This window comes from Platichthys flesus, chromosome 7 (genome assembly GCF_949316205.1).
Source record: "Platichthys flesus chromosome 7, fPlaFle2.1, whole genome shotgun sequence".
NCBI classification, from domain to species: Eukaryota; Metazoa; Chordata; class Actinopteri; order Pleuronectiformes; family Pleuronectidae; genus Platichthys; species Platichthys flesus.
The window spans coordinates 16769846-17049053 of record NC_084951.1 but is presented as its reverse complement, the minus strand read 5'-3'; the positions used below and the strand labels follow the sequence as shown (position 1 = coordinate 17049053).

The window sequence follows — 279208 nt, the reverse complement described above, 5'->3', positions numbered from 1 at the left end:
GAATAGTTTCTCATTAATTAATTAACATTCCTGTGCCACTGTGTTTTCTGAGGGGCCTTTGTTATGGCCCCACAAAAACTCTTTCAGAGCTGTTCTCTCTTGCTCTCTCTCTCTCTTCTCTTTTTTCCTCCTCTTTGTAGCTGTCTGTCTGTCATTGCTTCTTCTGTCTATTGTCAGTCGTGCAAATTGTTTTCAAGTGATGTTTTATGATAAATCTTTTTTTCTCTTCGCAATACTTCGGTTGCACACACGCATATATGTGTGGAGACTTCACAGGAAAACCGCAAGCACACTCAATCCCACGGGCACATACGAAAACATGCACATGCACCTCATGCACCTGCAAACTTCTTCCACTCCCCGGGCTCTCCACCTCTCCCCTTCTTGCGCACCGAGCTCTGTCATCTTTTTAAATGCTCTTTAATTGTCTGGCCCCGGGGTAGCCCTAAAACACACATACTGTAATAACCTGCACGTCTGGTCTCCTGCCTGTCTCTGTCTGTCTCCCTCTCTCTTCTCCTTTTTTGTCATCCTCCTCCCCTTCAATCACAAATACGAACACAACCAAGCACGGCGCTCCTTACTGCTACGAAAATAACGTACGTGTTTGTTTTCATTGCACCTGTTCTGACGCAGCTTTGATGGATGTGTGCAGGTTTATATGCGAGTCACTGTAAACCACTCATATGCAATCAGAAGGAATGCAAATTATGATATATAGCTTCCACTGCAGCAGCTGATTTCACTTCACACAGCAATTTCACAGAGTTGAAATCATATTACCTAATACTAAGGTGCAGGGCTCATTTAATTTATTTCTTAATCTATTTGATCGGGACAGTGCTCATTTATCGATGCTGTAAATAAGCTAGAGTTAGATGTCATCTGTTTCCCTACAGGCAGTTTTTACAAGGCAACCTGAATAAAGTAAAATGACCTAAATTATTACCGATGGATAATTCATGTGCACAATACAGACCACCCAAACAAACTGTACAAGAATCCAATGGGAAAACCACCACACCCAATAAAACAAGCAAATAACCCATCAGTAAAATCAACACTATAGGTAGGATAAACCCATTTATCTCCCTAGTCTGTTTATTTAAGGGTTAAGTAGCAGCTCCACTCACAAAACTGTGTTGACTTGCTAGATGTATTCAGTTTCTTCTTGATTGACAAGCTTCCTGTTTGCCTTTGCCCTTGACAAAAAAAAAGTACTGACAGTATAATTATGTTTAGAGTTTAAGTCTGGTTTTTGTGTGTCTCAAATTATGTTAATACTGGTCTATTTGTACTAAACCTGGGGCATTGGAGTGCCTTTATACCTTTGAGCCAAGCTGCTACTGACACCAAGGCGTCAGCAGTTCAACTTTCTCCGGTGGAAAAGTTCAAATCACATTAAAGGTCGGGTTGACTTATTGTTTCTGAAACTCCTCATCCTAATTGTGGAAATCCTCTAGGTGTCTGTGGCCCTCGCAGGACGGTAATAAACCTCAAATCAGGGAAGACAGCCATAAGGGTTAGGGTTAGTGAGCGAGTCCCAGGAAGGTCAGCTTCTAGCAGTTGTCAGGCAGTGTGCGTTCATTTGTGTCGGGGAGGGGGTGAGATGTACCACCTGCAATTTTGTGTACCCTGCGCATACCAACCCAGCTTTTAAACTGGACAAGGGCTTGTCACCACCAGGGTCTTTGCGTTGAGACTTTCTGCTGACACGGCAATTCTAACTACTCTCATGTGCTTGCTGTTTGTGGTAGTTAATACTTGTGGGGCCTGTCAGCACAAATCATAGGATGCAGCCTGACATTGGGATTATGGGCGTTGTTGATGTTGTGGTTTGGTCTGGTGCTTCTCAGGACACGCTCTTGTGTGGCATCATGTAGCTTGTTGTTCACCATTAGCGGATTGGAATCACTTGCTTCTCACTAAACTAAATTGCCTCTTCCAGTAGCGTTAAGGCCGACACGCATCAACAACATCAGAACATTTACCACAGTATGTCAGTGTTACCTCAGTATGTCAGTGTTCTATCTGCCTGCATGTCCTCACATCACTTAGTTAGAGAAACAGCAGATTGATCACATTTGCTCCTTGGTACTGCTTCTTGCTCTGTGGTGCGTCTGGTGTGTGATGAATGCTTCCAATGACATTAGATTAATGGCTCAAACTCACAGTTTTGTGGCGGGTGTGCAGAATCAAACATGCCAGGGAAAAAGAATGCGTCCACTTATATTCCTTCTCTCCCTCCCCTCCCTCTTTCTCACACTCAGCCCTCTCACTCACCTACACGCTATCAAACAGTCTGCATCGGATCAAAGCCGGTGCTGTCTCCCCTCTACTCCCCCATCATCCCCCCCTCTCCACCGTGCTCCCTGGGCTGTAAACACTATCCAAGCAACGGCAGCCTTGAAGACACAAAGACAAGTAGCTACCTGACACCTGACACTAACTTGAGAGCACTCACCGTGGTCTACCTGGGAATAAAACACACACACACACACGCACGCATGCACACACACACACACACACACACAAACACACACACATACACAAGCACACACACCATAAGGCTCTGCAAGCTCCTTGAAGTAAGAGAAAGTAGCCGTGCAATCGACCCCCCCCCCCCAATGCACACACTCCGTCCAACCTCACCTCCGCACCCACCCCTCGCCCACCAACACCCACTACTCCGCACACAGCCAGAGTGTCTTCCCCACCCTTCCCCCAACACCCACTAGCACCTTTCCAATCCAAACTTGCCAAAGGGCGACATAAGTGTGTGTGCATCTGTGCACACCTGTAGGTGCATGTCGACAGATGAGTGCGCTCTCAAATGGGCCTGTGTCTGTATTTGTGCATGCCTGAGCTGTGCAGCGATTGAAGGCCAACTCAGGTACACTCAGCGGAAGTAAGTGAGACGCATGTGGCCGGTGGCGTCAACCAAGGTGTGTGCTCTGGCTTTTCATGTGAAACCACCTGAAAGCCAACAAAAGGTCCCTCTCCTTCACTCCATCCCTCCCCCCCGTCCCTCTCTTCCCCTCTGCATCTCACAGTACAAAGGAAAGGAATGAATGAAAGAAAAAGCAGCAGAGGAAGGGGGATGAGGTAAGGTAGTGAGGATGCAAGGGTGGGGCGTGCGAGGGTTGTAGAGGAGGGGGGCACTGGCCAGTGGGCAGTTATATCAGTTTTATCCCTGTGTGTTTCTGTGGGCCACAGAGTTCAGCAAAGCACCGCATCACAGGCTGGAGAGATTGAGCCCCTCACCTCTGCCGGAGCATCAGAGGTTTGTGTCCAAATTAGAAAATATGCATTTCTGTCACTTGTATTCGCCTCCTGATGCCTGCATGCGTTTACTTATCACAATTGCTGTATCTCATTTGTAGTATGGTTTCCACTGGCATGCGCATGTATGTTGTACATGATTGGTCATATGATCTGCGTTTTCAGGTGAGGTAGAATGGATGGAGATTAGTTTTGATACGAAGATAAAACGCTAGGTTCAGTTTTAGTTAAGTGTGGGCGTAGCTTTATGACCTGCAAAGCGTTGTGCTCTTGATCAGGAGATGCAGCTCAGGTATCGCAGTATTGGCAGGACATCAGTCAACAGGAAGCCCCGCCCAGCCAGCAGCACACATGGTCCGTCACAGGGATTGAATGGGGATGAAGAGGACACAAGCTTGTGAAGACAGAAGCAGCAAAAACGACAGAGTCTATTTATTCCTCCCATATTGTGTCTTTAATAAAAATTCTGATGAACTCACGATTACGTCACACTTTTTCCTTATCTAACCTTTAAAGTAGAAACGGACAGAGATGTGGTTTACTGGCCAAACAATACTTCTAAAATGTTAATGGTTGGCTCTATGTGAAAATAATCTTCAAGCTGATAATAGAGAAACACATTTTTCGAGTGAAATTGATTGAAATGCTGGACAGATTGGAGGTACCATCAATTTCATTTAAAGTCTAATAATTTTTACGTTCCTTAAATATTGAGTTTATCTTTCATAAAAAGCCCAAGCAACGTATTAGTCAACGTTTTATTGAAAATACAATAAAAGACATTAAATACACCTTATGTCCGAGCTGGTTTTGAAGATTTTAAATTTTTGGGTGATTGTAAAGATGAGGACACCAAACGCAAAACGGTCCACAGCATGAACATGACCCAACTCCAGTTGAGTGATGAAGCGTCGTCTCTCTTACAGAAAGCAAATCTAAACGTTCTTGCCTCATAAATTCAACAGCATCACTCTACCAACTGTGAAACAACGAATCAGTTTGGCCTAATTAAAAGCATTTCATAAAGGAGAATAACTTATTAATTGCAGTCAAACTGGTTTATATATATTCAATGATTTCTTTTTTGTACCTGAGTCAAACTTAGGCTGAAAAGAAGGAGCCTTTAGTGAAAAAAAAGAAACAGTGACGTGAAACACCATGAAGAAAACATGGCAGTTATTTTCTTTGTCATGAATCCGGTGGTGATCGTGTCCGGACAAGTTGAGTGAATTTGTCAATAAGAAGCTGACAAGGTTCTGCAGTGAGGAAGAGGTTGTGGTCCAGGATGAAAACAAAGATCCATTTGCGGTTGTTCAACTCAAAGATGCTTTAGTGAAAACGTTGATTCCTTCATAACAGTCCAATAAACTAGGATTGATTAAGTAATGCAATCAGACAGTTAGACAAATACCAGGCTGATGGCTCCTTGTGCATCAGGATGTCTCTCAGTCACTTACTGTGGCACCAGGACAAATCTTTATTGTGTTGTTAGATCTGTCAACTGCTTGTTTTCTCTGCAGTGACAGTTTGATATACGAGGGTTAATATGGCGAAATAGGTTGACTGAAGCCGACGGGTCTGCACCTGTAGGATACCAAAGGCAGAGATGCTCCTCTCCGTTTGATGCTCGTCTAAATGACGCCATTGGCACTGCAATCACGTGTGATTGTGCGTGTGTGTGTATGCGTGCTTTGCAGTGGATTTGTAGGTGTGCTTGTTTGGATGTGTGACTTTTATACCTGCACGCTAAATGCTCTCTATTCATCTTGATTGACCTAAAAGTAAATGCGATAATCTAAAGTGTCTAATCATGGCTCTTTGTGTGTGCCTCATTTTTTAATTAACGGGCAGATATATTCCTGGTTAAGGTTAGTGATAAGAACTGAATTGTGGTTAAGTTAAGGTCAGGGTGAGTCATGAATTGGTCAAGGTGAAGGTTAAAAATAAGGTTGTCAGCGCTGTCCACATTGAATGGAAGTAATTCCTAGCTCAAGTGTTCCTGTACTTAAATCTTCGTGAGGACCATTTTTAAGCATAGACCCTACAGAGTGAGGACATTTTTAGAAAGTGCGGACATTTTGAGCAGTCCTCACTTATTCAGTGGACTGTTTGAGGGTTAGAGCTAGGTTTAGGTTAGGGTTAGGCATTTAGTTTGGATGGTATGGGGCTAGGGAATGCTTTATGTCACTAGGTGTCCTCACTGAGATAGAAGTTCAAACGTGTGTGTGTTTGTGTGTGTGTGTTTGTGTGTGTGTGTGTGTGTGTGTTCACGTGCACTTGTGAGTGCATGTGTGTGAGTGATGAATGCTTGTGTGTCTTTGTAGTCATACCCAGGTCTGCGTGATAGCATCAGCAGTGTCGGTGTGGAGGGAGACTGATGTGGAATGTTAACAGTGACTCAAAGTATTGGACTGTCTCCACACAGTCTCATCCATGCAGAACCCAGATAGGACTGGCAGGAGACTCAACACAATGCAGTGAGAGATGACGAGAGGAGCCTCATTATTGTCTGTTTCACGCCGGCCTCTGAGAATCCCAGTCATCTGTAAAGAGCACAGGCGCAGTTGACAGATTACATCTATTAAAAGGAAAAATGAGGCAGCCGTCAGGGATGAAACGTGTCATCACTGACAGCATGGTTACAATAATCTTATTAAATCATACCATTATGCTTTGTGATCGCGTCTTTATGGGAGCCACAGTTGAATTCTCAAGTAGGTGATGATATGGCGCCATCTTCAGCCAAAAGACAGAACAGCATCAGGGCAACAGGTCAGGAACTAAACATCCAGCTAATGGCAACAGGTCTCTTGACTCATTGAAAGAACCTAATGCACTGATCTATTATATATATATATATACATATGAAACAGTCACTTTGGACAGTGATTGGTGTTTAATATAAATATCAGTGTCTGCTTATATTTACCAAGTGGTTGGGTGGGATTTTATATATAATTTACTAATCTATTTAATGTGTAAATACACATATGCTATATTACATTATGCATGACTATATCATGTCTTTTATCATTTCCTTTCAAGCATATTATTTAGTGTTAGAAAAAAATCCAAAGAAAAGTACAATGTTTTAAAACATTGTTGCAAATATTTTTTAAATCACAATTAAAATCTAAAAAAATTATGAATAGATAATGGTTTCATTTTAATGTTATAAATCCAGTGATGAAACTCCCCATTTTTTTAACATTGCTGATAGAATTATCAATAGTATATATTATAAATAACATTTATGATGGACTGCGTTATCCTGAAGGATTCAAAATGCTGCACAGTATTGATTATCACAGGATCCACTCAGTCACACAGTTTCAATAAGACATTACATCTTATCTGATGATGTGAGGCGTTTGTTAACATTGTGAGTTTTTAGAGGAGGAATAAATCAATAATAAAATCTGTGATGGCAGAATTACATTTGAGCTTCTTCATTTTATGGTCGTGTTCTTGTCACGACTTACATTGACACTTGACTCAAACAGAAACAAATGATGTTATTCATAATACCTGTGCTTTGCATATTGTGACAATCTAAAATACATATTGCTTCTTTTCATTTATAAGATGCAGTGAATGGTACTGTTTTTTACAGAGAGTCTGAACTTCCTACAGACTTCATCTCATAAATCATCAGTCAATCATCCACATGTTAGAAGCTTGACGATGAGTAACCAAACACTACAGCACAAATCTGTCACCATTACATAATGAAAGTCTGTTCTTCAACCCACTCAGGACATAGCTGGCTCTCAGTTTAAGGGATCCTCATAGAAAATGTTGTTTATGTTACACAAAAAAATCTGTATACATATATATATATACATGCATATTTGGTTAAACAAATATCAATAGTGGTGTCTGCCAAAAACCCTGCTTATTTTTCTTACTGCAGAACAAAAAAATCAAATGTTGGCTTTTTTTAACATGTTGGATAATTGAGGCGTATCAAATGCTTTTTGTTATTTACAATAATACTACCACCTCAATCGACTGCGGTTTGAAAAACAACTACATCGACTCTTTTACAAAGAATGTGCTTTCTCAGCCCGATTTCTCTCCTCCAATAACCCCTCGTTATTTGCCTTTCATCAGAATTCTTCCACAATGTATTTTCTCTTATTAGGAGGCATTTTAAGGTCCTGGGTTTTTATCAGCATCATACACAGAGGTTGATTGTCCATTTCACATTCCATGTAGATTGCAGTAGTTATTGTGAAATAGTTGACTGTCCAATTTCAAGCATATCTAAATAGAGTCTTTAACTCACATTTTTCCACGGGGAGTTAGCGTGTGGGTGTATCTGTGGTTACTTCTGGTTATGATTGTTAAGCAAAAACTCAAATCACAAGAGCTCACATTCCCATGATCACCAAACGCCTTGGCCTTCATTCTGTGGTTAATATTGGGGCCTGTGAAGACTGCAGCAAAGGAGAAGTGATACATATCCGATAGCCACTCAGACAATGACTTGGCCTACTGTGGAAAGAGGAAGCCACTTCCCTGCCATAACGTCACAAGCTCTGTTTCTAGAGTGGCCAGGCTAACCATAAAGTCCTGCACACATGCTGACACAGGTGTAATAACTCCGCTGGAGACTCCTAAATGTGCAGAAATCACAGCACAAAAACCCCAGGTGGATGTAGTTTCCAGGAGTGCAACACTGATCAAATACAACTATTGAGTGTATTATTGAGATACGACCCTTTTGGAATTTTTCCATTCCTTTCTGACGTACGTTTTCCAAGATGAGATTTTTTCTTTTTCAATGCAGACCTCATATCGCAAAGACGTGAACTTATGTCAGACTTAAGATGTGAATTTGAGGACATGTTGACTTTATCCTAGAGCTCCAGGCAGTTTTGTATCTTAATACAGCCTCACAGAGCTGCTATGGCTGAAGACTCTGAAAGCACTTTCACATCTACCTTGTTTGGTCCAGACCTTCTTCTTCTTTTCAGTTTTGTCTGAACCAAAATAACAGAAGTGAAAGGTGCCTCAGACGAGTCCAGACTAACAGACCAAAATTTAACAAAATCTGGGGTGGTTTCAGCTTGGGTTAAACCAAACTATGGTTCGATTCGTTTGCAGTGGTTCGGACTGGAGGACAGGTTGCAGGAAGTGAAGACAGGATTAAAGAATAGGAGAAGAAAAAGAACAAGGACGTTCATTTTGCTAATGAAACAGTTCATTGATTGTACCCCTTCAAATGGAAAGAGGACTCTTTGCTGTGCACTTTGTCTATGACTATGTCCTCAAACCAATCAGTGTTGAATATAATTAGACAAATGTCACATAGTTGATGCTGACAGGACAGACTTATGTCAGACAATAGTCTTTAGTCTGCTTCCTAAATTGCAACGTGAAACCAAAACTGACTGGATCAGTGTTAGATGCATTAACAAGGACATGAACCTTGGTTTGAACCATGGTCTGAACTTTCAGGTGTGAAAGTGACCTGAGTCTTATTTGTTGTTGAACTAAAACATATGTCAAATTCCATGTTGTGGGAATCTGCAGAGCAGTTTTTTGTTTGTTTTTTCCATACCCATCACAGCATTCCATGAGTTAGTAAAAATAGGGTTGCAGACATAATAATTATATAGACTTTATAGCATTTCCCTGTTGGGAAATAATGGCGTCCTTGGGTCCCTTGTAAGGGGCTACATAAATTTAATCCATTATTATTATTATGGATTCATAGGGTCAAGATAAAGACCAACTTGCGTCAATGACTTAACGAGTGCTATCAGTATAATTTACTACAAACAGGGCAGAGGACAGCAAAACATTGTGTTCTGTACTGTTAACATCATAGTTCACCCTCTGAAAGAGTCGTGTAAAGCAGGACAACACACAGATGTTACATGTGGCTTTGTTGCTAATGAGGCAACACAGTTCAGATGTGGGAGGCCGACATAAGAGCAGGCTATTGTTTTCGTCCAGCCTCCCTTCATCACAACAGATGTGGAGTGGAGGTGTGGGCCCTCAGCAGGAGGATACACTGTGATTCTTGTCAAGCTGCACACAGAAATATGCTTCGCTGTGTTTGTGTGTGTGAGTGTGAGTGTGTGTGTGAGTGTGTGTGAGTGTCTGTGTGTGTGTGTGTGAGTGTGAGTGTGAGTGTGTGTGAGTGTGTGGGCTTTCCTCTGAGCAACAGAGGGCTGATTTCAAAATAACTCATCAAACACCCACAAGCCCTTTATTGTGTTCTTTGGACACAAGAGGGAAAATCTCACAGAGATGTTTTATTTTCTCCTCAGTGCAGATAAAACTTCACTCTTTCTCCACTCCTCTTTGTCTGTGCTTATCTTGCTGTGAAAACAGATGATATATGTACAGTCTTCGCACTCAAGTTTATGTTATTCTGATAAGGCCCATGGGTTTCTCTGCATGTCTGTGTGGTTTATGAGTGTTTATTGACTGCCTACTGGAGGACACGAGCAGTCTTTCGTGGGAATGCAAAGTCCCACCAGTTCCCAATCCAGCTCCTTATCTCCAGTATTCCCATATGAGTGATGTATATTATCCTGCTGAATCACGACCAGTTGACCGCTGCACCATTTGGAAATGACTTGTGGAAAGGTTAAGATGAGTTACAATAAAAATCTTTAAAATTAATAAAGCTCTGCGAAGTAAAGTGCCTATAATGAATCCACTGTTACCTGCACATACATAAATGCAACTAAGGTGATGGTGCAAGAAATGTGAACTTGGAGCCAAGAATATAAAATTATAGAATAAACCAGGTTAGATTCTTTTTTTTTTTTCTGTGAAAATTCTGGAGAAAAAGACAAACCGAAGTGTGTGAGCGACAGGGCGGCAGCGGAGGTGATGCTTGAGGTCAACCTCAGGTTTTGCATAATCGCTTGTGTCTCTGAAACACGGTACGTATGCCAGCACCATGGCACGTTCAACTGCCTCCTCACCTGCCAGATTGTTCACCTGACTCACCTGCCCCCCCACCGGGGCCCTGCCCATGGGTGTGAACATCAAACACTGCTTCGGCTCACAATCATTCAAATCATCACCACGTTTACCACCGGACGAATACTGTCCATTCGCTGACTGCGATAACGCACTGAAGAAATGAATGTGTTCAACTTTGCAATGCATCTCAAGTCAATTTGTGATTTTTATGCGAAATAATAATAAAACTAAATATGACTCCAGTTATTCCTCTGAATGTATGTCATATAGTTTAAGCACTTATCAATTGACTCACACCCAAAAACAAACACAGGCATTGGGGAAATTCCCTGTAACCTGCATGTGTACTGGTGATTTGCGTATGTTCGCTAATCTAGGGGGTTTGGCTATAACTGTAAACCCACTACACCTGGACACACACATGCTCGCGCGCACACATCACATTACCCATCACTGACTGATGACCGGGGTGATAAGCCACACAAGTGGTGCAACCCCTCACACACTGATGGTCAGCGGTGTTTGTTTGCGTTTGTGTTGCAAGTCGGTTTTTCAATTCACCTGCCATTCTTTGACCGTTAAACATCACAAGTCACTCAGACGCACAACAGGTAGACAGCTGGTCAAATGTCTCTCTCTCTCTCTCTCTCTCTCTCTCTCTCTCTCTCTCTCTCTCTCTCTCTCTCTCTCTCTCTCTCCCTCTCTCTTACACACACACACACAAAGACGCTGTTTTAGACATGCTCTGGATTTTAGCATGTAGCTGTCAAGAGGTTAATATAGGGAAATAATTTACAAGCACATTAAATATTGTTATATAAGTGATGTTATACCCTTGTACTTATTGTGTATGTGCTAGTAAGTAGTGTGATATAAGAGGGATGATATTATGTATTGGTATGATAATATATTTTCTCACTTGAAAACAGCCTCAGACCCCAAATCCCCCCCCTCTGTGTCACCTATCACTCCTTTTATTTTTAGACGCAAACTCTTATTTTTAGCTTAGACTTCCCCTCTCGTCCCTGATAAAAGGAGAATGGACAACAAAGTCAGGGCCAAAAAACACAAATCAGATAAGTTCAAAGCCTGCCTGGCGTGGTTCAGTTCTCAAATTGCACCGCCTATCTCTCCCTCTGTGTTTCTGTCTCTGTGGCCTTATCACCTTGTCTCAAGGCTCCAGGTGCAACCCGAGTTATTGGAATTCTAACTGTCACCTTTTTTCAGAGAGCTGAGGGTTTTTCCAAACACGTTAAGCAAGTATTCTAAAACCTCTTGACAAATGTCTTCATGTTTTGACAACAAACTTCTACTAATACTACTTAGATGTGAATATTCACAACCTCCTGTCTATGGGGGGAATTTGAAGCTACCACAAGCAGCAACTCCAAAACAGAAATCTCCTGGCCAAGAACTAATCTCCAACACAAACTATGAAACATCCTTCTAACACTAGTGTACATTAACTCATCAAGCATATAATGGACAAAGATTTACCTGCACCTGAAGGTTTGATTTTTCTGTTACCTATGGGAGCTAAATGTTTCAGTATTTGTAGCTTAGCTAAGCTAACAGAGTGCTAACTGTAGCATCACATGGTGGTGGAGGGGTATCAATCTTCTTCTCCTACATTTAGGCTGAATTAAGAAGAAGATCTTTTTTTGTTGGTAGTTATTCCTTACTCTTGTTGAGGATTAAGAACACAGGATGTTGCACCTTCTTAAGTCTACAAAATCTATTTGGCACAATGTCAACTTCGTACAAAAATGTGCCTTTGGTGTTTGTGTCACTGAGTCCATGCAGGAAAACCTGATGAAAGATATTATCATGGGGTGTGGTAATCTCTCCACTTATGGAAATTATTCTACAGAATATAGCTGTGTAAGCAAATATTAGGCATAGTTAATTATGTTTGTCCGTAACATAAGGGTTAAGCAACCTGTGGATTTGCTTTCATATGCTTTACATACAGTAAAATATATACAGTTAGGATCCTGAGAGCTGAAAAAAAAAAATGGTATTACATCAAGGGCACCAAGTACGGGAAACGCTCCCGGTGCTTCGCGGAAGTTACGTGATCACCTCGCTCGACAGGTTTACAAACCAGACTTTTTTGGAAAGTCACATTAGCATGCAACTGCAGTTCAAGATCCGATTCATCCACCGAGCCCGAATCAAAACAACAGTGGAAAAATTGTGCTATTGAAACATGTCATCTTCCAGGTGGTCGTCCTGTCACAGTGGAGATAACGAATCACTGCCGCTCTGGATCTGCTGCTGCTGCCCTCTCTGTCACAACTATGCTGGATTGAGCACCACCCCACAATAACATATACACGTTTATTAATTTTTAAAGCACAGTCCATAACCAGAAAGAAAAAGCAGTGGATAATATCGGAATGGTACAAGAACCTGTAAAGAAAAAAAGTAATTGATGGTAAACTTTGATAAGTTGACCTCCCTTGACCCTCCATATATCCTTTTGTCCTCTGATAGGTTTACAGTGTAGGAGCCAGTAGTATATTTCAGAGTGATGAATTGCTACACTAAACCTTGACTATTTGTGAAGTTAGTATTGCCATTCCTGTTAGGTTTAAGATGTTATCATGTTGAGATGACAGCCCAGGAATAAAACCCAGGTTGTAAATTTCTGCCACCTCTCCATTATGTATGCTCCATCAATCACCCATTTCCGAGGAGGTCACAGGCTACTGGCACTGCTGTGGGATTTATAACGACACTGATCATCACGCCATAAACACTTGGTGTTTTTTATTCATGATGTTTACAGCTGTTTTGTTTTATTTATTGAGCTTACGTTTGATCAGTCAACATGTTTCTTCCCAGCATGCCCTGCAGGCAAACGCTCGGGTCACTGTCCATAGAAACCTCTGCCTCGCAGTGAAAAGTTGTTCCTCTCCCTCAGACATGCTTGTTGTTATTTGCTATTGAATTCAAATAAGATATTTCGCTGGATAAAAAAAAAAATCTAGGTTATTTTGCAGCATTTCAAACGTCACTTATGTGTTGATGTGCTTCCTCCATTTGTTAAGCATTCAGGAGTTTGTTTTTAGTGGGGTCCTTAATACACTTCAGTTGAAGGGGTGTTTGAAGGGCCAGATGATCACTACGCCTTCTTCACAGAGAGAAATGGGAAAACACTACCCCATCACAGCTTCATGCAAAACAAAGAGGGGGGTGAATTGGGACAGGGCCTCAGAGTTGCCTGTGAGGAAACACATGAAAGCATGTTAACCTCACAAAGAAGAGGTACAGTGTTTGGTAAATCGACAGCTCCAGACATCAGCTTTCATTGTTTTACTGATAACAATATGTTTTCATCTGGTGGAAATAGCTGAAATGACAGGTTCGACATGAAAGTACATTTAGCCGCTGACAAACCTTTGCCTCAGGCCTGCAGTCATTCATTGTTTGGTAATTGAATGTCACCTTTGTCTGGAGCACTTAGGACTTTTATCGGAACTTCAGATTGAATTAGTGCCTCATTTGACTATTGTGTTCATTGCATCTCTGACGTCTGGATCAGGTTGTCCCCTACAACCTCAGCTTAAAACAGTGCGGGTGGATGTGTCATGTGTCCTTTTATTCTCCAGCATCTCTGCCACTTCACTGTTAGTGTCTTTGTGTCTCAGCCTCAGACCAGTTTGGGGAAATCCCTCAGCCACACACACCCTGTGAAAAAGGGACACATCCTGCACTGCCAGTTGTGTACTGGAATCTACGTCCACCATAATAACACACGCAACATCAACAAACAGGAACACGCTCGCTCACAGGAAGCAAGCTTGTATCGAAAGTGAACAATGACTGACGTCACGTCCAGGGGTGTGATGAAATACCTGACACTGTGCTATTCCACTGTGGTTTGTGAAGAGCGGTGTCATTTAATATAGCAGAGCTCAGTTTAATAAGGAAGTTGATTAAAACGCACGTAGCTGCTGTTACAGAATTGACCCCGGGAAGTTTTAGAAGGGAAACTTATACATGCTAACTAGACCAATCTCTAAAAAAACTGTTCTACAAAAGTGGTGGATTTTCGACTAGAATAATCTGAAGTAAGACGATTGTTTGGCTGTTCCTATACTGTCGGCACAGCTGGAGGAAATAAACAATGCAGGAGCTATAGACGTTACCTCGTAAATACAGTGCATTGCATTTATATGCACATATACACATTTAATAGGTTGTTTATTAATGGTCTGCAATGTAGTTGTAAGCAAATATAGCAAAGTATACTGTATACACAATATATTTTAATGGGAGAAGAATACTGTGCATTAAATAAACACCTAAAATCTCCTTATGTCTGCTTACAATAACATTATAATGTGTTATTATACATACAGCTTATGATAAATAGACAGGCTAACATTATTTTTATATATCTGTTTGAAGTTTAAACGTCACAAATTACATTAAATGGTCCCCATTTGATTTAATGGAACATTTACTTACTAAAATGTTGGCCCTGGTGCGCCGGCCACCTGCGTCCAGGGCGTATCCCGCCTCTCGACCGTTATCAGATGGGATTGACTCCAGCTCCCCTCAAAATCCCCAAAAGATAAGATGGATGGACGGATGAGTTTTATATGTTGAGGTGTAACACAGACATATGCAGCATCAATTTGAGAACATGGGAATATTCACAGTTAATCCAAAGTTTGAGTGTGTGGGTGTAGAGGAAAATACGTCAAAATATATTTCAATTATATCACTGGATATCCATTTAAACCATAAAAGGTATATCAGATAAGTACTGAACTATTCTGTGTTTCTTCAAAAGTTTAACATGTTTTAAATCTTTCACTATACATGAGCCCTTTGTAAAAAATAAAAGAGTGTATTATATTTAAAAACAATTTAAGACAAAAGACAAGATGAGCCTTTTTCATTTTTGAAACCACTCCCATTCTAATAATCCTTGTGCTCAGAGGAGGGTTGGCCAAACGTGTTCAGAGGCTATAAGAGCGGTGACGTGGAGGTGCGGCATCACACAGGTGAGCCTTCACATTCTCATGCCTCCACTCTCAGCTGCCTCAAGACACTGCTTCACTGCAGACGCAGGAGTTCACCTCAGACGGTAAAAGGTAAAGTTCTTCCCTGTGCTCATTCATTCATTTGACTGTAAGTTAGAGAAACGTGTGTGACAGCATCTTTCACTTCTCTGTTCGTGTCGTGAATTCTGATTCTGGCGTCTCATCACAGTGTTCTCTCTTCACAGATTGTCCTCACAGTGCTTTGACAGAGATGGAGATGGTGAGTCATTTAAGTTTTTAGAGTTCTTGAGGGGAGGCTGGTGTTTTGCGTGTGTCTTCTTCAAGTCAGCCCACGAATATTATTTAGAAACAATGATGGAACAGTGTATTTCACTTGTTCTCTGCTCTGAATATATGATCTTGTTGAGGGAATAGTTTTTAACCCAAAAATGAAAATTAACTCTATCTACTAACCAGTATGCCGCTGGAGTTTTGGACTTTCAGGGGTAAACAGCGTTGCAGCAGAAACCAATACAATTGAAGTAACTGGTGACCGATTCTTCAAATGTCCTCTGTGATCCACGCACCAAAGGGGCACTAGGAGGATCACATTGGACATTTAGGCTAACAGAACACTGTAAATGACGCAGTTTTAGGTCAAATTTGAATGTCAGCGCTTACGGACATTTGGAAGACACCACAGGAGCAGTGTGGAGGCATTTTATGTGTTTATTTACTTCAATTCTATTGGATTTGGCTGCAGCGCTGTTTACCCCTGAAAGTCCAAAAGTGTTTTGTGAACTCAAACACTTCACCCGGCCTTATGGGAAGGGTAAATTGTTGTCGCTAAAAGCCACACAACATTGTCACCTGAATGTTGCATGAGATGCTTAATGCAAACAGACTTGCATAAATTTGCCAGTCAAACTAAAATACACAGTTGCGGTGTTGTTGCCGGGCTCATTTCCAACACGCAAAACAATACAACACACAGTTAGGATCAGGTTCAGTTTCATAAACTTTGCTGCAGCATATGTGTGTGTGTGTGTGTGTGTGTGTGTGTGTTTGTGTGTCTTTTGGTGAAACTATTCTGCAAGGGAAAAAAATTGAATTAATTGGATCAGCATGCCAAAGTACGTCTGAATGCTGAGCCCAATAACAACTGCAGATGTGTGGCCTAGTAATAACAACACCTCAGGCTGTTATCGATGGGACATAAATACCAAACATTACACAAAAATATGCCTGGGTGCTCACATCGTACAACATACAACAAAAGTCACTGTGTATGATTTCTGATTCCGTTGTTGTCCTGCTCTGTTTCTGTCAGATGGCCTATGTGACCGAGATCCGGCTGAGTGGAGGCTGGAGCGGAGTGGCTCCCTCCTCCTGCCCCGAGGTGGAGCTGGAGGTCATCGAGGAGTACCTGCAGGAGCATTCACTGGAGGTCCAGCATGCCCACATGCCTGCCTCACCTCAGAGCACCACGGGGCCACAACCGCACACACTCCTCCACCAGGGCGGCAGGATCATAGGTGAGCGGTGGTGGTGATGATCTCAAAGAGAATGCTGGTCCCTGTGTGTTTCCGTGTCTGTTATCTGACGGCTGTTTCCTCCACAGAGAACAGCTGGTCGGGTCAGCATGCTTACGAGTGGCACTGTGGCTCCAACCCTCCCTACGAGGAGTATGAAGAGCAGGCCCCGCCTCCAGCCTGGCCTTGTCCCCATGACAACCAATGGGTGAGTTCAAGTACCTCAAACTCTCTGCAAAATAAAGTTTAATTAATTAATTTCAACTGATAGGATTTATCCACGATCCATGAAGATTGTGACACTGGTGAATTCTAATTATGATTTGTATGTGTTCAGGAGCACATCACGTATTCCTACGAGGCCCCTGCATACATTGACTCAGACTCGCAGTCCAGCTGCTCTCAGTACCAGGAATACCAAGATTCACCATCACCGTCGTCGGACAGGGAGAGCGGGAAGGACAGAGACTCCCTGACCCTTGCACCATTTTCAGGTATAAACACATTTAACAGAAAACTGTCAGCCATGTCTGTCTAATATCCTGATATTAACCCTTTCGGTATAAGTATTGTATTGTTAGTATTTTTTAATTATTTAAGCGTAATTGATTGGCCGAAAAAGGAGAAAAAACACATAATAAACAAAGTTACAAATGACATCAAGGGAAAAATTGATTGCCAAATTATTTATTTACTTTACTGAAACTCTGACATTGTTACAACCCTACTCTGAACAGTCCTTAACTTGAACACAACCAACACACAGATTATACTTTACTTTACTTTACACTTATGTGTTTTCAAAGCTTCTCTTTAAACACTGTTGGTTGGAAACAAAATGGATGTTCCCACATCTACTAACCAGTATGAATCATGGTAACCTCATAATTAGAATTTACATCCCTTTACTTCTCAGCAGGAAAGAGGAAGGAGCGGTTGTTCCAGTTCCTGTTCGAGATGCTCCAGACGCCTGCCATGCGCAGCTGCATCTGGTGGGTTCAGTCCTCATCGGGCACCTTTCAGTTCTCCTCCCAAAACAAGGAGCGCCTGGCGCAGCTCTGGGGCCGACGCAAGGGGAACCGCAAGACTATGACCTACCAGAAGATGGCACGGGCACTGAGGAACTACTCCCGCACCGGCGAGATCCAGAAGGTGAAAAGGAAGCTCACGTATCAGTTCGACGAGAAGACACTGAGAGGCCTGCGAGGAGACTCCAACAGAGCGTAGGAGTGATGGCGAGTCCAGAGAGAGAAGAAGCACAGTGGATATTCATAGACAAAACCTCTGTGGATGTCCCTTCTTCTGATTCATGTCAAAACAAATGAATACTGAGTATTTGAAAAGCCAGTCCGAGTCAGTCAGAGCTTTCTATAGATACAGAACCATTTAGGAATAGGTTCATATCAGGACTGGAAATTATGATACTGGCACAATGATGCAAATCTATGTAAATCTAAAAGGTTGTTACTTCATATCTACTTTATAAGTAGACCTTAAATAAAATACAATAAACATTTTTAAAAATTAAAAACGTGTCTTTGTGCTTTTCTGAATTTTTTTATATTTGGATGTAATATCTTACAAATTAAGGTTGTGTAAACATCATGTTTCAAGATGATGCAATACACATTTTGTCAATCCATCCATCTGTAGTTATCTGTCTGTCCCTCTAAAGAACAAAGGCATCCTGTGTAGTGCATATCAGCGGAGCAAATACAGATGTGCTTGTAAACTGAAGCAAGGGCACACGCGCACACAAGCACACTCACACACACACACACTACCAAAATTGTATGCAAAGTAAGCATGCACTGAAAAAGCCGCCACCATCAAGGACTGGTTAATCAGTTACATCTGAAAAGTCCCTTCACACAAAAAGAGTAAACACACTGTACATATATGAAGTGGAGAGATCATACAGACATTGACACATATTACAAATTACTAAACATCAAACACACATGGACTGAGATCCTCACTTTATATCCTGATGTATTTCAAGGCAGGACTTTTATAAGTTTGGTGCTAATATATATATTATATTATAAATAATGTAATATTGGTAATCATCAAACTATTGTTCTAATATTACATATTTGCAATAATGAGAAGTGGAAAGCAGAAGGGATTCAGTACTTTTCTCGAGTACTTCTATTTAACCCTGATGCTTCTTCGACACAGGCCGGGAACTGATCAGGCGACCTGACCGGGTGTCTGTAGTCTCTGTCCCCAGGTACTACCACTGAAAATGGAGATTTTACATTTAAGACAGTTTATTAATATATATGATGATCTCATAGATCAAAATATCACCAGTAAATGAATAAATATATTTTAAATTTGCAGAAACTATTAGAACTATGAAATACTCACACATGAATGAATAAATGACCAAAATTCTATTATGTAAGACTTTGGATGAGACCTTTTATTTTTGATTCGGCTAATACAGTACATCTGGCTGATAATCTATCAATCTATAGAGTTATACTTGGAGTCTAGTGCTACATTGTGGTATAACTTCTTTTAGGTCAGCTACTTTAATCAATAGATCTCAGGAGGTCCTTCACCACTGGCGCTGCACCAGTCCTCTCCTGTATAAGGCCACTGAGTCACAACTGATCAGAGTGGGAACCAGATTTTCACTCACTGATTGAATACAGATGGGGTCTCCATGGAGTGCACGCCTGTTCTAGGTGCATGTCTCCATATAAAAAGCATCTGCTCAATACTTTTTATGGTCATTTGAAGCCAAGAGCTGAAAGCAGTGAAAGACTTTCTGGACAAACTCTGGATTATGTTGGATTTCATTCTGGAATTTGCTGCATCTGTCCACGACCCGAGAGGAAACCTGCTTTATCAAACTTCATAGCTTCTCTGTCTTCCCCGCTCTCCATCCTCAGTGATGGCCGAGTGGAGCTGGGTGGTTTACACAGTAGTTGAAGTATTGATTTCCGTGGCCTGTTGCTTGGGCAACATGTTGGTGGTGTGTGCGGTGTGTGTTGGCCTGCGGGATTCCCTTCGGGAGCCTACCTTCTGCTTCCTGGTCTCCTTGGCAGTGGCTGACTTCCTGGTGGGTGTGGCTGCTGTGCCCCTGGCCGTATTATTGGACGGATGGGTGAGTTTGACCCCGGACCTGTGCCTGCTCCTCAGCTGTGTCGTGCTTGTGCTGACTCAGGCGTCGGTGCTGTCATTGCTTGCTATCGCTGTGGACCGATACCTGCGGTTACACATACCACTCAGGTGAGGTATGAAACACTGGTTTACAAGTAGAACAGCTTTATGGATCGCATGCTTACTCAGTGATTGGTTGAAATAATCATCTCTTCCATTTTTTATTTTTGCCTGATCCCTCAGATACAAATCCCTGGCGACACCGAGGCGCACGTGGTTGGCCGTGTCTATGTGCTGGATACTTTCCTGTCTACTGGGGTTCACCCCTCTGTTTGGCTGGAAAAACTACTCCTCCCTTACCTCTGATTCCACCAATGCATCCTCCTCTTCCTCCATCTTGCCACCATGCACCTTCCTCTCTGTTATTTCTCTCTCCTTCATGGTCTACTACAACTTCTTAGGTTGTGTAATGACACCCCTATTGGTCATGATGCTCCTCTACATTCGAATCTTCTGGAGCCTTCAGGGCCGGCTGAAGGACAGCTGTCCTCAGGCCCGGGCCTCTCTGCTCAGGGAGAGGAGGCTGGCCTGCTCTCTGGCTCTGGTTCTCATTTTGTTTGCCAGCTGCTGGATTCCTCTGCACCTGATGAACTGTCTGCTGCTGTTCCAAGGACCGCAAGCTGTCCCGCGGGGGGTGCTCTATACAGGCAGGTGACAGTCCATCCACTTTCTCCATAGTCCTGAGTAGTTTTTTTTTAATACACCATTTAATCACAGATCACAATATACTTACCTGATGAAATATCAAATTTCCCAGGTATCCTCTTGTCTCATGCCAACTCAGCCCTCAACCCTGTGGTCTACGCCTACCGCATCCCAAAGATCCAGCAGGCCTACAGTCAAATATGGAGGCGATTTCTCTTGAGGCTCAACTGTTGCCACAAGGACGAGCAGGTTCCCCGATCAATAACAAGCAGCCTGACCAATCACACGGAGAAGTGTGGTTCGGGAGGGAAAGCCACACCCTGAGACAGAACTGCAGGGTCGTTCTACGTACAGTATGTTTGAGGATGTAGTTTGTGGAACACACTCAAGACAACAGGTTTATCACAGAAACATATTGGGTGAGGCAATGCAGACAGCCTGTGATGTTTACATTTCTAGAACAAATGGAACCCTGCATGTCCCAGTCGCCCATGACATTCATTTTTCTTTCCCTAATCGGCAAACTTTATTCTAGTCAGAGCTATCTCCTTTGACTCCACTAGAGGGTGGTCTACACTAACAAACTTGAGAGCTGTTGTTGTGCACACACCATGAAACCATCACAACAGTGTCTGACAAACAGATGAGTTAAAAGCCTCATTCACTGGTATTTGGACAACTGTTTTGAAGCAAGTATAACTTTTATTGAGATGTACATATATCTTAAGAAAGCCACATGACATGTTCAATCCATTTAACATCCTTTGCAGCACATGTGTACCTGATCCTTTTTATTTCATATGGACGAATAAACGTGATACCTGGGCCGGGATGAGAGTGTGTTGAATATTGATGAGTGTTCAGCGAACTCCTCAGGGAAGGCAATAGACTGTATAGTTATCACCTGAGCAGGGAGTAATCCCACCCACCAAACTATACAACCTACTACCTCACCCTGACAGAGCCCAAATCGAGGACACCACATGGTCGACTGTCGGGGAACAGGACACCTAATTTACCTGCTCTAGCATAAAACAAACAAACAAACAAACAATGCCTGTCACGATGCATTATTTTATATGCCGCAATTGTTTGGACAGGGTAATTGCACATCTGGAGATGACAGTCGGCGAGCGGCTGACTTAGCTGTCTCCTTGGGAAAGACAGTAGATTGTATAGTTATCTCAAAAGAAGGTTACACAACCCCACAACTATTCAATCTACTACCTCAGCCCCAAGGACAGCATCCTTGTTCCTCCAGCAGCTGAGATCCTCGAAGGTAAAACTCCTGCAGTGGCACAGAGAGACAGAGACAGAGAGGATTATCTTGATTAAGTCGTAGTTTTCTGCGAAACACATGCAAGATAAAGCAGGGTAGGATTCTTACTTAGAAGGGGAATTTACCAACATTTGTAATCTTATTTCTTTTCTGTTTTTTTTCTCTGTGTCTGACTCTTTGTTTTCATTTCAATCGGTTCATGGAAATGATTCAAAAACCACCATGCATGGCGAAAATCTGCTCGTGTTTCGTGACAAGTCTTCAACTGCCAAAAATCGTTTATCACTCCACAACAAAAGAAGACCCTCGGCGATTTTGCATATTGGCACATCCTCACCAATAAACCGAGCCTCCTTTTAGTTTTTATTGATGCAGAGCCGAATGTCCCTAAATTCTAATCCGTCCCATTAAAATGAATCAAGACAAATAATTTAACGGTAAGAAGACATCGAAGCGGGAGAGCACAAATGTGTGAAAGCCCACCAAACAACTCACTGGCTTCCTTAGACTCTGGCATGTGATCGAAAGAGAGAAAGAGAGGGAGAGAAAAAAACCCGGCACTGATCGACTCTGTGCCAGGAATTCGTTTCCGTTTTTGCCAAAAACTGAGCTCATTCCAGTGGGCTATCCCTGCGTAGGCTGGCTGCTTCATCTCAGACGGAGGTACGCACACAGATGCCTGCAAATATGGCTTCCACCAGCTGCCTCTGATCGAATACAAGGATGAGATTCTGCCACCCCCCCAACCCCACCGAAACACAAAATGGCGTCTCGTACTTCGGCCATTTTAGGTCTACTTAAAAAAACACTATAAGGTCCACCTGTCAGGTTTTTTTTATCCTTAGCACGTTTCCTCATGAAGAAAGTGCCGCTCCTCTGTGATGGACAATCAGGCAAACTCTGAGCCGACAGACCCAGACGACAAACTGCATCATGGGCACTGAGTGAGAGTGAAACGTTTCTTATCAGACAGCTGGAAAGTGAACAGTTTCACTTTTCAAATTTTGGTCCAACTAAAAACTCATCACTGCAGCGCCCTCGCTGAACAAGTACATCGTATTTTTGTTCATTAAATGTCATCATTAAAACTGTTGCTACTCCTCAAAGACCCTGTTTGAGGCAGAGGTCGGGATGGGTTAGCAGGTTAACATAGCAGCGAGTACAGGGTTAACGAGTGCCAGACTAAATGCCAGAGCTGGGCCTCAGATAGACGGAGAAGGTACACTGCTAGCATAAATCAGCATACGGCCACAACCCCTGAGACTTTGGTCCAGACCGGCCCATAGTTAGCATGCAGCAGACCCTGCTAGTCTGATTACAGAAGACCAGACAGACAGAAGGGGGGTGGGGGTGGTGTTGGCGTGACGCCCAACTCTGCCACCATGCCAACTCCCCCCCCCGACTGGAGCTGCGTACTGAGGACGAGGGGTACAGTCTAATAATGATATGACACGGTGCACTTGGGGGGTTGGGGGGCGGGGTTGAATTAATAAAGATTTAACAGGACATTCGAATTAAAATGAAAAAAAAAATAACATTTAGAAATTCAATTTTTTCAAGGGGAATTTTGTGCTTTTGGGTTAATTACAAAATATACATTTCCAGCCCATTCCCTTAACAACTCCCGACTGTTTTGGAAACACTGAAACCAGACTCGGTCAGTCATGTGAGCTCCGCTGGGGGCTGTTGTCTGCGATCGTGGACTTTGTCTGTGGCACATAAAAGGGGCAATCATGGCTCTGCTGGGGCAAATCATTTTCTCTGTCAACAGCTCCAAAATAAATCGACCCGAGCCGCAGTGTGGGGCGGCGGAGAGGATCTTAAAGAAAAGGTGGAAATGTGGCCTATTGAGTTAATCTGGTCTGCCTATCAGGCGGTCTGTCTGTCTGTGCATCTGTCGCGGAACTGTGCCTGAATGGTTGTAAATTCACATGAGCAGTATTCTAAGTAGCCAAGAGATGTGGACCTTGTCCTCTCTTGTCCTCTGATAACGCTGCTCTGCCGTGACCGACCAGGATATGTATTTCTAAAGACAATTTCCTGCTTGAGTATGTAAATCTTTCTTTGGAAGACAGTTGCACGTGTTTCTTTTGGATTTTCCAAGAACTCTAGTCAGCTAAGGCGCTGGGAATTTGATATTTTTCAATGAAAGTAGAGCAGATGTTTTACATTTCATTTGCTGTGTCTATAAAGTCAAACCCGACACTTTATGTCAAAACACTTTTAAGGAAATGTCTGTATTTTCTATTAAAAAAAGTTATGATGTGATAACTAATTCTGGTCTTTTGCAGGAAAATCTAATCAAAATGGCTGCCAAACAGGATTATCAGATTGTATTAGACATGTTTAACAAACTTCCAACATCAACCTAAACCTGCTGTACTTTCTAAGCATTTAAAAATGTAACTATACTGCAGCACCTTAAACTAATTAAACGCATGCGGAAATTTATCGTGTAAACAATAGGCCCAGGGTTCCTCTCCTCCACTGTGACAGGACGCAGGATTCATTTGATTTACTCCTTGCCCAACACAAAAGACATAAACACACAAATTAATTAGCAAATCCCCAAACGCACACACACACACACTCACGCAGCACACTGAGATGCCAACTAAACTCCTCAGGATTGGAGCCGATTTTTTCGCAGGAAGCAGAGACAGGGAAATACCTATTGGATTGCCTGGTCCCCTCGGTCCACGAGACAGGATGAATGCTTGGCACAGACACAACGGAGGGGGCACCAGACGATTGGTACAGGTTCTTCTGTGTTTCTCTCTCTCTCTCTCTTTCTGTCTCCCTCTCTCTCTCTCTCTCTCTCGCTCCATGAGCTTTGTGCCAAGAATGGGCAGTGTCTGTGTGCCAGGCAGAATTTCAATGAGGGAGGAAGGAGGTGGTGATGGTGAGCAAAGAGGAGGAGCGGCGGGGGAGCCGGAGTTGGCAGAGGAAGTATGCCGCACAATAAATGGCAGGATGAAGAATTCCCACACTTAAAAAAAAACAAAAACGGTCTATTGCCCAATCCATGTCTTACTCATGTCCGGACTTACCCAGAGAAAAACAGTGTGCAGGCATCTGGCAAATCCAAGAATCAGGACTGATCGTCGTCAATAGAGCGCCGTGGCTGTTTTATGGTAGCTTCTTTTCAACTTCCCCTTCTCCCCGAGGAATGCATGATTCCTACATTAGAGGATGGAGGACAAGGAGCGCCGCGCCTTCGCCGTGCCCACTTGGCTTGGTGCCCGCTCTGATGTTCTGTATATCCTCATTAACCAGACGCAAGCACACAGGGGCTCAAGCTCACATGTACAGTATGCTGAAATATGCTGCCATATGCACGTACTTACACACAACCTCGCACTGGTAAACGCAACAGCACGGCTGTTCGGCCAGTGAACATGAATTGAGCTCAGCCCGTCTTATCCTGATTTACCGAGAAGATATCAAATGCAAACACTGGCAGTCCTTCGCCATCAACTTCTGTTTTCAAAGATAGAAGGCTGAACACACAAATGTCGGCCTCACAGGCATGAGAGCAAGGTAAACATGCCGGGCAACGCGTCTGATGAAACGATAGTATGACCCAGATAAGGCAGGAGTATAAGGGAGCCATTGTGTTGACTATTGCAGTGGCTAACAATCACTCCAGCCTTAGATACACTCAGAGAAAAGTGGAACATTGTTAAATAATCAATATCAAAAATCCAATTTTAGATTTAGACAGAGGCTAGTTTGTCGCCGAATTAAAAATGGATTATTTAATTTACTGTGTGTGTATAAGTTCCTTCAATAGAATGATGGAATACTTGATAAAAAAGACAACAATCTCTTAACATCAGTGGTGTATTAGTTATACACACCAACCACCCAGATGGCCGGTGACCTGAATGCAGAAATTACGTATATCAAAGGTGTCTTTCCTCCTCTTCATCTCCTCTCTCTGTCCCCTCTCCTCTTTCTACTTATCTATGCTTTTGCTAATGTGCTGATGAGATGTGTGGTTACCATGGTTTCAAATGTTTCCGACAGCTCAGATGCCTGGCCTGGCATGTTGCTACACGCCCACGTCATATCATTCACTAATGCCACACGGAGCAGGCCCTACACACACTAGCAAGCAAACACACAAACAGATAAAGCCCAAACAAATGGCCGGGTAGGCTGGTTCAAAGTGCCTGTGCGTGCATATTTGTGTGCATGTATACAAAGCTTATGTGTGTGAGAGTGCAGAGACGGTGTATGCGAGGACGAGGCAGCTGCAGCTTCCTGCATGAGATGAGAAACTTCCTGTTGCCTCTCTGCAAACGGCGGCCGGTCAGCCAAGATATCAACCAATCAGCTATGCTGAGGCTGAATGCAGGAAGTTAGCCTGACTGCCTCTAGGAGAAAAACTCAGAAACATTATGAGGCAACACGATAAGTTCATCTGAGGATAAGAGAGGGGCGGGGACAGAGCTCTCCCACTCCTGCCTCTCTTTCTGTCTCTGTAACCCTTGTTCTCTCTATTTTTCTCCTGCTTCTTCTTTCTCAACATTTTCCTCTCATCGCTGTCACATGTTTCTATCTTAAAAATAGGTCGCTTTGGTTTTGTCGTTATTTGTATGAATTAAATCATCTCTTTAATGCCAGAGCTGAGTTATCTGAATGAGAGAGGCTGATGCAGACGAGTTAGGAGTAGTTTACCCACGAATTGTGAGGGGTATGTTGAAAGGGTCTGCCCATATTCACTGTTTCTTAAACACGTGGCACGAAGACGCCATCTTACCACCAACCCTTGTTTAGATCAGGATACAGTGCTGGCTATGAGCAGTCCACTCAAATTCCTGATACCACAAACAATTAGCGGATATTTCATGTCATTTAATCATTATTAATTTCCCCTCTAAAGGTTTGTTTTGAATGATCGAACGAGTTGTCGGTTAATCTCCATAATTCGCGAGCACAATATAGATATTTAGTTTTTTCTTGATGGTATCCTGGCTTCACCTATGAGGCTGTGATGAAAATATGCAGAGTAATCTGATTAACATGTTGTTTTTTTCCTCGCAGCTGACTAAGTTACACATTGATCAGATAAAGGCTATTTGTTCCAGTTTTATTATTTTTTGTGCTTTTTTGAGGGCAGGTCAGCCTCGAGATGAAAAATCAAAAGCTTTGCGAATAAATATGAAAGTGCGACGGACGAACAGCAACACTGAACTGCGATTTCTGCTCGACAATCAGTTTCCTCACAGCGTTGTGTGTGTCTGTGAACGAACACGGACAATTTCTTTGTCTTCCTGAAACGTACAGTATCATATCCTGCAGTAGCCTGTGCCGCAGTATGTCAAGACAAACCCTATACTGGCCACCTGTTAACAAAGTGTCACACCTCTGGATCAGGGAAAGATAACGTCTAACCACAGACACACATATGTTTCTGTGACACAGCGAAACGGGTTTTTATAGCGTGTAAACAGTGAGTAAAGGGAAACAGCAACAGAGTAAATATTGCCCTCACATTACCTATCGTAGCGGCTCTAGATGATAAGAGACCCGCCAGGAGCCTCACTTGTCCATTGGGTGCAGCTTTTCAACACTGGTTAGCAACTAAGCTTACACTCACCTGAACGTTACAACAGCTCTCTGGCTCGGGAGTCGCTCTGAGGTCAGCAAGTAACCGAGGAGGCCTGTCCTTCCTCCTGCCCGTCTACAAAGAGACACCTGTTCAGTAGGAAAAGCCACAGAAAGACGGTTTACCACCCTGTCCGACCCTGCTGTCCTAGAGAAGAGAGAGAGAGAGGGAGAGAGAGAGGGGAGGAAGACGAGAACAGGGAAGGATATAAAGGGAGGAGCAGAAAGGAGATGGTCAGCAGGGAGTCATGGAGTCCCTCTGAGGTCTCGAAAAGTTTCTCCTGCTATGTCCATCGAGCCAAAATGGCGGCGAGCGGAGTGCGGCGTGGCACCCGAGGACGGTAGACACGTTTACTGGAGGAAAACCATGATGAAGGACAGAGAAAAGGGCGAGAGGGACTACAGGAGAAAGATTACAGGGCAGTGAAAGAGATGCGAAGAGGTGCCGCAGGATAAAAAAAGAAAAATACCTGGAGCCTGTATGTGAGCGGCGAGCTGGGCCAGAGGACTGGAGGAGAAGAGGGCCGTGATGGCGGGAAGAAGGGAAAAGAGAGGAGCATAGCACACCCTCTGAGAGCTACACCCCCTTCCCACAATCCCCTCCTACTGGCGTTAGTGCGTCTGTCCGTACACAGGGTGACAGAGGGACGTCTGCTCACACACACACACACACACACACACACACACACACACAAGCCACAGTGTCAAACACACTGTGGACAAGAAAAAGAGATCAGCTCCAAAACAGACTCACAATGGACTCACGGTAACACAGACACTTACAGTTGCGTATGATCACAACGGAGACAAAAGGACAAACGCACAGACTCAGGACAGTTCAAAACACCAACACACACAGAATCAGTTCGCCAGCCTTTGTATCGCCCTCTGCTCTGCCCTGTGCTGTGTTTGCCTCGGTCCGCCTGCCCACTTTGGCACTGCTGCCAAGAGGGAAGGAGAGAAAAAGGAGGGGAGGAGGGAGGTGTAGAGACACAGAAAGAGGAAGGGAGGGACATGGTGTAGCAAGAGAGGGGGAACAGAAAGAGGAGGAGTCAGAGAAAAAGAGTTAAGAAAGACAGTGAGAGACAGAAAGACAAGAAAAAGAGAGAGAAGAGGCATAAACTGTCCCAGGCAGAAACGGGACACTGAACCGTGGGACGGCCGCTGGGCGCACTCTGAGAATCTGTACCTTAATCATCCAACATCCAAAATACACGTCTTGCCTTGTACACAACATTACAGTCCTGCAGCAACAGACAGATGGCGAGAGAGACAAGCAGATCCTGACACTTCTGCCATTTTGTTCCATCCCCCCCATCTTTTTTTTTTTTTTTTTTTTTAACAAACGATACGTCAAGAAAACCCAAACAAGCTTTGAGATTCTAACTCCAAACTGCTGGAAAACTGTTGTCAAGTTCTCTCGACCCGAAAGAGGAGTACGGGGAGACTTACTGTCTTTTCCGACATCTTTATTCAGCCTGCTCTCTCTCCATCCTTCTCTCAATTCGTCCACTCCCTCCATCTGGGATAATGTCAGCCCTCCTCAATGGGAGGGGTTTGCCAGAGTTCAGCTAAATGAATCAATGAGCGGGGAGGGTGGATATTTCACAGAATGTCACTTTTTTTTTTCATCTCTTGGCATCTTTCCCAGGTCTCCCTCTGATTTCTCACACCAGCGAGCGAGTCGAACACCAGCGCTGATTTTGGATCAGCGAGCTGTCGCCTCTAGATGACCTCAAACATTAGGAGAGAAAACATAAATCCATCTGTTCATAAATTGCCAACATTCTCTATAGCCCGCTTGCGGACCAATCAGTGGCATTAGAGCGGGTATCCCAAGCTGAGCCAACCAACCAGAGCGCATGTCTGAGCTGATGTCATTTTTGAAAATGTTGAGTCAATTGTAAAAAACAGGAAGAAGTTTTACCACTAACATGAAAACAGATCTCCTAATGTAAAACTCACATCGCTCACTTGAAAAGTAGAGACGCAAACCTTTGTCTGTCTTTGGCAACTCAAACCATTCATTCTCTGTCACAGCTGCTGTAATACCTGAGTTTCAATCAAGAGTTTCGAGTCCTCTAACTCACCAGACACACACTCAGCACACACACACACACACACACACGCTCACACTATGGCAGGGTGCTCCCAGTCCTCAAACACTCACCGCGGAGACAAAACAGACCACAATAGTCCAGCTTCTCTGCTTAAACTCCACATGAGCCTTTTCTCAAAGATGGGACAATGGACACACACACACACACATTCATACTGTACGCAGACGCACACACAGACACACATGTGGTGCAAACAATCCGGTTCTTCCATGGAGGCTCAGATTCAGCCAGCAGGTTGGACAGCCCCTCAACCTGACGTCACGTCTCCTTTGTTGTTTATGAATTTATTTCTCTCCTCAGCTGAACTCTCTGAACCCAAAGTCCTCCCCACCCTCTCCACCCCTCCCGCCCTGTCCTCCAGCCCCACACTTACCCCCTGCCAACGAAGGCGGGCAAATACAGTATGGCTTTAACAAGGAATAAGAAAAGAAAGAGAGACAGACAGGCAGACACAGAGGGGGAGAGAGACAGGGAGAGGGAGAGAAAGGAGCTCAGATGTCTATCTCACTTTTTCTTTTTGCTCCTTTTCTTCTTCTTCGATCGTTGCCTGTGTCTCTTCCTGCTTGGCTTGTAAAAGTTTCAGCTGCATGGCGGGGCCGGCCTCTTTTGGCAGCCGTCCAACTCTTGACTCTCCTGTCCCCTTGCACGAGAGAGAGAGAGAGAGAGAGAGAAGGAGGGGAGGACAAATATAGTCACAGCCAGACTGTGCTGTACAGTTGCAGAGGCAGATGTACTCTGAATGCATGGCAGCTATTTTCATTTCACACTGCCCCACACGGGGAAGAGTCTGTGACAGTGGGTTCGTTTCAGTCCTGCGCCATTTCTCAGCGGAGCAGTGGATGAGGATGTGTAAGATACAAGCTAATCATTGGCCGGGACCTCATGCAGAGTTTCAAAAGGCTGTGCCACACTTGTGTCGTTTGAGCGCCTGTAGCTGAGTGTGACAACTGAATCTGATAACCGTGCGGCTTATTGCTCACGCCCAGTTCACACAGGGACATGCTGATTTTTTTTCACTTCTCCTGGTCTCGATAACATGAGCGCCTCAGCTGATTGTGAACACAGATATAAAACCAATGCTTGTTAAGAAGCTGATCCGTGGCTAGATCCTCAAATTTGAAGAATTTTACAAAGGTTTGTTTAGCAACTTGAAAATAAAAGGTGAATTGAAAGACCTTTGACAATGTAAAAGTCTCCAGTAAAACAAACAAATAAGCAACAATAATAACCTAATAGTTACAAGAATTTTAGCAGGGATGTTTCCCATCCTCATGTCTGAGCTGTTGTCATTTTTAAAAATGTTGAGTGAATTGTAAAAAACAGGGAGAAGCTTTACCATTAACATGAAAACAGATCTCCAGTAAAACAAACAAATAAGCAACAATAACAACCAGATAATATCCTCCACCAGTGATCTGGATGCTGCTACGTAGCTTAGCTAATAGCACCTGCTTGTCCAGTTACACACATTTTAGCAGGGATGTTTTGCATCCTCATGTCTGAGCTGATGTCATTTTTGAAAATGTTGAGTGAATTGTAAAAAACAGGGATAAGTTTTACCATTAACATGAAAACAGATCTCCTTATGTAAAACTCACATGGCTCACTTGAAAAGTAGAGACACAAACCTTAGACAACGGACCTTTGACAATGTAAAAGTCTCCAGTAAAACAAACAAATAAGCAACAATAAGAACCAGATAATATCCTCCAGTAATCTGGATGCTGCTACGTAGCTTAGCTAATAGCACCTGCTTGTCCAGTTACAAGCATTTTAGCAGGGATGTTTCCCATCCTGGAAAAAAACGTATTTGAAAAACTTTTAAAAATGTAAAAATCTGTGAAAAGAAAAATAATAGCAAGACCTGAGGAAAACTTCTACAAGAGAAGTGGTCACTTCCAGAATAGCTAGTTAGATAGGCCTGTTAGCTAAATGCTACTAGCTGGTCTGATTTGTAGAATCACAACCAGATATGTTTACTTAACTTGGAAATCAAAAGGTTTATTGAAAGACCTTTGAAAATGTAAAAATCTGAAATAAAACGACCAAATTAGGAGAATAAACATGTCCAATCTTTCCACTAGCAGTAAAGTGTGTACTCACCTGGCTGGGACATGAAATGCAGAAAATGAGAAATGAGTTGGGCCTGTGTCAGTCTCATGACTCTTTTAAGATCTGAATAGTAAGAGTACGTTTTACCGCACGTGTTTAACAGGTGGATTTACAAAGTGGTTGTGTTGCCTGGTGTGGCTGATGGACAAGAGCAGGGTGGCTGTTTCTGTGCCTGTCTAAAAACTCAAGTAACTCTTGTATTCAAGGCCTCAGAGGTTTTAAAACTATGACCAGTCAATCAGTCTGTTCTGGCTTGCAAATAATTGTGTGCCACTTGTTGACCTACAGGTTTTTGGACGTGAATGCACTATTTATAGTCTCCTAGCCTGATGAATTGTTGGTTAACATTCCATATACATTTTTACTCATTTGTCCTCTATTCGAATAAGATTTGAATTGCCAGGTTGTGGAAAGTCTTAGATTTCAAGATAGATTTATGAAGTATACATGTTGATGAAAGGATCCTGGGTTTCTCGCATCTCATTGGTCACTAGCAACCATTAGTCAGTCAACAACCACTAATATTAATGTTTTTTTATTTTTATGTCTGCAGCTATCAACATCAATAAGCTGTTTCAAATCTTGATCTTGTTCCAGATGTCCCGCAGCCCTTGTACAGAGCCCTTTAAACAGTCCATGGGTCCTGACAAGTTTAAGAGCTACACAAAAGGACAAGTTCCGTGCGGTAAGATGATTTTCCACAACCTGGCAACCAAAACATTGTTCTTATTAAAGGCATTTAACCGATCTGTACAGTGTTAGTCAATTATGAATTATTATTAGTGAATCAGGGGATTATAGCTTATACCAATATCAAAATACTGCAGTCTAACATCTGCTCAAAAACACATACTGTTTATTATTCATTATTTCTCCACTGTTGCAGCCTCAGGTCAATCTACCATCATGTACAGTTTTGTCTGTAGACAGATGCAGTGCGCCATCTAGTGGCAATCTTGTGTAATTAAATGCAGTTGGTGGGACCCTGTTTCGTGCCCATGCTCATATACTTGTTCTACTTTTTATTTTGAAAGTCGTGCTTCCTTTGTATTAAATGATTAAATTGTCAAACATTAAATAACTTTGCAGAGGACAAGTCACACAAAAGTGATGAGGACAGCCCAGTGGGGAAAAAAAGAAGAAGAAATGGAGCTCTGGAATGAAGTTGAGGAGCAGCCTTATCACTCTGGAGAATTAAAGAAATAGTCCTCAGTGGAAAGTATTGATAAGAGAGGGTTAGTTTATTTTAGTTTAATGGAAAAGGGTCTCTTTAAAATAAATGCCAAGATGATTTATACCGATGCGAATCAGTTTATTTGTGGGTCCAAGTGAAAGTTTGACCTTTTAAATAAGTGTATCCTTGAGTCAAATGTGAGTCAAAATGGATTAGATTTTCTTGAGCTGATCTTAATGTCTCACATTCAAGAAAATCATAAACACACTTTGTGAGGCCACTGTGACGTGACCTTTGACATACCTACTTGCGAACAAACGGACAACCTGAAAACATGAAGCCTCCGGCCACAGGCTTCACTGGTTCAGAGGCATATAAAGCTTTCTCTTTAGTTGTATGCGTCGTGTTTTTCATCATCAATGCCATATGTCAATAATGGCCAACGAGTTGCCGGAAATGTCCATGACTGTGGTAAAACTGCCCTCTAGTGGCACTATGAAAGGACATCATCAGCCAGATAGAATGTTGAGCTGTTGACATTTACGTTTGACAATAACTAATACAACTTTTTCTCCACTATTTCACTGTTTCATTGAATCAAATTGTTATCAATCGTTTCAGTATGTTGATAAAGACATCCAGTTGGAGGAGACAGGGAGGGTCAGCAGCACTGGTGCACCGCAAGGGACTGTGCTCTCTTCTGTCTTGTTCGCCCTCTACACCTCTGAGTTCAAGCACCGCTCTGAGTCGTGCCACATGCAGAAGTACTGAGATGACACTGCGATCGTGGGGTGTATCAGGGATCCGCTAAGAGAAGTAGGGACGCTATCAGAACTTGCAATGCTACTTTATTCTCCGCACGTACCCTTGGGCGAGAGCTTTCGTGTAGTGTGTGAACGAGAACGTGGCTTCAGAAGAAGGATATGAACATGGTGTAACTGACCCAATTTTAAGTCGAATTAGAATGTCGGGGCTTGCGGACACTTGGATGACACCACAGGAGCAGTATGGAGGCATTATACTTCAGTTACTTCAATTGTATTGGATTCAACTAAAATGCTGTTCTTCCTCAAACTCAAAAAAGTGTTTTGTGGACACAACTACTTCACCCGCCCTTCCATGAGCATAGTGGAAGATAATAAGTGAATTTTCATTTTTTTAGGTGAACTATCCCTTTAACATCTGCAGGAAATCACTGCTGATGTTCCACCAGTCAGTTGTTGCGAGCGCCCTCTTTTGCATGTGTGCAAATGTGAGATGGTGCAAGGCTGGACAGAGTGGTGAGGAGAGCTGGCTCCTGTGGTGGTCACGGAGCTGGACTCCCTCATATCAGTGGCAGAAAGAAGGACCCCAAACAAACTGCTGGACATCATGGACAACACTCATCACCCCCTGCATAGCACACTGACCAGGCAGAGGAGTACATTCAGTGGTAGCCTGATTTCTCAGTCATACTCCACAGACAGAGCGAGGAGGTAATTTATCCAAAAGGCCATACGACTGTAACTCCTCTCAGACATGGCTTAATGAGAGTGATTAAATGATATAATCATGTTACTAGGCTGCCAGACTGTCACCATTACAGCCAGTGTTTATCTTTATATGTTTTTAAATCTCTAGTTTTATATTCTAAGTTTCTTTCTTTAAATGTCTTCATCTGAAGTATAGTAATTTACAGGCTATGTATGTCTAATGCATAACTTTGTATTGTTTCCGTTATTTATTGGGTATCAGTGCTTGTTTAACCTTACTTTATTTCTCTCAACTTCTCTTTTCCATAGTCTTTATACTTGTCAATATCTCCATGAGCACATACTTCTTTAAGGTTATAGCTTTGTAGTAGTTCTGGTGGCTGTAGAAGTTCATCTCACTACAGATTTAGTGAATTTATTCTTGATGTGTCATTTTTCCTATGTAGTCCTTGTGTTTGACTACTTTGTGAGTTACTGGGTGCCTACATTTCCCTCTGGATCAATATATCTATCTCTGTAATGTTGAGAGTTCTGCATCAAACCTGAAAGATCTGACTATAACTGCTGAAAACAAGGGGAAAGTGTGTGTTGCAGAATTGAAGTTCAGGTATAAGCCTTTAATCTGTACCACTAAACAGGAGCTTATTCTCAGCAGCTGAGGGGCATGTTGAGAATAACAGAATTTAAGTCTCTATGTCTGTCAGGTGACCTTTTGTCGAGAGACCATTTCATATACCGATTACCTTCTGCACGTGGGTTACACAAGCAGAATACTCTCCCCCTGTTCATATGGGAAAGTAGGTGCATTAAATTATCAATCAGCGCTGACCAAAACATATGTGGGTGTCTGAGCTGTATTTGATTACCCCTTCTCTAGTCTCTCCCTATCAATTGTAAAGTTTCACAATGTTGTGTGATGTATAAAAGCAGTAGTAGGGCCTTCATCACAGAAAGTAGAGGCATAAACTAGTCGATCAAATCAGCTAAAAACAATGGAATGTAAAGAATGTGACTATAAAAACACAGTCTTAGAAATCATATAGGATCTTTATGCAGTAGCAAAAATAACCCTAAAGACTACAGAAAAAGTATCTTGATATGTGAGTGTGTATATTTGTACAGATATCTTTGGGAGGAACATTTTGAGACTACAACCTTGAGTTTTGGCTTACTGACCCACTTTCAATGGGCTGTTTGAGGGTTACGACCCGGTTTCGGGGGAAGGGTAAGAATTAGGTTTAGTTTCGGGTAGAGGGATTAGGGTTCGGCATTTACTTTGGATCGTTAAGCTTAACCCAAAACATGTTCTTATTAATATATCACTTCAACTAAATTGTCCAATTTTAATTTAAAAAGCATTAGCAGATTATCTATCAATCATAAGTAAATACCAATGACAGATAATTATGTAGGACTGGACCACTATCCAGTAAGGGACACAGTCTCCTCCTATACTTCATGGACCTTTCCCTGTTTAAGTGCTATTTCTGTTTCAAGGACACTCAATATTTTTACGTTTACATGAAAAACATAGTGAAATATATTGTATTATAAGGCAAATGTATAATGTGCCAAAAACTTGGGAAATAAGATACATTTTGAAACATTTTGTTTTTTGTTTACCTTAAGTACATATCTATATTTTAGTACAGGGTGCTATATTTAACTTGTTTTTCCTTCTAAATGAAAACAATAACATGAGCATCATCACCTATTTTCTCCTCGCTTGTGGCCCTCTCTTATATATTTCTTATCTTAGTATCAACATTTTACCTGTTGATTTACCTTGTAACTAGAATAAGACGAATATCGCTCCTCTGGCCTCTTGTGGCGCTCTCGTACACATTTTTAATTTTAATATATTTTAGTACTAATCTTTTACTTGTTATTTTGACTGTATAACAAGATGAAATGCAACCCTCTTCTCTCTTAAATGTTTTATTTTATTTTGGTATATATAAGTAGAAATCTTGTACTTGTTGACTGTTTAATAAGAAGAAGCCGAGTCTCCCCACCGCTCCTCTCCCACCAGGAGTCTGATGTCATGGGAGGAGTTTGCGTGGTTGGGATCCACAAAACTTTTGCGTGTGCTCGCTCTCGACGCCACGCCTCTGTGCGTTTTCCTCCGCGCGTTAATTCCACACGAAAACTCATACTTGGCATTCCGCCGTTTTTTCTCCCCCCTGTCACAAACACGATCATCTTTTGTTGTCGCCGGTGAATCGCGGAGGCTTCTGCGGTGGGAACGACCCGCCGAGGAGGTCGCTGTGTGTCCGGAGGAGCGGGACAGGGGAGCCGTTGTGAGGTGAGTGCGCTCTCGGCTACTTCTTTGTTGTGTGCACCAACTTTCACGCTGCAGCTGCTGCTCCGTGTGCGCCTGAAGTTTTGGGATTTTTCACATATTTCGCATTTCCCCGCCGCCGCTTCGATGATTCCGAGCCTCGTGTGTCGAGCAGGGACTCCCCCGCTCCAACGCACCCGCTCACCGGTGCTGTCGTCGGGCTGACTTTCTTGTCGAGTGTCGGAGTTAGTTTGGAGCTTGTTTTTTTCGGTGGGTAGTATTAGCCCGCAAGCTAACTAACTAGCATGTCAGCTCGAGTGTGTTAGCACTGGCTCGTCCGAAACTTCCAGAGAAGGAAAGGGACTTAAAACCCTTATAAACACTGTTAAATCTTTGTCTGGTGATTTTCACTACTATTCCACTTCGGTATAAGAAAGTTTTTCGCGGTTTTGCCTTCAGTTCAAAGGCTTTTTTCTTGCCAACTCACAGTTCAGCTAAACGTCTCCCAGCAGCCGCTGAATGTGATTTCATGCCCCCCCCACCCCCACCTCCCTCCACCTCTACGTGCTAGCCGCAGCTGGGATTCATTTCTAGTTGTTGTGAAAGTTTCACCAACATGTGAGACTGGTTTTTCAGCAGAAGTCAAACGATGAACCATCACAATAGCACCTTTGTTCACCACCAGTGCCGAGATGGTTATGAACAGATGAGTGAGGTCGTGTTGAGTTAAAGTTGGAGCTTGGTAACTTCAGCTCCGCAGCAGCAGTGCTATTCAGCTGCAGGGGGGAAATCTTATAAAGTGCTGCAAGGACGTTAAGCCGAGTTTATCATCACGTCACTGCTATTTCCCATTGCAGCAGATGGCAGCCTGTGTAATGTGCATGTGTCTTGTCAGTGTTTGCTGAGCTCATGGCTTTATTTAGTTCAGTGCTCCACTGGCTCCTCTCTGCACAGGACCGCCTGACCTTTTGGCCACTGGGATCTATCTTTGTTGGAGATGGCAGAGCTATATCTGAGTTCAGAGAAATTTCATGTTGTAGCTCTGCATCATCACCAGCCTGGTACATAAAAACAGCTAAAAGGTTGTTGCATGGTTTCCTAAATCAAAGTCTCCATGTACACACTTCTGAGACACTTAACTTGGCAAACCTAGATAATATAATGCAAACCAGAGAAGATGATTGTGTTCAGGTTAGGTTAAAACTTCCTTAAAGTTTATTATTGAGTTCATAGTCTTGTGAAGTTACATGTGCTGTACTATTATAAAGTGTTTATAATTGAGGTTTGGAAAAACATTCAACAGATCTGCGAATGTGATGTAGTCCATGTCAACATCAAGTCAAACTACAACCTTTGTCATAATCATGTAGTTAAATTAAATACCAGTGTCAATCCCCAAAAAAGTTTATTACCCTTTGTAAAGACGATGGGATTTATGGCTCAGCTTTACACCTGCACCTCATGAAGTGGCCATTGAGTGCACAGTAGTACACTATTTACTGTCAATAATGTATTTCAGCTGGATCAGTGTTCGCAGTGATTTAATCAAAGTTAACTTGTGCGTTGTGTTGACATTGGATTTAATTCCTGGTTGTGCTGTCCCACAGACGTGTAGAAATTATTGTAAAACCAACAAACTTTTCCCTTTTTTTAAATACAGTTTCTTTATATTCAAACATTATCTGCAACAAAGTACTGAGAAGATGAATCTTTTATATTTGAGTAGAGTGAAAAAATGCAGAAATTAATTGAAAGCATTATCGTCACATCATCAAGGACATATGTGGTGTTATCTGAGCAAGTTAAAAATCCAACCACAGTTAAAGAAATAAACAACATAAAGAAATTGGGTAACAGTCCCAAAAATGTCTGTCCTGGTTGATTTGGTGACACCTGTAGTTACTGGTTGTAACAGCAATTGAGGTTTAATACAACTCACCAAATTCTTGGGGCTGATAAAAAACCTTTGTTGTTTAAAGTTTGGGCAATTTCCCCATCACCCTGTTAGCAAGTGCCTTTATGCTGCACATGTCCTGAATGTACGGACAGAACACAGTGAAAGATGTGTGCAGCTCTTCATCTCACAGATCACGGTGGCTGCTAAACCTTTTTTTTAGTAGCCACCCTGGAAAAAAAAGGATGACTAATCTTTTTATGTGATTATGAAAATATGTTTTATAAACATAAAGTTCCTGTCTCATTCTACATCGACTCACTCATCAATTTATCTACAAACCATTGCACCCATTGTCTAGACATGAGATTCAAGGTTCATACAAAGTAGAGTATTTAATTCCTTAGAAATATTTTTCAATGCCTGAAGAGTTCAGAGTATTGAATATACGCTCTTAGAATACTTGATGTGCTCTAAAACCTCCATTTACGTATTAATCATCGAATTAGTCATCACTAAAAAGTATCAGCGAGGTTAGAGGAGTGTTAATGTTGTTCTTGAGCTGTTAAGAGGACCCTGGTGTGTCTATGACCTTTCACCCTGACATAACATGAAGGTTAATCAGATCCAGTCGGAACAAGAGTTCTCACTCTATAAAACTTTCAAGACCCCCCAAAACGTCCAAATTTTCTTTCAGGCTTCGCCCTCTACCAACCATCTCACCAGGGACTGTCTGATCTCTATGGCAACAGCACAGTCCCATCAGCAGTGATTGAAACTGGGAAGGCCCTGTTGCCGTGTTGGTCCATAAGCCCACCACAGCAGGGAAGCGCAGAAACCACGCTGATCTTCTGCGGTTCTCCTGTGGCAGGGACCATGTTAGCCACTCTCTGGAAAACATTACACACCGGGCCGCACTCGTGTTGTATATGTGTGCGTGTGTTTGAGGAGACTTGGAGCATCTTCAACAATAACAAAAGAATGTGTAATTTCCTCATGTGGCCCCGGCAGGCAAGATTGCACGCTTCTGGGAAAATCATATGGCTTTGAGTATTATCTTTTGAGCAAGTTTCTCTCCGACAATTAGCTCGTAAAAGCTATTAAATAATCTCGCCATTACAGCTTATTAGTTTGACATCTCATATTCCATCTTGTTGTATCTTCATACCAACTGTCAGTGCCTTCATTGACCTTGGCCAGTGACTTCAGAAACTGACATGCTTTTAATGTTTTGCCATTTTGTTTGGCAGTACTTTAACCCCAGATGCCAGGGCTATTAATACACCCTGTACCCATGGAAGCTGTAAACAACTTGAGACGAAGCTGATCTCGTCTTGGTGAAGTGCGGAGACATTGCGACTGCAAGAAATCTTTCACCATTCTCAGCAGCCGTAAAGGCAACCCTGGTCCTGTCCATCAATCAGTCTATGTGACATTCAAGGCCACTCTTGAGTGTCTTGAACTCCCATTGGGAGTCATTGGGCCTCGTTTATAAAACTCTCTGGGATACTTTGCCACATTGCCTCACCTCAGTGGCCCCAGTCAGTAACAAAGCCAGTTCTCACTTGTACTTGGAAAGCCCCTCGTCTCCAGGCCCTTAGACGTTGCCATGATTTGCTTCTAGTTCTAAATCAAACCACATTTTAAAACTTCATCCCATGTGTGGTTCTGTGGTGCTGAGACAGCATACAGCGCTGTTTGGTTGCCCGGTTCTGCTCTGAGCCCATTTCTCCACCTCTCACATTGCAAAATAATATATTTCACAAGATGTCCAGTCAGTTAAGAGTTTCAGTTTAGTACCGACAATCATTTTCATATGGACCAACAATCATTTTCATATAGATTGTTGGGGCTGTGTACTAGTGGCAAACACAATGGTTTATTGTAACACGTGTCAAACTTAATTTATTATAACACATGTGACTTTGTTTTGATATCATCAGATATCAAAACAAATATTGCTCTCTACGCTTACATTATGGTTGATAATTTGCTCTAATATTTTTATAATGTGGATGAAAACCTGTTTTGAAACCCTTCAAATGTTCTACAGCATCACATTATTAGTAATGTATTTTACCATTTGTTCAAGGTGTGTTGTGGCCGGAGCCGTCATCATTGCGTCGGAGTGGAGTTGCCGTGGCAGCCCTGACGGGGCGCAGGAGGAGGGTGCCGATGGAGAGGGACTGGCTGATGGGGCAGACCGTGCATTGGACGGCGACCCTGAGGGAGTATGGAGTCCAGACATCGAGCAGAGCTTTCAGGAAGCACTGGCCATCTACCCTCCCTGCGGCAGGAGGAAGATCATACTGTCAGACGAGGGGAAGATGTATGGTGAGGACTACCACAAAGTTGTCATCCTAAAATGACGGGTTTTCATCCTATTAACTATCAGGAGCAGAATATCCCAAATGATTCACTGCTCAGTTTGCAGACATAAACTTTTGTACTGCAGGTTCTTGTTTAGTAAAATGATTCCTAGCTCCCTTTTGATTTTACATGATAGAGTTAGGTCAAATAGGCTGAGATCACTTTCTCACAATATGGACATGGCCTCAGACTTTTGATTCTCAGGAAACATACACCATTTCAGCAGTTTTCTTAGGAATCTAGCTTTGTGTGGTCATCTACAGCGTGTAAAGGCATTTACTATGGTAAAAAAAAAAACTGTTTACACCATGGACTGGATTGGTTATGTGATGCTATGAAAACGGGGTGAAACGTCAAGATTGACAGCTGAGACTGAATCGGCCGTGTGCACTTTGGAAGCCAGTGGTTCATTGATTCTTCTTGTAAAGGCTTCTTATTTTTACCCAGGTGATGGGCTTGCAGGAATTTGGGGAGAGGGCTATTTAGCTTTGAGGTTAAAGTGCAGCCAGCAGGGGCAGAGGTCAAAGGACAGAGTCGTCTGACACTTCAGGTCAGGTTAGGATTAACATATGCAGAAGTTGACTGATTGCTCATTCCCACGGGTCACTAATTACTTACTGACTGGTTCATAAGGGTTTATTGCACACATGCAGTGTGAGTTTTGTTTGTGTCTTGTATAATATGTGCCGGATGCTGCGAGTGGAGCACTGATGTATTTTGAACATGTCTTCCTACTTTATAGGAGACCTTGGCTAAAACCCAACATTCCCGGCATTTTTTTTTTTTTTTTGACAGAGTTGGCATTCACGCCTGCAGCAGTCTGTGTTTTGCATTTGTGTATGTGTGTGTCTGTTGTGAGGGGGAACAGGATATGTGATCCCATGCGACAGAAGGGGAAAGTTTGTTTCAGCATAGCGGCATTTTCTCCTTTTGTGGAAATGTGGGCCCACTGTGTTGACCACCCCCACTTCCCCCAAAGCAAACAAGAAAAGTCGTGCTGGTACACGTTTTCACACATTGTAAAGCTAAACTGACACGAAGACCGTAATACCAACGCTAGGTATGACACGATGTGGAAATTTCTCTGCTGGAGCATTAAGGAAAAGTCTCTAAATGTAGCCTCCAAGTAATAATAGAAAGTGGGTGATCATCTTACCACCAATGCACACAAATCCGCCAAATTGGTTTTATGTCTATAGAAAAGGAAATGAGTAGTGGTGCCAGAGTTGTGAGTGCCTGAACACCATGTCACACTGGTTACAGAGACAACTCTTACCCAAGCACCCACTGGTTTCCCATCTTCAAACCAGTACACCCACAAAAAGCTCCTTATAATATTGTGAGAATCTCTGAATAGCCCGGGTACAGTGGTTAACGCACTGTTGCCTAACAGCTAGAAGGTTCTCAATGAATCCTCCGGAGGATTCATTGCTGTTGTGTACATGTCTGAGCGGAGAACCTCCTGCTACTCTGGAGAAAGACCAGACCGAATTCTCTGGTCATGTCTAAAACGACTTAAGTATTCACCATTCACCGCTGGTATAGTCCCACCTCATATGAACCCACCCCTCATCCCTTCACTAAATGTTTCCCTAATCTGTCCTGTAGTTTTGGCGTTTTCTTTTAACTCATGGACTGAGATGGAATCATAACCTAATTATAGATTATAGATGCATTCTAGGATTTTGGAATCAACATACCACATCCTGTAATACAATGTGTTCTGACCTCCAACCTCCCTGATGTGTTCTCATGTTAAAGTGTAAATTATTTAATGACTGCTTGCAGCAAGGTCTGATGAAAAAGCATTTGGCAGTATGTGGAATAGTGGTAGACTACAGGAAACGGCATGTGTCCTGTTTTGGGAATTGGAGCAGGCTGCTGTGTCTGAGTCAGCCCCTTTTTTGTAGATCTTATGGAATTCTGTGTTCTGTTAACTTCATGGAGCTGATGTGACTCAGCCTGATGTGACCTCAGTCCCAACAGCATCACACCACTTCCCAGAAAGAAGGCTGGTTATGTAGATGATGATAACAGTACATGTGTGGATGTGATTAGATGATTGCAGCAGTGGAATCATCGTTTAATCGCCTTTACCTTAAACTCAAGGCTTTCAGACCTCTGCAGTAGAGTGACCAGAGGGTTGCTCACCAGTTACAATCAGAGACAAGTCAATCGTTTGATGTGAGCTGGAGCCGGGGGAGGCAGAGAACGAAAGAAATGAGCTGGCAGTTATTAGTCACCACATTTAGGGCGTCTCTTAACTGTATGATAACCTCTCCTCTCTCCTTTCCCCCTCCGTTTCCATTATTTGACCATCTGCTAAGAAGCTTTGCCAGCAGGCAAGAACAAATCTGACATTAAATTAACACAGGCTGTCCTAAATATCATACAACCACAGACATCAGTGTGTTGCTGTGTGTGCAAATACCGTCTTTTCCTCATACCAAATAAACCAAGAAGGCTGAAAAACATGCTGGAGTCATGATCTTAGCAGGTTTGTAATGATTGTTCTTGAGGAGATTAGCATTGTAAGATACAGACTGAATAAGAGACTGCGTTGTAACATTGGGTTCAAGCACTGATTACGTTTGGATTAATGTTAATAAATTGGAGCTCATTCTTGTCATTGCTGCCAATTAGAAGAGCTTGATTGCACCAGTAGTTGTACAGGGGTGGTGTATTTAAAAGCATGCCGGTCTGTTTGGTGAATGTGCCACAGAAAATAAAACTAAGTGTTTTGGACATTTATTTGATAAATGAACACTGTCATACGTCAGCAGCAAGCATCATTAAACTGGGTCCAAAATTATGGCTCGTCATGATTTTGAACTATTTTCTGTTGTAGAATGCTGTAATATGAGAAACATTTCTCAGTCTCTTCTATTAAAGGAGCTGTGAACTGACGGAGTTCCACTAAAAAGTTCAAACTTTGTTAGACTACATCTCCTTTAGTTGGGAGCTGAGAAGCATGACATGTTAGTTCCGTGTGTTTCTCATATTAACAAATCATCGTGCCAAAATGTTATTAAATCTGTTACAGCTCAAAACAATAGTGTGATGATTCGACACGGAATGACTAAATATAACAGCTTGTCCCAGCTCCAGCTTTTCTTACTCCATGTCATCATAGCAAAGCACATTTGTTTTGTGTTTTGCTTAAACATGTGTATTTAAATGCTCCAGTCTGATTTTATCGTTTCTCTCTCCACTCCAGGTCGAAATGAGCTGATAGCTCGTTATATTAAGCTACGAACAGGGAAGACACGCACACGCAAACAGGTTTGCACAGATGTTATTGAAGACATACGTATTTACATGTTATCTCATATAATATGATTTGCTAGTTGCTGCATACCGTCACATATGTTGTTTTATTTGATTATAGATAATCTTATTAAAATGCTTATTTATAGACCATAATTGTTTAAAGATTGCAGAAATCACCCTGTGAATGTGTGTGTTTTTATGGGGCTCACTTTAGGTGTCTAGTCACATTCAGGTTCTGGCACGCAAGAGGGTACGAGAATACCAGGCAAGCATCAAGGTGGGTGCCCGCTGAATCAGTTCTCCCTTCCCTCTGTAGTCACATCCGCTCCTCTTTTCCTTTTCCCCTTTTTCCTTCATCCTGTCTTTCTTCAGGTCTCTAGTCACCTGCAAGTTTTGGCCAAGAGAAAGTCTCGTGAGATTCAGTCTAATCTGAAGGTACACATGCCCACTGACTCTGCTTTGCTCTGCATGTGGCCCACATCCAACTTAATCCAATGAAGCAGAAGGGTTATACTTCTCTGTCAGGGTGTTACAATACATACCTTTGAAGCTCTGTGAATGTTAAGTTAACGATATGACAGGTGCAGGGATAACGTAGAGAAACAAGAACTCTTAACTGGTCAGAATAGACATTTTTACTATTAGGGCAGCTCTGGCAAAATGACAGTAATTACTATATATTTTAATGAATATATGTACAAATCAACATGATTATACAGGTTATGATGACATGTTCTTTAATATTTTTTAACTCCAATAGATTATTGAATTCAGTTCAATTTGCTTTGGTGTAGTATAATTCTAATGAAATAGAAACCAGAAAGAAACTAAATTAAATATATAAATATTATAAACCCCAGACTCAGGATTAAGCAGATTTTAGGTGTGAAAGATGCCTCAGACCAAGGTCCAGAACGACGGACCAAAATCTAGTCCGACCAAGAGGTGCTTTCTTGAGTGTGGTCCATAAATTGAAACATGAAACCAAAACTAACCAGATCAAAAGTTACCAATGTCACAAAGACACAAGCTTTGGATCAGACTTTGGGACTCTCAGGTGTGATAACGCCTCAAGGCAGAGCAGCTTGAACACCTTGATGGAGAAGAGAAGAAATTCAACTCATGAAGACTTTGGCACTTGATCATATCATTAGGATGGTTCTAATTAATAGCCATGGGAACATGGTGTGGCCAGCTCAGGCTCTGCAAACTCATTTCGTCAGATACTTTATTCAGTTGCTTTTATGCTCATTCACTGCTTTACATTCACATTAGACAGTTGTTTGTTGTTGCTGAGGGTAAAAGTGAGTCATATTTTATTTTTTGCATGGCAATGAGGTTGAGTACAGTGTTATAAAGGATTGACCTTTGACAGATAGTTGCATGAGATCAGTAGGTTAGCTGGCATGGTTGTTCTTAGCATGTACACGGCATCTAGTAAGACACATGGAGACCTGCATACACAAGGGAGGTTTCACTGCGCCCCTAGCATGCGTTGAGACTTGCAGAATTTCTCCTTCGATACATTTCTGATCTCTACGTTCTCACTCCTCACCTTTTCCCTCAATTCTTTTTGCCTTTCCTGTCATAGCCCTTTTTCCTGTGGTTGTACCATCCCCCTCTTTCTGATTTAATTTGCTACACTTTAATACACGTTTAGGTCAGTATATTTCCTGGTGTAATTATCAGCACAGGTTAGTAGGACTTAGCATGTACTGTCAATGTAAGATGAATGTTAGCTTAAAGCTTAGAATGTGGGTTGAGTTAGGTTTGTTATATAGATTTGTATGAGGGATAGCAAGGTGTTTTCCCTCATTGCCCTAACAGTGATTCTGTGACCTGCTTTCATACTGAATGTACTGAAGTTAATTGATATCGTGTCTTTTTTGCTGTAGGCCATGAACTTGGTAAGTTTTGGCCATATAATTCCAGTTTTCTCCTTCAGGCTTTGTGCTTCGTGGTTGGCATTACATTACCGCTTGTCTACACAGTGCAGTTCTTCTGCCAGGCTATAAAATCCTCATTACTCTTGTTTTTAGTGGCTTTAGTTCAATACTGGTGATGGCTCCAGTTAGCTCTTCTAGCCTGCTAGCGTGGTGCCCCTCCTGCTTTGGCATCCCCCCTGTCTCTGCTTTGCACTCTGTCCTGTCTCCCCTCATTACTGCATCATGTTAAAATAAGTTGGCTGGCTTGTTGTCTAAGGTGGCCTTTAAGTTTCACTCACTCTGTAATGACCAGCATTTCGATAGAAGGAGCATTTTTCATCGTGTGTCACTGTTGTTTTCTTGTTCAGGACCAGGTTTCCAAAGACAAGGCTCTGCAGACAGTAGCCAACCTCTCATCAGCTCAAATTGTGTCTGCGAGTGTAATGAAACCTCAGACTCCCTTTCCTCCACCAGTCAGAGTGAGACACACACACAGACCCACACACATCTGTTCTTTTTTACCTTCTTGGTGAAAGTCTGAGTAATCTTATCTGCCCTGTTTCCCTTCTTTCCTTGTGTAGTTTTGGCCCGGCCCTATGCCAGGACAGCCTGGACATTCTCAGGAGTAAGTATCACTGTCAGATGAGTTGCTTTTGTTTGTTTAAATTGGAGAAAGTGCAATTAGTAATTGGGTTACACATTTTTGATTCCCCACTCATCTGGTTTTTACTTCTTTAACAGCATTAAGCCCTTTGCACAGCCGCCATACACTACACTACCAGCCCCTGTCCCAGCTCCAATCAGTAAGTGTGGACATGAACTGACTGATTTGATTAATCATCGTGATTATCGGCGTGTTAATCGTTTTTTTCTTGGTTCAAGGTTATGAGCCCCTACCGCCCCATCGCCCTGCAGCTATAGCGGCTCCTGTATGGCAAGACAGAACCATCGCCTCTGCAAAACTACGGCTACTGGAGTTCTCTGCTTTTATGGAGACGCAGAGAGACAGAGAGGCGGTAAGGACATCCCAGTGTTTTTAATGTAAAGCCAACAACAACAAAGCATTCCTCTGACCTCTCACACCTCTCTTTTTCAACAGTATAAACACCTTTTCGTGCACATTGGCCCATCGAACCCGAGCTACAACGACCCTGTTTTGGAGTCCATAGACGTGAGGCAGATTTATGACAAGTTCTCTGAGAAGAAGGGTGGCTTAAAGGAGCTGTTTGAAAAAGGGCCGCACAATGCGTTCTTCCTCGTCAAGTTCTGGGTCAGTACATAAAACTAGTTGTACCTTTAGAGATGACAAGAATTGGGTAAAAAATCCGGAAGTTTGAGACAAGGAATTCAGTCAAATTTTCACAAGGAAGGGAATCATTGGGGAATGGTGCAAGTTTGAAAATAACTTGCTAGTTTTGCATTCGATTTTACACTAATACACATAGGTGGCAGCATTCCCCAGAAATAACCTATAAGAAGATTTATTAATTGTTTTGATATTTCAAGATGATGTCTCCTAGAGAAGGAATACACTCATAAATGGATGTCTTGAAATAAGAGAACTAGACCTTGGTGGTGACTTTCTGACTTTCCTCTGCTCTTTACACACTCACTTTCTTTCCACCTTTTCCCGATTTTTTTTTTTCCAGGCGGATCTGAGCAGTGACGTTGAGGAGGGTTCCAGTGCTTTCTATGGTGTGAGCAGTCAGTACAGTGGAACAGATAACATCACTATCAGCGTCTCGACAAAGGTCTGCTCCTTTGGTAAACAGGTGGTGGAGAAGGTTGAGGTAAGAACATCTGCCCAGTATGTGGAAAAACCCAGAGTTTAATTTCAAACCGTATCAAAATGTGTTTTTAATCTTGATGCATGTTGCAGACGGAATATGCACATCTGGAAGGAGGAAAGTACGTGTTCCGCATCCATCGGTCGCCCATGTGTGAATACATGATCAACTTCATCCATAAACTCAAACACCTGCCGGAGAAATACATGATGAACAGTGTACTGGAGAACTTCACCATCCTACAGGTAGGTGTGACTGTGTGTGTGAGTGACCGTGTGGCATAGTTGTAGAACATAAACAAATCCTGGTTTAAAGTACCAACGTTTATAATTCACATGATTAACTGCAAGTAATATAGATGTAATCTTCAGTTAATTTGAGATTTGAAAACATTGCTTTATCCATTCTTGGTTAGCAAAGATAATATTCAAAATTGTTCTGGAGAAGGTTTCTAGGGTTTTCCCCAATGTAGTGATGAAAGTTTTCACTGTGTATTCTCTCCAGATGTTCAGACCTCCTTAGTTCTGTTAATTCTGTCTTTTTCTTCATCTCTATTTCTTGAGAGCTGTTTTCCCCATATTATTCATCATTAAATTCTAACCCTCTCACAATGTCTTCCTCTGTTCTTGTCTCTTACTAGGTGGTGTCCAACAGAGAAACACAGGAGACTCTGCTGTGCATCGCCTTTGTGTTTGAAGTGTCCACCAGTGAACATGGAGCGCAGTACCATGTTTATAGACTAGTTAACGACTAGCAGCACGTCTCGTGCATGCAGAGACTCTCCACAGACTTTTTAATTACATAGAGTATAAACACTATTTCCAGCTCAAACACACATAAACCCCACTCCTCTACTCTAAACACAGACCAACAGTCCCACTGTAGTCACACCTGTTGTTCAATGTAAATGTATTTCTCTCTTCAGTATCCCATGACCTAAAGGTCCCATATTGTAGCAAGTGACATGTTCCTGATAGTTTTTATTATGAAGCTGGTTGGAGTGCTGTATAAATACTGTGAAAGTATCAAAGCACTCAGGTCATGGAGAAATGTGCACAGCCTGTGTTATGAAACTGCCTTAAAGTAAGCCGTCAGGACTCCTGTAACTTTATGATGTCACAACGACATAAACCACTCGTCTCAGCCTCGCCCCCGACACAGCCCACCTGGGCCATCCAGACTGTCTAGTCTGGTTTAGATGGCTTGCTCGGTTCATTTAAATTTTACCTGTGAGTCTTACCAAGCGTTAGCAATAGGCTGCAAAGACCATCTGTGAGTCACCGAGCTGTTGTTGGTGCTCCAGAGGGGAGCGGGGGAGAAGAGATTTTAAACTACATTAAGACGGTTTCTGATATATCTTCTTATGGAAATCATAACTAAAAGTATTGTGTAAGTATAACATATGGGACCTTTCAAACAATTGATTATTTGTGGATTTCAAAACAAAACGTTTTCTTTATCATGAAGCATTTTATTGTCATCCAGTCTAATTATTTAATCACAGAAACCTCTGTGCAACGTCAGGTTCAAAATATCAGTTTTTAATGGCAAATTTAAGTCACTAAAAACATAAACTAATATGGCACTCCGTAGAGTGTATACCGCCGCCACGGTCAAATAGTCCTATGTCTAAATACGACGTAGTCTGGTTATCTGCACCAAAATGTACTGATTTCCTGGCCTGTCCTCCATCCCTCCACCAAGATCTGTGCAAATTGGTTCAACACTTTTAGTGAAATCCTGCCAACAGATAAACACACACCTGTAAACACTAGAATGGCACTCAGTAGAATGCTGCTAAAGCTCATTAATCCTCTTAAATTCAATCAAGCCGCATAGATATCAGTTCTCTAAATGTGATTTTATTTCATCAAGATCCATTAATTATTCCCTCGGAACGCTATGAAAAGAATAACTAAAAACCCATCTCAGTTTCGTGGAAGTCAGGTGAGTAGTTTGTTGCATATCCTGCTGACCTACAGGGGGGACAACATAACCTCCTTGATGGAGGCGCAGAAAGAAACCAGCAAACTATATAAAATCAAGTTTAATTTGGGATATCCTGAAATCGTATACAATCAGTATGTACCTGTGATATTTTTCAGGCACATGCATTTACGTCATGGGTGTGACAGATGTGAGACCAGTTTGAATATAGGTTTTGCAAATCATGTAGCCAGTGTTAATGTAAACTATGCCACAGTGACTTTCTTCTACTGTTCATTTCGTCTCTGTACAGTAGGAAATGATCGAGCTTATAACCGTGCGTCTTCTATCACTGCTTATAGTGGAGTCGGATCTTCAGTTTGTATAATCAACGGGTCACATGACGCAAAGTAAGAGTGTGCCTCTTAGAATATAATGCACTACACGAGTCGTATTTATATTAAAACACAGTGTCGGAGGGTGAAGAGGGCGTTTTTAAAAGGTTTCCAGTGGTACTCGGTTGGAGGACAAGATTGTGATCAAATGTTAAGGGGGTGTTTTTAAAGTTCGGCTCACTTATCTTTTTTGGAAAAGTTCACAAACCGTTTCAGATTCAGTTCACACTTTGGTGTCAGCTGCACTTTGAATGACAGAATCGACCCTTACTGTTCACGGACACGACACAGTGGTTGCTCCGACTGTGTGGGCTCGCTGCAGTATTTCTACCTCCACGTGAGTTGGGATGAGAATGTGCTATGGTTTCATATTAAGCCTTAACCAGAGGAGCACTGATGTATAGGATGTGTACACTACATTTGTAATGGTACTGTTTTATAAGCCAAAACACGGTAAATAGACTTGTTTTTGTAAAGATGAACTGCCGTTGTTTGTTTTTTTACCAGCACAGCTAGAAGTGTTAAACTTAACATCATGATGGGTGTTTCAGTTTTTTTCCTCTTTTTTTGATGTATGCAAAATGATGTCTGGAACACACTAAGGTTATCTACGGTGCACTGGGGTTTTTTGCCTGTTAACACTAACAAACTATCCAGCTGACACTTTTTTGTTCTATGTAATATTTTTCGGTTTTTTTTTTGGTACACGACTACCAGCTATTTTTATTTTGTATTATGTTGTGAATCTTATTTGACACTTTCACCCCCCCTCCTGACAGGATCATGTTTAACCATGTATGATTTGACTCTGTACCATGAAACTAAGATTCAGTTTTAAGCAAGATCATCTAACATTCACTGTGTGGTCGGCCAAACGTGTTTTTCTGTTTTATGAGTTGTGTTTCTTTCCTGTCTGTGTATTTTGGTTGGCCGTGCCTCATCACTCCTTTGGTCAAGTCTGCTCAGTGAATGAAATCTGTGCCTTTATGCTGTACCAATAAAATCACATGGTGTTTGCAGAATTGTGCAGCCTCTACAGTCTGGATAGAAGCATTACAGCAGCTGCTTGAGAGAGAGCAACTCACTAATAAGTAGAGTTAGACTCAATAGAGTGCATACCCTGCCAACGTGCAACGGCCCCCTTGTAGAAAATGCATTTAAATTCACTAGGACCAGGTCTTATTAACGTCAAATTTCACGCACTCATAAATGACAGTCCGTTAAATAAGCCAGGTATTTTTTTTAATCAAGATCCATGGACATTACTTGAGAAGTAGTGCTCTTTTTTTTTATCATTGTTCATGAATCGAATAGGTTTGTTCCGACCAATTTTCCATCCTCTTCTAGTTTGTGCTTATCCCTCCAGTAGTTTGTGTAGAATACTTTCAAAGTCAGCTGAAAACATAACCTCCATGGCTGAGATGATAAAAAGCCTCTAGATTTGAACCATCAACCCATTTGCCTAGTGAAATTGATCTGGCACTGGATGGGCCACATCAATGCTGTTTAGAGAAGCAAACTAATGTGAATTAATATTGAGTGTTTTCGGGGAATGGAATTTGACACAAATGCTAAACAACATTCCTGATTCTGTTTTTTTATTTAATCTGTTTTCCCCTAATTCGTGACTTCTCTAGATAAAAGATTTACTGTTCATATTTAGGGAGAGATTTCCTTGAATTAGGAAAAGTATCTCAAGCTAAGGTTGTCATATTTGGACCTGCACAATTAAGTTTTTGCACCAGTATCATAAATATCTCCATCCCAAGTCCGAATTTCTTCATCTGATCTCAGGTTTAATCTTCGCCTCAGAGATTGCAGTTTCCATTTCCTCCGGCTGGATGGCGCTGTCGCCTCATTTTTCCCAACAGTGCTATAGCAGTTAATATGATCAGCTGAGAGTTTATGTAGAAACATGTCCAGGCTTTACTTTCTTCATTATTCTGCCAACCAATCAGTGTCCACTCATTTTGATACCATCTCTTCCTCTCATCTTAACATGCACACCCTTGATATGGTTACACAACACGTGTGTTCTGTAACTTCCTTGTGATATTCAACATTGAGAAAGTTGGATGTCTTTGATAAACGAGAGGCAAACCAAAGTGCATGTTAGTATAAGGTGTCATGTCGGTGAAGGGAGTGCTATCACCACTCAACTAGGAGTGTTGTTACAATGCAGGGGAAAGTGACATTCAAGCGATAATGACCACCTACGATACAATGTGCTGCTGCTGTAGGGCAAAGGTGGATGTGTGTCAGCAGCAAAGCTTCTGTTATCCCGTCAGTCTAGATAACGACACATTTCAAAAAAATATATATCGGAATAGTATCTCTTGTGTCAGTATTGGTCCCTCAGAACCCATTGCTTTCGGCCCCCTGGTGTCTCAACATTCATTGTATGTAACTTTTTTTTAGAATTGTCTCGTTATTAACCACTTATTACAAAGAATGCAATTGAGGCTTAGTATTTTATAATAAAACCGTTAACATTTTATAAATGACTTAAAACTAACTCAAACGTATATAGAACTTGAATTAAAGTTTTTTTTTCTTAGAAAATGTCAAATTAAATGTATATCTATTCTGGAAAATAAGTTTTAGAATGTGTGTCGGGCTCTGAAGCTCACCATGTTTAACCCTTCAGAAATACACTATATTGTTTATAATAATGCAAATGCTACATTTTTGTGTGATGGCTGCCTTCCAAGAAACACACACCATAAGAGTAGGTTAACTGAGCATTGACTTACAGACACACACACGGTGGTAATGGCAATACAATATAAAGATAAGGTGGGGGCACTATAATTTTAACCCATAAACGATACTATAATTAGACTAGAACGACTGAAATTGAATAATATAGTCCAATAAATTACAGTGTTCTTATTGTCTTCGCTGTTTAATGTGTGGGGTGAACAATGATGAAATGTTACGAGGTACATTTACTCCATAACTTTATACAAACTTGAGCTGAGGTTCATATTGTCTCCACCCACATTACAAAGTGGTGCTGACGATGCACTCTTCTCTTAATACAGGGTTCATACACATTTTGACAAATGGAATTCCATGACTTTTCAATAACTTTAAACCAAATGTCCATGACCAAACATTTTGTGAAATCTCATTGTATAAATAAAAAAGTGACAACATTTTGTATTTCAGCTATAAATTAGAATTTCAAAGCATACAGTATACCTTAAATTACACAAATGAAAGACAATAGTTTGATTTCCCCAAATTGGTTAGGGATGTACAATACGTGGGACACTTGTAGGCACTTAACATTATAGCAAAAATGACGAGAAATGTCCCGACCAATCAGAATGAGCTGGACGCTTCTAGGCACTTATCATTGAGGGGCAATGCCTAGAAATGTCCCACTCTTGGTGTTAGGGAAGTACAATACGTGGGACACTTGTAGGCTCTTTACATTAAAGCAAAATGCCTAGAAATGTCCCACACTAGTGGTTAAGGAAGCGCAATTCTTGGGACACTTCTAGGCACTTCTACTTGCAAAATGCCTAGAAATGTCTTGACCAATCAGTATGAGCCGAACACTTCTAGGCACTTATCATTGAGGCAAAATGCTGTGAATTGTCCCACACTTGTGGTTAGGGATATACAATACGTGGGACACAAGTAGGCACTTATCATAGTATAGGGTTCATACACATTTTTACCAATATACGAATATAACAAATTTCCATGACTTTTTTTCCATCACTTTTCCAGGCCTGGAAATAAACATTTAACAATTCCATGACTTTTTCAGGTTTTTCATGACCGCAGGAACCCTGGTAATATTATATTTGTTGCAAAGTGACAACAATGTTTTCCAAACATAAATTAATGCTTTCCACACGATCATGTTGGTGTTCACACTTGAAAATGCAGGAACTGTGGAAAAGCATTAGGCTTTAATTATTCCCATTGAAACACACACACGTACACGCACAGTTTTGTCTCTTTTGTGTGAAGATATTCATCTGGTGTTATCTGCCTGTCTGCCTGCCTGCCAAAACAACATGTGGTGAACACTGACACACACAAACACACACACACAGTCATGAGGCAGGGTGTGGTACTCACCAATTAAACATACCAACGTGGCAATAGTTTAGCAGGTGGCTTGTGCACATATATCTCCTTAAATCAGTGATATGTCCCCTTTTCCAAACCGGTTCTTAAACCGTTCAATCTCATCAAACATCACGTCCTTGTCCTGAACCAAAACTCTCCCTCGGCCTGAGGGGATTAACATTCTATCAACAGACAAAACTATTTCTCTGACTCATCTTTCACCATCTGTCTCAGATAAAATCTCTGGTAGGAACATTTACAAAGAGCAGCTGAAAGGGGGTTGACTTTGTCTCACATACATGTCCATGTGCATATTCTACAGGTGTAACATGCGTTCATTATCTTGACAGAGTTGAGGTGAGGGGTGTGGTGGAGAAATGTCACCTGCAGTAACTTGGTCAAAAACAATCCGGGGAATCAGAGCTCACATTATCTCTTCTGGTAGCCATTGTTTTAATGCTGGAGCTGGTGCAGGTGACGCTTATTTTCTGTTTACTGCTGGTATCTACAGTGCAATGGTATATCAAAGTATTATATAGTATGTGGGTTTGAATATGAACATATGTCACAGTAAACTACCCTCTTGTATACTGTATGTTGATACAGCGAAAGGTGCTTCCTGAGGACACACTGTTTTCAACACTTGTATACATAAGTGAAGGCAGATTACACATTTTGTTGATAAAAAAGGAAGTTAAATATGACATTCATATGTATTGATAAGTTATCAAAACCTCCGGAGCAGGCCGACAGGAAAAGGAGCCTTTTTTCAAACGTTTCAAAAGTTATATTTCATGAAGATTTGTATATATAGAGAGAGATTTGACTTCCTATAAATAAAGAAAATCCAAAGTTATGATAAATTATTTTATTTCAGAATTTGAAAGACAAAATTGCATCTGTTAAATAAAGAACAAGGCATAAAACCATAGGCTACATACAGTAGTTATATGCGTTCCACCGCCGGTTAGGAACTGTGTAAATGTGTTATTTCTTACATAATCTCCACTGTTTATTGTCATGGAGGCCTGTCTGTGTCACTGTGTGTCTGTAGGTGACAGGTAGAGGCAGCAGAGCAACAGACAAATGCAGATGTCACACAATATTTTCAGATGTTTCAAAGACTTTTTCACATGTTTCACTCTTTTTTCACATGTGGCACACTTTCACGTTACAAACTTTTCACACGGTACACACTTTTCGCAGACGTTACTCACTTCTTCCAGTTGTTACACACTTGGCGGCCTGCTTCCACCCCCCCTTCACACCTGCCTGTGAACTCTGCTGGCCCCACCCACAGGTGTCCCACCTCGACGGGGCGCGGTCCCGTGAGGGTGGAGCTCGCCGCCGCTCCTCCTGTGGGAACATTGAATCTCTTGGCAAGTCAGCTGAGTTCACTGCGCACAAGAGGCTCACCACTTCTCCACCTCGAGCCCGCGCTTTGTGATTGTGTTCAGGCTTTTCTGGGGGATCCTTTATTCTCTGAGACCCTTCGGACGAAGGTCCGACCGACCCCTCCACGGGCTCTCTTCACCGGGGGAAGATGACGGCGTTGGAGCCGCTGAGATCGGCGATGACCGTCAGGGGCGTGGAGGACACGTCGCTCGCGCTGCCCTCAGACAAGAAGCTGCGCTCGGGACAGCAGCGCGTGCTCGAGCAGGTGCACACCATCAAGAGGGGCAAGTCCAAATCCTGGAAGAACGGACACTCGTCTTCCTCCGCTTCAGGTAGAACCTTCTTAACACCACAGGGTGAAACTATACTGCACAATCAATTAGCTGTGTGTCCTGTGTCAGTGTGATGCACTCCTCCAGAAATGGCTGCTGCAGGCTCTAAACTCTAATGTTGTGTCCCCATGAAAACAAACATTCCTGCTGTTAGTGTGATTGTTTAATGTGAGAGGATGACGTCCCCAGGGCAGAAACCCAGTGACAGGTGGGGAGTTGTGTTCAACTTTTCGAGCTTCTTTTTGTCTGCAAACAGACTTTGTGATACAGGCGTGTGAAATATGATCCACTGCTGCTGCTGGATCCACCGACGTGAGTGTTGTCGGTGTGATTCATTGCTCGTTACTGTCAGACACATTCCCCGCTTATCCAGGCTGAGCTGTTTCTCCCTGTCGTTGAGGAATGCGGCCCTTGGGCTTGCAAAATCCCCCCCCCCCCCCCCCCCCCCCCCACACACACACACACACACACACACACACATTTGGGGAAATAACATTTCCAAGTGTTTTTACATCTTGTGAGATGGTTTGAGTTGCGATACTGTGCGTGGTTGTTAAATGGCAGCAGTGGAGCAAATGGTCTGCAGAGTAGTTTGTCTGAGTGCTAATTGGCTTGTCTTGCTGAAACTGTCAATGCCTTAAGTGGTTTTGAAATATGTGGCCCGCATGTTGAAGACATCCCTGACAGTTTGAAGTTGGCTCTCTTCAAATTGTTGCCACAAAAGTGTGGCTCCAAATAAGAGAGGTACAGCAAAGTTGTTAGTGATGTTTTTTTTTATTCAAGGTATAGTCGGAAGAGGTTTGTTTTTAGTTTTCGGAGGAAGATGTGTAAACTTTCTGATGCCCGGAGTTCAATGGGGAGCTCATTCCACCATTTAGGAGCAGGACGGCAAACAGTCGTGTTTTTGATGAGTGTTTAGCTCGCAGTGAAGGAGCAATGAGCTGATTAGCCGAAGCAGAGCGGAGTGAACGTGCTGGGGTGTAACGTTTGACCATGTCCTGGATGTAGACCCACTATGTTCTGATACCACTTTTACCTTCCTGATTCAGTTAGGAGTAAATAATGATGTTTCTGATGGTTCTTATGATGATTCACTTCTTCTTCGCCAGTGCAGCAGCAAACAAGTTATTTCAGGGTATCAGAAAACAATACACCTGCATGATTGACCCGACTTTTTGGCATCAGAGACATTTCTGATGCTGGTATCGGTATCAGCTAACATCAAGTGAATAAAGTACGTGAATAAAACCATAAAGATAAATCGTGATTCTGACAAACTGTCTTCTCTTAAGAAAAAGCTTCTTAAAGTGTCAGTTTAAATCATGGCTGGGAAAACTCTGCTCGGGGTAAATAACTAGAACAACACATTGCGGTTGATTAATAAACATAGCCTCTCAAGCCCTCGAGCTTATCGCCTGTGGCAAAGGCATTGTTTAAGAAACTCCAGTAATTATTTTGTTCAGAAAAGCGTGTTGCAGTACAGAGGGTTATAAGTTATTTGGACACTCACCAATTTGTTAACACCCAGGACCTATTGTGTCCTATCACGTTTTAAGTGGAAGGCTAACCATATTAGAAAATGTAAATGTTCCCACTCCCTACAAGTGGGATCGAACCATGTCGATAACTTAGGTCGTACGAGCTGAGGAGGGAGGAGATCTCACTTTCCGAAGTTTCTGCTGCTGAATTTTGTGTGTGCTCCTCAAAGGCGGTAGAATAGAAAGATCTTTATAGTTCGGTTAAAACAAAAGGAGGGACGGTGTAGTCAAAGTCAATGTTGTAGGCCTTCTAGAAATATGCTCTTTTAACATGATTATTTCAGTTTCTAGTTCATCCTCAATGTAGACACAACTCCTCTCTCTGGAAGAAAGCAGTGAGGTCTATGAATTATCTAGAAAACAAGTTTATTGTTTCTGCTCGGAGGCCAAGAGAAGCCCCCCCCCACACACTGCAGGTTTATTTATGATTCAGATGAACTGACCCTTTAAAATGACTATCGGAGACGTGTTCATCTCCGGCACTGCCCTCACGTACATGCTCTCACCGTGATGATTATGCCAATGTTATGACTGCAATAATCCTGTAATGAAGTGGCATCCTTACATTTGGCACCATGTGGCAGTTAGGCTTCACGTTCACATGAATCATCCGACGAGACAGACGAGGTGAAGGTGCTGAAACAGGCTTCCACATGAAGGGCCATGCTTGACGGCTGCAGACTGTGAGGGACATGATGTCATGTCTGTGTGATTTGAGGAAAGGCATCTCGATGTGTGCCATTCCTTAAGTCAGATATTTGGATTTGGCTGTTTATGTCCCTATAACAATATATAGATTTACAAACTTTTTCATTGAAGTATTAAACATTTGAAATAAATCTGAGTGGTTTTTGTCTTATTTTTAAAATTGGATTCATATATTGGTTCATCACTTTTTTTAATTGACTTCTTCAAATCCCTCTGGTCCATCCCTCTTTTATTTGTCCTTTTTAATACCGGTTATTGAATCACCCTAATTCAAGGGCGATTTATCCTCCATATACCAAAGAAGAAGTCTATTAATCCAGTGACACACACCAGAGTCAGTCTGATTACTCTGTAAGGGATCAACGGCCAATGTTGGTATGAAATTATGTTGTGATTTAGTTTGATTCTTCATTTAAGGGGGAATTCGATGTTACTGCGGGGGAAGCAGATATCACCTAAACGTGTGGATAGATATAACAAATAATAAGATACCTCCCATGACCACACTGAATTTTCAATCTGATGAAATCCTGATGCCCACATGAAGGGGCCAAATTCCAACCACACCCTCGTGCTGTCTTGCCAGCATGTTTGATGCTCCCTGGTTTTATCTGCCATCGATGTCAACTTGACATTATTCAAAAAACGACCTAACCATAGTAAACTAAACTCTCTGTAGGTCAAATCCTGCATCCTTCATTCCTTCTGTGCCTCTCTGTTGTTCGTTTCCCTTTTTCTCACCCTTCTCCTCTTTCACCAGGTTTGTTCGAGCAGTCTTTGACATCAGATTCCGAGTTTGGATCGTTCAAGTTTACTCCGTCCAAAGCAAATGGCACCTTCAGCTACAGTAGCTCCAGCATGTCAGCAGGCCCCAACATGTCAGCAGGCCACAACAAAGCGGTAATTGTTCCTCATGTGACTGCACAGTGTAATATTGTAGCGAGATGATCATGGTGGAAATCCTACTCCCTTTCACAGACTCTGCAGAGGAAGACCAAGTCATGTTTTGTTTTACCATAATCACAGATAATTCACATAAATATATACCTGCATTAAGGTTTTATCCATATAGAAGCTGTGTCTTGTTTGGTAATACAGATTAAGCTTCTTAAAGCAAACTAGGAGCTGCATTACAATGTGAATATAACACCACTAAATAATTATTGCATAAAGGTTAATGGGAAAATGTATCTAACCAGAGGCTCATTATTGTTTGGTTATTTTACACTTACACCCAATTATAAAAATGACAGGTTATGGTTTTACAAGGAGTTATGTGCAGGATTATTTCCTGGTGGTTTACAGTGACTTGACACAACCAGCAGAGAAATATTCAGGCACAAAGGAAGTGGACAAAGCCAGGCTAACTGTTCCAGCCTATTTCCAGTCTTCATGCTAAGCTAAGTTAAAGGTTCAGTGTGTAGAATTCGGTGAAATCCAGTGATGAAGTTGCATGTTGCAGCTGAATACCCGTCACTTCTCCCTCCCCTTCCAAACATGAAAGAGAACCTGTGGTAGCCTTCAGCTGTCATATAAACTCAAAAGGTTTTAAGTTTGTCCTGTTTGGGCTACTGTACAAAACATGGCCGCTTACCTAGAGAGGACCCGCTCCCAATCGAAATAATGTTTTTAAGAATAAAGGGTAACGAAAACAACAATTTGTATAATTTAGATGATAACACACTAGTAAAGAAAAGGATTATTTTATATTCTTTCACTTAAATCTTGCACACTGGATATTAAACTAGCCTCTTTTCGGAGCCTCATATTGAATGTTAACATTAAAACTGTATCAATCCGTTGCCATAACCCAGAAAGTAAACAAGCTACACTTGCCAGAAACAATTCCCACAGTTTATACAGTGAGTTTAGGTGTCAGCGTTGGAACCGTTTGGGAGGGTTCACTTGGTCATGAGTGGTTCGAGGCCTTGTTCAGTGAAACACTTTATCAGTCGCATGCTGACGCGCGTGTGTGTGTGCGTGTACGTGCATGTGTGCGTGCGTGTGTGTGTATAAATATGTATTATAGCTCTACTGTGGCCTGACCTGACCTACCGACGATGAGTTGAGGCATGTCTAGGGAGTGTGGTGATGAATTCTTACAAATGAATGTTCATAATCCTCAGTCCTTGCGAATCTATTGCCTCATATATAACGTGTGTGTTGATTCTGTCACCTTATCTGAGGGTCACAGGCTAAATTAGAATTTTAATTAATTTAAATTCTGCAGTAAACAACGAATTGCCGAGCTAATAACCTCATATCCTTGTCCAAGTTCATGGCAACAGGGGTGACGTCTCTCCCAATGTTCATATTTCAACATTGATATATGGCCACTGTGTTAGGCACACCTTTAATTGAAGGTTATGGTGATCTGAACATTAGAAACTTTGTAAAAGTGCAATTATTGCCAGAGCTTTTATACCATAAAAATGTCTAAAATCTGCCAATATCGTTTTTATAATTTATATAGTAAGCACCCTGCAGCCAATTCTGTTCCGGTTAATATTCTTTTTCTAAGTTGGAGACACCAGAAGCTTGTTGCTTGTTGTGTGTTTGTGTGTTATGTTTTTTTTTCTGCTTAGTTATGTTTTCCTGGCAGAACATGACTGACAGTTAATCAGACCGATGAGGTGAATGAATCATTTAATATACAGACCAGACGTTAGAAACAAGAGTCTGCAAGCAAACCGGTCCTTACTCATACATGACATTTGGTTTCTTCATGTAGAGACAAAGAAAGTTTCACATTGAAGGCTTGATGATGCAGAGCTTTATGAGAGACGTTTTTTGGCAGTACACAATTATGCCCTGCTCCTAAATCCAATTGCAAACTGTAAATTCGTGTTTTAGTGCATGGTCTCTTATCAGACGTCTGTGCTGCTTGTATTTGCTCTGAGTTCTGGATTTGCATCCGTCCTTCTCTTCCTTTGCAGTCCCTGGCATGTGTGAGGCCTGGTGGCTCAGTCCCTTTCTATCCAAATGACAGGATGAAGTGAGCAAGCTGCACTTTGAGAGTAAACACGGTGCCAGCTCTAATCAAGCATGTTGTTGACTGATCTGACCTCCATCTTGCTTTTGCTGCCTAGAAGCAGGGCTCAAGTACAGCTGGTCACCAGGCAACCAGTCCAGTTTGAAACAGAAATAGGAGAGTCGGTAAACAGACAGAGAACAGGGTCGTTAAAAAATAATGTGTGTGTGTGTGTCTGTGTCATAGGCTAATTTTGGGGACAAATTTCAGACTACAAACCACTTAATTGGGTACTGCCATCAGAATGTCCACATGACAGCTCCTGCGGTTAACTGTTAGAAAATAGTTGTTGATGTTTGTGATTTTTTTATTTTATGATTCTTTTGAAAAAGGGAAACTTTTTCTTTATCACAGTGGTGCACACTTCCTTCCTTACTGGCGCTCAGTGTGCAAACACCGGTGGGAATTTAGTTTTTCTAACAGAAACTAGTAGCAGACAAAGGTTCAATTCTGAAAAATGACTAATGGCTTAAGCATCAGCAGGACATGTTCTGTCAGTTCTCTCAGGTGATGCCAAGTTTCTTGCAAAGCAGCAAAGCCGGAACTGTGTGAACACACAAACAGACGCCCACACACAGACACAAAACCAAAAAAGCGAAGGAAAAGTAATTGATATAAAAACAATACGTAATCACAGGAGATTAAGTTATTTAGTGAGATCAGGATTGTGAACGTTACAGGACACTGTGTCCGACTTGAACACACAAAGCTCCTCTGTGAGAAAGTGCTCAGCAGGGCCAGCAGTCTCATAACGCACACAGCGTGAGTTAGTCTCCAGTGACGGATTATGTTACCTTGGTTGAGTTAGAGGTATAGAAGGAAACAGGGGAAAAAAACAGGTATGCAGTCCTTGTTTTGAGCTTAGATTCCTCTGTCTTGGTTAACAGGGGATGTTTTTTCAAATCTGTCCTCATAGAAAGTAGGTTAACTACTTTTTTCATGACCTGGCCTGTAGCCAGAGAGAAGCCTCAGGGTCATGCCGTATTTCAGCAGAAAAAAAAAGCTTGTTTCCTCCGAGACTGGCCCGGGTGGATTTTTTTCGATGTGCATTTTTCCAAACATTTCTGTGACTCATTCTCTTGAGAACTGGGAGTGAAACGTCAATCTCCTGAACCCAACTGTCTCTCGCTTTAGATCTATCAGAAGAGTCGCTCCATGCCCAATAGAGCCACCAGAGGAAGATATCAAAGCACCTCAGGCGGATGGGAACAGCAAGTGAAAGGCTCCAACTGGCCCCAGGGTCCAAGTGAATTGAAAGCCAGCCGCAGTGACCCTGCCTTGGTTCCTCAATTTTCTGCCGGACCTGCCATGGTGATCAGTTGTTCTCATTCTCTAAACCCACAATGTCACTGAAGCACCTACAATTTTTATGCAGACAAAAAAACTGCAATTATTCCACGGTACCAGCTAATCATTGTGAATCGCTCTTTATTCAGAGAGCCAAGGGTCAGGCGCTCCAAAGCCAGCACTCCCTCTACGCTTCAACCAATAGACACAGCACCTACTCCATGACCAACGGCAATAACATGACCAACAGCCAGACACGCATTGTCCAGCAACCATCGGCCCACTCCTACACTGAGGGCAGGATGGGAACCATGAAAACAACCAAGATGCATCTGCAGCAATCAGCGTGAGCTCACCCACCTTGCATCTTGTTTTCATATCTCTGTCTGTGGAACATACAGTATATATTGGGGACCGTTCATCTTATCGGCTTCACACTGTGATTGTGTGTTGTCAAGTGCGGAGCCCGGGAAGGGATATGGAGAAATAAAAGGTACTGCTTTTTGGGAGATGTCAGAAAAGATTTTTCATTTAGTGCTTCAGTGTTCTTCCATGTTTTTCAATTCCTACTTCAAATTAAAGGAGACATATTCTGCACATTCAGGTTTATTCAGGTTGGGTTGGCTTATATTCTCTAATATTCATAAAAAGCGAATTAAATAATGTCATTTCTGTTTCTCCAGTGTTGACAGTGGGATAAACGTATCAGAGCTGACCCTGAAGCAGGCTGTAGAGTATCTGTCTCACCCTGATGAGAATTTCAAGCAGTGCGGAGCCACCTTCATCCAACACACCACCTTCAATGAGGAGCGTTCCAAAGAGGAGGTCTGAGCACAAGTATACTATAAAGACCTTTAGACGTAGCAGTGTTGTTCAGTGTGAAGGTTGTCTTATAGCCGACTGTAGAGATACAAGCTGTGAGGTTAACCTGCAAGGTCTCTGTGAGGTTAACCTGCCTTGAGGGAAAGGGCGGAGAAAGCTATGGCCACACCTCATCCGTCCCCTCCTCGCTTCTGTGTTGCAGGTTTTAGAACTAGGGGGCATCCCTCCTCTCGTGAAACTTCTGGAGAGCCCCAGCCCCGGGGTGGGCCAGGCTGCTGCTGGCGCCCTGAGGAACCTGGTGTTTAAGGACAAGAACAACAAGCTGGAGGTTCAACACTGTGGTGGTATAGGCAAGGCCCTGCAGCTACTAAAGAAAACCGATTCGACTGACACTCAGAAACAAATCACAGGTAGGACCTCAAAGACGCCCTATCCCCAAAATGAAAGGAGGAAATCTCACATACACTGAGCAGCAGTATGCGCTTTACAACATGATGCCTTTTTAGAAAGTATATATATTCTTATTGTTTTAGCAGAACATGTATACATAGAATAAAATAAAAGGACAGACCAGTTCAACAGGGCCAATATACACATAATGTACATGCACACAATTGGTTTACATTATGTTAAGTTTGAATTTCTCATACACAGAAAAAGCATATTTTACTCTTACTCGTCTGCCCAGATGAACCTGTTCCTTGCAAACGTAAAAACTCAAATTTTTGTAACATGAAATTGGAATTATGATAATGAAGGGAAATAGGGTTTTAAAAGGTTATATATGTAATAGTATTCATTTCCAGGTTTACATGACTGAGTGCAGATTTGAGCTGGAGTCATCACGCTTTATGACTGGTGGACAGCCAATAGATGCACAGGGAGGGACTCGCATGCACAAACATGAACGTGCGGCCGGACCGGTTACAAAGACAAAGCTCAATTTACAACACACAGTCTCACTCTGTCAGGACACCACAACATCTTTACATAGAAAATAGCTGTTGGCTGTCTTTCCATTTTAACATTCTCAAACATTTACCCTTAAGACTGTTGAAAAATGTTTATTTTCCCAAACAGGAAATCACCCAAAAAGAGTCGTACATTATATACACAATTCCTGCGTTTACTTAGAAAATTAGAATAAGAACGATTGCCTACAGACAAGGTCTAGGCAATATCCAAGGAGTTGTGTGTAAATGTAAGTTTAGGTAACCCACATATGTAGAAGCTCGGAAAAACCAAGCCTAATATTTGTCCTAATGGTATTATATCCAAATGTATGTGCTAATAGAGTTTACCAAATTTTTCGTAATAGAATTTAATAGAAATTGACACCTAAAGAAAAAATCAGGTGTGTTCTGACCAACTTCATTTGTGTTGTACTTTGTAGGCCTGCTATGGAACCTGTCGTCTACCGATGAACTGAAGACAGAACTCACACAAACTGCACTGCCCGCCTTGACCGAGAATGTGGTGGTGCCGTTCACATGCTGGTCGGACAACAGCGCCAACAACAACATTCACCCCGATGTCTTCTGCAACGCCACGGGGTGCCTGCGGTGAGAACGTCTCAGAAGATTCCTTTTATATGGATCATTTTCATGTTTGAGTACAGTGCAAGTCACTGCTTGTTCTGCTCCAGAGGCATCTGCTCATCCTGTGGTCGACGTGTGTCCATGCAGAGTTAAATGAATGTCTGAATGATGTGTTTAGGAACCTGAGCTGTTGTGAGAAGGGGAAGAGACAAGAAATGAGACAATGCAGTGGCCTCATCGACTCCCTCATGAGTTACATCCAGTCCTGTGTTGCTGAGGATAATCCTGATGACAAGGTACAACTCCAAACACGCAGTCGCTCTACCTCTCTCATCGACAGCACCATAACCCATCCACCCCTAATTTGTAAATGGCAACAGTTGGGAGCATTATCATTATTTTTATTATCATTGCCCCATTGCTTATTCAACCTCCTTTATTAAACTTGATGACAAAAATAATCATGGCGTTATCAGAGTTAATTTTTGACGTGCACGGAAATAATTGTCTGTTGGCTTCTGAACTCCTCCACCCCCCCTCCCACCACCGGTAAAACTGATGATGTTAAGCAGAATTAGAAATATTCATCAATTTGTCCTCATAAGTTGATCGACCTATATTCCAGAAATTAGAAACATTGATATTTGAGCTACTAAGTCTCTTATAAGCGTGATAATAACAATCTTTTTATAGATGTATTGTTCTATATTTTTTTATATCACTGTAAACTGACTATTCAAGGATTTTCCACTACGGGTTGGCCAAAGCAGTCAACTCTTTGACCATGGGCTTGAGCAAATAGTGCGTTTTTCACTATTTTTAGATATTCCAGGAGTTGATATTTGTACAATTCTTTCAGATACTTGAAGATAAACATCATTAATCGAATAGATGCACTGCTGATCTTGTAATTAAGAACAATCTTTTTCTATACTAGGCCACAGCATTGTTTTCCTTCTGGCTCAGGGTGTTGTTGTTTCGTCTACCTCTATCACACTGAATTGTGCCTGGGCGCAGATGAGAGCAGCCATGGTTGTAGTTGTGCTGCCGTGAACTTGTAGTTCCTTCCTGTAAATATCTTTAAGTGCACACTACACAGAACAAATACAAGCAAACACCCGCATGCTGTACATCCTCAGAGCTACAGTGTGTATATAATTAGTGGGTGCTCGTACTGTATGTGTGCCTGCTAAAATTTGGGGTGTGGATGTGTATTTAATTCCATGTCTGTGCTTGCACAGTTAACACAGGCCTCTTTTAATGAAGGACCTGAGTGTCGTTTTCAGTTGTTTGAAAGACTAAGTGATAATATGCTTTGTTTGTTTAATGTCAGGTTTGTAAAAGTGACACATTAGCCTCCTTTAATAAACTGTAACATGTTGCCGTGGCTCTTTCGTATGGGATCATTTTACAAATCAGTTGTAAAAGCCACTTTAGGGCATGTCCTTGTTAAATATGTCATCATGACATGTAATGTATCAGCCAATACTATTAGAAGAAGAGTCAGTGTTTGTTTGATTTATGGGTAAGGCTAAGTTGTGTTTTCTATTGTTGTTAAAATACATTTTTATTGTTATAGCTTACATCAAGTAAGTGTTGCATGGGTAAAGCTTTGAGAAAATTCAGCAGAGGATTGATTCGACAAAAGTTTTTTGACTTTGTACCAAACGGTAAAGGATACAGATTAAGTTATTAGTGGGTCGTGCTGAAACAGTATGATGGATCACCTGCAGTGATGCTTGAGGTATGTTCACATTAACCCTTGTTAAATTTTTCCTGCCTCAGTCGTGAGTACATTGAGTTCTTGCAATAAGGTCGACTTTAATTCATTAGAACACAAGTCAAAGTAGGACACCCTGCAGACTAAGTCTATAGGAGCTTCGATGATAGTAAACGGCACTACATCAATTAAAATATGTTTACTTCTGATCTAGGTTGACATTTGCTCAAACAGTTGATGCTAGAGGGGGGGGGGGGGTGTACTGCAATGACGATATTAACAGTGTAGTTAAGAACCTCTCCGTTCCTCTCCTCTAGTCTGTGGAGAACTGTGTATGCATTCTACACAACTTGTCCTACCAACTAGAGGTGGAGTCCCCAGCATCCTTTGCCAAGTACTGTCCTCAAATCGAGAGACAGCCCGAGAGTAAGAAAAGCCCCCCAATTGGATGCTTCAGCCCCAGGAGTGGCAAGGTTCAAAAGGAGGTGAGCATTAACCAGCACGCACACCTCCATCCATGTCTGCAATATCAGCCCCCTTTACAGTCTCCTGTCTTCCTCTCTCCTCAGTTTTTGTTTGATATGGATCAGGCAATGCCAGAGGACAGCTCCGCTTCAGGCGAAAAGTGGCTGTGCCATCCGAAAGCCATGAAAACCTACCTGTCCCTGCTGGGCTCGTCCCAGAAAGACGGCACCCTGGAGGCCTGCTGCGGTGCCCTGCGGAACCTCACAGCCGGCAATGGGGGGGTGAGTGCAAAAAGACAACTATGAGGCCTAACCTCTTTCGCTAACGGACCATCAGGATCATCTCAGATTGATTTAGGAGAGGAGGAAAGCCACAAGGGTGGAGAGGTGGTGGGATGAATGACACGACAGCACAACAACAACTGAGAACAGGAGGAGCTTTTAATGCCTGGATTCAGTGGTAATTTCTGAATGAAAGAAGTCAAAGGGATTTCAAGAATTTAAACCTAGGATAAATATCGAATGCTGGAGTTATTAACGAGATTACAACTGATGTTTTCCTCCTGTTGTCCTTCTTTGTTCTGCTGCTGTTTCAGGGCTCCGTGGCCGTGAGCAGGATTCTGGTTCAGAAGTTGGGCGCTCTGCCGCACGTTTCTCCTCTGTTGAAGTCGTCTTGCGGGGCGCTGCAGAAGGCCGCTATTTCCCTGATGAGTAACATGTGTCGAGTCTCCAGTGTGCAGCCTACCATGGGTAAGAAGATGCACGAGTGGTTGGTAATACCAGTTGCATCCTTACAAAATGTACTTAATGTTTCCCATTTCTTTTCTGTAGCAAGGCAGATTCTGCCGGATCTCACGAGCCTCCTTTCCGCCGGCCCCCGGGAAATGGGAAAAGACGATAAAACCATATCAGCAGCCTGCAACACAGCTCGGACTCTGATGTTGGCAGAACCTGAGATCGGCAAGAAGGTCCTTAATGAAGCACTGGTGAGGCCACTGGCTGACCTCAGCGAGAATGGGTGAGCTATTATTTATTCTGCTCTGTATGGGAGATTCAGCTTTTATAGCTGTCACAAGCTGGGATGCATTTCACCGACTCCTGTAAGCTGTATTGAACTAGCTCTTTAACTGCAAGGGGATGTTTGAATAAAGTAGTTTTGCCTCTCATAAGTTTTATCTGCGTATATTGTGAGATCTGCAAGTTGAGTCCAGCTCTTTTCTTTTCAACCACTCAAAAAGGTCAGGGTTTAGTATCTTGCCCCAAGGGTACTTTGACACGCAGACTGCTGGCGTCAGGGATTGAACCGCTGACCTTCCATTTAGTGGACAACCCGCACGACCTGCTCAGCCACAGCCACTTTTTTTGTCTGGAATTTATTTGTTGGTGCTCACACCGCTGACAAAAGTAGTTAAGATGAACCAGGTGATGTACTGTGGCTGGAGTCCTCTGCAGCAGGTTCACTTCTGACCCGTCTGTGCAGTATCACAGTTATATGCAACCATTCACCGTACATATTCTGACACATAATATAGTTCTTTACACTGTAAATACCAGTTTAATTACATTTATATTTGTTCTATATTTCTATTTCTTTCTATTCCTTCACCCAAGTACTGCATGCTACTTATTGAATGACTTTCTGCTGCAGTAACAAATTTCCCCATTGTGTGACTAATACAGGACTTCTTAAACTGAGCTGCTGCAGTTTGTTGTAAAGGTTTTTTTTTGCAGCACAAACAGTCTTTCAGTCAACATAAAGCTATGTAAACATGTCTAAAACACCAGAAGTGCAGGTGATATTTTTAGTGCCTGTTTGCTTCCACAATCCTTTCATATTTTCAACTGCTCTTTTTTTGTCTTGTGCTGCAAACCTTCTCACTGTCCTCTGCCCTCCGTCACAGGTCTTTCCCCAAAGGCAGCACAGCAGCCTCATTGCTGCTCTACAACTTGTGGAACGAGAAGAGTCTTCAAGGCGCCGCCAAGAAGGTAAATTAGTCTGAGATAATGTGAATTTAGTTCCATTTTAGCACAAGCTCATGCCGCATTGCACAAGCACTGGGAGGGCCCGGCTCTAAAGGATGGGTGTTTGTTATTACCCCTGCGGCTCACACAGTCACTTTCCCTTCCCACCTGCCACACCCAAGAGTTCAGTGAATACAGAAACAGTCACACTGGAATCCTGGCAGACGGGTTTTCAGCGTGCGCTGTCTATTACAGGAAGATTAACACATGGGAATGACAAGAGAATGATGACGAGGAAGTCAAGATGTTATGAGAGAACATTAACATTAGTGTGAGCAAATGTGCTTATCAGATGTACAGAGGCACTGATTAAACAGTTGACGCCGTGTTTACTCTCACATTAAGTGCAAGGCTGCCTCGTGTTGGTGTTGTGCGACGCCCTTCACTGACTCCTTTGCAACTTTTTGATCCACAGCTGGGATTGGCCAAGTCCCTATTTGTCAATGACAACACTACACAAGCGCAAAGGTCGGCGCAAATCATCGACTGAGCATGAAGGACTGGCGGCAGCACAGGGCCCAAGAGGTACAGTTCAGTTTTGGCATGTTGTTAATCCGTGTAGTCGGGATTTAAACTATCAGTGCAGATTGTATCAAATGGATTTAAACCTTTTCTCTGTGCCTCTCCTCTCTCTTTCCTTCTTTTGTGCTCGTGTGTGTACCTGCAGATGGAAACCAGCATGTTTAAACACTGCTGCGGCCACACCCTAACAAAAAGGAGAGGGGAATTCTTCAGAAACAGCCTGGCTTGAGTGATCCCATTAGTCAATAGTAGAGTGTACATACTTTAGAGAAGAGTGAGCTTTTAATTTCATGAGTAATCCTGCGGTGTTGTATGTATTTAATTTGGATAAGTTTCTCTATGTGTATATAAATATAGGTGAGTGTGTTTTTGGTAGGTTAAGTGTGCTTTTTACAGCCTGAGAGCAATATTGTGGACAGACGACATTATCTTCACTGAAATGTTACCTTTTATGATTTATCATTGCATAGCTATCCCCTTCATCTGTGCAGCAGCTAAGAAATATAATATCTGCAGTGGCCTTGAGGACTGAGCAGCGGATACTGAAAGCAGTGAGAAAAGTATGTGAAAAGTTAGAAAGACAAAAAAAGATTGTGTTTTTTGTGATATTGTTCCTGTCCTCATCCACCCAAAGAGTGTTCTGTCAGTAACAATATCTGTTTTGTTTGTTTAGTATTGTTGGAGTTAGAAAGTTGAAGATGGTTATCATATGTTGAATGTACCTAAAGTATGTAAAAAGCTGAGCTAACGCTCGGGTTAAGAAAGAAATAGGACTTGGATTTTCACACGAAACCAAAGAAATGCTACATTGTTTGTCATGTTTAATGGCGTTTTTTTTTTTTATACTTCATTCTGTAGTCTGCGTTCAACAAACATGTCAAAATAATTCAATAAATTGTTTGACATTTTGGGAAACACACATTTTTGCATTTCTTTGCCGAGAGTTAAAATAAAAGATTGATACCACACTCCTATCTCGGTATTAAATATGAAGCTACAGCATGCTTACAAGTCAGCTTAGCTTATTTAGCTTAGCTTAGTTAGCTTAGCACAAAGGCTTGAAACGGAGGGAAACAGCTAGCCTGATTCTGTCGAAAGGGAACAACATGCAGCCGCCAGCAACTACAAATAATAAACCTTCTCTAAATGTCAAACTGTTCTTTTACAGTGGAATACTACGTGCCTTTTTGTATCATGTAGCTTTGTCATTAACATGCCTATTAAAATTGATAAATTCTAGGCCCCATGTATTGTTATTTTTTTTTCCACCATTGTTTTCTTTTCTCACATAAAATAGAGGTTTGGAATATAATACACAACTGTCACAGCCGCACACAGTTGGTGAACGCCAAAGAGATAATGAAGGGACAGAGCCCTTGAACATGAATCTAGTTCATTCTGATCTCTTGACATTTGCACATTATACTTATACATGCATTATATGGTTTCTGGTCTCATCGCCAATCTACTGTCCTGTGTACTGAAATCCGATTTTCCGATTTAAAAGCTTTTTTGGAAAAAACAGCATTTCAAATCCCTAGAGCATCCCTGTAAAGATAGTTGATAGATGGTGAGACGGTTGGCAGCTGTGTGGATTCCCCTACGGTTCCCCCAAAATGTTTTTAAATTAAAGTCCTCCGTCAAATCTGACCGCAACTTCTTGAATTGCACTGCGACTGAAATTTTGATTCAGTACATGTTGCAACATTTCAAGCTCATTTGGTTCCACAGTAATCCCCCAACAATGACTTAGAGGTATTTAGATTAACATATACATGTCTGATAAATTCCTATAATATTTTGATCAGACGCTTTGAGAATGCGTTTTTTCCCACATTTGATTACAGAAAGAACTTTGTGTGTGTGTGTGCGCGTGCTTGTGTGTGTTTGTTTGCTGGGTGCAGTGACAGTCTCAGTCATGCCAGAGCATGTATCTTTGTAGGAAGATGTTTCTACTTTGCTTTAGGCTTTCTGCGTTCACTGTACTTTAGAATTCCATAAAACAATAAAACAAACAAAATAGTTCTGAAACAGGACGAAGCAAGTCACTGAAATGAGGTTTTATTTACACCATTAAACACCGCATTCGAAGGATGATGAAATAGTGGGGTGGAGTGGCTATAATGGGAACTGGTAATATTAGGGAGACAGGTGGGACTGGGTGTGGCAGGAAAGCCAGGATTTATTTTGAGGTGGTGTGATAACAGGGCTCCTGGATTCACTCGTCACATCAGCATTTATTTCCTGAGTCCTCTCTTGGTCCTTTTAGATCTGTTGAAAGCATAGAGGACGAGATCAGGCCCAACTCGTTTGTTCAAATAAATTAATGAACATTAAGCAGAATCCTCAACCATCAATTCCAAATTTTACAAGCCCAACGACAAAGTGTGACACATCAAAGTGCTCTATTAGTGTCTGGGGTGTGACCACTGCAGCGCCCGCCGCGCCCAGCCTGTCAAAGCGGTGTAAGAATTGCCTCCGGGGGTCTGAGGAGCTTTGAAAGAGAGGCCAAATGAGAGCCGGGCGATGACAGGCGGGTTGAGTTACTGGTACTGGCCTCATAGCATCAATCAAAAAGCGATGAGAACTCAAAGGGCTGCTGTACAGTGGCCCTTAAACCTCAAAACACTCCAACTCAAGAAAACATGACATAACATCCAACATCACGTCAATTTGTGTGGCACATAGAATCCTGGGACACGCTTGTTTTCATGTCTTGTGACTCATTGCGTTGCTAGTTGAAGCAATCTACTCACAGTGTTGTGAGTATGTGGATATGTTGTTTGTGAGTATTTGGTTGTGTTATGAGTATTTGGAGTTGTTGTGAGTATTTGGTTTGCTATGAGTATTTGGAGTTATTGTGAGTATTTGGTTGTGTTGTGAGTATATGGTTGCGTTGTGGGTCTTTGTTTTACCCAACCATTTAAACGAGGGCAAGGTACAAACAGCATCTTTGTATCAACTCTAACCTGAAAAGACACAATTCACCAAACCCGGGGATTCCTTCAAAAACTTTGGGTTATGTCAACACCAAAGATGGAAGCTGGCAAACTGGGACTTCTCTTTTTCTCCAAGGCCATTTGACTTGACAGGTGGAAATGGAGATTGTGGTATTTAAGGCCAAATGGCTGTAAGGGAATGCAGCTAGTCGACGACACAAGAGCTGCACAGACAAAACAAGTCCTGCTCACAAAATCCTGGCTCAGGAGGGAATTGGCCTCCAGGAGAGTTAAACTCCTTTCAAGGGATGGGAAGCTGGTGACCTTAGTAAAGTATTAAATATGAAGCAACAGCCTGCCGCCAGTCAGCTTAGCTTATTTGGCTTAGCTTAGTTAGCTTAGCACAAAGAATGGAAACGTAGGGAAACAGCTAGCCTGATTAGGTCAGCAACTACAAATAATAAACCTTCTCAAAATGTCAAACTGCTACTGTACAAAAAAAGTATTTGAGCTGGAATCCATAAGAGGGGTGCAAAATGATTTGGAGTTCATTCTCACAGTTTCTGATGATCGCTGACACGGTTCCTCAGCACGTTAATCTGGAACAAAGACAGCAGGCCAATGTTATGCTACATGAAGACATTATTCCATTGAGGATGTGTGTTTTCAAACCTCTGCACACGCACACACCTCATATTTCTGACGGCCCAACTGATACTGCAGGTCGAACTTCTCTCCCTCCAGCTGATACATCCAGTCCCACAGCTCCTGGGCCTTTTCCCTGTGAGACGGAGACAAAAGAGTTTATCATTTATTATCATTTCCAATTCCTGTTCTGTATCATAAAGACTCTCCCATGGTTAAATCCACATCTTCTCATACTTGAGCTTATCCTGGCCGCGGTTCTCGATGTCCAGAGATTTGCGTCTGTCACTCAGGATCTTCTTCTTCTTCTCTCTCTCAGTTTGCCTCTTGCCGCTCCGTTTCTCTGACTGTGGGAAAGTGAAATGATTGAAGGCTCTGGTCTACATTCCTCACATTTTACTACTCTTCTTGGAAAGGCCACACTAAATCTTCCGTTTGCTCACCAACTTCTGCATGTAGCCTCCAAAGTGGAGGCTGGTCAGGGTTTTCTTCTTCTTGGCATCGTCATCCGCTCTCCTCTTGGCCTCCTCCTCCTCTTTACGAGTTCTCTCATCCTGAAAAACATGGACCGAGAGAGAATAAATAAACCCAGGCAGCCATATTTTGATATTAAAGCAGCTGGAACCGGACTGTACCTCAAGACGCTTCTGTCGCTCTTTCTCTCGCTCGCTGCGGATCCTATGCTGCTCTGCTCGCTCAGAGCGGCGCTTCTCCTAGACACCGTGTAGAAACAGAAATTTAGTTTGAAGTACATGTGAATCAGTTTGCAGGAGATTGATGAGAGCACAGGGCACTCACAATCCGGTCCTTGAGATTAACGATCTCATCTTCCTCCTTCTTCCTGCTCTCAAAGTGAACCACGATCAAAGTTTGAAGCTCCATCAGGTCCTTCTCCATCCTTTTACGATGTATATCCTGCAGAAAACGAGATTTTGGTCTTTATTTGAAAAGTTTTCCGCATAGCAAGATAATGTATTTGCTATAGGTTTGTTCTTTACTGATTCCTTGAAAAGTACATCAGAGAATATAAATAAGGACATTTGACAAATCTACTCCAGCCTGACATGAACCGATGCTACATAATAAACCCTCGGGCAGAAACCCATATACAAAGTTTGATTCCCAGTCTGTCACTCACGTCAAAATCCACTTTCTCCCCATCTGGGATCTTAGGGGGGATGAGGTTCGGCATCATAAAGGGCCTGGAGTTGAGGGAACAAGATAGGGAGTGACAAAAAAAACATTTTCACTGCGAAGTCCAAAGGGGATAAAAAAAAGCAGCAGCCTCATCGGTTCAATATGCAAAACAAAAGTCCCTTCAGTGTTATGGTGCATGTCTTTGTTTGTAAATGTTGCAAATGCCCAGAAGGATTTTATTTATGCCTATATGTTATTCAACACTTTGCATGTAAAGATGTTTATAATAAATGGTAACGAGTCTAGACAGTCTAAGGTTTAACATCTCACATATTTATTTATTTATTATCAGTTTATATTAGCACAAACCATTTATATTCTCTTTCTGCACTGTATCTTATGGCCTTTCGTAAAATACTAATGACTTATGAATATGTATAGTTATCGTATAAGTATAGTTATAATATATTAATTAGTCTTAAGGCCAGGGCTGCATTCACAGGGGGGTTTTGGCTGAATTTATGGTTCGGCACAGATTTGAGCACAGAGCTACTCTTAGGTTATTTGGAGATAATAGGCTTCAGGGGTTAAATGGTGGATGGGAAGACTGATAACACTATCATATCTGCGCCATAATAATGAAGATAATTGTCAATAGATTACCTGAAGAAACCTTCAAAGAAATATGGTCCTCAGACAACGCATGCAGGTAAAAGATGCGTGTGTATCAAATGTCACTCACTTGAATTTTGGTTTGGTTTCTTCTATAGAGAGACAAAAATTGGGAAGAGAAGACAGACATGAGCTTTTCGAGTCCCAAACACACAAACGCACACACACACACACACACACACACACACACACATACACACACACACACACACACACACACACACACACCGTACACACACACACACTCGTATCACTCACACACACACACACACACACACACACACCGTACACACACACACACTCGTATCACTCAACACCCGCATGTTTCCTACTATCCTTCCGTCATAAACAAATGTCAGCAAATCATGACAATGGGTTCAGTGTTCGTGTCCAACAGCCAGAAAATTTAATTTAGCTGTCTTTCTGAGTTCTGTCTTTTGGAGTTTTGTATGAAATGTAATCACAATCAATGTATAAATTCAGCGAGGTCACAATTTTGTGAGATCATAATGACTTTGGACTTTTAAACACCATTGTCCTACCAATGTGATCATTTCCTCCGAGTGAATGTTTGTTCCAATTTGAAGAAAACCCAACACATCTAAAAATGTTTCACAAAGTTCCACCATTCATTTTTATTTTCATTTAAAACAACATAATTACCTTCTCCTTCTTCCGCTTCCCCGTCCTCATCTGGAACCAAAACAAGAGACGTGTTTGTTGTTTCAAATGAATGTGCACCTTTTGGCACAAGCAAAATGTTCTATCATAGTGCATGAGTATGTAAGACACTGTTTTTTCGTCTGTGTCTGTCAAAGGTTAAGGGCTGCATTTGTCACATATCATGAATAGCGCTCCGGAGAGGTAAGAGAGGATAGCTAGAGTGTCTGGGTAATTGCCGGCTTCTCACAACAACAGCTGGGGCATCTGTGACCTCTGAATGACACTCAACAGATAACAAATGTTGTTAAAATCTTTGCATTAGTCTTAAAATGTAACAATAGCTGCGGGTTTTTAATTGACTAGACAGCTAGCAACTTGTGGTCTGAACAAGCACAGTGGCTCTTTGAGCTAGATGCTGATATCAGCATTCTAACACACTCACGGTTATGATGTTTACAAGTTTAACAGCTGTAAATGATGGTATGTTGGCATTTGCTGGCTGATTAGCACTCAATATAAAGTGCAGCCAAGGTTGATGAGACTGTCTGAGTAATTACTCATAGTGTTTGAGGAAAAGCAGGCCGTGGCCCTGAGCTGGGAGAAGGTCCCTAGAAAGGCTGATCACTTAAGTCCACAACAACAAAAAGAAGCCCCCATGGTTTTTGAGAACCCCCTTAAGTTCTAGGATGGAACAAGTCGAGGAGACTGCAATTACAACATAGGGAAAACCTAACTAGGCCTCTTGCCACTAACTTTCTGCCAAAGGCTTCTTAATTTGACAGCTTTGGTTGAAAACCAGAAGGTCTACGGCCCTGTTCAGACCTGGTATTAACATCCGTCCTGAGAATTCCAGCAGGAGTTAACAGCGTGAAGTTTGTCCAGTCACACATGCTATTAAAATACATCTGGATTTTTTTTGTTTTCACCCAGTTTGAGTTCCCCGATGTGAATGAATGACAAAAGTATTAATTGTTATATGGAGATCAGGGTTTATCAATATGGTCGCAGAAAGAGTCAAAATACCTTTGATTCATTGTGAAACTGAAGCAGGTCGTAGGACGTCAGCTAAGTCCTTCACATGTGGCCCAGGACACATTCGCATTCACACTACTTAAATAATCAGGCCACATCCCAGACCTCTGAGTGTTGTCTGAGTCATCAGATCTCAAAATGCATGCAGGGCGCATTTGGGTGAGTTCAGACCTCAGCTTAGCACTGACCACTCATGATCACGGTCTGAAGGGGATCTAATGTGTGTGTGTGCTGGGACGTCGGTGTGAGTTTGCACTCACTTCTATTTATCTGTTATTTATGTGTTTGCACAGGAGGAATCAAGGTGGGGGATCCCTTTGCCTGGGGCCCCAAGTGTTCCTTGAAATGCGCAGGGGAGGCTGGGGCAGTGGGGCGCCTTCATCCCCCTATGTGCAGACTGTGTCGGATTCATCATCTGATGACCACGAATGTCTCCGCAAAGTGTCATGCTAATCAATTTGATCCTAATTCACAGAGCCACAGCGTAGGGTTGAACTGAAGTGACAGAATGAATAGTGCACAAAAAAATTGTTCTGGCAAGTCAGGTGAAAGAGTGACTCTCTTCTGCGTGTGAGACACGGTTGATAGTTGACAGGCGCTTCATGGGGTGTTTGCTGATTCCAGTGAGTCAGAATTCAAGTGCAGTTTTCATTGAGTATCAGCAAGTGAGGTAAATACCTCAACGATTTATGTGACAGTAGACTAACTGATGCGTACGAGCCTTGAGGAGCCATAAGAGGATTACTCCGACCCAGTGGCTACCTCTGGCATGACTCAGACAGACTCGGAGAATGGAGAAAGATTACAGATGTCAAGTCGCTGCAGACAGTCACATACCAAAGTGATGTGTGACTCAGCGAGTAGATTATCATCTGATTGATAGGGACAGAATAAATTAACGATTTTCGCTTTGCTAGCAGCGAGCACAAATCACTGAAAAATGTTCTCGCTGCGTAAACACTGAAACAATAACGCCGTTGACTTGATGTCTAATTTAAAAAAACACAAACTGGCAGCAGTGATTTCCTCTCACCTTGATCTTCAGCAGCCTCCTCCTCCTCCCCTTCCTCCTCCTCGTCCTCCTCTGCAGCAGGTTTGTCTTCTTCCTGTGTAGGCTCTGGCGAGAGAGAAGTTATATAATGTGGTTTTTCTTTTTTATGTGAAAAATATTGAAAGTCGCACAGTGTGCAATTGACTCATTGCCTTCAGGTTCATTGTTAAAAAAACAGTTGCGAAACCTTACATCTTTCTCTTTCTCCTTATTGCTGCTGTTGCAGGAGTTTATTTACAGTTTCTGAACAAGTTGGTTTTGTAAATGGATGGAGTCAGTTTCCCTGATTAGAACAAGTTTCCAAACCACATGTAAAGCCTTCCAGAGAGATAGTTCAGAATGAGCTACCCGACTCTGGCATTTAAAGCAGATAAGAAGCACTCAAATGCTGGTTGTGTGTGTGTGTGTGTGTGTGTGTGTAGTATTTTGAGGGCGTGGTTTGACACAAAATTTATTTTACAATTGGGTATTTGTTTGGCGAAAATAAAAAAGGAAAGCAAAGCAGGAATGATCCATATATATACTATAAACACTAAATATACAGAACATATGTCAGCATCAAGTGTTACTTTTTTAAGTATCTGCATTACTGTGAGCATAAAGAGGCTTTGTGGACATACTATTTAACATAAATAAAGAAATGCATAGTCACATGCCCAAATAAGTAAATAAATGCATATTATATGATAAAAATAATAATTGTTCTATCTCACAATATCTGTAATTAAAATGTATATTTGTTTATTCTTTAGCTTATTTTTAATATATTGTTATTTAAATGTTTTTGTCTTCAAGTATTATATCTCATTCTAGTTGTGTTGATCCAGAGATATATGAACCCAGAATACTAATGTCTTTTAATTTAAATACAGTTATTAGGACCAGTTACTGTAGGTGTGTGTCATCACACTTAATTATTCCTGCAGGGAAAATCCATTCTTTGCCCTTGTGGTACTTTCAGTAAGTCCCAAAAATATATTTTTCACAGCTAAAGCGGTACCTTCCTCTGCCTCCTCCTCCTCCTGCTCCTCCTCCTCCTCCTCCTGCTCCACCACCTCCTCCTCTACCTCCTGCTCCTCTGCTGAGCAAAGCACAGGTGTGGTTAGTGCAGCCAGCAAAGCAGCCAGCACACATTCACACTTTCACACGACAAAACAATGAAAGCAAAAACATGTCTTCCAAAGCTTGGTGAATCATAGATTGACTCATTTTAATTGTAGATGTCAGTCAAAGTGGTCAACCGCAGAGTGAGAGTCAGGACAAACGATGTCTATCCCTCACTCATGTCATTTGATGTCACTGATCCATGACCAAACAAATCATAGTTTGTTTATAAATGTCTTTGTTAAATCTGCACTGAAGGGTTAACAACTTACCTTCAGCCGCCTCCTCTTCTGAATCAGAGAAACACACAAAGGAGGAATAAACACATATAATCATATAATGAATAATGTACCTGGTTTATAATAATATCTCATATTACACACACACTACTTTACTTTAACACCACTAATGCAGATAATTGCAGGTAAAACAAGAACAGGAATATGACATCATCATAAGGACCATGAACAAATAACTGTGGATTTCCCCCAAAAAATATCTAGTGACAGAAATATTTGACTCAACAAGTTATATACACACTTTAAAAAGCTTGTCAGTTATGGATTGGTGTACAATGCTCAATCACATTGTATATACGACAGGATGCAGTGATGGGAACATGGATGAATAAAACATTTTCATTCATGGGAGATACAACTGAGAAACTGCTGTTATACTTTCATCATACTGTTGTTTGTAGCAAATTTAAGTATCTTCTCACTATAAAAAACACTGGATTATTTATTTTTAACATTAAATTATAACATTCAGAAATGTGATGATGCTGGGTTCTTACCTTCCACCTCCCTGTGAAATACAAACACACACAGGCATCACTATTCAGATCCAGGACGCAAAATCCCAAACAAACCTTTCCTCACATCTCAATAACAAGCAGCTTTCATTACAACAGATAGATGTGTATTTATGCAGGGTAGAAAATGCAAATGAGCTCACTCCTCGAACTCCTCCACCAGCTCCTCGGTGTCCGACATGGCAGTGAGCGTTCAGGTGTGCTGCAGAGAATCTGAACATTTAAACAGACTTGGTAAGTTCACCTGGAAATCCTGTTCCCCTTCAACATTCATCTGCAACATCTTCGCAGGGTCGGTGAAACTTACCTCAGGATCAGATGGAGAAAGAGACGCTCAATGTGTAGCAGAGGTCCTCGCTCTCTCTGACAGGAAGGTGAGGTTGAGCCTCAGAGGGCAAAGGGACGGGGGGGGGGGGGGGGGGAGAGGCTTTAGGACCCCTTGACGTGTTATTAATAAACTTTTTAGATAGCATGTACTCTCCATTATCACCATTCCCAAAAAAGGCCCCTGTGTGACCAAGTGTGTGTGTCAATGGTGCAAAAATACCCAGATAAGCCTGCAGTTGCTCACAGACAATGATCCACATACACACACACACATACACACACACATATCCTCTCGCTTATGTGTGGCACCCTGCCACTGACAAAACCCAGACAGACAACTCTTATCTACATCCTCCCTCCACTGTGATAAGTCATGTTGGCAGTAAAAATAAATTCATGGCAGCCACATGTAGTAAAACATTTTATTACTTAGACAGACACCATCCTGCCCTGAAGGGCACACATACACAATGGATATTATGTTTCGGCAGATCAGACAAAGTTCCGACAAGTGTAATTCAATAAACATCATTTGCTTTAAAACCTTCACCTGTTTAAAGTGCTGGAAAAATTACAGTAAATTACAGCAAATAGAACAAATACATCACTGCCCCTTTTTTCTTTTCTCATCCTCTTTTACTCCTTTTCCCCGACTCTTACGATTTAAATCAAAGTTAAAAAAAAAAGACCAATTTATAATTTAAAAGTCAACGTTCAAAAAAGCATGAAGCCTATCTTTAAAAGCAGTTTCCTTCTTTTTTCAGTCCTGTAAAGCTGCGACACAGTTCACTTAAAAAAATGTCCCTTCTCCCTCATGTGTTCTTTAGTGAAAAACAAAACAACATATAAAGCTCGAAGAAGTCATTCAGTAATCTTCCACCTCTCTTCATCTAGTCTCACCATCTTCTCAGTCCTATACGGCACAGAAAGGCAAGAGGTTAATCGTGAGGAAATACTTTTTTCTTCCATATTTTAATATAGAGTTCAGCCTTCACTTAGCTAGTGTTGACAACTGTCCACACAGTCGTCATTTGTGATATCACTGGGACAGCAGTCATACCTGTTGGATAATATAAATGAGCATCCTTCACTTTTTCGACGGGACTTTTGAGACACTGTCCTCCCCTTTATTCTCAAACAAGCTCCTCTTACTGCTGATGTCAACGTGTCTCAAGTCCTATAAGAAGAAAATATTGAAAACAAATATGAATGCTTAAATATAAAAGGTAGTTCACAGTTGATGCAGGTGGAAAAGAGAAAAACACATCACAAAAGGTGCGTCTGACCGCCCTCAGGCTCGATTCGAATAACCAGTAAGGTCTTGTTTTGAGAGATGTCAGTGTAACTATAGCCGTAGATTTCTTACAGATAAACAAACAGCGATTGTTTGTCATAGACTTTCTTAAACTTGTACAATAACATCTTTACAAAACTTGTATAGTGAGGTGAACAGGAGTAAGGCAATATCTCGTATTACTTCAAATAACCCCCATATAACAGAAAAGCATAAGAAGTAGAAATGAAGAAAAAAATGTAAGATTTTCTATCATTATCAATAACAAATAATTATAGTTGCTTAAAAAGGAATCTTATTTTTCCTCAATGAGGCAAATCTGAGTCTACTATCCTCCATCTCAGTGAGAGCTACCTGACCACATTCTTCATTTATTCAACTTAAAACTATTTAAAAAAAACACCAGCAGAAAAAGAAAACTTCACGACACTGGGACACATTTAGCTGAAAGCCGGTGACTGCCCTCTAGCTGCAACCTGTTGTACTTTCATAACATTTTACATGACAGATTGAGTAGACAGGTGACCGTACAGTGGGACTGTGTGAAGGCCCAGTTTGATTGGTCTTGTTGAGCCAGCGGTTGATACGGTGCGACATTCCTGACGTGAAGCTCTGAGACTCCTGGTGTCACCGGAGATGAGAACAAATGTGAACATTATTATTATTGCTAGAGGTAGTAGTTGTAGTAGTAGAAGAAATAGTATTTTGTGTGTTTATCAATCTTATTGTTAGTTTGGTATTTTTTAATAGTAACACTGAACATAAGAATGACAGTGGGCGATAGCTGTACCTGTCTGGAGACCCCGGGGCTGGCTGGGGCCGCCTCCTGCTGCTCCTTCTCAAAGAGCCCTCTCTTCCTGGTCACCTCCTCCAGCAGGAACAGGGTCCTCTGCGTCACATCTGGAGATCGCAGTGTGTCCGATTTCTACGCACAAATAGGAGGCAGAGAAAATACCCTGTGTACCTTGATGCTGACAGTTGATGTGTAGTGAGTTTTGTTATTGTTGGGTTCAGAGTCTGACCTGTGCAGCCTGGGCCAGTTTCTCCATCTTCTCCTGGATGGATCTGGATGAAATCCTCTGTCTTGAGCTGCACGAAACAAATCACACGTATGAACTTATCCAGCTGTGTTTCCTTACTGACTAAAAGAGAGAAATACACAAAATCAACTCACTTTCTCTCGAAAGACGATGGTTTGTCTTCATTTTCTTTTCGGTCCTGGTCCAAACCCAAGCGAACATAATGTTAGACACATGGATGGTGAATCATATATGGGCAACAAATAATATTTTAATAGTTTTAACACTGAAATGCACTAATCGAACCCAAAAAGTGTTATATTTGTAACAATTTTAAAAGAGACCTTTATTGTTCAATTTACAGATATGATGAAATATTATAAATCCCAATTTAAAGCCAATAATCTAGAGCAGGGATCTTGTAACCACTCGCAACTACGTTTTTTATTGAATGTATGTTTTTAATTTATGTATTTAGTTAGATGGTGAGATGGTTATTAGTCGTTTACAGTATTACAGTGTTGTCTTACTGTGTTGCATTCAAACTTCTTGGTGGCCACCCTCACACTCGCACTGAAACAAAGTGAAAACATTTCTGCTTAAGAAATGACAGAAAATCAAAAGCAACTCAAATTAAAAACAAATATGTTTCCTTACCTCCTCTGCAAGGGTGAACTATCTTCTTCTTTCTTCCTCATCATCTGCAGTGGACCAGGAGTAAAAGAAAAAGGGTTTGTCAGCAGACCAGTCAGTAGCCTCTCTCTTGTGATGTGTCAGGGTGTTAACCAAGCAGTCAGTCAGCAGTCACAGCTGGTACGTGTGTGCTTCAGGTAGCAGCACAAGCCTGATGCTTGAGAGGCACATGCAAATCATCCTGAACTGATAGAGGTGACGCAAGATTAAACAGTGTTTTAACAGTCAAATTGGCAAAAGTTAATGTTTGCCGTTGCCTTCAGAACACATCGCCATTGTGCGTGTGTGTGTGTGTGTGCGCGTGAGTAGAAGCCTTTACCCTGAAAGATATAGTCCTGGAACTCTGTCTGACCAAAGCAGGTTTAGTCTTCTGTTCAAAGTTGCCGTTGGAGAAAGAGTCATTCTTGTTTGCCTGAGAAAAAAACAAAGAGAAAATTAAACTTTACTGCTTCATTGGATCAGTTTTGAACAAGTCTCAGTCTCCTCTCTACTCTTAAAGACTGAAGATTAACTGCCTGGTGCAGGTTATAACCATGCAGCCAAAAGCTAGTTACTATGGGCACAAAGAATAGGACACTAGATGGCGCTGTTGTTTTATTGAATTATCGAATCAGCACTTTGCAGCCCTTTGAGAAGCAAAACATGCAGCTGATGTAGTTATGTTGTAAATGATGCCATCCCACTGCGTGTGTGTGTATGTGTGTGTGTGTGTATGTGTTTTTGCTTTACCTCCTGAGTGGATCCGTTCTGAACGGGGCCCTGAGCTCCCGTGGGTGAGGGACTCCGACAGGGTGAGGGGAAGTGTTCTTGAGGTGACCGGAGGGCTGTCGGGGAGCAAGGGCTCATGGGAGTTGTGCGCCCACTGATGGAGGGACTCTTGTCGAGTGAGATGGACACAGAACTGAAACAGCAGAAGCCACAGTGAACTGAAAGGTCAACCCATAATGTCAGCAAATGTTAACTTAGCATTTTGACATTCGACGTCTAAATTTAAATTAATATGTTTCCTGTATACTTCATACAGCTGATTATTTAAGGAATAAACATTCAGTATTATCAGTTTTACTCGACCTTTGGCTGTTATTTCCCTGCTCCACTTTCGTATGCTGCTCATATTCCATAATCCTCAATAACCTTATCTTATCTTTAAAAAATATCTCTCTTTGATCATTCAAAATGACCCATCAACAACAAAGACAGTTGAAAATTCTGCTTGTTGACCTGACAAACTTGCGACGTCGGGGCGACAGCGCCGTAGGATCAGGGTCTTCCCTCGGCGACTGGCCATTTTCATGCTAACAAAGAAACAGAAAGTAGAGACAATCATTGCTGGCACAGAGTGTACAAGCTTTTGTCCGGGGCCACCTGAGGCACACCTTGCATTACATAACGCAGCACAGTTATGGCCTCATTGAAAGATATGCTGAATTAAAGTTCCCTGGGACTGTAATAAAGCGTCCACTGTGAATTATGACCTTAAGCACGTCTTATCAAAGTTTAAGAGATGATTTGCATTAGCACCGCCATAGCGCTAGTCTGAATAAACAGCACATCAGTATTATATCAGTCCTCAAATTGTAATATTTAAATATTTAGCTAAAAAAATATAAGAAATAAAGTTGTTTATAGCTTGTAAACATTGAATACTTCCCCTCTCGTTCATCAAAACAGTGCTGTTAATGTGCTCTTTCCATTCATCTGTCCATCTTTACAGAACATGATGATAATATTTTCCTGGAAGTGAAAGAGGTTGTTGTTGCTGTGGAATCTGGATAATGATTAACAGGAGTCTGTGTGTGGTCTCAGTTAACTGTGAGGAACTTCACTTCTGGGTGACACCGTATGACTCAGTGTGGCATTCTCAGTTTTGGTGAGGTTTGTCTGGGTGTCGGTGAGGGGAGGTCACACTGAATCGCTCTCACAGTCGATCCCTGTGCTCCAGATACTGTACATCTCAACATATCTTTCGGAAGCATTGCCATGAAATTTGGCCCAGAATGTGAATCACAATTATTTTGGTGATTTCCCAGATTTCAGACATTCATGGTTCCAACAAGAAGGATCCTAATCACTCAGATTTGCCATTTAGCGCCACAATCAGGGCTAAAGCTTAAAGTATATTAAGACAAATGCTTGTTTATATTCAAGTACTTGCAAGATTAACAACATTTCTTATACTTTGATTTGTTGCCACCGCTAAGGAAGTTAATTTTTTTTTGTATAAGGCTCATTCTAAAGTTAAAAACTGATTTGAATTTGGGGTTGTTACACAGTTACATAGACATAAACATAGACACAAGACTTATATCCCATTTTTGTAAAGAGACCCTTATAAACTCTACCCATGGCTTCTTTAATATGGAGGGATTAGGTTATTTCTGACATTTTTTTAAATTTCTCAAAACCAAATAATGCATGGATGCTGTGGAAAGAAATATGCAAATACAGATAACTAATATGCAAAGGTGATATGTACATATTCGCTATATCTGATGTGGTGTAATTTGAATACATGCATATATGGCGATAACGAGACCAATCAGCCTCTGAGCAGGCTTCAAGTGGTACGTGATTACTGTTAAAGTATTCAAAGTTCACTGAAGGGTACTGAGTGACTCCAGTCTTACTTGTCTGTTGGCGATGTCAGTGCTGGTGTTGCTGCTGCTGGGACTGTCAGAGGCTGGTTTTGGGAGTGGTTGTGGTTTGGATGTGCTTCTCACTGGGAGAAACACGTTGCTCGGCTCCTCATTCGCGTCCCCGAGGAGCTCCACCCTGGCCTCTCCTCCTCCTCCTCTTCCTCCTCCGATGTTAGCTTCTGATTCATCCTCCTCTTCCTCCTTCTGTCGTCTCAGTGTCTCCACGTGTCTCATCCTCCGCTTTTCATCACGAACCCGCAGCATCTCCACAAAGTCCAGCTGAATTTGCTCCCCGCTGGAGATAAATACACACACGTGAATAAGCAACATATATATATATATATGATGGATTTTCTCCAGATGGAGGTGAAAGGACCTGTCATTGCTGGGACTGATCAGGTTTCTCTCATGAAAGCCTCCACAGTTCTTCTCTATCTCTCTTTGAAGACTTCAAGGAACTCAGCTGCTGGTGTCTCTGACAGCTTGTCATACTTTCTAAGCATGGTATCAGGTGTTCTGTTCAGGTATACAGTACAGATGACACACTCCCAAAGGGCAAAAGCATCAATAATCCTCTCTCCCTGCTTCTGAAATCCAACCACTACAAGGACTACCGTCAAAGAAAAATAATTCTTAAACAGCCCCAACCCTCTGGCCATTTTAAAAACCAGAAGGGGGGTTGGAGAGTAGGAAAATAATTGTAAAAGTAGCAATAGCTTCGGGGGAACCAGCGGAGAGCAGTCACATGTAGGAGCTGCAGTTGTTATCAGAAAGTCTATAAATCCACCTCCAGATAGTCTACATCAATAAATTCTGTCATAATGATGTTAGAATAACCTGCTGAGGCCCTGGGACGTCTCATTTGTGGAGTCGGTCCCAAAGGGGCTGTCGCTGGTGGGCGCGTCTTGAGGGGCTTCTGGGTCGGCTGCACTGGTGGAGCTCTTCACCCTCCTCCTCCTCTCCCTCTCCACCTCCTCCTCGTCCTCCATCGTCATCTGGCGTGCCAGGCTGAGAGTCAATATAGAGTCAGAGTCAGAACCCACACATGGAAAATCATAATCAGCAAAGATGGACGTAAGAAAGGAATAAAACAAAAGGCAGAGTGGCAAAGAAAAGACCTGAGAAAGATAAGGATGTAAATGTAAAACAGGGTGAAGTCATTCAACTGTTTTGAGTTGTGTGTAACGGTTGTAATATCCGTTAAACAAAACCTGCTTTACTTGTTCATCCAGTGTTTTATGAGCAAAGTCACAGTTGGTTGATTGTCAAAGCAGCTTAAAATCAACACAGGATTTATAAAGCAGTAAAAACCTGACGCATTCAAGTTTAAGACAAATAATCACGTTTTTGATTTTTCTAACTTCACAGCAAAGGTAGAAATGGCTGAAATGATATGAATGATGACACTAAATGATATAGGCTACTGACTACAGATAGTGTTAGTCCCTTAAAACTATTAGAACATTAGATTTAGACCGCTTAGCTTGGCTGCAAGAATAAACCCAGCTGAGTGAATAAAGTCCAACTCCATTAGAAGCTGCTCTCAACCACAGGTGGCAGACTCTCTTCAGAAAACTCAGCAAACACTCACCTGGACAGAGCCGACCAGTTCTTCCGACTGATGGACATCGTGAACTCAAGAAATAAAAGGGATAATATATATAAATACAGTTTCCAGGTGCACTTTGCTCACAGGCGGGAGAAAGTCGACTAACTGGCACTGAGGGCGGCAGTCAAATGTGAAACACAAAGCAGTCCACCTTTAGCCTGGTGGAGTCACATGACCACAAGGTAAGCAACCCACCTGAGAGAGAGCGAGAGAGAGAGAGAGAGAGAGAGAGAGAGAGAGAGAGAGAGAGTTTCCTTGTATGGCAGTAGTGTGCTAGTTATGATAGTAGTGCAGTCACTTTTATTCAAGGATTGGTATTGTATAAATAAGACTAATAAAAAAAAATGCAAAATGAGGGAAGACATTTTTTGTAGTGTGGTGATGTAATTTCTAAATTAGATTAGCTTTTTCTCTAATGCATATCAGAAGTGTAGCTTTAATTGCAATAATTTAACACAAAGCTGATATACACAAAATGAAATGCGAAACATTCGTTTTTTCTTTAATACATTTAAATTGAATTGGATGTGTGAATAAAAATAACTTATGTTTGTGCGGCCGGTGTTTGATGCTCTGTAGTTTGGGGCAGCTTCTTTACAGTGTGACTCAGACTGTTTGCTTTTGCTTTGGGAGTCCACACCTTCTTTAATGCAGCCCAGTGTGTAGGACTCTGACCCAGACCCAGTCCAACACACACACACACACACACACACCCTAATGCCTTTATGCCACGCATGTGACTGCTATATATTCTGTGCAGATCTTGAGGCCATTAAAAAACAGATAGCGCTATGATGAAAGCTAATAAAATGAAGGGTCTTTCGTGCGTTTATGAAAACATGAAACTGCTCCACTCACACAGTAATGGCATTTATCCTGATGTTACTATTTCACTGAACCGATCCGTGTGTCACTTCTTGGCACGCCCTGGCAGTGTTTACAGTTAATATATGCTACTGTACCGAACCCTGAGATTAGTCTTAAGGAGCTGACCATTTACAATAACTGGAAGGGAAACGCAATGTTTCTCTCCAAACATGAAAACGTCTCTTCAGGTTCTTTTATCCACCTGGAGGAGGTGATAATCACTGAAGTGCAGTTATGGATGCACTTTTTAGAGGGAGCTTTATGAGCATGCAAAACAGACAGCAAGTGTTTTACAGCAGTGGACAGCTGGTAGACACAGCAGCTGACATATGCAGATTAACATGTACTAACCTCTGTTGTACATTTCAACAACAATCCACAAGAGCTGTGGTAGAGTCTTGTTGGCGGATGTGGTCTTTACCATGTTCACCATCATAGTTTAGAAGGTTAGCGTGCTAATAAATGCTAATTAACACTGAACACAAAGTAGAGCTGAGACAGATGGTTCACTCATCCATGTTATGATGTAGACAGATACAAATGTTGACCTGTTAGTGGAATTAGATGTGATGTCACTTAATAATGCAATAGATGATGAGATGATTCACCACAGGGTGATCAAGTTTTATTCTCTGGGAATCATGAATTTCTGCATTAAAAAATCCAATATTGGTAAGATATTTTATATAATATAATATTGTTAACTCCAGAGAGGTAAAACTATGAAAATCCTGAATTCTGTAAAGTTTTTCTTTTTGTGTAACTGTTAAAGTCTTGTTTGATTTAGTGTTTAGTTATTCTGGCAGATACCTGGGCCACAGGTGTTTTCTCTGAACTAGTGTGCTCCCCAGTCCTTGTCCTGAGTCCGGCCCAAACACAAATCAATACTCAGATGCTTCTTTGACAGTGGTGGCTAACAGCCCAACAATGTAACCTGTGTGTTTTGTACTTTATTTCCTCAATATCTACATCCTCTTATTTTGCTATACTGTGACAATATCCACACATTTCCCCAGAAACACCACACAGCAAATAATTGGATTAAGTTTGTTTCTTTTTTTATTGTTGTGTGAGTTTTCATGTAAATACAGCTGTGCACATAATTTTGTCAAGATCATAAAACCCCAACCCAGGCTGACAGTTCATCCTAAAGCAATTTGTAAGTTTGTTTGCTATAATATCATCTGTCCTGCTGAGTGAGTCACGATACCATCCACATTCTTCCAGCAGAGATACCAGATGCACATTTTGGCATTTCTGTACATAGGAAGCCAAACTACCTGGGATTTCTGGTGCAGTGTCAGTTGTGAGAACACTTTAATTATTGTACATGGCACTGTACATGGATATAGTCATTTTAACACCTCATCAAAGAACAGCACACAGTAGAGAAGAAAATAGTTGTGGGAGTCTGGGGACATCCAAGCAGGAGCATGTAGCCAATGATGGCTGCATGAGACAGACGATGCAAAAAACTTTAACCAAACCAATTCATCAGATACAGGAGCAGGGCTGGTTCTCATGTGAGACCAGCCCACCTTTTCATGTTCACTGGGTGGGGCCTTTAGCAGCATCGAACATCTTCTTCCTCCCCTCCATCCCTGACATGGCCTCCACATTCTTCCTCCAGTCACTGTCTTCTACCGGCCTCTTCTGCAGATAGATAGATGGAGCGATAGATTGTGTGAATGATTGAGAAAAGTTTTTGTTGTTGTTTTATAAGAGACAAAAGTAGAGCAGGGCGAAAAAGTTCTTGTTGAGCTAAACCTCTTTGACCAATGTTGTCACCTGGGAATTCCCTATGAGAACACTTCATATCTGTACTTGTGTAACTGGTTTCCAGCTCCAACAAACAAACACACACACACAAACATACACATAAACACACACACACACTAATCTGCACATACACCAACACACACTGACCAGTGAGCAGAAACGATCACAAATGCTACTCTTCTGTGTACAATGGGATCATTGTTTTGTGTACTTCCTCGTTCACACACTAACACACACAGTCACCGCCCTGCATTGACCTGCTGCTCAGTATCTCAAACACACCTTTCACACACTCATAACCACACGTTTCAGGTGGCGCTCTTAGTGTTGTTGTCATGTGTGTGTCTGAAACTTCACAGCTGCCAAAAGGAAGGGGCATGCATTTTCGCTCTGTGTGGGTGTTTGTGTTTCTTTCTGCACTCACCTTCTCAGTGTCTTCTTTCTTGACAGACTTGAGGTTGGCTCGGAGGTCCATGGACACTTTGTGCTTGGAGCCCAGCAGCGAGCGGAGGATGGCGTCAGCAGACACACGTACACGCCGCAGACTAGGCCTCTTGAATTTCCCCCTTAGGTCCAACACCTTGAGATTCAGATCTTTAATCTGCGCCAGGGATGAGAACACAACTGTTGGAGTCTCACTGTGGTAATTCTGCTGAATCCTAACACTAGAACTCAAACGATACCGTGCACGCACCTCACGTTTGTTGAGCATGACTTTGGCCTCGTTGTCATATCGCTCCTCGTCCACCACATCTATTTTGGAATGGAGCTCTCTGCAGAGATCCTACGTATACATGATGAAAAAACAGCCAAAGATAAAAACTTCGGTTGCGAGAATTACACTTAATGAATCATGGATACTTTTCGACCCTATCACGCAGCTCTGCTTGGAAGCATATGAAACGGCTGAATTAAAAACACATACAGAGAGTTTCATTGATTTTTGAGAATAATGTGGGGCAGTGTCCCAGCTTGGATCAATAACGATCACCTGCGGGGGAATGGGAGATGTAGCATCTTGATTAGCTTCGACTGGTTTTTCGATTTCAGGTGAGCGAATGAGTGATTGATGGAATCATGGGAAGTTAAGTTACCTGTAGCTGTCCCTGGCTCAGACCACTGGTGTTAAGAGGAGGAGCTCTCTCTACCAGATACTTGTGTTTCTCCTCCTCTTTATCAAGGATCTCCTGTTCCAGTTCCTCTTTGGCTTTTGCCACCATCAAACTCTGCATACAAAATTAATGATGTGTTACAGGATGCCTTGTTGTTGTTTTTAGATACACGACAGTCCCGCTGGAGAGGATATGGACTCTGCTGCCCTCCTCTGGTTAAATATATGTAACAGACAATATCAAATCTTTAGCTCTTACCTTGAGCATCAGCTTCCTTGAAGCTGAGATCTTTGGTTTCCTCTGGTTGTCAAAATAAAACAGAATATCATCAACCCAGTTAGGATTTGATTCATCAAGTGCAGCTTAAAATACAAATAATTAGGGGCCGAGCACCGAACAGTGGGAGGCCCTATTGAATTGTAAGGATTATTATTATTATAAAAAAAAACCTTAACATGCTTAAATCTTTACCAAAGTTTGCAGAAAATTAGAAAGTGGGGAAATGTACGTATTCTAGAGTCATTTAACATGGGCGTGGCAAAATGGATCAACACCAATCAGGGTTAGGGTTAGGGTCGCAGTTAGGGTTAGGGTTAATAGAACATAGGTGAAGGAGATATTCTTGAATAACTTTTTTTCTGAAGTTGGTAGAGACTTGTTAAAAATGCTTTTGTCAAACATATTTGGTAATAAAATAATGTTATGATAGCCAGGTAGATAGGACTTACCTCTTGCCTGTTTAAGAAAAATGGAGAAGGAGGCAGAGTTTAGAGACAACAGTCAAAGTATTTTGTTTTCATGTGCCTCTTTATGTGGGAATGAGTAAATGGTCTATAATAAGAACACAAAGGCGGATCACTCACACATGCTCAGGCATCGTGCTGATGAGATCTCACTGGAGGAAACACAGGAGAGATTAGACACAAACACACATTGAACAGTTGTCCGTGTTTGTTTATCAGCTTTTGGGAGCGTCGGGTCATCTTTCTGCACTTCAGCACGCTCCCAGAATGTGGCGTCAGTTTCAGGATAATGTAACCTGGCAGCAGGTCAATCATGGGGAACTTCTCACATTGACTCCTACAATCCTGCTGGTTTACTCTCGCTGTGACACATGTGGCTTCCAGTTGTCAACGCTTACAAAGAAGAATCCCTGTGTCTTAATTCTGAATAATGCTAAAGAATTGGAAGTTTGCTGTACAAGGGCATGTGAAAAGATAATGTAGTAGGAAAAATGAAGGATAAATGGTTGAAATACAATGACAAAATGAATGTCAATGAATAAAGTGGTGAAAAGGAGGAAAATGATGGATAAACAGTTCAAATAGTTACCTAAAAGTAATGGATAAATGGATTTAGCCTAAACTGTGGATACATTTGCGGATAGGGTTGAAGAATTACTTCTGATACAAAATAGGAAAACAAAGATTGAAAATCACTGGTCTAAGACTCCTGAAATCAATGCGAGAGTTTGGTATAAACATTGTAATGGATTTGAGTTGCCTCAGCTGAGTCTCTAACTTTAAACCAAATTCACTAGATCTGCACTAACCACAGGATTTCAAGATCAATGAATTATTCTGTAAGAAATCAATGATTATGTTAAAACACACTCCAACATGTTTTATTTTGAAAGAAAATGAAATTTTTTTCCAGCTATACCTTGAATAAAAAAATAATACTAACAATTTAGTAGCACTTAAATGGCACTTACTTGTAGCACTTTGTAATTTTGCCTTATTTTTTAAGAAATTGTTCTTTCTTGATTCTTGTTGTTCTGGGTTTGTGTCCTCGGGGTTGAATGCATTTATTGTAAGTCGCTTTGGATAAAAGCATCAGCTAAATGAAATGTAATGTAACAAAATGTGGGTTTGCCCCCTGATCTGGATTCACTCCAAAATTCTATGGATTCTTGCTGCGATCATGCCCCCACCCCATAACATCTCATGTAACTCGTAATCCTGCAAACTAACAAACAAGCTCTGATGAAAGCTCAATCTCCTTTCTGGAGGTGCAAAGCAAATGGATGTCACTGGACCACAGTCACTCAGACCTTCCTGGCCGTTGAGTTTCACTGGATTACTTTGCTACAAAATTTAAAGTATCATGAAAAGATATATTCTTTTTAACCATATTTTAGATGACCATCTTAATTGTTTTCACGTTTGTCATCACCCAATCTTACCCCTCCATTGGAATTCACTCTTTTCAAATCAACAAGCAATTAACAGCCCTCACCCCTTCTCTCACCTCATCTCACCCTCGCTCTCTCAGCACCTACCTCTCATTTAGCGAGTCGTGAATGACGTCGCCCTCGATGGGGTTAAAGTATGCCCCCAGCGGATTAGGTAAATTCCAGACTGATAGCCATCCCTCATCCCCATCTTTCTCCTCGGGATTATCCAGTGGAGAGGAATTTAGAGTGGCCTATCTCCCCAAATAGAGCAGTGGACAACTGATAGACAGCTGTGGAGTGCGATTTTTGCTCTGGGGTGCCCAGTTGGGATCAGGGATTTACCGCCAGTAACTTGTGGATGCCTATGAGCCTCTGTGGTGCAGCAAACTAGGCATGGCAAAAAAAAACTAAAACCCAAAGGTGCTTTGGAAAGATCACGTCAGCCTTCGGTTTGAACAGAGGTGCTTCGGCAACAGATTTCAATCAGATACTCTATATATTCACTGTTGATCAGAGTTTTCTGGTTTGTGCATTAATGGTTTTGGAACAGTGAAATCATGCTACTAAGAATATTAAATGTATAGCATACTTCTTTGTCAGTGTTTCCTGTCTTTAAACTGTACATTCATCCCAAACGATTAGATCAAAAAATATATATATATTTGATTAACATCCACAAATATTCAACAAATCTATGGTTGTACCAGATAAATTTCTATCTGTTCAAACTGTCAGCCGTTCAGCTTGTAAACAAAATCTACACAAAAGGAGGAACACACCTGAAAAGCTCTGAGACCAGGAAGGGACCTTACCAGTGTCAGAAGCAGGAGAGTGATGCAGCAACAGCAGCAGCAGAGGAAGGATGGACAGAAGTGAGATGAACAGAGTTTGGGGTCCCTCTATATAACTGCACCTCCCATTATCTGGCTCCCTTGTTCTCTTTTGTTAGTGGAGGCTATTCTTAGTCCAGCCCATCTCTCTAAATGTCTAATTGTACTCCATCCATTTGTCTCTCGCAGATCCATTATAATGTCCGAAGCTTTTGGCCTTGCACACACACCACAGGAGGATGAGGGTAAAGCAGATGATGAACCACAGGCAGGAGTGGGTTCCTCCATGCTGATCAAAGAGGGCCTGAGAGGGAAAGTGAAGATTAATCAAAATGTGGGAAAGAAATGCTGATGCTGCCTCCGCCGAGGAGGTTATGTTTGTTTGTGATTCAGCAGGATTTACGCAAAAAGTGACCAAACGGATTTTCATCAAATTCTGTGCAGAGGTGTGAGATGATCCAAGGAAGAACCAGTTCAATTTTAAAGCAGATCTTGAAAAAGCAGGCAGATCCAGATGTTTTGGTTTGTTTTTCATTTTCATTAAGATGGCGAGACGAGGTATGACTCTCCGAGCCCCCTTCCAGTTGTTAAGAAAATACGACCACATCTCTTCTGTTCTAGCGTCTTGACAATGGCTCCCTGTACGTTTTAGAATATATTTGAATGATAACTTCTAAAGCTCCCCATGGCTTTTCTCCCAACTACGTATCAGACCTTTTTAGTTTTGTACGAGCCGTCCGACCATTGAGATCCTCGGGCAGAGGTCTTCTGTGTGTTCCAAATAGTAGATTAAAAAGTAAAGGGGACGGAATGTTTGCTGTGAGGGTCGGCTCTGGTCAGGTCGGCTGAGTCAGTGATCTCTCTGAAATCCCTTGTTAAAACAGACTTCTATCAGAGAGCTTTCCCGGATATGACCTGTATTTTAATTCTATTTTATTTTTGAGAATTCATTTAAAATAATTGTGTGTCTTTTAGAGTTCTTTTAAATGTTTGGGATCCCTTGATTTTTCCTGTCCTCATGATTTTATGACCTGTCTGTTTTATTTTGCTGCCCTCGTAGGGCACTCTGTAACTTAGATTTTGAAAAGTGCTCTATAATTAAAGTTGTTATTATTATTATTGCCACAAAATGTTGGTTTTAAACATTATTGGTTCACAACAGTTTCTTCCAAAGAACTCTGATGTCCATTTGACTTCTCCTCTGGCGCCAGATTCGGGTCTCAATTCCACTTAACAAACACTTTGTGTTAGTTGCTAATTCTCCAACAGCATTCCCACTAAACATCAGCATGTAAACATGATCATTTAAACAAGATAGCAGGCTGACATTCTCAAGTTGCTAGCGTGACTGTAGACTCTTATTTACCCACACCTAAATCTCAAGGGGCGGTTCAAAATACAAGACATGCTTACAGGGAGGCTCCTGGGAAAACTTTGGGCAAACAGACAAACCTTCTTGACTGATAGTGAAATATCAAGATGTTGCCAGTAACCCAAACAAAAATGAAAAGGTAGTCTCACCACTAAAATGTTTAACACAGGTTTGGAACCTGCTGTTACTTGTTTCTTTATCATGAGTTCTATCTATCATCAAGTGTTTTCCCACCTGCTTTTATAGCATTGTTCCATGATGTATTAAAACATAATACAGATGTCACCTTTCGTGTTCACCTGTAGGCTAAATTGCATAATAGTATACAGAAAAAAAAACATACTCATGAAAACTTTATATTCCAAGATAACTGAAAAAAAGGTAAACCTCACACACTTCTCTTCACTTTACAGGGGAGAGACAGGCCTCTAGTGGTGAAACGCTGAAACAACAACTCAATTGGCTGAAGCCCTTGAAGAGTTATCTTGAGTCCTGATCAAAGAAGTATGCACCCGCTTTTTCTCTTTCTACAAACACTGATAAACTAATAAGGGAACTGAGCTATTTGCAGTGATATCAGTTTAAAAACAAGTCCAAACATTCAACCCTGGACTGGCCTGTGCTTTATGAAAAAAATTGCAGGTCAGTGTTTATCTTCTAAGAAAACCAGAAACCCTGGACAGAGGTTATGATGTTTAGACAGGACATTCCACTGAGGAGTGTGAACACCCTGGTAACCACAGGCATGTGCATGCAACGCTTCTTCACGGGTCTCCCTCACATGCAGTATCCCGTGTATTTGCAACTACCTACACACACACACACATACAAACGGATGGGTACATTGATCCATCACATGGTGTCTCTGCTCCCTGCAGCGCTCCTGGTCCGTGGCTGACTCAATCGGAGTCGCCAGCTTAGGGGTTTTCCACAGCAACGAGAGAAGTCGCCACACAATCGGCCCTTTATCCCTGACCTGCGCTGAGCTCCACTGCCGCACACAGCTCGTACACTGGCTCTTATATTCTTGTCTTGGCTCACACACAGGCCCGGATGAACAATATACGCTACTCCTCACTAACGAGTGTCTGCTGATGCCCAGACGTTGCAGAATTGCATGCTGGGTGTAAACACAAGCTCCTGTAGGTGTATGTGTGGATGTAGGTTAGAGCACACGTGCCTCAGACTCACAGAGCTACTCATTAGTCCTGTCTACTGTTTGTGTGTGGGTGTTTGTGTGTGTGTAGTTTCCAGAGAATATAACAGCAAGGTTACGCCACAACTGGAAACAGATGAGATTAGCAATTATTGTTATGAACCTGAAATAAACTGCAGCTGTTTTGCTCTAAGAGACATGATACGCTCGGCTGTAGAGAACCAAGGCAGTCAACAAAAAATACAAACTCAAGAGAAATATCAGCTCTTTGGGATAACTGCAAAGATTTATTTGATCTTTTTTTTTTTTAACATGTAACACTGTGCATGGTTTTTGCAAATATATAGAATACAATGTGCAACAAACATGAGTTCAAATCTTCATGTTCAACTTCAGAAATACATGCAGATCCGTTCAGTCTGTATAAAAACGTTTCAAAGCCAAAGTGTTTCCATTAAAAGTAAGACTGAAGAGACAAAGTGACTCCTGCTTCGAAAGAAACCACCGCGGGAATATGGCCAAAAAATGGAAGACATGTTTGAGACGTCAAGGCACAGGTGTAAACAGTGTCTGTCCAGATACCGCCATCTTTTTCTTTTTCCTTAGGCAGCGATCGCCACATTGACCTCAAGCAATGGGCTCACGATAGAAAAAAAAAAAAAAACACATCCATGCTGACAGTATTTCAGATTCCTATGCTTGGTTTGAGTGTGAGTAAACTCATGGCATGGGAATACAAGAAGAGTATCTGCAACTCTCGTTTTCGGTCCGTTAATCCATTTTCACTGACGGCTGCTCAGTACGTCCCATCATGCCGTGCGCCACAGAATCATGCCGATGGATCTGGAGTCCTACACCCATCTCCGCTCCGACTGGTCCACACCCAGGAGAACGGGAAGGCTGGACAAAGAGAAGCAGATTTTTTAAATATTCACATGTTGTTAGATTGTTATTATTATTGTGCACTGATGTAGATGACGGCCTCCTACAAAGTGCATTTGTTGTTGAGTTATATCACGCTGTTACCACGGCCACCAAGTTAATTTGGGCACTTGACTACTGCAGCTCTCTTAAGGAAGCATTGCTGTGGATTCCTGGACCGTGAGCTCATAGTTCAGACTTACACGCGCCGTTCATCAACATTTGAGATTTCACTGACCCGTTTCAACAAATAACACTGTTGTCATGTGATGCCACTGACTTCATCCGGGATTTTGAAAAGCTGAAAACAAATATACGGTGCCGTCTTTGCTAAATTCACACCCAGATTCAATCGTCTTCATACCAGTTATATACGAGAGATGTAGCCTATAAGTGTGTGTGTGTGTGTGTGCAGTTTAAAAATACTTGGCTGCCTGGTGAGGGAGAGGCCGGCAGATGTTATTTTGGAGGCTCACATTGCATCGTTATTATGTTCCCAAGTTAGAGTGAGTTTGCGTCTTAAGAACACTGTGGTGTGCGATAATGGCAAAGGACCACAGCACTGGAAACACTGACGAGACTTTGACTCAACGGTCGAACATGTAAACACTCAAGTGCCGCTTGTAAATAACCTTTAGCAGTGAAACCTGAGGCATGAGCTCTCTGGGTCATGTGCCACCCCCGGAGACTGGATGTTTTCACTCCATCCAATCACAGCTCCGGCTTGTTTCGGCTATTAGCACCCCTGCAACCACAAAGCAGGCAGATTACCTCTGCTGCACTGTTTGGGTTTTCGAGGTCTTTGATGGCAAATGGTTGAGACTTGAAAGAAAAGGGGTTGAGGAGTGATGCTTTGACATGACATTTACTGACAATCTCAAAGACCTGGTACTGAGATATCCCACTAGGGAGAGGGTGTGATACAATCTGTTTGCCCAACTCCAGAAGTAATAACATATATGCATAAATACAGTAAATACCCAGAGGAGCCTTATCAGATCTATGGGCTACATTCACTTCTTTCCCTTGAGTACTGTTCCAGGTCTATCTCTCTTCTCTCACTTTCATTTCACCCCACATCTTCTCTCTTTCCCGTTTTTCCCTGCTCAGTCCAACCGGTCGAGGCACATGACCAGCCACTCTGAGACTGCGTCTGCTAGAGGTTACTCCCCATGGTAAGTTCTTCTCTCCACCTTTGCTTTCTGGGGACTGTTGGGGTGCTCTATAATTTTGTTAAGTCTCAATCGAACGTGTTGTGATTACGCACTACACAAAGTGAATGGGTTTACCTCAGAGCTCCTCGTCCTCCCCGGTGCTGCCCAGGTGCGCCGCGGACAGGTGTCTGTTCCTGCCGGTCTGCACCGCCTCCAGGTTCTTGTGGCGCACCAGTGCCAGAGCGATCTCCGCGTTCCAAGCCGTGCCGTCCTGCTGACACCGAAAGTCGATCTCCTTCCCCGTGGCCATGACCACGGTGAAGTACACCATCCCGCGCTTGTACTCCACGCAGTCCACCGTCACCATGCGCTCGAAGCGGAGCTCCTTGGCTTTCGAGCCCGGAGCGGAGACGCTGCCGCCCCTGCAGCTGTGCAGGCGCAGTCCGTCCTCGGTGAGCACGCAGCGCTTCCTCTTCCACAGCTGGAGGAGCCCGCTGCTGCGCTTTTCCAGCTGCCCGTCTCTCATCACTTTGGCCGGGAGAGACATGGCCACGCCGGGGAGCCAAGTGTCAGTCTGGTGGTGTGCGTCAGGATGGATCAGTCAAACACACATCTCTGATAGGATCAGTGATATGTGGTCCTCAGGGAAGAAGAATGGCATAGCGGTGGCTTTGGTAATGGCAGCAGCCTACTCTAACTTAATCTGTGTAAATAAATCCAACCCGAGCCGAGGACTGCGGAGCCTGGCAGGCTGGTCTGCCTGGATATGTTTGAACATGCCCGGTTCCTCTGGCGACCTTCTCCCCCTCCACTGGAGCACACTACCGCCCCCTCCCGGTGCCGGCACGACGAGATCCGGGCTGACACTCCCCTCTCTGTGTGCGTGTGTTATCGTGCATGTGAGTGGGTGAGTGGGTGTGTGGGTGGATGTGATAGTATGTGCCTCTTTCTATAGTTATGGGATTTTGTGAGGACGTGTTAACGTTGTGAGGATACATGACTGGTCCTCACAATTTCAAAGGCTTTTTTGAGGGTTAATATTTGGTTTTAGGGTAAGAACTATGTTTAGGTTAGGGTAAGGCATAGTTGTTATGGTTAAGGTTGGGGGGCTAGGGAATGCATTATGCCAATGAGTTTCCTCACAACTATAGAGAGACGTACGTGTGTGTGTTTGCATATGAGTCATTTAATAGATAAATTATACATACAGTTGGATTATAAAGTAAGGTCTGCCACACAGGTCTGCCACACACACACACAAGCACAAGCCAAAGGACATTGCATTAACTTAAATTGTGTTTACTTACCCACTTGCCTAACCCTACCACTTACCTTAACCTTAACCTAAAGCTCAAAACATGTCTTTATCTTCATCTTCACCCATTCATTGGACAGTTTAACTAATCCCATATTACGAACCTTAACCTAACCACAATTTACAATTCACAAGGCCTTAAAAAGCTTTAATAATCTAAAAGAAATAAATTGAACAGTTCCCATTTACATCGTTTGCAAGTTGTACTCTGCTGTTTCTCTCTCAGAGCTGGGACGTGAGTAGAAGGCTGGTAGAATACAGATGTTTGTTATGTTTGAGTGTTTGAGAAGGAAACAAAGTGCCGGGAAGAGGTGTTTTCATTGGCCAGTGATGGAAGTTTGATGACTCATCAGATAATTACTTTGTGTAATGCGTGGAAACAGTTTGAATAGTTCAGCCAATTGCTCATTGCTGGCGGGGAGGCATTTCTAGTTCTTTAGGTTAAATATATATATATATATATATATATATAAAGGACTACACAACCTGAACTGACGGTGGACATGTCTGAACCTGAACTGACGGTGGACATGTCTGAAACTTAATATGAAGAAAGGTGAAGGTAAGATCAAGTGCAGAATCTGGTTACTTCTTGATAGCTCACTTTTGTACCCACTGAGGTTTACCGCACTGTGTCAAGTGAAAGCTTAATTTTAATGACATATAAAGTCTCTTGTTCATCCTTCACATCCATGAATGTGAAGAATGACATCCACAAAATATTTACATCTGCTCTAATGTGGAAGATAATCTCCATGGGTGGAGTGAAACTAAAAGGTGCTGGACCCACCTATGATGTGATGTGTCACGTTGATGTTATGTGAGGAATGGAAACAATGAGCAAGTGTCATTTCTGAAAACGTAATCACACAATGATCACCCTCCAAACTACTTCACCCCACTGCTACTTACATACACACAGGCACACATTTCATAATTTTGTTCAAGAGATTTAATTTGCAGAAAGGAAAACAGTCCACCAATTAGAAGATCAAACTCACTTAGAGTAGAGAGTACAAATCAGCAATAAATTGTCAATAGATATGTAACTCAGTATTAAATGTGGCGTCATTGTAAAATCACAAGTTATCATTATCCTTAAATTTGAATCCAGTGGTGTTACATTTTCTTCTGTAGGTTTATAGTGCAGCATAGGGGTAGTATTCCCCCTGCAGGAAGAAGACAGTAGTATAGTTCTCTGGAAACCAGTCAGCCTGGGGGAGATCCCAGCGGCCTCTACTGAGTGTTGGTCAGCGCCCCGGCGCCCCCTCCGTATCCATATCCCTTGGGACCAAATTCTTTTCCATAGCATCCTGGAACACAGAGAGGGAAGATGAAAAAATAAAAGTAAAAAACAAACAAACATGACCCTTTAATATCTTTCTAAAAAACAGTAATTGCCTTGCACATCATGATTTATTTTATGAGACACAGCCAGCAACAGTTTTCAGCATAAGATTATTAAACACATTTTGTTAGCTGGAAACACAAAAACAGAACACACCAAGTCTAGATTACAAACTAACACACTTTAAAAGTAAAGTGGGGTGAAGTAAAGTGTTGGACCAAGTCTTTTCAGGGCTGCGAGCAGGACACTCCCCAATCCAAATATATACACTAACAGTGATTAGTGAGTGTTAATATGTGATGAAGACGAAAACAGATTTTGTGTGCAATTGGATACAAAGTCACAAGTCGGTGCAAATTCAATCAAGCTGAGGCAAAGACGTGTCCACAGGAAAACACAACGCACACATGTGGTCTGTGCACGAGGATCCTTGTTTGTGTGAATGAGGATTGAGTCATTTGATCCATTTTAAATATGTTAATATTGATCAGTGGAGTTTTAAATATTTGAATTATGACCAATATCAATAAAGTTATAGAGAGACCCCTGGTGGCTCTGAGGCTTTATGGCAGTTGCTTAACTTATCCATGCTCCAGGTCAGCTCTATTAGTCCAGGTCTGACTGGTTTTACTGATAAAGCACTTTTCATACAGAGAGGTTGATTCAAGCTGCTGCACAAGGACATAAGAAAAACAACAAGGAGAAAGAATTTAAATGAATCAATTCAAATAAGAAATATGCAAAATGTAAGAGAACACAACGAGTAAAAAAAAGAGAGAGAAATATTAAAATATAGATTAAAATATGTAAATAAATAGAGCAATACAAATACAAGTGAATAATACAATGGATTGAAATACAGTAGATAGACATAAATAATAGAAATAGACGAAATACAGTGATGGTACCTGAACCTTGTCAAATAGTTAAGTGAAAGGCTCCTATGAATTAAAACTAAACTGGCCCCACATTTGTGCTCTTAGTTTTTGATTGCAAGACTCAAGGGGATCTATTTTATTGACCTACGATAATTATCTCGAGTGCATTGCGCATGTGCATTTTCGCCGCGTCCTGATTCTACGTTTGCTAATTCAACGAGCAATAAGAAAGCTTCCCATGGTTTTACTTTGATATTAAAAAAAATAAGTCAATATTGGGTTTTGGGGGCGTAAACCAACTAAACAAGCGCCTGCTCACCTTGGCGGATTGATATGAAAGTAGTGTGGTGGGTTACGCACCAGCAGGGCTGCACTTGATTGGCTGTTAACGGACCTCTACAACATGGCGCCAGAAGTTTGACAGCAGGAGTCGAGCGGAAAGGATTGAAACACCAACACACGGAGTCGTGAGTTGTAACAAAAAAAATGGCTTAAGAGGATCTGTGAAACGTCTGCAGATGGTGTGGGGGGGGGGATACATCTTTGTGGTGTCTTTAATTTGTGTATAAAGGTTCACATGTTGCAAAGTAGGCCTGGTATAAAGTCATATTCATTCACAGAACTGTGACATGAAATGAAAGAACCCTGTAAAAGGGTAAATATTCAAAGGACAGGTGTTACAGGAGTATAACAAACTGTGGAGCTGTAATCCCTGACTGCAGTGCTAGTGCGCCCTCTGCTGTATCATTGTGTGTATTACAACCAGCTTTTTCTTACATGTTTTTTAAATAATAAAACCAAAGTAAGAAAACTGACCCGATGAAATGACGAGAGCCCGACAGATTCATCGCTTGGCTTTTGAAATACGCTGATTTTAGTATTTCACAGACTAATATACAGAACAAACAATGTAGAAATGATAGAGAAGTATTTATTTTGTTTAGAAGGAGATTAAGCTTTCATTTGCATCTGTTAGTTAGCAGGATTGCGTGTAAACTACTTAACTGATGACATTTTGTAGGGTGGAGGGACATGACCTAAGGTCAATGGACGAGGACATGACTCATTACATTTCCGTGTGGATCCTGATCAGGGGGCAGATCCAGAATTTTAATTTCACTTTTTTAAAGATTTTTAGACATATTTGTTAAATAGAAATCCATATCTATTTTTTACATGTTTCACAAGGTCACTGTTGGGCCTTTCCGGAGGTTTGCACTCTACTGTATGCCGGTTTAGTTTCCATATGGGCAGAGAAGGTCTCTGGTTTGTCTCGGGTTCAACTCCACGGAGAGACAACAAAAGACAAACCTGGATTGATCTGTCCAAAAATCCAAGAGTCTCCCTACCCTGTCTAGTGCCCCTGAGCAAGGCACCTTACTCCCCCAACATCTGATCCCCGAGCGCCGTACATGGTCGCTCACTGCTTTGTGTGTCCTGCACACAGATGGGTTAAATGCAGAGACTAAATTTACCTACAATTGCATGAGTGTGTTGGGCATGTCTATGCATGTGTTTGGTATAAATAAACATATCTTAATCTTAATTAAAGTTTATGGTTCAAATCAATCCTAGATATCAAGCTCAATTACATTTCTCTGTCATAAGGGTTTGATAATAATACCTTACGAACCTATTTTTCTCTATTTATCTATCATTTTCTATCTATCTCCATCTCTATCTTCTATCTATCTTTATCTCTATCTCTATATGTATCAGCATCAGATATTTTGGACTCCCTAATATCGACATCAGTCCTTCCAATGAGCTCCTCAGACATTCTGTGGAACCACAGTTGCAGACTTGGGTCCTGTGTTGGTTTTGGCTGCCAGAAATTAATCCATAACAACAATCTGATCTGAACACGTGTGGTGAAGAATGCTGGTTCGGTACAGGACACGCTCTGTAACGATACCATGTCCTCTTAAGTCATTCTTGGTATGTGAGGTGAAGACGGTGAAGTTTTACCTTTGCAGTAGATTTGTCCGTCCTTGTCATTTAACGTGGTCGACTCGAGGCCCTTCCCACACGAGGCGCAGCTGAAACAGCCGTTCTTATGCCACGACTGTCAATAAATAGAACATCCATTTCAAAAGGGACACCTTTTTGCATGTGTAATGTTGCAGTGTGTGTGTGTGTGTGTGTGTTTGTGTGTGTTGCTTCTTACACTCCCAGCTGCAATCACTTTCTCATTGGCATAGACTGACTTGCCGCAGCGAGCACACTTTTCTGACCCTCCATACCGAGAAGCCTGCTGGGATGGGTTTGGGCTGTTGGTAGAGCGAGGACGAGGTCTGATGGAGAGTGAAATCAAAAATGTATACGAAGCCCCTTAAAAGACAGGTGTGTGTGCGTGCGTGCGTGTGTGTGTGTGTTACTCACTCTTCATGTGTTTGACCATAAGACTCTGCCTTGTCCATGCTGAGGACCCCTGCTCCCACGCCATAACCGTAGCCTTTTGGCCCAAACTGTTTGCCATAGCACGACTTGCAGAAGAGGTCATCATTATGAGAAGCAACAGTCGTGCTGTCCAAGCTTTTGTGACACACGGCTACACAAACACATGCACATCCATATATTTGTATACAGATAGTTCCATGTACCATATACCAAATTTTCTTATTTTATATTGCTCTCTCTACTGATGTATACATTTTCCTCTAAGAATTGATGAAGTTTGATGGTTTGCACATTGACAATCACACCAAGCAACAAAAAGGTTCCTCACAGCATACGAAGCATGTCCTGTGGAATCTCCGCCCTTCACTGCGCACCTCCTCTGCGGAGTACACCGTCTTTGTGCAGCAGTCGCACTTGTCCCCTCCTCCATATGGCATCTTAACTGATGTAATGTGATTAATGTCTGCAACATAAATACAGAAACACACGATGAAGCACACACACCTGAAATAAGGTTATGAAGGTTTTGAACGGTTATGAATAAAGTCAGACCGAATTACAATGAAACATGGTTGAATGATGCAGAATGGTCTAAAGGAAGAACCCATTAAGATGTTTACACTTCATGCTGCACACAGAATTGTGGGATATTGTTGCTATCAGATCCAAATAAATAATCCAGATCTATTGATTTTTGTAAGAGGACGGTTGGGTTTATCCATATGGAGGACCATACATGACATAAGTAAAAATAAATAAATAAATAAATGTATAAATAAATACAGAAATAAATAAATAAATGAATAAATAAAAATGGAAATAAATAAATAAATACAGAAATAAATAAATAAATATGTTAATACCAAAAGAAATGTCAAAAGAAATGTCTTAAATATATTTTAACATTTATTTTTTCCCTGATACATTTCCTTTGCATTTGCAGTGTCCTTATGCTAATGAGAAAGGCGGGCCTAACCGCAGTCTCATGCAGGATTGGTCACAGGAGTGTAATGATCCAGCCCTACTACTTCTGCCTTTCAATGCTGGTGTCCAGTAGCTGTTTGCAGCGTTGAGCCAGTTCACACTTAAAATGAACTAGTTCAAGTTCAGAGGGTTAGTTAAGGTTATTTTTTATTGGGATGATTTAGCTGTCAGTAGTCCTGACTGTGAGCGTCACGTCTCGTGTTCTACTGAGCACAATGAGCGAGCCGAGAGGAGGAGGAGGAAACAGAAACTCCAGCTCGGTACAAACCACCTGCAGCCTCTGCTCTGATCATGAAGCCGCTGATCTCTGAGCAGATGTGACCAGAGAAGCTCTGTGTTTTCACTGTTTCCACTGTTCCACAGAGTCACTAACTGGCTGTTTCACGGTGAAGAGCTCAATCTCAGTCACTGCCCGTGTCTCTGAGCGAGTGTGTGACGGAGCGCAGGGGCTGTGTGTGTGTAGCTCAGTTGACCAATCCTGCTCGAGACTGAGGTTAGGCCCGCCTTTCTCATTAGCATAAGGACACTGAAATCGAAAAATAAAAGTTAGAATAAATGTGGAAATAAATAAATAAATATGGAAATAAATGCAGAATTAAATAAATGAATGTCTTAAACTTATTTCCACATTTATTTATTTATTTCCACTTTTATTCCAACTTTTATTTATTTCCACATTTATTTATTTCCACATTTCAGTGTCCTTATGCTAATGAGAAAGGCGGGCCTAACCTCAGTCTCGAGCAGGATTGGTCAACTGAGCTACACACACACACACACAGTCCCTGCGCTCCGTCACACACTCGCTCAGAGACACGGGCAGTGACTGAGACTTGATCTCTTCACCGTGAAACAGCCAGTTAGTGACTCTGTGGAACAGTGGAAACTGTGAAAACACAGAGCTTCTCTGGTCACATCTGCTCAGAGATCAGCGGCTTCATGATCAGAGCAGAAGCTGCAGGTGGTTTGTACCGAGCTGGAGTTTCTGTTTCCTCCTCCTCCTCTCGGCTCGCTCATTGTGCTCAGTAGAACACGAGACGTGACGCTCACAGTCAGGACTACTGACAGCTAAATCATCCCAATAAAATATAACCTTAACTAACCCTCTGAACTTGAACTAGTTCATTTTAAGTGTGAACTGGCTCAACGCTGCAAACAGCTACTGGACACCAGCATTGAGAGGCAGAAGTAGTAGGGCTGGATCATTACACTCCTGTGACCAATCCTGCATGAGACTGCGGCTAGGCCCGCCTTTCTCATTAGCATAAGGACACTGCAAATGCAAAGGAAATGTATCAGGGAAAAAATAAATGTTAAAATATATTTAAGACATTTCTTTTGACATTTCTTTTGGTATTAACATATTTATTTATTTATTTCTGTATTTATTTATTTATTTCCATTTTTATTTATTCATTTATTTATTTATTTCTGTATTTATTTATACATTTATTTATGTATTTATTTTTACTTATGTCATGTATGGTCCTCCATATATCCATTTTATATTCCATTGAATAAAGGGAAAAACTTAGAAGATGCTTTAGCTAAAATAATGCTAAAAAAGCGCTTTGAATGGTCAACAAGACTAATAAAAGCGCTCTATAAATGCAGACTATTTTAAAGTATTTACTGGTTCTCTTTTTACTCAGCAGGACACAACCGCTACAGCTCAACCTGGTTCATCTTTTTTCTGTGGTCAGAAGGCGGAGTTTAGCTCTCCATTCAGATTGAGAGTCATGCCGTTTCCTATCGCTCTTCCTGTTTTTTATGATTTTTGTTCTTGCGAGTCGGAGCAAACAATGCGATAACTGATCAGTGAATCACCCAGAGAAACTGGGCGTGAATCAAAATGCCTGTCTCTCTGTCCTCTAAAGTAAATGCCTCACCCGGAAATGAAACACCACACCTCTTTGCTGCTGCCACCAGACTGCTGCTTAATGTGAATATGAGCTCATGCTATCATATGAGCTCAAGATCGTGAGAAAGAGAGAGAGAGAGAGAGAGAGAGAGAGAGGAATGGTTGACTGCAAAGAAAAAGAAATGCAGCTCCTCCAGATTGTTTTCTGGGATTGTGGGTGAATTTAATCCCAGGTGATTCATTCATTATAAAAATTTGTGTAATTGTACAAGAACCATGTATTGTATCATGTATTGAATTATCTTGCACAATTCCTACCTACTAGACCAGAGCGAATTCATATCAACAGAATGGGCCACACAATGGGCCTTTTCAAAATACCGAATGTACAGACTGGCAGTTTGTCTAATCTACAGTCCTGAAAACCAGACTGATTTCCTTTGATAAAGGCAGACATGTCAGGAATGTTTTTGTCCCGGATTTGAAATGTATGATTTCAGAGCTTTAAGGTGGTAAATTGAGTCATGTTTGAAAGTTTTTGTTATCTTACAGCAGTTTTGGGGGCAAGACAATCGAATGAGGAGCAGATGAAGAAGGTATAAGCTTGGAAAAGAACTTGTGATGTGGAAGTTAAATCGAAACTCCAGGAGAAAAAGAGGTGAGAAAAACACCAGAATATAACAGCGTTTTATCTGAGGAAAAAGGGGGTTTTATGTATTTAGACTTCTACGTGCTGCTCTGACAGACAACTGATAACTTGTGATATCACTCTCTCACTTACCTGACCACATGGGCCAATGCACATAAAAATAGTATAGAGAGAGTAGTGTCACTTGACAGACACACTCCTTTCTCGGTTATTTGCGCAATATTCTTATTTGCTCATGGTGGCTCTGCAAGTTGAGGCATGTGGAGATACAGACAAGATGTGCAGGAATGCTCTAATGAAGCAGTGGAGGTAAGGAGTACAACCTTAGTATAAACTCTGATGTCTGCTCATGAAGTTTGTCACTGCTTTGGACATTTGTATGATCTTTCAGTTGTTACACGTTGTCGCCTTAACCAGAGAGCGTAAAGATCTTCTTATACTGTATTAGGTTTTGCATTGTGATAAATTAACAAGCCAAACTAGTGGCATACACATCCTAGTTCTTCAAACAAAGACTTCTCCTCTGGCCTGACCTGCACCAGAGATTAATGTTTTCCCATCATGCATAGCCAGAAAGATTAGGAGATGAAGAGGAAGCAAACCAAAAAAGGAAATAATAAGTGACATGACTTACGTGCTGCTCTGTCGCTCAGTGATGATGGACAGGTTGGATTCCTTGATCTGAGAGGCGTTAATGCAGAACCAGAGTGTGTTCAGGAAACAGCCAGAAGAAGTGGGTTGAGGAGTTGTAGTCGGCAAGAGTGAAGGTGTCCAATAGTAGGACTTTGTCCTTGTTATTCAAGTTGATTTAAGCTCTGTGCCTCTCCTCATTGTTCCAGTGTGCTGAAAGGGTGGAGCTTCTGTTCTTGTTGCTCCAGTCTGCAAACTAGTTGTGGGTTGAGCAAAAGGGGCGTGTGTGTGTATGTGAGTGAGTGAGAGAGAGCTTTAGTGGGGAGGAAACTTGGTTTGAAAAACTTGCATTCAATTAATGTTTTATGCCTGCAAAGAACTGAAGTAATAAAATGTATAAAGACAAACCATATAAAGACAATACAGTACACTATAACTTTTTCTCCTTGGTAGCAGACTGAACTTTACATGGAAGTATGCATAAGTGCTGACGTCAGAGCTGCAAGAAAGATTTGAGTAACCTCACATAAAGAAGGGGAAGTGAACTTTTGCACAGATGTGAACGCACCAAAGATGCATAGAGTATTGGGGATCTGATCAATCACACCAGACAAGTAGGGTTTCTCTGACACATGCTGGGTCTCATATGAAAGCCCTTCTCAGCTGAGCTCCTCTGACCTGCCACTGGTTCACAATGGACTGAAATTCATTGTTGGATCTGTCAAGACAGATGTTAGGTTTGAAAAGCAACATTGTTTTACAGAGAAACTGATAACTGGTATCTGCTGCCATCATGTGGTTATTATCGGTATAGGGCCCACATACAATACGATCTCCTGATTATTTTCCAAATTAATTGTTTTGTGAGAAAATAGAAAATGGGATATTCAGAGGACAAGTTTTCTTTTTAGGACGAATTGCTTTCTTGGACGAAGAGTACAAGTATTTACGTTTGTGTTTAAATATGACTTTTAATCAAATATCACCATTATTGCTTATTAAAAACATTTCTTAAACTATCGGTTTGGGTTGGTTAGACAACCTTAAAAAAAAAGAATGCAGAATCTTTAGACCAAAAAATGATTTATTTATTATGGCTGGTAGTTGCAGCCCTATACCTAATCAATAATATAACTATACAAGAAAGTCATAGCCAACATAACAGTCGACTCACTAGGGGGCACCACTGTAATTTCCCTATAAATTGACCTCATATATACCTTTAAACTGAAAATAAAGAGATATGATGAGAAAGAATGTTGCATTGTTTATTATAAATAGTTTAACAGTCACACACTCACCCACAGTTTCCACATATTCAGTCCACACGCACTCATAAGATCATTATTTAAAATCAGGGACAGCCAAATCCACTGTAACTGGTGGATATGCACACGCACAAATCCTGATGAAAGGTTTGGTATGTTGTGTAATGCCTCGGCAGCCTCAGCTTCTCAAAACACGTGGAGGCGGTGGGGAGTGTGGCCTCTACCACTTCCACCTTCATCTCTGCGGTGGGCAACTCCCACCCTATCCAGAACTTTATGAGGCTCTTTAACTCAACTGGAGACACTATGTGAAAAAAATTTAAGAAGCTGGTCAGACGACAAACAATCTGCTGAACAGACATCGTGCTACAGAGGTTTAAGAAAATCACAGTAGAAACAGTCAAATTTACCATTTTCGATAAATGTTTTCAGGTAGAGAGTCACTCGATGTACATCCATGATGTCGGACTCGTCAACATCCTCTTCTCTGAAGCGCTCAAAGAAGACCGTTACAGACGAAGGCCATATGATGCAGTCCAAGATCATCTGAAACCACATGTAACTCCAGCTGTATTCAAAATAATATGATCTCCTTAATATTTGATACTTTTACAGCGGCAAAAGAATAATCTGTACTCAGTTATTGGTATCTTTGTGCCTATAAGTGAGCTCCACAAAATTAAAAACATTTACTTAAATCCATATGTTACGTCACTTGAAGTTTAAAACAGAAAAATATTAACCAAAATCTCTGACTGAATTGGGAACAAGTTGCATTGTGGGAAATGGAGGATAGGATACGCAGTATAAAATAGACAATATCATTGTTTGTGCTGCATCATTCATGTGAATCATGATTCCAACACTATTTAAGGAGTGCAATACATACTGAGGGATATGTAAAGGCGTATTATACATGTATTGCATACATTTTGGAACAAAATGATTTTAACTCTTCCAGTGAGTTCCTTTCCCCACAATAAATAACATTTTTGTAAGAACTATTGTAAAAAAAATCTATTCATTTATATTGTATTAGTGTTAGTTTACTCTTCAGTACCTGAGGAGTGAGTTCTGCCTCTGATTCTCTGGGAAACAAGATTGGGATTGCATCTCTTCTGTGAATGAGCAGCAGCCACAGTCCGGTCTCTTTTAAACCTTTTCGGAACTGAATGATTTGAGGCCTTGTTCGTTCAATAACCTGCAGCAGAGGAGAAAAGATAACATAAAATATTTAACTGGCAAATCATCTGTATGGAAGATAATTAAGTGATTCTCTGGTCTCTGCATCTCTATAAGCAGTGATTAAATGTGTTCTCATGTAGCTCACTTAATGATGCCAAAAAGTAGCTGTATATAAATGAGTAAGTGCTCATTACTATTGGCCAATATGAGAGGCGAATGGTCTTTGCATTGACTGGGTACTATATAATGACTATGAATGACATATTTCTGTCAGTAGAAAAGTGTCTCGGAACAATTCTAAAGAGAATTTAAAATGATTTTCTCTATTAGAACATGAGAAATGCTCCCTGGAATATTCTTTAACATCAGGTGGCAGTGAAATAATGTTATCTAAGCCTTCGGTGTGTTTAGCATGAGGGGTGAAAAGCTAAAGTAGAGAAAATGTAAAAATAACTTTTAACATTTACAGTATGAAAGAGAATCTTCTGAGACAGCTGTCTCCTGTTGGTGGCATTTGGTGCTGGCAGGTTCCACGAGCGGCAGAGCTGATGGACGGAGTCAGATTCTTTTAATTCAGCATCTCCTTCAAGCTGGAATAAAACCCAATTCGAAATATGTTTATGGAACTGAGTGCAGTTTTTAATACTGAGTCTTGTAAAGGATATGGTGTTTATCCTGTGTCACATTCTCACCATTTCGACTGCGTCACGGATGTCGAGGTCAGGGCAGTCGTGTATTGTCACAGGAGTTGTCTCCAGCGAGCCTTCAAAGAGAGTGTGCATAATGGCTGTGCTGAGTCCTGGGAAACTTGGGCCATGGTGCAAGAAGGAATGGCCGATCATCCGACCGGCGATGGTGAACATGTCCCTCTCGAGCAGTTCACGAGAAACTGAGGGAATTTGGTGATCACACTCACCTTCGAAGAGTTTCGTGATGGCTGCATTTCCTGTAAAGTTGAATGAGGAGGTTAATGAGTAGGATGAATCATTTCTGAAATATGTTTATTTCACCCCTGCAAATAAGCTACGATATCACCCCAACCTGCAGGTCCATGGACCGGGAGGAGGCAGGAGAAAACTCAGGTGGACATGGAGAGAACATGCAAACTACACAGAAAGACCCCTGAACCCTCCCGCTGTATGACAACTGTGCTAAAAACGGCACCACCAGGGACTGGTAATCCTAACCTTAGTTACCTATTGTGTCTCTGCTGTTGTTATGAGTTTTGTCCTACCTAAGTTTATATGGAATCCACTTATAAGCTTGTAGATCACTGTCGACATCATGTGACGGCTGACTCCACTTCCTGTCGCCACATCCCCTGTGGACACACCCACATTATTTATTATTTGAGCAAGAATCACTTCATTAACCATTGATGCTGATTTAACTCAAGAGTGACTTTACCTTGAAGTTTGCACTGAAGTGGCGACGCCCACTGGAGGTTGTCTCTCTTGTAGAAAGTGACAAAATCTTTGTCTTGCTCCTGTTTGTCTTTTCTGATGTCAACAGACAGAAACAGACTTTTTAAATCTTTGTTGCTGTGAAGAAGTTCGTGGCAAAATAGCTTCCCAGCATGTTTTGGGTCTGACACTGTTCTCCATTTAGAGACTGAACCAAAAAAAGAGCAAAACAAGAACACAGAACATGAAAAGTTTGAAACATTCTGGATTCGCCAATGAAAAAATACGATTTTAGAAAACATTAGATTTGAGAAGCATATCCTGCCTGTGGTCCTTGTTGACAGGTACTCAGCTTCTTCCATATTTCTGTGAATGTAAGTGAAAGGTCAGGGACAGAATTGATGGTGAATGCTGTGACAGTCCTGTGAATGAACAAGTCTACCAACATGTCAGAATGCAGGGCTGAAGTTTAAGAGGTGTACTGCACTGCAGCTTGTCTTAACCCTTGAAGCAAGAGGGAAAAAAGAGGCTCCTTAACTTTTCCTAAATTAAAGAAGCCTTTCGGAACAGAGGGGAAAAGAACCTCAAAGTCCAGCTGCCTTCATCTAGCACTTAGAAATGCTCCTTAACTTCTGAACAAAGTGGATTTGACCATCAGCCCAAATATGTTGCTTCTTCTGTTTACGGTACTTTGCTTTTGACTTTTTGAAAAAGGAAAGAATATTCTAGCTAAACCCTGTTGTTGAATATATAGACATGCTGTTCCCCCTAAACCTGTAAACTTTTTAAATGTATTTTATTCAAATGCATATTCTTCAAATATTTAGAAATATATAGTGATACAGACTTAGTTTCATTCCCTGCAGATCATTTTATAATATAATATAATTTTGACATCAGAGTAATAGTAAGATACATGATTATAATGTCAATACATTTTGGCTTTCTTTTCTGTAATAATAAAGATACAACAAGCAGCAGGTACAGTGACTGTTGCTTACCTATGAAGATCTCCTCTCCACGTGTCCTGTGTTTGCTGCTGTCGGTGCTGTTATCACGGCTGGGTGCGAACTCAAGCTCCTATTGATCTAAGCTGGTCTAACTTGTCAGTACAGGTATTGTTAAAGCAGAGGAGCTCAGGACACATTGCCTGAGGCAGTTAAAGTTTGTAAAAGCACAGTCAACACATTCCTTCTGCTTAGAGCTGGCCAGTATGGTGCAGGTCAATGTTAGCAGAATATTCTTCAAATATCCCCTCTTTTTAGTTTTACTCTAACCCTTTTCCCTTTTTTTCTATCACAATTTCTTTCAATTATATTGAAATTTCAACCACATCTTTTCACAACATTTATTTGTGCTATTTACTTAAGTATAAACATATTCTTTCCCAATGTTTCCCCAATTAAAGACTAAAACATCAACAATGATAAGATGAAGACTGAGGGCCTGCAGCTGTGACCCAGACAAGTATACAGTAACTGGTGGAAAATAGATGCAAGCAATACAAAACATTAACCAAAACATCACCCATACTAAACATATATGTTAATTAATTAATTATTCTTTACCTAAACACAAAATTCAGTCCAGGAGCCATTTGCTGGAGACATTCTCGGCCTATAGCAGCATAAGACCTGTAACATTGATTACAAGGCCAAAACACTTGATGGCGCTAAAGTGCACAGTTATGTCCCTAACATCCGCTTGTGGCCATTAACACCTGCTAACATCCACTGGTAGTTGTTTACCTTAATTGTGCAGTAGTCCTTCAAACGTAAAAGGGATATATTCTCAATAAGGTGAATAAAATTAGGCTGAGCACAGAGCCCTGAGGAACCCTGTGATTCACTTTAATGCGCACAGATGACCCATCATTAATTTGCACAAATTGGAAACGATATGATAAATAGGATTTGATCCAGCTTAGGTTGGTTCCTTTTAATGCCAAATAACTGTTCTCGATCTTATACAATGTGATGATGCTGCACTTAGATCTTACAAGACAAGGACAGAGACAAACCCCTTGGTCTGAAGTTATGAGAAAGTAATTTGTGACTTTTGCCAAGACTGTCTCCGTGCTGTGATGACATGTAACCTGGACTGAAAGTCTTCATACTATGAAGTTCATAGACAGCTGAAAGGCTACAACTTTCTCATTTTTAGACAGGATGGGGGGTTTAGATATCGGGCTGGAGTTGGTTAAAACCTCCAGGTCCAGAGTGGGTGTTTTGAGAAAGGGCTTAATCCTGATGGTAACGATAGATTGATTGTATTCAGTAAAGTATTATTTATTAAGGGCAGAGTTTCTTGGAATTGGGTCTAAAATACCAGTTTTGGGTTAATACGATGAGATAATTGAGGTCAGCTGATAAAGGTTAATCAGAGAGAGACTGTCTGAATGAATAACAGAAGTCTCAGTTGTGCCTGATTATCAACCATGATTTTACATATCCATCAAAACCAGACCGTGCCCTTAAATTTAATCAAGCTGCACCACATTGTACACACTCATAGATATCGGTTCTTTAGTTGTACCTGATCTTATTCATCAAGATCTATGATTTATTTCCTAGTCAATCTCACAATATTAAAGGACGTGCACCTAAATTGAATTAGTTCTTCCCGGGGTCATGCCCCATCCATCTTTCACGGAGATCAGTTGAGTAGATTTAGCATAATCCGGATAACAAACTACCCAGCAAGCAAACCGACAGGACAGATTTCTCTCAGATATAATTTGCACATTTGAAAAGTTTTTGTAGCTTTTGAAATATTTTGTGTAGATTTTGTTTCACTAGGTGGAGGGGACACACTTCTGACCCTAAATTTAAGCCTGAGCTGATCAACCAATCTGCTTGTTTCTTGCTCATCATAACATGAACCTCTTTCTACAAATTCCAGCCTGCGATTTATTTTCAGCTTTTTTAGGAGCAAGAAATCCAACGGCAAGTAATTCTGATATTGCATTTTCTACTTGGATATGAATAGAGAACTGGTGACTTCCTCTCAGCTGAATCAGCCGGTTGTTGATCACTACCTCTCCTTGTGTGTGTGTGTGTTTGTTTTCCACATCGTAGCCGTGTTCCAGACGGGCAACACGTACCCCTCCCTCCGTCCCTCACCCTGCCCCTCCAGATGCCCCATGGGATGACAGTAACACAAGTGTCCCATTGTCAAAGCAGCGCTCGTCAGGGTCTGTGTCTCATGGGGGTGGACAGGCCTTAGGGGGACATCAGAAGATAAGCTATGACATTAACCCCCTCCCCACAACACACACACACACACACACACACACACACACACACGTTGCAGCCGCTTGCACACTCCTACCCATAATCCATCTGTTATGAGTCACTTCCCGTTTCATTGAGCCACTGAGTCAAAGCAACAGATCATCTCAGTGTGTTTTTGTGTTTGTATTTGGATTTCGATTGTTAGTCCTGCTTCAGTTTCACACATTTAAATCCAAAACTTTTGGGAGCTGGAAAAACTGGAGCACGACCGTGGCATTGATGTGAGTATTTGTCAATATTAATAAAGTGAGTATCATGGGCAGATTGTACTGTATGATCGTGTTAGTGGGGGGAAGACAGTGGGGGGTTGTACACCATGTGTCCTGTATATGTGGGGGGAGGTCTTACGCTCTCTGGGTAATGTACTGTGTACTAATAGCATTTTCTCAATTTGTCATGGCTGGCTGATCAGGTGATGTATTTATTTGCGTCCTGCCGTTTAACTATAGACGCATTTTCCATTATTTATGATTCTCTCTTCTCAGACAAAGTCAAGTGTTAGCGCGGCCAGTCGAGGCCGGATCAATACATGATCAGTTAGAAAGCTCTGAGGCTGCACTTAACCTCAAGATCAAGACTGTGAGGGGCCTCTCACACTCACAGTAAGAGAAACACACGTCCTGGCTCTCAGTAATAACCTTATAAACAAGAATTAAAGCTGCTGATTGTACGTCTTAATCCTAGACAGCATTACAAACATATTCTTGGGGTTCTGGTGCTGTTGACTTCATTAAATATTCAGAAGCCACTGTCCCTGATGTCAGTTTGTCAAACTGTAAGCAAGCTCAGCTGAAATATGAGAAGAGGAACCTGACAGGGAAATGGAGACAGAAAAGAAGAGATTCTGCAGGGGAGGAAGTGAAAAGCAGAAAAACCAAAAAAAAGGCATGAGGTCCGTTAATCAATTTCCTCTCTCACTCCGCCTCTACCCTTTCCATTGGAGGTGTGGGAGAAATTAGAGGGGTGATGGATGAGCTGCTCCTCCTGCATGGAGCTTCTTCCTGCACGTCTCATGCAGGGGCGTGATTGTGTGTGTTTATGCACATTTTCATTTGTCATCAGTGTTTCTATAATTAGCATATATATATACTTTTTTTTCTTCCTGCTTTCTCTGACCACCAGTTAGACCCTGAAAGCCGGATGATGGGTTTGGGCTTTTCACAGTTGTGGCTACATCTGCTTAATTACCATGTATTACTCACACTAAACATGCAGCCGAGCTCAAGTTCACACACACAAATACACACACACACACACACAGATGCATATCTCTCTTTAGTTGGTAGGACACTCATTGTATTCCCTAGCCCCTTAACCTAACCTTAACCATCCCAACTAAATGCCTGACCCTTACCCAACCCTCCCCTAACCTGAACCTAACTTTAACCCTAAAGCCAGGTCTTAACCCTCAATCAGCCCTAGGAATTGTGAGGACCAGCCAAAATGTCCTCACAATGATGGTATTGAACAAAAATTTGCCATCACTATAGATAGACATGAGCAGACACACACACACACACACACACTCACACACACACACTCACATATACACACACATACACACACACATTCAAGCCACATTCATCCAGCTAATGGACCAGCCTGTCTTTGCTTTAGCTGGGCTTGTATTTCACCTCAGAGAGGGAGGGAGTTCAGCCAATAGGTCCATTACAGAGAGCGAGAGAGAGAGAGAGAGAGAGAGCGTATTGAGACTGTGATGAGGGGAGGAAAGGAGGGACGAGTGGGGCGGGGATTGGGATGCAGGCGTACTGCGGCAGCAGTAGAGCGGCATGACGTGATAGAGGAGAGGAATGACAGACACACACACACACAAATGCACATGCTCGCAGCTCATGGGGTCTGCCAGGCAAAAGTAGACAGAGGCGAGACGCACTCAGCAGCATACAGATGGAGACAAACTCACTTGATGCTTTGCATCCTGATGCACACAAAGGGTGAGTTTAGCCTTGTGCTTATTTAACAACAGTTATTCCTCTTCAGGCCTGTGTTGACTTGACTTTTGCTGCGTATTTGTGTGAATTGTGTCCTCTCTAACTGCGATGTGTTGAACAAATGAATGAAAACTCTGCATCTTGATCTGGGAACATGTTGACAGTTGTGTCACAGTCAGCAGCCTAACAGAGAGATGGCAGCGGAGTAAAAGAGAGTGGCAAATGGACTGAAAGGCAGAGCTTAAGTGGGATGAAAAGAGGTGGAGAGGGGATGAGAGAGGTGGGGGTATCCTATAACCAGGGGTGACATGATGTGATCGGCCTGAGTCAGCAGAGGGGCTGTATGACTCATGCAACATACACACTGTGCATCTAATAACGATGTGTAGAGAGTGAATCAGAAAGGAGAGAAACTCTACACACACACACACACACACACACACACACAGTAGTGTTTATACTGTTGGTTGTCTGGTTCTACTCTGTCCTGTTTAGTTTGTGGGTGCTTGTGTTTGTACCGGTGTTCCCGTTCCTGTAATGAGCAGATCTTGAATGTGTGTGTGTGTGTGTCTGTGTGTGTTAGACATGCATCATTTTCCTAGTTTATGAGTGATTCACTCCCACTGAAGACATTTTAAGGTTCCTCAAAAGATGACCTTTGCATGCTGGCTGAACTGAAAACCTTGTGACTAGCAGTTTTGCTTAGTTTTTTCGACTTCAGTTCAAGTGGTTAGACGTGTCCAGTGAATTAAAAGTTTCACAGCCCACTGTGTGACATGACAAGAAGATAACGAAACAACTTAAATGCTACGTTTCAGGATGACAATATATGTGTCACTGTGGGGTAACTATAAATTTCAATCTGGGTCACTTGACTCATTGTAACATTAACAGTTTTTTTTCCCCTGAAGTTTTTCATAGAAAGTGACATCAAAAGTGAGTCACTTTAGTACGAGGTCCCCTGATTGGTTGGAAATGTCGTTCCTGTTTGTTACAGCTTCCTGTCCTGGTGAATGGTGAGGCAGTGCGGACCAATGGGAGGGCAGCGGTGAGGATGCAACAGTGATCCAGGAAAAAGCAGCCCATTGTTCCTGGGACGTCGGAGAAGTGTGACCACCCTCCCTCCCGCCGGCTCTGCCTGCTCGACCCAACCGCTCACTGAAGGACTCACGACTCCGGTGACAGGTAAGATATTGACGATATTGATGATCTGACGCATCTGACATTTAATCATAAGCTGTTTTTTAATGAGCTTCAGAAGCTGTCTTTTATGCTGCTGTGTTTTCTCTAACATGTTTTTTCCGGGTGTTTTCTTACCACTTAGTGTCACATGAACACTGTGAAACGATTAATGACACACACATTATTGCTGTCGTTTATGTTGTTGCCATTTCAGACGTAATTACATTCACCTATTATCAACTTTCCAAACTGGGACACACACACAAACACATGGACTGCTGATGTCCTTTAGTTCACACAGAGAGGTCTGTGCTGCCACTTCATTTATTGATTTTGTGATGAGTCAGAGATTGTTCATCACAAAGCTCACCCTTGTGTGTGTGTGTGTGTGTGTGTGTGTGTGTGTTAGACTTAGACTAAGACTTAGAGAGAGGGTGATTATGAAGTTATCATATATTGCCAGCTGCCATGCTACTCTTCCTTTTTCTCTCCTTCCGAGGAATACACAACTAAATTCTTTGGTGTCAATGGCTGAGGTTAAATCCATTTATCAAGTCAAGGTTGGAAAATGAAACAGAATAGGGGGAGTAGTTGACTAATCAGTTTCCATGCTGGTGCAGTGTCCTACATTATCCAGGAGATGTCAGTACCAAGCTTACAGAATGATGGGATTGGTCAAACACAGTGTTGAGGTCTTTTATACACAGTATATGGTTAAGGTTGATCCATTTTCATTACAGTCAGCCGCAAAAAAAAAAAAAAAAATCATCAGTTATTCATTTTAATGTATTATTGGGAATACCATTTTACTTTATTCTGTGTTTTTTTTGTGGCAAGAATTTGCTGAATCTACTGAACAGTTTACCACGAGACCTGGTGGAAGGATGTGGTATAGGTCAGGGAAGAGGTCATTCAATTTTGATCCAGGAATTCGTTTTTTCACTTGAACATTTTGAGATAAGTCGTTTTTGGACATTTTCCCCGATTTTACAGAGAATAATTGTTGGTTCTTGATAGAACAAAATCAGGCATATGTATGGATTTGATGTGTGCAGCTTGATTGAATTTAAAGGGCCTGTTTTGCCACGGCGAAGATATAGGCTCCATTTAGTGTCATTCTAGTTTTAAATGTGCTCTGTAACTAAGCTAGACTCAATGATCCTGTACATGTTTAGACTCAACAAACAACCACTCTTTCTCAACTAATTCCCTCAGCCTGACAAGAAGTTAGACGTACAGTGAAAGCATCAAGCCAACAATATAACCACTGTAGAGGCACTTACATAACAGATAGCGAATGATCTTGAATTTCACACCTATCTGTGAACACATGACTCAGAGAACATACTATGCGTTGATCTGGCTTATGGTGCAGGGAATCATCACGATATCTGTAAAGGATTTGATTTACCAGTTTTTCTACTAAGTCCAGTTGCTGGGTTCAGTCAGCAGAAACGTGTTATTGTGTCTCTTTCTCTCTGGTTTCTCTCTTCATCTGTATGCGCACACACACACACACACACACACACACACACACACACACACACACACACACACACACACACATACATCCTCTCCACCAGCTGAGCCTCTGTATGTCTGTACGTGGGCTGCAGTAGTACCAGTATGACCCCTGCGTGTCCCAGGGGGAATAGACAATTTCCATACTGATAGACACCTAGCCAGACCGCACCTGTGCTCCTCGAAGCCCTTAAAGGAATTATATCAGACAGACAAAAATTCTGATGCTTATTAGTGACACGACCTCCCAAGAGAACGAACAAGAGTAAAAGAGACGGAGAGAAATGGACTCGGGGAGGAGGGGAGGTTACGGGAATGATTAGGAGGAAGAATTTAGAGAGTGAAATGAGGATGGATGGTCACATCTGTCTCTGTTTACCTTGTGCCGCATCACCGCTGCTGTATGCTGCTGCTGCACATTCGCATTGACTCAGATATGACAGAGCACCAGTCCTTGGCCAAACTCCAGATCTCCATTTTCTGTGTCAGTGTGGCTCAGATTGTAAACAGGGAAGAGGAAGGTCACTGTACAGAGACACTTTGCTTTGTTGGAACAGAAATATTACTTTTGGGAGCCTTTTGAGTTGTTGAGCTGCAGGAGTCAGAATCTTTCCACTGCAGGGCTTCTGTGTGTGGAAAATGTGTGTGTGTCTGTGTCCTCCACATCACACTGTGGGAAATGCTGTGATTTAGAGGCACCCTCAAATAATCCATCATGTCATCCTTGTGACTTTGATGGCTTAATTTGATACATCTCCGCTTTACTAAAGGCAGCTTCCCAAGAAGTCAGGAAGTCTTTGGCAGCAAAGTTTCTGCTTTTTAAGATATGCCAAGTAGGGCTAAGCTTTAAATCGGTGTATTTGTGAGTGTGTGTACTTGTAATGCTCAAATCTACTTATACGCACTGTTCCAGGACGAATGTTCTGTACAAGGGGTAGAAAGTACAAAAGATGAATATAGAATTTACATGTAGGTTCATGTATTCACTTTATTTATGTATGAAAATGAGGGAGGAGCAGCTGTTGTCTGCACATCCTGCACATCTGGACGGCAACAGCAACATGATCTGTACTCTAAGTGACACAGTCATAAAAGTATTTTTCACTATAAATCCTTAAGATGGTCTTCAAGAGAACGATGAGGAATATATTATAATCAGACATTTTCTCAGACTGGATAAAAGATGAATATTGTTCATTACATGTCCACACGACTGAAATAAGATATGCTTAGGAACAATTTATGACATGTACGCAATGTTATGTCATATAAGATACAATTATTTTTCTTTTCTATAATAATTCTTCATTGAAATATCTACAAATGTCAATACCTGGGCCTACTCACATTATAAAATCCAGAGAATAGTTATACTTGAGGTAACAGGGCCTTTCATATTTTTTGTTTAATACTTAAGTTCCAAACAAATTCTTCGTCACAATTATAAATCTTATGTGTTTTACACATTAAAATTAAAATTACTACAACTCCCCTTCTTTTTCCAACCTCACACCCTCTCTCCCTGCAGCAGAGCAGTGCAACGTAGTTAAATCATATGATATGTTTCACTTGAGCAACAGTCATTCACTGTGGTTTGCATAGAACAGAATGTCACAAAGAATCAAGCTTCTCTTGTTCTCTTCAGGTCCGTTCTGAGTGGGACAGCAAGGAAAGTCACAAACAGGTGGAGAATGATCCCATTCCTTCACTGAAGCTGTGTGTGTATGTGCGTGTATGAATTCATTATGTGGAGAAAATCCATTATTTGAGGACATAACGCTGTGAAAGCAGCTGCTGGATGTTGCTGTGAGCTTGTGTTTGTGTGAAACTGTTTACTCCTGGCAGACAAATCCGATTGAAGATGCTCTGTGCTTTGCTGCAAATAAGCTCAACTCGTGGTTCACAACCACTCGCTTTGTCCTATGTGCTTGATTCACATGCTCACATACCAGAGATGTTAACTCTGATCTGCGTTTAGAACAGCCAGTACTAGTTTACTGGATTAGCTTTATCCATAATGGAACTTTAATATAGAGTATCAATCAAAAGTAAATGGATAACCAAACCTTTTGGGCTTTGGTGACTCATAGTTTAATTGATGTTGATGTGCCTTCAAAGTAAAGCACCCACTTCACAGTCCAACTGTTTGACTCATAATGCCTCTCCCCTTGTGTTTCAGGTATGAGTGGGGGAGTCAATGTGAAGTCGTCCCCTCGTGGGCCTCCCTCGTCGGGAATCCCTCTCCCACGTAGCCTTTTGCCCTCTTCCCCCAAAGCAGACCCTCGCCGCCGGGCTAGTGACCTGCCCAGGCCCTCAAGTCAAACTCCTAAATACACTCCTACGCACACTCCCACCCACACACCCACGCACACACCCACTCAATCTCCTTCTCTTTGCCCACGGAGCTCCAGCATCCCTGGCCCATCCTCCAGGGACCTGCTGAGAGATGCTAGCCTGAAAAGCCAACTCTTCCAGCGAACAGTAAATCTAGCCGCTCCCCTGGTGTCCCGCTCTGCCTACAGCAGTCCGCTGACCCAGCGGCGACCACCACCACACTCCAAAGACACACTGGATCTGGGAAAACCTGCTGTGCCTCAAACCTCAACACAGTTACCACATAATGGCAATCACAATAGAAACACCTTCAGCAATAAGAACCAAGCATGGGGAGCCAGTAACCAGTGTCCACAGCAACAGTTCAGCACAGGCGACAACTACAACTCTGAAACAGCAGCAGAGGCCATGCCCAGAAGAGAAGATCCTCCAGAAAACCAGTCAGCCCATTCCACCATGTTCAACAACGGTAACCTCCGCCCGTCTCTCGCTCACACGATCTATGAACACGCCATCAGAGGTCGCAGCAACTCCATGAGCCAGTCCGATGAGGAGATGGGGACCTCTGAGGACAGCAGTCCGGCCTCCTCTCCCAGGCCCCTGCCACTGCCGCCCATCACATTCACACAGCCGGGGACGTTAAAGATGGCTGTTGATACTCAGGATCAAAAGCTGGACAAGGATGCTGCGTCCACAGAGATACCAAGAGTCAACATGGCTACTGTGGCCCCCTTCAGCTACAGGCGAGTGGCCCACATACACACATCACACACACGCAGGCACGTTATCATGACTTCCATCATGAGCACCCATTCTCTTGTCATCACATGATCACTCTCTTACCTACTGACCCAGCCACTCACTTACACACACATTCATACACACATATAGATATATATATACACACACAGACTGGCCTCCACTCTGGATATTAAAGACGAGCCCCCAGAGACCATTTCTGTTTAATTCCTCTGTATCTCTTCCAGTCATACATTTGTGTGCATGCATACACACACTTTGTGTTTTCTGGAGCAGAGTTGATTGTTGCCGTGTCCTCTTGTCCGCCTCTGGGCTCAGTCAATATACTGCTGCCGTGTCTTATACACCCACTATTGTAAACTGGGATAAAAATAAGGAGAGGGTTGGCCTTTCTTATTTTGTATGAATGAAATTGATCAATCCATAAAGACTGAATCCGAGAGCAGAAATATATTTTCAGGGAATTTGTAGTTATACTCTATTTTACACGATGAAAACTAAAATATATTTTTACTAAAATAAATAAAAATAAAAAATAAGGCGGGAGCTGAAATTTTCAAGCTTCACTTAAACTTTTGTAAGGATGGAATTGTTTGCACTGCCTTGTGCATCATCAGTGATTCGGCTCTAATGGAATTGAATGTGCCACATCTGGGAAAGTCTGTTTTCTCTGGATGACACAACGAGCAGCTTGTGTGTTTGATTCTAATCAGTGTTATTCAGGGGATTTGCATGTAAAGTAACCGATGTGCGATGGCTTTGCTGTGTCGACAGGCTGCAGGTGCAGGAGGGAGACTTTTCAGTGGATGAGCTGAGTGACTGCTCCTCTGGATCCATAGAAGTCTTCTGCGATGACCTCACACCAGGTTTGATACACTTTGGAGAAATAACAATCATCATCAGCTTCTCTCTGTCTCCACTGTACAAATCACGATGGCCATTTTTTTATGGGAGGCCAAGAGCTCTTGTGGAAGGTATGGGTGCCTTTACTCTCAGCCAGACACATTTACAGTGACGGGGTCATAAACGGCGTCAGACAGGACATGCCAGCGGCCGACCTTTGGGTCTCATTGTGTAACCTGAATAGACTCAGTGAAGACTAAGGAACAACCATTCTCTGTCTAAATGTGTGTCTGTCATGCTGCTACTCATCATTCCTGAGAAGCCATGTCTGAGGTTAGGTGGTGTCGTTTTGTGCGTGTGCATGTGTGTGTGCGTGCGTCGGCCTCGGGCTCTGCTGAGACACAGAGAATGGATGGAGAGAAGGGCTCAGGATGTTAAGATGAAGAAAGACGACAGGGGTGATGTGGGTCAGTAATGGGAGGTAATGGAAAACTTCTCCGACTCGCTGCCGGCCAGGATCACTTGCTTGTATATTTCAGCCTCACCAGAGCGCTGTTTAGGAGTTTGAACTCTTCCTCCCCTCATGCTTTCTCTCCATCCCTCTCGTGAACTTCTTTCCCCTCCAGCTTCATTGACCTAAAAAGCCACACGCCCCACATGACAACCCTCCTTCCTTCCCTGTACTTCTGAGTAATGGTTTGCTCAGTACCCACAGCCATTGTCATACGTCTCCGTTGTTGGTCTGAGTTTAGAGAGGCAGACATGCCTCAGAGATATGACTGTATCAGCGGCTTCGTGAATCATTTCTATTTGTAGATTTGGAAGTTTCAGGAAGAAGTTTGTATGATTTACACTTTAATGGCCAGTGTAATCAGTGAGTATCAGAGCAATTATGTTTCTCTCTGTATGGCTGTAATTTTTACATTGGGTGAATGAATGAAATGACAGTTTAGGGGCAATGTTGCAGTTCAGTGATCTTAGATATACAGACAACGTTAAAGATAGGAAGCCTAAATAATATCATAAAAATGTACGCAATGTGATTCTCCCTCCGCTGCTGTTACATCATATATGATTTAATAATGCTGCCACTCCACTTATGTTATTTGTGTGAAATTGAAATATATCTTTGACACTGTTGTTTTTTTTATTTATTGAAGCAGCTAATGGTGTTTTTCGAACAATTCCTGTCTAAATAACTTGAGGATCAGGGAGTCAGGTTGCACAGGAATAAAGACGAGGACATGCATAGAGATAGAAGATAGAAGACAAAATGCAGAGTGCTTGAAGATAAAGCCTGGATTGTATATACGTGGTATGGATTATTTTCAAATCATTTTGTTTATTATTATTATCTGCCACTTCAGCCCTAATAGAAACGCTGCTCATTCATGGGTTTGAATGGGTTGATGTCATGTGTTGCTGAACTGCATTGTTGTTGAGCTGATTCACTGCCTTGGTCGGATTATATTACTATTATTATTATTACAATTTTATTTGTTTGTTTGTAGAGTATTTAATGTCACAAAGACTTTTGCTCTGACTTTTAAGTTCTTTCCTCTATTGATCTGGCCTGTCTAATTAACAGATATAGCCCTTTAAAAGCATTTGGAGGTTTCAAGCAGCTGGTTGTGGAGAAGAGGGAGCTGGTGGTCAACCAGTCCCAGTCTATAAAGGCCCTTAGCTGTCTTGGGACTATGGCTGTGGCCTTGTAATTGCTCCCTAGCAAGCATTAGACACAGAGCTAAAGTGTCTTAGACTCCTCTGAAGCTGCATTTACATGGGGGGTGGGCTGGCACTGTAATAACTGTAATTTAGGGAGTGGAGGAAGGGAGGGAAACAAGGGAGGAAGGCCAAGTTTTGGAGGGAAGGAAGAGAGGAGTGAGAGATGAAAAGAGGAGGCCAGCGAGGTCAGCGGGTTGATGGATTTTGGTTTTCATAAGGTGGAAAGAGAACAAATGGCAAATGTGTGCAGGGAAATGAAAGAGACAGATTGAATGTTGGTCACACATTTCAAAGCTGAGGGCTCTGGTTGAACACTCAAGGCCAAATCGTGATTTTGTTATGGTTCTCCCTAGTGACTCTGGTAAAAGAGTAGATTTCCACAAACTGAATGTTTTCCGTATGCTCTAATTCACATTGATTAAATCTGCAGTAACATAATCAGCTCTTAGGTTTTCTATCCGAAACCCTAATGAAGACCTGAACATTTTAAAGTGGCCGTGGCACCATGTGGTCTTTCAATTAAACCACTGACCTCCTGACCATGCCGCTCTCAGGAGAGGTGTATTTAAGCATGCACTTGTGTCGTGTGCGTGCGCGTGCGTGTGCTGATGTAGGATTGTGTGACAGTAGACAGATGGTGTTTGAAAGATGAATGTGATGTGGACTGTGGATCAGTTTTCAACCCCCAGTGAGGGTCTGATATCCCTTATGGATACTCTTAAGTCTGCTCCCTCAGACACACTGGACAACACCCACCCACACAAATTCAGTGAAATCGTGTGACACTGACATTATTAAACTAAATTAATTGTACAGTGCAGGTGTTATTTTAAAAGAAATGGGCATGTGTTCCTACAACACAGTCGCACATATGTGTCATGGATTTCATGATTTGGTTCTTAAGGTGAATAAATTGTATTGACCCATTAGTCAACTTGTATTTTATTATAGAGAATAACATATTTTTATTTAATCTTATTATTAGTTCAATAGGTAATGCTAATGCATGAGTCCTGCACCAAGTCTTTCCTTCATGAAGGTTATAATTAACTCCGCCACAGAGGTTATGTTTTTACCCCTGAATGTTTGTTTGTTTATTAGCAACAGTTTGAAAAAACTACTGGACAGATTACCACGAAACTTGTCGGAAGAATGTGGTATGGTTCAGGAAGCGAAATTATGTGTGGATGACCAATCAAGGTTTTAAATTTTTCAATATTTTCGTTGATTCAGAGATTTTGATGAAATACAGTGACATGTTTACTGATATTTAAAGAATGAGTGTGTGCAATTTGTTGAAGAAGCAAATACAAATCTGGCTCTAGAGAATATAAATGTGGTTTTCTAGGGGGACTGCTGTGGTTTTGATGAATTGTGTTGCGTTCTGCTGGCAGGTGTTTCTCATATTTCGTCCACCCCATTTATATCAATGAAGGGAGGCTGAATAATAGCTGTGTTCGGGAGCTGCCAGAGAGTAGCACTGGAAGGCAGCTGTGTGCTGCAGTGTAATGTCCGTGCATGGGACAGTAAACCACACATGTATTTGAAACCAGTTGGTGCTCAAACCTAAAGTATTTTCTTCGATGGGACAGAGCTTTTCTCTGACAGCTTCCAGGACCTGTCTCCTATGCATTGGATGAGAAAGTCCCAAACAGTTTGAACAAAAACTGAACATCATAACCATCATGAAGGAAGGATTTATCGCAGGACCGCATTAGTTTTAAGCTGGATATGTGGATTAATTTGTATTTTTGTGAAAACATTTAAAGATATTAAATTTATCTTAATATGACTAAAAGTTTAATATTAACTTTGCTCAGTCTGTACATATATTGTTATTTAATATTTATTTTATAAAATGTCAACATTTACAGGATGAAACACTGTGGAGATACTGCCTGATTTTGACTTCACTTTGTGGATCCCTCAAATAAAGATCTAAATTCTGAAACAACCACTTTTCATTTACCCTCAGGCAGATACATATTTTCGTTATGAAGGGAGGAAATCAGTTTGCAGTTTATAATCGTCATGTTCATCATCTCTTTTGTGCCCCTGGACAGAGTAGTGCTAATAGCATGTTGATAACCCCCTGGCTGCATCTACTCTTAGACAGTGGACAATCCTCTTTGGCCAATCTAATCAGAGTCACATATGCCGATTTGGCGTTCGACAGTGATGAGTGGATTAGTAGCTTTGGGAAGATGACCAGACATAAGCGTGAACTAGATTATGGCCTTGCTCATCACCAGGAGTGGGGCAGTAATCACTATTTAGAGTTTAATGTCATGGCCTACTCTTCAATTGACCCGACCGTTGACCTGCCAAAGGTTCTGTAGTGCACTGCCAGGACAGCTGAAGTGGAGGCCCAGTCTTTAATGTCCGGGTTAGAAATTTAATTTGATGGGGAGGACATCACTGGAGTGTGGGAACTGTACACTTGAATGCACATAAGCACACATGAGTAGGCACACGTACATACGTGAATAATCCCCCCCATCCATGTAACACACTGAACCATCCAGACCTTGGGTGACAGCCACCACCACCTCCTGGGAAATGTCCTCACTATCTAGGAGGTGCACAGTAATGGCTGCATGAGACAGAACATGAGAGGAAGGACGAGAGGAAGGAGGAATAAGGGTGAGTTGAGGATCGGGCGAATGAGTGCACATCACACACAAGATCCTTTTTGACCTCTGAGGTGACTCCCAAAGGGGGGAGTAGAGTCATGGAGCCAGTCATGTGCGTAACCTCCCTGTTTCTCAGTGGACACACACACACACACACACACACACACACACACACACACACACACACACACACACACACACACACACACACACACACACACACACGGGAATGGACTCACAGGCACATCTATCTGTCAAATTAATAACCCATGAAGAATCAAGCACACACTCGCATGCCAGAATACGAGCACAGAAATGCAAGATGATGTTTTCCTACATTTATTTATGATATTCTAGTATTTTTTTTTAAATATCACTTCTACTGAACATCTTAATTCACAACAAGCAGTATTTTTTCAATTGCCAATTACATGAGCGAACAGACAAACACATGTTGATGATATCTGTCGCACCACGCTGTAACCAAGCAACCAGCCAGTGCAGCACAGCATTGTGGGATACCCCCGGGAAGAGTGCTGAGAATGTCAACACTGCCGTTTCTGGCAGGGAGAGTCTACAAAGAGCGGTCCCTTTTAAAAACACACCCACAAAAGCAAGCAAATACATTTTTTCCGATTTGCTCCATGATGTTATTCAGCTCTGAGCTGATTCGTGATCCTCCCTGGGAGAGATTAACCTTTGGGCCTTTGGGATCAGGAGTTGGAGTGACTGATACACTATTGTCATGCATAGCCTTTAAGTGGCTGAATTGCCCAAATGCCTCAGCCAATGACTCATGCTGTGCATCACCAGCTGAGTGAGACCACCATAGAGGCGTCATTGTGGAAAAAACTCCCTCCCTCATTCACACATACATTTCTGACTCAGTTTAGTAATCCGAATATGGTATGCTTCAGATTGCTGCCTCAGTGTGTGGTGTGTAAACAGGACATTAATAGTCATGTCATTGTGTAGGTGAACTACCAGTGTGTGTTTGTGACTGTGAGCCTTCCCTTGTGTATGAATGTGTCATGGTCTGCTATTCTTCCCTGCCTCGTGTGGACTCCATGCATTAGTGTGTTAGCGGACATAAGCAAACGTAGCCGGAGTGGTGAGGCAGGATATCCCCTCCTTGTCTTACATGCTTCCTCTGCTCATCCGGCACACATACAGAGATCCTTCCTCACCCCATCCTCTTCCTCCTCCTCCTCCTCTCACTTTCCTTATTGTCTTGTTTTCTTCATTATTATTATCACATTCTTACATTCTTTCTACTTTTCTTCACGAGTAATATACAGGTGGTGTTCTGTTGTCTTCTTCTCGACTTGGACTGTTTTTCTCCATCTTCAATTCTCAGTCACAGTTTCTTGTAGTTTTCTTCTCACATCACCTCCCGTTCACGCTTGTCTCATCTTTTTTTTTTTTTTTTACATACCCAAAAAAGGCAAAACTGGAAGATCCAATAGGGATTGAGTTACGACAGGGAGTGGGTGAAAGTGAGAATGCATGCCATCTGCTAAATTGAATGGGAGCCATTCCTTTTAAAGTTTAAATCGCACTAATACAATTAGTAACTTTCAAAGCATCAGAGCTTTCCTCTTTTCTCACAGTACTTTTCCTTTTAAAGATGGAGACCTTGTGTAGCCGTGTAAACACGCATATGATGCACCACAAAGTAAGTGTGTGTGTGTGTCTGTGTGTGTGTGTGTGTTTGTCCAACTGGCTACATAACTGCTCTGTAGAAATATAGTGGCCAATCTGTTCAAAACTGTTTAAAGATGCTCAGGCAAATATACTCATGCAAAGTAGTGAGCCACTCTGCCCCTTTCTGTCTGTCTGCCCGTCTATCCTTCTGTTGCACTCTGTGTTTTCAATCCATCCATTCATTCCTATATCTCTCATGTCTACCTGTCTCACTTACCTTTGCTTAAAAGTTTCTTTATGTGTCTGGAACTGGTTGCCCATCATTGGAGCAAATTTCCCCAAGGCTCCAGCCACTGAGGTTAGGCCACAAACCTGTTCACAGACACACAAACACAGAACACACAGACACACACTGAATGTGTGAGCCTGCTATGCACTGCATGTGTAGTTTAATTCTGAGTGGTGGCAGTCATCACACTCAAACTGCCAGCTTCTGTGATGTCAGGCCAGATTGCTCAGGTCAGTCAGTCAGGCTCCCTGGTGTGTGTGTGTGTGTGAATGTGTGTGTGTGTGTGGGGGGGGGGGGTTAGAAACTACACAGAGAGGGACAGAATATACTGTATGTTTACATCAGCCATATATTAAAGTGATTAGACTGTGGAGCCAGAGAGACGAGCACTGGAACAAACAAGCAGCTGTGAGCCGCCAACACACACTTTACCTCTGTGTCTATGTGTTTTAAAGAAAATCAACCCATGTCTTTGCCCCTCGTGCATCTGTGTGCCACACAGACCTGCCTTGTACGCAGTCACTCTCGTTTGACCAACCTTAATCCCTCATCAGGGAGGTATAAGAGCTGAGGTACAGCACCTATTAGCCTTAAATTACCTCCTTTACCCCCCCCCATTGGCCTACGTCTGGCCCCCAGAGCCCCCATAACTGTCACCTCACAGCTCTGGTCCCGGTGTGGCATAACCGCTTCAACATTGGTCCTTTATTAAAGCTTGCTGCTTCGAATGAATGGCTTCAGCCTTTACACAATAAAACCGCTAACGTATGTCTGTGTTTTTGTCTGCTGCTCAGCTCCTGTATCACACACACTCATTCAAGGCCAGAAGGATTTAAGGTTGAACCTTAATGTGGGTCGCTGTCATTTTTAAGTTCAATTGGCGCCAGTTTGGTCTCTGTTTTTAAAGCACCGCTATAACATTGAGTGTAGCAAACAGGACATGGTTTGTTTTCTCTCTGGTTCAGAGTCAACCGATTTATGCAAATGGTAAGAAAATGGGCATTAGCCCAAAGGCTGCTTGTCTGAAAACTCCTTCCAACAGTTGGAGGCCTGATATCATCATAGCTGCAGGCATCGCTGCTTTCGTACACGAGGAAGTGAGCTGCACTAATGGAGCATAAACTCCAGTTAAAATCACAATACCTGTGTGCAGGCAGGATGCATTAAAACACAAGAACAAATTACGCAGCAAACAGTGGTATTGATAATTAATGAGTTGAATGACTTGTAATGCTCTGTCATCATGATTACCTCTAATGGAAATAAAGTCAGATCAGAAATGACGCCATCGGGCTGTCTCTTATCGGATGCACTCCACCTCTGTGTTAAGAGTAGATCCTCTACAGCGCATTGAAAATATATGCATCCCCTTCCTGTTGTTAAAAGTTTCAGAGCAGCATCAAATTCATTTTCAAGTATTGATTTTTTTGTATGTTTTGTTTTTTTATCTTCTGTTTATCTCATGGGTGTGGTTCTCATATGAGCCAATACTGGTTTCTACCACACCCCAAACCTTCTTTTACACTTTATTTATGTATTTTGTGTTTATGCTTTGTGAAATATACAAAAAAAACATTTTAATATTAGACAAAGACAACACACCTGTAAATGATGCTTTCATTTATTGAAGCAAAAAAGCTTTCCGAAAACTACCAGTCATGTGAAATCCTAATGGCCCACTCAGTTTCTACATCAATCAATTAGCCACATTTACTTGATAATTGTTTTTTGTGATTAGCCGCACCCATGAATTATTCCTATATCCGCCTGTTTATCTGGATAGGCTCCACATTTTAATGGGTTCTCCCTTGGCTCATTCACCAGCCTTCCAGAAAATTGAATGGAAATGGGCTCAGTAGGTTTTGAGTAATCTACTGACAGACAACTGGCAAAGAGAACAACCTCCCTGCCAGAGGTAGTAAGTTAGATAATCTTCAACATTTAACATAAAAGCTAAAATATAAGAAATCAGGAGGGAGGTAAATATGTTTACACATCTCGGTAGTTGTTTGAAATCAAGGATCTGGTTTGGACAGGGATGAAGATGATGATGATGATGATGATGGTGATGATAATGGTGATGTGAAACATGGGAATGATGAAGAGGATGATGAGGGTGGAAAAGAGTTCATCTGAATTGGTCCTGTGTTGACTAGGAGAGCAGAGCGATGAGATGACGTATAGCTGAACGTGCCAGAGCTGTATCTGTGGTCCCTGGACGGGCGCTGTGGCTTCTCTGGGCCTGTCTCATCAATGTGACACACTCATGGAGACAGGCTCACACACATTCGCACGCATGCACGGGAGGGTAGACAAAAATATATAGACACCAACACACTAACACTTGTGTTAAACCACTGAAGTATAATAGTTGTGCTTATTGATGGACTGCCATTCATTTGAATCTATACCCAGCAAACTTAACAGCCTGTGCCTCTATGTAAACTGGGGGCGGGGGTCACCATACTGGAAATCTGAAAGAAGAAAGCAGTTGAGAAAAGAGCGGTGGCGATGACATTAGAGGTCATTCAGGGCAGATGAGGGTGATGTGATCATCACTTGAGGTGTGTTGCCTACAAATTGAAGCGTGTAGGAACTGACCCATCGCATTGTGTGTAGGACTGTTGGGTCTGTGTCCTGTTCTGATCATGCAGCCACGACTGGTTTTCAAATAATTGGAATCGGATTAATCAAGGTAGGGCCTCCTGCGATTAGGACGTGTAAGAAACTCTGAATGTGAATGGATGAATGGAGAAGCTAATGTGATTATAAGAGATTACTGTGTGTGTGTGTGTGCATGAGTGTGCGCACGCAAGGGGTCTGTATTCTGGTTGCAATATTTGACATCAAGGATAATTTTGTATCTTTTGCTCTTTATACCTTTCGTTATTTCGCTCTTTTTTACTTCCATTCTTTAGGTCTTTCTTAAGATCATTATTTCACTTTTCTGTCTTTCTTTCCCTCTTTTTTAAGCTTGTTCTATATTTCGCTCTAATGCTCTTTAATTAGTTTTTTGTTTTGTCTTTCACAAAGAAAGAAAGAAAAGGAATAACAACAAAGGGATTAAATAGCAAAGTGGACACAGAGTTAAAGGGAAGAGTGATTTAATGAGAGAACATTTGAAAAGGATGTAAAGAAAAAAAAGCTGTTGTTGGAAAAGGGAGGAGGGTGGTAATTTATTGCCGAGCCCTTATGTTCACACTCAAGGGTGTGCAGCAAAACACAGCATCTGTGTGTGTGTTTAGAGAGAAAGAGAGAGAGAAAGAGAGAGAGAAAGAGAGGGACATCAGCGGCTGAAACAGCCAGTGGGAGGAGAGAGAGATACAACGAGAAAGAAGGAGGGAAGGAAATAGGAAGAAGGAGGATAGGGGAGGGTAAATGAGCCAGAGGGGGAGACTGAGCAAACCAGTGAGTGAGCGAGTGGTCGAGGGAGGAGAGAGAGAGAGAGAGGAGGAGGAGGGATGTTGCTGCTGCTGCTGCAGCGACTGTTCCCCCTGTCAGTCGGCTGCTGCTCGCCTGGTGAGCGGGGGGGAGCACAGAGGAGGAGACAGAGGCTGGTCACTGCTGCGTTTCGCTCCTGCAGCGCTATTGTCATCTCTGTGGACGCGCTGTGAAAGAGTGGACTTACAGAGGCCAGACACTGATCTGCAGATACATGGATTACCAGCAGTGAGTAAGGGTGACTGCCACACTGCCACTCCGCTAACCCACTCATCATTTTCAGGAGAGAGGTGAACCCACAGTCTCACACAGTGGGGAGTCTGGCTCAGTCTGGACCCAGAGGACACAGAGAGAACAAACCAGACAGTGCTGTTGATTTTTCCTTCATCTCTCATTCCCACCTCTCCATCCATTTCTTCAGTCTGCCCGTTTGTATTTCACAGGCTGCCACTGATGCTTTTGCTTGGCTCTCTGCAGGGGGGATGCTGGAGGCTAATGTGGCTAGCATTAGCATGACGGCGAAGCCCAGAGACCTGAACCTCAGGTCTGCTGCTGCTGTCTCCTGCCAGGATACTTCAGCACAGGCCATGTCCTCTAGGAAGCCCCCGCCCAAGCCCTCTGCTCTGCCCCAGGGACCCTCGCGTCCCTCCGGGTCAGAGCTCAAAGTCTACCGTCCCTCCTCGGGATCTATCCCAATCTCCATCCCCAATCCATCCGGCCTCCGCAAGCAGCGATCACTCAACAACTTATGTGTGCTCACTGATGCTGAGAAGAAGCTGCACCTGTACCAGTCTCCACGGTGGAATGATTGTACAAACCGGCCTGGCGCTGGCGCCAACAAGGCGGGACAGACTAAAGCAGGTCCGGCTGCGGCTGGGAGACCGCCTCTCTCTCGGACCCTTTCGAAGTCAGAACAGTCTCTTTTCCAAGGAAAACACAAACCTCTCTGCTCCACGGCTGTCACTCCCAACACTGGCAAGCCGAGTCGAATCCCCGCCCCTGGTAAACCAAGGGGACCTTATGCTGAGGTTAAGCCCATCAGCAAGGCCTCTGAGGTGGGACAGAGTGCAGACATAGACCCCGCTGACCACCCAATTAAAGCTAACTCCAATGGAGCTGGGAGCACGGGGACTAATGGGAAGAAGGTGAGATCTACATCTCTGTCGACAGAGGACAAGAAAGAGAGGAAAGGGATAGAGGGGGAAGACGACAAGAGCTTCCTGAAGGTGGACCCAGAGTTGGTGGTGACGGTGCTTGGGGACCTGGAGCAGTTACTCTTCAGCCAAATCCTCGGTGAGTCCATGATCACTACCCAATATCCTGCATGACAACATACAGGTGCAGTCCGACTATTCATCACGTAGAAACACATTGAGTAACATAAACATCCCCTCTGCTCTCCACACCCATCATGTTCCCTCCAGCTCTGGACCTACAGCATCAACAGGGAATTTTAAATGAGTCTCTATTGCAGCAGGGCAAAATGTCAGTGTGTTTTTTTGAGTGCTTCTCACTACACGATGGAGAGAGACTCCCTGTGTAGGTGGCAATAACCTCTCTGCTTTCTTTGTATCACTTTGGCAAACAATTGTGCTACATCCATATGAGCAATTGATTTATGAGGTATGTGTTTGCTCAGATTTGTGTGTATGTTTGTGCGTGTGTGAACTAGCATTGTGTGCTTCCATGAATCAGCTGAAGCAAGCGCAGGGCTGACATTGTTTTTGTCGTTGAATCATTAGCTAGCGCTGGAGTGTTTTTGTCCCAGTCTCATCTGACCCACTGCCACAGTGAGCTAGATATAGATTAACCGATTCATACCTCTCTCTTTCTCTTTCTCACGCACACATCTGCACCCACAGCTCTGTCCATCCATCAGTCCCCACATGTGTCTATGTTTGTTTGTATTTGAGCATCTACTCTGCATGTTTCCCATCAGTGCTGCAGTCGTAGCATCTCCTGGCTCACACCAGAGTCAGCCATTCGTTAATAAAGGCTGTGTGAGCGGGGCACTCGTGGGGTGTGGGTGTGTGTTTTCGCTCGGTAAATAAATCGGCTGCATATTGAGCCAGGCTGCGGGTCACAGTGGGCCACATATTTAGCCCCGCTCCACAACCTCACCCCTCCACCTCACCACTTCCCCACCCTCCTCCCTAGTCCCATTGATCTGTGGGCCGCTGACAGATGGTCACTATCCACCAGCACCTCCCCACCTCCTCCGCCTGTTACCGGGGGCAACGTGTGGGAGAAGAGCCGGGAATCTTGGGGGGGTGGTGGCATGGACAGGTAGTTAACGAGCTTACATGCACACACATACCTCTATAAACACTCAAGTCACACACACATGTCACACACACATGATTGGGGGGGCACCACCACCACCACCACCACCACCACCAGGTCACACTGTATTGCCAAAGTTGTTAGTTGGGGTTTGTATTTGGAGAATATAGGCAGATATGGTCAAACCAGGGTCTGAATCTGCACCTTTCATCCATTATTCATTCTATCTTTCTCTCTCTCCATCTATTGCTCATTCTGTCTCTATCCCTCCCTCTCGGCAAGAGCAGATAGCATCAGAGAGCAAGGGAGATGGCGAGTCATTATATCTGGATTGATAAAGAAATCATTTTCTGTCGAGCATTGTCCTTCTCTCTGTCTTCTCTCTCGCCCCCTCAAGTTATTTCTCTCCCTGTCTCTTTCTTTCCCTCTTCACAAGCTTGCGTCCCGCAACTCAGCCCCAGATCACAGCTTGTACGACCTTGCCCCCGCAGTTTTTAGAGTGTGTGTTTGTACTGTACATGCTATGTGTGTGTGTGTGACCTTGTTCCTCTCCTTGTTGTGATGTTGCTGGCCACACCTACGTCAGGCAGCCAGGTAGGTAGGAGGGAAAATCAGACGGACTAAAAATAGAGGAAGAAACACAGAACAGAGAATAATGGAGGTAAAGTGAAAAAGGCAGGACTTCATTCACAGAGGGAGATAAATGAGAAAGAGAGAAAGTGACAGACAGAGACAGTCTCCATGAGAGAGAAAAACACCGGAGTAGAATAAAGGTAAAAGCCGGTGACCTAAATTTCTAGCATCCCTGGTGACCGGCTGTAGCTTTGGGTCATTACAGTCTACCACAACCTGCCAGATGTTTATCATAGAAAACCACTGCAGGTGTGTGGATTAGTTATACTGTGTGAGTGCGTGTGTGTGTGTGTAGTGTGTGTGTCAGTGCACGGGAGAGGTTAATTGTAACTTGCCCTGTAGCTTGCAGCTATGGGCTCATCCTTTATCGTATCTGCTTCTCCATTTCCGATGGGACAAGCAACTAATTGGTTTCTGCTCTGTGTGCTCTGTCATAGGAAGATAGATTATGAATGTCCGATGGATCATTCCCAGTGATCCGCTCCTCCTCCCTTTCCCCATGCACGGTCCCATCTTCTCCTCATCTGCTTCCTACATACATTAAAGCCATGTGTCCCAGCAAAGCACGATATTATACTGGATGTGATGATGAATCTAGCTCGACTCGGTCACAGCCTCCTGTACTGCAAGCTACGTATTATCTGTTGACTGCAGGGCGTAAAATATAAGCCTGAGTCTTGTACATGTCATGTTGCATGACAGTGAGCAGGATGCACTGGGACATTGTCTTTTGGAGACAAGGCTACAGCAGTGGGCAGATAATGGATACGCCAAGGAGGGCTAATTGGAATGCATAACCCCAGATAATCAGCTATTCATGTGCACACACACGCACACACATACATGCAGAAAAGAGGTCTTCTAGGTCAGGTTAGGCCCGATTTAGGATTAGTGTCAGTGTTATCTGTATTTCTTTAATCGGACATACATGTTTAACCACTGAGCGATCAAGAGCTTTTTTTTCTAATTGGATTTTAAGAATTACTTGACTTGTGTGTCCATAGGCAGAAATACAATCAGCAGTAGTACACTCAAATGCTGCCTGTATTATAAAATACTAGTGCTCTGCCAATTCTAAACCTGCCCGTTTGGAAAGGTAAAGTGGTTATACTGGTTGTTAATTTCATTCTGAAACTGTAAGAGGAACCTGCAGTAATAGAGCTGCAGTCTGTGCAAAGTTGGTGAAACTCAACTCAGTATGCAAAACCCCGAACTGGAGAATCAGATGCCATTGCTATTAGAGAGCTTTTATTTTGAGTTGTGACTTGGGTCTGAAGATTGTGTCGGAAATATTCAACAATGTAATTTAGATTAATTCAGTAAATCATTCAGACTTATAAGCCACACACGGTAATAAAGCAAATCCAGTTTAGTTTATGAAAAACAGTGGTTATAAAATCTTCACTGCAGATAAACCAGGCAGGATGAACGCAAAGCTTTCTAACTTCACTCTGAACCATAGACTGTTTTAAAAAAACTCCACAAAACGTCCAACACACAAACTGTTTGAGGAGGACTCACTATTGTCAAGAAATAATTTTGTAGTAGCTCTGGAGCATTAACACATTAACACTGCACTAGTATATATTTGATATTGTACGTTTTACTGAGTCGTCCAAATCACACCAAATTAAGTATTAAACGAAGAAAGATTTCATTGTAGTATGAAGGTGAAAAGTTGAACGGTGCTTAAAATATGCGAGCCGACAGACAGTAGATAGATATCTTGTGACTGTATTAGCATTCCTCTATGTAGAAGAAGAAAACTCCATTTATAAAATCGACCTGAACCTTGTAAAGCACATAATGTGTAGATTTCCCTGGTAACGTAAAGCACTGAGCCTCAGATGTCTCCCTCTAATGACAGCTCCCGGTCCCATCCAGCACCCATAATGACGTGTGCGGCAGAGGGTAAGCTCCCTAAGGCAGAAGCCTTTCCCCAGCATGGGGCAGGCAAGGTTTAGAGGGGATCCAGTCTAAACACACCAGCAAGCATCCAGATTAGGCCCCGCATAAAGATAATGAGAAGATTCAGCCTCAGGTCCACTAATCACAGATCCATCACCCTGGAAAAGGCCACCGAGACTAAAATGAATTACAGATTAAAGCTAAAAGGACATCTGCTTGGAAGGAGATTTTGGTATTTAAGGGGAATTTTACTTTATAAAGGATCAGAAGGAGAATATATAGATTTAGTTTAGAAGATTGGATTTTGGTGTTGAGCTTTAGAAGTGATGGTAAAAGCTGGTAGAGTGTGTCGCACATGAAGATGAAGGCTCAGCGGAAGAGAGCTAAATGCAACTCCGACACATGGGTGCTCATAAAGACAGCCTCCACTCCCAACGCGCTTGGTTTTTTATAGTGACATTTTTTTGTGTGTGTGTGTGTGTATGGGTACATTTGCGTGAGTGATGGTTACTCCCGCGTTCTTGTCAGCTGTCTGCGGAACAATAACCCCTACAGAGAAATTGCCAAAGCCTTAAAAAGAAGATACACACACAAAGGCAAACAAATACTCACACACACACACACACATAAGAGAACTTAACAGCACTGCAGGAAATAACAACAAAGAACCGCAGCTTTAAAGCCCACACATGCTCACACACGCACATTCAGTGTGTGCCATATTCAGTCACTGATATCCCATCCTGTCTGCTCCCATGTATTCATCCTCTTGGCCGTGGCCGAGGTATTATTCATCATCGGGCCTGCTTTTGGATCCCAGTGCTCTAATGTGATGCGGGTGTGGACAGAGTGCCTGGTTCTACCCCGAGCTTCACTGACTGAAGGATTCAGGGCAGTCACCAATCGAGGCGGTGGTGACAAGCCGAATCAAACAAGCGCCCAGGGAGAGCGAGGAATAAAAACGTCATTCCAATTCCCTGTCTCCCTCTCTCTCTCCCGGTCCTCTCCGCCAACTCTGATGCGAGTTGATGGGTAGTAGTGCTCCGTCACCAGTCAGACAGCAGAGAGGATATTTCTGGTACAAATGATTCAGGAGGTGGACAGAGGACATATTTTCATGTGATCAAAAGAGTGTTCACATGTGTGGATGCATGGATGATGATGCATTTTTCTCTATATTTTTGTATGTGTGTGTGTGTATGTGTATGTGTATGTGTTTGTGTGTGTGTGTGTGTGTTTGTCTTTACAGTGCTTTGTGGTCATTCTCTGAGGACTTAATGCAGGAGCCATTGCATTAGTGCTGTCTGCTTCCTGCCGTCTTCCTCCTAAATCATATTAGTACTGTGTTTTTGTCCAATCAGCTTTTACACACACACACACACATGCAGGCTGCAATACAAAAGCTAGTTATGTAATTATACCATGAACAATGTACTGTAGTCTGTACACTTTCCAGCCATTGGTATGACAGTTGCAGTTTATATTGTTGAATGAAAGATTCAAGTGTTTATTGATGTTACTTCAGCACTCCCACTTAAATTACCCAGAATGACTGTCACGGGAGAGTTACCTCTGAATTGCTACAACCAAGAAACCACTTAGCTTTCGATTTCATGATGAAATAAAGAAGATGGATAAGGAAATTACAAGCTACTGGTCATTAACATTCCAATCATTCAGGAAAGACTACTATTACATGCCTTTTTCCATGTAAACAACATTACATTTAAATGACAAGGTCCCACTGCTGCTGACGTATCCTTATTTGATTCGTGTCGTCTCTGACTAATCTTTACAGAAACGTGGTGTATGTTTACAAGTAGAACAAAAAAGGGCTGGCTGATATAGCCAAAAATCAAATCAAGATAAAACTTTTCATATCAGTGGATGGAGATAATTATAATGATAAAATATTACATTACTCTTTTAAATGTAGAGCCTTTTTTTCTGAGCAGGGAATCTAAAACATTTAAACAGCAAAATATGTATCCACATCTTTTGCTAATAATGAAAATCATATTGCAATAATTATTGATGTATTGATCAGCCCTAGAATACAACATACACTATGATACAATATACTTAAACCTTTGATGTCCATGGGGGGTGAAACCGAGAGTGAGTAATGTAGGCCACATTGTGAGGAGAATACTTCGATTTCATCTATTTCTGTTCTCTCTTGAAAGGTCTTTGATAAAAGTGCTCATTGTTACTGATGTAACTGTTTATATGTTCTATCTGCTGCAGGGAAACATCATCATGCACACACCGACACACATCTAACTGTGTCTCATGATAACTGTGGTTACTGCTCTATCAGTAGTGAAAACTGAGCAGCAACAGATCTGGGACCAGCTGTTTGTGACACCTCCACTGATCTTTTGTTTTTCTAAATATATTCAGTAACATATACAGTAATGTATCCCATCACACGTTCATTGGTTACAATTATTTTTGGAGAGAGTTTTTCTTTTAATCATCCAATCATGCTACGTTGAATAAAATGTTGATCCATGCTTTTAGCAGATCTATAAAGTCACATAAGAAAGTTGTCAGGCCTGAATAGAAAACAGAACTTCTTTCCAGCTGCAGGGCTGCTGCTGCAAAATGAATGAATGAGAGTGAGGGAGTCAGGGCAATGCGAGCAGCCCCAGATGTTCTCTAAACAAACACGACAACAGCAGGCTCTGAACAAAATGCAAACACACAGCAAATGCAATAACTTTTCATCCAGTACCATGCATATTGAGGCAAACACCCTTTCAATAGGTGGGGTTTTATTGCACTATGCTATCTAACATTATTGATAGTAATGGTGTACATTGATATGTCCAGCATTTGGTTTCCTGGTAAACAGGCTTAAACAGCCTTTTTCAGAAAATGTGTTTTGATGATTTCTAGTTCCTCAATAGAAGATGAATCCTCTAAACATTTAGATTATCAAGTATTTTTTTAAGGTCACATTTCAGTTTCTAGATTCTCAACTAAATACCTTCTCAATATTTTGGTCGACAAAACTAGACATTCAAAGATGTCGCCTTTTAAGATGGCAATTTGTGTCGGACATTGTGCGCAACCAATGAACAACTCTCTTTATTGTCAGGTTTTCTAAATGACATTGAGAATACATTGAAATGTGGAATTCTGTCCATGTGCTTACTGGCTGTCATCCCTCCCGCTCACTCAACCACAGCAGACTGTCTGACATGTGTGAGCAGAGCTACAGCTGGGTTTCACAAGACACCATAAAATACAGTTCCACAGGAAACGACTCTCTTGAACAAAAATACACACAAACATTGCCACACATTACGGTCTGTCGTAGCTCTGCGTGTGTGTGCATGTGTGCCTGTGCATATGATGGATTCTGTATTTAGATTTGCTCAGTTTTCAGATTCAAGCTGAAAGTTTCAAGTGTACACAGGAGGCACAAGAGACGAGGCTGAAATATCTGGCTTTCAGAATGCTACACACTCACACACACACACATCCATCTACCTGGACGATTGTTCTTATTCCTCCGGGTGATTCTTTTGGGACAGCCTCCTCTGCATACCATGCGTGTCTGTATGTGTTTTATTATATCGCACCTCTGTTCTTCTCTTTTAATCTCAAAGCCCCTCTCGCACATTTGCAGCTCGGCACAGAGGAACACTCTCTCACACTAACACACACACATACACACACACAAACACACTCTTTGTGTTTTGACATCTAATCAGGTGGGAGGTGAGATGTTCTTTTGTTGTTACTTGGCTGAGGTCTCGACCTCCTTCTCTGAGAAAGTAAACTTGTCTTAAGCTTCCTCACCTTCCCCTATAAGCGGATAGTGCTGTGACCTCTGAGCAGATAGGGCTGTGCTTAAGGAGATAGGGCGTTTGTGTTTATGTGTATACATTGGTGTTTGGGTCAACTTATAGAGAAAGACAGTTTTGATGGGGGGAAGGAGAGTTGAGCTGAGATGATAAGAGAGAGAAAAGGGGGATTTAAACTCTGTCCTAAATTAAATTAAATTAAATTAAATCCTATAGTGGATTTGTGATATTTTACAGCAACTTTTAACTTTTAACCCCCACTCTTGTGTATCAACACACTTATTTGCTGTATCACTTGTTGCATGTGAACTGCTCTAATTTCTTGACTGCGGATGCAATATTGTTTTGCTCTGATATGCTCATTAACCATTCATGTCACACAACAGATATGATCTTCAAGGGCTCTAATATCCTGTCACAACATCCCGGTGAAACGGATGAACTGGGTCGTTTGTGTTTGTGCTGAAGTATGCGGATCCACATTTGGGTGCTTTAGCACGTGTTTGTCCGCTCTGTCCAGATGTGCAGAAATGGCTGTATGTTGTCATGCTTCCTGTTTTGCAAACTGTCTGAGGGCTGTGATTTGACGGCAGCAAAAAGAGGATGAGAGAATAAGAGTCAGACTAAATAGACATCTCAAGCTAAACAAAACATAATAAATAATAAACTGTAGACTGTCAGTGTATAAGCATGTTAATAGGCACATTATGATCAGTGAATATCTGAGGTATCAATTTTTTTTTTTTTAAATGACCACAACACTGAAACAACAACACAAACCACACAGGTTTTACTAGCATCCTGTTTGTGTGAATCTTTGACATCAGTTGTCAGGAATGCAGTAATGATTGTCTTTGCAGCAAACAAACAGCCACTTTGAAAGTGTATGATTGACACAGATTGACAGACAAATTGTCTGGTTCCGGCCGCGAGTAAAAAAAATCGGATTCTGAATACCTTATATTTACCAGTTTGACAATAAACTTCATAATAACTAACTATAGATATCTGAAAATACAAAGACATTGAACTTATATATATAAAGAAAATCTCTGAAAAATATAAAAAAAAGAAATGCACATCTTTTTTGCTGTTGTTTCTTTTAAATAAAAGTTTTTATATTTGCAAAGACAGATGAGATACCTATATATCATTGGTCTCTACTTAACGCACATCTCTTGAGAAACTGAAGTTTTACAGTGTAGTACCAGCGATGCTCAACCCCACCCATCTATCATGGGATGATCAGCGCAGTGTAGCCCGAGGACAGTTCCCGTGACACTAACATATGTGCTCACGGACTGGGACAGGGACAAATTAATTCCTGAGGGCAGAAAAGAAAGAATAGAAACAGGAGCCGTTTCCCAAACCTTCATTCATATTCAACAAAACCGAACCTCGATTTCGCCGGTCAAGATGCACACTCGAAGATTAATGAATACAGAGAACCATGCTGTCAAAGATGGATGTGATATTACCACACACATTCACACACACACAAACACACACACACAACCACTCCTGCAAGGACAAGGCCATTAGTGTATCTTTGGGGAGTTTGCTTCTGTTCTAATGGAGAGGAGAGTCAAGTGAACCAGGAGAGGAAGCCAAATGGACAGCAGTCTCTCTCTCTCTCTTGCATTTGTACACTCACACAGTCTCTTGTTCATCAGATGTCGACATCATGCAACACTCTTATCATTTCCTCTTCTTTGAAAGGACAAGGCTCGAAATATCTACTTTGTTTTTCTGTGGAGAAAATCCCAGAAATGCGTATAAAGTATTTCCTGGTTATTGTTCTCCCATTGTAGTCCTCAAAGTATAGTAAAAAATACTTGAATGAGTCACACTGTTGCACTGGGTGTCACACTCCTTCATTATTAATAGTTTATTTTGAGTCAGTCGTCCATGCACCATCCTGTAGAGCTAGTCCCGAGCAAACCCATATACTCATTGTAAATAGAATTCTCTTTAAATATAAATTAATGGCTTTTTATTCCATCTATAGCCTTTTCGGTTTTAATCACGTGTGTGTGATGCATTTGTATGGATTTGCACCTTCGCCAAATCAGGAAGGTTCTGCATGAAATGTTTAGCTGAAGTGCTGGGAGGATGGTGGTAGTAGGGGAATCCAACCCCTTGACAGGCAAGGAAACTTTTGTTTCCTCTCTTCTCAGTTTTAATTTATTTTCTATTTCTGATTCTTACCACTTTCCCTTGTTGCGCCCCTACACACTTGCACCTACAGGACAAATACAACTACACACACTCCATTACAAATCGAGCCAACACAACAGTTTCGCCCCCAGTATTACTAGTATCTCCTCCCTCCTCGTGTCAATCCTGAGTGTCTATTCATGTCATCTCTATATATATTTTCATTGTATTTTAACATAAGAAAAAGCATTTAAAATATGTGTGATGCCAGACAGCAAACTGCCACAACAATTTACCTATGCATATGTGACCTTAAATCTTGCTTTGTGAAGTTCTTTAAGTTAAACCCTTTAACTTTTGCTGTCTTGAGGATTAAAACACAAATTCCTTAACATTTATGCTAACTCAGAGGTCAAATATTCAGTTTAATAGACTTGTGATCACATTAAGAGGACACAAATGCAGTGGGGTTTTTATTTGTAGACACAGAATCTTCACAGAAATATGCCAAAATACAATATCCTCTAACTTTGCTCCTTTATACCCATAACTTTCCATTTCCTTGATCTTGTCAGTTTTTGTCTATCTTGACAAAGAGCAGACTTGCATTGGGATGCAATGGTTGTCCTGCACATGCATCTCATGCACGCACTTAACAATAACACTCACTCCAATATGCTGACTCTCATTTAGAGAGTCTGACTGAGATATTACGAAAGGCTCATCAGCTGGTTTCACAGTCTCTTCAGAACTGGAGTGTGTGTTCACGAGTGTGTGGAGAGCAGAGGCAGGTGGAGCTTTCCCTCACATTCACGCACGTGCACACAAGAATTACACTCAGTTCAAACCAGATGAGTGTATCTCACAGTTAAAACCAGATGGGTGTAATTCATCCACACCCCTGGGGAGCTGACGGAGCCGGCAAGGATATTTGCATCCGTAATTCCCCCACCGCTACGACCGCCAGTGCACCCCCCACCCCATGCCAGCTGGGACCACCAGGGCCAGGGCAGAGGCGGGGCAGGAAGTCTATTACAGACACTTATTCTCTCTCACGCAGGCGCATGCACAATCATGCAGACCGTATCTAATCAATTTGACGCCGATGTTAAACAAAGCTCCCGTTTAGGGTAATTAAAATCGCCCAATTACAGCCTGTAAGTGTGTGTGTGCGTGTGTCTGAGTGTGTGTCAGGCGTGTTGCAGGGGCTCTTTGTTCCTGCTAAACCTTTATACCACAAAACTGAATCTTTGAAGCTGAGAAGCATCTGTTTACAGCTTGTCCTTCGACACAGCAAATCAGTACTGTGCTTCTGCAGAACATAGTTTAATTTTTTATATTTAGCATTGTGTTTATAGTCATTTAATTGCAACATGTGAATGTATGTGTGGAGCCCCATCATGCATATGTGTATGGGGTGTTTAAAAACAGTGTTAAGTGTGCAGCTGTTGTCGATACTGACATTTCTGGCAGCTCATGATTTGTCGTCCTCCCTCATTATGGTCTCTCCCCCTCTTGACCTCCTCACTTGCCAGCTGGACTCATTCATAGGAGGGGTAGTTGTAAATATGTGTGTGTGCCTGTGTGTGTGTGAGTGACATCAGGGTCATTTGTGTCTGTTTTTTTTTTTTAAGGATATCGACAAAGAGGGTATTTCTCAGTTTTTATCAAAAGGGGGGTGCTCTGTGAGACTGTGCTAAGGGTTAGAATGCTAACATACTCACAATATCAATGCTATTGTCCATTTAATTGTAATCCATCAAGTTGTTGAGATTGATGTGGGGCCAATGGACTTTCCCACCAACAGTGCCATCAGATTAGCACAGCTAAAAAAAAAAGAAAAGTATATCAGGCAAAAATGAACATAAAATAATATATATATTTTTTAAATACACTTAATTCATTGATACATTTGTCTGACCCTGTCCCTGGATTATATCAAATATTTGGCTGTGCTCATTTGGGAGTCAGCTGGCATATTTCTAATGGTCTATTGAACTGAACCTCAAGGGCTAATAGACTCTGCACCATACCTCTTTTATCACCGTCCACTCATCACATATACACACATACAGACACACGCACACAACAGAGAGCAGGAATATGTCATGTGATGCAGTGTCGGTGTATGTCACTGTGGTTGAGATGTTTTGGACACACACACACACACATTTTTTTTCTTAGTATAGTAGATTTCAGAGATAATCATACCTATTTATATATGTTAATTTTTTTTGATGACTATGTAACATGGCACTAGATCTCTAAAAAATATCCTGTGTGTGTTTCCTGCAGACCCGGAGTCGCAGAGGAAGAGAACGGTGCAAAATGTTCTGGACCTTCGACAGAACTTGGAGGAGACCATGACAAGCCTGAGAGGGGTGCAGCTCAGCCACAGGTGAGCAACAACACCCACACACCCACACACACACACACTCAAAAGCAAAAACATAACGACATCTGTAGAAACAAAGACAAAAGTTAAGGCAAACAAACTCATAGTAAATAAGAAAGGAGAGGATCAGTTGAGATGGGCGGTTTTTTTTATTGACACTCCTAACGGTGTTGTGGGGTGTGGTGGTTGACTGCCTGTTTGTCTTTCTCAGATCAATATCAGTATTCCTGATGGACCAGTAGCCGTCAGTCTTTGATTCTCCTCCTTCTCTTCTCCTCCTCTGCCTTGGTTAATACACAGAACTGAAGCAGGATTAACTCAAAACCGACTTCAAAGCCGTCTCTGCAAATGCACACTCACGTCTCTCATTTAAAAACACAACAGGGCACGCAATAATGCTCTGATTGTATGAGCCCGTGGGTGTGTGTGTCCTTTCCCTTCCCCTGCTTCCTGTCTGTCACTGACTGATTTCAGTTATGTCAAGCGCGTCTTCAGGTTTTGTCCTTGGGAGCTTCCCCTCCGGCTGCCTGTCCGTGCGTCTCCTGCCATACATCCCCCATCCGTCCCTCAGTGGGAGCTCCATGCACAGAGAGCAAATCAGCAGATGGCTCCCTGCTGGAATACGTTTCCTTCGCCATTCATACTTTTATTGTACTGTAGTAACCTTGAATTACTCCCCGCTGTCCCAGAGGACATTTTCTGCTTTGACGCCTGCAGAAGTATCCTGTGCGAACAAGAAATCACATTTCCTCTGAGTGTTTAGTGCGGGAAATGCATGAATCAAAGAAATGGATTGGTTTGACAAAAATTGGTTTATCTACACATAAATTCTCTGATATGCTGTGCTTGCATAAAAAGCTGAAATCCTGTGAAAATCCATTCGGACAAGACGGGGCAGTATCCTCTGTCTCATACTCGGTCCATTTCCCTCCTGCCTGTTTTACGGCATTTCGTTTTGAAAACGTCTCTGTATCTATTCTACCTGCAGACGTGTTTAATGTAACTGGAGCATTACATTAGTGATTCTGATATTTGCAGAATCACAGAAAAGTGAGCGAGCAGAGAACATGAGGGCATGTTTGCTGACATGAAAACTACACATTAACAAACATGCACACACACACACACTCAGACACAAAGGCACCTGGATACCGACCAAACATTGAAAATAAGTCTGTCTGAGAGAGGATGCAGGGTGGGGTGATGATCAAATGGAGGAAGCAGCTCCTAAACTGAGGAAATTAAAGACGTTTACTTCCTGTCTGTTAAAAATCTCTTTATCATCTCTTCAGTGAAAGTCATTGCTGTGACTCTCATTATTGCATCTCCTCTTGTTTGAACCCATAGCTGTGTGGAGGGGACCATGTGCTACGACAGCGACGAAGCTGCCGCCTTCTCCGTCTCCAGTCTTTCGAACCGCTCCTCTCCGTTGTCATGGCGCCAGGGTCAATCCAGCCCCCGTCTGCAGGCTGGGGACGCCCCGTCCACAGTTAACACCCAGGTGGACATCCCCCGCCGGATCAGCCACTCCTCTCGCATCCACCTCATCGAGGCCCTGGACGTCACAGACCCGTCCCTGCTGAAGGGAGACTACCTCAGTGACAGCGACCTCGGGGGGAAGAGCCAAAACGAGGATGATGAAGACGACGATGATATTGATGATCTTGGGAACGGGTGAGTTGTGTTCTTCTTTTGCGTTTTTCACCTAAGCTGCACTTTTATAATGATAGCCGCACATTTCATGACATGGACACAGTCATTAATGAGGTTAGCATTCCTCGCAAGGGGAATCCTGCCACCTGCCAACTGTTACAACTCCACTGCTGCAGTCAGGCCTGCAGATAGTGATTTAGCAGCGCAGCTCTGTAATGAATCTCCCCCCCCCCACACCCCGCCATAACGTCTGTCTTGACACTGGCATCTGTACCCCCCCCCCCCCTATATTATCTGTAGCCCCCCCCGATGCAGCTGGCTCTGCCACAGTCAGTAAACAGCCCTCTGGCAGAGTCTGAGAATGATGTCATCGTCGTCCGGCCTCCTCGTAGAGATCATCCTGTCATTTTCAGCTGTGGACGAGCCACCTTGGCCAGCGGGCCTCCATTCAGAGGGCCGGACGCAGTGTTGGCCCATCAGAGCCCCCGTGGCAGAGCTAGTATACAGACGTCTTCAGAGACCTGCTCACTTGTTATGTCTCGCCAGTGCGGTCCTCAGCCAGAGCTATCAAAGTCAGAATGAGCTTTGTTTTGAAGTAGCCATGGATTCAAAAGATTTAATGTTGCGATCACATCAGAAAACGAAACAAGATCGGTTTCAGCTTCAGGAAAGTTCGTTGGCATGTTTGCTTTGTTGTGTGGAGGTTGGTAACCTGGTGCTATGGCTTTGAAACTCCCACCTATAATTAGAACATCTGCATAGGTATCATTTCTCACATAACACACACAAACACACACACCTGTGCCCGTTTCACACATCGCGGCTGGCTGCCTCCAGTTGCCTGTGGCATCAAAGACTGAGCAGTTTACAAAACGTGTGTCGTTGTCTGTAACCATCATTTGTTATCGGCTGTTGGCGACAGCGGAACAATCACAATCCTTTTCATCTTAATGGGAATGAGTTTTCGTGTCTGTCTGCGTGTTGTTGTTGACAATAACGAGATGACCCAATAACATTGCGTATTGTGCCTTTGTGGGTGTAAGCTGTTTATCTTGAATGAGAGGGACCGGTCACACGCTGGTACATGTAGTCGTCTCTGTCATTCTGTCAGGACAACACATCTCCTTCTGAATGAAAACCATCAGGATGAATTACATTAGCTCATTCTTATCAGTAAACAAAACAAATACAAGACATTAAGTGTAGAGGGTCTGTTGAAAAATGGTTTGAGTTGTGTTACTTGGACTTTCTTTTGTTAGTTTTGGAAAACATGCAGCTCTTGTCCCAAAATGAGAAGGTATGGCACAACATCCAGCATCACATTTCACTGACCAACTCTAAACACAGCAAAGAAAAACACATTATCTCATCATAAACTATGATTCTGTGTGTGTGTAAAACCAAAGTAAGAAAAATCCTTCTGCTGGCCACAGCTTGACATCTCCACGGTAACCACAAAAACCAGGAAATCTGTATATCTGGTCATGGCCTCCACTCAGTGGTTATACAGGTTTACATTGTTCTTTGTGTGAGGAGGCAAAACAAAAAACAACATTTGTTGGTGGGGTTAAGGAAAAACATTGTGAGAGATAATAGCAGCCGAACATTGTATTGTCTATGAAACTAAAAACCTTTCCTGGAGAACAAAGCGAGATCTCCAAGTCGTTAGTTTTATACAACCAGCACCATCTAAATCATAGAAAACAGGCAAATGCAGCAGATTCTTGTGCTTGATAAGCTTGAACCAGCAATATAAAAAATATCAAGTGTGTTAAATATAAAGAGCATTGATCTGATAATAGAATTGTTGTTGATTTAATTTCTGTTGAGCTACTTATCTGTTAATCGACTTTTCGTTTTGGGATTTGAATCATTTACGCCAAGGTTATGTTTTTATTGTCATTTGTCCGTTTTAACTTCTAGCAGGATTACACAAAAACTACAGAACCAACTTCATTGAAATTTGGTGGAAGGATATGAAATGAGCCAAGAAAGACCCAATGACATTTTTGGACAGATCAAGACAAAGGGATGGATCCAGGATTATTTTTTTTATCAGATGTCCTTTTAAATTTTCACCAATTTCCCCCGGAATAATCTATTGATCTCCATGAAAAAATCAGACACATTTATGGAACTGATATCTACTAGTGCGTGCAATTTGGTACAGCTTAATAGATTCTAAGGGAACTATGGGAAGGTTTATACTCTGTGTGTCTTTCTAGTGCAGACGTGGTGTGATGCCGACTGCAGTTTCTGACTAATATACCTTCACCACTAGAGGGCAGGCTGTTGTTGATTTTTCTCCTTCCCTGGCTGCTCTCTTCATCTTGAAGTCGCCCCTCGCTGGATTACTGACGCTTATCTCATCATTTATTACACATTCTCATCCATTATACATGGAGGCACTACCCCTGTCACACAGAGGTCACGTTACACTACCATGTCTCATCCTTACATATATTATACATAGGATTTCCCCGCATACATAATGCATCACAAATGCACACATGTTCTTTGTTTGGGTTTTGTCTTCCTCATCTCTTTGTTGTGTTAATGGAGACCAAAACAACAATAAATCCCACCTCACTCATATATAACATGTATGGATGAGCAGGATTTGAGTCATGGTTGGTCTCACTGTGACTCACCTCAGTTATATTGTATTGACATGACTCACTTTCTTACAATGGTGAGTTTACAGCGACTGGGCCATGACCTGCCACAGACCTTATACACTCTCTCACACTCACACACAACACACACCACACACACAGACACACACTGAGTCAGGGCCCTTTATGTCAGTTATCCGCTTCCTGTGCTTCCCAAAGCCTGGGCCACTTCTCATCTGAAGAGTCCCACTTACATCTGGAACCAGACCCCTCCCACACACTCTCACACACTCTCACTCACACACTCATCACCCTCCCCAGGAAACAGCAGGGAGAGGTGGGGGCGTGAGATGGTCCTTCTCCTAAGCAGTAATGAGGTTTAGTCCGGTGTAGACTGTGGTTATATACAAATCTGCAGTTGTTCATACAGTTTTAACTCTTTCAGTTCATCCTTACCTCTGCCAGGTTATGTTTGCATCTGCCTTTGTTTGTTTGTCTTGTAAGTTTGCATGATTGCAGTAAAACTATTTGACGGATTTCCACGTGCAGATCCAGGATACATATCTTCAATTTCTTCAAGATTGTGAAATAGGGCGTTTTCAACATCTCACAGAGAATAATTCATAGTTATTGGTGGGAAAAGGCATGTGTGGGGGATGATATCTATGAGTCTGTACAATTTGCTGCAGATCCAAATAATAACCTGGATCTTCTGAAATAAACTGTGGTTTCATAAGGGGACTGTTGGGCCTTGGCAGAGGTTGGTTTAGTTTGATCAATGTAGTGCATTTTACATTGTGTACTGATTTCTTATTAGTTTTACAGTTTAATTTACATCCCCAAGTTTGAAGTGTTAACAAACACACATGTGAATATGTGTACATGTTCTTATTTGCAGCTCGGATAAGCATTATTCTAGTTTAAGTATAGGTTAGGGTTAGTTGTTTGCTATAACAACTTTATAAGGTGATAATATACCAGAGCTGTCTGTATGATGGATTTATTTGGTGTTCCTTCACTATTTAGTGTCCAAAGTTTCATATCGTCATAATAGAGACAAGCAGGCACCTTTAAGAAAAGAGCCAACTCAACATATTTCCACATTTCAACTTATTTGTCTTTAGCACTGCTGACATACATAGGGGGCTTCCTTATGTGAAGCACTGTGCTCTGAAAAGGAAGTAGCTGTGTATAGACCTTTATATACAGTCTATGGTATAGACTAGAATAGACAATACTTTGTTGTCAACCTTTGTCAGGTTACAAATTTGTCTTTGCTTATACGTGCAAAAAGTGCTATAAAAATAGATATATGACAAACCGAGCCTCATCTGGGCTTGATAGAATTTATTGATTGTCTTTGTTGTCATGTGTGCAGTGATAATGGGCTCAACTCGCACACACACACACGGCGACCATTGGCTGAGCATGCGTCTTGTTTTCCGCCCTGTTGGGCCGCACGCTTTTGTTTCTGGATGGAGGAGCGACCTCCCATTAGTAAACGCGGGGTCTCCATGGTAACAACGCTTCACTGCACTAAACGCCTGAATTATGAAAATATTTTTTCAGACAGACACACACACACACACACACACACACACACACACACACACACACACACTAAGCTCCGCTAAGCTGTTCAGAGTCAGCTGATTTAAGTGTTTTCTAGAAAAGCAGAAGTGAGCTGCTTGTTCCGAATGCGAGCCCAGTACAGTCTACAGAATTGAAAAAATAACTTTTTTAGAGGAACTGAGTGTTTTGTGTTTTCGGGAACAAGCTTTGATATCATCGGTCGCTTTTCTGCCATAAAATATTTGGCCTGATTCAAACAGGAAAGTTCATTATCTGATTACTTATAATCTTGTAATCTTTTAATGGTACAAGTATCTCAAATTAAGTGTAACAGGACTTTGTGTGTGTCTCTGTGTGTCTGTGTGCGTGTAACACAGCAGACTGCAGTTTTTTTTATTTTTTTTATTCTGCTATACTCTGACCCCATCTACTGGCCAAAACTTAGAAACACACACAAAACAAGCTACATCAGCCTGACACATTTGATCAATGAATTCCTCTTCCCACATCTGGATCGGATTTTCGTTTCAGGTGAAAGATCCTCTCACTCTCTTACTCACTCAGTCTGTCTGTGTCTATGTTTGTATCTTATTCACAAACACACACACACAGTGGACACACACACAGTGGACACACCCAAGGCTTTTCCTCTCGTTAGAGCCAGATCTTTATACTGTGACTAACTGTCCAGTTAAATGGTAAAATGGTAAATGGTCTGTGTTTAAATAGCACTTGTCTAGTCTTGATGACCACTTTCCATTCAGTATTTGGTGATATGCATTCATAATGTATCTATAAAGGTCATGTCCCTTATGTATCGGCACACTCCCAGCTCCAGGTTTCACAGTCAGTATTCTGTGGTCACTGTGGTGGTCCAGGCCAGGTCCTCGCCAGACAGGCAGGACGCCATCTGATCTAAACAACTGTGTTTCATCTCGCCAAGGAATGTGCTGCCAATAATCATCAGGCTTCTTTTCATGTTCTTTGACAGTTTGTTCATGTAGTTTTGAAAGCTGTGGGTTTTGAAAGCTGTGGGTTTCTTCTTGGACGCTGTCTTCAGACAGTGTCCTTCACACTGTCTGCTTGCTCACCGAAACACCACAGTTCTTGTGCTAAGTCAGCACCTACTCGTCTGTTTATTTAAATGCAAGGTTGTGGAAGTACCCACTTGTTTGTGGTGTCGTTTTTCAAGGGCAGCCACTGTGACCTCTGTTATTGGTAGTATGGCAACTGTGTTTAACCCCATGTTCAGTTGCCTCCCCTCTTTATGAAGTGCCACAGTTTGATTTCTTACTTCTCATTCTTTTCTGGTCTTAACACTAAACCCCTCACACACATTCATACAGTGCTTATACATGCCGAGTGTTTTTCTGTCATACTCTGACAGACTGTAGGACTCAGGGATCGAACCACCAATGTTCTGGTTTGGGGACAACTCGCCGAAACAACCCGGACTACAGTTGAGCAAACTGTATAGGATATAGGTTTTGAAAAGTTGTTAGAGGTGCATTTTATCAGAACTTGGAAGTTGTCAATTTACATTTCATATCAGTTAAATGCTACTGACCGGAGCTCAGCCTAATTTTAAAAATATATGACAAAAGTGCCACAATAAAGATTTGCACAAAATATTTTCTTTCTTTGGATTTTCTTAAAACAAACCACGTCACTAACTATTCTGAATTATGGGCTCAATTGCGACTCCTAGGTTATGAATAATTTGTATATGTCTATATCCTGGGTTATTTTGCTCACTATATCTGAATTTTTCTGTCACTCGACATGATTGTAAATTAGGGCCTTCGTCAATAATTCCTCAAGTTTTAATAGAGATTAATAATAACTAATGAATATTATAATTAACTATTCAGAGAACTCTTCTTCTTTAATCAATTATTTTGAATTCGGTACAACCGATAATTCTCATTTTAGATTACCGGAATAAAATATACAGTAACGGTATCTCATGATTGGTTATTTTGTTTGAGATATTGACAATTTGATTTACAGAAAATCAAGCTCCTGTGCAAGCTTCACTGTAACAGTGGGTGAATGTGTTATTCCATCACTTATACAGGAACGTTTTATTTTGTATGTGTCTTGGCACATATTGAAGTGTAGGTTTCCTCCCCTCCTCACCATCATTTCTCTTTAAGTGACAGTGTGTGTCAGAGACGGTGTGATCTACATGCAAACCTGACGAGAGGCAGATCGAGGGATGGTTCAGGTGGGTGATGGGCCATGTGTTGCTCTTGTCATCCACTACCTGCTCTTCTCTGGGCCTCTCTGCTCCTCTCTGCTGCTCCGGTGGCTCTGTCTCTGCTCAGTGCGGCGTGTAATCAATTACTTTTCCTGTCATTACGGATGGAGCTGGACTCTGGGGAGGAGTGCGCTCTTTCTTTGTTCCAGCACGTGTGGGCAAAGCACTGGAGGGAACACCCGCGGAGAACACACACACACACACACACAAACACACACACACACAGCGGTTTATTAACTAATCAGAGCCATTCACCATCATCACATGAGCCTTTCTCAATATGAGTCATGTGAGAGCCTTTACATTTTTATTTGTATTTAATTATGCCTGTAATCTGCTTAATATGATAATTACATGCAATTCATATTTAGTAGCAGAACTATATTTAAAAATATTGTGTATCTGCCCGGCTATTTTGCATCACGATGATGTAACCAGCTCCAGCTGTCTCAGCAGGATGCCGCTTACAAACAATAATAACATTAATCTGTTGTCTGCTACAGTGGCACAGAAAAACGCCCACCCCCACCATATGCTCATATATACATATACAAGCATACAAACACATTAAAAGATTTAACAGAGAGTAGCATATGGGGCTGAGGAGGGATTTACAGTCCTAGAAACCCCGACACCTCCTGTCTCAGCGAGAACAATGTCCTCACGTACAACTTTTATACTCCTGTGTTTGCCGAGGCTGTATGAGCCACATGGTTTTCATGATTAACCTCCTTAACTCACTACATGACACAATGTAATTTACTGTAAAACCAGACAAACAAACAAGGAGAAACTGTGACTGAATCAGACTTTCTTGTTAGTGTTTATTCTGGACTGACTTCCACTGTTTGCTTGAGACAATATTTGCCTTGCGTCACTCCTTTTCGCGGCTCTATTAGTCTATCCACGTCTCTGTCTGTCTGTTCTCACACCAGCAACACACACACACACTGGTGTTAGTATCCAAGTGGACTGAAGTCAGTTGTTGCAGGAATGTTCGACCTCTACTCCTGTCGGGCCTCCGTGGAAATGTTTAGTTTGACTTTGGGCCATCTCATTATTGTGAAACACACTGATGTTGAGCAACAAACACATGTTCTGGATGGGAGCTTGGGAAATACGCTTAAATCCCACAGACAGTTTTTCCCACATTCTAATTTGAAAGAAAAAAAGTCAAGATTTTGAAAGTTTTCTCTACTTCTTTTCAGCATCTTTCAGACATGATCTCTGGAGAATATCTGAAACAATTGGGTCCGGACTTTCTCACATGTTTTTGTTCACAGCACATAGACACTGGCATTGGCCCTTATCACCAAAAGCTCTCTTGACCTCTTGTCTGTGTCTGGCAATATGTGTCTGGAGTTCTTACTCAGGGGCTGAAGAGAGAACCTTCCGAGAAAGTCCTGAGACTCTCACTCAGACAATTTGCGCTCTCACACCCAGTACAGCCGCCCCGCAGAACGCCAGGAGAATATCTGGAGTTCAGTGCTTATCTGAAAGCAGTTTAGCTTAAACTTCTCCGGAATCTCCTAGTCCACCTTTCACTATACTCTCTTCCTCCTGAAGGCCATGTCATTCAGCTTCCTCTCTCCCGCCCTGCCTCCAACCCCACACCAAACCCACTGCCAGGGCTACTGTTGCCAAGACCCCTCCCCAATGCTGAGGCCTGGTTAATCCCTAGGGAGACGCTACAGTATAATCCCAGCTAATCCCTGGCTTCCTCTTATGGCAGGTTTGGAAAAAGAATAAGAGAACTCAGGACATGGTCAGCAGACTGCAAGGACAAGAGGGCGTGGAGAGGGGGTTTATGATGAGTTTGTGTGTGTGTGTGTGTGTGTGCACGTGGGTGTGTGTATGTGCCAGCAGGACCCCCACATAGTTCAGAGGGATATGTTACCATGTCAACAATGCGAGCGTGCAAGGGAAATAAACGGAGAGAGTGAGCGTTCGTGTGAGCGGAGCTCCTTAACTTACAGAGGTCGAAATGTCACGGCTTCTGCCCGATGACCAATTTCACCCCATTTCCTCAGAGGAAAGAGGTGGATCCCGCTCTTCCTGGAGATGTTTTTATTTTCTCTATTTTCTTTTCATTTGATTCAATCACACTTGACCCCCAGAAGAGATGAAAATGGTGAAATGACCTGAAAACAACAGCTGATGGTGAATGTGATGCTAAACCAACAAGTGCAGATATAAACCCTATCGAGTGACATCATTCAGTCAACAGAGGTTTGCTTTTCAGTGTTCGGAGGAAGGCTTTAGATTTAATTTTGCCAATGCGGACCACAAGTTATACATGTGGGCTCGCGACTGTTTAATGTGAACAATGAATTTAAATTACATATGTTAAAAAAACAACTTGTAGTGGGTAGTTTTTCCTCTACCCACTTTTGTTGGGGGCCAGGGACAGAGAAAATCACACCTTGTTAAGCCCTATGAGACAAAAGTGATTTGTGAATATGGGATATACAAGTACAATTTCATTGATTGATTAATATATAACCAGACTGATAATTTAGACTGGATTTTGATCTGGATCAAGATCTATGCATTTTAAAATCAGCGTCTTTATTTCTTTGAATAATCACGACTTCACTGTGAACAAATATCTTATCTCTTACGGAAGAAAATTCCCAGTGAATTATATTCGCTCAGATATATTAAATGTTACTAGGTCTATTTTAAGCTCTTTATGCAAATCCTCGATAGGTAAGTTAAGTGGAGCTTAATTTAATTCTTGGTTACTTTAGCAGCATGGCTGGGGATACGAGTGTCAAGTGACTGCTATTTCGGTCCAATGCTGAAAATCTTCAACCTTAATTAGATAGATTAGACATTCATGGTCCCTAGAGGATAGATGTTGATGACTTTGATGATCCTTTGACACCATAAGGTTGATCTGGGTGAAATGCCTCAGCAACTACTTGATTGATTCCTATGCAATTGCCACTCCTTGACTTTCCTTTGAGTTCTCAACTTGTGCCACCATCAGTTCAAGACATTTTGAACATTAAACCTGGCAGACATCAGTAATGTTGATGTGAGCATGTTAATCTTGCAATATTTAATAGAAGCATGTTTCTGCAGAGATGTTGAATTTTTGTGCAGGGCTTGCCGCTACCAAAGCAAATGTAGCCAACATTGTATTTGAAGAACAAATGTCATTGTTTGTGTCAAACATTGGTTTCAGTGTTAAATTACTTTCTCTGTCATTGAGAAAAGTTTGAGTAAATGGGGAGGTTCCTTCTTAGAAGACGATTGGTTCCCACAGTCTGCCCCTCCCCCCCACCCCCCACACACGCGCGCTCATTCGTACCTTCCCTCTACATCTATACAACCTCACTACATTCTTACTTCCTCTATAGGGGGTTAATGAAACTGCATGGTTAAGGACAAGCTTTTGAGAAGCTTTGGATTGAAGCCGTCTCAAATCTAGACTGCACACACACTCCCAAACACACACGCACACACACACACACACACACACACACACACACACACACACACACACACACACACACACACACACACACACATACACACACACACACACACACAATATGCACACTACTGCTGAGCCTTGGAAGTTTAACAGTGGGGTGTGATGGGGGTTTGTAATGCGCATAAGACTTAACCCGGCTTCCCTCCCATTGACTCCCACAGTGTTATTCTCTGGAGCTCTTTTGACATTAGTCACACACTTTTCTTATTTGGCCCTCCTGCCATGGTTCCCTCTTCCTGTTGTTCCTCATTACAACATCTCATAATCTCATCCTTTCCCGTGTGCACCAGTGCTCCCAACAGTGAACATACCCTCATTACTTTCCCAGGAAACACAGGTTGCACTGGCTGCACCAACCTGTTGTGCCATATTCCACCTTTCTATTGTGGTGGCAGTTTTTCCTTTTTCTTTTGTGTCTCGTGAAAGAAGAAGGATCTTTGAAGTCAAGATTTTTTGAGCAGTTCTACTTCACAATGTCCTCAGCAGAGTAGTCCTTCAGGAATAGGGTCCACTCCAAGAAAGAGGCTAATTAGATGCTTTAGGTGGTCCAGGCATGGAGGGTCCCTCAATTAACCATGAGAGCAACTTCTCAGACTGGAACATACAGGCTTTGATGTAAAGTTCTGAGTGTGTCCCTGTGATGTGTTTTCAGTACTGGTGGCTTTTAAAACCATGGTCTGATGTTGGTGAGCTAATAGACTGAGCATGCAGGTACACAAACTGGTTTGACCCTTACTCTCTGGCTCTGAGGGAGCCGGCTGTTTGTAAAGAAATCAGACAAAAGTGTGTATGAGGAGATTTAAATCTGCTTAGGACTGTGTGGGCCTACCTACAGTATATACGCAAACGACTACTGGTACAACACTCACAACAAGGTTTATTAATAGGTGTAGTAAACATTGTTTTTTAAATAACTATTATTTGATTGATTCATTTGATTTTTCACCTTTCAGTCTCAATATTGACCTGGAAGCCAACATGGACTTGAAGCTGTTAAAGCTGTGAGAGGAGCCCAGAGGCAGTTCTTCCAAATTTGGCACAATACTTGTTTGTGTAGCAGCTAATCACTCATTGAAAGTAAAGATTAATTTTCTTAATTTATATTTATATACTTTTAAGTTATTCTCAACAGGTAAATAAGTTTGTTTTTCCAGATGACTTGAGTCTTGGAAGACAACGTAGGACTTGTTAAATGAGTGTGGATGGGGAGATAAAGTGGGAAAAGAGAGTGTTGTGGTGTGAAGAGCAAAAGATAATAGATTACAGGCTGACAGTTCAAATGAAGAGGAGTTCTCCAGGCTGGTAAATGTGTGTGGGGGGTTGTTCTATTTTTGTTTGTATACAGTTTGTGAGTTAGTAAGTGTTCTTGGTGTGCGTGTGTTTGTGTGTGTGTGTGTGTGTGTGTCCTTGTGTGTTCCTGCTCTGATAAGGGGGATGAGCTTTCCCAGGTCTCCCGTCTCTTTCATCAGCAGAGGAGTGACAGGTTCCCAGGGTCACAGGGATGACCCCTTCCTGTATACTGTCATTACACAGTTACATCACCACCTTATTACACTGGTCCTGTTGCTGCATCACACACACATGCACTGATGTTGAAAACAAGCAGTGTGGTCTCAGGTCCAGGGTGAAAAGGAGAGTAGCAGGGACAGGGGAGCTGCTCTTTGATGCGCAGAGCCAAATAAACAGAGAGGCAGACAGAGGGGGGCATGTCTGGACGTGAAGCGGAGCTGGCCAGACCGACGCAGAGCGCTGTCCAGAGGACCCTTCCAAAAACTGGGATGAGAGTTAAGCTCCCACTGACTTGAGCAGGATTTGGTGTGTGAGTGTGTGTGAGCATGAGTGTGTTTGTGTGTTCATTTAAACTGTTTTCTTTCCTTTAGTAACATAGGCAACAACGATAGCAGTGGCTCCAAACACCCTCATGCCAGTGTGCCAATCAGACCCCCTGAAACACACACACACACACACACACATACACTCTGTGTCCACCTGGCTCTGCATGGTACGGATGAGCAGTGGCCTGAATAATCCTGCCTTTGTTCCCCCAGTGCTTAAAAAGAGCGTTTTAATGATCTTTTTCTCTTCCTCTCTCTCCGGGTGAAGTGTTTTCTCCAATCTCTCCATTTCTGCATTCTTATTTCTTTCTAACACCATTTTCTCTCTCCTGTCTCCAGTGAAAAGACGGCGTTAATCATCTCCAGCTCCCCCCCCCCCCCCCCTCCTCTGACTGCCTCTCTCTGTCCTTCTCACCCTTCATTCATTTATTGAACTGACCCAGCAGACAGTCAAATCTATTCACTGGGGTCCACTCAGAGCCTTAAAGTGTTTAAACACCACTGGATGCTGTGAGGGGGGCAGAGCTCTCGGTGGGAGTGGATACATGATACCCACTCTATTCCTCCGCAAGTCTCCAATAGCCAATACACACTGTGTTACAATAGAAACAGTGGAGTCATTTACCCTCCCCGCTTCATTACATCCTGATTGAGGCTTATTTATGCCACAGACGGTTCGACTGTTAACCAGCATTTCCTCCAGACACTGGGCGACTGTTGAGTGATATTCATCAGTAATAAATAAACTTAGAAATGTTCATTTACTGTAAATCAAATTTAAAGTAATTTACGCAAGTATGACCATTAAAACTCCAACTCATTCCTATTTACATCCACATATATATGAGAAAAGTGTCATTCTAAACGATAGAAGAGAATACTTGGCGCTATAAGGCCCAAATTTCAAACACTGATAGAAATCTGTCCCCGAAAGCTCACTGTGTTAAAGTAAGTGAGATAAAAAAAATCCTGGATCTACCCTCGGTTCCAGATCACCATCAAACATGAATGGGTTCTCCTCTGACCCATATAAACATCCTTTCAAAACATTTTGTGTAAATCTGTCCAGAAGTTTTAATATTATCCTGTTAACAAGCAAACATTAGTGAAAACCCCCTTTATTAGGGCCCGAGCACCGAATGGTGAGAGGCCCTATTGAATCTGTAAGGATTTTTATTATTATTATTATTTCCCTTTGGGGGGCTTTTTCAGGGTCTAGACATGCTCAAAAAGTTATGAAACTTTGCAGGAAATTCAGGGTCTGCGGATATTTTAGTATTCTGGAGTAATTGGAATTGGGCGTGGCAAAATGGCTCTACAGCGCCCCCTGGAACCAGCCCCTAGGTTTCCACATAACGGATTTTCATCAAAATCTGGATATAGGTGTATCGTGACCAGTCATGAAAAAAAGTCTCATGGAGCATTATGAAAAACGCAACAGGAAGTCCGCCATTTTGCTTTTAGTGGCCATTTTGGCAATATCCCACATTTTTACTTTTACGTACTTGTCCCAGGGCTTTCATCAGATCAACTTCAAATTCAGATGAGTGTCATCACAACAAGATGGAGATAAAAAATGATTGAGGGATTTTTTTTTTATCACACCGTGTGACCGTGGCATGGAGTTAAAAATTGGTTACACGCCATCAAAACACGGGCATCTGTATCTCGGACATACATGTTCCAATCAAGTCCAAACTAGACATGTAAGACAATAGTCCCCGCCTGATGACATCTATGCATAAATGATGACTTAAAACCGCAGCGCCCCCTGGTGGCAACAGGAAATGTCTTGTTTTTTCCTTGTCTTACACATGGATGAATTTCTCCTCATCCACTGACCTCAACCATGTCAAACTGTATCAAATGGGTCCCAAGACATTGACAATGAAGACATAAGATTACCGTGACTTTTCGTCAAACGCCATATGAATGGCGTGGCATTAAAGTTCATCAACTCGCCGTGAAACACGACATTGCTGTAACTTCAGTGTTCATGATTCTATCTCTCTCAAACTACATGTGTGTAACAACAGCCCCCCCCTGAAGATATTCATATGGTTTTAAGAAATGGGCGTGGCAAAAAAACTGACCAGCGCCCCCTATAGGGCAACCCCGGCACTACGATGGCCGACATTTATACAAATCTATCGGGACATGTGTCGTTTCATAACAAACAAAAAATTATCTTGGATAGGTATGCTTGACCAAACAGGGAGGCCGCCATTTTGGATTAAGTGGCCATTTTTTTTCCATATTCCACATTTTTACTTGATGCACTTGTCCCAGGGCTTTCATCAGATTAACTTCAAATTAAGATCAGTGCCATCACAACAAGATGGAGATAAAAAGTGATTAAGAGATTGACCTTTCGTCACACCGTGTGACCGTGGCGTGGCGTCTTGAGTTTGATTAAACGCCATCAAAACACGAGGTTCTGTATCTCGGACATACATTGTCCAATCGAGTCCAAACTAGACATGTAAGACAAGGGTGCCATCCTGATGACATCTACACAGAAATTATGACTTGAAATTACAGCGCCCCCTGGTGGCTACAGGAAGTGACATGTTTTATACTTTGATGAACTGCTCCTGGCTGATTTACAATATACAGCTCAAATCAGATCAGTCAAGTCATTAGATCATGGTCAGAATTGTGACATTTCCTCAAACCATGTAAACATTGATGTTTGGCGAAGGATCATCCTTCGCCAAAGGACACGATGTTTTCATAATTACACTGTGCATTGTCCTATCACTACCAAACTTCTGTCACATGATAAGAGTACAAGCCTGAACAGCTCTATGTGTCAATATTTCCTCAGTGTCATAGCGCCACCTACTGATTCGCCAGGAAACAGGAAGTACTTTGTTAATCCACTCTGCATTATCCAACCGGCTCCAAACTACTGACCTATGATCACAATCCTGAATAGAACAGCTCCATATATGAATATTAGTTCAGGATCATAGCGCCACCTATTGATCAGTGTGAAAATTAAGTTGCGGAAACATTGTCCAATTGACACAAAATTTCTCACGCTACATCAGAGCGCCTACTTGAACAGATCTATATGTCTGTGCGTAATAATAGTGATGGCGCCACCTACTGGCAAACCTACTGCCGCAGAGCGCAAAACGCATGCAACGTGGAGAAGTGCATGCTCGATCGATGATGTGCGCTTGGTCATCGATCGCTCTCTCCACCGACCGCAACAGGCTTCAACGTGCGGGTGCTCGGGCCCGCAAGTGCTACAACGTAGCCCTAGTATTTTATATTTTATTCTATTGTATTTTATTGAATTCAAATGTACCGGCTGCTATGACGACTTAATTTCCCTTCGGGGATGAATAAAGTTATCTATCTATCTATCTATCTTAGTGGAGATGACAAAGGCAAGACAATGAAGAATGCTACACCCCGGCAAGCAACTTTTTTTTCTTACAAACTGCTGCGGCAATAATAAATTATCTATTAACCATCAAGGCCATTTATATCTAACACTTAATGGACAGACAGACAGACAGGTTAAATCAGTGTCAGATACCGTCCAACATTGAATAATCCAACTTAGTTACAGAGTGTTTCGAAGACTCTCCTGAACACTTTCACTTTTGATCAGTGAATTCTGCTCAAATACCTGGTGATCGCATGCCCAGATAACTATCCAGTCGTGCAGTGAAGTGTATTTTAACTTGGACTCAAGGAATGGACTAGCCTAAACAAAGTGAGAGCTCCATCCACCACAACAGATGCCAGTGTTGAATGTAGCACTGGCCCTTCAGATATCAGAGGGCAGAGTCGGTGCTTTTCAGAGGGGTGTGTCCTCTCTTCGGTGTGTTGACTGGAGATTTACAAAATGTCTTTGACATGTCTCCTTAGAGAATGTGATGACTGCGTGGTTATCCTGCGGCTCTGCGCGCTTTTTTGGAGAAGGCACAGCTGGTCGCGATCTGTGAAACGAGGGCCCGAGGAAGAGAAAGAGGAGGAGGAGGAGGAGGAGGAGGAGGTATTCGGGGTGTTGCCTTTCTATCTATCCCTCCCTCCCTCCCTCCGAGGAAGAGAGAGAGGGGAGTGTGTGAGAGTGGAGGCACTGCGGGGAGTGGGTCAGTCAGTTGACGCTGCTGACTCGTGCAGGCGGTGCCCCGGTTGTCAGCGGCGGAAAGCAACCCGGGTGAACCCTCCCTCCCTTGTCTCGCTTCAGAAGAAATAATGTGTCCCCGGAACAAAGCGGCGTGAAGCGGCTCGGACGGCTGGAGGATGAGCGGGCGCGTGCTGAACGGCAAAATGCTGCAGCTCCCGGCTCCGCAGCGCGCGGGGAGGACAATGCACTTTCTGTCCAGGTAAAAATGGATGAGAGCTGAGAGCGCAGGATCCCGGAGGAGAGAGGGGCTCCGTGAAGGGCCGGTGACTCTGCTTTTGCGTGTGTGTTGTGTTCACAGTGTGTGCGTGTGTGTGCGTGGTGGCTGAAGGTGTTGAGTGGGGCTGCGGTAGAAGCTCCGGCGGAGCCAGTGCGTAAAAAGCAGCGGTGGCAGCAGCGGTGCGTCCAGTCATATTGATAAAATTGCAAACGCTGCCTGGTGGCACGTTTCATTACATTGTGACCGGCATGCGCTCACATCAGCCGGTTGTTGGACCTTGTGTGTCTGTCTAGACGCCCACTGAAGACCGGGCTTTTGCTGAGCGTGTAGATGGAGCTTTATACAGTAGATACAGGCACAGACCTCTATGCGCAAAGTGTTGAATCAGCATTGTGCTGTTGTACCGGTGAGGACAGTCAGCAACTGAAAGCCTTAATAGAAATCCATGAAAGAGGGAATGCTTTATTGTTAATCATCTAATGAGAATAGTGTAAGTGGATGCAGCATGTGGGCGTGCACGTGTACGGTGTGCACGCGCGCTTTAAGTGGTCTGCTGGCTCGTCCATTGTTTTAAGCTGAATGCGATGACAACTGGTTGCTGGTGTTCGCATGCAGGTATGTGTGTGTGCGTGTGTATTTGAGCGCATGTGTGGGTGTGTTCGCATTGATCGATCCGCTGCAGGACCGGACCGCATTCTCCACACCGAGCAGAACACTGACCTACATTCTGACTACGCCTTCTAGTCGATGTGTCTGCTTTGATTGGGCGAAACGCTGCAAACCTCCTCCAAATCATCTTTTTGCTGCATGCCATGTGAGAATGATCTAATTGTGTGTGTCAATGTGTGGGCTGATGTAGGCCAGCTGATGTGAGTGGGCAGCGCATGGTGGCTGAGGAAATGTAGCAGCATCAGAAGACAGAGAAAAGGAGAATTACATAAAGAGCAGTTCTGCTTCACAGATGCATTATGACAGCATGGACAGACAGAGATGCTCTATTGAATCATTTGTGTGTGTGTGTGTGTGTGTAAGGGTTTTCAGGGGTGGTGGGGGTCAGCTGTGCTCTTTTTGGTTGACTGACCCCTACAGCATCCATCGACCCTTTATGTAAACCTATTAGAGCAGAGGGGCCTAATATCAGGGCATTAGAGACACACACATGCACACACCCAGCAGACAGAAACACTTTAACAATTGAAACCACTCACAAACAGTTCAGAGTCCCACAGGACCGACTCGCGTGGTTTTATCTGTGTTTGAGTTGGACACGTGTGTTTAAACAGACTGGCTGTCAAAAGACTGATAAATATGTAGAATGTGACACACACACACACACAGACAAACACACACACAGAGTTCAGGCAGTCACCTAACAGTATGACTGAAGCCAGTGGTTCGAGCAGAATAACAGTGAGTGGGTGTCAGCATGTGTGTGTTTAATCAAACATAAAACATGCATAAGCACACCAGTTCAAGCCAACACAAAGATTTGATCAACTATATTAGTCATATTGAAGGCAAGCCAACATCAACTCAATCTGTGTGTGTGTGTGTGTGTGTGTGTGTGTGTGTGTTTGTGTGTGTGTGTGTGTGTTTTGTCAACTGAAAACAACACAAATAACCCTCTCAGCATGACCTATCCCCCTCTCTAGATCGCCCTCTGATTCACACAACGCAACCTCATCCACACGACAGATTTGCGACCTGGTGACATCACTCATTAACGCACCTCACACCCAAATCTCCTCTGTTTGTTTTAATTAAAAACGAATGGCGGCTCAGTCACCGTGATGAAGACCAGACTCTTCTCATAGCTGATGTCACTTTGCATGGGAAGTGTTGGTCACTGGTGAAAAAGCAGCTCCACCTGGTTAAAGGCTTTTTTGGAGTCGCTGTGTCCTGCAGTAAATGTTTTAATCTAGAATCACGTGCATCTGTGTGGAGGAGTGGAGAGATACTGATCAGGTTCGACAGGTAGCACCTGTCAGCTGACAGTTCAAGAAGCTTTTAACCTACGTCCTGTTTGGTACCTGTTCAGTAACATTTTTCCAGCATACCAGCAACAATGAGGTGAAACACTGACCACGTTTACATGGAAACCAATAGCCTGATATAAACCTAGTTAAACCAACAGTCTGAATAAGTTACCGATATGTAAACAGCATTTTCTGATTGCCTTAATCCAAATAAATCGAGTGATTCTTGAATTAATACACGTGGAGTATTCCAACATAAGTCGCATTATGTAGACATGTATACGCCCTGATCGAATTTTACGTCCGAGTTTTAACATTATTTTACAACATCGACATACGGCAGATTTCTGACAACGCATGAAGAAAACAAGATAAAACAAGATGGAAAGATGAAGAAAAGTTGTAGCTTTTACAAATTTAGAAAGAAACACCCATAATGTTGTGAATTGAGCATCCTGTTAGTAAGTCGTGTAAATGACACAATAAAAACAATTCCTTATTCTGATAAGGTTAATAGTTGGAATATTGGTGGCAAAGTAAATGTAGTCAGTTTCTCCAGTGCAACACAGATAATCAACGTTTGTCTTAGGTGTGAGAGTCAAACATGGATTAGGGTTGTTTTTGAAACACACTGTGCTGACTCAGTCTGTAAAAGACTTAGATTCAACGGACTGTTGATAATCTATTCTCTCTTACATGAATCATGATGCATGAACAGGAATCATGATTCTCCAGCCCACAAACATGTCCCCACACGCTCAGTGAGAGAGATGTTGAAATGTTTCCATCCGTTGTGGCATTTCTAAGGTGCAACAAGGTTCCTGTTCTCATAGATACCACAGAGCGATCAAAAATATTTACAACTGGTTGATCGAGCAGCTGATCAGCCAGAGCACACGACAAAAAAAAAAAATTCAGGGCTGGATGATATGGCCTAAAATGATATGAAGATAAACATTTTAATTTCAGTAGATATCGTTATTTTATTACGATAAATGCCCCCATTATTATTTTATTTAAGTTTAAAGTTATTTAAAGTTTTGCTCCTGAGTGAAAGTTGTGATGTTAAACTTGTTTTTATGAGCAGAGAATGACTAACGCTTGATAAACAGTGAATCAGTATAAACATCTGAAATAGATCAATTATGTGTAAAACCTCCTCACTGTGCACAATTGAAGAATTATTCTGATATATATTGAACTTTTGTTATATTGCTATTAATGAACATTTTATTGCGATAATTACTGATATAGTTTTATTGGCCAGGCCTTAAAAACAGCCTTATTTAGTCTGTCCATTCTGCCAGCTAGATTAGATAGATAGATTTACTTTATCTATTTACTCGATTTGCTAGATTTACTCACCAATTCCTTAATTTTCTGTTTGGATGAATGGACAAATTGTGTCCACATTGATTTCCTGCAGGCATATTCTTGATGCTTCATAATTAAGTGAACAGGTTTATTTGGCCTGAGTACAAGGTCATTAGGCAGACACGAACAAAAACAACACATGCCTGTAACCTGTGCTTGTAAGACACATAAACTGTTTTATCGTACACATAGGAGCATGTGTTCACAAACAGGGCTCATGTTTTCACAAGGTGGGGCCTCCCGTGGTTTACTGAGTTTTCTCTGTTACATCAAAGCCAGAGAAGGACCTGCAGCCAGACAACATTGCACCTTAACAGGCTCTTTGGGGACGGGAGAGACCACTGAGAATAATGACCTCTGGATGTCATTTTCACCTGAGTGAGCTTCCTAGCAAACGTGGGACCAGACCAACAGTTAATAGAACACTTACCAAGGCCCAACGACCCCCTTATGGAACCACATTGAAATTCACTAGATCCAAGTCTGTATTTAGATCGGCACCAAATTGCATACACTCATAAATATCATTCTTTTCTATGGAACGTTAAAGAAAATGAAAACAATTCACTGAATCCGTCCCCTGACCACCAAATCTTGGTCCCATCCTTCCACCAACTTTCATGGAAATACATTCCGTGGTTTTTGTGTAAACTTGCTTACAAACAAACATAAAAACTTACCAACAAACAAACAGACAGGGTTGAACACATAACCTCCTTGGCAGAGTTAATGTAGCCCAGACAATGTCTCCCATTGAAACTTCCAAGGCCTTATTCTTTTCACTTAAATGAAAATTGAGTCGATTCCTCCTGTTTGTGTTGGAGCCGTGAACTTCCCGGCTGCAGATTCCAGTTTCAGTGGAACCTCTGGATCTGTCATTTTATTTCTGTGTGTGTCTCTGCACTCATGGGTTGGTATGCATATGTGCGTCTGCATATGTTGGGGGATTAGGGAGTGGAACCCCAGAATACACGCGCTGGAATGTGAAGTGTGTGTGTTTTGTGCAGCCTGAGGCCGAGGAATGTCTCCCAAACTCACTGTAACAACTTTAAGTGGCATGACCAGTGTGTATGTGTGTGCGTTTGTGTTTGTGTGTGTGTCAGGAGTGACAGCAGGTGATGGGTGTGAGTTCTGTCGGGTGCGCCCCAAGGCCTGTCCGTCGCCTCACCACATACGTTCACATACTCGCACACACACACACACAGCGCTCTGTCTGTCTCCTCCACACAGCAGGGGAGTAATGTGTGTGTTTTAATAGGTGTCTGCTTTATCTCAGCCAGGAGACGTGAAAGAGAATCTCTGCTCCAGTCAATGAGCCTTTCATTCTCTTCTGCTCAGGTGGTGTTTGGACAACCTTTGGCAGATGCTTAGCGGTGTTCTGCTCTGATGTGTAGCGTCTTTGTGCAGCTTGATTCGATTTGAACAAAAGCTATGCCATCACATTCTCACTTTGTTCACTCTCTATCAATTTTTCTATCTGTTGTTTCGGAGCAGCGAAGAAGACTTGATATCCTTTGAAAAGAAAATTGCTGTTTTATCAGATTTAAAATAATATCCTTTAAAGTTCTGGACATAGATTTGTGTATTTGCCGATGCCTGACCCAGCGTTTTCGCCAGTATCTGATTTTTTTCTGGTGCTGGTATCTGAGCATCTCTATTAATCAGCCCACAGTCTTCTTATCCAGTCCGTGCATGTGTAACATCTCATAGAAATGTGGAAAACAATGTGGCTCTTTTCTTCACTGATGGAGGAGATTAACATTTAATCAAATGGGTTGGAATTAGCTGTAGTGATTAGCTCCATGGACGATTTGCATTCACTGAACTGAATGCAAATCGGGGGGGAAATAATCAGGCCTTTCTACGTTATAGTTTATTTGGGGAGAGGATGCCCTCCAAAATATTTTCAGGGCTGAACCATTTGTCCTGACGGAGGCATTTGTTCGCCATGTTGCCCAGAGAACTCCGGCTCATATCATGCTGACAACATAGTTCCTCCATCTGTTGAGTGGAGGCATGACTGATGGTGTTGGTTCCCTTTTTGGCACATTTGATAAACATGGACATTGCCCTCTTCGCTGGAATAGATTTCTCAGTATCAGTAATATGAATCAGGTCTCGATAAGACCTTCCCCATCCACAACCAAACGACAACCCATTTGCTGTATCATATTTTATTTGTTTTGTTGTCAGTGTTGTTTAGTGTTTGTTTTGGCGTGTGTAGCAGTGATTGTGCGTTCTCGCAGGATATTACTGTTCTCTGCTCTGGGCTACAGACAGCTGACTGTTACTCTGTGTGGCTCCAGAGTCCAGAGTTTTTGTTGCATTACTATATTCTGTTGATCAAAAGGCAGCTGTCAGAGGAACTGTGCGTGTTTGTACTTTTGCACGTCTGCGGCACCGTCTCTCGCACAGCTGGTTCAAGTTAACATCGACCTGGAAGAAGCGTGCTTCATTCAAAAGGGGTACCTCCCTCTCTTTCTCTTCTTCCCTTTTTCCTTTCCTTTCGTCTCTCTCGCTGGTTCCACCTTCTTTTTCAAACCAAAACATCCCCTGTGCGCTGTTAATTCACGCAGCCGTTAAGTCAGCTGACATAACTGGAGGGAGGCCAGGGGTAATTCTAACCCAGGATCCAAACCCCTTGTCCTGGGCCTCTGCGTAGTGGGGTTCCCCTTGTGAGCTCTTCTCCGGTTCTGAGCCCCTGAGTTGGGGCGGGGCAGCGCTCAACACTGCACCTCAGACTGAACGACTTATGGAGGTGATTTAAAAGACCATTCCACCTCGTCCCAGGAGTGCTGTCCCTCTTCTGCTTCCTGCTCTCTTGTAGAGAAGAGAGGAACTTTAGAGGTCAAGGGCTACTGGGTCATAGTAGAGCGCTGCTGGTCAGAAAACCTAACACTCAGACATCTTAATGTTCCTTTAACCCAATTTGTCATACTCTCTACATTCGTGTAGAAAAATTTGAACAATTTTCTCCTTCTTATTCAGTGATCAATGCTTTGTTAATATAGATTCAAAAGGCATTGTTTGTATTGTGGCTGCATTCAAAGACCTGGGGTAGCCATGTTTAGTCAAGGGGCCAGTAACCTTTCAACTTTAACCCTGTTCGAGCTGAGCAGGAAGAAGACAAATACAAAGAAGATGAAGAGCACAGAGACAAATATGTGCCTGGTTCCTCCCCAGGAATCCTCTTTGCACATCTCTCCACTGTTCTCCTTTTTGGGCCTTTCTGTATGAAAAGAACAAGATGACCCAGTAGGTGTCAGCACGACCAACAGTCACACAATTCTTTGGGTTCCAAGAATATTTCAACACTCATAGTTCCTTATAAGCAGGTTGGAGCTGTTCAGTGTTTTGATTTTCCTGTTGGATTTCATGGTAGATGGAAGTAGTTCAGAGGAAAGTAGAATCTTGGTTGGCGTGTGTTGATCTCCATCCTTCCACCCTGGGGAGGTCAGGAGGAGAGAAGAGCTTCAGAGATAAATTTCACCAAAGCAACTTCTGCTCTTCTTTGACTGTGCACTTTTTGCTTTCTATCAATCTCCAACTCCGTCACACGGATAAAAGAATAGAAAGATTGTTTGTTTTGGGCTTTTGTAGAATCTGTCTCTTTCTCTGGAAAATTTGGAATAATGATGTACCTCAGTATTCTCCCACACACATCTGAGCCTGGCTGGCTTTGTCTCACCCCCAGAGGAGCAGTGACAGGAGCAAAGCCGCTGATTCCACCAGCCATCACACACTTCTGACAGCTAATTCAAGCTTCACTCCAGGGGACAGTGGCATTTGCTGTGTATGTGTATACAGAATGAATGTGTGGATGTGTGTGTCCTAAACCCTCAGGCCATTCGCTGTCAGGCCTATGCCCATTGAAGTCTCAACAGGGTTTCTCCTCTGTGATGGCCATTTAGGGATGTGACCTCGTCTTTTCCTCCATGGACACAGACCCGCACACACACACACGCACGCACGCACGCACACACACACACACACACACACACACACACACACACACACACACACACACACACACACACACACACACACACACACAGAGCACCTCTCAACAAGGCCCCTGGCCTGGTCTGATCCTGGTGGCAGATGGAATTAGCAGTAATTATGAGCTCATTAAATCCAGCCTGCTCTGTAATCCCCTGTAATGCCCAAATACTTGTGTGTGTTAGTGTGTTTGTGTTAAAGAGACACTGTCCACTCACCCATCACACATTGTTCCTCTTATCACATGGTGGAAACAGAACAGAGAGGAAATCATAAATAACATGGAAGAGGAAATTAATTTCTCTGTCGAGTGTGTACCCAAAGGCAGATTGCCTGCACAATCCAGTTTTTAATTGGTTCTTGTCAAGTGATTTACTGTAAGTGTTAAACAATACAGCTCAGCAGAGAACCTGTGTTGGGAAGCTAATTAAAAGCCGTTTTCAACAGCAGACTTGTTGTTAAATGCTCTAAGCCAATAACAGGCTTTCATTAAAAAGTGGCGGAATCAGTGATTTATGAGCGGGACTAGATGTCAACACATCATGTACAGCAGCGTGTCCTTGATAAGAACATAACTCTGCAGAGCTGCAGATGGAAACAAGTATCTAAAACTAAAGTTATAATCAATCTACCTGCATCGTAAATACAATAACTGATAGGTGATGTATACCATGGACACCACAGCCTATGTTTGGAGTTAAATATTAACGCTGTGTTATGTCTGTACCGGCTTTATGTGTCAGAGTTTGAGACTTTCAAGATATAATATAGGCTGTGCCTCCAGAGCAACTCTTTCAAAGCCGTATAAGGCCTTATAGTGATGCATAATGCTATTCAGAATAACACAGCAGCTTCAAATCCGTTGTGACCTATAGAATGTTTTACCTGCTCATGCCAATATATCTTAATTACATCTCAATTTCTATATTTCCTGTGATTGGAACATTATGATTGTAAAGGGACAATCTGCCGTGCTTATAAGCCACAGAGGTGATTTGTGTGTGTGTTGGTGTGTGTGTGTGTTTTTTTTTTTTCTTTTTCTGGTGATAAGCTGCTCAAGTGGTCCAGGGACCCATAGTGTTAGCCATCTGTGCTCACCATCCACTCTCACACTCTCTTTCATGTTATCAGGTAAACAACGTACATGTATGTGAGCTCATCCTCTTAGTTCTTCATTTTTGTTTTACTCTTGAATATACTTCACTCTACTGTACACAGTTGTGTTTGTGAAAGAGGAAACACGGATATAGGGTGTGGTCAGTCATGCTCCTCTCCCCTGAAAATGAGTCATCTTGATTTAGCCTGTGTGTGTGAACATGTGTTTACAGCAGTGTAAATACTGTGAGAAAGCAGCCATCTCTGTTGGGTTTCATGTCCGGACTGAAACCGTTTCAGGAAGTTAAAGGAGACAGGTTCAGTCAGGATGTTGCTGTTGAGATACACCGTTTCTTTGTGGTTTCTCTTTTTGAACATGATGAACTAGAAGGGTTCTCAGTTGAGCGAGGCCCGACAGTCCCCTTATTAACCAAAGTAAAAATCATTAGATTTTAATTTTCATTTGGATCTGCACCAAATTGCAGAGACTCATACATATCAGTCCCCTAAATATGCCAGATTTTTTTTCATCAAGATTCAATAATTATTCTCTTGAGAAATCAGTGAAAATTGTCCTATCCCACAATTTTAGATAGAATGAAAATAAATTCCTGGATCTGTGCCCTGATCAGGATCCACACAAAAATGTAATGGGTTCCTCCCTCACCGATACTGCTCCAGTAAGCTCAGTAAGCTTTATGGAATTCAGTTCAGTGTTCTTTGTGTAGCTGTAAGGTGGAATGTGGTTTGTTGGTAGCATAATCGGAAATGATTTTCTCTTGTAAGGTTTTCTCGCAATGTTTTTTCTAGGTATCTAGGTATATTAACATCCTGCTGTGTACTTCCCCTTCAAGCTGATCTGACATCTACATCAACATGTACAGACAGACACACAGACAATGTGTCTCACTCATTTGTCATTTCTATCACCCGTTAAAGTCCCACATATTTTGTCTATAAAGAATCTAATGTCTTCAGCAGCCCATTCGTACTGTTTTTGCCCCCTCTGGTTTCCAACCAGCTGCCCAGTGTCAGTCTGGCACTGCCCCACTTTCCATTTGCCTGAAAAAGCATCACTACCACCAGGAACCCTTCTGATTTAGCCATTTTGGGTTGTGCCATGTGACACTTTGTATCTTTAATAGGAATGGAAAGTTCCTGTCCGCTGCAGGACTGCAGAAACACTTTCCATGTATTTAAACAAGTGAAAGAGTCTGTGTCCAAATCTCGCTGCGGATAAGGACACATTTAACCCCATGAAAACCTAGAACCTTCAGCTGTTTATCTCAATGTGAATTATCTCTTATTTTCCGTTCCTGTTTTTCTGGATTTTGTTTTAACTTATTCTTGAATTGGGATGAAAACTTGGCGCATGTACAGCATACTATTTTAAAGCTAACCTGCACCATCTGTTGGTCTTATTCGCATCGGTGGACTTAATGTTTACTTCCTGTCAGCTGTTGATTGGTCAGATAGTTTAAGGTCACATTGCTACACAGTCATAATCATTTCATCTTGCCGGTCCAGTGGAATAATTAGCGTTTGTTGCAAAGTGATGCATCATAGAGGTAACAGGATTGATAATGATACTATGCTCCTCCTAGCTATTGATCTGCTTTCCGGCTTTGCCTAAGTGCACTGGCATTCTCTATAATGTCCGTTGACTATTGATGAGGTAATTGCTTAGTTGTCAATTTTATCAATCCTCCATGTTCGGACAATGCAGCAAGGTCAAACATCACAGTCATCCAAGTGGCCTTCATGCAACTGTTTGTTTAGATACAACAGGTTATTAAGCAATACTGTGAAGTCTGCCTCCTTTGGCTGGCAGGACTCCAACTCTCAGCAAGCACTGCTCTATAAAAAAAAAAAAAAACACAGGCAAAGCTGCTTTGTCTTTGCAGTGGCTTTTTTTTCCTTCTCGATTTACTGTATTTAAATTTTTTTCTATCGCCCATCCTTCAATGAGAGGAGAGAAGAGCTCTCATAATGAGCAGCAAAGAAAGGCCCTTCACGCTGTGATCAAATGAACTGACTCCATTGTCTGAGCAGTGGATGGATACAGTCGCTTCTTAAACTGTTAGCTCGGCTGCAGATTTTCAACCGTTCTCATGATGCTCTGTGTGGGTGTGCGACCGAAACAGAAACAAAGAAATCATGTCTCTGTGACAGGAGGATGTGATGCACATTGACAATTGTGACCTATATTATAATGTGGCAAATAAGAGAAGTATTCAAACCATTTCAAATATTCTGCAGCTCGCAAGAGGCGGAGAGATTATGAAATGTTAAGTCGGCCCTGGACGGACGACAGAACACTTCACTGTGGCTTTTTATCCTTCTTTTCGTGGTGCAGTTATAACGTCATGCGTGAAGACAGAGTAGGAAACCACTTGTGTGTAGCTGGCAGAATACACTGTGTCCATGTGGCAAACTCTCTCCTCAGCTGGACGCTGCCCTTCTGCACATGGTGCACACAAAAAAAAGGCCTTGTGAAGGTGAAAAATGAGTTTAATCAAATGCAACTCAGCTTAACTGACAGTTATTGCATCCTAAATCAAATCAACAATGATATTAATTTTGCTTATAAAATTATAGTCATAGGATACCATTCCTCAGCGTCTTGGTCCTTTCCCTGCAGCTGTGTTCTTGAACTTCCATCATGACTAAAGTCACAAAAGGACAGTGACCTATATAAGCACCACGTGCATATGTAATTTCATGAAATCCATCATTTCATTTGTTGCATCTGGAATGTTGCTGGTGAGAGATCCAGCCCTTTAGCTGAGTGGTATTAGCCTTTTAGAAGAAGCTGAACTTTGGGTCGGGCTCATTTATATGAATATAAATGCGACAGTGATGGGGAAGTGGCTGGTTGTGTGACACTAGCTAATCTGATAGAGGGGCGATGCAGATGAATTAGCTGCTAATATTATCCCTCAGTCTCTGCAGCTGCTGCCTAGGAATACAAAAATTGAGGCGGAGCAAGGAGAGATTATAGCCGCAGATTTCAGCAGCTGCTGTTAAAGGAAGATAGGATGGAGTGGATTGAGGAGGAGGAGATGAGTCGGTGGAAGTGATGAAGAGATGAGAGACAATCGTCTTTAGCAAGCGCATAGAGTCCTTAGAAGTTGAGGCGGCCCTCTCTGTCACTTCTCTACCCACTAAAGCTCTCTTTTCTGTTCTTTCTTTTCTCCACATACCACTTCACTCTCTTCTCTGGAGTATCCTTGTGTTTCATCGCCCTCTCTTCAAGCTCTGCCTCCCTTTTATGTCACCCAGTGGAGTTGATGGAGGAGTATAGAGGAGCTGGAGCCAGATTTATGTCTGCGCTGATCGAGGATCTCAGTATTTTTTCTAGGGAAATCAGAAAACCCTTTTTTTTTTCTTCAAAAACCTTGGAAACTTGGACAAACAGCATCTCACGACCTTCAAGATATGTCGTCTAAAGTCTCTGACGACCCGAGAATAGATTTCCTCAGAGAACTGAGAAGTTTTGACGTATGACGTGACAACTTGACCCATCAAAGTTAGAAGGCTTTCTAACTTATTGCCAAAACAGTTGTATTGAAATTCACACTCTGACTTATGATTCCTGATATTTCTCTTGGCGTCACAATGATCTGAACTCTATTTTAATCCTTTAGTCTCTGTTCAGTCTCTGTCTTTTGGTCTCATCAAAACCATAAAATAGCTTTTGTCGTCTCTACATCAAAAGAAGTTCATACGATTTTTTCAGGAGAATCAACTCTCGTTTCGGTGATTAAAATACTTGATTTTCTCTTTCCAAATCCTCTTTAAGTTGACGTCACTAGTCCTCTGATTTCTATTCTATTCTGTTTTGCTGGTGCTGTCCCTGAAGTTGGATCTGAACTCATCTCAATCCTCTCTCTCTTTTCTTCACATGTGTCGGCTGAGTGACAACCTAACCTTGCAGAGGCTGTTTGCACTGTTACTTATCACGCCTTAATAATTCATCAGAGAGGGCATTATCATTCAAGAACCCACTGGTGCACACACGGATAGCTCTGAATATCAAGAGACAAAGAGACAGGTATTGCTTTGTGGTAAAACCTCAGCTGCTCTACCTCCTGAATGGACGTTTATTTTCCAGGGCTTGTTCAGTGGAAAATGAACAATGGACACATGCACACACATTTGGAACCAGTACATAACATCTGTATGAGTTCAATGTCTATTGCATGTGTGTAATAAAGGGCCCATAGCAATCTAGTATGAAACTGCAATCGAGATCAGCTTTGATTGCAGCACTACATCCTAGAAACTTCATTTACTTGTTGATTAGATAATTCCACACACTTCCCCAAACACTGTTGTATATAAATATAGTTTTTTTAATGTATTTGCTTTATCTCATAAAAAATATAATTTTTAATACGTTTTTTTATAATGATATCTGTTGCGGTTTGTGGGTATGTAAGAAATTACAATTAACATGAAAGATGCACAAATAGCCTATATCTTCCCACTACAACACTATATTTCTACTTGTTTGAATGAGTTGAAGTGTTTAAGCATTTCACTTTAAGACAGAAAGTGAAGCTTGGCTCTCTCAGTGTGTCTGGCCCAATCAAATTTGGCCTTAATCTTAGTCTGGCATATAGACAAGGCCCAGTACAGATTTTAAATCTCATCTGCTCTCTCTTTTTTCAATGTCTAATAACCACAGGCCAGACAGGGAGTTCTATCCCTCTCGCCCCTCTCCCCCCGGTCCCCGCCGTCGAGTCCCCCAGGGCACAGTGTGACCCACAGAGGCACCCGACCGGAAGGCCTACCCCGCTTTCTCTCCTCTCCGTCCTCCAATGTGCCACAGTATACATGACCTCATTAGGGAACCCCACCCTCTCCACTTGCTTTACAGTATCGTATGATATCGGTCTGACTTATGACCCCAATGAGAGAAAAACCCAACCCCCCTAACTTCCTCAACATGACCTATTTAATGTACAGAGGCCAATGTGCACCCAACCGCCTCACACGTGTACCCCTGTTCTCCCCCACCTCCTCACCCCTGCAAGCCACTGTGCTGAGCTGGATGACAGACTTGTTCCAGTTATTTCTTGAGGTTTATATGACCTGATCTCTCACATTACTGCAGCTTTAGTATTTGATACTGTTGAGTCGTCAGATAGCTTCAAACTCCAAACGCCACCAATAACTTGAATCCTCTTTTTAAAGGGACAGTTCACAGAAAAATGAAAATCCACTCAATGTCTTCTCACCACTCTGTCGATGGAGGGGTGGGTGAAGAGTTTGAGTCCACAAAACACTTTTTAAGAGTTTTAGGGGTAAACAGGGTTGCAGCCAAATAATTGAATAAAAACATAAACAGTCAATCAGAAGTAGAAAAAATAGGTATAAAAAGATTCCATAGAATAGTGTTTAATAATGTGCATCCAGGAAAGCAATGAACATCATGGATTGCTAATATTTAACTGTGTCACCATTATCCACAAGTAAATAAATGCTTGCGGTAAAAAGACGAAGAAGATATGTGCCATGTGGCCAGACTTCACAGACTCTCCTCCTACGTGCAGTCGTGGGCGCATGTATCAGTGTATATGTTCTTTAGTGCTATTTTTGTGTGCTTGTGTGGTTGTGCGTGTGGGTTGAGATGATGTCGAGAGTGCTCTGAATTGCAGTTTGCCAAGTTTCCGGCAGTGTGAAAGTAAGGTATATAGAGCAGGCAGCTTTCTAAATGAGGTCTGCATCTATGAATATTTAATCAAAGACAAACGAGACAACACAGAGCCAATGGCTGATGTAACTGAGCTGGTGGGTATTTCATGCACTGAACAGACTCGGGAGATATCCGACACAGATTGCTCTGTTTTCTAAGATATTCTCGGGTATGAGCGCTTTTATGTGATCCATGTTGATGTTAGTGATCATTATTAGCAACTGTATATGCTTTCAAGGGTTCATCACCGGCTCACAGCTGCACGCTATATGCTTTGGGACTTAGGGCCTGTCCCCTTTGGTTTTGAACGTGGCCATTTTATAACTAATAATGGTGTATGTGTTAAGAAGGACATTGCATCGTTCTCCTAGTTGTGACCCTTCAATACATTAGTGCCATCTTTATTTAGACATGCCAACACCGTCCTATCACATGAACTCAAGCACCACTTCTCTGAAAGAGTCAAGTGGTTTCACACAACTGAACTGTCAACGTTTAGGTCTGTGTGGTCATTTGTATCCATTCCTCTGACTCCTTTAAACCATTACCCATTACCTGTATCCAGTTGTTTGAGCGGATAACTCAGCTTTGCAGTACAAATAATACCCCTGGGTGGAAATCACTACTTTAATATGTTGCCTGACACTTCTTCTCATTTTCTGTTGTAGCTGGGATGAGAGCAGCTCCATCAGCAGCGGCCTCAGTGACGGCTCAGACAACCTGAGCTCCGAAGAGTTCAACACCAGTCCCACTCTCAACTCGCTTCCCACCACCCCCCTCGGCTCCCGCAGGAACTCAACCATAGTGGTAAGTGAGGTTTACAAGAGCATTACAAAACACACACACACACACACACACACACACAAACTGACAGAGACAGACGGACGTGTGTGCTGGATACAGTATTGATGACGCCTTTAATCCAGTGAAATATTGATTCGTCATTGAATGAGGTGTCACACACAGAGTGCTCAGAAGACACACATGAACACACACACACACACAAACACACACACACACAGCCTGTAGCAGTACTCTGCCTGATTCAGTATTCTATTGAAAACCCATGCTATCACATCTGCACTGATGTGTAAGCGTGTTCATGGCACACACATGTTGGTAGTGTTGCATTTCCAGCAGACTCGCCACCATTTTTGAATTGAGTTGAAGGAACGAACGCGGACGACGTCTTTCTTTTCTTCGTTGCAGTTCTTCAAGAAAAAGTAATTACTCTATGGTTGTGTTGGCTCCAACTTCAACACAACCAGCTTAGTAGCATTCGCCTTTGTTCTGAAGTAAACAGAGACGCCTGAGAATTTTTAAATAAGCGGACCAGGAATCCGAAGACGCTCCACACCAGCATATACAAACTCTACATGCGACTACTGTTTCGGAGCTGTAATTGTAGAGTGACTCACACACACACACGTACACGCAGGTATGAATGCTCGGCCCTGTGCTCAGGCTACATACGTACCTACGATGCAGCTTTGGCGCAGAAGGATAAATTGGGCTTTAGAAGTAACTGTCCTGAGGGAATGTGTTGATTCACTGAAGAGCACTGCGACACTGTGGTCTCAAAAAATCTGCTGCGGGAGTGGAAGGATTTGGGACTCGTGACCTCAGCGCTTCTAAAATCCTGTCTACAGCTCTGCTCCAGTTTCTTTGAGATCCAGCTGACGCTCTAGGGAGTCCAGACAGAGTGTGTATTTGTTTGTGAGTCTGTGTTTATGTATGTGTGAAAGTGTCTGATTTAGGTCACACCTCCACCATGTGGTTTATGCGACTGATTCAGTTGAATTTCAGAGGCCGAGAGACAGAGGGAGTTTGAAGGGAGATGGGAAATCACGGTAGCCATGGCAACCAAAGCACAGGGATGCTGAGAGCCCGGGCCTTTGTCTTCTTCCATATATATATATTGAAGGACAGGTCTAGAGTGTGGCCATCTGCACACACACACTTACACAAACACACACACTTACACAAACACACACACTCACACACACAGGGCCATCTGCAGTCCGGCATCCAGGCCAGCGAGCTGGAAGAACCGGGGCGCCTCCCTCCACGCCCAGAAGCAGGAGTCATAGCAACCATTACCCCCCATGGCATCATTGCCATGGCAACCCACCATCACCTCATAATGCACCAGCTATCGTCAAATACACATGGCTCCTCGTTCTATCGCCGATGGTAGCTAATCTTATCCCTTTGTCGGTTCCTCTTTGTCTTAGTGTCTCCTGTTGATTTTAATTTCCCACTTGCTTAACGTCCTCTCCTCTCCCCTCCCACGTATTGTGTAATAAGCTCAACAGAGATATGAGGTTGAGGGGGAGAAGGGTAATGAAGAAAGGACACACAGAGAAGACATGTTGGAGAGAGAGGAAGTTAGAATTACAGCCAGAAAGTGGTGGTGGTCCATGTGGGTGGTACAAAAACCTGAATCTCCTCATTTCCACAAGGAGACGGACAAATTGCCGAAGTTAATACACTTAGTACTTAGTAGTGCATGTGTGTTTGCGTTTTACTATCTGTCTCATTGTCCATCTGTTTGCGTTGTTATCCATGTTTTGAGGTGACTTCCTGACCAGATGGGTATCTCGACCCCTACCCCCCCCCCCCCTTCCATGTTTTAATAATCAGGGAATGTGTGTGAGGAAATTACAATGTTTTATCAACAGGGTCTGGTCAGACAGGACACACACACTCACACATACCTCCACCTCCTCGTGTGATGTGAACCTGCCCATGGGGTCTATTGGTTTTAATAAAAAAGGAATTCAGCATATGAGCTTTCATGGGAACTGCATGTTAGGTGCAATGTCCTGCACTGGCACACACACACATCTCCTGATGCATTGTGTGACTGTCAGTCCCCGACAGTGGGTGTGTTTAATCCACTTTTGTCGAGGGCGTCCTCTTATAGTCATCCATAAACAGGTACACACTCTTCCTATAAAGAAGCTGTGTATTCGCACGCATTCCCCTCATAAACACACAGAAGACCTTCAGTCATGGGTTTCTCATTTCCTTTAGTTTCACATTCGACATTCTTTCTTATTGGATTGTTTCAAGGCTGAGCTGTCTGTATGTAAGTCAAGTGTGTGTGAGTCTTTGTGTCTGATCTTAGATGTGGGGTCAGTGTGTGGTGTGTGCACAGTACATATGTGTGTATTTGTGGGCAGTTCCTCCCCCTGCTGTGACTGTCCACTTCTCGTTTGAAGTGTTCAACCAGAGCACACAATAGGATTTAGACGGGGAAGATGAGACATCTTTGAGTGGGTTTTTAGGTTGACTGGGTCAGACATGTTTTTCCTGCTCAGAGGGAGTCTGAGGCTCTAACCTAATATCTAACCTAATAACTGTGACCTGTGGTGAACACTTAAGAACAGAATATAAGGGAGACAGTGTTTTTTTTCATAAAAGACTCAGTAAGTTGTTGCATGCCATCATTCATCCCAGTTTACTAAGCCAATTCTGTAACATGCACTGAATCACGCAGAGTTAAACTAGATTTTAGTCACACAAAGTTGTGTTAGCTAGGAGGGGTTTCAAGGGTGACATGATTCTAGTTCAAATACGTTTGCCTTCAGATAAGACATGCAGGGAAATTCATAATTGATAAGTAGACAATCAGAGAAACACAAATGTATTATCTCCACTTATCTCACCTTAAGTTTAATCTCATTCACTCAGTAATAACACATTCTGTCAAAATACAGTCTCATAGAACTTGTCTTTCTGTCCCTCTGTAGATGCGTACAGATGCAGAGAAGCGATCTCTGGTGGAGAGCGGCATTTCGTGGGACACCGATGATGCCAAACCGGGCTGCAAGAGCCAAGGCAGCAGCGTCTACAACACAGGAAGCCTCAAGTCCGAATCGGCCAATAAATGGAAAAAGACGAGGCCGCAGCCCGGGGAGGGGCTGGAAGGAGGTAAAGGTGAACTGAAGAAGCCTCAAACCCTGGGTCAAGGAAACATGTTGAGGAAAGGAAGAAACCCACCCGTGGGAGTCACATCCCCGATAACCCACACCTCTCAGAGTGGCCTGAAAGTGGCAGGTAGGTGGAGAAACACACACTGAAGACCTTTTCAGATTTGAACAGTTTGCGTTTTACGTATGTGGAAGGCAGCCGGAGATGGTTTGGGTCAGATACGTTCACACACAAAGGAAAATGTCTGGAAAACTCAGGGTTCGCAGGAAAAAAATAATACCTGGAGCAGCTGACTTAGACATTTGTGTCCTCACACACATCCCCTTTGGGAAATTTCATGAAGTGTTAAAGTTCAAGTCCATGTCTGAAAGTAGCTAAATCCACAGACGAATGTTGAAGTGTACGAATCTATAGCTTTATATGAAATGGTTTCATAACCTGAGCTGACTCACACATTTCTCTGGCTGTCTTTTAATATTCCAGTCTTTCTGGCAGTCATACACCCACACACACTGTCACAGACACACTCACTGTCTTTGTCCCACACATTCATCCACAGCTGCAGCCCACCCTCTGGGCCTTTAGAAAGTGGTGCCATGTATCAAACGCCCATCACCACCCACACCCTTCCTGCCAGCCGTACACACACACACACACACTCTCACACACACACACAAACACACACAGCACTGACCAAGTGTTTTTTTTTCTATCCAAGCTTTATTTTTGTGCCTGACAGAGACAATTTATAGTACTTAGATAAAGGCCTTGTACCCAAAGCAACTGGCCCAGAGACAGTGAGTGTTTGTGTTGCTAATAGTTTGTATGCATGTGTGTGTGTGTCCACTGTGCAGACAGGTCGGAGATTGTGCCAACCTTAAACAGTGTCACCCATCGCACTTCACAAACACACACTCACACACAAAGAGCACAATAGCAAGGATTGTGCGGCTGCGTTTAAACCTCACCATCTGTGTGCTGTTTACGTAAGCACACACACACACACACACACACACACATATAGACAACCAAAACAACAGGATATTAGTTGTGCTGTTGTGTGCCAGTCTAGTTGGGCAGTGTATGTGTAAACAATCCTCTTTCCTTTGGACCATGTTTGCATTGCCAGCTGCTGAAGTGACAGATACACACCAAACAAGTGAAGCAGCCTCTGATGTGTGCGCAACGCTGCTATTGTTACTGATGTCAACCGCATGAACAGTATGAGAGTTTCAGAGGTTAATTAATCAGATGATGAAGTCGATGGAAAGCAGAGTGGAGATTGGATCTCGTAGCTCATCAACGAGGAGGAGCTCATGAATTTAAATGAGTCTTTGACATTCTTCGAGGTCAACGACAGACGAGCACTGTGTCGCAGTTCAATAACACTGTGTCTAGAATACACATTCTATAGTTCGCACAATGTTCTATATACCAACCACAGTTTGCCTTTAGTGTAGAATGATGAGTGATTGTTTCTACTGCTACTCTGTTAATCGCTTAAGCTAAAAATTGAAAGATAGGGGAACACACCCATCATAAGTTCCATATAGAGAAGTTGACCAGATCAATAACTTGCACACCACTTCCTTTATAAAGGAATTATCTGTTATAGAAAGTGATCAATCAAGTCAATTTTCCAAAATATCTGATTTTATTGTTTTGAACTAAGTCAGTACATAATAATAATAGCTGCACCTCCATTTGCCTCAATATTATAAGATACAAAATTTATTGTTTCATTGTTTAATTGTATGCACTTAACATTGATACTGTCGATATATCTAAAGTAAGACAACTACAAACTCTCATGTTGATGGTCGATTGGGAGACTATGTGGCAGCGAGATGCATCTTCACTCCAGCTGTCCTCCTTTCGCCGCTCTCGCCCACTGTTGCCCTATATGGAAGAAGAATTGATGTGAAATGAGCCATTTTCCTTCAAAAGATGTCAGCAATAGACTTTTTATACGAAGGATTTCTCCCCGTCAGACACGCAGGCCCCTCGTGTCGAGCGGCATCGGAATTCATGGTCTCTTCTACACGCGCCTGTGTGTGTCTCCACAGCCGGTGTCTGAAAATCATTGTACGTTTATGTCACAATTAATACAAACGCCTGGAATCAGTATGCGTCACTGTCAAACAGAGTTTGTGTGTCAGCCTAACGTTCTTGGACCGAGCAGTGTTGCGGTTTTACGATGGATTGAGTTTATGACTTGACACGTTAACTCAATTTTCACATTTACGAAAGAGCTGTGAGCGTAATGTGTTGTCGGTGTCACATTCCTGTACGATCTGATCACAAGTAACTGTGAGTGTGTGTGGTATATACGTGTCTTGTGTCTATGTGTCCATTGCGGGTTTATAAATACCCTTAAGTGACTCCAGATGTCACCAGGCGGCCCGCCGGTGGGTCTCATTCAACAGCAGCTCTTGACTCTGTTAATGCCTTGTATATAAACCTCCCATTACATACAAATTAAGAGCGTGGGTAGCGTGGACTTGCACTTGTGTGGGTGGGGCATACAGTGCACATGTGTCTAGTAGACTGCTGCTTTCTCTCATAATGACTTCCAAACAAATTCAATTAATTTGCCACTTGGGGGGAAAAAAATCACTGCCGTTCCACCGAGTCATCTCTCACTCCACCCTCTGTCTCCAAAGAGTCTTCAAAAGAGGAAAAGTTTAACCACACTGTGTTTCATGGCGTTTTTTCGCCCACAGACACGCTTCGTGAACGTGAGCACCAGTTTTCCACGGCCATATTGCACATGTTAATCCCAGCACTCCACAGCTGTGACACGCAGACGTGCACTTAGCGGAAAACCAGAGGGAAAAAACTATTTTTGTTCATTGGGATGGAAAAGAGGAGTAACTGCATGATAAGTGTGTGTTAGGGTGTGTGTGTGTGTGTGTGTGTGTGTGTGTGTGTGTGAGTGTGAGTGGTCTTCACACTGTCTGTGTTCGGATTTGCTTTATCGGCTGACAGTCTGACCTTGTAGGTGTTCAGATTGGTTATCATGTCCTAATATGGCTTGGTTAGTCTCTCTCGCTACATGAAACTGAGTGTTCAGGCATTAGTTTGTTCATGCTGCTCATCAGTCATTGTTTTTTCTCCTCTACCTCTTCAGGTACAGTCCGATCAGATGGGAAGCCCATGGATAAGTCCAGGTTGGCAGTGAAGACTTCAGGGCTTCAGCGCTCCTCCTCTGATGCTGGTAAAGATCACAGGAATGGCACTGGTGGTGGTGAACAGCGTAAACCACCATCTGGCCTGGTCAGGCCCTCAACAGGTGGAAACTTTGGCTTCAAGAAGCAAACCACAGTCGCCCCTAACGGGACAAACCACGTCGGTGCATCTGCTATGATTAGTACAGGTGGCAGTTCAATACCCGGCGGCTCTGCAACTGTGGGGAAGGTTCCCAAAACATCTGGTATTCCTACCAAACCCGGGGCTGGTGGTGGCGGTGGTGGAGGACGGAAGACAAGTCTAGATGTCTCAAGCAACGATCACAGTAGTTTTCTGTCCCCAAATGCCAGGACGTCTCTGCAATACCGCTCTTTGCCTCGTCCTGCCAAGACAAGCACACTGACTCTAACCCGGCCGAGCTCCGCACGACCAGTAAGCACCACCATGGACACAGGCTGTGGACTGATCAAACCCTCCTCTACAACACTTCAGGGCTCAAGGCTCAAAGAGCCTGGTTCTGGAGCAGGGTTGAGTAAAGGAGGGAGCCGTGGGATTCTAAGTCCTAGTCCTGTCAATCAAACAGATCGAGAGAAGGAGAAAGAGCGAGCCAAAGCTAAAGCTGTGGTCTCGGACTCTGAGTGCGGAGGTGGGTCCCTGAAGGGCAGCCCGGCTCAGACCCCCTCAGAGAACGGAGTGAAGCTTCAGGGCCTGAGACCCCCCAGCAGTGGTAAGGGCGTAGATCTGCCCTCACCCAACACACACAGGTACCAATGTTACACACTTATACAATATAAATATATACAAGCAATCATTTCTCAATGAACGCACACACTTTCAGAATAATAAGAATATGCATTTACTTCAATGTTGTCTGATACTTTTTAGATTATCTGGAGTACGCAGCCTCGCTAAGCCTCCATCCATGGCTCATCTCGAAAAGCTCAACTCCAACAGCCTGGATATTGGAATTCAAGACTCACTGCCCCCAAAGATCCCCCCCTACTCTAAGCTCCAGGACCTGGTGAGCTCAGCAGGCAGCCCCTGCCTCACTCCCAGCCCTGCCCCGTTACTCAATGTGAACTCCTCGGCCTGCTTCTCGAGCTCCGGGATGGGGCTGGGCCCGAGGCAGGTCTCGTCTCTCGGGGTGGAAGGGGGCAGGGGGAGCACTTCTCCCCTGCTTTACCCCCGTCTGTCTGGGCTACATCGGAGCATGGAGTCGTTGCCGCTGCAGATGAGTCTGGCTCCTGAGCCCCAGGGAAGAGGGAAGAATAGGGAGAGGGAGAGTTTGGTGAGAGGCTACACCACCTTAGAGTCCAGAGACAAAGAGAGACAGGAAGACAGAGGCCCTCCTCCCAGCTGGAGCTCTGGAAGTAAAGTCTCGCTGACTCTCACTGACAAGTGAGTTCAATTCTGCTGAAAGATATTCTTTAATTATACATGCATAGTATCTGTCATCCAGGGTTCTTCCATTCTGTCATGTAGCCCCACCTATTGGTTATCTGAAGAACTACACCTATTTCATTCATTGTTCAGGGAAGGCAGGAGCGTTCCAGAAGAGAAGCTTTGACATCTTAGTATATACACCTGGTACAAATATGATGTTTTTGGTACCCGAAAAAGTTATTTTAGGATGGTAGCAGTGATTATGAAGAGCAAAGAAATAAAAAGTAATTACATTTCGAGAGAAAAACCCACAAAAATGTAAACAATTAGTAAGATTTTCAAGATGAATCATATATAGAGAATATAGAATATTTTTAGTATAATATAATACTATTTACTATTACTAATTCAGAATAAATAATATTTTTGAGGCAAAACTACACGTATGTGGGGGAGGGGAGTTAATCTAAAAACTGAAGACAGAATGTACAATATGAGATGTTAATTATTCTCTAAAATATTAAGAAACATAATTACTTGGTGGCCCATTTGTCGCATATTATTTGGCTTAGACAAAAATAAAACTCAACCCACAAATAAAGGCAATGGCATGGGCGCACACTCGATACACACACACACATACTTTCATTCTGAGGGGTCTTTAGGCTGTTATTACTGCAGGGCTATTATCAGTGTTGAACGGGCCCTGCTCACTGAAGACATAATTACTGGCTGACACAGCTGTCTCACTGTGCTGCTTTGTGCCCGCTGCCTGCTCTTGAGAGTTTAATAACTCATTGCACCACTGGTTAAATAATAACATTGTTTAATCTCCGCAGCTCTCAGAGAGACCGAAACACGCTGCCAAAGAAAGGTCTAAGGTAAGTTGACACGCGCACACACAGACATGCAGCTACAGGTTTCAGATGCAATTTTGGCACATACCTTAACCTGCACACTCCCACAACTCCCATTGAGAAGATCTATTCTGATTGACGGACTGTGTTAATCCTGCCTGCAGGGTCTGTACACACCCGGCCTTTTACTTGTATTCCAAAATCTGGTCTTAATCCCCCAAATATTGTATCTCATTTATATCGTACTAGCAACATTTTGTGAGTCTTTCCACTCAGATATTGGCTGGCCGGCAGTAACATGAAAACGTCTCTACTGTAGGTGGGGCAGAGCGTCAAATTGTTATTAGTGTTTATCTTTATTCTGTGTAAAAATATCCCCATTTTGAGATATCAGTGTTCACTTCAGTTATAAGAAAACAGTAAAATTCATCAGATTTCATTATTTTCTGACCAACAGTTAAATACCAGATATATTCAGTTTACTGTCATCAAAATGATATAACAAACAAGATAGAAACAGTAAAGCTTCACATTGGAATGAAAATTGACTGTGAAAGATTTAACTGATTTTCATAGAATTTTAGGTTTAACTAATCAATCAATTTCTAGGTCTAAATGAATAAAACAAATTCATGTATAAAACCTTTCTACGTTTTTTATCCACAATACTAAAAAATGAATTGTATATGTTTGGAGGATTTTCTGTTTGTGTATTACATTTACCACAACATCACTGATGGTGTCCTCTGACTGTGTGTTTCCAGCTGTGTCTCCCAGGTTGAGGAGGAAGGGAAGGAGAAAGGAGAGAGGAGGCACTCTCATTCTATTCTCAGTATGACCGACTCGCTCACTCTTCCATCGATGTCTTCGCCCACCTCCCTGCCCCGCACCTCTAAGACCAGTATGGGTGAGTATACACATGTACACACATTCCAAAGTACACTGAGTAGAATAATGCATTTCTTTAACATTATGTATAACATCGGTAGAGCTGCTGTTGTTCTTGAGGGTTGGTCATTCCACACGCCAACTGTGCTGTCAACACCATTGGTGTAATACTACAAGTCACTTGGTGCAGTCTTCCCCAGGTCTCACCGCTGAGAAATATATAGCAATACGACATTTAAAAGAAGAAGAAGAAACAAGCATCATAGTATTCCCATCTTGGAATCTCTATGCTCCCTCATTAACGTGATTATTGAGGGAGCATAAAGATTCCCGTAGAGACCTTTGTGATGTGTGAAAGAGCAAGGACGAGTATTAACTAGTCAAAACTCTTTTCCCTTGACCCTCTGGTTTCACAGTAATACCCAGCCCAGTGGGCGGTCCTCCGAGGATGACTCGATCCAACAGCATCCCAACACACGATGCCTCTCTGGAGCTGTACGCAGCGTCTCCACTGGGCAGCACGCTGTCGCTGGCTGAGCGTCCACGCAGCATGGGGATGGTTCGCTCTGGATCCTTCAGAGACAAGGAGTCCGACGAAGGTGAGTCCTGCTGGATTACTGTGATTCTGTTTGGTGCCCTCATTTACTACTTCATCTTCTCGGTGGTTTATGTTGTTGCTCTGAATTGTCACTTTACCAGTTCATGGGTCTGTGCTCTCACTGGCATCCAACGCCTCCTCGAGCTACTCGTCGGTGAGTGTGGGCAACATGCATAATCAGGTAGATACAATTCTATTTGTGTTTGTCTGAGTGTGAGTGTGAGTGTGTGTGTTTGTTAGTGTGTTAAGTGATGCTATCTTCTTGTTTCAAACTTTCACACAGTGCACACTAGAGACAAGACTTTCTCCCTTGGTATGCTCTGCAACTTATTACACCTCTCCTCTTCCTCTCTGCTTTCTCTCCTCCTCTTCGTCTCCGCTGCTCTCCTCCTCCCTCTCCTCTCCTTCACCTTCGTCCTCGTCCTCTCCTCTCCGCTCCTCTCTCCCTGTGTTTTATCTAACATCTTGACTTTTACTCTCCCCCTGCTTCCTAAGGCTGAGGAAAGGATTCAGGGAGAGGTAAGTGTTTTCTCTCCTGCACTTGCTCCTTCTCCTCTGTCTCCTTATTTTCTTTCCTTTCATTCCTCATCCCTGTCAACTGTGGGGGAACAAATATTTCTCCCATCTCATTAACGCCATCTGCCCGAGTCTTTAGTAAACTTTGTTATTTTATAGTTAAACATTCGCTTTTTTTCCTCACAGCAAATCCGCAAGCTGAGGAGAGAGCTGGAATCATCACAGGAGAAGGTGTCAAACCTGACCACCCAGCTGACGGCAAACGTACGTATTCTCTTAACATCATTAAATAACACGACACACATCACTTGCGTCAACTGCCTTAATATTATATTATATTAATTTTTCGTTGTAGGTTTCCTTATTCCTAAAAACACATTTCATTCCCAACTGCATTTAAACTCTTAAATAAAATGTCCAATATGGAAGTGGTTTGAGTGACATCTTCTTCATTTAAAAAATGTGACCTTTTACCCTGAGGTAACTGAAGTATAAGCAGTAGCCCCTCCCTCTAATTTTACACCCCGATACTTGTCATTCATCTTGATGAGCAGACTACTTCAATGACACTTGCCCCGAGGCTGAGGTAACTGACACTCATAGAGACACAATTGGTGTCGGACATGAGATAGCAGGCAAAGGAGGAGCAGTGTCCGGCTGCATTTGGCTTTGTTGTCATTTTGGTTTCTTAACAGGTTTAAAAGGGTTTATTTTGATTAAAAACAACCAAGAACTGCAAAGTCCATTAAACCTATTTCAGCTTAGTTCAGTCCATGACAGAACATTATTTATTTTAATGCAAGTCAGTGGATTCGGAGCTTAATACTTTTTCCTTCCACTATCTTATACATTTGTGTACTTGATTGGACTCTTCATTGTAAACAGTGAAGAGACACAGAGAGGGACTAAATATCCGAGCTGTGGTTTGTCAGTTATAAATCATTTCTGCGCCGTTTCAGCACATTTCTTATCTGTGCTGGGCCTGAAGAGAGCTAACCTCCTCCTGAACCTTTCCCCAAGCCACTTAGCTTTGCCTCACATACACACACACACACACACACCAACAGCGGCCTCGCCCTCTCTTTGTACTCTACAAGGTTGTTTCTGAATGACATCCTGTCAGCATTTTCATTGGTGCAAGTGCATGAATAAAGCACAGGCATAATGCAGTGCACTCAATCAAGTGTGTGTGTGTGCGTCGTGGGTGTGCTTGCATGCATATATGTGAGTGTTCTTTCCTGTTGGATTTGTTTCATTCTCTGTGACCTTATTCTGCGACATTAACGAATAAGCAAAACCAATGCAACCATTACAGCTTAACTGGATTAATGACTTATTTTGTAAATGTATAATTATGTTCTGCGAAGTAAGAAATGGAAAGTAATTTCCTTTGTGAGAGACAGAAATGAGGGAGGGGAATTTTCCACAGAAAGATTCCTTTTCAGCCTGTGTGTGTTATTGATCTTTTATTTTTTATTACTGAGCTTATATACAAGGAATAAGCTAAATTTTAAATCAGTTTGAATGAATGTGAAGTTCTTGCTAGTCATAGTCTCCCTGCTCTTTCAAAAATGACGACAAATTAAATGTACTAGTAGATGTATATCTTGATAATTTCCTGTCATAGACAATTATGTAGAAAAAATAAGCTTCTGCCTGTTTTTTTAGTCCTCATCTCATGTTTCTTCTCTTTCCAAACAGGCAAATCTGGTGGCCGCCTTTGAGCAAAGTTTGACATTGATGACCACTCGGCTCCAGAGTCTGTCAGTGAGCCACGAGCAGAAGGTAACGTCATCCATCACGTCCGCACTCCAAATACAAACCTGAATTCCAGCTGCATTCCACCGCTGTGCCGATGTTATGAGCAGAGCGCAAAGAGGGGTTGTTAGTGACTTTGTTCACAGTCTGCAGTGAGGAGCTTAATATAAAATATATATATATACGCGAGGGGCCCACTGCAGTTCCACATACAAAACTCATGCAAGGAAGGTACAGAAGATCAATTAGTGATGGATAAGCTCAAAGTACACTGAGTTTGCACGTGCACTCAAAGCAAACAACATTCCTGCATTCTCCGGCCTTTGGTATCAGTTTTGGTGCGAATAAACCAATCAGTGCTTGAGGCAGTGCTCGGTGCTCGGTGCGAGTGTGTGCACAAAGTGCGCGAGGGGTCCCTGTCCGAGCTTCATGCTTTGCTGCTCCCACTGAAAGCCCCGTCTAGACCACTCCAGGAAAAAGTCTTTGTTGTTTGTGCCAGCGCACTGACCTGTGCAGCTCAGCCCGGAGCACAGGCTCTTTAACCTTGAGGAGATGGGCCGGGTGGCTCCATTTATAGCAGCTTCAGCACACAATGGGCAGCACAGTGAGGCTCTGCTGTTCAGAACTCTTTGTCCCTGTGAACTGCAAACATCATTTAAGAGATCAGGCCCAGATTTTTTGTACTTGAGTAGAAACATCATGGAAAACCACCCCCTTTTTTCAAAATTCTAAAACATAATATTATTATTAGTAGTAGAAGTATTACAACAGGCTAAGCACACACAGGATACTCAGGGGAAATCACATGGATGCGTTAACACAAATGAAAGCAAGAAAACAAAATTTGCAAAAGTCTGCCTCTTTCCTCTTTTTCCAACAGATACCAACGGATCCACCTGAACTGAACTCTATGACAATTACTCATTTGATGTCTCTGCAGGACTCTGAGCTGGTGGAGCTGCGGGAGACCATCGAAGACTTGAAGACCAAGAATGATGAGGCCCAGGCTGTTATTCATGTAGCTTTAAACAATCCAGATAACGAGAAAGGTTTGGAGATTCACCTACTGATACTATTATCTATCGCTGCACATTTATACCTTTTTTTTTTTATGTTGACTTTATTTTATTTTTTTCCAGATGTGCAAATTCGACGTCAGAACTCATGTGAGAGCATCTCAAGTCTCAACAGCCTGACCAGTTTGTCGAGTGTTGGCAGCTTTAAGGACCAAGACGCCAAGAAGAAGAAGAAAAAGAGCTGGGTAAGAATGAATGCACTCTGCTGGCGAGTTGATATTTTCACTGCCTGATGTTTGTCTAGGTTAAGTCTGTTCGACTTCATAATGTAAAATAAAGTGGGACCCGTCTTTCCCTCCTCTGTGTTGTGTTATTTCTGTGTTGTGTTATTTGTCTGTTTTAGGTGCTTGAGATGAGTGTAGTTATTGTAAATCCTCTTTAGATTTCTATTATACGGCATGATGGGTCACTTTAAACTGTCCCTCCATCTCTGTTGATTCACCACCTAGACAACTGATTGGCTGCCTCTTCTGTGAATATTGAATTTGAATGCGTGTCTGTCAGTACAGTTGGACATCAGCAAACATGGTGTCTCGTTAAGGGTGAACCTCTCTTCTTAATCATCAGTTTATTTAATGCTATTCTCATTTTTCTTCACTTAAACCATGCTCTGTTGTGTAGTTTATCCTGTAAGATATTACAATGTAACCCTTCCTAAACAGCCGTGGGGTAATCAATCTGCAACAACATGCACTGTAACTTTGACCTGTTTGCAGAAAACTAGCTTTAAAGGGATAATTTGGGAAAAAAGTATTCTTGCTAAAATATGTCCGTTAAATTTGGTTGTGAAAGTAAATAGTCAATCTCTTGGATTCGGTCTAGTAGATTGTATGAGCCAACTGTCCATGAAATGTGACATTTCTCTTTGAGCAAAAGATGTGTGAAGGCTAACATTCGTGCTGCACGAATAAATACACTGAACCATGAATATTATTCAGTAGTCTGTACATCTGCTCCTCTGTCTCTATGTAGCTGAGAAGCTCCTTCAACAAGGCGTTCAGCATCAAGAAAGGCTCCAAAACCTACTCAGACATCGAGGAAATCGCCACCCCCGACTCCTCGGCTCCCAATTCCCCAAAGATGCTTCATGAGGGGGAAGAGGGAGGGGAGCTTCAGTTTTCAGGCCTCAAAACCTCTGTCTCTGCCACCTCCTCTGTGTAAGTACTGATAAACACCATACTCCAGCTCCTTGCTCAGCAGGGAGAGAGTCAGTTCTAACTTCTATCTGACCCTAATGAGTGCACCCTGTCCCCTCCAGCATCATGGAGACAACAGAGGAGGGGGACGAGGAAGCAGCGGTGTCAGATCTACGCTCAGAACTCTGGGTGAAAGAGAGGGAACTGACGGACATCCGACTGGAGGCCTTAAACTCTGCTCATCAGCTGGAGCAGCTCAGAGATGCCATGAACAACATGCAGGTCTGTTTTGCTTGTATCTGCATGTCTACTACAGTATATACTGAAAACATTTGTTGGAGCGATATTGCATTTTGTGTCTATAATTTTAATTTGAAGTTTTTCCCTGCTCATGTTCTAGTCGACTGTAGAGAACCTGAAGGCGGAGAACGACCATTTGAAAACAGGTGAGGTCCCAGGCTCTGGTCCAACCTCCTCCACCTCCACGCCTTCAGGCCTGGCCTCTCTCCTCGGACCCTCACTGAGGCAGCCAATGACCATGCCACTTACCAAGTCCTTCAGCCTCAGTCTGAATGATTGTAAAGATCCAGGTAAGAGCTTAACATTAAGCTGACACACACATAATAATAGTAAAAAATTATATTGAATTCATCCCTTGTTTCCTCTTCTGTTTCAGACACGTCCTCAGTTGACAGGTTGAGTGTGTCTTCCTCAAGGGATGAGGTGTGTGCACGAGTTCTGGTCGGCATTGCAGATCAAGCAGAGGTAAACACAGCACAACAAGAACGTCACCTAGCAAAGCATAACCCCCAATTCAACCACATTTAAATCCAACTGATCCAGATCTTTAATTGCAAACGCACAACATAGTAATAATAATAAAAATAATACACTTATAAAAGCACTTTTCAAAATACAGTTACACACATCGAAGTCAATTTGCAGATCACAAGTTAGAGCAGAAATAGTGAGACAAAAAATGTATGTTTTACCCTTTCTCTCCCTCTCTGTGTCTCTGTAGGTCAGTAAACAGCCACAGGAACATTACTTGGGCTCAGTGCTGGTCAGTGCGAAGACGGACTGGACCTGTCTCGACTCTCTTATCGCCAAGATCTTCAAGGTAAGTCAATAATTGGCTCATTATTTTCACTGTGAGGATATAAGTGTTAAAATAGAAGATCAATTAATGAATTCTTCTCCATTTTGTTCAGGACTACCTGACTCAAGTGGACCCGACAGCCAGTCTGGGTCTGTCCTGTGATTCGCTGCACACGTGCCAGCTGACCCAGGGAGTGCAGCGGGTGATAGGGGGGGACAAACCTCAGGCCTCACCTTATCGTTGTCTCAGCAGTGGTTCAGCTCGTATAATTGTCACCCTGAAAGGTTAGTGAATGTCCTCAACCGATAATAGAAAGTATCCTATTCGTTTTGATGACCAAACATCTTCATTGGGTTATTTCCTCACTTATAAGCAGCCACTCGTTTCACTTTATGTCAACTTTGATAAAAAGTAACTGTTGTCCTGGGGACCTTCTCTGCAGTTTTCCCATCACGTATGAACAAAGAAGCGGGGGGGGGGGTTCTGCACAGATACGTTCACAACAGCAACAAAGCAACTCACAGAAACTCTGGAAGCTCTCACTCTGCCATTTGCTTTCACACATGCACGTCCTCCAGAGACATTTCTGAGAATCTCCAGAGTTGATTTGATGTCTGAATGTGTGATTTAATTTGATCTGTCATCCTGGAGTGCTGATTCGGCTTTAATGATCCATTGTATCCAGCTTTACGCAATTAAAACCCCATTTTTCTCTCTTCTCTCCCTGTTTCTGCCTCTCTAGGTCTTAGAGAGAAATGCGTGGACTCACTTGTGTTTGAGACCCTGATTCCTAAACCCATGATGCTGCACTACATCAGTTTGCTGCTGAAACACAGGCGCCTGGTTCTGTCCGGGCCCAGTGGGACAGGGAAGACGTATCTAGCCCAGCGTCTCGCCCACCACCTCCTGCAGCGCAGCCGGATGGACTCATCTGAGGCCGACCAGGAGACCTGTGTCCTGGGTTGTAGCTCCGCCGCCACCTTCAACATGCACCGTCAGACACAGAAGGTAACACCTGACTTTAGATTTCTCAAAGGCCATTAGTTTAAACTATACACACAGAAGAGATATTTACCTTTGTTTGTCCTCACAGGAGTTGCAGTTGTATCTGTCCAACTTCGCAAATCAGATTGACAGAGAGACCGGAGGAGAGATGCCATTGGTTGTTATCATAGATGACATCAGTGATCCAGCAGCCATTACTGAGCTAGTTAACGGAGCGCTCACATGCAAGTATCACAAATGGTGAGTCAATTCAAACAGTCATTATATTCCAATAAAGTCTGAACATAACATTTGATTCATGAAAGTACATAATTTCCTCTCTTGATGTTTCAGTCCGTACATCATTGGAACAACCAATCAGCCAGTGAGGATGTCGTCCAACCACGGACTGCACCTCAGCTTCAGGTGAGAAACGAGCCGCAACATGCTCACAGTGCCGCTTCTGAATTTGATACACCATTAAATACAAAACAAAGCAAACAGCAATGAACATTTCTTGCATGTGGTCACAGGATGGTGATGTTCTCCAACAACGTGGAACCAGCGAATGGGTTCCTGGTGAGGTACCTGCACCGTAAAGCTGTGGAGGCCTACCAGGAGAAGGAGCAGGACTCAACACGCCAGGAAGCTCTCCTCCGTGTTCTCGACTGGATTCCTCAGCTCTGGTACAACCTCCACACGTTCCTGGAGAAACACAGCACTTCAGACTTCCTCATAGGTGAGAGACAGTGGGCCCGGTTAAGGTAGAAAACGGTGGGGATGGTTGGGTTCTGTATGACTCAGAATAGCAGTTAAAGGGAAGTTTTGCCTCCTCCAGGTCCCTGCTTCTTCCTATCGTGCCCAGTGACAGTGGCTGAGTTCAGGCAATGGTTTATAGATCTGTGGAATCACTCCATCATTCCATACCTGCAAGAGGGAGCCAAAGATGGAATCAAGGTGAGCCCAGACGTCCTCCAAAGTTTCAACAGCAAGAGTCAAACTCCTCCGTTCTTCACGTGTTTTACATACATTTCTATCTGTTCCACCAGGTCCACGGGCAGAAGTCGGCATGGGAGGATCCGGTGGAGTGGGTGAGAGGCACCCTCCCGTGGCCCGACGCACAGCAAGACCAGTCCAAACTCTTTCACCTACCTCCCCCCAGCATAGGTGCTCTCAGCGAGGAGAAGAAGCCGCCCAAAGATACGCCTCCGCCCAGCACGCTGGAGTCCGACCCACTGGTGAGTCTATCATGACGTGTGCGACTAGTGTCAAAAGCACGCTCACACCTCAGTGAGCGTGCTTTTGGTTTTCCTGTTTAGTGGTAGAGATACAGGAAGAGAGAAGTGAAATTGTGTTGTCTAACCACAGCACAGACGGAAATACTGTCTGAACTTTACTTATAATGTCCTAAGAAAAATCACATGTAGAATCAGCAGACCTGTTCAAGTGGACAACCAGAGAGCACTACAGTATATACATAGACGCTATAAAGTAAACAAAAGAACATCAGTTTGATAACCTTAACAAGGATTTCACTTTTGTTGTCTACATGTGTTCTCCCTGAATTTCAATACCTCTCAGGAATACCTCTCACAACAGTGTCTGTTTTCACAATAAATGAACGCGTAGATTTGTCATATCTTGATCATTCATGTGAGCTGAATGTTAGCAGCAGAAAAAAACCTTTATAAAAACTACAATTATGCATCAGATTATATTGAGCAGCACTTTTGCAGATTAACTGGGACCAGGAGCTGCAAGATCCTTAATATATCAAGCAAAGGTCCCAAAGCAGATGGGCACCAGGACAGTGCAAGCCTTCACCAGAAACAACACACCTACTAGAAAGAAGACAAGACAACATGAGTCAAAGATGATTTGCATCTCAACCAGCAGGGGGCAGTTTTGTCAAATGTAAACCAAATGTTTAACTTAGTAATCATTAAAACATTTGACAGATTAATTAGATAACTAAATTAATGTTCAGTTGGCCATCACAAGTGCACACCAGTGAGATGCATTCAAATCCTACAATGTCCGTTAACGTCTGACTCACTGCCTCTGTGTGTCCTGCAGATGGCGATGCTGCTGAAGCTGCAGGAGTCGGCCAACTACATCGAGTCTCCGGAGCGCGAAGGCCTTCTGGATCCCACTCTGCAGACGACACTCTGAGGACAACACGAGAATGTCAGCCAAGCTGTGTGGAGCCACGGACTATTTATTCTTACGGCTGACACGGCGAGTGCAGTCCTGATGAGACTTTAAAGACTCTATCGTGAACTCTACTGTGTGCTCAGTGAGCAGTTCCAGAGCTACATGTAAAGGATTGACTGAGAGAGTGATTATGGACGCAGGGGTCGCTCTGCCCTGCTATCACAACATTGGAAAGACAATTAACCTGCTCTTATAGGAAGCTGTGATGATGATCATGTCAGGGAAACGAGATTATTGATTATTCTCTTCTCTGGCCCAAGTTTGTCCCAGATTCGCTGCTTTTGGATCTGCAAGTGCATGGTAACCGGAATAGTATAATTAAGTATAATCCTCCCGATCATGACCTATCCACCAAATGTTTTGTTTGACTCCACCACCTTAACTTCAGATATTTTGGTGCTCACTGATTTTCTTCTAACGTGCTCCATTTTCAGAAAGAAAATTTCAGCTCAGAAGTAAAACGGTCTGATTTCCTCAAATGCAGGGTCGTCACTTGACAACAGCAAAAACAAATTTAAAAAAAATGCACTTTATTTTCTACATGTGAAAATTGGATTCAAGGAAGCTGTGTCATTGATTGTGCATGGAATGGAGGACTATCAGTTTGGCCAAATCATGCAGTTCAGTAAAGAATCCTCTAGATGGCGGTCTCTACTGCTTTCTGCCTCAGTGCCATCCTGGTGTTTAATTTTCTCAAAGGTGCTCGGTAGAAAACAACACACAAACACACGTTCAATTCCTCAACTATATAAATGGCATTGAATGTTTCTTTTTCTTTTGAGTTCAGCCATATTGTTAATCATGGATCAAATAACAGCCCTGAGAAACTAAGAGAGATACGCATGGGTGAATAATGAATTGAAAATCAGTTTAAGGGCGAGTCTGTGCAGAAAACACCATCGTCATAGCCAGTGGTTTATCCAGTAATGTGCTAATGATATTGTAAACAGAACATAAAAAACAAAAAACAGATTCTGTTTGTTTTTCTAGTCTGCCAAATCGGTTAGCCTCCTATTTCTGGCTATGCTTGCTTTTACTCTCTACTCCTCTATCTGTTTTAAAACACAAACTTCTCTTGTGATAGTTGAGGATTTAAGACTTTGAAAATCTTGATTTTATAGGATTTTATACTGACTCATCTTCAGTGAACATGATTATCGCCCAGTTCGTAAACCATACATGCCACTATCGACAACAGCCGACAGAGTCGACAGGGATGAACTCCTGCCGCCAGCGGTCCCATCATTTCTCATTTGTCCTCCCAACAGCTGCCAACGAGTGATAAAGACAAAAAACTATCTTCTCCCTCACTGCATTTGCTCTTTATATATTGGATAATGGTTTTTTTTTCAACTGTATCAATCAGTTTCTTTCTCATACAGTTTTTAAGATTTACCGTGCAAGTAAGGGCTGGGGTTAAGAATGCTTCAATCTCATTTCTAAGTGGCTTTCTCTCCCCTCTTCCCTTCGTTCCTTTGCACACCATATTGGTTAGAGAGTGCAGAGTATTTATTGCTCACTTCTTGACTGTTCATGCGATGAAGGGAGACGGTGTACAAAGACGCTTAAAAGGCAGAAACTGTAGAGATACACTTAAACTTCTCAGCTCTATGCCCCCCCCCCCCCCCCGACCCTGAAGTACCTCAAACTGCCATATTCTGCCCCCAATGTCCCTCTACTCTCCAAAGAGCGGAGTGGGAAGTAGAGACAAGATGCCTAAAGTAGTCTTTCTGTGCCTGAAACACAGTTTGGCCTGAAGCGGCTTGAAAAGCTGCCTTAACCCTCTGCTCGGAGGCCTCGACTCACTTCCTCTGGCCTACTCTGATGTCACTTTAATGTTGTCACCTTAAGAGTGGTTTAGCGATTTGGGTCCCTGGCTGGTGTGTCAGTAAACTGCAGTAGATGAGAGTATGTGCGTCGTGACAGGGCCTCTTTAGTGCGATTGTTACACCTTTTTAAACGGATAGTGTGAAAGACTTGGACGTCTTTGAGGAGGGGCCCTGAGAGCGTGAGACAGCGATTGGATATTATCCTGGAGATGTAACCGTCGTTGCATGTGCCCCTGATGTGTTCCCAAAGTTTTCTTTCATTGGACCTACCACATTAAACCTTATCAGGGGAGGGGATTTTTTAATAACTGGATATGTTCCTTGTTTTTTTTTTCGCATTGTTTCTAAGAGGCAGACATTTGTTTTTATTATGCAAATATTTGTAAAGGTTTCTTCCTCTTTTTGTACATGACATCACTATTGTACACACTGTATATAGTCATAGCATCTGCGACAACAATCACTAAAAAAAGATTTAGAGAAGGCATGGCTCCTGTATGCAGATAAATGGACATCCTCTTGTTTTTAATGTCTTCCTCCAGAGGGAAGGAGCACTTGGCTTGATAGGGGAACTTATAGTGGTTGTCTGGCATGTTTATAACCACATCAACTTCCATATGTCTAACATTGAGCTGTGGACACAATAAAGTCATGCCATTCTTCACATCCCTGCCTGTTTGTGGTGTTTGCTATCCTTGAGTCATCCATTGGAGGGCGCTGATACCACTGTTTAATACCACTGTTTATCAGTAGGCTGCATGATGATTTTAATTGTAAGTTGTCTTTTGAAAATTATCATTGTAATTAGTTTATTTTTAATTTTGTTCTTCATTATTATTTATAATTTTTTGTTATTATGATTCATATTTTGTCTGGATTATTATTGGGAACCGGGGTTTTCCCTGCCTGTGTAAGTCATTGGTCCAAACAGAGATGATGATGTGACTGAGGTGGGGAGGGGGCCATCAAAGTAAGGGAATGGGTGGAGTTGTGTGGAAGCCCACCACCAACCCTCTCACCACACATATATATATATATTCCCTTTAGACCCCCTAGTTCTCCCCATTCAGAGTAGTGGCTATCAGTCAGCGCGATGCCAGGAAAACCTGCTCCCATCAAGAAGTCTCCTGCCAAGAAGGCCGCCGGGAAGGCACCTGAGCCGGCCCCGGAGCCTGAACCCGCCCCGGTAGAAGCTCCACCTGCGGAACCGGCTGCGGCCCCACCGGAGGCTCCGGTCGAGGCAGCTCCTCCTGCGGAGGCAGACGCAGCATCGCCCGCAGCCCCAGCTGAGGACGCCCCCGCCGCGGAGGAAAGCGCTCCAGGTGCCGTACTATGGGTGAAAGTCACCTCATTTAACTAACCAGAAAAAACACTTAACCAAACAAGGAGCTTTAAAGCAAAGTCAGAACATTTATAAAACTTAATAAGAGCAGTCAACTCCGCCAGTAAACTTTACTTCCCTGGAGGTCATGGTGTGTTGTGGTGCTGTGGCTCTGCAGTGTGGGATAAAGACCAGTGTTTGCATTATGTCGTCCATATTACAAAAACAATGCTCTGTACAATGTGACTCATTTCAACACCACAAACTACATCCTCCCAAAGGATCTGAAATCATACTGTTGGATAGTGCGCCCTTAATGAAGGAAGGATTTGTTGCAGGACCTTATCAGTTAGATCTCATGGTGCCTACTAAACTGACAACTGAGTGAATATGTGCATCTTCATCTTTACTCTCTTCTTTAATTGCATGTACAGTGTCTCAATCGTGTGCACACAATGGCTCCTTTAATGTAATGCTTTTTTTTATTTAAATTTTAAATATCTATTAGAAGACTGTATAGATGTAAAACAAAAAAAAAGTTTTTGCATCTAATTTTTTGGTGTTTCATTTGCTGTGTACAAATAGCCATGCTGCATGGACAGAAACCAACACTCAGTTTCACCGGAAACTGAGAAAATAGGTGGATGCAGCTGATCATGGTTCTCACACCCTACAACAGATCTGTAGTCCTTGCGCCTGTCGTCAGTCACTGCACTTAGAGCAAAGGAGACAGCAGCCACAACTGTTGAAACAGGAGCTGCTGCAGCAGCTGTAACGTCATCCTCTTAAGATCAACTCCTCCTCACAATGTGGAGATTCTCCATGTTACGACATGACCTTAAAGCAGTGGACACATTTATATTCTCAGATGTCTTACATCCTTAGTACAGTGAAGTCTGATACTGACACAAAGCTGCATCTCATGCACTGTGATGCCTGTCAGGCCGTTTCAGGGCCCTGGGTCAGCGGATTGGACTGACAAAAACTTTCCCGCTAATAAATATCAACTTAACCCCTTTCCAGAGAAGTACTAGAAATATGATAAAAGTATTAATAAAATGATAACAAGGCATTTAGATAATGTTTATGTGTTAAAGGTTATTACTTGTATTATTAGAAGTAGTCTGGTCTAAATCGATGAACTATGCCAGAACAATCATTGGAATAGGAACTAAAATTACCTTTGGAGTTATTACACGTCAGCCTGAGTGTACTGAACTCAAAAGAGCTGTCGATCCTTATTTACTGGAATATAGTTGAACTTTTCATTGGAGCAAAATCTAAATGCAGTGTCTGTAATGGCTAATTTACTGGACCCACCAGTGTTATTGACACAAGTTGTTGGTAACACCAGGGATGAACTGCTCTCATCGAAATTTCACTCAAAATCCTTTGCTGGTAAAGTACATAAATGGTGCCAGCAGCATAATGATTGGCTCAGTGTTCCCCCCCGCTAACCTTGAAATGTAACCTGCTAACTTCATCACACAGCCAGAGAGGAAGGAGCTGATCTGACAGCTCCCGCTGAGGGTAAACACACACCACAGGTGGCCCACACACAAGCTGCAGTGCACGGTGTGTTTGTGTTTGGTTGTTTCCTACTGTGCACTACTGTGTACATGCTGTGCAGAGCTGTGTCCCATGGTGTGGACATGCAGTGATCCTCTGCTGGGTGTAGATGCAGTGTCTCTTCAATGTTTTCAGGAAGCAGAGATTGGCTCATAAATCCACCTGCTCTGTGAAAACAGAAATGTTTGTCCACACTGCTCTCTCCTGCCACTTCCTTCAACGGAATATATGCCGATCAGATTAGCTTCAGACAGATTAATGTCCTGCATGAGTCATGCCGTAATGTAAACTCCTAACATGCTTCCCTAATGGCTTTTTAACACTAGCTGCTGCTCCTGCTGCTGAAGACGGGGCCTCTGCTCCCGCTGCAGATGCTCCCGCTGCAGATGCTCCTGTTGCAGATGCTCCTGCTGCAGATGCTCCCACAGATGGTAACAACATAAACCACCAACCAGACATTAAATATAAGCTGCAAACACTGATAACTACACATCATGCCTTTCCCCAGCTGTGAGGGCCACTGGATTCTTTACAAGCATTGAGCTCACTGGTATCTTTTCTAGTGATTGACACGCTGTAGCACATCCACATTGAAAATATTGGAACGTTACAGCTTGAAGTCTCACGATTGAAAGCTATGGATACCTATTAGGTCCTTGTCGCTGGTGATTGTTTGTAAAAGAGAATTAACCTCCTGCTTCTTTAATGCTAGCTGCTCCAGCAGAAGCTGCCGTTGTTGAGGAGCCACCCAAGGCCCCCACACCGCCACCTCCTGCAGGTAATGACAGCATTTATGCTCTGCTGTTAACTCGGTCCAGTGTTGAACTTCCAGTCAAGGTCAGAGATGTTGTCACAGGATAAAATGAGAAATCTGTTCCGGTATCAGAAATGACATCCTGTAATGTTTGGAAACCACTATTTCCGGTCGATAGAACCAATTAAAACTTATGAGAGTTTTTAAAGGATGTGATGTCACTAAACACCCTGGATGACAGAATGATGAACCGCTTTACAGACAGATCGAACTATAAGATTCGGTTTCAGGTGCATTTTTCATTATCAGTTGATTTACTGATTATTTAAACAGTTTCGTCTATAATATGTTAGAAAAATATAAAAAATCCTGTTTTATTTCCCTGTTCACATGTCAAAACATGAAAGTTAGATAAGCATCAAATACTTGTTTTCAAGAAACTGGAAGGAGCTAGTTTGTCTTTTTTGCTTTGAAATGGACTGAGAGTCTTGCAGTGCTAGACAAACTCATTTGTCTAGCACGATAGACAAGGGGATGTGTAAAGTCTGAAATATATAAATATTATTCTTTTACGACATGGGACCATTCCATATACAAGGGGTTGTGTAAAATTTGAGATATATCCATATTATTATATATTACAGGGATTTTTTAAATGATCGATAAGGAGAACTATGTGTGTAATTATGTGTGTGATTTCAGTTCATCTCTCTGATCTCCACTTCCACCATGAATCAGTCTGCTCTGTCTGATCCTCCTTCAGTCCCCACCAGCGCTCCTCTGGACGTGTCTGTGGAGGATGTGAACGACTCCAGCCTCACTATCCAATGGAGGACGCCGGAGACTATTGGAGACTCCGGCCTGGACGGATACACCATCGAGTACTGCAAGGATGGAAGTGAGTCGTGTGTGAGAGGCTGTGGGGCCGCACCTGTCCCCAGAGTGTCAGAGGGCAGATAGCCATGTCCGGGCCGTATACGGCCGGCAGCATTTCACCGGCTGTCACTGGATCTCCTGACACCCCTTTTAGAAGTGCACGTTTGCTCAGATGACGGCATGTCCTCTTAGATTTCATCCTGGGGGCCAAAGGGTACTTCTTAAGGGCAGGTTGTTTGTAAACTTGTGTCGACAGGTGATAAACCATTTAACATGCCCCATTAAGGGATGTTTTACGCTTTACATGATATGTGTACATCTTTATGCATATCCAAAGAAAAAAACTGTACGAAAACTCTACATTCTAAAGCCAACCCTGGGTTCTCTTGCAGCAACAGCCTGGGTTGTAGTTAACGAGGAACTGACCCAAGCAAACTGCTTCTGCATCAAGAATCTGACAGCCGGTGACCTGCTGCTTGTTCGCGTGGTGGCTGTAAACGCTGGCGGTCGCAGTGAACCTGGTGTACTGGCTGCGCCCGTGCCAATCCGTGAGGTTGTTGGTGAGTAGCACTTGGTACACTGACAATTTCTATTCACTGCATAAGCCATGGATGATCTGTTTAAAGAAAATATCCCTTAAAATTTTATTTTATTTCAAATAATAACGTTTCCCTACAGCCCAAAATAGAGGATTTCCCGGGTGTAAAAATAATTGTAAAGGTTGTCTGGCTCAAACTTCTCCATCAGGAGCTCTGCGATGGTTGTAACTCCTGACCTTTCCTTTAAATACTCGTGTTGCAGGCAGAGGTGGTAATAACGTCTGAGGGCCCCTGATGGACTCCACAGATGTAGGCACATAAATCCCACTGGCGTTGACAGGCACTGTCATTAACTATTAATCATCCTTTCACTTGTTTGTACACAGATCTTCAGCATCTACTGGAGGTGTGGCTCCACTAATGAGAAGGTCAATCTCCCACACTCACTCTTCTCACTTTGTTAAAGAGATAACAAGACTAGTCAATAATAATAATAATGTTTATTTAGCCTGTACCAAAATAAACATTTCAAATGCTCTTAAGAAAACTCCTACATAAATATAGGCAGCCATTTTCACCTTCCCTTAATGTAAGCTATTGTATGCATCATAATTTAACTTCAGTACGAGCGGAACGTTGGCTTCGATGCTAATTTCCTCTCATCTTTCTACCACTGTCTATGAAAATACCCAATGAAAATACTCACGCACATCAACAGTTTACTGAAGTCACAGTGTGGACCTGCAGTTTTGAGTTTCCATCAGGTCTCGCTCACTGGGTCACTTTGACGTAGCGCAGGCCTGAGCTCGATACCCCCACTCCTCTGAAGCAGAGCTTACTGCGTCTGAGCGTATTTCCTGGTCTTGGGTCAAAGTGCTGTGAACAAACAGGAAACCCAACAGGATAAAAAGCGGTCATGAAATCAGAACCGCTGGTCATCTGAGGTGAGTGGAACATGAGCCTAATTGGTGCATTCTGGGCGGTCACACGCTGTCCCGACCAGACACCCATCTGCCCTCCGCATAAAGACGCTGTCCAGCATGTAGAGAAAGCCCCCAACGAAGACACTTTATCCAGAGACAAACAGATTATAGTCTGCTTGTGGGAGGACTTGCTGGCCACTGGTTGTTGTAATGCCTGCAACGCTTGGCATTGCTTGGAAGTGTTCTGATTAGTGGGGATTAGTGTTTGAGCCAAATCTGGAGGCGGACCTGATCTTCATGGGAAATGAGCCGGATCCCAGTGTGTGCAGTGGTGTTACGGCAACAAATGTCAGGACAGGGAGGATGAGGCATCCTGGGCAAGAATCCAAAGGCGATGAAGAGCAACAGAGGGAGTAAGTGTGATAGTGTGAGAGCTAGAAAAAGATGGACAAGAGGCTGAATGGAGGGGGAGACAAGAAGAAGGAGAAGGAGATAGAGACACAGGGTGAGAGGGGTGATGGAGGGCAGCAGCCTGCTGGTTTTAGGTGTCCTCTAAGCCCAGTAAGCTTTTCAGACATTTGCTGCTTATGCAGAAACATGCAAGGGATGCTCTCACTGATACTTAGCACCTGGCCCGAATGAAGCCATCCGGCATAGTGACTGGAAAATGTCTTACAAAGTCCCTTCCACCATGGATCCACATGATTTCAACCACACGGATACAGCACAGTTTTAAGACTGTACTTCACTGTTGGACCACTCCAGTCAGTTGACCGGGATGAAATCCTCCTGCTGCTTCTCTTGTGCCTTGACATGAGGGAACATGTGTCAAGGTTCTGGTCACTGAAGCTATTTTAAGTTGCTGCTGGAAAAGAGGTCTTCCTCTTTTGCTTCTCTCTGCCTGGATACTCTACTTTTCCTCACACAAGGGGACACAGACATTTTGCCCGGCTCGATTTCCTACGTCCTTTGTTATTTATAACCTAAGACAATCATCAATAAAACTCTGCAATGAATTCGACAACCACATGGTGTGCTGCCTAGTTTGATGCTGTTTTGTGAGTGAATGTATGATTTTTTATCGTAATCTTACTTTATCCTGGAGAGGGAAAGTGTAGTCTAACAAGATGAATACTCCTTTCATTTGTTTGTTTGTCTTTGTCTAACTATCATATATTGGAAGCTATACAGTGTCAATACTAGGGCCGATTTTTGAGTATTTGTGAATATATAATGTAAAACAATTATTTATATGATAGAGTAAAGTAGCAAGTTTTTTAGAAGCTGAAAGCAGAGAATGTCTTAAATTAATGTCAATGCCAATTTCTGTTGACCAACCAATTGATCAACTAATAGTTTCCGCTCCAAGTCATATAAGAGCCTCATGTTTTCGAAAAAGCCTACAGTAAAATAACCTGTTTATAGCTTAATTATTACTTTAATCATAAAGCTTCAACATTTATTTAATATGGTAGATTTGCTTGATTTACTACAGTACTCATTAAAATAAAAAATATGTTATTTTGTGCTCTCAACCATGAAGCTTTGCTGGGCTGTGACTGGTTTATTTTCTGGTCTTGTTGACCTGCCATTTTAAACATACCCCACTCAGAGGTGTACATGACACACAACCCTGCACTCGGCTGTCCAGGTTATTCCCTGTGTTCAAAATGTACCAACGACTGCAGCAGATCAGTTAATAAGAGTAAACAAACTAATGGTGAAAGAGGCAGAGGACAAACGTGTCTGACTTGAGTGTTTGTTTTTCAGAACGTCCCAGGATCCGCATGCCCCGCATGCTCAGAACTCGTTTCATCAGGCAGGTTGGAGAGCAGGTCAACCTGGTCATCCCCTTTCTTGTGAGCTGCACAAACACACATTTCATACAAAGGCAACACAATAAACCTAACGGTCATTACGTCTGACCTCGCTTCACCTTGTGTCTCGTCCTATCTCCTCAGGGGAAGCCCAAACCTGTGGTGTCCTGGCTGAAGGACGGTCAGCCTGTAGATCCGAAGAGGCTCAACATCAGGAACAGCGACAACGACAGCATCATGTTCATCCGCACAGCTCAGCGGGAGGACTCCGGCGTTTACGAGTTGACTGTTAAAGTGGACAGCTTTGAAGACAAAGCCGCGCTCACCCTTCAGATTGTGGGTGAGTCGCACATGGCGTGCATGCGTTTGCACACAACATAAACCAGCACACATATGCAGACATGGAAGCAGGTGTGACATGACATCCAGCTCATTCCAGACCTCCGACTGAGAAGCTGACTTGTTGATTTGTTTGTTTCACTTCACTCCTCCAACAATGACGCCCTTCGACCCGGCGTTTGAGCCCGCTGTCAGAGGAGCGGACGCACAAATTCATGAGTCATTTTGATGCAACGTGGTTGGGATTAGACACCGTTCTTGCTGTGATAAATTGAATGATATGGCTGACAGTTATGTGTCTCCTCAGAGCTGCCCGGTTCTCCTGTCAGTGTGAAGCTGGTGGACAGCTGGGGCTTCAATGCTGCTCTCGAATGGACCCCTCCCAAGGATAACGGCAACACAGACATCACTGGCTACACCGTTCAGAAGTCGGACAGGAAGACCGGGGTACGGCAGATGTCCGCATGCAAACACAAAAACACATTCTGACACCGAAACAGATTTGTCCTTGACGCAAACTGCACTTCATGGAAGTCTGTCTCTTCCTGGATACAGGTTGATCCCAGTGGATTTAAAACTAAAAAACTAAAGATATCCCGTTAATTGAAGCTTGATCGATTGATTGAACTGATCCGATGAGGTTACATCACAGTGTTGCTGTCCTGAAGTCTGCTGTATCTCCGCCTGCAGGAATGGTTCACGGTGCTGGAGCACTACCACAGGCTAAGTGCCACCGTCTCAGACCTCATCATGGGCAACTCGTACGCTTTCCGGGTGTTCGCTGAGAACCTGGTGGGCAAGAGTGAGAAGGGAACTGTCACCAAACAGGTGGCCACCATCCTGAAGACAGGTGAGCTTCTTGATGCGAGCAGCACTTGAATTACTGCACGGCCCGTTTGTTTGTTCGAGCGAGAGTTTCAGTGCTGCGGTTCAAGTGTCGACTTACGCTTTAATGATTTGAAGGGTGTGTGTGTGTGTGTGTGTGTGTGTGAGTTTGTGTGGGTGTTTAAAGAGAAGACTTATGGCGTGAAAATGGCCTTGGCACTCATAAGTGGGGAGCTCTCTTGGCTCGTGCCCAGCTACAACTGAAATAAATTTGAAGAGGCTCTGACAACATTAGGACAGCTGTCAGATCACATGTTGCACTTGTGGGTATGTGTGCGTGTTTGTATTTAGCCATGCCCGTTTATTGTTGAGTCCTCTCAATTTAATTGATAACCTGGATTTTTTTTTAATCGTTTTTGGTCGATTGTGTCTGGCCTCCTCGTTTAATGTCCGTAGAAATCCTGGAGAAGTCGATGTGAGAACAAAGCAGGGGATCAGCGCTTCTAACACGCGACAGACGCAAAAAGAAAAAAGAAACAAAATTAAAACAAATTTATCGGAGTTTATGTCTGAAAATGGCTTTACAGGCGTTACCTCGAGATCTCAATAAGATATTTGGTTAATGTGTTCACAGGTATTGTCTACAAGCCCCCCCAGTACGTGGACCACGATTTCACCGAGGCGCCAAAGTTCACCACCGCCCTCAACGACCGCGCTGCCACTGTGGGGTACACCACCAAGCTGCTGTGTTCTGTCCGTGGAAGTCCCAAGGTCAGATATTCCCTCAAACTCTTACTGTCTATGTGCTTGTGAGGGGACAACAAGTTGCTGTTTCCTCCATTTTGAAAATAGCGAAAGTTGCACTAGTACCCCTCACCTATAATTAATTTAGTTAAAGCAACTTTTCAAGGATCACTGTACTGTTACTGTTAAACGTCTACAACTGCTTCATCCCATTATCACTATTGGGCAGACTTTGAGTCTAAATGGCGTTATCATTGCAGGATGGCCGCGTTTGTATCCTGGATATTATTAGCTTCATGTCTGGATAGTGGTCGGAATGAGAGACGTGTTGTCCATCTTCATATACGGTCTGTGGTTGTTTACTGATAGCTAATCCCACCTCCTGACTGATTAATAAAGCATCACGTTAGTTCATGCCGGACACGATTCATGTGCTCAGCTGACATAAGCTGTCAGCTACTGAAAGGTTTATGGGTGCTCGTCAATCACATTAACCAATCACAGCCCATTCTCTCCCCAATGCCGTCTCTTTAAATACGACCTCTTCCTCACTGATCCCTGCTCGGCTACACGGCCACTCAGGCCCTGCTGCCGGCAACTCGCCTCCACCACCCCAGGCTCCACCTTTTAGTACAGAGTCCAAACATGATTGCGGTAAATGGCATACATCTTGAACAAATGTATCATGCCTGCTACGCCCACCGTGGGATTTTGCACGTGTTCCCTGTTTTAACTAAGCACACTGCTTGGCTAACCCACGGAACATCCAAAGAATGGAGCCTTCCGCGCCAAGCATAACTGTATTCCCATTGTGCAATAAATGGGTAAAATTATGACAAAGTGTTCCTGACTGAACTATAGTCACAGTAAATGAGGCTTGAGGACACATGTGTTGATTATATAGAAAAGATTCATCCCTGTTTTCCTGATTAGACATCCGTTATCTTGAATTTAAGCCATTTATTCCTAATGGAGTTCCTCTATAAATCGTTTGAGTGTGTGATATACTGCTTCCAATGAGGTATTAACGATCCCCTGCAGACATGGGGCAAGGCTTTCACTGGTATGTCAATGTGAAATTTCAGTACGCCTCTCAGTGTGCTTGGCGGCCACCGCTCTGGTTAAACATATCTTTACAGTTGTCTGGCTGACTCAGACGGCTTAGGTTGACCGCCGAGGTAGAAATACATTTGATCATCTGTCCCTGCTGCCCTTGGCTTGTCACCAAGGGCAGCGGTGGTAGGAGATGTAGCTGAGACAAATCAAACAGAAACAGAAGAAGGCAGTGAGCTACATGCCAGGGGACTAAGAAAAGAGGGGCTGATGGGTAATAGATAGCGTTGGGCTCATAGATAATTGTTTCATTGACAGCTGGTCTTGAAGAGATAGCATGAAGTTTCTTACAGAATAACACATCCGTAAAAACACATCCAACGATCAGAATCAGATTTATTGCCAGGTAGGTTTTTCAATATGTAAGGATTTTGTGTTGGTGTTTTGTGCAACATATTATATATTAACATATTATATATTAACATATTATATATTAGGGGGCAAACTAGGTTGCGCAAAGCAACAGTCCCATTAGTCACTGAATTTTTTTTTTTATCAAGATTTATTAATTATTCTGTTAGAAATCAACGAAAATGTTTTTAATGTCACGATGCCAAAGTCACATGCTCTGGATGTAAGACACTGGGCCTATAAAACTGCTGTCACAGATTAATCTTCATCTCTGCACCATTATGAGCCACACAATTACATTTGAGTTAAAAATCAAATTAACTGATTGACTGAATTACATAAAATATTCTCACTACCTCTGTCTTGCCCATGCGATCCTGCCTGTCCTCTCACTTTTGCATTTTAATATCTCTCTCTCTCTCTTTACATCTCAAAGAAAATGTGAATATTTCACTCTATGTGCTGTAAGTGTGTTACAGTGTATCCATGAGCCGCCTTCTCCTCTGCGGCTCAGACACCAGAGCCCATTGAGAACTGCTGAGGAGCTCCAGCAGAAATGTGGCATGTAGCGTGATAAGTCGTCCTGCTGCCTCTGATAAAGAGCTGTCACTTCCAGAGGCAGAGAGCAGGTTGGGAAAGATAAGGAGCAAAGACAAAGGACAGACACTGATAAGAGCTGAAGCTCGCTCTCCTCTTGTGGATGAGTGAAATGTTATTTTTGCCGCCCGCTCACACTGCAGCTCTTTATCAGTGTGGCTGACCGTCCCCACACAGATGTCCAAACACAGACACGATGAGGCAGAGGAAGATACAATAATAAGAGGAGGAAGAGACAAGTGGCGGGTTGTACGTGGTCTCTGTTTAGCTTCTTATCTAATTGTCAATTAAACCAAACACTCCACTAATGAAGTAGGTTCAGAAATAGCACGTCCATTGCCAGGAGATGATGGATATTAAATGTAAAAGGCAATAAGCAATTTAAATGGCACATAATATGCTAATTTCCACGTTACGATTTTTGGGGGGATTATTCTTAGTGGTAGATTTGTGCGATTTATTGTCCAAAACAGTCCTTATGTATCTGCCTGTTGTTAACTGCCTGGTATGCAGCTGCTCAGCCGAGACTGACTGAAACAAGTGAGCCCAGGCTTGACAGCACCTCGTCCTCTTACATGTGTAACTCAGAAACAGCTGGATAGTAAACCCGCACTGTTGGTTACTACCTCCACCGAGAAAGTTATGTTTTTATCTGCATTTGCCTGTGTATTATTAAGCAGCATTACAAAAAAGGGTTGTCATGTAACTTGGTGGACAGATGTGGTATGGGTCACGGAGAAACCCAATGACCTTTAGTCCTGATCCAGATAAGGTTGCAGATCCAGGATTTTTGTTCTTTTTTTTCTATAATATTGTGAGACTTTGGGTATTTTCACCAATTTCTCTGGGAATAATTCTCCCATGTGAAAACTTAAAGTCTTTTTTGGGGGGAAACAAGCGAATAAAAGCGTATAAAAGAATGTTTGATACGCTGCCATCAGCTCGAAGAACTTAACAGCACAAGAAGAACACTAAGGACATCACCAAATTCAGGAGGGCATGAAGGTCTCTGCAATTTCAGAACAGTTGTTGAACCACACTGTTTAACTAGAAATTCATTTTCACACATCAAAACCATCCCCTATCCCCCTTACAGACTTCTTTGAATCATCAAAAAAGCTGTTTCCTGTTTTTATCGCATCCATCTCACGCAAACGTTCCTCATACAAAACATCTCAAAGCTACAAGTCTAGCAAGATGGCCACAGTAACAGCATTAACATGTGTTGGAGTTATCGGTTTGCAAAAACATCATCAACATCATCATCATCATCATCATCAGCAGCGTGCAGCATCTCGTCCGCTGCCAAAGGCTCGATATAGAGATCCTGGTTGACAGCCTAGTATGAAATCATGTCCCTCATTCTGGCCCTCCTCTGTCAGCAGGGTGATGAAGAGTGAGAGGACGCAGCGGACGTCTTTAATTCTCACTTACCAACCCAGCTTAGTTTAACTTGAGCTTCCCTGCCAAGTTTCATTTCACTTTCAAATAAAAAATCCTCACACGTGTTGGAACTTGCATAAAAATCTCAAACTGCGATAAAGAATATCACGGATCAGTTCCTGCATACGCCACTGTCAATAAAACTGTGGAGCTCAATAATAACAGCTGTGACCTCACGACAAAAAATTACCTACTTGCTCTAAATTATTTACATTCTAAACTAGTACATCAGTTCTTTAAATAGAAGAAACCTATATTCTGAAAACTTGTTCGCAAGCAGAACTAAAGACGTTGAAGACGTAACTCGATCGGCCCAATCAACCTTCATGAAGCTGGAACATGATGGAATTCATGCAGGGAGAGTGTCACTGAAACCCAGAGAAGAACATATCTCGGGTCAGGAGAAGGGTTTGAGTTACTCCGTCCGCCCGACAGCCGTCCTCAGCACGATATTTACGTTACTCACTGGAGGACTAGTTGACAGCAAACTGAATCTCCAGCCTGCTCAGGGTTTTTTTTTGTAGGTGTCTCTGAAAAAGAAGGAAATGTCTGTTGTGCTAGAGTCAAGTAAAGACAGATTTTTATTTCTTGCATCTTGCGCAAACTCACAAATATATATATATGTCAAAAGTAAGTGAATCCTGTATCCATCTCCTGATCCTTTGTATCTTCTCCTCTTCCTCCTCTCAGCCACAGATCGAGTGGCTGAAAAACCAGATGATCATCGGCGACGACCCCAAGTATCGTAAGCTCTCCAACCAAGGCATCTGCTCACTGGAGATCCGTAAGCCGGGCAGCTTCGACGGCGGCGTGTACACCTGCAGAGCCAAGAACGCCCAGGGAGAGGCCACAGTGTCCTGCAAGCTGGAGGTCAAACGTACGTACGACATTCTCCAGACAAAGATACTAGATAAAGAAGCTAACTAGTAGTGCTTTGAAAAGTTACTCAAACCCTTTTTTACTGTTAGCGTTGTGCACTAATGGTTCCCAAACTATGGTTTGGAACCCCATGGTTCCAAAGACACAGAAGGGGGATCGTGAAATGATTTATATAAATAAAACAAATTAAAAATAGCATATTTTAGCCATAATCATTCCAGAAAACAGTTATTTTAAGCTAAAACCATGCAAAAAAAAACTTTAATTATTTATCGCTACATGACCTCTGAGCCGATGATGGCATATTGGTCGTAGCATCAGTTGCAGCAGGTTAATTTATAGAACCACAGGATGCATTGCAATAGTGGGGGTCGGGGAAGGGACAGTAGTGAATAATGATATGACACCAGGATGGTACATGAGTGATCGACTGAAAGTGAACTGTGGTGTTTATTTTTATGGTGATGAAGGAACCCATCAGTCACTGTATAGCCTGAGTTCTATGCTAAAACCTCTGAACTAAAATCAGCTGAACACAGATTATCTGCTGGCGTCTTAAGGATGAAACATCATTAAGAAGATGTTTCATATGTTTTCATGGGGAAACATATGGACATTAAAGGATGGATCGTATCATCAGATTTACTAGATTTTGTACTCGTTGACTCTCACAAAAACGTGTAATTATCCGTCATATATAATGATTTAAATCAGTTTTTAAACATGACCTGTTTTTCTCTTTCAACAGAGGTAATTATCGGGGAGGCTGAAAAGCGAAAATAAACGAAACGTCTGAATCTCCAGAGGTAAGAATCAATCACAAAGAAATACATATATCTTATCGTTGATCTTCATTTATACCCTATATATCTTCATTTCCTCAAAAATACCCTTCAATCACACGTTTCTACCGTCACTATGACAACACGGCTCATACTGATTCCTCTCCTAAACACTGTGGGTATGCAATAATGATACAGTTCAATGTGGCTGATGATGCTCCTACACCTCCTGACCTACCATGAATAGTTTTAAAACTTACAGCATCCAATTAAAACCAATAGTATATCTGTCTATTACTTATTGTTGGTCACAGGCCCTGCTTTCGGATGTGGTAACGTGGCAAAGATTAATATCGTCAATAGAAATACCATTATTCATGTGTATACAGATTTTGTGTTTCTATATATAGCCTCGCCGGCACTTTCATTTCAGCTTTTTAAATGCTGGAGAGGTGTAGCATTTCAAGGCAGGTCAGCAGACTCTCTGTGTCATTACCACTGTTGACAAGAGACGCATGAGGAGAAAGGGGGTGAGAGGGGCTGAAAAACACACACAAGAACAAGGGGAGGAAAAGAAGAGCAAGATATTTGAGCAGGGGAGAATGAGGTGACAGATGAAGAAAAATGTCAGTGAAGAGATGCACGAGATAGTTGAGGCTTGTCGAAGAGTTTGAGAGCGAATGAAAATGGTTTTCTTTCATCGTTAGGGACATGCCCCCGGTTCTTTTTGTGGCAAAGTGAAACACTAATCTCTGTCCCTGCCGGCCAATAAAGGCATGTGAGCAAAGGGACCAATTACATTCAATATATTTAGAAGGCAGCACGTCGCTCATGAATTCTCTCTCCTCTTCTGTCATCTTTGCTGACAGCCTGTCTGGACCCAAACCGCATTAGACTGCACATAAATGAGGTTAAGATAGGAAATGATGAATAAACCACAATGTGGGGAATGATCTGTCTTTTCATTCTGTCACTTTTGAACATGATAATTATGCCTCCGTCTTTAATGTTTTTACTCATTTTTTCTTGAATCATGACCTTCAGAAATTAGGGGTGACATAATTAGATTTGGACTTTATGAGTCACACAAACATTTTCAAGATTAATGATCCTGTCCGTGGGTTTGTGCCTTTATTTCTAAAAACCTGAAGTAGAAAATGACCCACAATAACTGGACAATTTAAGTTTTAACAAACAAACAAATTAATGTATTTGTTCAGGACTATTTTCAGCTGCAGACTAGATATTCTCCTACAGCAGCAGCATGGAGAGACTGACTATACATTACATTACCCACATCTATGTTAATGAAGGTGCAATTATGTTTTTAAAAGGTTTTAAACAACAATGGTTGTTTATGGCCCAGAGGAATTGGCTGTATCAGACTTTGGCAACACAGGCCATATGTTTCATGGTTATCACTAGTTTCTAAATACACGCCTACTGATACTATGCCATTCTCATAGAAACACATATATGCGCAGTATGAAAGTCTGTGTGAATAGCAAAAGACTTGTTAACTAGTTGATATATGGGATTTATGTGTTGCCCTCCAACGCACATGACCGCTGCCAAAGAGAAAAGACTCAAATATGAGGAAGAGCTGTGTCATTTTTGTCCTCAACCTTGAACGCAGGGCCTCAGTTCCATGTATCATTTAAATGCAGTTGCTGCTCTACATGCACACTACAAAGTTGACCTTCAGTACGGTCAGGGACACGTGTGTTCACACTGTTCGGCTAATGGGGTCACATGCCTTCCTGACCACAACCCCCCCCCTCCTAGCGTGGCTCGAGTGATCAGATCTGGACACATCCTCGATGTGATTGGATGCATTCGCACCTGTATTTACAGCTGTCCACTTGTGGTCAGATTACCAGAGGATCGGCTTCACCGCGAGTGCAAACCGGGCCCTATAGATGACGTGGTCGTGCCTGTGAGTCTTTACAGAGTGTCAGGATGCAGTCCCAGAACGCACAGCCACACATGGGGGGGGGCCTCTCAAGGGGAAAACGAGGGATTAGACAGAGGGAGTGCGAGGAGCACCTTTAGGTGAAGGGGGGGTAGGGGTGATGTCAGCGCAGCACTCCACGGCTTCTAAAAATGACTCCAGATGATCTGACACACAGCCAAACTCTTCACATTACCATGAGTCAACAGGCCAAGCGGATTGCTGGGAGAAGAAGGGATAACGAGCTCGGAGTGAAGATACCAAACCTATTAATCCTCTATGGAAAATATGCAGCGAATTTGACAGACAAACACACCTCAAGCAAATCAACAGCTTCACACAGTCACACTCACACACTCACGCACGCAGTTTCTCCCAGAACATTCCTGTTGTTAACACCTTGTGACCCCATTTAACCCTCTTTTTGCTTAAATTATTTCCCCCCAGTTCCTTTAATGGACCAGCAGAAGTCCAGGTCTTATGTTGTGTGGTAAGTTCACGAGTGTGTGGTTGCGTGTGTTTGAACGTGTGTGTATAATAAATGCCTCTCTGTACATCTCTCCTATCTTGTCCAGAGTGCTTGAGGAGGTGAGAGAGAAAGTCATGGCTGGCTGTGCAGCAGTGTGTACATAATGAAGAAAGGGACAGAACATCATACCAACATCTCCATTTTGTTTCCACCATCACATCCCGACTCACCCTCTCCTCCCAGTACGCAGGGAGGAACCACACCACCCGACCCATCCCACTTTGCCAGTTGTGTGTTATTTTAGTTGGTGACATGTATGTAAGGCTATATTTAGCCTGTTTTGTTTTTTTTTCAGCCTGTGTCCATTTGCTGTTTGTTATAGTATTTATATGTACTGCTCAATAAAACACAGAACTCTTAGACATGCTACTGCACTGACTGTATGGATGTTTCAATAAAAATATGTATTTTATCATACATTATTTGGCTTTATTTTATGTTTCATTTAATCAGGCAGTCTCGTGAGATTTTCAATCTCTTTTTCAAGACAGACCTGAGAAGCGACAGATGTTCACAATGAATAAACATAAAAAAACACATCAAGGAATGAATTAAAACAGTTACAAGTATCATGAATACATCAGATAAAGATTTAAAATCACCAACGCAATTATAAGAATGTAACTGTAGGACTGATTGCAGCTAATTACACATTGCACAACATTTTAATAAAAGTACGCTCCTCTCATTAATACAGACATTGAGTTTTTACTAGTGTTAATGTTTATTGGGTTTATATAAAACAAATAAAGGTTGTTTTAGAATAATATTTTGTATTACTTTGCTCAAATTTGGAGAAGAGTGAAAGAACATAAACTGGATGATTAAATGATTATGCTGTCAATATTTTTTATTTACTGCGCATTCTAACAAAACAGTAACAGAATTGTAGAAAGAGCTTCCAAAGCGCTCAGAGTATTTTAGTCCCCTCATGAAACCCTATTTTAATTCAATGGATCCAAAGCAAAACGTTTTATTTCCTGCCACATCCCTCCACCAAGTTGGTAATTTGTCCAAAGTTGACATAATCCTGTTACAGAATAGACAGGCTAACAAACGCAGATAAAAATATAACGACCTTGTGCATGATTCGGGTCCTCTCAAAAATGTATATGTAAATATATATTTGTGTGTATACTAGAAGGCACTTGATACCAGTGTGACAACAAGTTTTGGAGTCAGTTGGACATATACAGTACACAGATAATTAACTGTGTAGTTAACCCGCTTCAAAACATTTGATATATGTCTTTGTCTGGATAGGATGTTTTAGCCAGGTTGGTTCCACAATGAGCCTTAGTGCACTGATCTTACACCCACACTAATTCTCAACTAGCCTGCACAGCTCGGCTACAACCTGTGCTGCTCTCTGATCTTTATAATAACACCTTCCGCTCCAGTGAGCGTTTCCATCATGCCTCTCATTCTTTAATTACAAAAATTTGACGTTTTGGATGAGAGGTCTTCAAGAAGCTAAAGCAAGTCTCCTTGCAGACGGACACTGCCGGCAGGCCAGCCGACACTCCGTGGTCAAATCAGGCGACGCAGAAATTATGCTGCGCGCATATACTGACATTTATGGTAAACGCATGTAAAGCGTTTTTTTCAAAATAAACTACTGAATATCAAACATATTTACTTTATACATTAAGAGATTTTTCAAAGTAGGGTCCAACTTTGCTTTGAAAAATCTCTTAATCTATACAGTAAAAATGTTTGAGCAAAGTGTTTTTAGAGTACTTTGAAGTATCCTGAAATGATCTATTCAACAGTGAAAATGTTGGACTTTACTTTGAAAAATCTCCAAATCTATACAGTAAAAATGTGTGATATTCAATTTGTAGGTATTCAGAGAGGTCCTGATTACAGAAATTACCTAACTGAAGCTAAAAATGTGCGATTTTTATTTTCTAAAATCTCATATTTGATATTGTCAAAATTCTATTCATAAAAATGACACAGGTAAGAAGATATATACTTCTTGTGATTTTAATCCAATAAATTATTTATTAAATTATTTATTTTGTATAGGCTCCATGTCAACAGTTTATTTTGAAAATCGGAAAGTTGCCGTCCCCTTTCTGTGCAGTTTGGATGCGTTTACCCTCAGTATATGAGTGCAGTAGGATTTCTGTGTCGGCTGATTTGACCACAGAGATGCGAGTGTCGGCTGGCTTGACCGCAGTCCGACGTAGGCTGCTGTCGTACAACTTCTGAAGATAACATGACTTGGACGACTGAGAATCTTCACCGATGTATTTCACAGGTGTTTGTTTTTTGTATAACCCTGAAAGCAGTTATTTATTAAAGGTTGATTCCCATGATGTATTAACGCAAGTTGTAGTAATGTAATTATCCTTTTTAAGGTCATCATGTGTAACAGCAGAATGTGGCACTTTGTCAGAGACGCAGTTTGCATTTGTCCCAGGCACGACTAGATCAAATATATTCTCTGTGTTATACTGCCACCTTATGGTTAGTATGATGAAACAAACCACAGACAAATGAACACAATTTTGATATCGTGACAATTGACACGCAACCTCATAAATGTCGGAAGTCTCAATTGACGACAGAGGGAACAATAACTTCAGCTCTTACTTTCTTCTGAAGCAATGGATTATAAGGACATTTAGGATTTATACGTGTGTGAGAGAGAGAGAGATTTTTAGGGGGAAAGAAGTTGAGAATGAATTTTCTATATTCATGTCAGGAAAGTGGCTCTAAAGCTGTAGACAAAAGGATGTAGCTGTGACAGTGAAAAAAAAAAAAAAAAACAGTAGCTTCCGCTTATGCTTTCAAAATCATGCCACACCTAAATGTGTGAAAAGAACTACTGGGAAACTTCTCTCAGATGATTCAAAACAATAACATTTCAGTTAAGAATGCTTTTTTTTTTTTTTATTTTGCCCAGAATCAGTCTCATAACGAAAAATGTGTTTAGTGTTGAGTATGTCAAATTTTAAAATACAAATTGAAATTGGAAGGGAGAATGTCTTTCAAACACAACACAACGTTTCTTCTTTCCTATATGAACAGGTTAGACAATAAAAAAAAAAAACATAACAGCGAGCCCTCACATGAACAATTTTGCCAGTTTCAGTTCCCCCTTCGACTTTTCAGCAGAGATAAGCAGTTTGAATGAAGGAGAACAAAACCGTGAGTGTAGATGGCACATTTCCTGTTGCCTCAACCAAAAAAAAGAAAAGTGCAGATGTCATCGAGAGACAGGAAAGCTTGAGTCTTGAGGTGAGTTTATAAATGAATCGGTCAAACACACCCATCTCTGTCTATTTCCTCTGCTGAGCTTCACTACACAGCAGTTATATGACTCGACTCAGAAACACGGCCTCTGCAGGTGCAGCTCAATGGAAAATGTGTCTCATCAGGGTCTTCCTTGTCATGTGTAAGTTTGATTTTTATTAAATGGCTTTATTTTTTTGTGATTTATCTGCATCGAAAGATTATTTGAATTTACATTTGTTCCAGTGACCTTTTATCATTGTTTGATCTTACAGATTCCACTGCTGTTTGTGGAGCTCAGACTGTCAAAGATGGTAAGATACATTTCACACGTTATTATATCCAAGTATTTATTTTTAGTTAAAAGTAAAAAGTTTTGGTCTGAAAGCATTTACACAAAACATCACATTCATCAAAAACCTTTAATGTTAGGTTGTGAAAATTAATGTATTTGATTACGTAAAATAACAAACGCACATTCTTAAATGTTTTACTTAGCATGTACTAAGTTAGAATTAGACCAGACATTGTTTAGGAAGTAAAGCATGTGTTATGTAAATATGAGGAACATGAAGTACTATGTAGTCATCGGTCTTGACAGTTCCTACATTTATACTTCTACTCGTTCAAGTACATTTTTCTCTATCACATTGTGCAAATAATTTGTGCCGATTAAAACTAACGCCTAATATGCTATACTTTTTCCATTGTCACTCTTTTTGCAAATCATCTTCCTGATTAAATAATTTTTTCAATTCTTCAAATCTTCAAATGGAAGAACTGTAAAATGTTCCAAGGCAAATGTATGATGTTGTTTAACCGATGGTCCAAATCCAATCTTCCCCTCTGATGAGCAGGCAACCTGAATCTTTGTCATTTTGATTCCTTGTGGCAGCTCTTGGTTTTAACGAACTTGCTCCTACAGCTTAAATCTTCACTTTACATGTGGACACAGCACAAAACCGTTCTGATCTAATGTCTGTTCTCTAAACATCTCCTCTCATCACCAGTCACCTCCACGCCCTTTTCTCTGACCTCCTTTGAACCAACATCGATGGAAGCTTCGACTGTTTCAGGTTAGATTTTAAATATGAAGAAGCAAAGATGATCAAGCAGTGTTCTTCATTTAAAACATCTTACATTTTGTAGATTTACAGTACAAAGTCACTACTTTTATATGTACCAATGTGGCCATGAGAAATGTCCTATGTGATATCACCAATGTCTGTGATCAAAGGGCTCAATTAATAATTGTAGTTGTTTATGTCTGTACTTGTTTGTTTCTAGATCTATGCCACAATTAAAATGTGCATTGAAAAACTATTAGAATTATATTGTTCTTAGGATATTACTGTCTGTTTTGAGTTCATTTCAATCTGTTTCACATGCGAAACATTCATAACATTAATTCTATGTATTTAAGACAACAAATCAACACGTGAATAATAACAAAAATATTCCAACACAGGTCAAAATGCTAGTAGTCCTTAATGGGTATGCTCTTTCAGAAAAATACTATTTTTCAAAATTATTATTGATATATTCCATTCTTTATTTTAAAGTTCCAGAGCCTCCTTTACCATCCCTGCAGCTGCAGTCCAGCTGGTTGGAGGTGTTCCCCTCTGAGAAAGTGGAGTTAAGATGTAACATCAGCGGCAGCTCTGACTGGACGATCGTCTGGCTAAAAGATGAAAAGGAACTAGTCCCAGAACCAAATCTGTCTTTCTCTGCAGACAAACCGATCCTTACTATCACTGCTGCTTCACAAATGATTTCTGGAAGCTATTCCTGTAAAGGGCAACACAAAACAAGCAGCGTTCGGAGTCTTTCCAGCACCTCACTTAAGGTCACAGTTTACCGTAGGTGTCATTATGTTTCATCACCCACATTTCAACAGAATGTCTCATTATAATAAAGATGAACTGAAACATTTTCTTCACTCTTTCTCATTAGAAAACAAGCCAAAAGCGACTCTGAGTCAAAGTCCAAACTTCAACAAGATGTTCCCTGGAGAGCTGATCAACTTCAAATGTCTGGTTGATGTGGCCTCTGGATGGGAATACCAGTTGTACCATAATGGAACTGAAATTAAAGCACAGGATACTCATACCATAGTTTCTATAGATCATTCTTACAGTGGAGAATACTTCTGCAAAGCTAAAAGAGGCAAAGAACAGTTCTACACAGAGCCGAGTGAAACAACATCCGTGCAGGTCTCTGGTAAGTGTGTCACCATAGACTCCACCACAACCACAATTTATTCATTTTCATCTGCATGAACCTTTTGCATATTTGTATTTTTCTTAAATCTTTCAATAGCTTGCAATGCATTTGACATGTTTGTGTCCCTTTCTCAAACCCTTCTGTGATGCAACTAACCCTGAAGATTTCTTTGCCATGCACATTGTCAGATCCACCTACACCATCCTTGAAGTTGCTGTCTCCATGGCTGGATGTGTTCAAAGGCGAATCAGTGCACTTCTCTTGCGAGGTTAGCGAACCTAATTGGACATACTCCTGGGACAAAAATCGGCACAAGATCGAGGACCTGGACAAATCGTCTCTCATCTTCAACTCGGTCACTCAAACCGATCAAGGAGACTACGCATGCAGAGCTCACCTGAAGGACAGGCGTGTAACCTCTGGATTGAGCAACACAGCTACAGTCAAGGTTTATGGTGAGATTCCTTCCTTTGTATAACCTACATTTACTTTACACTAATTCACGTAGAGCAACGCTATATCTTTACAATAAAGAAACAAATGTAAAAACAAGGAATGGCTCGCTCATAGTGATGAACTTACAGTGAATTGTCACCCTAATCTTTTCCGAGATTTATATTAAGTTACAGAACATTGTTTAGCTGTTTCGGAAATATTTCCCGCAAAAGCTGGTGGAGACTAAAATAGAACTCAAAAGAAAGTAAACACTGAACTTACATTTAGCAAATAGTCAAAAACACAACTACAAATAACTCATAATGTCAGCGACTGTTTGCCAACAAGTTCACTGAGTTTAAAGCTTATGATATATCAATGTTGTTTTACACCATCCATTGTTTTTACACTAACATTTTGGGATCATGCTAACCAGCCAGATACAGAAAAATGTACTTTCAATTTTAAGCATGGACTGGAAGCACTGAGCTAAACCTTTGTGCTAAGATAAGAAAAGAGAAGCTAACAGACTGTTCGATAGACCATATTTACTAGGCATACACTGAGACAGAATGGTATCAATCCCCTCCACTCTCACGAAGAGGGAGAAATCTTCATTTACATATCTCATTTTGTTCACTCAGTACTAGGTAGTCATTGTGATACAAACCAGAGCCAGTAGAACCACAGTCTAGCTCTGCTCTGTCAAAAATTCTATCTTTAGTAAGTTAGTGACATTTGAACATTTTTTATTGACCTTATGTGTTATATCCGATGTTTATTGTTATTACTGATGTTGCATTTAAAGGGGTTTTTACATACTGCTTAATACTGCTTTTTCTCAATATAAAGTACACTTTATTTATAGTGCACTTATTTATAGTGCACTTATTTATATGTGTATTTAATTTACTTTATTTATATTTGAATTAATTAACTACGACAGTGTCAAAAATATAAACATTATACCAAAGGGGTAATAATAAATGCAGACTTTACATCAGAACTGTATTGTTTTCCTTTAGGGCTTTACAGATGTAGCTTGTTAAGTTGCTGCTATGTGAATATTACTGCATCACAGCGAGAGAAGCAATAATATTGTGTGTTCTTTCAGAAAACACACCTGAACCAACACTGAGCAAGGTCCCTGATTTCACCCCAATGTATGCTGGAGAAACTGTGAACTTCACTTGCACAGTTAACATGTCCACTGACTGGATTTATCAGTGGTATGAAAATGGAGAGAACATCCCTTCTGCCACCGGCAAAACCTTCAGCCTCCCTCTTAGTCTTTCTAATGGAGGGTATTACTCGTGCAAGGCCACCAGAGGAGAAACAACATCAACCATCCACAGCAGGGAAATACAGCTAGATGTTCATGGTAGGTGAAGAAAGCAAAAAGGTATTTTTTTAAAGCATCGTATTTAAGGAGAAGCCAAACTGTCGATTCACAATGTGCATCATATCCTCAATAGAGTTGTCATTTTATGTTGTCTTGTCATTGTCACTTACGCCTTATGTTTTAAGGCGTAAGTGACAATGACAAGACAACATGACCTCAGAGCTGCTACAAAATCGAGTGAAAGAGCATGTTGTGTGCATCCTGCTTCTGCAATCTTAGGCACTTTCTGTTGAAGCAGGATGTTGTGGTGGAACATGATGCAGGGAGGGATAGTTCACAAGGGTGCAGTACACAGAGGTGCAATGTTAGTCAGAGAATACGTGTTTCATTTCTGTAAGAGTGTGGTGGAAGCACGTCAGACATACTTTTTGACTGTCCATATAAACCACTTTATTTAAAACGTTATTCTGAGCACGTAAACTCTTAGTTTTTATTGTTAACTTTTCTATTCTTTAAATAGTAAGGATAAAGGCAGTGCTTTTTTACTCTTTCTCCTCAATGGACCAATGTGCTGTATGTTGACAACTTCCTCATTGCAAAGATGTTACGCTAAGTGTCTTGTGTTTTTAGAAATTCCTGTTCCACATTTGAAGAATATGACCGAGTGGTTGGATGTGTTCCCCACTGAGAGTGTGAAGTTGAGCTGTGGGATGCCGCGCGGCTCTGGCTGGACCTATACCTGGTACAAAGCTGGAGAGGAGGTCAAGGTTGATGATGCTGTGTCGTTTGATCCGGATAGATCCATTCTTTCTATTAGCTCTGCTTCAGCTAAACATGAAGGACCATATAAGTGCAAGGGACACCTCAAGGACAGATCTGTCAGCAGCAACACTGCCTCTGAACTTTCTCTCACAGTATATGGTGAGTTTTCTTTTAAATGTGTTATTCTATAGAAATTTGATCGATTGATTGATGTAAATTTACACACAAATAAATAAGCTCAAGAAAGCATGTATACCTTCGCGAAGGCTGAATAATTTCGGGGGAATTTATAAAAGGAAATGTTTTCTTTATTTTGGATACACACAATTTTGGGGATTAGTACATGAGGATGGATAAATATCTGATATGACATAATACACACAGATACATGTCTTCTGCTTTTGTGTTTTTAGAGGAACACCCCAAACCTGTGATGAGTCAAGAGCCAAAGGCTGACAAACTGTATGTTGGAGAGTCAGTGTCCTTGGATTGTAAAGTTGAAATCTCGTCTGGTTGGGAGTATCTGTGGAGCAAAGATGGAGTTGCACTCCCTCACAAGAGTCGTACCTTTAAAATGAATGATGCCAATTCATCAGTCAATGGGAATTATGAGTGCACAGCAAAAAGAGAAAAATCGACATACCAAACACAGCCTAGCAGTAGACGATCCTTACAAATATCTGGTGAGCCAAAGAAAGTTGGGTTGTATTGTGTATTTTAATGGATGTCTTTTTGTGTGTTTGTTGATTTCAGGGGAAAAAATTCGACAAAATTCAAGCATCTCAGGAATTTTTTGGGAAGTGGCTCATGTGTCTGTGTGTTTTTAGAGATTCCTGTTCCCCAGTTGAAGCATGGTTGGTTGGATGTGTTCCCTTCTGAGAGCGTGAGATTGAGCTGTGGGATGGAAGAAAACATCTCTGACTGGACGTACACCTGGTACAAAGACAAACAGAAGGTCCAGGCTAATGATACTGTGTCTTTTGACTCGGATGCCAGGAATCTCTCAATCAGCTCTGCTGCAGCTAAACATGCAGGACCATATAGTTGCTCAGGAAAGCTCAAGAGCAGACCTGTCTACAGTACCAGCAGCTCTGAACTAACACTGTTAGTTTATGGTGAGATTTTTCTTTTGTCTTTTTTTAAACAATTCTTGGACATGCTCCAATACCGACCAAAGTTTGCAGGAAATTTTAAATAATTTTTTTTTAATTAAATATATGTATATATATTAGCATATTAGTGCAGGGCTCGGCCTACAACGTAACCCTAGTTCATCTTATTTCTTTGAGGGAGCTTAAAAATGTGTTTTATGTGCGATAGAGAAGTTAATCATTCAGGTGAGGTGAGGAAGTTGATACTCAGACCACTGGTTGTCCATCTGGTTAAAGGCGAGTGTTTCCTTCCTTAAATACTACTAGTCCAATCGCTTGTCATTATTTCATCACCCTCAGATACAAAACCCAGAGTCACACTGATGCAGGAACCAGAGTACGACGAGATGCATACTTGGGATTCAGTCTCCTTCAGCTGCCATATTAACGTCTCCTCTGGATGGGAGTACCTATGGTACAAAGATGGCACTCCACTCCCACTCCAATCTGGACACAACTATAACATCAGCTCTGTGGTGACCAAAGACACTGGGTTATACACATGCCAAGTAAAAAGAGGAGTGGATGCAATCTTACACTCACAACAGAGTCAGGCTGTAAAACTAGAAGTTCTAGGTAAAGTGTTTCTGACTTCCACATTTTTACTTTTTCTGTGCACATGTTGGATGTGTTCATCAAAGTCTTTACTGTGTTTGCTGCAGAACGCCCTAAGGCTACTATACTCCTGCTGACAGGCTGGTCCGAGGTGTTCGCCACTGACAGCTTGGTGCTCAGGTGTGAGGTGCAGGCAAGCAACGACCAGTGGAACTACACATGGTATTACAGCTTACCTGTTTCCTAATTATTCAATTTACTGCTGTGTGGTTTCTTACCTTTCTGAAGATTCATGCACGAAATTCAACATACATTTCAACAGGTTCAGAGAGGGAATTCAAATAAATTCGCTGACCTCTGAGAAACATTCAGTCACACCCCAGAATAACCCAGAGCAAAGCCTGTACACCTGCCAGGCCAATCGCACTGGCCAACCATCTTATTCAAAACGCAGTGATTCTTTCAAGACCAAGAACCTTCGTGAGTAAATGTGACATCTGAAAGTTATGAGATTTTACCCGACAAATATTCTCTCAGTCTCATTTGTCTGTTTTTGTTTTGAACCTGCAGTTTTGAAGAGGAGGGTGCTTCTCTCCATCTCTGGCGTTCTATTCTTCGGCCTTATCGCTGTTCTCCTGGGATGCATTGTCCTCCGATTCATCCGCAAACCAGGTGTTGTTTTGGTTCCTTTTGAATGCAGAGAATGATTCCAAGCATCTACTTTATGCAGGCAGCTATAATCAGTTTTACTATAATAAAGTTGGATAAAATGCCAAGTAAAGACATGGCCGCTTGGAACAGATGAATCTACAGAGATTTGTCACTCAATTATTTATATTGTGTGTAGAGCAGCTCAGAGTTTAACTGTCAGTCCCACAGCTTCACTTTTCTGGATCATTGTAACTTCTATCATGGGGTCATTGGGTCAAGGTAAAATACCCAGATCATTTTCTCAGCTCTAGGTAGAGACCAAATACGGAGAGACTTGAGGGCGTGAATATTAGACTTACATTTGCCAAGTGATCAACACAACTCCAAATGAGTAATGTTGCTCTGTGTAGATGTAAATTGTATTTATATAGTGACCACTATGTGAAGACCACTCAAAGCGCTTGTGCATTTTATCGCAAAATAAGAAAACTGTCAAGGATGTGACCCGTTTTCTTTTCCTGTCATGCAGCTGTAAATGACGACAAACCCGAAGAAGAAAACCTGTTTCTCACCATGGCCCAGCTAAAGGACCGGAGTGGTAAGCCTGACACCTCTCATGAATGTGGTTTTTTGGTCACCATTTCCTCATAAGCTGCAGATGCTGCCCCACCAGTGATTCATAGACAAACTATTTTTGTATTTACTGTTAGCGAAACCATATGCAAGTTTGGGTCTGACTTTAGGTGTTGGCATTATCTGGTGTTCAAAGTTTTTCCTCCCTCCTGCAGATGCACCCGATCCTATGGTTGAGTACCTCACCGATGAAGGACTGAATGCATTGCCTAAAGGTAAATGACTAAGAGATGAATAAAATAGAGGATTTACAAATTGGAGTACTTATATTACTGCAACTAATGTTTGTTTTCACGGTTGAATAATCTGCTGAAGATGGTTTCATATATAAATGTCAGATAAAAAAGAAAAGTCCATCTTAATTTCCCAGGAGCAAAGGTGTCGTGGTTCAAAACCCAATTATGTTGAATTTGCTGTCAAAAGTCTGAGAAAACCTGACAAATGTCACACATAACAGTTTGTAAGGATACATTTTTAGCCAAAAGTATGAGAAAAAAGTATTTAACATAATAGTTTTTGATTCGAGTTTGATTCGAGTTCTTTCAAAGGCAAGAACGTCAACTAATTATTGTCCATCGAGTCCATCCTTCACTGACACTTTCTGCTTTTCTTTTTTAACAATGTGAACCGCAGAAGCAGATGAGAACGGCACGCTACCCATAACCACAGAGGAGGGCCAAGGTAAAACTACTGATGAAATATTTTCTCTATCGTCGTGGTTGCTGTGCCAGCGTCTCCACAGCTGAGACATAACTTTCTACTGATCCGTCACATGTTGCTCTTTATATCCTTCCAGCTCTGATGACTGAGAGCGATGATACGGAAGAAAACAAAGGTGGGCTGGTGTCCTTCAAACAATGAGTCACTGAAGATGGATTCACAACAATGTAGCGAAGTCCATGGCATCGATGGACATAAGGCACCATATATTTCGATATTTATATATGAAAGTATGGGTGGACAATTTTTCTGTTGTGCAATGCTTATCACTGCATTGGAATAATAAAGGTTTGGCTTTACAGTGGCATTGGTGGAAGCTAAACGCTCTATGGTGGCCATCATAGGAAGTAAGATTCAGCTTGTCTGGCTTAGCCTCATGTAGTCGGACTTTAAGCCTCAGATATGCTTTTTTATTTTTATTTTTAACATTTTTTGCTAATGAGCCACGGGTCATTTGATAAAGAAGGTAGAGAGTAGTTGTGGAGAAAGCGCAGGGATGGCATGTAACGGCCTGAGCTGAACTCTAACCCGGGCCTGCAGAGAGGAGGAGGCAGCTTCATTAGTGGTACGAGCGCCATTAGGTGAGCTACCTGGGCACCTCACCTCGTCCTGATATTCACTGCGTTAGTATCAAAGTGCACTAGAGGATCTACGTTTTAAAAGGTCATGTATATATTCTGAATTGCGCGCAGTGCTAGATAGAAGTAAATGTAAATTTAATACGATTTTCACAACATTGTGGGCACCAAATTTAATCAAATTGTTGATGAGATATTGCACTCTGGAGCGATGGACAGAATGTCATTGCAACACAACCGTGTATAGATTCAACTTGGTTGGGGGTAATTGTACATTTCTTTAACTGATGTATTGATGAATTTACTGTAAAAGGAAAATAAATATAGAACATATTTTTATGTGAAAAGCAACCAAACACACATTGTTGCTTTGAGTTATGCATTGTACATAAAGTGATCATCTGCAGGATAATCACTTACCATTTCAATTCTTAGAACAAACACCAGATGTCACAACGTATTTAATGTAATAAATGATTCAGCAGTGAATGTTTTTGCTCTGCCGGTTGGAAACTGTATACAATACATATTTATCTAGAAATTCAAGCATTTTTGTGTCTTTCAACAAAATTATTAAAATACAAAATACAAAATGTTGCCCCCAGAGTTCATTAAAACTAATATGGATTGATTTGCACCATAAAATGTGACTGCAAGAAACACATGTTCAAAAAGTGGTGATTTCACAAGAAGGCGGTGGCGAGATCTTGTGCACCTGTAACATGGGTCAAAGACAAAAATAAAGGAGTCATTATCAAGAAAAACATTTACATTTCATATAGACAGTAAAAAGGATGTACACTCACATCACTGCAAACACAAAACGTAGCAACTTACATCTACTTGAGGATGTCAGCCAGTTTGTCCACATAGTACAGATAGTTCTCCTGACAGTCCTCCCAGGGTGTAAAGCTCTCCTCATCTTTGTCCACGTACGTCTCCCAAACGTGCACAAAGTCGGACGGCTTCATCATCCGCAGTTTGCAGCCAGCGCTCACCAGAGCTCGGAGCCCCTCTACTATCTCGGGCTCCTCCCACTCAAAGAGACGGGAGCAGAATATGCAGAGGCGCAGCTTTTTGCGCTGCTTAAGGATGGTGGCCAGCTTAGCTGCACAATCCAAGCAAGGACTGGATGATACATACCATGTAACATCATACTCCTGTGAAGCGTTAGGGAGCACCTGGAGAGAGAGTTACGGGGGCATTAAAGGAGAACTAGACTTACCACCCTGCAGTTATATGTCTGCCAATAAGTGCAGTTGCACACTTCATACTCCAGACTCATATCAGGTCACATTGACCTTTGGTCACTGGCATCTAATCAGCTCATCTTTAATCCAAGTATCAACTGATCCAGATTTGTAGAAACTCTCTAAGGTTCAAGAGGCAAAATATGTGTCTTATTTAGACCACCATCATCTTAACGGTTGACCACCCAAAAATCAGTTAATCTGTCAGTCAGAGTGAAAGTTTGTACCTAATTTGAAAGATTCTGACAAGGTGTTCTTCAGATAACATGTTTACAAGGTGACCTTTGAGTCCAAGTGAACATTTGTTCCAAATTACAAGGAATTTACTCAAAGTGTTCCTCAGATGTAACACTTATGAAACCATATTACGTCATATACAGAGACCTTGCCCTTTGACCTTCGATGACTAAATTCTACTCATTTCATCTTTGAGTTGAAGTGAGCGCCTGTAGGGAATTTGAAAGAATTTCTATAAGGTGTTCAATCATCTTCACAAGATCAAAATTGACTTCTGTCAGGTCACAGCCACCTTGGTCTCTGACCTTCAACCACCACTATTGAATCAGGTCCTTCCCGAGTCAAACTGAGCATTTTCTCCAAATTTAAAGGAATCTCCTCAAAGCATTTTTTGAAACACTGTGTTCACAACAATGTGATGGATGACACCCCATAAACAAAATGTCTACGGTCCCACGCAGTCAAACAGGTATACAAATCTTTCCCACTGAGAACTGAGTGTGTGTTCATTACCTGCTGAAAGAAGGCTTCTTCAGCATGAGAGGTGGCATGTTCATCCTCCATATAACCTTTCAGTGGCTCCACGCTGCCTCCTGCTGTGTCCACTCTGAAGCACAGGAGGGTTTTGTTCCTCCCTGATGAGTACTCCACGTTCCTGAACTGAAACTTGAAGTAAAACTGGCTCATCAGCTCCCTGGTGGACAATGAGAGTGAGAGTTTTCCTTAGATACAGTCAGAGGTGTGATTGTGAACAGGCAAGGCAGGCAACTGCCCCAGCCCATGAGGGGGCCCCCGAGGGCTGAGAAACTCCACAGCAGTGTCTCAAAATGTGGCCAGTGACTCCACCCCTGCCCAACCCCCTCTCTCTTAAACAACCAATGGAGTATTTGCAATGACATGCTGGTAGGAAAAACTGTCAAAATTAAAGCTCTGTATCATGCTTAAAGTTTGAATTGAAAGTGAAGAGGAGGATTCCTGACAAGGAAGAGGAGTTATCCATGTGAAGGGGAAAAAAGAAAGTCAATACCAATGGCAACTTATTCCTGCTTATGTCCAAAATGGCTCTTCTTTGGTTTTTATTGTTCAGTATTTTTTTTAAATGTACTTATGTAAGTGAACTTTTTTAAATAAAAAAGTTTACACTTCCTACCCTCGGTTGGTGTAAGATTATTTTTAACTTTTAACTTTGAAATGTTGACAATCGCTGTTTGAGGGGCCTCCTGGGAAATTTTGTCAAACTCCTTTCCTGGTGAAAAGGTTTTTCACTTCTTCACTTCTTCAGAACTTCAGCATTTATGATTTTTCAATCATCCAAATCATCCCTTAATCCCTGAATATGCCATGATTCAGTGACTTAACCCATTGTTTAATAGAAAATGAAAAGTCCAGTCGATTACAGGAATAGATCTCTTGTAGCTTTCAGTAATAGAATGGAGAACAGATGCTACAGGCGGAGTGGTGATATGGCAGGGGCCGGAATCCTTGTCGGCTCCCTGACTCATGACTATTCTTACTACTTGGTTAGTACCGGTGGCAGGTGCAAGTCATTTGTATAAATCCTCATTGAAATCCAATATAGAACATTCAATGGAAGCCATATAATCAAATAGAGAGAAAAACAACTTCTTCTACTGAAGGGAATAACCAAAACGTTTGTTAAAAAGCAAAACAGGTTAGAAAGCACAACATGCTGACTCTAACTCTTGTGGAGTGTGAATAAAGTCTTACTCACCCTGTGACAATCTCAAACGGCGGCAGCTCTATGGGCTGAAACTCAGATTTTTCCTCAGTGCTGGCCACCTCCGCTCCTGAGGCCCCTGCGCTTTCCCCATTCCTCTTCTCTTCTTCCATTTTCGGCTGCTCGGGGGTGTTCTCCGAATTCTTCACAACTTTCTCAGGCCTTTTAACACTTTTTTCCTTCCCATTTCCTTTTTCCTTCTTAACACTTAATCGGCTGTTTCTGTCAGCCATGATTTTGCGTGAGTGGGTGACAGTGTTGGATAGAGAGAGAGACAGAGACAGAGAGAGAGAGAGAGAGAGAGAGAGAGAGAGAGAGAGAGAGAGAGAGAGAGAGAGAGAGAGGGGATTTAGTTAGGGTAAGTGGAGAGATAACCCTAGTACATGTACAGAAATAGAACCTTTTGTGTGCTGAGGTCGGAATCACAGCATGCGAATGACTGGCAGGGGCAGGGGGAAGGTGGCTCGGTTGACCCAGCCCCCCTCATGCCCTGGCTACTGAAAGGCCAAACGCAAGTCAAAGTGCCGATGCGGCACGAAGAAAGTAGGGCAGACAGGCCTTACACGAGTTCTAGTTACACTGTTATGTCATATTCAGAAAGGAAAGTGCCATATAAATGTATATAAATGTGCAATCTCCCACACGAGGAGGATCTGCAATCCGACAGGCTTCAACTGTCAACAGGCCAACAGCAGGCAGGTTATTAATAACGCCGCCTGGTTGTGTGTCTGTCTGTGTGTATGGAGTAACCAGGGCTCTCCTGATACTGAACACCACTTTTCTTTGTTCCAGCTCTAATGTCCCGTGGCTCATTAGGCCTTAGCAAAGCACCAGGGCCAGCTAAAGGGCACCCCCACCAAAATTGGAAAACACAGGGAGCTCTGCAGTGTACACAAATACAAATACACAATGTGCAAGGTGAACATTGGTGTCTGTATGAATCAGAGTGCAGGGTCGCACTGAGGCCCAGTGTGCATGTGCCCGTGAGCAATCAATCTATGAAATCATCCTGCATCGATATAGCCCTCTGCTGAGGCCATTGTGGGGGAGGGTAAATTGGTTTTGTGTGTGTGTGTGTGTGTGTGTGTGTGTTTGTGTGTGTGTGAGTGAGTGTATTTGCAGACAGAAAATAGCTTTCTGCACTGCAGATGTAATAACTTCGAGGCATGCGGGAGAGGGTGGGAGGGATGGAGCGAGGGAGGGGAGGGAGGGAGGAGGCAGTTCAATTACAATTTCCTCCCCTCCCTCGGTCTCACTCCATGCCAAGTAATTAATTTCAGAGGCAATTACCAAAAGGACTGCAGCCTGCTCGCCTAACTCGAATGGATGAGCTGTCACTGCCTTGTGTGTGTCCTTGTTGTGAGAGAGAGATGCTTCATAGACTCACAAACAACAACCTAAACCCACATGGATGATGAGCAGAAACACACAAAAACAAACACACCGACATTCCTGCACTGATATCTTACAACACATCTGAATCCAAATACGTGCTGAGGCGATCATCGTTATGATCACAGCAATCTTTTATAATTAAGATCTGTGTGGGATGAGATGAGTTGAAAGGATGTAAAGTGATGGTCTTTATCGTATCATTGCAATTACATCACATTTCGTCTTCAAACAGATTGTCGTTGTCTGAATGTTTATTTTTAATCACAAAAGTCTGATGTAGCAGTAGAGCGTGCCTGCGGACTCTTATCTAACTGTGATGGAATTACTCGCAATTATGCTGCCTCCCCACTGGTGCAGCCCGGAGCGACAGAGTTCCTGACCAAAACGGGAATCGCACAATGCAACATTCATAGCTTCTCATTCAAAGTGAGCGAGGCCCTGAAAAGTGATTTCAAGATATTTCGGCTAGGTCAGACAAAGCAGTGGCCCCTGTTACGCCACATGCACTCACTCTGTGAACGTGGGGGCGGAGGTAAGGCCGAACCCATTACAATTGCTCAAAGTTCAGAACCAGAATTGGACATGAAATTAGAAATAGTTGGGGAAAAGTGCTGCTAATGCAAATGACATGGAATTGACCTCCACTGTGAGAGAGAGAGTTATGAGGAACTGACAGGTGAAACTCATTTATTATTGTGTCCTAATGATGAGACATTAACACAGAGAAAATAAAACATAAGGGGGGGGGGGGATTGTTTACCTGCTGATGTGTTCATTCCAAAACAACAACAGACGAATTAGTGACAACGTTGATTACTGGATTTCAGTATAAATCATATGCTACACTACGCAATAGTTAACCATTTTGTTGTTGTTGGTGTATCAGTGTTGGCCGGTGCAGACACAAGCTGTCTGTGAGGTTGGGAAAATAGAGCGTGGAGGGATTGTGGTTGTCTGAGGCCCCTGATCAGGCAAAAATAATGTCAAAGTAAATACACCGATATTGATTAGCTTCTAGTCCCCTAAGTCTGCAGCATGTGACATGGTCGTCTTTACGCTGGCTGCATGGTGAACAGAGCAGTCCACACCTGCTGTAGTCAGCAAATCCCTTCTGACCTGAGCCTATTCACTGAAATTCTGGTTAATTCATCTCAGAGGAGTGTGAGGACTGTGTTATGTTGCTCACTCAGTTTCCTCGGAGAGGATCAGCGGTTAGTATCCAAGAAGAAACATAACTGATCGTACAAATCATTGAGTTGCCTTTTAGTTAAAAGAATTATGTGACTCTTAGCTCTAAGTCCATAACAATCTGTAGTTTGCTTTGAGGTAGATGAGCGTCTCCAGGTTCTTTGGTAAGATGCGGCTTCTCTCTGGCCGCAGGCAGATCTCAGCAGTAGTGAATATGTTCCCCACCACAGTGCCACAAGCAGGTATGGTGAACGCCCTCTTGGCCACCTGAGCAAGCAGAGGAAAGTCGATAGCTTTACGCCGCCAGTAATGCAAAGCATCTTCATCTGTTGGTTCCTCTCGTAGATATATGCTTAACTCCTGCTCCAGGCTCTTGGCCTGTGTTGCAGGTCTCTGCTTGATGAAAGAGAACAACTTGCAGGGCCGAGAAAGTGAGGAAACCGGCGATGGAGCAGGAGATGGAGCAGGAGGAGTCTGGGATTGAGGGTGTAGTTCTGTGTTGATATCTAAGAGGCTGGAGGCTGCAGAATGTTTGGATAACTCCTCTATTAGAACCTGTCTGTGCCAGTCAGGGTTGCTGCTCCAAGTGAGCTTGAACTGGGGGTCCAGAGTGGTGGCAGTGATGTAGAGGGGGTCCTCCAGGATGGGGGCCAACCAACGCTCTACAGCCTGGCTGAAGGCCACCAGGAGAGAGGGGCAGTTGGGGGTTGACGTCTCAGAGAGATGTTTACGAAGACCCAGGACACACGGCAGCCCCAAGCTGATGGACACATGTCGTTCTGCCTGGAGGTCATTCTGTCTGTCTCCGTGCACCATGTCCCAGGCCTCAGTGAAGGGCTCCAAAGTGTCAGTGAGCTCTCTCAGGAGGGCTCTCTCTGAGGTGCCCGGGGCAAGCTCCCCTGGACCACTCATCTCCTCTAGGAACTCCACTGAGTCCAGCAGCCGGCGAAGCACCTGCATCAACAATTGAAAAACACACTTGAGTGTGTTCATGCAGAAAAGCTACAATTTTAAACCTTTATAAAACCACACCATTCATTGAAAATAATGTTTTATATACACATACTATGGTAACACTAACATATAAGCCTTGCATGATGTAGTTGGAAAACATACTGGGACATTTAAATTTGATTAGTAATGTATTTTTTACAAAAACTCCTAACTCACTGATTGGTGCAACTGAGAGTGACAATATAACATATATGTAAAAAAAAAAAGGTTTCCTTATACCTACTTTTGATATACAAAGTATTTTATTAATTATTTATAAACTACTACTACTGTACCACATACCTTCAGCTGAGCAGCCCAGTCTCTCACTGCAGAGGGGGCATTTCCTGTTCCCCCCATCATCAGTCCAGTACCATCGAACACCTGGCTGAGTTTCTCAGGTGGGACGGCAGAGGTAATGTAGTTATAGAAACTGGCAGCCTTGGCCAGTGTGGAGGAGAGCTGCGGACAGGAGCGCAGCCCCTCCCTGACACACTGTTCCAGAGAGCGAGAGAAACAGTCCACCCGACGAACACCCAGACCCTGCTCCCAGGAGTCCTCCCATCCCTCTTCATCCGCCCCATCACCATGACCATTCCTGATCCCTTCCTCTGCGTCGTTACCATTGTCCACCCCCTCTTCACTGCTGTCATCTCGGACGCCAGCGAGATGAGGTGACACCGAGAAACCGGGAAGACAACATGGCTTTACGGTTGCTGTGGCCAGAAAAGGGTCCGCGACGACACGAAACACTCTCCCTGACACCCCGTGAGAGTGGCACACGTCATCAAATTCTGACAGGACACGATTGCCAGAGGTGCCGCCAGACAGGGGTAGGCACGCCAGCAGGGCTGAACGCATCTGCCAATCCGATGAGAGAAAATGGCAGGTGACACCGAGGAAACTGCAGAGAGAGAAGAGATGGCAGTGAGAGAATCAAAGTTGGAATCAAGTTGTTTTTTGGCTAATTTTACCTCCGTACCCTGAGGTGGATCCAGAAAAGCCCCTCCAGACATCCAGGCTGAGGCTGAGGGCGTGTGCCGAGGCCAGGGCCTGACGGGTGGTCAGCTGGACTTGATAGGCATAGGCAGGGAGGAGCTGGCTCCGGATGTAGTGCTGATGCTCTGGGGTGTAGCGTGGCTCCAAGAACTGCAGCAGCTCCCTGAAACCTTGGTTTTCCACTATGGACACTGGCTGCAGGTCAAGCACTATCATCTTGGCTATAGCCTCTGAGATCAACACCTATGGCGACAAAGACCATGTGTAAATGACCCTTAATACGGCAGATGATTTCATTGCAATGGCACATTAGATAATACAGGGTTAAATCAACAGTGGGACAGCTATTTGCATCTCGAGTGGTGTATGACTGCACCTGACGTGGGTCATGTCTGTCAAACTTGCTCGCCCCTCCTCCAGAGCCTCCTCCTACGCCTCCGTCCAGAGTTCCCATTCCTCCAACTCCAGCACCTCCCCTTCCTCCTCCTCCTCCTCCACCTCCAGTAGTGATGGGAACACTGAAGCGGGAATTCCCTCGATTGCTGGTGAATGTGTGCAGGGAACCAGAGGAGTAACCCTCTCTCTTCATATCCTTCCTTTTCACAAAGTCATCATACATGGCCTGGTGCTTCCGCTAAAGGGGACAGTGGCACAGGAGTGTTATTGATTGACATGTAGAATATTTATTTAATGCCTTGGTTCATATATATATTCACTGTTGTGATGTCTATACTTCTGTGGAGAAGGATACAATATGGACTAATCTGACTCATAGATTTGATTTCTAACAATTTCCTATTATTTGCTTTAGTTTTTTCCCATTTTTAAAGGTTAAGGGTATAGCCTTTAGGGACATCTAGTGGTGAAGTTGCATGTTGCAGCTGAATACACCTCACTTCACCCTCATCTTCCAAACATGAAAATGAACCTGTGGTAGCCTTCATTTGTCATAACGAAAAGGTTTTGGTTTGTCCAGTCTGGACACTATAAAAAACATGGCGGCCTCCGTGGAGAGAACACACTCCTGATGTAAATATGAAGTATTTAAATACAATTCAGGGGTAAAGAAAACAACAATTTGTTCACTTTAGAAGATCACACGCTGGTGAAAACCTCACTAGGATTATTTTATATTAAATTTCTGCCAATAGATCCCTTTCACCTAAATCTTAAACACTGATCCTTTAACTTGTCAAGCTCCTTTTGACTGCGTTAAAGGACTCCTATATAAATAAAGTTGATCATAACTATTATAAAAAAGATGCCGTTATAGTGAGAATTTGCATGTGCGCCCTGACTCGAGGTCTGAACTAAGGAGGAAAGCCTCATCCTGACTCCATGTGTTCGAACTGATGAGGAGGCCTCTCCTGAAGTCTGCATTTGACTGATAAATACAGCTTCTCTCTGAATAGTGCAGTTATTCTGATCTGTTTTGTTTTTGTTGCAATAAGCTCACTCGGGTGCACCACACAGAAATATGTCAGGACTGAGAACAAGTGCAGAGGATCCGTCCCCTCGTGTTTAAAACCACATAACATCTTATTTTGAAGTAATTACCTTGAGATGCGTTACGAAGTTGGACGTGACGCTGCGCTTCGCCTGGATCCTGGTGCCACAAGCCTTGCAGTTGGACTCGATTTTGCCATTTTCGCCCTCGAACACAATATTGAAGTAATCCAGGATGGACACCTTCGCGACCGACGCCATTGGAGCCGATCCTTCCTCTGCACTGGAGCACAAATCAACTTGCGGTCTGAGTCCGAGGTATCAGCCTCACCTCGGCTCCGATCATGGGCGCATGCAGGCCGGCGTGTTTACCTCCCAATCCCCGGCTCAGACATTCGCCGACAAAACGTCGCTGCCGGTCGAGCGGACAAAGGGGGAACCGGGTTCTCGAAGCGGCAGTTGCGGAGGTTTATTCACGTCCGGAATCGGTCGCGATCGGGCCACGGAGGCTGCGGATGTTCCGGGAGCATCAATGATAATGTGACGGCGAGGACACATCCGCCGTGGCCGCGCTGCAATCGGAGGCAGCGCGCCGTGTTTTCATGGAGGCGTGTGGACTGTGGTGTCATCAGAGCAGGAAGTGCACACAATACACGGGAGTTTCATGTCCCTCCCATCCCGACACTTCCCGGTAATGTTCGTCTGTGCCCGGTAAACACACACCGGTGCTGGGATCTCCGGGTGGTGGTGCTCTTTCAAATTACTCCCACTATGTCCTTATAATAACAGCAGGTATTTATTCATATATTCCTGTCCCGGGGAGAGTAGACTTTCCTTGCTGATAATATGCTTTCAGAGGGATGTTTTGTCTTTATTGTTTACTGTTTTCTTGTCCTGTCATATTTCGAACACGCCTTGCAACCTTGATTATATAAGTGCTGTGGAAATAAAGTTGGGTTATTCTATTATTATTATATAGCGACATTTCTTATATGATTTGATATTAAGACTATTTCTGTATTTCAATGTAATGAAAAAGAAATTGTAGAAAGTCTTATTGTAATTATTTATTTGAAAAACAAGAAAACAGCATAAATACTGTAGGAAAGACAATTTGGTACAACTTTCTAATAAGAAAAACACCTTAAAAAGATTTAAGGTGTTGTAACACTGTTTTTAATTAATGGTTGATAAATACTAACTATATAGTTATTAAGATATTTGTGTTGTAAAGTTGTTGTGAATGGCCTCACAAAGTTAAGATAATTTAACATATTTTGTAAAGTAATGACAGAAAGGGCTTGGAACAATCTAAACTGAAATAAATAGAGAAGAATAAAAAATTTGCGGCACAAAACAAGACATCAAAAAGTAACATTTAACATAGCCAATAAGTAAATGACAGGCTAATAAATATCTATGCCCCATTTAATTTATTAAGGCCTGGAGAGAATCTGGTCCAAAGTCTTTTTATTTAGCTTCCCAACTTTATATTAAACAAAAGTAAATCCAGAGAATTACAAAACTTAGTTAGACTGATCTTCATCAGTAAATAAATGATCATAACACCTTTGCCTCCTTATCAGAAAGTAATACTGATCATTTATTAAAAAGGTTCAAGCAGGTTCTGTTTATATTATATATTATATCATAGTAATTTATTCGTCAACAACACAGATTTAATTGATCCTGAGAAATAACATCCATTCAATACAAGTTACACATTAATGAATTCTAACAGCACAAAACATTATCCTCAATCATCTAGAGGGAGCAGCTACATTTGTGATCTTCACTTAGAAATATGCCAGTTAAGGTCCACTGGGCCTTAAAGGTCCACCTACTGACTCCAGTCACTCTGTCTCCGTGGCCACAGGCTCCTGTCAGACCATCGCCTGCTCTTCCTCGACAGTGTTACTTCACCGTCTGTTCAACCTGAGCGGCTGAGGTCTTCTTCTGCAGAATGTGTTTGTCTCTCATGCAGCTCTTCAGTTCCTCTCTGCTGTTTAAAACTGCAGTCTGCAGGGTTGCAATCTCAGCGGAGAGCTCGATAACTATAGAGAACGAAAGAGAGAAGAGTTTTAATCTTGCACACATCCATGAAAATATGACTGTCACCAATGAAATTGCATTGTTCTTATATACCTAATTAGGGATAATATGATCTAGAGATGATACAATGATATATTATATAAGTAACTTTTAGTCCTTATATGAGCTAATCTTTGTTGACTGTTGACTGCAGCAGGACAATAAAATAGTTTACATCTGTATCCAAGCAGATGCATCAACATATAAATATGTGTAGTTATCTGCATATAAATATCTGAATCCCTCTATTGTTGTGAGTAGCCAGTATCCCTGAGAGCTCATCACATAGCAACTAAAGAAAAACACAGAAATCGTATCTTCACCAATCAGATACCATAATCTATGCAGCAGAAGATGTTTTCTCCATTTGCATGTGTTTTGTCTGTTTGCATAGATTTTCTTAAGTCATAGTATGTGGAGCTATCAGGACCTCCTAAGCATAATTTCATTAGTATTTGAATTGCAGGTGTAGTTAACACAAACACTACATGTACAGCAAATATCTGAAATAATATCTGAACACTGCAGTCAGAGTGTTAAAAGAAAAATCAAGCATTCGCTCTTTTTCAAGCGGTTGATGTTGATGCAGATATTTTCTCCATTTGCCTGTGCTTGGTCTATTTGCCTGTGTTGAGCTGCAGTGTGTCGAGCTCTCAGAGCCACTGTGAGGAGGTGGTGAAAGGAACAAAACCAATCTATGTCCTCTGCCATATCCACATACATCTAGAGCTAATCCCATATTACTACCTTTAATATGGTTTCACCTTACAACAAAACAACATTAAAACATACTTTTTTATCACATACCTTGCTTGAATGATGACTGTGCTTGTTTAAGAGATTGTGGCACCAGGATACCGAACCATCTCAGTGGGTCTTGCTGAGGATTCGGTTCACTTCTCTTTACTGGAGTTACTTCAGGAGCTGTCTGGCTACTTGCTTCATCATTTCCCTTTTTTTCAGCGACAACGTTTTTCGGTTTGTTTCTTCTCCTGACACCTGAGAAATGAAATCATATTAGGACTTTGAAAATAATCATAATAATGAGGGATGTAAACAGGGTCTATTTTTGACCACTCACCTTCCTCTTGAGGTCCAATTTCCTCTATAGACTTCACATTTGTTCCAGACTCTGTACTTTGTGTAACTCTTTCTGTGCAGAACTCCACCTCACCATTGTCCAGGGTTCTGCAACACAGGAATTCCAGTCCAAAAAGGCTTTCCAAAACTGACAGTGCACAACAAATCCCTTGGAACAGTAATCCTCTGATAGTTTACCTCGTGTGAACACAGACCAGTGGCTCGATTTCACTCGCATACTGAAGTGCAGAGACTTGCTTGTTTCCCATGGAATATCGTGCCTTGGATGTGGAAAACCATCCCTATGGAGAGCATGGAGAGGAAACTTCCCATTTCATATAGACTTTGAAGAGGACACAAGCTTAACTGGAAGTTTTTAAATCAAAAGATAAATGAGATAGATAACGCTGAACCATCAGTAAAATCGCAAATAAGGAAAAAGTATCATGCTGCTAAGGTTAGAGTTAAAAACATTCAGACTACAAAATTACTCTCATAAATTCTGTAAGGCAGCCTTAGGTACCTTGGTGCTACACAAATCAAATGAATTATTATTATTATTATCCATCAGATACCATCAGAGAAGTGTGATTGGTCCCAGATTCACTGCATCATGGCCCAAATCATACAGCCACATTCACACAAGGCTGTATTGAAAATACTATACTTTGAGCAAAACTATTATTCTCGTAATTTTACAAATCTCTCAATTATTTTCTTATTAATCTCTTGATCGGTTTGTCTAGTTAACATTAGAACATTTTCGAAAATAATCCCAAAGTCCAAATTTAATGAGTCTGGACAACAACCACAAATGAAGACGAGGTAAAACAGCGAATCCTCAGAGTCGATCAACAAATTGATAAGTCCTCAGTAATTTATGATCAACACAGGTTGTTTGGCAGATGGTCTGATGGTGGCTCGCATGCTACGAGGTTTTCTTTGCTACCTGCTCGATGAGAGAGTTGAGAGCGGCTTGCTTCTCCTCCAGTGACTCCAGCTGCTCCATGAAGCGGAGCAGCTTCACGTCCAGGGACAGAGAACACTCCTCCAGCTCTGACAGCCCCATGTCGGCTTTTAGTCGAGGATCGAGTCCTTTTTAAATCAACCTTTACCGCTGCCGTTGTCACTAAATATCCACCGATCAACGCTTCCTCTATCACTCTACTACTTCCGCGTCATGTGACACACGTCGTCACATGATTTAGATCACGTGCACGTTAAGTTCCCCACAATAGCAAAGTAAAACAACGAAATGTAATGTTTTATAATAATTCAATAAGGAACTTGTATTAGGACGATACTTATCTAAACAATGTTACAAAGAACTTAACAAAATCCATGGCAAAAATGAGCGAAGTAATGTAAAGGTTGTTTGATTTTAAGATCCAAGTCATAACGTGATTATGTCAAATCAAAATAAAACTGTATATGATATATTTCGGTATTGCAAAAAAAAAGATGGCGCACTGACAGGTTGTTATAAAAACTGAATGTAGCAGGTTTTCAAATGAGCAAAAAGGTAGTTCCCATACCGGGAGTCGAACCCGGGCCGCCTGGGTGAAAACCAGGAATCCTAACCGCTAGACCATATGGGACTGGTGCAAAATAAGCTGAGATTTATTGATAATATAGTTACATTAAATACTTTCTGGACACGTTGCACAGTAACTTTATTCCTGCTGTTTGGTGTTTACATGTGAAAATTATGGAGGACCGTTATGGAGGACCATACATATGGAGGACCATACATATATTGGACAACAGCATTGAGAGGCAGAAGTAGTAGGGCTGGATCATTACACTCCTGTGACCAATCCTGCATGAGACTGCGGTTAGGCCCGCCTTTAGCATTAGCATAAGGACACTGCAAATGAAAAGGTAATGTATCAGGGAAAAAATAAATGTCTAATATATTTAAGACATTTCTTTTGACATTTCTTTTGGTATTAACATATTTATTTATTTATTTCTGTATTAATGTATTTATTTCCTTTTTTATTTATTTATATATTTATTTATTTCTGTATTTATTTATACATTTATTTATTTATTTTTACTTAAGTCATGTATGGTCCTCCATACCATAAAGTATACGTCTAGTATGGTATGGAGTCTACAGCTGCAGAAAAAAATAACAACAGGCTGCACCTCCATCGCTCAAGGCTGAGTACTTATACGTCTGTTTTCACAATGAGCGTATCCCTCCCCGTAGCTTGCCGTGATCGTATAGTGGTTAGTACTCTGCGTTGTGGCCGCAGCAACCCCGGTTCGAATCCGGGTCACGGCAGGGTCAATACCCTGACACGGCTGGGGAGATCTTTTTATATTTACAATCGTTTCAGCAACAAGGACAACGAGCATTTTAACGGCGAAGTAAAGTTTTACGCTAAGTATATTTTGTAATATATTCATTGTAGTATGAATGATACTAAAAGATGTGATACTGGGAGTACTGTTTATACAAGACAATACATCTATCTATCTATCAAACACTTGAAGTAACTTTTTACACCAATCAATATATTATCTATTTATCTGTCTGTCCATATTTAAAAGAATACTATTTGACTGTAAGGTGTAATGCAGTACAGTATGTGAGTAAATGTATTTTCTACCATGGGAAATATCTCATTGTCAAATATTTAAATTATTATGATTCAATATGAAGTAATGTAATGTTATTTTATTATAGTATAATAATATATATATATATATATTCACAGAGTTTTACTTCACCCCTCACACACTGTTGAAATCGTTTATGACACATGGTTTCACAACAAAAGGGGACGGTCTTTTTGAATAAGAGGCACGATCTCATTGGTAGTTGCCAACGCCTACGTCAATGTTCCGAGATGAGGAGCCAATCAACTCACCGGCCGATCGCATGTGCTGCTAGCTCTATGCATATTGTCCTCTGATTGGTGTTTAGAATAACAAATCCCCGCCCCCTACTCGAGTGACTTCCGTGTTTCAAACGTCCATCCTGGCTTGAGCGGAATGTAGTTAAGTCAGCTGTGGACTGCTGCATCTCTAAGACATAGTATTTTATATAACACGGAGGTCAGACTCTGTGCAGCGGGACACTTCCGTTGATTTGCATCACTGGTAAGGACAAACATTGATTATCGATTGATTGACTTTATTATCAGCTCCTCAAAATAAAACCTCTAATAATCTGGTTTATGCATATGTTGCCAATTAAATAATCTCAGTTCAAGTGCAATGCAGACAGTTCTTATTCATGAGTTAAACCAACTTATGTTTATTATTTTTAATATCACATTGTTGGAATCAGTCACCTGTTGTGGTTGTTAATGAATAATGTCTTTAGACAGATCATGGACGCCTCTGCAGCATCTGGAGTCCCTCATCCCTTCTGGCCGCGGGACCTCTTGATTCCCACTTATGTTGCCAATGACCGTTCAATGTCAGAGATCCTGGTGTTTCTGTTTTCTGTGTCCGGGCTGTTCCTGCTTGTGACCTGGCTGATCACCGGCCGGAGAGGGGCCGCTGGCAGGCTGGGGACATGGAGGCGTCTGGCTCTGTGCTGGTTTGCCGTCTGTGGCTTCATCCACTCTACCATCGAGGGCTGGTTCTCACTGTACTACGACATTATTCCAGGAGATCAGAGCTTCCTGTCACAGCTGTGTGAGTACAGACACAATACATGTTTTAGAATAAAGAGCATGCTGCATTTTGGAGGTTTTACTAAGTTAATACTGTATGTTTGACCGTTTTCTCTCACAGGGAAGGAGTACTCCAAAGGAGACAGTCGATATGTGATGTGAGTGACCTCGCACAGAACTTGTGTTAAACTTGTGCATAAAAAGAAGGCGCAATTCTGTAACTCATCTCACACTGTGTATTTCTTTTTTTATGTAGAGCTGATAACTTCACAGTCTGCATGGAGACAGTGACTGCTTGGTTATGGGGGCCTTTCAGCTTTTGGGTTGTGTTTGCATTCTTAACGAACAAGCCCTACAGATATGTGCTGCAGCTCATCGTCTCATTAGGTAAGAAATCGGTGCAATTTTAAATACATCCTTAGAATATCACAGAGAGTTTACTTTATTTTACCTATCTTGCTAATAAGTGGAACCACAACATATAAGTCCCTAGAGGTGTTGTAATATCTATCTTATGCTGGGAGTTTACACACAATATGATTCCAGGTCAGCTGTATGGAGTGGTGCTCTACTTTTTCACCGAGCACCGAGATGGCTACACTCACAGCGAGCTGGGACATCCCATCTACTTCTGGTTCTACTTTGTGTTCATGAATCTCCTGTGGTTCTTCATCCCGCTGGTGCTCATCGTGGATGCATGGAGACAGATGTCAACAGCCCAGACACACAGAGACAACACAAAGTCCAAGAGGAAATGAGGGCAACACACTGAGCTGATCTTGGGACACTGACTGGAGAAGATACATGAGGCAAGGACATTTGGAGGCAGCATAAACTTTATCTTGATGAAAAAAAAAGAGGAGGCAAAAGTAACTTCTGGATTTGGACCTGCCACATCGGCCTTGTTGTGACTGATGCATTGTATTTTAGCTCGAAATACCAACCGAATGCAAAGAATTGTATTTTAAAGTGCAACGTGTTCCCTGTAACAATTGGAACTTTTCTTCTGGCTTTGTTGAGCCTCAGATAAAGGCTCAACAAATATAAATAATTCATCTTTTTCTTTTCATTTTATATAACCTGATGACTGGACTTAAAATGCCTCACGCAATATAAATGACATGTTGACACAGAAAAAGTATTGAAGTATTTTGTTGATTCTTTTTTTCCCATATAGTTAATTCAAGAGCTGAGGACGTACACAACATTTTAAATTGTTAAATGGGTGTAACCAACCTTCCTGTTCAACCCAACAGCTGCAACATTTGAGAAAGTTGATTTACCAGGATGAACATAAAAATGTACTTTTGAATGGAACATATAGAATTTTTAACACCAATGTAATATCGCAACAGATGTTTTGAAAATGTCTCTTGATAAGTCCTTAATTCTCTGACCTCTTGACCTCCATACACTTTTCTCAATCACCACCACCTCATCCATGTTAGTCGATGTGACATCGAGCAAAAAGTACACGTCAAACAGATTTTGGGATGTGACTGGGTGATGAACTGACAGAGGAGAGAACTGCAGGGTAGGTGGCTGAAAGCTGGTGTCTTAAACTGCCTCATATGCTACAGGTTCAGTGTGTAAGATTTAGGTGAAAGGGGTCTATTGTCAGTAATTGAATATACAATTAACCAGAGTAATGTTTTAACTAGTGTGCAATCCTTTAAACTGTATATTTACATCTGCAGCTGGTCCTCTCTAAGAAGGCCACCATGGTCTCTACAGTAGCCCAAACTGGACAACTGATGGTTCCAACAGGTTCTCTTCCGTGTTTCGAAGGGGGTGGGGCCTGCAACATGAAACTTCACAACTAGATTTCACTAAATAGGGGTACATGTATTATCTGGCCGCCCCCTTGTGGCGGCAGCAGGTTATTGATCACGGCTACCTGTAGACAAATTTGAGCTCCTCTCAGCTCCCACTGTCCTGTGATCAGGTATTCGATCTTTATCGAGTGATCATCTCTCTCTGTGTTGTGTGCATTATATCCTGATAGGTGGGAGGGTGACGTTGAGGCGTGTTGCGTGTCTTGCGTGCGTCCGTGCAACACGAGTATAACTTGGCCTTTAGCCGCGCAGCTTTTAAATGTGGATTTCACTGTAAACCAACAAATCCTGAGACTCAAGCCTCTCGCCGCTCTGACACTCTGTTTTACCATCATATGAAATAACAACAGGATGGTAAGTCTCAGTGTACATGAACTAATCTCCTCATGGCTGCTGCCTCCTAACGCACATTCTGGAAGAACTCTATCGTAGCTCTACTGCCACACACTGTCCTCTGTTCTGTCCGAGCTTGTCGTTATCTGCTCCATATTATCACGTGTAAGAAATATATACATTAATGTATATATTTGTAAAATACGGAGATAACTACAAGCAATCCGCCGAAATAGCTCAGTTGGGAGAGCGTTAGACTGAAGATCTAAAGGTCCCTGGTTCGATCCCGGGTTTCGGCATGAGCTTTTTGACACAACGCGGCGCGTGGTTCGAGTCGGGAACCGTAGGTCGGGTGCGGTACCATGCGGCCAGGCAGAGGAACCACAACCTTTACATTTTCCAGGACTTATTGCAGGTACTGCAAACACAAACATTACAGTCCAGCAGTCGAGGATTACAATACTACAATATTAATAAATATGATCCCCGTGACATAATCAATTGAATTCCTGTAGTAAAAGAAGATAGCATAATCAGGAAGATGAAAAAAGTAAAAGTAAAAACACTCACTTCTGCTGAAAAATAGTCCCTGGGGTTTCGGCAGAAACACAATTTTAATCATTTATGTGAGGTTGCAGCTAAATGTTTGCAAATAGTGAGAAACGACCAGACAATTACCCAGCGATGCCTTCACAAACATATCGACCATTGTTTTGCCTGTAAAATTTGAAAATGTTAAGAAACTAGTAACTACAGCTGCCAAGAGTAGCCGGTAGAAGTTTAAAGTAACATGAAAAGATGAGTGGAGGACTGTATTGTACTTGAGTAGATTTAAAAACTGCATCAGAATACATTTTATTCGACACATGGTTTTTACTTGTGAAAGCAGCAAAGCGTTAGGATGAAAACGAGCATCTACAGAGTGACTTTTAATCTCCAAAGTAGCTATAGACGAATTTCCAGGTCAAGGTGAGCCCGGATGAAAACGATACTGTTGTTCTGATAATATCTGATGACAAATTCAACATCTTTGATCCTCAGCTGAACATTTTGCTCAGTCTCACTCCCAGCTGTGCATTTGTCTCCTTCTCTTTACTTGCTATGTCCTTAAGGGCCTTTAAGGCAGCAGGAGATTCTGGCTGTAGCTCCAGCAGCTTCCTGAATGCCCGCTTGGCCTCCTCGACCTCATTCACCATCTGGCAGGCCTGGCCCAGCCGGTACCAGGCTTTAGCACCACCTGGTTCCAGCTCTGTGGCTTTAGAAGCGCTGGCCCTCGCCCGCTCCGGCTGGCTCAGTTTGAGCTGACACAAAGACAGGTTTGAGTGGAGCTCTGCTTTGATCGTCTTGAACTCATGAACTGAAGGAAGGTGCTGTGGTTCACCACCATTGCTTGAATCTCCCAGTGCCAAAACGTCTTGCTTTTGTCCGTTTTTCTCCTGCTCTCTGACGGGGCCATAGAGAGCGATGAGGAGCTTGAGGGCTCGGCTGTAGCTGTCAGCAGCTCCCCAGAGATCCCCGCTCCTGTATCTGGCACCACCCCTCCCCTTGTGGGACTTCACCCACTCCCATTTTCCCCCAGGTGGCATCTCCCAGGATTCCATGCCTGGCGTGAAAGCTTGGAGTTCCACTGTGGCACATATAGGAAGGTGACCCTCGTCAGGTTGTGGAATAGAGACATCTGGTCCATTTCCAACTGGAGAGAGCAGTATCTGAGTAGTAAAACACGATGATAAGACCACCTGTATACTTTACATTTGAATTTAAATTATACATTCTTCGAAAAAAAAGAAATGAGAAGACAATGCAACGTACAATGCCACGCTTTAGGCATTTAGCCTTTCAGCTTGATATAGAAAGAACTAGAGATTTCTATGATTGCAGCTTGTAGGAAAAACAACAATGAGCTTGTGTTAAGCAGCAGGGGCAAACTGGTAACAAAAAAATTCAGATTTTCTCATTTGGATAATATTTCTCTCAGACATGCTCCAAATTTCCTCTTGTTTTCAAACATTTGATTCAAAACACCACTTCTGTCCTTCCATGTCAGATGACTAAATCATAAAAAGCTGCTTTTCTCCTGCTTCTGAGGCTGACCTGTCTTGAATGCCAGTGGACATCCTTAATATAATCATGGGAACTGGTTAGCATACTTTGGCATGAACACATTATAACAAGACCTACTAGGTGCATCTATAATCATACATTTAACTCAAGTGACATTCAGAATATATTTTGTTAAATATTTGATTATTAGGGCCCGAGCACCGAATGGTGAGAGGCCCTATTGAATCTGTAAGGATTTTTATTATTAGGGCCCGAGCACCGAAATCGGTGAGAGGACCTATTGAAATTGAAAAGATTATTATTAGGGCCCGAGCACCGAAATCGGTGGGAGGCCCTATTGAAATTGAAATGATTATTATTATTATTATTATTATTTTTCTTAGCTTAAATGAATTGGCTTTTTGAGGGCTTTAATGTGCTCAAAAAGTTGTAGGAGTTTGCAGTAAATTCGAAGGCGGCGTAAAATTACGTATTCTGGAGTATTTTGAAAAGGGCGTGGCAAAATGGCTCAAGAGCGCCACCTACGGAAAAGCCCCTCATTTAGCATTCACCGATCCTCAAAAAAAACAAAGATTATTGTGTATCATGACTAGATGCACAAAAAAGTCCATCAGTGCATTATGAATAACGCAACAGGAAGCCCGCCAGTTTGACTTTAGTGGCCATTTTGGTCATATTCCATATTTTTTCTTTGATGTACTTGTCGTACAGCTTTCATCAGATCAACTTCAAATTTAGACGATCGTCATCACAACAAATTGGAGATCTAAAGTTATTGAAGGATTACGTTTTAGCAAAACCGTCTGACCGTGGTGTGGCGTTAAAGTTTGATGAAACGCCATCAAAACACAAGCTTCCATATTTCAGACATATTTTGTCCAATTGAGTCCAAACTAGACACATTCGACAAGAGTCGCCACCAGAAGACATGGGTGCAGAAATTGTGACTTACAATCACAGCGCCCCCTGGTGGTAACGCGAAATGTCTTATTTTGGTACGTGTTATGTTTTTATGTACTACTCAGACAGCTTTCATCAGATCAACTTAAAAATTAGATGAGACTCTACAAAACAAGATGAAGATCTAAAGTTATCAGAATTTAAACTTTTCATCATACCGTGTGACCGTGGTGAGGTCTCAAAGTTCGACTAAACGCCAATATAAGCGAGCTTCTGTAACTTAGACATATTTTGTCCAATCGACTCCAAACTACACATATAAGACAAGAGTCGCGACCGGAAGACATCTACCTAGAAATCATGACTTAAAAGGAAAGCGCCCCCTGGTGGCATCAGGAAATGTCTTGTTTTGGTCATCTTACTCTTTGATGTATTTCCCTCCAGCCACTTTACTAAACCATGTCAAACTGTGTCAAATTGGTCTCAAGATATTGATAATGTAGGCATAACATTATTGTGACTTTTCATCATGCAGATTGTTAATGGCGTGGCATCAAAGTTCATCAGCTCATCATGACCTATGAAACCCATTTTAACAGAGTTACCCTGAACGCAGCATGAGACCGCTTTCGGTTTGTTACGTCTCACACTTGGATGTATTTCTCCTCATTCACTTTGCTAAACCATGTCAAACTGTGTCACATGGGTCTCAATATATTGATAATGTAGGCATAACATTGCTGTGAGTTTTCATCATGCGGATTATTCATAGCTTTGCAGCAGACTTCTTCAACTCGCCATGACAAACGAAGCTGCATTTAACACAGCTGCAAGTGAACGCCTCATGAGTTACGTCGTCACAAGCTGCGGAGCTGTGTATCACGAAGAACCGGAGAACGGTTGGCGAGTCTGGATGAGAGGACGGCGGCGGAGTCACTGTGGACGTTGTTCGCTCAGCAGGTTAGAGTGTGGGACTCAAAGCTTTTTTCCCCCGTCCGTCGTGTCTTTTCCTGTGTGAACTCTGCCGCTCTCAACAGCAGCACTGGCTATGAGCTAGCTCCTGCTACCTCCAACGAAGCATCTCTCAACTGCTACGTAAGTTAAACGGACACTTCTGACTGACTGTGATGATAAGCAAAAGAGACACTGTGGATGTGTGATGTGTTGTACTGCATTTGTTTGATCTGTTTACTAATACTAGCTCTAATAAATACTGTATAAATTATATTTTGCTCCTGAATTGAACTGTGTTAAAGGGGTTCACATGGAAAATATATGTTCAATTATGTAAAGGGTGATTTTTGTTACTATTATACTAATGGAGATTTAGCACTTGCTACACATTGTAAGAGCAGCTGTTCAAAGGAGCACTACGTCTTTTAAGGCTCTTTATTCAGAGTCACGGTGTTGATGTCCTGTCACGTGTTACAGTGAAAAATAACCGTGTCTCCCACCTTCAGTATTTAAATCGTTAATCTCAGACAGACTTCACTGAATTCTTTTGTTAAATATGAGTAAGTCATAGCCTTGTAACTTTACTAGAACAGACAGTGTCATACAGAGTTGTGGGTTTATATGCACTACCTATTTCCTAATCTGAAATGATTATGCTCTGATTAACTTTGAACTAATATTTTATTTTTACCATTTAAAAGTCTGTTAATTACTTAACCTGGCCCATGTATGACTTTACATATCTGTGTATTGGTTTCATGTTCCTCTAGAAGGTCCAACTTGACACACAACTTGAATCCAACCAGACTGAACACTGACTCCAGGTACAGACCTGATTTCATTACTTAAAAACAATCAAAGTATTGCACATAATACATAATGTATTAAATTATAATGCAATACTTTTAATGTGAAATAGCTCCATTAAAAACATTCATTGTCATGGTAGTGCACGTTTTAATCCAAAAGCATATTCAAATACACAGTTGAATATCCACAGAAAATAAGATTACACACTTTGTTCATATGTAACTCTTCCTCCACAATAATGACGATCACTTTCATGTTTCCTATCATTTTATTAGGGACAGACGAGCCTGAAGGACACAGCTGTGATGACCATGTTCTGTCTCTTATGGCAAAGCAGAAATATAAAACACTGGGTTCTTATCTAAAGTGTATCAAATCAGATCTCCACCATGTTGCTGCTGAGGACATCAGGTGCTGCAGTTCTTCATCTATGAAGAGAAAAAACGCACTGTTAAAGAATGTTTTGTGTTGTGTATAAAGCACAACAGATTTCAGATAGAACTGTTGTACTGTGGTCTTGGTTTATATCCTCATGGTGAAATGTACATATTTTAAGTCCCTTCTGATAAAAGTGCTGAAAGAAATACAACATTGTACAAATACATAAAATGTCTTTCTACCTCATCAGTACTATTCAAGGTGATAATCTCCCACAGACCTATTGATAACAGTCCAAATCAAGTCTTTCCACTTCTCTCAGTGTGAAAACATAATTCTATAATTAATTTGAGAACTGTTTACAACACTGATGTGTGGAGATTAAAATCATACCTAAACTGTCTAATTCACTGTAAAACTCCATGACATTCGCAGGCCATCTGTAGTTAAGGGAGCAACGCATGGAGTGATGTGTAGATTACTAGTTTGATGATGCATGAGGAGAGGCGGTGGTCGAGTGGCAGAAACTTGGACTATGGGCAGAGAAGGTCTCTGGTTCGTCTTTGGTTCGACTCCATGGAGAGACAACAAAAGTCGCACCTGGATTGATCTGTCCAAAAATCCAAGAGTCTCCCTACCCTCTCTAGTGCCCATGAGCAAGGCACCTCACTCCCCCAACATCTGCTCCCCCGAGTGCCGTACATGGTCGCTCACTGCTCTGTGTGTCCTGCACCAGATGGGTAAAAAGCAGCGATTAAATGTCCCTACCTGCATGAGTGTGCCTTTGCATGTCTGTGCATGTGTTTTGGATGAATACATGGATTTTAATCTTAATCTTTTAATCTTAATCAGTTGTCTTCCAGTTGACCAGCATGAAGCTGCAGATCTCCACCATGTTGCTGCTGGGGACATCAGGAGCTGCATTAATGAGGAGCAGAAGCGTACTGTTATGAATGTTTTGTGTTGTTTATGAAGCACTACTTATTTCAGCTAGAACCGATGTACTAGGGTCTGGGTTTGTATCCTAATGGTTAAATGCACATACTTTAAATCGCTTTTGATAAAACGTGACAAAGAAATACAACATTGTACACATAGATAAAATGTCTTTCTACCTCATCTGTAATATTCAAGGTGATGATCTCCCACAGAGCTGTTGATAACAGTCCACATCAAGTCTCTCCACTTCCCTCAGTGTGAAAACATAATTATATAATTAATTGGAGAAGTGTTTACAACACTGATGTGTGGACATTATAATGTTATCACTACTGTCTAATTCACTCTACAACTCCATGACAGACTAAATAAACGATGTGAAAATAGTAATGGCGGATATACCATCCTGTATCAGAATATTGGTGAAACAGTTACTATCACATGAAATGTACACGTGTAGCGTATTGATAGTAACTCATTAAAAAAAATAATGTCACAACCAAAACAAGACTGTCGAGTTATCTTGCTTCAATCTGTTCATTAGACGTGATAAATAAACGGTAACTTTTATAACAATTACATATTACAAAAAACTTGAGGCATGTAAGCATATGATGATAGATAAAGCAATAGGTTATGTTGGATAGTTTCAAGGTTACTTACCTCTAGTTCAGCACCAGCGGCTGGCCAGAAGAAGTGGAGCGATCTTCCTTGCCGCACAGGGCAAACGCAGGCAATGTGGAGACGAGCGCTTGGTCATCGAACGTTCTCTCTTCCCCGACCGCAACAGACTTGAAATTGCCTGTGCTCGGGCCCGTTAGTGCTACAACGTAGCCCTAGTTAGGGCCCGAGCACCGAATGGTGAGAGGCCCTATTGAATCTGTAAGGATTTTTATTATTATTATTATTATTATTATTATTATTATTATTATTTCCCTTTAGGGGGCTTTTTCAGGGTCTAGACATGCTCAAAAAGTTATGAAACTTTGCAGGAAATTCAAGGTCTGCGGATATTTTAGTATTCTGGAGTAATTGGAATTGGGCGTGGCAAAATGGCTCTACAGCGCCCCCTGGAACCAGCCCCTAGGTTTCCACATAACGGATTTTCATCAAAATCTGGATATAGGTGTATCGTGACCAGTCATGAAAAAAAGTCTCATGGAGCATTTTGAAAAACGCAACAGGAAGTCCGCCATTTTGCTTTTAGTGGCCATTTTGGCAATATCCCACATTTTTACTTTTACGTACTTGTCCCAGGGCTTTCATCAGATCAACTTCAAATTCAGATGAGTGTCATCACAACAAGATGGAGATAAAAAATGATTGAGGGATTTTTTTTTTATCACACCGTGTGACCGTGGCATGGCGTTAAAAATTGGTTACACGCCATCAAAACACGGGCATCTGTATCTCGGACATACATGTTCCAATCAAGTCCAAACTAGACATGTAAGACAATAGTCCCCGCCTGATGACATCTATGCATAAATGATGACTTAAAACCGCAGCGCCCCCTGGTGGCAACAGGAAATGTCTTGTTTTTTGCTTGTCTTACACTTGGATGAATTTCTCCTCATCCACTGACCTCAACCATGTCAAACTGTATCAAATGGGTCCCAAGACATTGACAATGAAGACATAAGATTACCGTGACTTTTCGTCAAACGCCATATGAATGGCGTGGCATTAAAGTTCATCAACTCGCCGTGAAACACGAAATTGCTGTAACTTCAGTGTTCATGATTCTATCTCTCTCAAACTACATGTGTGTAACAACAGCCCCCCCCTGAAGATATTCATATGGTTTTAAGAAATGGGCGTGGCAAAAAAACTGACCAGCGCCCCCTATAGGGCAACCCCGGCACTACAATGGCCGACATTTATACAAATCTATCGGGACATGTGTCGTTTCATAACAAACAAAAAAATATCTTGGATAGGTATGCTTGACCAAACAGGGAGGCCGCCATTTTGGATTAAGTGGCCATTTTTTTTCCATATTCCACATTTTTACTTGATGCACTTGTCCCAGGGCTTTCATCAGATTAACTTCAAATTAAGATCAGTGCCATCACAACAAGATGGAGATAAAAAGTGATTAAGAGATTGACCTTTCGTCACACCGTGTGACCGTGGCGTGGCGTCTTGAGTTTGATTAAACGCCATCAAAACACAAGGTTCTGTATCTCGGACATACATTGTCCAATCGCGTCCAAACTAGACATGTAAGACAAGGGTGCCATCCTGATGACATCTACACAGAAATTATGACTTGAAATCACAGCGCCCCCTGGTGGCAACATGAAGTGACATGTTTTATACTTTGATGAACTGCTCCTGGCTGATTTACAATTTACAGCTCAAATCAGCTCAGTCAAGTCATTAGATCATGGTCAGAATTGTGACGTTTCCTCAAACCGTGTAAACATTGATGTGCGGCGAAGGATTTTCCTTCGCCAAAGGACACGATGTTATCATAACTCCACTGTGCATTGTCCTATCACTACAAAACTTCTGTCACATGGTCAGAGTCCAAGCCTGAACAGCTCTATGTGTCAATATTTCCTCAGTGTCATAGCGCCACCTACTGATTCGCCAGGAAACAGGAAGTACTTTGTTAATCCACTCTGCATTATCCAACCGGCTCCAAACTACTGACCTATGATCACAATACTGATCTGAACAGCTCCATATATGAATATTAGTTCAGGATCATAGCGCCACCTATTCATCAGTGTGAAAATTAAGTTGCGGAAACATTGTCCAATTGACACAAAATTTCTCACGCTACATCAGAGCGCCTACTTGAACAGATCTATATGTCTGTGCGTAATAATAGTGATGGCGCCACCTACTGGCAAACCTACTGCCGCAGAGCGCAAAACGCATGCAACGTGGAGAAGTGCATGCTCGATCGATGATGTGCGCTTGGTCATCGATCGCTCTCTCCACCGACCGCAACAGGCTTCAACGTGCGGGTGCTCGGGCCCGCAAGTGCTACAACGTAGCCCTAGTTATTATTATTTTTCTTCGCTCAGTGAATTGGCTTTTTGAGGGCTTTAACGTGCTCAAAAAGTTTCTAAAGTGTACAGTAAATTACAAATGTGCGCAAGTTTACGTTTTCTGAAGTATTTTGAAAAGGGCGTGGCAAAATGGCTCAAGAGCGCCACCTACGGAAAAGCCCCTCATTTAGCATTCACCGATCCTCAAAAAAAACATAGACTATTGTGTCTCATGACAAGATGCACAAAAAAGTCCATCAGTGCATTATGAATAACGCAGCAGGAAGCCCGCCAGTTTGACTTTAGTGGCCATTTCGGTCATATTCCATATTTTTTCTTTGATGTACTTGTCGTACAGCTTTCATCAGATCAACTTCAAATTTAGACGATCGTCATCACAACAAATTGGAGATCTAAAGTTATTGAAGGATTACGTTTTAGCAAAACCGTCTGACCGTGGTGTGGCGTTAAAGTTTGATGAAACGCCATCAAAACACAAGCTTCCATATTTCAGACATATTTTGTCCAATTGAGTCCAAACTAGACACATACGACAAGAATCGCGACCAGAAGACATCGGTGCAGAAATTGTGACTTACAATCACAGCGCCCCCTGGGGGCAACAGGAAATGTCTTGTTTTTAAGACGTGTTATGTTTTTATGTACTACTCGGAGAGCTTTCATCAGATCAACTTAAAAATTAGATGAGACTCTACAAAACAAGATGAAGATCTAAAGTTATCAATATTTAAACTTTCATCACACCGTGTGACCGTGGTGAGGTCTCAAAGTTCGACTAAACGCCAATATAAGCAAGCTTCTGTAACTTAGACATATTTTGTCCAATCGACTCCAAACTACACATATAAGACAAGAGTCGCGACCGGAAGACATCTACCTAGAAATCATGACTTAAAAGGAAAGCGCCCCCTGGTGGCATCAGGAAATGTCTTGTTTTTGTACATCGTGCGCTTTGATTTATTTGTCGGAGAGCTTTCATCACATCAATTTAAAATTTAGACGGGTGGCATCACAACAAGATGGAGATCTAAAGTTATCAAAGAAACAACTTTTCGACACACCGTCTGACTGTGGCGGGGCGTCAAATCAGCTCACCATGACACACGAAACCGCTTAAAGGGGACATATTCGCTTTAAAGGGGACATATTATTTCCATTTCAACACAGTTGATATGGTTCCTTGGGGTCTTAATGAAATGTCTGTAAAATATTTTGGTAAAAATACCCCAAGGATAATTTAAAACAGCACCTTTTTACTCTGTCTAAAACAGACCTCCTCAGATCAACCTGCCCCCATCTTACCCCACCCCCTTTCACCCCTCTCATCCCTCCCCCTTCTCACCCCTCCCCCCTCTCATGGAGGTGTAGGACATGTGCTTGAATGTGTTCTCACTACAGAATGCATTCAACATCTATAGGGCAGATTATGGGCCTCGTGAAAATTTACGTAATCTGGGGTATTTGGAAATGGGTGTGGCAAAATGGCTCAACAGCGCCACCAACGGTGCTTTCCCTCATTTACGGAGAAACACCTCATTTAGCATTCACTGATCCGCACGAAATTGAAGACAGTTGTGTATCATCACCAGATGCACAAAAAACGCGCTCGGAGCAATATGAAAAACGCAACAGGAAGCACGCCATTTTCGATTTCGTGGCCATTTTGGTCATATTCCATAATCTTTTACTTTGATATACTTCTCGTACAGCTTTCATCACATCAACTGAAAATTTAGACGAGCGTCATCACAACAAGATGGAGATCTAAAGTTATCAAAGAAACAACTTTTCGTCACACTGTCTGACTGTGGCGGGGCGTCACATCAGCTCGCCATGACACACGAAAACGCTTTAACTTCCGTGTTCATGGGTCCATCTCCCTCAAACTACATGTGTGTATCATCAGCCCCCCTCCCTTGAAGATATTCAGATGGTTTTAAAGAATGGGCGTGGCAAAATGGCTCAACAGCGCAACCAACGGAGCTTCCCCTCATTTATGGAGAAACACCTCATTTAGAATTCACTGATCCTCACGAAATTGAAGACAGTTGTGTATCATCACCAGATGCACAAAAAACGCGCTCGGAGCAATTTGAAAAACGCAACAGGAACCCCGCCATTTTCTCTTTGGACCATATTCCATGTTTTTTATTTTCAAGTACTTCTTGGAGAGCTTTCATCAGATCAACTGAAAATTTAGACGAGTGTCATCACAACAAGATGGAGATCTAAAGTTATTGAAAGATCAATTTTTCGCCACACCGTGTGACCGTAGCGAGGCGTCAAAATGTGACTAAACGCCATCAAAACACAAGCTTCTGTATCTTGGACATATTTGGTCCAATCGAGTTCAAACTACACATGTAAGACAAGAAGCGCGACCTGATGACATCAACAAAGACACCATGACTTAAAATCATAGAGCCACCTGCTGGCTACAGGAAGTGAAGCGTTTATATCGCAGCAGTGCGCAAATGCATGCAACGCTGAGACGAGCGCTTGGTCATCGAACGTTCTCTCTTCCCCGACCGCAACAGACTTGAAATTGCCTGTGCTCGGGCCCGTTAGTGCTACAACGTAGCCCTAGTTATTAGGGCCCGAGCACCGAATGGTGAGAGGCCCTATTGAATCTGTAAGGATTTTTATTAGGGCCCGAGCACCGAATGGTGAGAGGCCCTATTGAATCTGTAAGGATTTTTATTATTAGGGCCCGAGCACCGAATGGTGAGAGGCCCTATTGAATCTGTAAGGATTTTTATTATTATTAGGGCCCGAGCACCGAATGGTGAGAGGCCCTATTGAATCTGTAAGGATTTTTATTATTATTATTATTTCCCTTTGGGGGGCTTTTTCAGGGTCTAGACATGCTCAAAAAGTTATGAAACTTTGCAGGAAATTCAAGGTCTGCGGATATTTTAGTATTCTGGAGTAATTGGAATTGGGCGTGGCAAAATGGCTCTACAGCGCCCCCTGGAACCAGCCCCTAGGTTTCCACATAACAGATTTTCATCAAAATCTGGATATAGGTGTATCGTGACCAGTCATGAAAAAAAGTCTCATGGAGCATTATGAAAAACACAACAGGAAGTCCGCCATTTTGCTTTTAGTGGCCATTTTGGCAATATCCCACATTTTTACTTTTACGTACTTGTCCCAGGGCTTTCATCAGATCAACTTCAAATTCAGATGAGTGTCATCACAACAAGATGGAGATAAAAAATGATTGAGGGATTTTTTTTTTATCACACCGTGTGACCGTGGCATGGCGTTAAAAATTGGTTACACGCCATCAAAACACGGGCATCTGTATCTCGGACATACATGTTCCAATCAAGTCCAAACTAGACATGTAAGACAATAGTCCCCGCCTGATGACATCTATGCATAAATGATGACTTAAAACCGCAGCGCCCCCTGGTGGCAACAGGAAATGTCTTGTTTTTTGCTTGTCTTACACTTGGATGAATTCCTCCTCATCCACTGACCTCAACCATGTCAAACTGTATCAAATGGGTCCCAAGACATTGACAATGAAGACATAAGATTACCGTGACTTTTCGTCAAACGCCATATGAATGGCGTGGCATTAAAGTTCATCAACTCGCCGTGAAACAAGAAATTGCTGTAACGTCAGTGTTCATGATTCTATCTCTCTCAAACTACATGTGTGTAACAACAGCCCCCCCCTGAAGATATTCATATGGTTTTAAGAAATGGGCGTGGCAAAAAAACTGACCAGCGCCCCCTATAGGGCAACCCCGGCACTACGATGGCTGACATTTATACAAATCTATCGGGACATGTGTCGTTTCATAACAAACAAAAAAATATCTTGGATAGGTATGCTTGACCAAACAGGGAGGCCGCCATTTTGGATTAAGTGGCCATTTTTTTTCCACATTCCACATTTTTACTTGATGCACTTGTCCCAGGGCTTTCATCAGATTAACTTCAAATTAAGATCAGTGCCATCACAACAAGATGGAGATAAAAAGTGATTAAGAGATTGACCTTTCGTCACACCGTGTGACCGTGGCGTGGCGTCTTGAGTTTGATTAAACGCCATCAAAACACGAGGTTCTGTATCTCGGACATACATTGTCCAATCGAGTCCAAACTAGACATGTAAGACAAGGGTGCCATCCTGATGACATCTACACAGAAATTATGACTTGAAATTACAGCGCCCCTTGGTGGCTACAGGAAGTGACATGTTTTATACTTTGATGAACTGCTCCTGGCTGATTTACAATATACAGCTCAAATCAGATCAGTCAAGTCATTAGATCATGGTCAGAATTGTGACGTTTCCTCAAACCGTGTAAACATTGATGTGCGGCGAAGGATTTTCCTTCGCCAAAGGACACGATGTTATCATAACTCCACTGTGCATTGTCCTATCACTACAAAACTTCTGTCACATGGTCAGAGTCCAAGCCTGAACAGCTCTATGTGTCAATATTTCCTCAGTGTCATAGCGCCACCTACTGATTCGCCAGGAAACAGGAAGTACTTTGTTAATCCACTCTGCATTATCCAACCAGCTCCAAACTACTGACCTATGATCACAATCCTGAATAGAACAGCTCCATATATGAATATTAGTTCAGGATCATAGCGCCACCTATTGATCAGTGTGAAAATTAAGTTGCGGAAACATTGTCCAATTGACACAAAATTGCTCACGCTACATCAGAGCGCCTACATGAACAGATATATATGTCTGTGCGTAATAATAGTGATGGCGCCACCTACTGGCAAACCTACTGCCGCAGAGCGCAAAACGCATGCAAAGTGGAGAAGTGCATGCTCGATCGATGATGTGCGCTTGGTCATCGATCGCTCTCTCCACCGACCGCAACAGGCTTCAACGTGCGGGTGCTCGGGCCCGCAAGTGCTACAACGTAGCCCTAGTTATTATTATTATTTCCCTTTGGGGGGCTTTTTCAGGGTCTAGACATGCTCAAAAAGTTATGAAACTTTGCAGGAAATTCAAGGTCTGCGGATATTTTAGTATTCTGGAGTAATTGGAATTGGGCGTGGCAAAATGGCTCTACAGCGCCCCCTGGAACCAGCCCCTAGGTTTCCACATAACGGATTTTCATCAAAATCTGGATATAGGTGTATCGTGACCAGTCATGAAAAAAAGTCTCATGGAGCATTATGAAAAACGCAACAGGAAGTCCGCCATTTTGCTTTTAGTGGCCATTTTGGCAATATCCCACATTTTTACTTTTACGTACTTGTCCCAGGGCTTTCATCAGATCAACTTCAAATTCAGATGAGTGTCATCACAACAAGATGGAGATAAAAAATGATTGAGGGATTTTTTTTTTATCACACCGTGTGACCGTGGCATGGCGTTAAAAATTGGTTACACGCCATCAAAACACGGGCATCTGTATCTCGGACATACATGTTCCAATCAAGTCCAAACTAGACATGTAAGACAATAGTCCCCGCCTGATGACATCTATGCATAAATGATGACTTAAAACCGCAGCGCCCCCTGGTGGCAACAGGAAATGTCTTGTTTTTTGCTTGTCTTACACTTGGATGAATTTCTCCTCATCCACTGACCACAACCATGTCAAACTGTATCAAATGGGTCCCAAGACATTGACAATGAAGACATAAGATTACCGTGACTTTTCGTCAAACGCCATATGAATGGCGTGGCATTAAAGTTCATCAACTCGCCGTGAAACACGAAATTGCTGTAACTTCAGTGTTCATGATTCTATCTCTCTCAAACTACATGTGTGTAACAACAGCCCCCCCCTGAAGATATTCATATGGTTTTAAGAAATGGGCGTGGCAAAAAATCTGACCAGCGCCCCCTATAGGGCAACCCCGGCACTACGATGGCCGACATTTATACAAATCTATCGGGACATGTGTCGTTTCATAACAAACAAAAAAATATCTTGGATAGGTATGCTTGACCAAACAGGGAGGCCGCCATTTTGGATTAAATGGCCATTTTTTTTCCATATTCCACATTTTTACTTGATGCACTTGTCCCAGGGCTTTCATCAGATTAACTTCAAATTAAGATCAGTGCCATCACAACAAGATGGAGATAAAAAGTGATTAAGAGATTGACCTTTCGTCACACCGTGTGACCGTGGCGTGGCGTCTTGAGTTTGATTAAACGCCATCAAAACACGAGGTTCTGTATCTCGGACATACATTGTCCAATCGAGTCCAAACTAGACATGTAAGACAAGGGTGCCATCCTGATGACATCTACACAGAAATTATGACTTGAAATTACAGCGCCCCCTGGTGGCTACAGGAAGTGACATGTTTTATACTTTGATGAACTGCTCCTGGCTGATTTACAATATACAGCTCAAATCAGATCAGTCAAGTCATTAGATCATGGTCAGAATTGTGACGTTTCCTCAAACCGTGTAAACATTGATGTGCGGCGAAGGATTTTCCTTCGCCAAAGGACACAATGTTATCATAACTCCACTGTGCATTGTCCTATCATTACAAAACTTCTGTCACATGGTCAGAGTCCAAGCCTGAACAGCTCTATGTGTCAATATTTCCTCAGTGTCATAGCGCCACCTACTGATTCGCCAGGAAACAGGAAGTACTTTGTTAATCCACTCTGCATTATCCAACCGGCTCCAAACTACTGACCTATGATCACAATCCTGAATAGAACAGCTCCATATATGAATATTAGTTCAGGGTCATAGCGCCACCTACTGATCAGTGTGAAAATTAAGTTGTGTTAACATTGTCCAATTGACACAAAATTTCTCACGCTACATCAGAGCGCCAACTTGAACAGATCTATATGTCTGTGCGTAATAATAGTGATGGCGCCACCTACTGGCAAACCTACTGCCGCAGAGCGCAAAACGCATGCAACGTGGAGAAGTGCATGCTCGATCGATGATGTGCGCTTGGTCATCGATCGCTCTCTCCACCGACCGCAACAGGCTTCAACGTGCGGGTGCTCGGGCCCGCAAGTGCTACAACGTAGCCCTAGTTATTATTATTTCCCTTTGGGGGGCTTTTTCAGGGTCTAGACATGGTCAAAAAGTTATGAAACTTTGCAGGAAATTCAAGGTCTGCGGATATTTTAGTATTCTGGAGTAATTGGAATTGGGCGTGGCAAAATGGCTCTACAGCGCCCCCTGGAACCAGCCCCTAGGTTTCCACATAACGGATTTTCATCAAAATCTGGATATAGGTGTATCGTGACCAGTCATGAAAAAAAGTCTCATGGAGCATTATGAAAAACACAACAGGAAGTCCGCCATTTTGCTTTTAGTGGCCATTTTGGCAATATCCCACATTTTTACTTTTACGTACTTGTCCCAGGGCTTTCATCAGATCAACTTCAAATTCAGATGAGTGTCATCACAACAAGATGGAGATAAAAAATGATTGAGGGATTTTTTTTTTATCACACCGTGTGACCGTGGCATGGCGTTAAAAATTGGTTACACGCCATCAAAACACGGGCATCTGTATCTCGGACATACATGTTCCAATCAAGTCCAAACTAGACATGTAAGACAATAGTCCCCGCCTGATGACATCTATGCATAAATGATGACTTAAAACCGCAGCGCCCCCTGGTGGCAACAGGAAATGTCTTGTTTTTTGCTTGTCTTACACTTGGATGAATTCCTCCTCATCCACTGACCTCAACCATGTCAAACTGTATCAAATGGGTCCCAAGACATTGACAATGAAGACATAAGATTACCGTGACTTTTCGTCAAACGCCATATGAATGGCGTGGCATTAAAGTTCATCAACTCGCCGTGAAACACGAAATTGCTGTAACGTCAGTGTTCATGATTCTATCTCTCTCAAACTACATGTGTGTAACAACAGCCCCCCCCTGAAGATATTCATATGGTTTTAAGAAATGGGCGTGGCAAAAAAACTGACCAGCGCCCCCTATAGGGCAACCCCGGCACTACGATGGCTGACATTTATACAAATCTATCGGGACATGTGTCGTTTCATAACAAACAAAAAAATATCTTGGATAGGTATGCTTGACCAAACAGGGAGGCCGCCATTTTGGATTAAGTGGCCATTTTTTTTCCATATTCCACATTTTTACTTGATGCACTTGTCCCAGGGCTTTCATCAGATTAACTTCAAATTAAGATCAGTGCCATCACAACAAGATGGAGATAAAAAGTGATTAAGAGATTGACCTTTCGTCACACCGTGTGACCGTGGCGTGGCGTCTTGAGTTTGATTAAACGCCATCAAAACACGAGGTTCTGTATCTCGGACATACATTGTCCAATCGAGTCCAAACTAGACATGTAAGACAAGGGTGCCATCCTGATGACATCTACACAGAAATTATGACTTGAAATTACAGCGCCCCCTGGTGGCTACAGGAAGTGACATGTTTTATACTTTGATGAACTGCTCCTGGCTGATTTACAATATACAGCTCAAATCAGATCAGTCAAGTCATTAGATCATGGTCAGAATTGTGACGTTTCCTCAAACCGTGTAAACATTGATGTGCGGCGAAGGATTTTCCTTCGCCAAAGGACACGATGTTATCATAACTCCACTGTGCATTGTCCTATCACTACAAAACTTCTGTCACATGGTCAGAGTCCAAGCCTGAACAGCTCTATGTGTCAATATTTCCTCAGTGTCATAGCGCCACCTACTGATTCGCCAGGAAACAGGAAGTACTTTGTTAATCCACTCTGCATTATCCAACCAGCTCCAAACTACTGACCTATGATCACAATCCTGAATAGAACAGCTCCATATATGAATATTAGTTCAGGATCATAGCGCCACCTATTGATCAGTGTGAAAATTAAGTTGCGGAAACATTGTCCAATTGACACAAAATTGCTCACGCTACATCAGAGCGCCTACATGAACAGATATATATGTCTGTGCGTAATAATAGTGATGGCGCCACCTACTGGCAAACCTACTGCCGCAGAGCGCAAAACGCATGCAACGTGGAGAAGTGCATGCTCGATCGATGATGTGCGCTTGGTGATCGATCGCTCTCTCCACCGACCGCAACAGGCTTCAACGTGCGGGTGCTCGGGCCCGCAAGTGCTACAACGTAGCCCTAGTTATTAGGGCCCGAGCACCGAATGGTGAGAGGCCCTATTGAATCTGTAAGGATTTTTATTATTATTATTATTTCCCTTTGGGGGGCTTTTTCAGGGTCTAGACATGCTCAAAAAGTTATGAAACTTTGCAGGAAATTCAAGGTCTGCGGATATTTTAGTATTCTGGAGTAATTGGAATTGGGCGTGGCAAAATGGCTCTACAGCGCCTCCTGGAACCAGCCCCTAGGTTTCCACATAACGGATTTTCATCAAAATCTGGATATAGGTGTATCGTGACCAGTCATGAACAAAAGTCTCATGGAGCATTATGAAAAACGCAACAGGAAGTCCGCCATTTTGCTTTTAGTGGCCATTTTGGCAATATCCCACATTTTTACTTTTACGTACTTGTCCCAGGGCTTTCATCAGATCAACTTCAAATTCAGATGAGTGTCATCACAACAAGATGGAGATAAAAAATGATTGAGGGATTTTTTTTTTATCACACCGTGTGACCGTGGCATGGCGTTAAAAATTGGTTACACGCCATCAAAACACGGGCATCTGTATCTCGGACATACATGTTCCAATCAAGTCCAAACTAGACATGTAAGACAATAGTCCCCGCCTGATGACATCTATGCATAAATGATGACTTAAAACCGCAGCGCCCCCTGGTGGCAACAGGAAATGTCTTGTTTTTTGCTTGTCTTACACTTGGATGAATTTCTCCTCATCCACTGACCTCAACCATGTCAAACTGTATCAAATGGGTCCCAAGACATTGACAATGAAGACATAAGATTACCGTGACTTTTCGTCAAACGCCATATGAATGGCGTGGCATTAAAGTTCATCAACTCGCCGTGAAACACGAAATTGCTGTAACTTCAGTGTTCATGATTCTATCTCTCTCAAACTACATGTGTGTAACAACAGCCCCCCCCTGAAGATATTCATATGGTTTTAAGAAATGGGCGTGGCAAAAAAACTGACCAGCGCCCCCTATAGGGCAACCCCGGCACTACGATGGCCGACATTTATACAAATCTATCGGGACATGTGTCGTTTCATAACAAACAAAAAAATATCTTGGATAGGTATGCTTGACCAAACAGGGAGGCCGCCATTTTGGATTAAGTGGCCATTTTTTTTCCATATTCCACATTTTTACTTGATGCACTTGTCCCAGGGCTTTCATCAGATTAACTTCAAATTAAGATCAGTGCCATCACAACAAGATGGAGATAAAAAGTGATTAAGAGATTGACCTTTCGTCACACCGTGTGACCGTGGCGTGGCGTCTTGAGTTTGATTAAACGCCATCAAAACACGAGGTTCTGTATCTCGGACATACATTGTCCAATCGAGTCCAAACTAGACATGTAAGACAAGGGTGCCATCCTGATGACATCTACACAGAAATTATGACTTGAAATTACAGCGCCCCCTGGTGACTACAGGAAGTGACATGTTTTATACTTTGATGAACTGCTCCTGGCTGATTTACAATATACAGCTCAAATCAGATCAGTCAAGTCATTAGATCATGGTCAGAATTGTGACGTTTCCTCAAACCGTGTAAACATTGATGTGCGGCGAAGGATTTTCCTTCGCCAAAGGACACGATGTTATCATAACTCCACTGTGCATTGTCCTATCACTACAAAACTTCTGTCACATGGTCAGAGTACAAGCCTGAACAGCTCTATGTGTCAATATTTCCTCAGTGTCATAGCGCCACCTACTGATTCGCCAGGAAACAGGAAGTACTTTGTTAATCCACTCTGCATTATCCAACCGGCTCCAAACTACTGACCTATGATCACAATCCTGAATAGAACAGCTCCATATATGAATATTAGTTCAGGATCATAGCGCCACCTATTGATCAGTGTGAAAATTAAGTTGCGGAAACATTGTCCAATTGACACAAAATTTCTCACGCTACATCAGAGCGCCTACTTGAACAGATCTATATGTCTGTGCGTAATAATAGTGATGGCGCCACCTACTGGCAAACCTACTGCCGCAGAGCGCAAAACGCAGGCAACGTGGAGAAGTGCATGCTCGATCGATGATGTGCGCTTGGTCATCGATCGCTCTCTCCACCGACCGCAACAAGCTTCAACGTGCGGGTGCTCGGGCCCGCAAGTGCTACAACGTAGCCCTAGTTATTATTATTTCCCTTTGGGGGGCTTTTTCAGGGTCTAGACATGCTCAAAAAGTTATGAAACTTTGCAGGAAATTCAAGGTCTGCGGATATTTTAGTATTCTGGAGTAATTGGAATTGGGCGTGGCAAAATGGCTCTACAGCGCCCCCTGGAACCAGCCCCTAGGTTTCCACATAACGGATTTTCATCAAAATCTGGATATAGGTGTATCGTGACCAGTCATGAAAAAAAGTCTCATGGAGCATTATGAAAAACGCAACAGGAAGTCCGCCATTTTGCTTTTAGTGGCCATTTTGGCAATATCCCACATTTTTACTTTTACGTACTTGTCCCAGGGCTTTCATCAGATCAACTTCAAATTCAGATGAGTGTCATCACAACAAGATGGAGATAAAAAATGATTGAGGGATTTTTTTTTTATCACACCGTGTGACCATGGCATGGCGTTAAAAATTGGTTACACGCCATCAAAACACGGGCATCTGCATCTCGGACATACATGTTCCAATCAAGTCCAAACTAGACATGTAAGACAAAAGTCCCCGCCTGATGACATCTATGCATAAATGATGACTTAAAACCTTAGCGCCCCCTGGTGGCAACAGGAAATGTCTTGTTTTTTGCTTGTCTTACACTTGGATGAATTTCTCCTCATCCACTGACCTCAACCATGTCAAACTGTATCAAATGGGTCCCAAGACATTGACAATGAAGACATAAGATTACCGTGACTTTTCGTCAAACGCCATATGAATGGCGTGGCATCAAAGTTCATCAACTCGCCGTGAAACACGAAATTGCTGTAACTTCAGTGTTCATGATTCTATCTCTCTCAAACTACATGTGTGTAACAACAGCCCCCCCCTGAAGATATTCATATGGTTTTAAGAAATGGGCGTGGCAAAAAAACTGACCAGCGCCCCCTATAGGGCAACCACGGCACTACGATGGCCGACATTTATACAAATCTATCGGGACATGTGTCGTTTCATAACAAACAAAAAAATATCTTGGATAGGTATGCTTGACCAAACAGGGAGGCCGCCATTTTGGATTAAGTGGCCATTTTTATTCCATATTCCACATTTTTACTTGATGCACTTGTCCCAGGGCTTTCATCAGATTAACTTCAAATTAAGATCAGTGCCATCACAACAAGATGGAGATAAAAAGTGATTAAGAGATTGACCTTTCGTCACACCGTGTGACCGTGGCGTGGCGTCTTGAGTTTGATTAAACGCCATCAAAACACGAGGTTCTGTATCTCGGACATACATTGTCCAATCGAGTCCAAACTAGACATGTAAGACAAGGGTGCCATCCTGATGACATCTACACAGAAATTATGACTTGAAATAACAGCGCCCCCTGGTGGCTACAGGAAGTGACATGTTTTATACTTTGATGAACTGCTCCTGGCTGATTTACAATATACAGCTCAAATCAGATCAGTCAAGTCATTAGATCATGGTCAGAATTGTGACGTTTCCTCAAACCGTGTAAACATTGATGTGCGGCGAAGGATTTTCCTTCGCCAAAGGACACGATGTTATCATAACTCCACTGTGCATTGTCCTATCACTACCAAACTTCTGTCACATGATAAGAGTAAAAGCCTGAACAGCTCTATGTGTCAATATTTCCTCAGTGTCATAGCGCCACCTACTGATTCACCAGGAAACAGGAAGTACTTTGTTAATCCACTCTGCATTATCCAACCGGCTCCAAACTACTGACCTATGATCACAATACTGATCTGAACAGCTCCACATATAAATATTAGTTCAGGGTCATAGCGCCACCTACTGATCAGTGTGAAAATTAAGTTGTGTTAACATTGTCCAATTGACACAAAATTGCTCACGCTACATCAGAGCGCCTACATGAACAGATATATATGTCTGTGCGTAATAATAGTGATGGCGCCATCTACTGGCAAGCCTACTGCCGCAGAGCGCAAAACGCATGCAACGTGGAGAAGTGCATGCTCGATCGATGATGTGCGCTTGGTCATCGATCGCTCTCTCCACCGACCGCAACAGGCTTCAACGTGCGGGTGCTCGGGCCCGCAAGTGCTACAACGTAGCCCTAGTTATTATTATTTCCCTTTGGGGGGCTTTTTCAGGGTCTAGACATGCTCAAAAAGTTATGAAACTTTGCAGGAAATTCAAGGTCTGCGGATATTTTAGTATTCTGGAGTAATTGGAATTGGGCGTGGCAAAATGGCTCTACAGCGCCCCCTGGAACCAGCCCCTAGGTTTCCACATAACGGATTTTCATCAAAATCTGGATATAGGTGTATCGTGACCAGTCATGAAAAAAAGTCTCATGGAGCATTATGAAAAACGCAACAGGAAGTCCGCCATTTTGCTTTTAGTGGCCATTTTGGCAATATCCCACATTTTTACTTTTACGTACTTGTCCCAGGGCTTTCATCAGATCAACTTCAAATTCAGATGAGTGTCATCACAACAAGATGGAGATAAAAAATGATTGAGGGATTTTTTTTTTATCACACCGTGTGACCGTGGCATGGCGTTAAAAATTGGTTACACGCCATCAAAACACAGGCATCTGTATCTCGGACATACATGTTCCAATCAAGTCCAAACTAGACATGTAAGACAATAGTCCCCGCCTGATGACATCTATGCATAAATGATGACTTAAAACCGCAGCGCCCCCTGGTGGCAACAGGAAATGTCTTGTTTTTTGCTTGTCTTACACTTGGATGAATTTCTCCTCATCCACTGACCTCAACCATGTCAAACTGTATCAAATGGGTCCCAAGACATTGACAATGAAGACATAAGATTACCGTGACTTTTCGTCAAACGCCATATGAATGGCGTGGCATTAAAGTTCATCAACTCGCCGTGAAACACGAAATTGCTGTAACTTCAGTGTTCATGATTCTATCTCTCTCAAACTACATGTGTGTAACAACAGCCCCCCCCTGAAGATATTCATATGGTTTTAAGAAATGGGCGTGGCAAAAAAACTGACCAGCGCCCCCTATAGGGCAACCCCGGCACTACGATGGCCGACATTTATACAAATCTATCGGGACATGTGTCGTTTCATAACAAACAAAAAAATATCTTGGATAGGTATGCTTGACCAAACAGGGAGGCCGCCATTTTGGATTAAGTGGCCATTTTTTTTCCATATTCCACATTTTTACTTGATGCACTTGTCCCAGGGCTTTCATCAGATTAACTTCAAATTAAGATCAGTTCCATCACAACAAGATGGAGATAAAAAGTGATTAAGAGATTGACCTTTCGTCACACTGTGTGACCGTGGCGTGGCGTCTTGAGTTTGATTAAACGCCATCAAAACACGAGGTTCTGTATCTCGGACATACATTGTCCAATCGAGTCCAAACTAGACATGTAAGACAAGGGTGCCATCCTGATGACATCTACACAGAAATTATGACTTGAAATTACAGCGCCCCCTGGTGGCTACAGGAAGTGACATGTTTTATACTTTGATGAACTGCTCCTGGCTGATTTACAATATACAGCTCAAATCAGATCAGTCAAGTCATTAGATCATGGTCAGAATTGTGACGTTTCCTCAAACCGTGTAAACATTGATGTGCGGCGAAGGATTTTCCTTCGCCAAAGGACACGATGTTATCATAACTCCACTGTGCATTGTCCTATCACTACAAAACTTCTGTCACATGGTCAGAGTCCAAGCCTGAACAGCTCTATGTGTCAATATTTCCTCAGTGTCATAGCGCCACCTACTGATTCGCCAGGAAACAGGAAGTACTTTGTTAATCCACTCTGCATTATCCAACCGGCTCCAAACTACTGACCTATGATCACAATCCTGAATAGAACAGCTCCATATATGAATATTAGTTCAGGATCATAGCGCCACCTATTGATCAGTGTGAAAATTAAGTTGCGGAAACATTGTCCAATTGACACAAAATTGCTCACGCTACATCAGAGCGCCTACATGAACAGATATATATGTCTGTGCGTAATAATAGTGATGGCGACCACCTACTGGCAAACCTACTGCCGCAGAGCGCAAAACGCATGCAACGTGGAGAAGTGCATGCTCGATCGATGATGTGCGCTTGGTCATCGATCGCTCTCTCCACCGACCGCAACAGGCTTCAACGTGCGGGTGCTCGGGCCCGCAAGTGCTACAACGTAGCCCTAGTACTTAATTTGAATTTCCTTCACTCTCTTCACTCTTACCTCACATTTCTCTCCAGCTCTCATTCCCTCCAGACATGCTTCTGTAATATCACACTGGCCCTCCCCCAGCCTCAGTGTAGTCCAGTCCCCCAGTGGAAGCTGCAGTGCAGAGTCCCGACTCCTTGGGAAGGGGGTTCCCACCACTTCAGTGACTTCAGTGACTGACAGCTTCTCGTCTACCCCATCAGAGTCCGGAGTTTCTGTCTCATCCACGTTTGCTTTGAGCCGCACTCGAACACGACACAGTGAACCCAGCCTTGGACAGTGACTGGATGAACTTGCTAGAAGAGACAGAGACAACTGACTTAAATTACTTGATAATTAAAAAAAACACTTTTCTAAAAATATGGCGTGAAAAATTGATCATGTATTCTGATGAAATGGAGTAATGTTAGAGAAGTTACACACATCTACCATCTTCGGAATCTGATACAGTTAGACTGTTCTTGCATGCTGGCTTTTGCTGGACTTTCCAGAGGCCTCCGGGACACACCGACACCCACGAGGTAACGTCCCCACTGTCATGATCAACATTACCATGCAGGGTTTCCAGAGGGTGGACTGGATCCATAGCTGGGTTTACAGAAAGAAAATCATACATCCACCTCAATGCCCATTTTCAATGTTCAAAGATGTCACAAAAGTTGTGATGCAAGGGGGTTGAAACTGTTTTATTTAAGTGTCTGTTTAACTTAATTGGAATTCTGAAGGCTGTAGTTTGTGCTGATGTTTGACTGTATTGCATTCTACTGACCGGTATTACGATTACTTTGTCCATCTCATTGAATATCTGACTGTTTATATTCAAAACAGACGTCAACATGCACTACAAACCACATCCTCTAGAGAGATTACACCGTTGAATAAACACTTCTTCAAACAGCTTTGATGAAAACATTTACACATCATAATCTTCTTTAACAAAATGAAAACAATCACTGTGTGTATACGTGTCTAATAAAGGCATACGTCATGGGGGACTTATTTGGGATGTTCACCACAGACAGTTCAATTCCAGACGAGGGTTTAGTGACCTCTGTCTAGACTAAACGGTGTTTCACAACTAGAGCTGCAGCAAAGAGTTGACGAACACAAAAATGCCTGAGGCTGTTTTAATAGTCCTATATTTCTACATTGCAACGTTATCACTAGTTGATATCTTCCATGAACGTTAACCAGCAGTAAACAATGGGACGTGACTTATCTGCATTGAACGACAGCAGCTGTAACAACACATAAAGGATCACGTTGTGTTGAATTTTACTGAGAGTATCAACTCACACGCTGCTGCTTAACAACAACACAGAGTAGCATTAGCATCATGAAGCTAACGAGCCAAACCAAAGACCCTGACTGAATTTCACTACTCTACATAGCACGAGCGATAGTTCCGTGTCACGTGTAATTTAAATTAATCTCACTTACCTCGGTTATAAGTCTAACATGAATAATATTTTATCCCATCGATAAGAAACCGATAAACTATGAAGCTGACAGAGAATAAATAAAACAGTGGTACTCTTCTTCCTCCTTGTTATCCGGCTCGTGGGGGCAGTAGCGCCGCCTACTGTACCGGAGGTTAAACGCACTTTACAGTTTACAGGTTACAGTGATTTACAACACATCGTAAATATATTATGCAGCATGTCTTGACAATACAAAAAGTAGACACACACTTTAAGGAACTGTTTAGAAACAAAGCTAACAGAGGTTACAGTAGAGCACTTGTATTGATGTGTTCCTAAAACAAGAGCCTTACTCCTATATTATAAATAATAGTAAATAACACAATTAATGAAAGTCCCCTTTGTGCAAGAAAAAGTCAATTTTGACAAATTCTTATGCATTCAAAATTAGTAAAAAAGAATGCATGGGTAAATGAAGTTTAATGCAATATATATATAGCATATACAAAACGTAGTAAAGCTTCACTCTCTCTCTCTCTCTCGCTCTCACACACACACACACACACACACACACACACACACAAGCAGTATGCATCTCTGCCTCTGTATTGGCCTTTGACTTGTATCACTCATGATTAAGTCTTGTGTGTTAAATCTGTCCTGTCAGTATGAGTTAGGGCTCTTTCTTTTCAGCACTGGAAACCATTAGGCCCAACAGAGAAATACCAACCAACCAACGTGTGTGTGTGTGTTTGTGTATGACTGTGTGTGTGTGTGTGTGTGTGAGACAAAAGAGGAAGAGGAAAAGGTCATTTTAGATGCAATCTGTCCTTTTATATGGGCCTGTTTTGGACCCTTGATGAGAAGGAGACAAAGTAATAAACTCGCTACACTAATGACATTGCTCAACTGGATAACGAGAACCATACACGTTTGTAAGTTTGAGCCATAGTGCTAAATACTTCTTTATGATAAGAAATTTAAAAGAGAATTGACCAAGTGATTAAACAAAAGGAAAAATATGTAATTTAAAGCTTGGTTAAAAAAAAAGACGTTATGAGGTAACCTTCCAGTAGGGGTCGCTCTCTCCTCATCAATATGAGATCACTTGGATAGGTTCAGTACTGATTATATTGTGCATATCATGTGCAGTGTAATATTACAAGCTATGTGATGTAACGCAATTTCTGGTCTTTTTAGAAATGTAACTAACCTCTAGCAACTTTGCAGCATGTGCAACATAATTCTTGCAGCAAACAGTTTTTTCAACATACACAGTTCACACATGAATGTCAAATATGAATACAAAACAAGAACTTTTATTTTTTATTAAAATATTAAGTAATTAAGCTAAATGGCTCAACTGTGTTTTACTCCGCTGAAATAAATAAACTTGTGTAAGTAACACTGTTGATTTATGAAAGAACATGTTTGGCCAAAAAGTCTAATTATTAATTATTTGTGTAAATCCACACTTGGAGAGATTTGTAAAGGATGAATATTAAATAAATAAATACATAATCTTGGTCACGTTATAGTGATGAATATACTGTAAACCCTGCAAATATATGACTCTTGTGAGATTTTTTATTGAAATCTTCATCAATACTTCACCTTTGCATTTGAGGACGAAGAGAGGAAACAATAATAAAACACATCATAGACGGTTACACAAAATCCTGCCACCAAAATTAGAGACAGTATGTTTTGACAGCAAAAATTGTAATTGTATTTATATATGTTGGATAACATTGAATGGACTATTTTTCTGGCCTAGTTATACGTTTGTAATACAAATGACTAGTAGTAGGTGATTTTAAGGGATCATATGAGGAAAAATTATAATAATAACAATATATTATTATTATTATTATTATTATAATCTTTTTATATGAATGGCACAAGCTGGGAGCACAAAATGCCTTCCAGTGAGGGATAATCACAGATATGAAAATATATAAAATGCAATCATACACAGGAACAACAGCCTATTTATGCTGTAATTAATACTCAATTTGGTAAATTAACCAAACAATACAATTCATTTAAAATGGACATAACATTGAGCTGCATTCTAAATACATAAAAGCCGAGCTCTTGGATAAGAATATGAGTCTGTAAAATATGCTTCAGAGGCAGAGACTGTATCAGCAGAACCCAGTACAGCAAAGACTCGGTGACCCTTTGACTTGAACTGGAACTACCAGGCCTCACTAAGCAGATTTGACAAAGGAATGGTGAGGAAAGATTCACTGTAAGTAATCAGCGTGCTTTTAAGAAGGAATTCCAGAAAAGTACTCTAAAAAGCGTGTTTGGTGGTTGTTAGGAGTCCAGCTGTAAAGTTCTGCTCTGTCTGAAGCCAAGCAGCTTGAACACTGAGGCAAACGGCAGCATTACAATAACCCAGGCGTGAAGATATAAAAGCGTGAATAATTTGTTCATATTGCAAAAAGACAACAATGATATCTGGATTTGTTTTACGGAGGTGCTCAGGGTCTCAGATAAAGACCTCTGTTTTGTCCGAAATTTTATTGCAAAGAGTTTCATGAGAACCAGTCTCTCACATCAGCGAAGCAGCTCTGAAGTGCGGCCAGCTTGTCAAACTCGGCGAACTTGAGAGATTTAACTGTGTCATCTGCGAAACGAATAATGAGACCTAGTGGCAGCATACACTGTGGGAACAGAACTGGTCCAAAAATTGATCCTTGAGGTACACCACATACTGTCTCTGTGCAGTTCAAGAGGTGAATGAACCCAATTAAACAGAAAATATGACGGGTAAGATGGGAAGCAACAAACTCTTGTTCCAGAAATACCTGCCAATACTAATTTTCATTTTCCAATAATTGTGACTATCATTTTAGATTCATAAAAAATCAAATAATGCATCTTAATCCACCACTTCTTTCCTCTACCCACGCTGTCTCATTTCCTTTTAACTCTCATTTCCTATATTTCACACACGAATCAGAACCTTCACTTATTTAATCCTTCTCCACGGGTTACCCATATCATCTCTCTCTCCTGCTTTCTCTATCTACCCTCTCCTTCAACCCCCTCACCTCCCTCTTGGCTCCCACCAACCTCCCAGCTGGCCTTTTGTGAAATACCCCAGTGGGTAAATTCAGAAGCACGTATCTCAGGGCTCGTGGACCGCTTTACGTTCGCCAGAAGGGCGTTATAACCTGCCAGTAGTTGGGTCCAGGGAACAGCTGCAGCCTCAGAAGCCAGGTCTGAGTACTGCAAAGAGGGCTGGTATGACCTCTGCTCACCTCTCTGAGGGGTTCAACATGCGTCATTCTGGGAAAAGGTGGAGTATGACAGGTGAACAAAGAGGAGAAGAGAGCCAGAGAGAAAACAAGATGAAAGGAAGAATCAGAACAAAGAAGGTGTGGGGTGGATTGATAGATGGATGGACGGAGGTATAGATAGATAGATAGATAGATAGATAGATAGATAGATAGATAGATAGATAGATAGATAGATAGATAGATAGATAGATAGATAGATAGATAGATAGATAGATAGATAGATAGATAGATAGATAGATAGATAGATAGATAGATAGATAGATAGATAGATAGATAGATAGATAGATAGATAGATAGATAGATAGATAGATAGATAGATAGATAGATAGATAGATAGATAGATAGATAGATAGATAGATAGATAGATAGATAGATAGATAGATAGATAGATAGATAGATAGATAGATAGATAGATAGATAGATAGATAGATAGATAGATAGATAGATAGATAGATAGATAGATAGGATTTCTTTTTTATTTGACATGGTTACCCGCCATTGTCACTCTATCCCACATCCCTCTATCCTTATCAGACTGTAACACACACATACAACCTCCATGACCCTGATCAAGCAAGTATTTATTCCTCACAACGTAGAAGCCGCTGTATTTATATAATGTTCATGCATGCATTTGTGATACTGGAGCTATTCTTACTGAGAACAGCCTGAATGTTTTACAGTGAGCAAGACTTACAGCTACAAGCCTCACTATACAAACTCTGTATGTAGGTAAAAGCTTTATTCAAAATTAGTTCCCACACTCAGTAATAGTAGATTATACAAATATGATAAAGTCAAGGATCATTATACTTCATTAAGACTCCCCCCTTGCACTGAGGTCAAAATTGGATGTGAAATGTGATTGGACAAAGCTCAAACCAAGCTCTGAGCATTACAATCTTAAAACTGCTAACCACAGACACGTAAAGTACTCCGCCATTTCCTATTTTTTGGTTCGTTCAAGCCAAATGTCAGGATCGCTGTCAGTTCAAAGGAGCTTGATTTACAGATGTTGTTCTAGGTCAAGTGGAGATCACAACGCTGATCCTGAGGATGATCATAGCCACTAAAACGATACAGGGTCAAGAGAGACCGATCTAAGGAGGTCGGGTGCTATCAGCGACACCAACACATATAGCATATTGTACACTGTCATATGGGTATTGCTTTTCAGACCGATCAATCAAAAAACCAAAGCCTGTCTCGGTGCATGACCTTGTAATTCAGAGTGATCGCCAATAGAGTTGCACAAGAAGTGAAATATGACTTTTCTCTTCC

The 279208-nt window shown here is 42.2% G+C and overlaps 16 protein-coding genes, 1 long non-coding RNA gene and 3 other non-coding genes across 33 annotated transcripts; 10 read left to right on the top strand and 10 right to left on the bottom strand.

The window, feature by feature from the left end:
• The first annotated feature begins 14622 nt into the window (after window positions 1-14622).
• Window positions 14623-18279, top strand: LOC133956240 (transcription factor Spi-C). 3 transcript variants are annotated; one of them, XM_062391136.1, is made up of 6 exons: window positions 14623-15338; window positions 15473-15507; window positions 16558-16762; window positions 16849-16967; window positions 17097-17253; window positions 17679-18279. In XM_062391136.1, exons 2-6 carry the CDS (start codon window positions 15499-15501, stop codon window positions 17984-17986), a joined length of 798 nt encoding a protein of 265 aa, XP_062247120.1. In that variant the 5' UTR covers window positions 14623-15338; window positions 15473-15498; the 3' UTR covers window positions 17987-18279. The 3 variants fall into 3 exon arrangements, with proteins under 3 accessions (XP_062247120.1, XP_062247118.1, XP_062247119.1); XM_062391134.1 differs by having other exon boundaries at window positions 17676-18278; XM_062391135.1 differs by having other exon boundaries at window positions 14623-15507; window positions 17676-18278.
• A 1242-nt stretch (window positions 18280-19521) lies between these two features.
• Window positions 19522-21410, top strand: LOC133957238 (adenosine receptor A1-like). The gene is made up of 3 exons (XM_062392718.1): window positions 19522-20002; window positions 20117-20580; window positions 20691-21410. The coding sequence occupies exons 1-3, from the start codon at window positions 19665-19667 to the stop codon at window positions 20900-20902; spliced, it is 1014 nt and encodes a 337-aa protein (XP_062248702.1). The 5' UTR covers window positions 19522-19664; the 3' UTR covers window positions 20903-21410.
• Window positions 21261-29696, bottom strand: LOC133957240 (uncharacterized). 3 transcript variants are annotated; one of them, XR_009921205.1, is made up of 4 exons: window positions 28254-29696; window positions 27941-28121; window positions 27463-27618; window positions 21261-21866 (listed from the first exon to the last, which is right to left on the bottom strand). It is a non-coding gene; the product is annotated as an uncharacterized LOC133957240 (long non-coding RNA). The 3 variants fall into 3 exon arrangements; XR_009921203.1 differs by having other exon boundaries at window positions 27941-29696; XR_009921204.1 differs by having other exon boundaries at window positions 27463-27560; window positions 27941-29696.
• Window positions 29697-36346: 6650 nt separating this feature from the next.
• On the top strand, window positions 36347-51218 carry tead3a (TEA domain family member 3 a). 3 transcript variants are annotated; one of them, XM_062391850.1, is made up of 14 exons: window positions 36347-36653; window positions 40616-40857; window positions 44111-44175; window positions 44378-44440; window positions 44536-44598; window positions 46059-46070; window positions 46457-46567; window positions 46670-46713; window positions 46830-46891; window positions 46971-47104; window positions 47188-47358; window positions 47738-47878; window positions 47968-48120; window positions 48516-51218. In XM_062391850.1, the coding sequence occupies exons 1-14, from the start codon at window positions 36388-36390 to the stop codon at window positions 48627-48629; spliced, it is 1641 nt and encodes a 546-aa protein (XP_062247834.1). In that variant the 5' UTR covers window positions 36347-36387; the 3' UTR covers window positions 48630-51218. The 3 variants fall into 3 exon arrangements, with proteins under 3 accessions (XP_062247834.1, XP_062247835.1, XP_062247836.1); XM_062391851.1 differs by lacking the exon at window positions 44536-44598; XM_062391852.1 differs by lacking the exons at window positions 44536-44598; window positions 46059-46070.
• Window positions 51219-55652: 4434 nt separating this feature from the next.
• LOC133956323 (plakophilin-1) lies at window positions 55653-70903 on the top strand. The gene is made up of 15 exons (XM_062391271.1): window positions 55653-56012; window positions 59019-59158; window positions 62424-62600; window positions 62726-62922; window positions 63260-63401; window positions 63601-63808; window positions 64792-64960; window positions 65115-65232; window positions 66974-67141; window positions 67226-67402; window positions 67717-67870; window positions 67952-68138; window positions 69022-69106; window positions 69558-69667; window positions 69810-70903. The coding sequence occupies exons 1-14, from the start codon at window positions 55829-55831 to the stop codon at window positions 69630-69632; spliced, it is 2181 nt and encodes a 726-aa protein (XP_062247255.1). The 5' UTR covers window positions 55653-55828; the 3' UTR covers window positions 69633-69667; window positions 69810-70903.
• An 806-nt stretch (window positions 70904-71709) lies between these two features.
• On the bottom strand, window positions 71710-87439 carry LOC133956324 (troponin T, cardiac muscle-like). Of its 2 annotated transcripts, none has more exons than XM_062391273.1 (14): window positions 87282-87334; window positions 86657-86698; window positions 79180-79199; window positions 77786-77869; window positions 75721-75750; window positions 75128-75149; window positions 74387-74450; window positions 74047-74163; window positions 73884-73961; window positions 73692-73802; window positions 73486-73595; window positions 73294-73384; window positions 73162-73202; window positions 71710-71935 (listed from the first exon to the last, which is right to left on the bottom strand). In XM_062391273.1, the coding sequence occupies exons 1-14, from the start codon at window positions 87317-87319 to the stop codon at window positions 71902-71904; spliced, it is 882 nt and encodes a 293-aa protein (XP_062247257.1). In that variant the 5' UTR covers window positions 87320-87334; the 3' UTR covers window positions 71710-71901. The 2 variants fall into 2 exon arrangements, with proteins under 2 accessions (XP_062247257.1, XP_062247256.1); XM_062391272.1 differs by lacking the exons at window positions 71710-71935; window positions 73162-73202; window positions 73294-73384; ... (7 more) ...; window positions 77786-77869; window positions 79180-79199 and adding exons at window positions 80457-80961; window positions 81109-81225; window positions 81874-81963; ... (7 more) ...; window positions 84276-84349; window positions 85682-85985 and having other exon boundaries at window positions 86528-86698; window positions 87282-87439.
• Window positions 87440-89248: 1809 nt separating this feature from the next.
• On the bottom strand, window positions 89249-91339 carry tnni1a (troponin I type 1a (skeletal, slow)). Its single transcript, XM_062392000.1, has 5 exons — window positions 91316-91339; window positions 91040-91171; window positions 90640-90729; window positions 90370-90546; window positions 89249-89819 (listed from the first exon to the last, which is right to left on the bottom strand). Exons 1-5 carry the CDS (start codon window positions 91322-91324, stop codon window positions 89715-89717), a joined length of 513 nt encoding a protein of 170 aa, XP_062247984.1. The 5' UTR covers window positions 91325-91339; the 3' UTR covers window positions 89249-89714.
• A 5525-nt stretch (window positions 91340-96864) lies between these two features.
• On the bottom strand, window positions 96865-99476 carry phlda3 (pleckstrin homology-like domain, family A, member 3). Its single transcript, XM_062391056.1, has 2 exons — window positions 98802-99476; window positions 96865-97491 (listed from the first exon to the last, which is right to left on the bottom strand). Exon 1 carries the CDS (start codon window positions 99211-99213, stop codon window positions 98803-98805), a length of 411 nt encoding a protein of 136 aa, XP_062247040.1. The 5' UTR covers window positions 99214-99476; the 3' UTR covers window positions 96865-97491; window position 98802.
• Window positions 99477-100924: 1448 nt separating this feature from the next.
• Window positions 100925-108967, bottom strand: LOC133956384 (cysteine and glycine-rich protein 1-like). The gene is made up of 6 exons (XM_062391369.1): window positions 108736-108967; window positions 104936-105070; window positions 104590-104758; window positions 104375-104501; window positions 104176-104272; window positions 100925-101294 (listed from the first exon to the last, which is right to left on the bottom strand). The coding sequence occupies exons 2-6, from the start codon at window positions 105042-105044 to the stop codon at window positions 101218-101220; spliced, it is 579 nt and encodes a 192-aa protein (XP_062247353.1). The 5' UTR covers window positions 105045-105070; window positions 108736-108967; the 3' UTR covers window positions 100925-101217.
• A 9868-nt stretch (window positions 108968-118835) lies between these two features.
• Window positions 118836-201469, top strand: LOC133956383 (neuron navigator 1-like). 6 transcript variants are annotated; one of them, XM_062391368.1, is made up of 33 exons: window positions 118836-119017; window positions 122715-123612; window positions 124403-124494; window positions 134681-135496; window positions 147295-147397; window positions 148742-149068; window positions 180009-180147; window positions 183096-183402; window positions 186407-187229; window positions 187351-187863; window positions 188688-188729; window positions 189470-189612; window positions 190010-190192; window positions 190293-190345; window positions 190475-190504; window positions 190687-190710; window positions 190894-190971; window positions 192409-192492; window positions 193406-193514; window positions 193605-193726; window positions 194514-194698; window positions 194800-194959; window positions 195078-195267; window positions 195354-195442; window positions 195699-195797; window positions 195889-196060; window positions 196519-196784; window positions 196870-197021; window positions 197115-197186; window positions 197294-197499; window positions 197599-197717; window positions 197810-197998; window positions 198837-201469. In XM_062391368.1, exons 2-33 carry the CDS (start codon window positions 122717-122719, stop codon window positions 198930-198932), a joined length of 6879 nt encoding a protein of 2292 aa, XP_062247352.1. In that variant the 5' UTR covers window positions 118836-119017; window positions 122715-122716; the 3' UTR covers window positions 198933-201469. The 6 variants fall into 6 exon arrangements, with proteins under 6 accessions (XP_062247352.1, XP_062247351.1, XP_062247350.1 ...); XM_062391367.1 differs by lacking the exons at window positions 118836-119017; window positions 122715-123612; window positions 124403-124494; window positions 190475-190504; window positions 190687-190710 and having other exon boundaries at window positions 134671-135496; XM_062391366.1 differs by lacking the exons at window positions 118836-119017; window positions 122715-123612; window positions 124403-124494; window positions 190475-190504; window positions 190687-190710 and having other exon boundaries at window positions 134671-135496; window positions 190293-190372.
• A 392-nt stretch (window positions 201470-201861) lies between these two features.
• On the top strand, window positions 201862-218572 carry mybpha (myosin binding protein Ha). 2 transcript variants are annotated; one of them, XM_062392830.1, is made up of 13 exons: window positions 201862-202125; window positions 204406-204471; window positions 205211-205345; window positions 205716-205883; window positions 208556-208644; window positions 208747-208942; window positions 209249-209388; window positions 209632-209791; window positions 210401-210537; window positions 214705-214891; window positions 215642-215699; window positions 218074-218116; window positions 218202-218572. In XM_062392830.1, the coding sequence occupies exons 1-11, from the start codon at window positions 201897-201899 to the stop codon at window positions 215674-215676; spliced, it is 1542 nt and encodes a 513-aa protein (XP_062248814.1). In that variant the 5' UTR covers window positions 201862-201896; the 3' UTR covers window positions 215677-215699; window positions 218074-218116; window positions 218202-218572. The 2 variants fall into 2 exon arrangements, with proteins under 2 accessions (XP_062248814.1, XP_062248815.1); XM_062392831.1 differs by lacking the exon at window positions 204406-204471.
• Window positions 218573-221307: 2735 nt separating this feature from the next.
• Window positions 221308-231041, top strand: LOC133956915 (titin). Its single transcript, XM_062392282.1, has 18 exons — window positions 221308-221561; window positions 221674-221712; window positions 222409-222474; window positions 222961-223257; window positions 223352-223618; window positions 223810-224076; window positions 225171-225437; window positions 226029-226319; window positions 226574-226843; window positions 226988-227275; window positions 227612-227887; window positions 227974-228088; window positions 228189-228346; window positions 228437-228538; window positions 229047-229115; window positions 229306-229365; window positions 229784-229831; window positions 229947-231041. Exons 1-18 carry the CDS (start codon window positions 221483-221485, stop codon window positions 230009-230011), a joined length of 3024 nt encoding a protein of 1007 aa, XP_062248266.1. The 5' UTR covers window positions 221308-221482; the 3' UTR covers window positions 230012-231041.
• apobec2b (apolipoprotein B mRNA editing enzyme, catalytic polypeptide-like 2b) lies at window positions 230892-233962 on the bottom strand. The gene is made up of 4 exons (XM_062392283.1): window positions 233668-233962; window positions 232449-232629; window positions 231286-231629; window positions 230892-231163 (listed from the first exon to the last, which is right to left on the bottom strand). The coding sequence occupies exons 1-3, from the start codon at window positions 233904-233906 to the stop codon at window positions 231288-231290; spliced, it is 762 nt and encodes a 253-aa protein (XP_062248267.1). The 5' UTR covers window positions 233907-233962; the 3' UTR covers window positions 230892-231163; window positions 231286-231287.
• Window positions 233963-235361: 1399 nt separating this feature from the next.
• si:dkey-109j17.5 (zinc finger BED domain-containing protein 4) lies at window positions 235362-240645 on the bottom strand. The gene is made up of 5 exons (XM_062391077.1): window positions 239806-240645; window positions 238625-238882; window positions 238232-238491; window positions 237553-238153; window positions 235362-237210 (listed from the first exon to the last, which is right to left on the bottom strand). The coding sequence occupies exons 1-5, from the start codon at window positions 239953-239955 to the stop codon at window positions 236362-236364; spliced, it is 2118 nt and encodes a 705-aa protein (XP_062247061.1). The 5' UTR covers window positions 239956-240645; the 3' UTR covers window positions 235362-236361.
• Window positions 240646-241108: 463 nt separating this feature from the next.
• ccdc115 (coiled-coil domain containing 115) lies at window positions 241109-244037 on the bottom strand. Its single transcript, XM_062392788.1, has 5 exons — window positions 243815-244037; window positions 243064-243167; window positions 242867-242973; window positions 242593-242784; window positions 241109-241748 (listed from the first exon to the last, which is right to left on the bottom strand). Exons 1-5 carry the CDS (start codon window positions 243932-243934, stop codon window positions 241609-241611), a joined length of 663 nt encoding a protein of 220 aa, XP_062248772.1. The 5' UTR covers window positions 243935-244037; the 3' UTR covers window positions 241109-241608.
• A 354-nt stretch (window positions 244038-244391) lies between these two features.
• On the bottom strand, window positions 244392-244463 carry trnae-uuc (transfer RNA glutamic acid (anticodon UUC)). The gene has a single exon. It is a non-coding gene; the product is annotated as a tRNA-Glu (tRNA).
• Window positions 244464-245083: 620 nt separating this feature from the next.
• trnah-gug (transfer RNA histidin (anticodon GUG)) lies at window positions 245084-245155 on the top strand. The gene has a single exon. It is a non-coding gene; the product is annotated as a tRNA-His (tRNA).
• A 664-nt stretch (window positions 245156-245819) lies between these two features.
• On the top strand, window positions 245820-247635 carry ebp (EBP cholestenol delta-isomerase). The gene is made up of 5 exons (XM_062392797.1): window positions 245820-245976; window positions 246207-246519; window positions 246619-246655; window positions 246754-246884; window positions 247044-247635. Exons 2-5 carry the CDS (start codon window positions 246210-246212, stop codon window positions 247253-247255), a joined length of 690 nt encoding a protein of 229 aa, XP_062248781.1. The 5' UTR covers window positions 245820-245976; window positions 246207-246209; the 3' UTR covers window positions 247256-247635.
• A 1256-nt stretch (window positions 247636-248891) lies between these two features.
• On the top strand, window positions 248892-248964 carry trnaf-gaa (transfer RNA phenylalanine (anticodon GAA)). Its single transcript has one exon. It is a non-coding gene; the product is annotated as a tRNA-Phe (tRNA).
• A 554-nt stretch (window positions 248965-249518) lies between these two features.
• fkbpl (FKBP prolyl isomerase like) lies at window positions 249519-274775 on the bottom strand. The gene is made up of 4 exons (XM_062392869.1): window positions 274636-274775; window positions 273619-273783; window positions 273211-273491; window positions 249519-250374 (listed from the first exon to the last, which is right to left on the bottom strand). Exons 2-4 carry the CDS (start codon window positions 273779-273781, stop codon window positions 249703-249705), a joined length of 1116 nt encoding a protein of 371 aa, XP_062248853.1. The 5' UTR covers window positions 273782-273783; window positions 274636-274775; the 3' UTR covers window positions 249519-249702.
• Window positions 274776-279208: the final 4433 nt, after the last annotated feature.

Coding starts and splice junctions, on each gene's coding strand:
- tead3a (XM_062391850.1), top strand. CDS start 36,388: ATGTCATGGGAGGAGTTTGCGTGGTTGGGATCCACAAAACTTTTGCGT. Junction 46,892..46,970: donor CCCTGTCCCAGCTCCAATCA/GTAAGTGTGGAC, acceptor TCTTGGTTCAAG/GTTATGAGCCCCTACCGCCC. Junction 47,105..47,187: donor CGCAGAGAGACAGAGAGGCG/GTAAGGACATCC, acceptor CTTTTTCAACAG/TATAAACACCTTTTCGTGCA.
- ebp (XM_062392797.1), top strand. CDS start 246,210: ATGGACGCCTCTGCAGCATCTGGAGTCCCTCATCCCTTCTGGCCGCGG. Junction 246,520..246,618: donor GAGCTTCCTGTCACAGCTGT/GTGAGTACAGAC, acceptor TTTCTCTCACAG/GGAAGGAGTACTCCAAAGGA. Junction 246,656..246,753: donor GGAGACAGTCGATATGTGAT/GTGAGTGACCTC, acceptor TTTTTTATGTAG/AGCTGATAACTTCACAGTCT.
- LOC133956383 (XM_062391368.1), top strand. CDS start 122,717: ATGAGTGGGGGAGTCAATGTGAAGTCGTCCCCTCGTGGGCCTCCCTCG. Junction 183,403..186,406: donor GAGTGGCCTGAAAGTGGCAG/GTAGGTGGAGAA, acceptor CTACCTCTTCAG/GTACAGTCCGATCAGATGGG. Junction 197,500..197,598: donor CACTTCAGACTTCCTCATAG/GTGAGAGACAGT, acceptor TGCCTCCTCCAG/GTCCCTGCTTCTTCCTATCG.
- LOC133956324 (XM_062391272.1), bottom strand. CDS start 87,319: ATGTCCATCAGTCGGAAGAACTGGTCGGCTCTGTCCAG. Junction 86,699..87,281: donor AACTGGTCGGCTCTGTCCAG/GTGAGTGTTTGC, acceptor ATTGACTCTCAG/CCTGGCACGCCAGATGACGA. Junction 83,467..83,783: donor AGAACGGATCCACTCAGGAG/GTAAAGCAAAAA, acceptor TTTTTTTCTCAG/GCAAACAAGAATGACTCTTT.
- tnni1a (XM_062392000.1), bottom strand. Junction 90,730..91,039: donor TGAGCCAGGGACAGCTACAG/GTAACTTAACTT, acceptor ATGTATACGTAG/GATCTCTGCAGAGAGCTCCA. Junction 90,547..90,639: donor TCATGCTCAACAAACGTGAG/GTGCGTGCACGG, acceptor TCCCTGGCGCAG/ATTAAAGATCTGAATCTCAA.
- si:dkey-109j17.5 (XM_062391077.1), bottom strand. CDS start 239,955: ATGGCGTCGGTCGCGAAGGTGTCCATCCTGGATTACTTCAATATTGTG. Junction 238,492..238,624: donor ACAGACATGACCCACGTCAG/GTGCAGTCATAC, acceptor TTGTCGCCATAG/GTGTTGATCTCAGAGGCTAT. Junction 237,211..237,552: donor ACTGGGCTGCTCAGCTGAAG/GTATGTGGTACA, acceptor TTGTTGATGCAG/GTGCTTCGCCGGCTGCTGGA.
- LOC133956384 (XM_062391369.1), bottom strand. CDS start 105,044: ATGCCATATGGAGGAGGGGACAAGTGCGACTGCTGCACAAAGACGGTG. Junction 104,759..104,935: donor CAGGACATGCTTCGTATGCT/GTGAGGAACCTT, acceptor GTGTTTGTGTAG/CCGTGTGTCACAAAAGCTTG. Junction 104,502..104,589: donor TATGGTCAAACACATGAAGA/GTGAGTAACACA, acceptor ACTCTCCATCAG/ACCTCGTCCTCGCTCTACCA.
- apobec2b (XM_062392283.1), bottom strand. CDS start 233,906: ATGGCTGACAGAAACAGCCGATTAAGTGTTAAGAAGGAAAAAGGAAAT. Junction 232,630..233,667: donor CCGTTTGAGATTGTCACAGG/GTGAGTAAGACT, acceptor ATTGTCCACCAG/GGAGCTGATGAGCCAGTTTT. Junction 231,630..232,448: donor AAGAAGCCTTCTTTCAGCAG/GTAATGAACACA, acceptor CTCTCTCTCCAG/GTGCTCCCTAACGCTTCACA.
- phlda3 (XM_062391056.1), bottom strand. CDS start 99,213: ATGTCTCTCCCGGCCAAAGTGATGAGAGACGGGCAGCTGGAAAAGCGC.
- LOC133956240 (XM_062391134.1), top strand. Junction 16,763..16,848: donor CCAGGGCGGCAGGATCATAG/GTGAGCGGTGGT, acceptor TTTCCTCCACAG/AGAACAGCTGGTCGGGTCAG. Junction 17,254..17,675: donor GACCCTTGCACCATTTTCAG/GTATAAACACAT, acceptor TTTACTTCTCAG/CAGGAAAGAGGAAGGAGCGG.
- LOC133956323 (XM_062391271.1), top strand. CDS start 55,829: ATGACGGCGTTGGAGCCGCTGAGATCGGCGATGACCGTCAGGGGCGTG. Junction 63,402..63,600: donor AGGAGCGTTCCAAAGAGGAG/GTCTGAGCACAA, acceptor TCTGTGTTGCAG/GTTTTAGAACTAGGGGGCAT. Junction 69,107..69,557: donor TTCAAGGCGCCGCCAAGAAG/GTAAATTAGTCT, acceptor TTTGATCCACAG/CTGGGATTGGCCAAGTCCCT.
- LOC133956915 (XM_062392282.1), top strand. CDS start 221,483: ATGACTCGACTCAGAAACACGGCCTCTGCAGGTGCAGCTCAATGGAAA. Junction 226,844..226,987: donor ACGATCCTTACAAATATCTG/GTGAGCCAAAGA, acceptor GTGTGTTTTTAG/AGATTCCTGTTCCCCAGTTG. Junction 227,888..227,973: donor TGTAAAACTAGAAGTTCTAG/GTAAAGTGTTTC, acceptor TGTTTGCTGCAG/AACGCCCTAAGGCTACTATA.
- fkbpl (XM_062392869.1), bottom strand. CDS start 273,781: ATGGATCCAGTCCACCCTCTGGAAACCCTGCATGGTAATGTTGATCAT. Junction 273,492..273,618: donor AGATTCCGAAGATGGTAGAT/GTGTGTAACTTC, acceptor TGTCTCTTCTAG/CAAGTTCATCCAGTCACTGT. Junction 250,375..273,210: donor GAGCTGGAGAGAAATGTGAG/GTAAGAGTGAAG, acceptor TTTACTACTCAG/ATACTGCTCTCTCCAGTTGG.
- LOC133957238 (XM_062392718.1), top strand. CDS start 19,665: ATGGCCGAGTGGAGCTGGGTGGTTTACACAGTAGTTGAAGTATTGATT. Junction 20,003..20,116: donor CGGTTACACATACCACTCAG/GTGAGGTATGAA, acceptor CTGATCCCTCAG/ATACAAATCCCTGGCGACAC. Junction 20,581..20,690: donor GCGGGGGGTGCTCTATACAG/GCAGGTGACAGT, acceptor CAAATTTCCCAG/GTATCCTCTTGTCTCATGCC.
- ccdc115 (XM_062392788.1), bottom strand. CDS start 243,934: ATGGGGCTGTCAGAGCTGGAGGAGTGTTCTCTGTCCCTGGACGTGAAG. Junction 242,785..242,866: donor AATTGGACCTCAAGAGGAAG/GTGAGTGGTCAA, acceptor TTCATTTCTCAG/GTGTCAGGAGAAGAAACAAA. Junction 241,749..242,592: donor ACAGTCATCATTCAAGCAAG/GTATGTGATAAA, acceptor CGTTCTCTATAG/TTATCGAGCTCTCCGCTGAG.
- mybpha (XM_062392830.1), top strand. CDS start 201,897: ATGCCAGGAAAACCTGCTCCCATCAAGAAGTCTCCTGCCAAGAAGGCC. Junction 208,943..209,248: donor GCTCACCCTTCAGATTGTGG/GTGAGTCGCACA, acceptor GTGTCTCCTCAG/AGCTGCCCGGTTCTCCTGTC. Junction 214,892..215,641: donor CTGCAAGCTGGAGGTCAAAC/GTACGTACGACA, acceptor CTCTTTCAACAG/AGGTAATTATCGGGGAGGCT.